This window comes from Tinamus guttatus, unplaced genomic scaffold, assembly GCF_059628265.1.
Source record: "Tinamus guttatus ecotype Peru unplaced genomic scaffold, ASM5962826v1 Tinamus_guttatus_pri_ptg000652l, whole genome shotgun sequence".
NCBI classification, from domain to species: Eukaryota; Metazoa; Chordata; class Aves; order Tinamiformes; family Tinamidae; genus Tinamus; species Tinamus guttatus.
The window spans coordinates 94,077-330,254 of NW_028289186.1; the positions used below are offsets into that span (position 1 = coordinate 94,077).

At 39.9% G+C, this 236,178-nt stretch overlaps 10 protein-coding genes across 15 annotated transcripts; 1 reads left to right on the top strand and 9 right to left on the bottom strand.

The window, feature by feature from the left end:
- Positions 1-17,598: 17,598 nt before the first annotated feature.
- Positions 17,599-19,249, bottom strand: CFAP107 (cilia and flagella associated protein 107). The gene is made up of 4 exons (XM_010221252.2): positions 19,151-19,249; positions 18,579-18,692; positions 18,012-18,189; positions 17,599-17,870 (listed from the first exon to the last, which is right to left on the bottom strand). The coding sequence occupies exons 1-4, from the start codon at positions 19,247-19,249 to the stop codon at positions 17,599-17,601; spliced, it is 663 nt and encodes a 220-aa protein (XP_010219554.2).
- Positions 19,250-19,913: 664 nt separating this feature from the next.
- On the bottom strand, positions 19,914-24,197 carry LOC104574007 (arylacetamide deacetylase-like 4). Of its 2 annotated transcripts, none has more exons than XM_088536222.1 (4): positions 24,016-24,197; positions 21,664-21,835; positions 21,362-21,425; positions 19,914-20,709 (listed from the first exon to the last, which is right to left on the bottom strand). In XM_088536222.1, the coding sequence occupies exons 1-4, from the start codon at positions 24,184-24,186 to the stop codon at positions 19,932-19,934; spliced, it is 1,185 nt and encodes a 394-aa protein (XP_088392348.1). In that variant the 5' UTR covers positions 24,187-24,197; the 3' UTR covers positions 19,914-19,931. The 2 variants fall into 2 exon arrangements, with proteins under 2 accessions (XP_088392348.1, XP_088392347.1); XM_088536221.1 differs by having other exon boundaries at positions 21,619-21,835.
- A 721-nt stretch (positions 24,198-24,918) lies between these two features.
- Positions 24,919-30,238, bottom strand: LOC104574008 (arylacetamide deacetylase-like 4). 2 transcript variants are annotated; one of them, XM_088536087.1, is made up of 5 exons: positions 30,068-30,238; positions 27,872-28,088; positions 27,700-27,763; positions 26,637-26,936; positions 24,919-25,405 (listed from the first exon to the last, which is right to left on the bottom strand). In XM_088536087.1, exons 1-5 carry the CDS (start codon positions 30,236-30,238, stop codon positions 24,919-24,921), a joined length of 1,239 nt encoding a protein of 412 aa, XP_088392213.1. The 2 variants fall into 2 exon arrangements, with proteins under 2 accessions (XP_088392213.1, XP_010219553.2); XM_010221251.2 differs by lacking the exon at positions 24,919-25,405 and having other exon boundaries at positions 26,162-26,936; positions 30,062-30,238.
- A 2,276-nt stretch (positions 30,239-32,514) lies between these two features.
- Positions 32,515-36,511, bottom strand: LOC104574010 (arylacetamide deacetylase-like 4). The gene is made up of 4 exons (XM_088536088.1): positions 36,282-36,511; positions 34,752-34,968; positions 33,654-33,717; positions 32,515-33,289 (listed from the first exon to the last, which is right to left on the bottom strand). The coding sequence occupies exons 1-4, from the start codon at positions 36,462-36,464 to the stop codon at positions 32,515-32,517; spliced, it is 1,239 nt and encodes a 412-aa protein (XP_088392214.1). The 5' UTR covers positions 36,465-36,511.
- A 7,613-nt stretch (positions 36,512-44,124) lies between these two features.
- LOC104570929 (arylacetamide deacetylase-like 4) lies at positions 44,125-48,836 on the bottom strand. The gene is made up of 4 exons (XM_010217986.2): positions 48,681-48,836; positions 46,174-46,390; positions 45,573-45,636; positions 44,125-44,902 (listed from the first exon to the last, which is right to left on the bottom strand). The coding sequence occupies exons 1-4, from the start codon at positions 48,834-48,836 to the stop codon at positions 44,125-44,127; spliced, it is 1,215 nt and encodes a 404-aa protein (XP_010216288.2).
- Positions 48,837-55,824: 6,988 nt separating this feature from the next.
- LOC104570930 (arylacetamide deacetylase-like 4) lies at positions 55,825-60,601 on the bottom strand. The gene is made up of 4 exons (XM_010217988.2): positions 60,401-60,601; positions 57,930-58,146; positions 57,167-57,230; positions 55,825-56,613 (listed from the first exon to the last, which is right to left on the bottom strand). The coding sequence occupies exons 1-4, from the start codon at positions 60,569-60,571 to the stop codon at positions 55,842-55,844; spliced, it is 1,224 nt and encodes a 407-aa protein (XP_010216290.2). The 5' UTR covers positions 60,572-60,601; the 3' UTR covers positions 55,825-55,841.
- A 2,163-nt stretch (positions 60,602-62,764) lies between these two features.
- Positions 62,765-85,177, top strand: DHRS3 (dehydrogenase/reductase 3). 3 transcript variants are annotated; one of them, XM_088536208.1, is made up of 6 exons: positions 62,765-62,780; positions 81,588-81,731; positions 82,264-82,383; positions 83,177-83,415; positions 84,359-84,484; positions 84,825-85,177. In XM_088536208.1, exons 2-6 carry the CDS (start codon positions 81,645-81,647, stop codon positions 84,907-84,909), a joined length of 657 nt encoding a protein of 218 aa, XP_088392334.1. In that variant the 5' UTR covers positions 62,765-62,780; positions 81,588-81,644; the 3' UTR covers positions 84,910-85,177. The 3 variants fall into 3 exon arrangements, with proteins under 3 accessions (XP_088392334.1, XP_088392333.1, XP_088392335.1); XM_088536207.1 differs by lacking the exon at positions 62,765-62,780 and adding an exon at positions 66,986-67,207; XM_088536209.1 differs by lacking the exon at positions 62,765-62,780 and adding an exon at positions 67,818-67,833.
- A 24,725-nt stretch (positions 85,178-109,902) lies between these two features.
- On the bottom strand, positions 109,903-192,031 carry VPS13D (vacuolar protein sorting 13 homolog D). The gene is given in 71 exon segments (XM_088536204.1): positions 109,903-110,135; positions 110,958-111,198; positions 115,185-115,316; positions 129,757-129,952; positions 130,422-130,554; positions 139,258-139,425; positions 139,818-139,952; positions 142,402-142,550; positions 143,094-143,190; positions 143,299-143,448; positions 143,567-143,716; positions 144,040-144,156; positions 144,400-144,579; positions 145,070-145,178; positions 145,795-145,955; positions 146,462-146,570; positions 147,206-147,441; positions 147,795-147,918; positions 148,037-148,212; positions 148,667-148,797; positions 149,171-149,313; positions 149,784-149,910; positions 150,576-150,767; positions 150,876-151,123; positions 151,363-151,573; positions 152,075-152,225; positions 152,380-152,427; positions 152,833-152,968; positions 153,410-153,562; positions 153,900-154,005; positions 155,540-155,614; positions 156,526-156,648; positions 157,329-157,469; positions 158,300-158,389; positions 158,641-158,841; positions 159,677-159,751; positions 159,887-160,112; positions 160,774-160,929; positions 161,256-161,389; positions 161,545-161,810; positions 163,868-164,077; positions 164,607-164,719; positions 165,081-165,252; positions 165,379-165,589; positions 166,229-166,448; positions 168,649-168,831; positions 169,578-169,758; positions 170,534-170,660; positions 171,164-171,254; positions 172,401-173,032; positions 173,035-173,434; positions 174,214-174,365; positions 174,729-176,945; positions 177,407-177,539; positions 178,163-178,293; positions 179,606-179,776; positions 180,226-180,298; positions 180,687-180,817; positions 181,255-181,434; positions 181,760-181,970; positions 182,662-182,754; positions 183,875-184,043; positions 184,357-184,457; positions 185,083-185,253; positions 185,510-185,614; positions 185,878-185,994; positions 187,097-187,177; positions 187,437-187,627; positions 187,859-187,936; positions 188,414-188,586; positions 191,953-192,031. Coding segments are annotated over 70 exon segments (13,170 nt in total). The 5' UTR covers positions 188,511-188,586; positions 191,953-192,031; the 3' UTR covers positions 109,903-110,003.
- Positions 192,032-194,068: 2,037 nt separating this feature from the next.
- On the bottom strand, positions 194,069-205,785 carry TNFRSF1B (TNF receptor superfamily member 1B). The gene is made up of 10 exons (XM_088536096.1): positions 205,777-205,785; positions 200,379-200,481; positions 199,003-199,131; positions 198,689-198,838; positions 197,759-197,852; positions 197,480-197,673; positions 196,748-196,822; positions 195,701-195,738; positions 195,061-195,331; positions 194,069-194,445 (listed from the first exon to the last, which is right to left on the bottom strand). Exons 1-10 carry the CDS (start codon positions 205,783-205,785, stop codon positions 194,147-194,149), a joined length of 1,362 nt encoding a protein of 453 aa, XP_088392222.1. The 3' UTR covers positions 194,069-194,146.
- A 3,249-nt stretch (positions 205,786-209,034) lies between these two features.
- TNFRSF8 (TNF receptor superfamily member 8) lies at positions 209,035-227,589 on the bottom strand. 2 transcript variants are annotated; one of them, XM_088536210.1, is made up of 11 exons: positions 227,512-227,589; positions 218,956-219,046; positions 216,898-217,020; positions 216,341-216,496; positions 216,161-216,254; positions 215,415-215,695; positions 215,104-215,214; positions 214,441-214,488; positions 213,319-213,344; positions 212,148-212,349; positions 209,035-209,635 (listed from the first exon to the last, which is right to left on the bottom strand). In XM_088536210.1, the coding sequence occupies exons 1-11, from the start codon at positions 227,581-227,583 to the stop codon at positions 209,385-209,387; spliced, it is 1,455 nt and encodes a 484-aa protein (XP_088392336.1). In that variant the 5' UTR covers positions 227,584-227,589; the 3' UTR covers positions 209,035-209,384. The 2 variants fall into 2 exon arrangements, with proteins under 2 accessions (XP_088392336.1, XP_010216287.2); XM_010217985.2 differs by lacking the exon at positions 214,441-214,488.
- Positions 227,590-236,178: the final 8,589 nt, after the last annotated feature.

Consider the following 236,178-nt stretch of genomic DNA (forward strand, 5'->3'; position numbering starts at 1 on the left):
AACCGTGGGAGCAACAGGAACTTTTACTGAGTCAGCATGTGCTGCCCACCTACTACGTGAGTAAATGACTGTAGCTTCTAGGGCTGATGGTTGGCACATTTCTAACTCATACACATGTCCCCAGAATGAAGGAGCAGGTTTGGGGACAGTTTCTGAGCATTCCTCTCAAGGGCATTATTGAACCATGTTTTCATTTGTGGCGTAATCTGTTTTTAACGACCTCTAGTGGCACCTGAGCCCTTTTGCTGTGGTGGGAAGTCACTGTCGTTCGTTGTGCTGAATGTGATGTTAAAATGGTGAATGTTTACGTACAGTTTCCAGAAAGAAATGAGAAATACACTTTAGGAAATTCATTTTTTTGAGAGAAAGATCTGCTATGGACTGTGAGTGCCAAGCAGCCTGTAATATTGAGAAGTCACCAGAAGCATTTATTTCATTTCCCATCTGTTCACATGAGTGCAAAGCAACTTTGTCATAGAATTACAGAAAAATAGCTATGGACAAACTTCAGTTATAGTATTTAATCCACTGCCTTCCTTAGAACAGGATCAGTGCTACCTTGTTATTTCCAACATTTAAAGAAGTATCTAATTTTACACTTCAAGAAGAAAACAGGATATCATGTGAAATGGGCTCCATTTAAAATTCATGTGTAGACTGGCTAAGTGCAAAGCATTGCTTGTTTATTTAATCATTCTCTAGTGTTAGAACACTTAATACCCATGCCCACAGTGCAAAAGCCTCTGTGGAAAAATAATCACCTCAGCAATTCCCTTCTGAGACTGAATTCAATACTCCGTAACCATTTTGAGTGGGGTGATGAGAGACTCCTTTGAAGGTGGAGCTGAGAGCTCTGGGTGCCCACAGAGCTGCTGTGAGCATTGCAACTAGTTGGCTACAGGATTTGAACAGATCTGCTTTCCTATAACATTATTTGGGATTGTAATTGTATTCTTTCTTTGATCTTGCCTGCTTCTTCCCTCACTGCGTCTTGATTTCTGTACCTTGGTATCTTGACAGCATCTAGAACAGCAGCATCCCAGCCTGGTACTATCTGAGTGGTACAGTAATGTAAATCACTAACAGCAGGAACTCATTAGCAGACTAAGAAAAGCAGTTTTGCTTATGCTGACCCATCATCCATGTGTGGTTGCAAAGTGTTAATAAGAAAAACCCACTGGATCCCAAACTGGATGGGGAGCAACAGGAGAGACCTCCAGTTCAAAGCAGAATGCCCAGATTGCAGCGAGTCTCTCGGGTTGCCATGCACCAGATCTCACACCCCACCAGCAGCTCCATAAAGTCATGAGGAATTGTGCAACATTAGATTAGCAGCACATAATGTATTTTTTTCTTTTTTGAGTTGTCAAAAAACATATGAGTAAACACGTCAGAGCAGCTTTTTACTGGCATTGTGGAAAGTGCAAAGTTTAGAGGAAGCTGAGCAGCAAAGATGCAGTGAAGCAGGCAGCCTGGGCCAGTTACTCAGTAGCGTTAGCTTCAAAACAGAATTATTTTGATTACAGAACCATTTTCTGTCCAGTTTCTGTTATCTTGATATTAACATGCTGATGTTAAAGCAGAAATCCTGGCAGGGAAGTGTGGAATATTGGCAATATGTTAGTATTAGTTACAGATTTATCTAAGTAGTAACCCTAAAATGTCTACCTATCAATGCAGACTCACTATCCAGGGCCTTATTTTGTTCAGCTGCTTTGTGATCATATTCATATTTATTTTAATATGGCCTATATCTTCAAAAGATGGAACGAGAAACTTGCTCTGTAAGGGAGTTCATTTTTTCCTTCGTATGGCAAGTTCTAAATGTCATTTTACTTACTGACTGCAGAGGAGAGTTTGCCTGGTAAAAGTGACAGGAAAGTGTCACTTCTAATATGTATTTTAGAAATACTTTATTAAGAATAACTTGAGGTTGGAAATTCTTAAAATCCAGTTGTAAGATACATTTCCAAGACTGGCATAATATTGAAGTGAGTCCACAACTCGTATTGTACGCAACTTCAAAAAAGGGTTCTTTAAAACCAAATTGGGAAAGTGAGCTGCTTTAGCAATTATTCAGTCTAGAGTGGCTTTTTTAACAACCAAATTAAAATAAACCCCGCAGTGTAGGATTTTAAATTAAAGCAGAAAGGATCGTAACTCTAAACTCAGGAACGTTACACTTTACGACAAGAAAAGGACTACAAACTTAGTGTGGTCTAATTTATGTTATTCCTTCAAGGAACAGAAGTTATTAGGAGTTTTTATTGTTTTCAGAAGAAAATACTTCATGCAAGCTAATTCCTTCAATATTGCCAGATAGGATGCGGGTTACTCACCACCGAGTAGCAGGGTGTTTGTGAGACTGTGCATAAATGCAGCAGAGGAAGTAATTGCTTCCTATTGAACCTGGAGTAAGCTTAAACAAAAATAATTTTAGATGTACTTTGATCTCAATTTTGATTGCACTACTGAATTGTGTGGGATCGGGTCCTTATCTGGTAAATAGTGGCCGGGCTCCATTCGCTTTCATACTTATGCACTATGCTGATTTACCCAAAGAGGTTGTAGTCCCCAAAATGGAAGCCCTGCTGCTTTCTGTGGCTGTTAGATATTCTCTAAATATTCCGTTTCACAGTAGTGCTCTGTGTGAACATTTGTAACCTGAGTTTTTGCCCCTCTATTGGAGGGTGACTGCTGATTTTCCACAGGGTTGCAGGGGGCATTATTTGCGGACCGCGTGTTTTCTGGGGCTGTGTTGGCTCTTCCAAGTTCCTTCTGAATTTAGCACCTTGCTCTCAGGTCTGAGAGGAGGATCTGGCTCTGCTCATTAGTCCTGTGCACGTTGCTACCCCAGCAGCGTAGCTGTGGCCATTCTCAGTGCCTTCTCCCAATCTGATAATCACTGTACATCCATGTCCTAGTTTGATGATGGATTTATAATGAGCATCTTTAACCTCAGCCTAGTCCAGCCATCTGCTCTGTGAAGCAAACTGGCACTTCAAAGCCGTTTTTTGCTTCAAGGTGTCTCCTTGTCGTCTCGCAGAACAAACAGTGAGTCATCTCCTCCCACCAGAATCGGGCAGAATTGTGACTTGCCTCAGTGCAGGTGCCTGCTGGGGAAAACAGGTTGCACAGAGCACCCCAGCCAAATGCCATAACCACCTTTGCACTGGGGTTAATAAAGGCTTGCCAGAGTTTGTAGTATAGACATATATATATCATCCATAGGGGCAGCAGAGGGGGCTGCAATCATGATTACATTATCTGGGTTTGAGGGGTCATTTGCAGAATCTCTGCAATCATAAAATTATGTAGAAACAGACATTTTTTTTCTGCGAGGCTCCTTAAAGTGAAGAGAGCAGAGAATGGGATGTTTGCTTCTCTGCCTGGCTCTCACCACAGAACTCAGCTATGTAATTACTGGACACATGCACCAACTTTTAGCATTATTACTCTCAGAACAGGGATGACCCACTCATCTCAATGGACGCATTAGGATATGGGAATGTTTTACTGCCATGGTGGATTTTCCTGCACATGGAATTGATGGTCTGTTCCAAACAAGGATCAGAGATAATTGTTTTGGTGAGACTAATCTATTCAAGGAGTAGCTTTGCCATCCTGATTTAATTTGCTGCTTCTCTAAATGTTACATCAAATGACAGGGAGTTTTGACTGATTGCGTGGTTTTGTTCTGATTTGGAGATTCTTCGTTTTAACAGATACCCATGGAAATAATTTTAATATATAGATACCTTATTTTTATCTATGCACTATCACTGGCTTCACAGTTTGTGTTTCAATACATGCCTAAGGTTGCACCCTTGTGCATACAGTGATGTATATAGTGCAGAACATACCACCTTTTCTGTATTATATGTATGGTAGCTGAGGCTTAGCATAATTTCTTCACACAACCCATGGTCCCACAGGGAATCAGTATCAAAACCGGGTCTGAATAGAAAGTAATAGTTGTCCAATTTACAGATTTTGGCCACTTTCAGTTTTTGAGATCTGAATCACTCTGCTACTGAGCACAAGGCTCCCCGCTGCCTTGAACAGTTACTCGATAGCATTTTATCAAGTGAAATTCTTTTGGATTCTCCCGAGGACATATGGTTTATATATTCACATGAGGAAAGCTTGCCATTCAGTTAGTTGCCATGCCAAAATCCATCATTTTTTTTTCTTGGAGGAATTCAGACTACTGTTGCCAAGAGTGCAGTTCTTGTTGCATTTTGCAGCAAGATGAAGACCCTGACCAACATCTGCAAGCAATAGGGGATACCCAGCACATATTTAATCTCCAAAGCCTCTATTGGAAGTTCTTCATGAACTTCCCTCCTTACCTATACCCTACCTATGTTACCACATTTTTCTGAGACTTACTTCTTAAACTCTCCTGGCCACTTTTCCATTTAGCAGAACAGGTCGGTAGGGAAAAGTGTCAGCAAAGGCACTGTGATCACATCACTTCATTAATGAGAATAATTTGGGGGTTCTAAAACTGCCCTCCACCTGCCTTTTATTATCAATAGCAAACTTTTGTCAGATCTCTGGGATTTTGTCTTCCCTTGCAAGACTAGGAATTTAGGAAAGTTAAACAGAGAAATATAAGAAGCTTTGTCTCAGAAACTGCAATGTGAGACTTGTCTTTTTATCTTCTTTTTTCTGTTGGTTTTTACTAGGCGATTCCCCCCTGCTGTCGCTTTCAGATGAAGTGATTTAAAATGGATGTGACATTAAAGCTTTAATACGGGGTTTTAAAATAAATGAAATGCTATCAAGACTTTAATAGTAACAGCTGTTGTGTCTGCCAGCTGGACCATAGACGTAACCACTCAGTGAAATTCCACTTTCCAGGGCGCTGCACTTGCTCTCTGTCCCTCGTGCCCTTTCATCAGGACCACAGCACAGGGATGCTGGCCCTACCTGGAATCCAAGAGAGGAAAAGTCTCTTTCTCTCCATTGGCATTCCAGCACGCACTGTGCAGCTGCCTTTGCACGACTTGGAACATGCCTCCTAAAGTCCCAGTTTAGGAAGAGAAGAGCTCAGGCTTAAAACTGGCCTTCTTATGCAAGGTAATACGTAGTCATGTGTCATTAAACATATTGCTGTAGACTTTACAGCTACAAAACAGGGCATTTTGGAATTTGATGTTTCAGGAGTCAAAAAAAGGAGTTCTGAAGGCAGAAGCCCTATCTTCTGAGAGAGCATCTTGTGCTATTTTTCAGAAAGAAGGAACTTCCTTACACAGCATAGAACTGAATATTAACTGTATTAAATATATTTGATGCCATTACAGATTTTAAAAAAAGACTTGTCTTACTGGCTTTTTAGGCCAGCATTGTCTCTTTAGGAATCCTAAAGATCCCAGGAACCAGCCAGTTTCCCTGCCAGAACTCCCACCAGTGGAACAAATTATTTCCCATTCTGAATTACTTCATTTAAAAAAAAAGTTTTGGCATCTTTCTGACTTTGATCATAATTTCAGTTAAAGATCTTAAAGCATTCAATAAGATTTCATTTGAAGCAGAACTTAATTTTTGGTTGAGAAAAATTAATCTTTTTGTTTTGTTTCACTTAATTTAACTTAAATTAAAAAGTCATAAAAAAAGAAAATTATTTTTAGTGGACCTGAAAGCACTATTTCTCTAATTTTGTGCCTCAACTGCCAAATGAGGAAACCCATTATTTATTCAGGTCTGCTCCTGGGTTCCACTCCCAATAGTGACTTAATGACTCAGTTGACTCATTGAGCAGCTACGGACACGGCAGTTAACCTTTCTATGCCGTGTTTAACCATCTGTAAAACAGATATAATACCCCTTGCCTGCCTGACACAGCTGTTCCAAGACTTAATTTTTAATCAAGCTCTGTAAAACACTTGAGCTCACTGTACAAAAGGTGTGCTGAGCAGCAAAATACTTTTATTACCTTGTTATTGCTTTTATAAGAACTAACTTCCCAAGGGTAGCATAATATAAACTAATCCATATTCTAGATACAATATCAAAGAGAAAGGAAGGTTCGGAGGAGCAGAAGTGCAGACTTTGGTTCCTTTGTCCCTGTTAATTATACATGAGGTGCAACTGGTTAATGCATTTCTAAAGACAGGATGACACAACTTCAGACCACTGTCCCCACATTCAGTCCTTTGGATTACTGTAACCCTTGGATAAAGAGGAGCTGGACAATCTCATGGGAGGCATTTCTATAACAACCAGAAGAGACTTCCCATGTGAGCACGAGAGGACGGGAGGTAACGATACACCCGTGTGGGCTCCTAATGAATAATTCTTGTGCAAGGCCCTGGCATTGCATTTCAAGCTGATTGCCCATGTAATATGACCAGGTACCCTTCTGGATTTTGTTCCTCTACCTCTGTGCCCTCCAACAGCTTTAGGAAATACTGATTTTATAGTAAAAGCAAGTCAGCAATTGTGCTTTGCACAAAGGCACAAAAAAAACACCCTGAATTACTATAATTACTGTACATTTCCTCACTAGTAGAGGCACAGTGGTTGAAATACAATTCTGCAGAGAAGTGACTTCATATGTGGTTTAATGAGGTTTCCCTCCTTATGAAGGAAAGACAAATGTGCAATCTTTATAAGGGAAAAGTGATTTTCTTGTGACTGGACAAAAGTATAGCATGAAATTTCCATGGGTCAAACTGTGGAAATTTCTTGAGACTGGATAATAATGTCATAAAGGTCACCTTCATGTGATAGGAATCTGTTATCATAGATGTATTAATTAGGATTTTTTTTCTTACCTTTTTTGAGAATCACTTAGAAAATTAGATTTTTCAAAGACAGAACTGCAAGCTAGATGGACTGGTCTAAATTCAACAAAAAGTGTCACTGAGAGACATCTGCACTGAATGGCAGTTCTGCCAATGTGAAATGCATTAGTTTAATTGTGTTACTTTGCTGATTCGTTAAAAGGAAGACCCATGAAAGTATCTAAATATAATCTGCAGGTGTCTCGGGCAACTTATGAACTGAATACTTAAATAAAACACAACCTTCGAACGAGCACTTTCTAAAGTGACCATGGATTTTGAGTGTGCAGCTTGAGACACCTTGAGGGACTTGACCTTCAGATGGTACTGAGCACCTACCATCTGGAAATCGCTAAAAATTGGGAGTATCTAAATTTCTGCATTTTTGAAAATCCTAAATCTTGTCTTTAATTTTAGCTCTGTAATCAGAGCTCAGGTCTTTTGTGTAAAATGAATTCCTGTAGGAAGAAAAATAGTTTAAAAACGTAACCTGAAGCTCTATAGTCATTACCACTGTAATTTTTCCAGATTCTGTTGTTTCAGTGAATTCTTTCTCTTTTTTCTTTTATTTCCCATACTGTTCAGAAATACTTTGTTATAAAAGTTAAAGATTTAACCCCCAAGAAGCATCTACTTCAGACACATGCATCTAATCTATAGCCCAAGTAATCCTCTAATATTAAGCCTGTAGGTAAAACTTGTTGCTAGAGTTCCTTGAATTGACCAAACTAATATTCTTTCTCTATCTGCTAAGTAGAAATAGGCTTCTTGTAGTCTTTAAGAGCACCCACATCTGAGGATGGCACAGACTGGTAGCCCGTTGCTGTAAAAATTCACGCAGTCAAGTTGCATTGATCAGTCTAAGATACATGAGAGTTCTCTAATCTCTCTTTGGTTGACACAACCTTTAAAGAGAGATAGGACTGAGGAGGTTAGTGGGTGCATGGCTTTTAGAGAAGGTGTTTTGAGAAAAGTGCTCTAACACTGTGGTTTTTACACAAAAAAGTGTGTAACTGTGAGTGCAGATGAGAACACCTTGCAGATGTTACTTATCTTGTGCTGCTTTAAATAAATCTGTGTTTGCAAGTCCTAGGTCTCTAAGAGTTTTCATAGTTTTAATTAGGGAAATACTCAGGAAAATATCTGCAAGAAATCAAATCCAGAAAGGGATGCAAATATATTTTAAAAACTTTAACAACTCACCAGGCTCAGCCAGCAGTTAGTGGAGAAATCTTGCAACTGCCAGCCCAGTTTTCTCCCTGACAACGCTACAGATCACACTAGAAAACTGGCTGCTGAAATGAATACTCAGCTTCTGCATCATTCCGATGCCCAAACAGAACCTAAATTCAGACAGGGGCATCAAGGAAGAGCCCCACGTCTTGTCTGAACATACTTTCCTCTCCCATGCCCTGTGTACGTGCCCACAGCATGTGCAATAGTTGTGCAGGTTCCTCCTTCCGACCGAGGCTGTACTTGGCTTGAAGGGTTAATGTTCTCTTGCTCTCCTTTTTTTCCTCCTCTCTCCCTCCCTCTGTGTCGTTGGCTCAGAGCACTGGCTTTCATCTGAAGGGCACAGCACATTGAGTGATGTTCACATGATACCAATGACAGCAGCATGATAAGCCTATTTCTGACAGTGTGGCAAATTACTATTATGAAAGCCCAGTACATTTGATTGCAGTGTGACTTTCAGGAGGGATCACACAGCAAGGTTATGAAAGAGCTACTGTTTACTGCAGTAATGCTGACGTGCTGGAAAAGAACTCCAAATAAAAAAGCCTGGGAGATTCCCAAATCATAGAACATTTGGCTGACTATATCCAGCCAAGTATTATGTTTCTTTAAATTGCAAAGGAAAAGCTATCAGCAAAATTTCTAGGCTTTTTTTTTTTTTTTTTGGAGATTTGGTGAAATGTATTTGCTGGAAATTCTCTCTAAAGGAATCTTCAAACTGAAATTCCCCTTCCCTCTGATACTCATTCACTTTAGGAGGTTATAGTTATTGTCTGCCTCCATATTCCAGGATCAGGATCTCATTTCTCTGCATAGTGCCCAAGTTAAAAAGGAGTAAATGTTAAAAGAAAAAATAAAACAAATGCAGAAGTAGGGGTGAGAAACAGACAATTTGTGGGCTAAGAAAGCAAGTTGCCAGGTAAAGACACGTATTTTGTAAAATCTTGGCAAATCTTAGCAAAACCTATCTGCTGCATTATTTTCAGAATCCAAGGGCATGTTACAACATGGAGGTAAATTGTCCCAGCCCCAAAGATCTTCCTGTCAAACTTACTTATGGCGTAATTCAATTGGCAAAATTAAAAACAGAAAGGATTAAATGACTTAACTTTACAGCACAATTTTTATCATGCTGGTGGGGGCGAAGGTGGCTTCATTGTGAAATATGTTTTTATTCAATTATCTAATAAATAGATACAATTATTACCCTTTTTTTTCCTAGACTTTCTATTAAAACTTTTATACTTACAGTAGCTCAAGTAAATCTCTAACTGGGTTTTATTACATTTATTAAATGTAATGCAAATGAGTTGTGATTACTGTATTCGTAAGTAGTGCTGTGAATGCTTACCTTAATTAGAGCATGTGTGAGATTTCAGTTCAAGCACATTCAGGTGGCCAAAGGCAGAAATATTGGAGGCTGCTACCTTTTAAGCAATTAAACGCTTGCAGGATTTTTGTGTTCGCCCCTGTATCCATGCGAATATATTTAGCTGATGACTGAATGTGGCTTCCATAGGTAGATGCCCAAGACCTGGCGTAGGTTTAGGCCAACAGACCGAGTGTCTGAGGTCAAATGTCTAGCATCAACAGTGGTCTCTTTTAAAGGTTACTTTGTAAAGGCACGTGTCTTTGGAATTGTCTTTTCAGCATTTTCTACCATATTGAATTTGTTTAAGCAGCACTCAAAACCAGATAGGATCCCCTGTGCCTGTTACTTATATGAATGTAACCCCCCTGGTTGACACAGTGAATATTTTATCCCTGTAACTAAGGACATGCTGGGGCTCCCTTTGCATGTCTAGTTGAGATATTTGGACCAGATTTTCACCTCTGACTTCGGTGGGGCCAGAATTTGACTTAAAAATCATTGGATTGGATCATGCTGATACCGGAATGGCAATGCCTTGTTGCTATATAAAAACTAGGAAAATAAGTGCTGTTACTATTCATGACAAAGATTGGCCATCCTAGGTACAGAGCAGTTGTCCAGCCACAGCTGCACAGGACATGGCATAAGCTGCAAACCCAGTGGCTTGTTCATAGACCCACCTATGCCCACACTGATGCCAGGGCATTGTTACTTGGATGATTAAACACAGATGGACTGCAGTCAGTATCTGTGGCTAAAAGATCTCACGATCATTTATGGAAAGTCCCAATATTAGGAGAAAAAGAGAACATGATACCCAGCTTGCACAAAGTGACCCTTCCTCTGAAAACGAAGTAAAAACATTCCGTGGTGCAGCTCAGCTACCTGACACCATAATCTGCTAGAGAGATTTCTTGTTTTCAAGGTTGAGACTGCCTACTCAGATGCTAAGTATGAGATTTTTTCTAAAAAGCAAGAGGAAAAAGAAAAAAACAACAAAAAAGAATTCCCTGAAACTCTGAAGTGTAAGTGTGTTTCCCTCCAGGAAAGGGGGATTCTTACAGATCATCACGGTCTTAGAAATAGACTTATTTCTAATCCAAACTAAGGAATTGCAATTCTAAGAACTAAGTATTAAAAGGTTGACCATAAGTCTTTTACAGACAGTTGGAGCCTTTTGACTGTTTTCAATTGACTTTGGAGCACACTGTGTGTAACGCACATCATTCTGTACAGTTTCTACTTTCCAGCTGATAATACAGTCTAGGTCCCTGCTGTGATACATAATGATACTATTTCCAGCAGGGTTTATTGACCTACAATAGTAGATGCTGATTTAGTTTCAGAGCAAATTTATGCTTAGGTATTTCAACTTGCTCATTCAATGGATGATACTACAGTAAATCTGTGTGTCAGTGTTTGTTTCATGTCAGCAATTTGTGGTAGTCCTGACATGGGAATCCAACACATACGTAAAAACACTGTTACGGTAGATTAAAAGCAAAAATAACTGGCAATAGTAGGTCTTCTTGAAATAAGCTTTAAAACTTGTCCCAATATGCTTTGAGGAAAGAAAAATGCTGTTTTGTCTACAAAACAGGCAAATTCTATCATTTTCATTCCAAAGTGGTAATCTCTATAACATAAATGATTTAAAAGCTGCTATTTCTCCATGTAAATACACTTTTTTGTTGTAACATTTGAGTGAAATTAGAGCACGGAATAAACTTGCCCTGCCTCTGCCCGTGCTGTCCTAGCTTGAGGCTGAAGCAGAGGACTGCAGTCTCTAAGACTGTCAAACTAGTGCCACAAGCCATTCACTTTAAAGATATGAGATTTATTCCAGCTTGGTAACATGCTGGCCCATTATTTCAGGTTTTTGGTGTCAATACTCAGATTTTTTAAAAAAGGCCATCTCAAACCTCACAGGCATTTTTGACATTTTTCCATTTACAAGGTTGATACTTAGGGGCTTGGAAGAGCAATGTTTGCTTTAATATCTAAACTTTTCACACCTTGTCTGTGTCACCAGTTCACTGGAAGGTGCTGTTTTGATTTTCCTCATTAGCAGCTCCTGAAAACGGAGGAGGAAAAAAAAGCAGCACATCTCTGATTTGTTATTAATTGGAACATATTTTTGCCTGTAGCAGTTTGCTGGTTATGAGATTTTTGTGCTACAGGCTGAGGTGGCTTTGCAATTATTCCCTATAAATAGAAAATAAGGAGACTGTTTCTGTGAAATGACCAGCTAGAGAGAAATCTCGAACCTCAGGAGGAAAAGCAGAGGGCAGCACCACGGGCTCTTGGTGGTCTCTTGAACACGGGTGGACGGTGCTGGTGTGCAGTCATTCTTGGAGGAAAATGGCCGCCCCATGAAGCAGCCATAGGAGACGTTGGAGTAAGCGCGTGGCGCAGAACAAAAGGTCACTTTGAACCTGCGGCCTAAGGGAAGGTCGACGATGGAGCCTGGAGTGGGGAGCGGGAGGAGGGCTTGGCCAGGGATGAAGATGATAATGCTGATTACTTGATGGCCTAAAGGATTTTCTGAGGCCAACCGTTAGATGTTAACAAGGAACACCTGGTGAAGGCAGCGATGTGGGGATATAAGTATCACCTGGAAAGGTAAAGAGAAGATTGAAGAGAAGAGAGAGACCCTGGATGGAGAAGAGGCTGTGGGGCCTCTGGGTTGTGTCTGCTCTTCTCTGTTTTCTCACAAATGGCGCCCGATGTGGGGCCTGAACCCTGGATGATAAGAGAAGCCCTTGAAGATTGTGTGAGCCACGGGGGATGTGAGCCACTGAAGAGCCCACGGTTTCCCTCTCCGCAGGTAGGCACTCGTGTTCTGTGTGGAGAAGGCTTGGTTGAGTGGCTGAAATACAGCAATAAGGACCAAAAGGCCCATGTGGTTTCTCCAGCTCTTCTCCTGCCAGGTCCTTGCCTGGGTGCAGCAGGTTCAGCTTCCCCACTTCCACCTTGCCAGCGGAGCAAATACTGCAGCACAGAGGATGAAAGTTGAAGGCAGCCGGTATGTAAAACATATAGTTTCATACAGCAGTACCTGAAACACTATCATGCAGGCTTGGGCGAGTGCTGACCTAGAGCCACACGTGCCACCTGCTGTCTGGCCCCTGCGTGTCTCCAGTGCCCTCATTTCCAGCACACAACCCAAGCCTGGATCGCCTCTAACCTGCCGGGATTGCAGTGATGCTGCCCACCCTCGGCGGTGGGTTGTGGTATTTAGGTCTGAAGCTCTCCCATGGCTGGATTAAGGGATTTGCTCTCAGTATCAGTCAGCAACAACAGAGATGAAAAGTGTCCATCCGCTCCCTGGTGATATACGTGGTGAAAGGTGTCTGCGACTGCTTTAGTGTTTACTGTTTTACCAGGCTGTGCTAAGAACATACTTAAAGGTAAAATTACTGATATGTGAAATGTTAGTAATCCTGAAGGAAAGTAGGATGCCCAGCGAGAGGGAGAAGGTAATTAAAGGCCCTTTTAGAGCTTGAGCATTGGAGGGTATGGAAGAAAAACGTAGGCTTGCCTGTATAGCTCGGTGGAGTTTTGTAGGATTTGTGTAGCTATCACAAAGTGAAGAGTTTAACTTAGAATTCTGACTCCATGGGCAGTATCAGCAGCTGCTGATGTGCAGAGCCACAGCCTCTGTATTGTTACAAGCCTTCAGAATTGTTTTATTATCATTTTTAAACCCCAGGGTTTCCTGCATATAGGCTGAGGTGCGCAGGAAGCCCAGGCAACGCGCAGCCTTGGAGGTCGTTCTCCCTAAGCTGGCTGAGTGTTCCCCATCCTGAGGTGAACTAAGGAGGCCAGGGCTCTGTGCCAGCCGATGGGACTCGAGCCCTCAAATAGAGGATGTCACCGTTGCCATGACAGAGTGTGGATATTCATGGCTTCAGGGAGACTCCAAGAGCATTCCTCTAGGGACCCTTAACTGTCTCAGAGTCCAAACACCGTCAAGGACAAAGGCTACCATCTGGTCAATGTTCTCTTTAAATATAGTGCAAACTAAATTTAGTGTGAATCTGCTGTGAAAATTTACAGCTTGTAATATTTACCTGTCAGTCATCCAGACCCTCTAGTCCAAATATGCAATTCCTTAAATTAGACACAAAATATGTCATGAGGCAGCAGCCTAAATTATATATTTACAGCACTGGAGCAGATACGTACATACTTGTGCAGCCAATCCTGACTTCTTATTTAAAGAACTGGAGTGGCTTGTTCGATATATTTTTAAAATCCTGCTAGTGTGTTTAACCAGTCCAGAACCTGGGCGCTGTCTCTGTATTGAGTGTTTTAGATCCTGCCCAACAAGCCTGACATCCTTGAGCAGTGTTGCAATGGAAGGAAGAAAAGTATGTGCTGATAAAGAGCAGCACCCTATAAAATGACTGTGCCTAGAGTTTTTCCTTCTTAACAGACATTATAGCCCCCAAAGAGCTTGTATATTATTTATGTAATAAATAATTCCCATCATGGGTCATTGTTGAATAAAACCTGGGACCTTCAGAGCTCAAAGCGAATGCCTCCATCATGGCAACTACAGAATTCTTTCTGTTATATGCTCTTGAGAGAGTTACTCATACTTACATATAGAAAAATCTAATTCTGTTCTAGAGCAGCTCGCCAGTATCCCAGTGTTATTCCTTTAGGAAGTAATTTCCATACAAATAGCCTTTTTGGCTTGAATAGGGTTTAAGTTGTAAGAAAACAAGGCAAAATAAGAGTAATATCTTCATTAGAAAGTGTGCAGCATGGATTAGATTCATGACATACACAACAGAAATGCTGCAGCATAACTGCTTTTAAGATGGGGGGCTCCTGGAAACCTGAAGGGCAGAACTTAGTGGGCATTGTGCTTAAATTGCACTTAAAAACAGCTTGGTTGGTCACAACTTGACTATTGGATAGCTTTTTTTAAGCACCTTCTAGGGCATATTTATAACTTTCCAAAGAGGCCTCCTGACCATGGGAACACCTCTTGTGAACCTTGTTTCTCTTCTCTCTGGCGCTCACCATTTTGGCTCTGTGACCACCCTCACTTTGCAGTTGGCATCCACGGCCCCAAATCATTGCAGGACTTGCCAGCCAGCATTACTGTGCCTTGTGTGAATCCCAGGCCTGACTGAGAGCCTCAGTCCAAAGAATCCAGCTTCTTTTTTATGCAGCTAATCTAGGCTGACATCAGGCTCCTTCAAGGCAAGAAATATGCTTGCTTTGAGAGATGTGCATCAATTTTAACTTCCATCTTGTCTCTCTAATGTCACAAAAGTTCAAGTCTGAGGTTGATTTCACACAGTTGAGACTGTCTGGAATGTTTTCATAGAGACAGTTGTACCAAAACATCTATTTACTGTGTGAAAATTGAAGAAATTGGTGAACTCTTGCTTTCTAGTCACAAGTGATCCCAAGGCTCTGAGTTTTAAAGAATTGTCTGAAGTAAAGCTGGGATTTATCTACCTATCAAAATGTTTAAAGAAATCATTGCGTTTAAAGAAAAAACTTGTTTCGGCATGGTGATATTTAGTGGTAATACCTGATGAGTAACTTTCTGTTATCTTTAGGTAATAGTAAGGCACAGAGAAGATAACCCCTTCTTTAGTGTTTTCACCTTGAGTGAATAAATGTCCCTGTAACAGGTAAAGGTGTGAGAGGGATGTGGAATGTGTTTGCATTAGATACAGACCCAGTATTTATTACTGAAGGAGTCTTTATCCCACCAGTATTTTAACCAAGGGCATTGGGTAAAACATCATTGTTTGACCTACAGCAAGAAGTAGCCTCTATGAACTACAGCTGTAGGCTGAAGGAAGGATAAAAATCCTCCATTTTTATCTGCATTTTCCACTGTAGTAGAAAGTATGGCAGTGATGCCAAATGCAAAATAATATTGGGAAAAAAAAGAAATCTCTGTATATGTTTACCTCTCTCTATTGGCAAAAGCTGGATATGCAGGTGGCACATTTTGCTGCTGGTTGTTGGCGAAAGTGGAATCAAACACTGGCTCAAACACAGATTGAGAGATGGAGAAGTCCTAACTTTCTGCCACAACATGAGTTTATAGGCTTGGAAACTTCAGTCACCAAAAAGCTAGTTATAAATCTGTGCTGCTTGTTAAGTATTGCTCAACCGAGGGCAGCTAATCAGTTAAACAGCTCAAAGCAGATACTTTGCTACTGGCTGTTATGAATCACAACTGACATGACTTGTAGTGTTGTGCATTTTTTTTATATTTCAGAAGCCGTCGATGAAAAATGCATTTCATTCAGTTTGCTGGCAGGATTTAGTTCCTGTGGGCATCATAGTTGTATATTTTACTTGTAAATGGATTAATAATTGAACAGATTAGGCCTGTGCTTGGGGAGCCCTACCGAGTCTTCTTATAGATTCGGAGTGACTTTCTTCATGAAAATTTCATAGGTGATGCTTGCACATGCCAGCAATTCCCTGTGCATTAAGCTGGTCATTTCTCTCCATATGTGAGCTTTGCTTTTAGAAGCACTGTAGATAATAGTCATAAATGTTTCATTTACTATGAATATTTCATCTGCTCATCAATCATTTATAAATATTTTTAAGCAAACTGATAGAGCTGTGCAAAATGAACAACACCTTTTTATAATTGTCTAATCAGTATTCCAGATCTTACTTGAGATTTCTTTTACTATTAAGGTGCATGGCTGGTTTGTATTTGCTTTAATAATATTAGCACATGGGTAACAAACAGAAATACACTACTTAGAGGCAATGAAATGAATATGGATGGAATTCCTTGTGGATACAAGAATTGATGTATCTGCCAGATTTCACTGTGTTGTAAGGGATACCTTCTTTAAACTTAATTTTTCAGACATAAAGTGTTTTTTACACCACAGTGCCAGTAACTGGCTGAGGTTCGGTGCTCACTTTTACCTTTTATTATTGTGATTATTTCATTTTGTTTTTAAGTTGTCTTTGATCTTCCCTGGACTTGGAAGCTAATGAATGCTTTATCTAATTATCGGGGCTCTTCTGGCTCAAAATGTTGTCATCAGCAATGCTGCTGTCTGATGTGCACCCAGCTGGGGATCCTGCACCTATAGCAGAGGTTTGGGGATGTCTCACAAACATCAGTAAATACTCCTTTTGTCAGTAGATGTCACTGTTGCTCTACACAGATATGTCTATGTTACTAAGCTGAAAATCAATTCAACTTTAAAAAAGCAAAATTAAATCACAGTGACTAAAATGTAGCTCTGTGCAGATATATAACTCTGTACTGGTTATGGCCAGAGGCTTGACCATGCCAAGACTTAAGGAATATACTTTATTTTTTTTGCCTAAAATAATTATATTGTTGCTAATCTTGACCCAAATTGATGAGGAGAGAAATATGTACTGAAGTAATTGCAATAATTGCAAATATATTTAATTCAAGACTTTAATTTGCTGAAGATTTGCTGCTGAGCCCAAGAACTATAGCAGCTGAACCTTACAAATATATCTCCTTGAGATAAAATGCAGTTTAAATGCAAAACCTGCACATCACTGCCATTGGACTTCTGGACTTTTGTCAGCACTTTGCATAGAGGTCATTTACAGGCTTCCTATTAATTAATAATGTATCAGGGTGACCTACTCTGATACATCAGCAACATAAAGGCCACCTACTGCTATTTTCTCTTCAATTACTGTTTGGTAATGCGGGGCCAACTAATGTATTTCACTCTGCAGCTTATCTAGCAGTAAGTGCCTTTAGTAAGTAACACCAAGGGCAATGAAGGGCTGGGAGAAACCTTGATTCACTTTGTGCTTAGATAGCCAGCCCTTTCGCTTGCTTACTTCAGTCTTAGATGATTCAGAATAACACAGGTTTGTTTTCTCCTCTTTCTTTAAAGAAACTCTAGAAAGCTGTATAAAAAAAATGAAATAAGTTATTATTTTAGGATTGTCCCAATTTATTATTTTTTGTACTAAAACTATCTATAAACTGACAATGGAAATTTTGTTTTCCTTTTCTGTTGAAGAAACATTTCCAGACAACTGCAGTTCAGAATATAACCCATAACTTCTTCTAACTAGTCACACTTATGTAACCTAATTCTCATTCCATTCACATGGATCAGATATTCTTAAGTATATGAGCAACAAGCTGTATTTAAGTACCACGTGAAATCACCATAAACAGTTTACACAGATGCATCAATTTGTTGCCTTTCTGGCCAGCTGGCCTAGAGCTTTCAGATATTTTTGAGCCCCATCATAGTCTAGTATTGTCCTAACATTATGGGGAAGATGTCCCTGGCTGGAAGAAAAGCCACCAGTTATAGCTGGTCGTCTAAGTTGACGAGTAGCAAAAGCAGAAATAGGCATTTTTTCATAGGAAACAGTGTAGATGCTGTTCATCACTCCAGCTTCTTTCTTGTGCCATTTTTTCATTAGCTGCTCAAGAAGGCCATAGTTGGTGGGTGGTTCTGAAACAAGAAATGATTAAATATTAATAAGATCTGATTTCAGGACATTTTTTAAAACTAAAGGGCTTTCCCAACTCCCAGCCTGTACATTGATTGCTACACAGGCTTCCATTTCTTTGAATTAATAGTACCAAAAACTACCGAGAATGGGGAAATCTGATTTCTCAGGAATCCAGGCCAAGCTGTGTCCGTTCCATCTGCGAAGGGGAGGCAGCAGGATGTTGTGACCGTGTCTGTTGTAGCTGTCATCATAATCTGATACTAAATTTCGGTTGCTTGGCTCCTTGTGATGTGTGAAGAAATGCTGCTTTGGGAGGCCCTGAAATGAGATGAATATGAGAGATGAATAGGAAACCATGCTATTGGTGTATGGGGAAAACATTTGGATAGTTTAGCACGCTTTTAAGCCACGCTGGGCCATCAGTGATACCGCAGCGATTTGTGAATACTTGCCCAGCGATGCAGGAGGTCCTGAGAAGCAACCCCAGTATCACAGGGTATGTGCTGCTTCTCTAACTCTGAAGGGATCCTGCATTGACCCCCTTATGAGGTAGCTCTGGATGCTCTAAACCAGCCACTGGGGTATGGTGCCTTCTTTGACACATACTCATTTAAGAACATAGAATAGGATTGAAGTATTAGTCATAATTCATAGCTGTTTGGAGTGCTGGCATACACAACCCTACCTATGACATTTCTTTTACATACCATGACTCTCTTCATAAAGGTTCTCCTTGATGTTTGGTCTGGTTTGTGATCCAGGAAGCAAATGAAGTCTTTTCTGTACGTGCTGTTGCTGGGTTTCTCACTGACTTTTATAAACTAGAGAGATACACAACACTCAGTATAGCTAAGGCAATCTGATAATTTTAGAAGTCTGCTCCAGTGCTACCTTCTTCATCTATGTTTTTTAAAAGGACTTACTTGAAGAGAAGCCTGTTCTGCATACTTTATCTCAAATGGTAAAGCCAGCTAGTATCATCAGCCCTTGTAAAAATCTGGATTGATTCCTTGGTGTCAATATAAGATGTTACACAGCCCTTGAAAAGTCATCATAGTTTGGTGAATTCTCTTTGCCCCTAGGTCTACTGTCTGCCACAGCAGGTAGTCCCTGCAGTACAGTTCCTAACAGCTCCGTTGAAAGAATACTAAAAAAAACGGGGTATCTTCTATGGAAGACCATTCCCCTGCTTATTTCTTCAGTGCAGTAGTAAACTATCCCCAGAGCGTTGGTTCTGACCCACTCTATCCTTGCTCTCATCTTTCTTTCCTGATCTTACCCTTTTCCTCTCCTCCAGCCAATTTCCAATCAGAACTTTTGTGGAGTATTTGGGTTCAATTTTCGACCAGTCCTGTCCATCTATTTCCGATGCACTCATACTTCGTCTCACCAGCAGCACTATCCAGCTCTGGAGGTGAAAGATAACTCAGTAATCCAGCCCTAAAAATAGGGCAGGAGGGGAGTCCAGCTCCACCAGTTGTGTTATCAGAAACATGGGTGATCTGTGGAACTGCTTCGGTTTAGAACCAGTTGTGTTTGGTGTCTCCACGGTGACTGTCAGTCCCCTAACCACATTCTAGGCATATTTATATGATGGTATTTGCTGTGGCTCCTATTTCACTACAGTCAGATGGAGTTTTTTTTTTTTTTTTTTTCTCTCTAGTAGACTTCAGAATCGGATCCTAATGCCTCAAAACACTGTGATATAAGCGACACGCACACTTACACCAACACACCACACATACTTGTTCATCACACACAATCTCTCTGCACAGACAAGTTTTATTTAAAACAAAACGGACACACCAGGATGTCACTTCAAAACAATGTTCTTATTTATTGACATAGCTAAAGATAAGATCTTTCAGCCTGGTACAAGCATGTGTAAGAAAGGTTTAAACACTCAGTGGTCCAACAACTGCAATAAGATTCACATGAGCCTTGTTTATCCTTTTAATGGCTGCGCTTGACTGACTACCCGTCCATCACTTGATACTAGGTATCCTAAAAAGATATTTTCCTAGATTGCAGCATTAATAGACTCCTGGAATGTAAGATGCCTATTCTAAGCCTTTTATGAAGTTAACTATGCTGTCCAGTCCCCTTTTCCCAGCTGGAAATGAAAACCCACAGTAATCATGTAGGCTTATGATCCCATGGAACCCATCCTCAATGTGGTACCATGTCACTGGGACACCGTTGTCCTCCAATCTCTTCTTGTACAGCAGACCGTCGTCTCTCAGCACGTCGTACTCGCACGTCAAGATGAAAGACTCAGGCTGCTGGAGAACGATGGCATCTTCAGCTAACAGCGGGCACAGGTTGGGCTCACAGAACCTTTTCACTGACTCATAGACTTCAGCTATGCAATCCGTGGGCACAAGCGTCTTGACACCTCTGACCTTAAACTCTTCAGGGATATTATCTGCACTCACCCACTTCCTATACTTCAACCTAACATCTGCAGGAATGTGAGAGCCTTCCAAGACCTCTTCTACATGCGATGCATCCCCGTTTAGGTACTGCAAGGCAAAGAAAGCAGCACGTTCTCTGAGGAGGAGAGGGACTGCCCGATTTTGCTGATATGATGGTAAATTGAAATCCAGAGCCTGAAGACCTGGGTAGATCAGGATCTGTGCCCGTAGTTTTGGGAGGTCTGATCTGCTTGCAAGGGTTTGGCTAACAGCAGCTGCTAGATTGCCCCCAGCACTGTCCCCACTGACAATTATGTGGGCAGGATCCACCCCATAGTGCTCGATATTCTTCATGAAGTGTAGGGTGGCATTAAGACAGTCTTCATATGCGGCAGGGTACTTGTGCTCGGGAGCTAAACGGTACCTGATGCACAGAAAGACATAAAAACAGCAAGAGAAGGGATGGCAATAGTATTAATAAGAAAGCAGCACTTTATTATGACTTCTAGCCCTACTGTTTTATGTTTTTTCCTCCATCTGAGAATACTTGTCACTTTCTAAGCAGGCATTTCCCAATTAGTGAACACAAATAAGCTATAATTTGCATGTTCAATCACCAGGACTCAGTACAGTAGAATTATCAGCTGGTTAAGGAATGGAATGAGCCTTTGTAACCCATTTCTTTTTTGTGCTGAAAACTGCCTGACTCTTCTTGACTAATTTAATCATTTTGTACTACTTCTTAATATGCAAAATGAGGGTAATACAATGCTTTTTGTTTTCTCTTTTCTCCCAGAAATCACAAGGCTTTCGAGTATCTTACTATGTTTTCACATGGTCAGCAGAGGGAACCATGTTCTACTTTAATTTTGTTTGAATTTTGCATATTTTCTTACTGCACCAAATATTGTCATTTGGGTCCTTTCTGATTATTTGACCAAATGACCACTAAAGCTCTATTTATTTCTTTATGGGTTTTCTCTGTGAGAAAGAACATCTCCAAAACCCTTCAAGTTTACTATGGCATCACAGCAACACTAATCTCCAAACCACAGAACTGGATAGCAGTCACTTACTCAACAGATACAACTACCGATTCACTTTCTCTGGCTATGTAGCGGCATACTTTTTCATAGGTATCTGGAAAAGAAATGTTTTCATTATTTCTTTGCTCTAATCTTTGAGAAAGCTAAAAAATGTTACTTTCTAGAAGACAATGTATGTGTCCTCGGACCTCCCCACAGCCCTCCCCAGTCACAGCCTTATTTACGTTTTACAAAGAGATAAGAATGTTCTTTCCAAATTACTATAATGCCTCCAGCAAATATCTTACCAAGACTTCCAAATACCCAGCCTCCTCCGTGAAAGAAGATGATACCTCTTCTTTGCCCATCGGATGGAGCTGTGGGCTGATAAACCCTCACAGGTACTTTCTTAAACTGCAGATCCTGGATAAAGAGCTTTGGATCCACGGCTAATCTCCTCCCCCTTCGCATATATCGGCCAAAAGTGATTTGACTGCAAATTCCAGTCTTCTCCAAGATCTTCCCCTGTTTAAAGTAAGAGAAATGAAGGCTTCTTTAAAAGACTCGTTTTACCCAACGTATAAAGACTCTGCACCATACTTACATTGAGCTGTACTTCACGGAATCACAGAATGGTTGAGGTTGGAAGGGACCTCTAGAGATCATCTAGTCCAACCCTCCCTGCTCCAGCAGGGACACCCAGAGCATGGGGCACAGAGTGGCATCCAGGCAGGTTTTGAAGATCTCCAGAGGAGACTCCACAGCCTCTGGGCAGCCTGTTCCAGGGCCCTGGCACCCTCAAAGAACTTCTTCCTCATATGGAGGTGGAACTTCCTGTGTTTCAACTTAAACCTGTTACCCCTCCTCCTGTCACCAGCCACCACGGAGAAGAGCCTGGCCCCATCCTCCCTGCAATCACCCCTCAGGTACTTGAACACATTAATCAAATCTCCTCTCAGCCTTCTCTTCTCCAGGCTGAACAGGCCCAGCTCGCTTAGTCTTTCCTCATATGACAAATGCTGCAGTCCCTTAATCATCATTGTCGCGCTCTGCTGGACCCTCTCTAGAAGTTCAATGTCCTTCTTGTACTGGGGAGCCCAGAACTGCACACAGTGCTCCAGGTGCAGCCTCACCAGAGCAGAGTAGAGGGGGACGATCACCTCCCTCGACCTGCTGGCAACGCTCCTCTTGATGCAGGCCATTGCACACTTGAGGTTATGAAGGGGAAAAAGAATGAGGTAATGTTGTAAAGCATCAGTGAAGTAGTGCAAAATACAGTTAACAGCTCGGGTCAGACTAACCACCGTGAAGCCTGTTCATAGAAGAGTAGAATGGCTATGCAGGCATCTCCTAAACACATTCTGAATGGCTTCCGTATACTAGATGCTGGGAGGAGACGTCATCTTTGCTTTTTCTTGCTTTCTTCTCTTAAACCCATGAAAAATGCTAAGGAAAAGTAACTCTGTAGGTGGTTTTCTTGATGTGAATGTCCAGCCCTAAGAAAGTGACAAAGCCAGAAAACTATGTTTATGCGTAGGCTGCCTGCATAAGTTGTACCAGAGAAGAGAGGCTGCAGACATAGATCACATTAGCTATCACTTGAGTCTTCCAGACCATCTTCTGAAGAAAGATTGAAAAATCTAGGCTGGATGTACAGCAATTTGACCTCTGGTGTCTGTTAAAAAGTCTTAATCTCTAGCCAGTTAGTTATGGAAGTTTTCCCAACCATTCACTTCCTACAGACACTATAAAATCTATTTCGTTACTCAAATCCAGCGTCACATTAGAAATTTTATATAGACGTCTAAACTGTCTGTACTGGATTATAAATTCTAATTGCCAGTGTTGTCCGTCACACCATTTTGCTCACATTTTTTTCACTATAGCCAATAAGAACAGTAAAATGGGGGTACAGAAACATCCGTGGAAACTTCTATCTTCATTGCACAAAGCAATACTCCGGAATTAGCAGATCACAGAGCTCAGTGGATTTGCAGCTCCTTAATGCTCAGTCCTGTTGTGCAAGTGAGTAGCTGCTTTTTATTTGCACAATCTGTATTTGCTGAGCAAAATCCAGGAGCTTCCTTTCCCAATGCTCCTGCAATGATCTTATGGACGCGAATATCAACCTGATGTAACAAGTGAACAAACCAGAAGAAGGTGGGACCCTGCCGCAGAAATTGGTGTCACACGGATAAACCGCTGTGGTTCATCTGTGTCCAGTTACTAAACAAGATACTAATCTTAAAGGTCTAATGAGAGCCTGGCCTGATCCATCCCCTTTCAGCCTCTAAGTGCGATCAGGACGAGTTGGAGAGATGTCTGTGCCACAAGGAGCAGCGTGCAGGGAAGCAAAACGATGTCACGGCTCCAGGAGGCGCAGACGACATGGAAACATTATTGAAAATTAAAATTTAAACAGCAGGCGACACCGCCGGAGGAGGAGCTGGGAGTGCCCTTCCCCAGCTTGTGCTGGAAGAGTGAGGCAGGGATTATGGAGAGCCTCCCTAACCGGATTTTCGTTCCATAATTGTCAGCGGCGGCGGGAGCGGGTGGAGGCTCCCGGGCTGCCCGCGCCTCAAGGAGCCCCGCGCGCCTCAGGGAGCCCCGCGCGCCTCAGGGGAGCCCCGCGCGCGGCCCGGGCCGCCCCGGCGCCACCAGAGCCGCCGAGGGCCGCGCTGCTCCCCGCCCGCCGCGCGACTCACCAGGGCGGCGGTGCCGAGCAGCACGGCCAGGACGAGGCGCAGCTTGGCCGGCTGGTTGACGCCCCGCGGGATCTCGTAGCTGGGCAGCTCGAGCAGCGCCGCGCCCAGCGCCGCCAGCAGCAGCAGCAGGAGCAGCAGCAGCGCGGGCAGCAGCAGCAGCAGCAGCGCCATGGCCTGGGCCCCGGCGGGGCTCCCGGCCCCGGCCGGGCCGCCCGCGTCGTCAAGGGCCGTTTGTGACCGCTGCGCAAAGCGGCTCATGGCGCGGCCGCCGGGGGAGGCTCGGCCTAATCCGCGCTCCGGGGGCAGCGCCGCCGCCCGCGCCGGGGCCGCCCGGGCCGGGGCAGCCGCAGGCGGCTGGGGAAGCGGCCGGGGAGGGGGAAAAGCAGCTCAAGGCTCAGCTTGAGGCTCGGCTGCTGTTAAAAATCCCCATTCCGGTGAATCCTGTGCGGCAGAAGCTTTAGACATCACATCAAGTGGGACCCCGGGGAAATCTAAGGAAAACAGAGCGTTTGTGGTTTGTTCTGTGTGTGTTTTTAATTGCCGATTTCCTCAGTGTTACGGGTTTTGAGGATCTTTGTGGTCACTCTTGTTTTGCGTTCTTCCATAAACGAAATACGAAGTCAGGGGATGTGCTCACCTATCATCTAAGGAAAACACAGAACATGGAGAAATGACAGCACAGATTCTAAAATAACTGTTTGGGGAACCATTCTCTGAAAGAATATACGCATATTTTCTAACTGTTTATATTTTCTAATGCTAAGCAAAATCTTCTAACATGCATAGATTAAAAGGGCAGTTCTCTGATCCTTGAGGCCTTTCCAAAACCTGTCATAAAATGTTCCCCCTCAAGTACCATAGGCCCTATGGCTCAGGGAGCATAACAGAGGATGCCTGTGGTGTCTACAGGCATCTTATGAAGTTAACAATCCTGTCCAGTCCCCTCTTCGCCCCTGGAAACGAAATACCATGATAATCATATAGGATCAGAATTCCATGGAATCCATCCTCAAGGTGATACCAGGTCACCGGGACATCGTTGTCCTCTAATCTCTTCTTGTAGAGCAGACCGTCGTCTCTCAGCACGTCGTACTCGCACGTCAAGATGAAAGTCTCGGGCAGCTGCTGGATGATAACGTCTTCAGCTAACAGCGGACACAGATGAGACTCAAAGATTCTTTTAAGTTTCTCAAAAACTTCAGCCTTAAATTCACAGGGCTTGTGTGGTTCGTAGCCTCTGAGCTTAAACTCTTCAGGGATATTATCTGCACTCACCCACTTCCTATACTTCAACCTAACATCTGCAGGAATGTGAGAGCCTTCCAAGACCTCTTCTACATGCGATGCACCCCCGTTTAGGTACTGCAAGGCAAAGAAAGCAGCATGTTTTCTGAATAGGAGAGGGACGCCGATTTTGCTGATAGGAAGGTAAATTGAAATCCAGAGCCTGGAATATATAGGGCATTTAGGGAGAAAAAAGTTAAATATCACATGTGCTTAAAGAAAAAATATACGTTGTTGACTTTTTTTTTTGCTAGAGTATTTAAATGTAGGAACAAGTTCTTCAGCATGTTCATGTGTTTGGTAAACATAAGAACATATTTATGGCATTTGAAAGATCTCTGTTGTAATTTACAGAGTGGCTCTATTGGGGACAGCTGCAGTTTTGACTTCAGTTTTTCAAGTTTGAAATATCACCTAGATCATGGTAATTTTATGCAAATTGGCAACTGCTGCACATAATATATAGCACAGGTACTGCATTATAGTGTTGCAATAAATTTTGATTTTTTCCCCATGACCACCTAACGCCTTCTTGGAAGAATAAAACTGTAGTTCAGAATTGAATTAAATGAGTAAGATGAAACGTGGGTTTAAAATAATGTTCTTTAATATTTATTGAAAGTTTTGCAAGCGCCTGGTGCCAAGAGGTCATTAAAATAGACATGTGGTGCACAGAATACTTGAGATATCACTGAAAGAAACTTTCCCAGCTTTCTTTAAAAATTTCCAGTTGTCGTATTGTCGCGGTTGCTCATTAACACAAATTGTCCTATCTAAACTTCTCTGAAATTTAGGAGCAGGAAACAAAATCACAGAAAATTGGCAATACTTATATATACCTATAGTTGAAAGAAAATTTATTTTATAAGCTTTTTAGAAAGTTCACAATATTATCAACACCCCTTTTTCCAGATGAAAATGAAAACCAGTCACTATTAAATGAGTTTATGATCCCATGGAACCCATCCTCGAGGTGGTACCAGGTCACCGGCACACCGTTGTCCTCCAATCTCTTCTTGTAGAGCAGACCGTCGTCTCGCAGCACGTCGTACTCGCACGTCAAGAGGAAGGTCTCGGGCAGCTGCTGGACGACAGCGTCTTCAGCTAACAGCGGACACAGGTTGGGCTCACAGAACCTTTTCACTTCCTCATAAACTTCAGTTGCACATTCAAGTAGCACATGCGGCTTGTAGCCTCTGACCCTGAATTTTTCAGGAATGTACTCTGCATTCACCCACTTCCTATAATTTAATATAATATCTGAAGGAATATGGGTACCCTCCAAGACATCTTCCAGAACTGATGCGTCCCCATATAGGTACTGTAACACATAGAACGCAGCACGTTCTCTGAATAGGAGAGGGACTGCCCGATTTTGCTGATAGGAAGGTAAATTGAAATCCAGAGCCTGAAGGCTTGGGTAGATCAGGATCTGTGCCCGTAGTTTTGGGAGGTCTGATCTGCTTGCAAGGGTTTGGCTAACAGCAGCTGCTAGATTGCCCCCAGCATTGTCCCCACTGACAATTATGTGGGCAGGATCCACCCCATAGTGCTCGATATTCTTCATGAAGTGTAGGGTGGCATTAAGACAGTCTTCATATGCGGCAGGGTACTTGTGCTCAGGAGCTAAACGGTACCTAATGCACAGAAAGAGACAAAAACAGCAAGAGAAGAAAGTATTATTAGTTGTAGATGTATTGCTGTCATTCATGAAAGTTTAGCCCCAATTCTTTTCAACCAGAGAAACGCTAATTAGTTCAAAATTCTCCCTTTCTCCCCAAGGTATCATAAATAAACTTTTTCTAATAGTGGTGAATACTAGTTTGTTGGGATCATCATCTCCTTGGGACATTGTTCAGAGCTTGAAAAAGTCAGGAGTATTCAGCTTGTAACTATGTCCAGGTTTTATGGCAGTCATTTAATCAGTTTGTGCTTTAGCTTTCCATGTGTCAGATAGGAATGATGATAACTCCCTTTTTATGTCTTTGCTATAGTGCAACTATATCCTCATCATGCAGACAGCTGTGTCAACATGTTGGTGACGATACTAGTTTGTCATTCTTGTAGTGCTCTTATAACCATCAAGTAGAGTTTGCTTGAATAAGGATTAAGTAGTATAGTATTTAACTTACTGCTTGTTTTCAATTTTGAGTTTGGAACGGAAAGCATGAACCTTCTTTTTTCAGTTAAATGTAAGAATTATGTGCAGTGTAGTCAGCTAAAACTGACCAAGTCAGTCTTCAGTGTCTCCAGACAAGAGTAGAGTGAATTTGTCAAACAACATGCTTGACAAGACCTCCAGAAACACTCTTCTGGGACAAGTTATTGCTATGGTGAAGGAAATTACAAGTCGATATCCACAGTATAGGAAATTAAAAAACAGTATGAGGAAGGACTCACCCAACAGATACAACCACAGATTCGCTTTCTTTGGCAATTGAGCGGCATAGCTTTTCATAGGTCTCTGAAAAAAAAATATTTTCATTGTTTTTTGCCTGAGTAGCCATGTTACCTATTGCATAAGAAGGGAATTGTTAGAAAAGAATATTATTTTTTCGGTTAAATATCTTACCAAGACTTCCAAATACCCATCCTCCTCCGTGGAAGAATATAACTCCTCTCCTTTGGCTGGCAGATGGAGCCTTGGGCTGATAAATCCTCACCGGCACCTTATCAAACCACAGATCCTTGATGAAAAGGTTTTGGTCTGCTCCCAGAGTCTTTCTACCTTGCATATATCGGACAAAGCTAACCTGACTGCAGATGCCAATATTTTCCAAAATCTTCCCCTGTTCAAATGCAAAGAAAATAGGAAACTCAGTCAGGAGATTTTGTATTTTACAAAGTAAAGGAGCTCCATGGGCAGTGCATATGAGAGGTCTAAGGTGAGTCGTTCAAGAGGAGAACCATAAAATATTTGTATAGTTGTACAGGTGCAAAGCCACTGAATAAATAACATCATGAAAGCTCACAGGAACCACAGTGCTGGCTGAAGACCCTAATCTCAAAAGCATTGACAAAAATTGGTTAAGTATATTCCTTTGCTTTCTCAGGAGGTATTTTCCTTACTAAATATAGAAAAGTTTGATTTTCATTGATTATTCTGTCCCCTGAGAAAATGTGAAAGCTTGGAGAAAGATAAGAGGGTCTGGTGCTGATTTTCATGATGTGGTCCCTTGCCCAAAATAGCGTTGACTAAGATGAGAATATATTTGATACTTGCCTTTGGTTTCACCTCAGAAATGTTAACTGATATTTTCAGTGCACTGATGAGAAGATCCTGAGATACTTAATAGGCCTAAGCTCGTCTTCCTTCCATATAGTGATATTCATGCAAGAAATCAGAGGGTGAAATAAATACAAAGGAGAGCTACAGCTCCAGTTTAACTTTGTGGAAAAAGCTTCTTTTTTGAAATACCTGATTTACTCATTCTGAATAAGTACCAGTGTGTCCTCACTGAGGCTGAGAAAACCAACCAAGCAGCATATTGATTTGAATTCACTACAGGAACCAGGCTTAGTGTTTCTGATTGCATAGAAAGGTGATGAATTTATTTACTCTAGGGTATTATCCAGTTTCCAAACACAAACAGAACAGCGACAAGGAATATTCTCAGATGTTTAACCTGTTTATTTCATTCTTTGTTTTCTACATTGTAGCGTACAAACCTGCCCTAACGTACTAATGGGCAGTGACAGAGAGAACTGGATTTTCTAGGTGCTTAGGTCAAGTAATGTCTTTTTAATTACAACCTGTGTGTAGCCAAAGCATGAGAGTCTATATACTGGACTAATTTAGGATGATCCATTATAAACTGGAATATTCCTGACTGAGAAATTTATGCACATACATATATATGTGTGTATGTGGATATATATATTTAATTTAAATAGTTTGTCCCTGTTGGAAGGTGCATAACAATTAGTGTCTCATATATTTCTAATATCTACCATCATCTTAGCATCTATGCATTTGTAATTAACATGGAAATTCCTGATTCAGTAAGATCCTTTTTCGGCAAAGATCCCCGTAAGTTGGATGCTGGTAAAACTATTAGTGGATGAGCTAAAAGTCTTGTGAGCAGATTAACTGCCCACTCCTTTACAGGCCAGTTCACCTGAAGGAGCTGGACTGCCCCAAACTCTTCATTCCCCTCAAACAAGCCCCTTCTTCCACTCAGTTGCAACAGGAGTTACAGACATATGGAATGGAATTGGAAGGAAATGGAATTCCCTTGGCTTTTTGGGGCAATTGCACCTAATTTTATCACATGTCATCACAAAAAGATCCTCCCCTTCCGAAAACAGTTTTAAAATTTCCAGTTTCCATTTTTATCTGCAAAATAAATATATAACTTCTCACCCGCCTCCCCAAGCTGAAGCATGGCTCAAAGATCTGTGGTGTATTCTGAACTCATAATGAAAACATATACAATCCCATATGTATATATATGTTGTTAATCAAATTATTGCTAGGTTAAAATAATTCATTTTAGATGCTCCGTTCAGAGCTTTTCAAACCCTTGGGTTAGGCAGTGCTTAAATACTACCCATTTTAAGAGAGCTGGGCAGGTTCTGACTGCAATATAATGCAGTGTAGCATAAAAAAAACAATAAGGGTTTGAGTTTCTTAAATCCAGCATGCAGAGTAATAGCAATATCCTGCTTTCCTCTCTTTCAAGGTGAGGTTCAAGCATTGCCTTAGGTTTAATATTTACAGGTTCCTCTATCTTCCCCCATAAATCATGCCAATTTAACTTACCACCACAGCTGTGCTTATTAAAAGCATATGAATGATTCGGAGCTTTACAGGTTGGCTCACACCGGGAGGAATTTCTGAGTTGCAGTAATCAAAATTAATAACCCCCATAACCAAAAATATAAATGCAGCGACGAAAACTGCCAAGAATAGCACCAACAATGTATAAGCAATTGCCATTCTGCTGAGCAGTGGACAAAGTGAGCTTAAATGTCTTTGATTTGACTTTCCCAGATATCTTTCACTAGTTACTTCCTGATTCTTAACTGCCTTTGTCCGTCATAAGGTTGCTCTAGTAAAAAGGTTTCTCCTCCCTTTTTACAAATAATAGTGTGGAATGCGAGTTTCTCTCACTTAACATAGACACAAGAATCATCCTCTGACATTTTTAAACAGATTGGGTGCATTTTAAATTATCTGAGGCTAAATGTCCACTTTGGCTGCAACCAAAATAAGTTATAGAATAAAAAATACAGAATACAGGAGAATTTCAGAATTTCTTGGAAGCAGTTACTTTAATTAGTTGATACCATAACATACATTCAGGTGCATTAAATTTTAGGGTGCTTGTAGAGTACTTTACCTTGAAATTAGAATCCCCTAGGAATTTCCCAAAGAGCATACGGAGTCACTTTTGCTGAGAAATTAAACACCTCCAGCCTTCCTGCTGTAACTGGGCATCAGTTCTGTTATCGCACAGAACAAAACTGCATACATCATTTGTCCAAACAGAAAACTCCAAAGTCAGGGCAGTTATCGCTAAGGCTCAAAGGGAAAGATCTTAAGTTCTCCATTAGAAATGACTAGAGCTGTTACTTGTGCCCCTATGGAGCTGGTGATAATTTCTCGTGTGTTTGCTAAGTATTTTACTAGGGAAAGTGTCTTGGCTGCTGCAGAAGTTTGATCTAGACCAAATTTCAAAAGTTCTGATGTTCATATCCATAAGAGTGTCCTTGTACTTTTCAGTGTGTTCTCAGGAATTAGTGTCCGTGATAGCTTTTAACTAGCAGAAAAACACTGTCTTCCATAAGGCAATCATAGCAAATCAAATGGTAAAAAAAGACCAAGTTGCTTCTTCATCTAAGGATGAGCGAATGTTTTATGAGCTGTGGAATATCTCCAGATTGTTAGATGGGGCAGATTTTTGCTATAAATTGATATATCTTTATTGAATTCAGAGATACTTCAGGCTATACAGGCTAGATGAGAAACTAGTATAATTAGTTTAAGTCAGAGAATGGGAAATAAAATGAGGTTTATATCTTTCAACTTCAATGTTCTGTTAGCATTTCCAGAAAGTATTTTTTCCTGGCTAACAGTGAGTAACTTTTTCTTTCCCCTACAGTTATATGGGTCTCTCAGCTCCCTTTACTTGCTTTCCCCAAGCTCAGCTCTTCATGCTGAGGTATGAAGGAAGCTTCCTACTGACACCAGCGAGAACGACTGCGCTGCAATTAACCCCATCCTCCATTGCCCAACACATTATTACAATTCTCTCTTAAATGTCTCCATCCTCTATGGAATTATCATCACCTTCATCTTATGAATTGGATCCCTTGTTCTTCTTTCACTTCTCTCTACTCCTTTTCAATGTCTTCCTTCTACTTTCAAGCCTTTCTTTGTCATTGTTAATGTAAGAACATTTTACAGCTTTATGATGGTTTCACCAGCTTTTCCTGATTAATATTTTTGTGGTCAAAAAATTAGCTGAAAAGGTGCATATTTTCATTTTTAGTAGTAGTGCTTTTTTCTTTTTTTTTGCTTAGAAGGGTATGGAAATTCTACTTTCTAGAAATGTTTATAGCTTTTATCTCCATTTTTGTTTTGTCACTCCAATTAATTTCTTTCCTCAAGCAAGGAGCTGGTTGTCACAGCACATATTAGCTATGTTTATTTGAATGATTAGTTAATAAAAGTTGACAAAATATGAATTGTAGAGTTCAGTTGATCATTGGAAGTAGCAGTGACCAGACCTTTAACATTCTGTTCCAGGCAGAAACCTGTATGTTCAGAAAAATATAGTCTTTGTGGAAACTAACCCTGGAAAAGAAGACATCACAGCACCAAAAATGTTGTCCTCTTTTTCCCGTACCCTAAATGTCTTATACAATCTTACAAGGGCCAAAGGCGTCCTCCCTTGTCATCTTTGCAATGGAGGAAGCCTCGGGAAGATCTTGCTCTTGTTGCTTGGAGGTGGAAGAACATGAGCACAGGTTATTTCTGTTAGCTTCTAGTTATTACTGATGTATTCTTATAACAACATTTTTTAGGATGGTGATGCTTTAGGTAATGCTAGTGTTTGTTTGAAAGTCATTCCAGAAAGAGAAATTGGAAAGTTTGAAGTGCCCTTCCTCATGCAGTCAGAATTCAAAACTTAAATCAAAAGTGCTACTTTCTTTGCCAAGTATAAATTTGCCAAGAATTGTGCAAGTCTTGCATTATTTACACATATATTTTTATAAACTGTTTATATAATTCACAGTGTTATCCATAAGTTTTTTTGCAGATAAAAATGAAAAAATCCCATAGCCAAAAAAGCATAAAAGTCCATGGAAACCGCTCTCGGAATGATACCAGGTTACTTGGACACCGTTTTCTTCTAGTCTCTTCTTGTATAACAGTCCGTCATCCCTTAACACATCAAACTCACAAGTCACAATATAAGATTCAGGGAGCTGGCAAATAATGCAATCTTCAGCTAGAAGTGGGGAAAATGTCATTGCGAATACTTCCTTGATCGCTTCATAAACTTCAGGTTTATATGAACTGTTTTTTTGTGGTTTGTAGCCTCGGATCTTAAATTCACTGGGAATATTGTCTGCACTTACCCATTTTTTATACTTCAGTTTCATACTCTCAGGGACATGACAATTCTGTATGATATCATCCAAATATGATGGCTTTTTATTAAGATAACGAAAACAGAAATAAATGACCAGCTTCCGAAACAACATGGGGACTGAAGCGTTCTGCTGATAGGCAGGCAATTGAAAATCTATTCCCTGGAGTCCTGGATAAATCAAGATCTGGGCTCGTACTTTTGGAAGATCTCTTTTATTCAGTAGTAGTTGGCAAATAACTGTAGCAAAATTAGCTCCACAGCTGTCACCACCAAGGATGATGAGGGTAGGATCCACATGATACTCTTTTAAATTCCTCATAAAGTGCAAGGTAGCGTTGAGACAATCAAAATATTGCCCTGGATAAGGGTGTTCAGGAGCCAAGCGATAACTGAAATGTCAAAGACATTGTGCTTATTGTCAAAGTGACTGTAAAAAATGTAACTCACATTGTTCATGTTTAATTGGTATGGTAGTTTATAGGCCTATTTTTTTTTAAATCTTAAAATGTATATTTACTTAGTCTATATTTAATTAGTCTATATTTAATTTTTACCTTGATGTAGATTGAAAAGACAAACTAACAGTGTATTTCAGCATACATTGCCTATAAGCACGCTTCTCTATGAAAAGTTAAAGCCAGAAATAGGGAGCATAGTCTAAAATTTCAGGAATTTCAGCACATGCTTCAGAATCGTTTCACCTGTGAACTACAGGACTACTCATATTTCTACATAAAAATAGCACTTACTCACCCAACAGACACGACCACTGAGTTGCATTCTCTGGCGATGTGGCGGCATACTCTTTCAAAAGTTCCTACGACAGAGTTTATCAGAAATGACATTTTAAATAACCTTTGAAATGAACTTTAGTATTTTTAGATCCCAAGAAGTTGACCATATGCTGCATGGATTTGGGGCAGTAAATTGTATTTACCCACATGTTCACTAATTCTGTTCTTTATTGTAACTTCTACTAATTTGCCTGCTTTGACTGCCTCCAGCCTTACTAGTCTGTGGCTCCCCCAAATCCTGTTTTTCACATGTGTTGTGTTAACTGCTACCTGGTCATTGGGCAGCAAGGAGAACACAAGCAAAAGGTTGTGCACTACAGTCGGCATACAGGTGTGCAGAGTGCATTAAACTACTGCATGTGCTCCAGCTCCCTCCATGTGCTGTTGTGCAACAGTTGTGCTACGAACAACAACTGCGCAACACTCGGTTCGGGATCTTTCCTTTCCTCTTAGTGAAAGGAATCGACCTTTCACTCAGATTACAGAGGTTGATATCTTGAGTCGTGTCCTCGTTCCACCCACCGCTCCTGTGCCCATGTACAGCACGTTCTGTCCCGTGTCTGAAATATAGGCTAAGTCCCCATTGCAGATCCAGGTAAGCTAGCTCTACCCAAGCTAGTTCTGACACTACAAGCATCTCGGTTCCGCACAGCGTGGCCCTGCAGTAAAATGGGTGACTGTTTTTGTCATGGTGCAGAATAGGGTCTAAGTTATTCGAAGTTACGAGGTTGGTTGTCTCTGCTGACGCTGAATGGAGCCACCACCTCATTCACAGATAACTGAAGTCTCTATAACGTAGTGCCCATGGACATTTGGATCCTTTTGAAACAGGATCCAAAAACCCATAAACTTTACTGTTTTAGTGATTTCCATGGCTTTGACTTCCCCTCAGAAAAGTAAACAGGGACTCAATTGCCAAAGAGATTGAAAGCAATTCAGAGGCTGAGCAGGAAGCAGCTCATTATGGAGAAATAAAAATCACCTCACACCACTGTGAAGCTAAAATTAAAGGTCTGAATTTGATTAATAAAAAGATAAAAACTTCCTGATGTCTTACCAATGCTCCCAAATACGCCAGCGCCTCCATGGAAATACAGTAATCCTCTTCTTTTGCCAGTGGGTGGCTGTTTCGGCTGATAAATCCTGATCGGAACATCATCTACTTTGAAATCTTTGATGAGGAGTTTTGAATCTCTCCATAATGGGATTCCTTCTAAAAAGAATCGCAGTAAGCTCAAGTCAGCGCAGATTCCTAGCTTCTCCAAAAGCTTTCCCTGGTAAAAGGAAAGAAGCCAGCAAATGGTCAGTATAAAAGCTTCCAGCTCTATAATTTACAGTTTTTGGCAATCCCATTCCACATTGGCAGCTGTCCTCTTGATCGTTATTCATTGTTTTTGACATTTCTTTTCGTGAAATAAAGGAAATGAAATAGAAAAATAATCTTTGATTTAGAAATAAAGAAGTAGTTACGTGTAGCAGGGTGAAGAAAAGAGAGAATAAAATATTAATTTATGAAAGCAGGCTCTGCAAAAATTTTGCAGAGTGGAGAGTCTTGAATGCATCATGGTCAGGAATACAAACAGCAACGATACCACAGTAGTTTGTTCTTACAGATGGGAGGAACAAGGGGCCATATTGCAGATGATTTTTTTAGTACCACCTGTATTAAAGATATTATATATTTTGCATTAAAAAGTACAAAGAAAATTAATTAGGAAGTATTTTTAGGTTTGATGAGAAAGAAAAGCTTCCTTATCATGTCTTAATTTTAAAAACAAATGTTTTTAACTTTTGTTAATAAATAAATAAATAAATAAATAAAAACAAAAGCCCAATATCAAAATACTACACTGTTTCCAAGGGAAGATGTTCACACTTTGAAGGGTTTATTGGCCATGTTTAGCCCAAGGAAAGTCGTGCTTTAAGATTAACGTACGTAGATCTTCTAGATCTTCTATATAGTTTAAATAATTCACTAAGAGTTTGTTTTATGCGTGTGTATATATAATATATTTCTAATTTTATGTAATCTATAAATATTTTGTATTTATTTTATATAATATATTTTAATATAAATATTTTATGTATTTTATATATACATAATTTAGTACATTTATGTAGTACTATATAATTACATAAAAATATTAAGTATTAAATATATATATTATATAATATAGAGATATATTTAATTCTGGCAATGACACTGACAATGTCACGTGACTTAGGATATAGAAGGAACAAATTCCAGTATGATAGGTTTTTTTGCATGTCAGTCCCCAATTCAGTTGTGAAAAGTTATTATCTTGATCTGAAGAGAGAGAGAAAAAAAGAAACTGCAGAAAATAACCCATTTTGACTATTTTACAGAATGATCAATTTCAGTTTTCCATTTGAATTATTTCTAATTTTGCCTCCATATGATGGAGTTAATGGGCATGGGTCTATTGGAATTATGTTAAGTTCACAAGCATGAGACAGACACATCCATTATTTCTTCTTATCTTTTTCTTCTTAAGCCCATACCTTCTAGCTCCCAAAGATTCCACCAAAATAAAAGTGAAATTCCCAATTTTAAGAAATAACTTACCATGAGCAAGCTTGAAATGAACAAGGAATGATAAAAACGAAGCTTTAGAGGCTGGTCAATCCCAGGTGGCAGATCTGATTTGAAAAAGTCAAAACAAACTGCACACAAAAACACTACTGGTAATATAACAGGAGAAAATAAAATTATTCCTGTTATTGCCAAAGTTTTATAAACAAATGCCATTTCACCTCAGTGAAAGTTCTGAACTCTCAAAACCAAAACCTCAAACCAAAAAACTCTCCCTGGCCTTGTTTCTCCAGTGTTTCCGAGGCGTCTAAACACTCGGATCATAAGCAGAAATAAAAAGATTACTGTTGCAATACTCTAATTTTCTCCACCCTTCTTTTCTTTTACTAATGATCCTATTGGCAACACTTCCTTAGATGAAAAAAAAAATATATTGGGACGCAGTTACCATTTACAAAAAAAGGAAATTCAGTGAATGTAAATTAGATATGTATAGTGAGTTTTTCATTAACAATGAGAAATGAATATTCAGATGGGACCTTTGAATCTCATGACTGCCTATATTTTCTTTTAAATGTGTTATGGATGGACATTCCTCTTGTAGACATAAGTTTTAGAGATACTGGACTACTTGCTATATGTTTTTTTCTGGGAATAAAAATATTTAAATCCCCACTTTTTGCTCAACTTGTTCCACTCTGGGGTGCAGAGAAATTTTCATGTTTTAAATGTGGCTTAGGTAAGAGCACAGTTGTTTGGTGTATAACTTGTGATATGGTTTTGCAGAAAGATGTGCTCAGTTATCTCGTGTGATGTATATCTACATCACAGCAGGTGAGAAGGGAGATCTTATGCATAGATATTGTGTTTTATACTGCAACACGAGCCCAAAGAATCACTATAAAATCTGTGCTGGACAGCACAATTCTTAACTTGTGTTGAAATCTCTCCAGATGTATAATAGTGTCTTTCTAGATTCTAGCCACTATTGTTTCTGGTAAAAGCTTTTCACTAATTAAACCCTAAGAATTTTATATGAATTTTCTATTTGTTCATTTATTTATTCATTATTTATATTCATTCTTTTTTTTAATGATTTAATTTGGAGGCGTTAGGAATGCATATGTATCAGTGGTGGATGATTAACATTGGTGACAATTGTTTGTAATTATTCTGTTTTGTATGCTGCGTTTAAGAATATCATTTTCCAACAACTTTAAAGCTTTTCCTAAACTATTTTTTTCAGACTAAACTTCCGGTTTTCAAAAAATAATAATAATAATAATCCATCCTGAGATCTGAATTAGTTCTTAGCTTCATTAGTTCAATATGAAAAACAAAATAATCTTGACAGCTGGCTTGCACAATTTTAGTTCATGGAGATGACACTGCCTGGGATAACGCAATGTAAACCTGCGCTGTTTGTGAAACGACCAAACCCACATCCGCTCACCGTAAGAGCTTTTCCTTTGATGAGGTTGTTGAGTTACAAGGTCCCTAGCCAGCCGTTCTGTAATTTTTACTTCAACAGCCTTGTTTCCCTTACATGTATCACAAATGCAGTCAAAGTATCAGATTGTAGAGAGTTGAAACCACCTCCAGATACCCAGGATCAGGGATTATTCAGGCCTGAAGTTATGAACTTCTGTACACAAGGCTTAGTCTGTAATGCAGCAGGACATCATCGTCCTCTTGAGGTTTTAGACAATCAGTTCCCTTGAATAGTTCAAAACAGTGTGACTTTGTAGCACAGCCTGTGTTTTATTTGTTTTGCACTATAATGCCAGCAAAACGGTAGACCGATACAGTTCTTAGTAAGTGCTTATGTCTAGTGTCTGTGCATCAATCGAAATATCTCAAAATAAGTTAAAACATAGAGATCAGCCTTGAATGTGGTTGTCAGATGGTTTTGCCACTTCTTTGCGCTCAAATCCTCAGAGCAATATTAGCAATATTCTGTCCTCTCGAAAGAGCCTCTGACCAAAAACAGAATTGAGCTACTTAAAGCGTTTATTACTGTGAGGACAGTATGTGAAAGGGACAGTAAATGAAACTTTTAAAAACAACCAATAATAACAGAATTAAATAATATTGTATTTTGAATCATAGAATCATAGAATGCCCAAGGTTGGAAGGGACCCTTAGAGATCATCCAGTCCAACCCCCTGCACACGCAGGGTCACCTAGAGCACGTGGCACAGGACTGCATCCAAGCAGGTTTGAAGATCTCCAGAGAAGGAGACTCCACAACCTCTCTGGGCAGCCTGTTCCAGGGCTCTGGCACCTTCACTGTTACGAATTTTTTCCTTAAGTTCCTGTGGAACTTCTGATACTTCAATTTCTGGCTGTTTCCTCTAGTTCTGTCAGTGGCCACCAGTGAAAAGAGGCCAGCACCATCCTCCTCACTCCCTCCCTTGAGGTACTTCTAGACACTGCTCAGGTCCCCTCTCAGCCTTCTCTTCTCCAGGCTGAACAGGCCCAGCTCCCTCAGCCTCTCCTCATAGGGCAGATGTTCCAGGCCCCTGATCATCCTTGTAGCCCTGCGCTGGGCTCTCTCCAGCAGCTCCACATCTCTCCTGTACTGTAGGGCCCAGAACTGGACACAGTTCTCCAGATGCGGCCTCACCAGGGCTGAGTAGAGGGGCAGGATCACCTCCCTCAACCTGCTGGAGACGCTCTTCTTAACGCACCTCAGGATCCCATTGGCCTTCTTGGCCATGAGGGCACACTGCTGCCTCATGGTCACCTTGTTGTCCACCAGGACGCCCAGGTCCCTCTCTGCAGAGCTGCTCTCCAGAAGGTCGGTCCCCAGTCTGTACTGGTGTCTGTAGTTATTCCTCCCCAGGTGCAGGACCTTGCACTTGTCAGGGTAGTTGAAGTCCCCCATGAGAACTAGGGCCTGTGACCGTGAGTCCAGCTGACTATAAAAGGCCTCATCAACTTCCTCATCCTGGTTAGGTGGCCTGTAGCAGATAGCCACCACAGTGTCTCTCACATTAGCCTGCCCTTTAACCCTTACCCACAAGCTCTCAACTCGCTCATCATCCACCCCCAGGTTGAGCTCCATGCATTCCAGTTGCTCTCTCACATAAAGAGCAGCTCCGCCACCTCGCCTTCCCAGCCTGTCCTTCCTAAAGAGCACATAGCCTTCCATGGCTGCGCTCCAGTCGTGTGAGCTATCCCACCATGTCTCTGTGATTCCAACGAGATCATGACACTGGGACCACACGCAGAGTTCGTCCTGCTTATTCCCCATGCTTCACGCATCGGTGTACAGGCATTTCAGGGAAGTAACTGAGCCTGCAGGTTCCCCAGGAAGGGTGAAAGAGGACGCTCTCTGATCATTTCCTATCCTCACTTCCCCACTCCCATACTCCCGCTGGATGCCATCTGACTTTGGCTGTGTGGTACTGATTGCCCTGTTTGTGTGACACTCCCCTTCCCCCTTCTCGTCTAGTTTAAAGCCCTCCTAACCAGGTTGGCCAGCCTCTTGGCAAAGAGATGTGTGCCCCTCTTGCTGAGATGGATCCCATCATTCCCCACTAGCTGGTGGTCATCAGAGTCCCGTGGTCATAGAAGCCAAGCCCAGCGGCGCAGCCAGTTGTTAATCTGCCATATCCGCCTTCTCCTCCTTGAATCCATTCCCCTCATTGGTAGAATAGAGGAAAACACTACCTGGGCTCCCATACCTTTGATGGCCATCCCTAGGGCTCTGAAGTCACGCTTGATATCCCTCAGTGTCCCCATGGCATCATTAGTGCCCACATGAAACAGTACCAGAGGGTAATAGACTCCTGGACAAGCCTCGGGAGCCTTTCTGTAACATCCTTTATTTGGGCCCCTGGCAAGCAGCAGACCTCTCTGGATAAGGGGTCTGGTCTACATATCGGTGCCTCCCCAAGTTCCAGGGCCTCATACCTGTTGGACATGGTCATGGGTGGAGGTGAGGCGGGCCGTGGAAGGGTTCTCCTGCCAACTCGAATAGGGACGTGGTTCCATTGCTGTTCGTCCTTTGATACTGTTAATTCTGCCCCCTCTGCCCTATGGCAAGAGGGTACTGGATGTACAGACTGAACTGGGGAGTTCTCAGGGTGGCTTTCCTGGGAAGACTGCAGAATGCAGCTCCAGCAGTCTGTTTCTCTTTCACATACCCTGATGGCCCTCAGCCTTTCTACCTCCTCCTTTAGCTCCACCACCAGGCTGAGCAGGTCATCCACCTGCTCACACCTAAGGCAGGCGCTGTTTTCGCTACTCCCCAGTAACATGGAGAGGCTCAGACATTCCCCACACCCAGAAACCTGGACCGCTGCATGTTCCTGTGGCGGTTCAGTCTGTGTCGCCACAGTCTTCCTGGTGGCAGCTCTCTGCCGAGTGGAGACCACGGCTTCACCTGATCTCCCGCTGCTGGAAGAGTCTGTGGAGAGAATTCTTTTCCACACATGGGAGGAGGGCCAGGCCGCACTCCTGGCTGCTTGTGCTCCTTGAGGGCAGCTTTTGAATTCCCTCCGGCCCTGCCGGCTCCGCTCCCGCTGAGTCCGAACCGCATCCGGCCTGGGGCTCAGCGCGGCCCACACGGGGGTCGGCGCTGGGGCTGCCTCTCGCTGTCGATGCTTCCTCGTTCGGCGGATTTTGCCGCAGTTGTTCACCTCTAGACAAGGTACTCCGGCACGAGCGTCCGCTCCAGAGCCCTTCCCTTCGAGAATGATTTAGTTCAGATTAGGAAAGCTCTGTACTGTTATTAAGACAATCCTTCTTCTTTAGCTTAAGGTCTGTGTTAGAAATCAACAAACAGGAAAACATGCTGAAAAAATCTGGTACTTTCTGAGTTAATTTAGTGTTGCTGGAGATTGATATGTTTAATTTATTAGTTTATGAATATAGAATTGACAGGTAATTGCGTAAATTCTGCTCATTTTCACATCAATGGGCTGCTATATAGGTAGCCATCTCTGCAATTCATTTTTTTCTTATTTTCTCATCATTTTTCTAATGATGTTAGAAACCTAACGGGGAGGTTAGGTACTATGACAAGACCTATTCATAGAAATATGATCTTTGTCGGTATTTTGTCGTTTGTAGCTCCCCATACACATAGGCTTAACTGCTGGGTTTTGCAGCGCCTGCTGAGAGATGGATTCACCAGCTCTCCATGTAGATTGAAAATGCCTAAAGCTCATCAACCTCACATCAACTTCACCATTCATCATTTAAGCAGTAGGCAGCTTGCAAATTGAATGTTGATGAAAGTGTCAGGATGGCTGGTGCTAGTGAGTTGTATCAATGTCAGGTGTTGCTGCTTTTGCTGTAATGTCTTTTTCTCAGTATTGCAAAACGTTTCAGTTCTCATTATAGGCTGTGTTAGGAAACAGGTGACTACTACAGCTACAGTGCATCATACAGGAAATACTACAAGGCTCACCTGAAGAAACCAGGTAGAATTACTGAAGTTTTGATTCAGTCAAGTGTAGCCAGCTTTAATGGCTACCTTGAGCTCAGAAAGGTAAGAAAACAGGCAAAAAATAATGCATTCCAAAGAAAAATAATTAAAAGCAGAAATAATAGCTGGTTGATACTTTCCTTCCTAATTATTTTTTAATAGATGTATTTAAAAATCAAAAACTCCTGTACAGCTTTCCTTGCTTTGTTTTTAATATACTCCAGGTAACACAACAGGACAGCTCTACTCTGTAGTGCAATTTAACTATATTTCAATTTCAGTAGGTGTGAACTTCCCATCCTGTCCTTCACATTTCTGCATTTCCATAAACAAATAGTTAAAAACATCTCAGCCCTCTTCATAGCTGTGTGCCTTAGGCTTCAATATCTCCTGTGCAGGGACAGTAAGAAGAAGCTTTAAGAAAACACAGCTTCATTAGTGTTCTGGGATGCAGTTTTGTGGAAGGTGCTGTGCATTTCCCGGGTTTATCTCTGGCACTCAGCCTGCTTCCACCTGCCTTTCAGTGTCCTCCTTTTCTGTTATCTCCATCTCCCCACCCCAGTGCATACTCACTCCTTATGCATTTTGCTCTTACTCAGGACTGAAAGCCATCTTCCGTATAGTCTCCTGTGCATCTTTATTTTAATCTTTCCTTGCTTCCTCTAAGTCCTCCAGTTTGCAGGTTCTTGCTTATTTATTTCAGCACCAGTATCCTGAACAGAATAGGTATCAAAAGACACGCAGTAGTATTGCATGTCTTATTATATATATAAATGTTTATTTGAAGTATTTTCTTGTTGCCAGCTTATTTGCCAAAATACTTATTGGTGCGTATTGGCTTTTAATTAGATTGGTGCAGAGGGCCGGTTTAAACATTGCCAGGCTGAAATGGAATTGTAGGTGTCTGTAATTCACCCCTGGGACCTGGCTGGTTTGGAGCAGCTAATGTCACTTACAAACTGGGGTCCCTTCAGATATGTTCTGTTCTTAAACCTACAACTCTAGCACGTATGTAATAAGGTTTTGTAAAAATATTTGAATCTAAAGTCCTGAATGACCTTTTGCAATACCTTTTGGGTATTCACACTGGGTGCCTGGAGAAGTTTGCCAGTTTGCTCTGCTGGCATTTGAAACTCAGCTGAGTGCTGACATCTGCTGAGAGGAATTTACAACAGATTTTTTTTTTTTAACAATTCATCTTTTTATAATACAGAATTGTTCAAATGGAACCAAGACTTGCCAGCTGCATCGAACTTCCCCTCATTTCATTCATTTTGAGGATCTGGCACTGTTGTTGATTCCTTTTATTTGGGGTATGCTGCCTTTGGGCCAAGGTCTAGAAATGCGCAATAAAAATGTAGGTCACACCCACATTATTTAAGGTTAATACCTTTGTTGTTGTTGTTGTTGTTTTAATTCACATAACTTCCAGGCATGGCTATGTGGGTTGTCTAAGAAGATACAAATCATAAATATTACATGTACTATAGTTTAGTTTGCCTATCTGCTACTCTCTGTCTTGGAAAGCAGTAGGTTTTTTTAGGACATGTTTATCCCATGTTAGGCTGTACCCCTGTGGGATTTATCTGTTGGCATCTGAAGATCTTAAAATGCCATTTAACTCTCTCTAGCCCAGGCCATGCAGGAGGTCACAGAAAAGGACTCAAGAACAGTATGATAAATATTAATCACAACTAAGAACCTTGGTGCTCATCCCCTGGTGTCAGTGTTTCTTCCATTACTATATCCTGCTGTCTGCTTCAGAAAGTGCAGGCCTAGAGTTAATAGAGGATTTTGTATAGTGACTGATATTAATGTATATTCATGTATATCTGCATCTATGTATAAAATGTATATGCATGATCTATTTTTAATAGAGATGCTATATTCCTACATCAGCATAGTTTTGCAGCATCTGTAGTTTCAGATTGAACCCTTTTTCCAATATTCATTCTTCTGTCTTTCTTTTATGCGTGTGCTCAAGTCTTTCCATCTATATTCACTCCTCTCTGCACTTCAAACTTGCCTCACATTCAGCTTCCATCGAATTTGGACCTTTATAAAACATTGACCATGGGCAGTATATGTTTAACCCATCGATTTGTGCCCTGGTATACTAAGCCTCAAGCTGTTCTTAAATCACAGTTTATGCATTAATAGTATCAGAAATTTATTAAGTCAAACTGCACTGCAAATAAACTTTTCTTGGAGGACCAGAGCATTTATGTGTACAACAGAAACCTCTGATAAGGTGGTAGAAGAAAGAAAAGTTCACTTGATTATCACAAATAAAAATTAAACAAAAGCAATCACCAGATCAGATGCTTAGGTAGAAGATGGTCCAATGGCAAAATTTCAAAGATGATTTAAGAAAAAGGAAGTATGAAGGTTTCTTGAATTTTTTTCAACCAGTAAGAAAGGAAAGGCTGAAGTGGAGTTTTATATTGATTTTAAAAAATCTACTATCATTCGTAGGCCTTTATTTGCACTCTTAAATGATGTTATCCTACCATAACTAGCTAAGAAAATTATGCCATGGAATCCCTGTTCCAGATGACACCAGGTCACTTTTATACCGTGATTCTCTAATCGGTTCTTGTACATCAGTGCATCATCTCTAAGCACATCAAATTCACAGCTCAAAATGAAAGTCTCAGGGAGCTGAGCAATAACAGTATCTTCAGCTAGCAGTGGTGAAAAAACTGGGTCCAAAAAAGGCTTGAATGATCTATAGAGATCTTCCGATATTTGATTTTCTTTTCCTTCTTGGTAGTCTCTTGGTTTAAAATCTTCAGGGATGTTGTCAGAATTCAGCCACTCCTTATACTTCAGTTCCAAATCTCTTGGAATATGAGCATGTTTCAAGATCTCATCTATGGCTGATTGTTCTTTATTGATATACTTCAAACCAAGAGAGAGGGTTCGTTTCTTCAGCAAAACAGGGACTCCCCTGTTCTGCTCATAAGAAGGCAAATTAAAGTTTGCAGCCTGGAGAAAAGGATATATCAGCATTTGGGCTCTCAGCTTTGGGAGGTCTTTTCTGTTGGTCATTGCTTGGGCAACAGCAGCAGCAAGTGTACCTCCACTGCTGTCTCCACAGGTGATAACACGAGCAGGATCTACTCCATAATCTTCTGCAATTCTCATAAAATGTACGGCAGCAGCGAGACAGTCCTCAAACTGAGTTGGGAATGGGTACTCAGGAGCTAAGCGGTACCTAAGTATGAATGAAAGGTTTTTAGCATAGTCAGATCGAGTGAATTGTCCTGTTCCTATCTTCAGGAAAGTGTGTGAACGAGAAGATGCGAAGTATTCTGCCAATATAATTTTGTTACTGAAGTTATGATTACCTGTGTTGTCCTAGGTGCTACTATTGCCATTGTTTAAAGGAGTTTTGGTGCATTTTTCTATAATTGTAGAATACATTTTTTACATACTCATCTTTTAGATGACTGAAGGCGTGTACTGAGTTATTCTCAGAATTAGATAGCAAGTCATGGATGTATGAATCAGTCATCATCTGTTCTCGTTAGAAATCAAAACAAAAAATTCCCCCAAAATATTAGGTGGTTATATTTCAAACGTAATGTTTGCTTTATGCTTAACATGCTTTGGATATGGCATTCAGAAACAAGCATTCTCATCTCCTGCAGTTGCTACAAATTGTAAAATTATTATAACGGCTTTGGAAATAAGCAAGTGAGGATTAGCGGAGTAATTCTTTCTAAGTAACTAGTGCTGGTGAAACACGCATGATCACTAACTGTTAAGTGTTCTGTGTACTGTTAGCAATGAATCTGGCTTGCCCTGCCAAAGCATTGAAGACTTGCAGACCTAGAAGGAGACACAAATGTCCATCACACTATGACAGCCCTGAGTCTACTTACCCGACAGACACGAACACTGAATCGCTCTTTTTAGCGAAATAGCGGCATGTTCTTTCATAGGCCCCTGTAAAACAAAATATTGCAATGGAATTGTAACTCACTTTGAAAATAGTTAAAATAATCTGAAATTCTTAGCTCTGTGAATAAGGCTACTCTGTGATTCTCCTGTTGTCAGCATGGGGCAAGCTAGATATGGCTCACGGTTCCATTAGTGTCTATGGGAAATCTGGGATTCATACTTCTGCCTTTTCTAATCAGCTTTGTGAAAAGGTAACAAAAAGCACCATTGCTGCCACAAGTAAAAAAAACATTGAAGCTGAGAAGTTATTATAAAGGACTGTCAAATATTAGCACAATGTATTTTCTCATGGCTAAGACACCGCCTAGTCTCTCACCCCTTTCCATTTCAAAATACAGTTTTTGTCCTGGTGAACACAACAGTGTTCAGGTGTATACACAAGTAAACACCAACTCAGTTCTTTAAGAATGAGATTTTATAATGTTTAACCTATTAATTTCTCTGGTCATTTAAGAAATACTGTGACAAGTCAGCAACTATATAGTATTTGTAATTATAGCTCTTATTGTTTAAATTTCTTACGAATGCTTCCAAACTGTCCAACTCCTCCATGAAAATAAAGGACTCCTCTTCTTCGGCCAGTGGTTGGTGTTTTTGGCTGGTAAATCCTTACTTCAATCTTATCAAACCTTAAGTCCTTGATTAAAAGATGATTGTCTTTTGGTGGTGGTATTCCATCCATTATAGTCCTGATAACATGGATTTCTGATGAGATACCTAGCTTTTCTAAAAGTTTTGCCTGTCAATGAAGAGAAAGAAACCATAAATTAGTGCAACTTCCATTGTACCTGGAGAATGATCACGGTTAGCTCTACCTTCATCTCCTGCTGGTTCTGACAACAAACTGGACAAACTGATCCATCTTCATTGTAACCAGTGTTCGAAATTTAAAGAGAGTAGATTGACAGGAGCGACTGGACTTATCTTCTGGAGCTCCCTGAGAAGAACCTTCTGCCTTGTTCCCATGCCTCTCTGAAAGCAAGAGCTGAGAACTGGACTGAGAGTCTCTCACAGAGGTCCTATTAAAGCTCCTTAATGTTATGTTGCTTCAGCAAGAGCCCAATCTATTGTGAAATCAGCAGCAAACTGAATAAAATAGGGTATTAGATGGCTGCTAAAGGAGTACTCTAAGCTAGAAGCGGTAGAGTTGGCAGATGTAGAACCTGGATGTAATAATCAATTACATGTGGACATGTCTAGCAAAATCTTGTTGCTATAGTCTTGATAGTATCTAGACACATAGAAGTGGGAATCCAGGTCATGTCCAGGCGAAGGATCAAAGCGACATAGGTAACATAGTACCTGTGGGAGCAGTGTGATAGAGCTGTGCTAACCAGATCGTGGGGTCCTGTGACCTCCTTCTGCAGCTAAAGGTGCAGAAGTCTATCACGAACACCTTACAACTCACTTGCATTGTGCTTTGTGCCAGCCCTTCTATCTAAATCACCCCTGGAAAACACTGGATACAGCAAGTTTGCAGAATTCTTTAACACCGCAGGTAATATAATCTCATCAGTGTTCACAGCTTGACTGCTCACACTTGATTCAGTCACAATTCTCCTGGTTGTTGTTCAGCTTTACTGATTTTTTTTTTTTTTAATGAAGGATAGGCTGGTTTTTCACTGAAGAAATTTTCGTAACATTAAGACATGACTGTTTTTATTAGATACTTCCTCATAGACAGATGCAGACCATTCTTGATAGAATTTGTTAGATTTGGCATAGATTCTAAGCTACTTGAAACTGGTTGGTCTCTAGTGACTTCAGATGCATCTTTCGTCTCATCTGAACACCAGATTTATGTGGTTTTCCTGACGGATTTTACATTATGGGTCATTGTTCCCTGAAAGGACCCAGCTGCTTTGGCATAAGTAATTGGTCTGACAGCAATACTTAGACTTTAAATGCACTCGTAATGTATAATTATACAAAATATTACATTGATCTTCCTATTCCTCTGAGATGATACAATGCTTTTCCTTGGCATCTCAGCAGCCAGCCGAAAAGATACAAAATGAGAAGATCAGAAGTTGAAAACTTCATTAGTTCCAGTGAGTTTCTAAATTCTGCAGCTTGGCCTTTCATATAAGAATTATGCAGAAATAAACTTTTTCTGATGGGTATAGTGAAGCTATTAAAGGACATTCATACAGTGTTTTGAAAATGCCAAGTGCACGTATACTGTACACGTACCATGAAGATGACAAGAAAACATAATTTAATTTCTATCACTGCCTTGTTATATTGCATTACTTTATCAGTGTTCAGACCTGGGTGAGGCACTTCTCAAGAGACAAGATGATTCATGTCCTTGGGAACTTACTAACTGGCTTCAAACAAAACTTAATAAGCAATGTAGCAAGGGAAAGGAGGAAGAAATAATAACCAAATAACACCAAATTGCAGTGAAACATAGTACACAATCCAAAGATATTGTAGATTATTTTTGTAACTTCAAAAGCTAAAAGAAAAAAAAATTAATTTAGCTGTCAAAGAAAACCAAGTAAGAAAAACAAAGCATCGGGAATATAACAAGGCACAGCAATAGAGAAAGGAAGTTTTAATCACGAGTACAAGCTCTAAAAGACAAATCATATAGATACATTGAAAAAGCAAAAGACCACCAGTGTGACAGCTGTCTTTCAGATGGCTTAGAAGCAGGGGAATATAGTTGTAAAAGAGAATTGAGACGACATGCACACATCATTTAGTTGCTCCTTCTCCAAATAACAGGACTGTGCAAATAAGAAGCTCTGCATACTGCAGTGCAATTGTTTCTTAAGCCTTCCAACACTGAGACAACAGGAATAAAAACCTGAAACTTTAGACATCAGAAGAAAAGATGCAAAAAAAAATTTATATTTCAACGTTGTTCCCTTTCATGCCCCACTAATACCCTATTATGCTCTACTAAATCAAGCTGAATATTTGCAGTATATTTAAATATTGATTGTAAAAAAGAAAAAAAAAGGCAAAAACTTCTATCAGCAATTAAGTTAAAAGTGCAGCTTCAGGCAAGGCTTACTTACCAGACCAAAACCAAAATTCATGAGATAATGGAAAACGTAAATCTTTTTGCGTTCAATAAATCCAGGAGGGATTTCTGCCTTGGGATGTTCGTAGTAGAATGCTCCTGCCACAAAAACAGTCAAAACTACAAGAAAAATTGCTAAGAGAAGTTCCATCTCACTGCACTGTTAAGAGTGAAATGGAAGAATCAGCTGTGACCACCTTATACCTCTCACTTTTAAGTAATTCTGCAGGTAAAGGCGTAGGATTAGCAATTCTCTTCATATCCTGTCATCTAGCTTTTAAAAATACCAGTAGGAAGACGAAAACATGTGGCAATCACACATACAATTATCTAGACTAGTAACAATTAGTCATAGGCAAGGCTTGCACAAGCAGTTTTTCATATTTACATTTAAAGGATTTTGATTCTGTGCCCATCACTACGGAATCAGAGCTTGACAGTATCTGTAGCATCAGCGCTATGAGTAGACACAAACCTGTTACGTCTCTCTTGCTCTCTTGAATACAATCTGTTATTTCTTAGTTCTTGTGGAACAGGATTTCTTGGTAATCATCTTCAGAGCTGCTCAATTTCTTGATTTATTTTGCTCCTTCACCTTACTCCTCCAGACTTCTAGTGAATCAAGATTTTCATCTCGCAGAAACGTCTCTTAACCTTTTATTCAGTCATATGAAATTGTGTTGAATTATGCACTACCTCCCTCTGTTGTTAGCTATGGAACCTGTAAGAATGCATTTAGTAGGATATTTTGGGTGTCTCACATTAAATTTATGTGTGTCCTAAAATACATATATATGTGCATACATACATAGACATATGCACCTCAATACGAAAATATTTCCCTGTGTGAAAATAGGGAAATTTTTCAGATTTCTTGATTGTCTAGTTTTAGAATGTAGTCTTTTTGAGGTGAGGACGGTATTTTCAGTTGTTTTTTGTAGAGCACCATTATGTAGAGCCTTCAAAGAGTGCTACATTATTGCTAAAATAATAACGAAACTGCTAACAACAAATCCAGAGGAGAAAATTCCACAGATGTCTCAGTTGCTACAATTTAACTGAGTTTATTTCTAACAGCATAATTGCTGAAGAGTGTAGCTGTGGTTATATAACACTACCACACCACTATTATCAGATGTGGATTTATTGTGCTGAAGTCAACAGCGTTTGGCTGCTTTATATTAGCTTTGGATTGAAATCTTATGTTGAGAGACTGATCGCAAATCACAGAAACATAGAATCACAGAATGGTTGAGGTTGGAAGGGAGCTCTAGAGATCATCTAGTCCAACCCCCCTGCTCAAGTAGGGACACCCAGAGCACATGGCACAGGGTCACATCGAGGTGGGTTTGGAAGATCTCCAGAGAAGAGACTCCACAGCCTCTCTGGGCAGCCTGTGCCAGGGCTCTGTGACAGGAAAGAAGTTCCTCCTCACATGGAGATGGAACTTCCTGTGTTTTAATCTGTACCCTTTACCCCTTGTCCTGTCACTGGCCACCACTGAGAACAGTTTGGCCCCATCCTCCCTACATTCTCCTCTCAGGTACTTACTTATTCATATTGATCAGATCCCCTCTCCATCTTCTCTAGGCTGAACAGGCCCAGCTCTCTTAGTCTTTCCTCACACGATAGATGCTCCACTCCCTTAATCATCTTTGTTGCTCTACAATGGACCCTATCTGGAAGTTCTACATCCTTCTTGTCCTGGGGAGCTCAGAACTGCACCCAATACCCCAGGTGTGGCCTCACCAGGGTTGAGTAGAGGGGAAGGATCACCTCCCTCGACCTGCTGGCAGTGTTCCTCAACCAGGACTCTCAAATCCCTCTTCACAGAGCTGCTTTCCAGCAGGTCAACCCCTACATATAAATATACCCCTGTATATAAATATTATACAATGGTTATGTATTAAGAGGTAATTATAAGTAATGCATATAATATGTAGCACATAAAAAATGATTTTCTGGTAAGGATTAAAGACAAACACTAGTCAAAGGAAAATTGTGTCCAGGCTGTTTCCAAGTCAGATTGGATCCTAATTGTATCTCTTTCACGGAGGGCCAGCACAATATTTATCGGGTACCCAGGCTTGACCAGAGCACTGAAGGGGTTTTAAATGTTGACTAATCTCAGTGTTTTTACAGAGGTGAGTTTCACAGGGTAATTTATTATTTGTGTGTACAGCTGGAAGCAAACACAAGCAGCCCATTCCCAATGACTCCTATCTTTGCAATTATCTAGGCTTCTAACCTCGTGCTTGCACCAGGATTGCCCTTTGGGATGCAACTTGATCGACCTACTGATTTTGCATACTGTTCCGCAGTCACATCCTTGCAACTGCTTAGTTCTGTTGGATGCAATCTGGAGTGTCTTCGTTGCTCCTTTGTGGCTTCTCTCCAGCAGGTGACAATGTGAAACATTGACTTCTCTCGCAACTCCAGCCTCTTGGTTGAGCGTTGGGATGCTGCAGTGTCTGTCTTCTCAGGATTACATTACTTCCTGGTGTGGCTGTAGGTACAAATACGGACATGGAATATGTACAGCATGTGATTTCATCCGGCTGATGGAAAGAAACCTGGACTCAATATTTTCCCTTCTGGTAACGTTGACTAGGCTTTAGCAGCCCATACTGGTGAACTTTAACATCTCTGCCTTACCTCTGCAACAACGTTATTTCCTTTCTTTTGTCTACACAAGGGCTGTGCTGAACTAGGTATATATCTTAAAATAAAACCTAAGCTCGGAGAATGTGAAAACCCTAGGGTGCACAACTCGACCTGCACTAAAAAGAAGACTGCAGAGTTAACTCCCAATTCTAAAGAACACTTTTTAATTATATAGGATAAACAAGAAGGAACTTCATTTCGGAGCCTGGCAGTGTGTTATTCGGAAGCTGATCTGATGTTCTGCTCCTTTTTTTCAAACTCTTCTTTCTTTTATTCCATAACCTTTCAGAGATTATTCTTTCCCAATAGCTCCTTTCCCTTGTCTGAAGGTTATTCCTGTCTGAGCATGAAATCAGGTTCCTTTTTGTTTATTTTTGCTTATGACATTGATATGGTGTCCCCACTTGATAAGGAATATTGGTGAAATGCAAGTTGCCTGCTGATTGGGACACTCTTGGGAAACGGATTAAGCTCAGACCCATCAAGACCGAGGTGCACGCAAAGTCTGTCCCTGTCACAACGCAGACACAAACATTGGGAAATGCTGTTACACAAAGGAGGGTTGCAGCTGCCTGCTTTAGCACTCAATAGTGAAAGTAATTAATCAGCTTTGTGTTAGACTTCATGCTGTCCTAATGGGTTAGGTGTGGTCTGGATGTGCGTGTCAGTGATTTAGGCAGGGTCCCCACGCTTGTGACTGATTCCTTCGCTCTAAGGGTCTTGTTATCTTGCTGCTTTTATGCCCTCCAAATCTTTTTGGTGCCAGTCCCTCTGGTAGCCAATTTACCAAGAGCTGCCAAGACTTGGGCTCTTTGGGGCATGGTAAGTAGTTCCCATATTTCAGCATCTCACCATCACTCAGAGCTTCCATGTGGTCCCTCTGTACGGGGTGTGGACCTCAGCAGTAAAGGAAACAAGCTCCTTGTTTGCTGAAGAGTGGATTGCTTTCATTTGGGCAGATGCAAGGAGTTGCCCTTGGGTTTTACAAACGCAGGCTCAGCAGTTTCCAGGCTTGTTTGAGTCACAGGCTTGGGACACATTCCCTAAACAACCTTTCATTGACATGTTTGCTTTCTCCCACTTCTGACTTTCAACTTACTCTCCTACCCTCTAGAAGAGACCAGAGGAGCTGGTCCCTGTGGCAAAACCCCAGTGCCTCCTGTCCCAGGAAGTTCCTTATTTATTTCCAGCGACAAGCTAAACGTCGGAGGCTGAAACCTTTTTCATCAGTCCTGGTGTGGCACCCACCAGCTCTTACACTGCTGGAGACAGCACGCAATAAAGGTGAGAAAGATGGAGACAACTGAGCAGCTATGGGATATTCCCTATGGGAATCTTCAGGTGGTGACAGTAACTCAGCCTGTCTCTCTCTCTGTGTCATGGTGCTGCCAGGGAGCAACCAGGTTCTTCTCTGCCCTGTCTCAGATTATGAGGTAGGTATGAAAAGAGGCCTGGACATGGGTGCTGGAGGTCTCTGAGCTCGAGGAAGGTGCTGCTCTGCGTGAGGAGCTGCTGAGTTATATGGAGTGTGGAGCCATCTGGTGCTTGAAATGGGCCTGGACCAGCCTGCAGAGGACAAGCACCGAGCAACACGCCCAGGATGCCCCTACAGAGAGACCGTGTCTGTTAATGGCTCATTATATGCAGCAACTTTTGGGTGCACGCTTGCGTTTGTGAGTATTGCTTTGTAAGCATGAGTGCTTGTACAAAGACATCCACGTTCATAATCCTGCAAGCAGACTGAGAGGCTGTGTCTGCTCGTAAGCACTCGACTGTAACTCAGTGAATATGCAGGCAAGGAGAGAGATGTGTCAGGAAGCGTCTAGGTAAAGCAGCAGAACAGATTTCAAAACTCAGCATCTCTGCTGGTGTTGAGCACTGGTGTGCCAAAGGAGAGAGGCTGCTTTGGAGGGAGCCCATCATTTGGGGCCAATAAAGGTGAGCAGTTCCCAGAAGTGTTTGCTCAGTGCAGTAAGTGCTTGGCAAGCAGAGAAGAGATGGAGAAGTAGAATCATAGAATGCCCAAGGTTGGAAGGGACCTCTCGAGGTCATCTAGTCCAACCCCCTGCACACGCAGGGTCACCTAGAGCACATGGCACAGGACTGCGTCCAAGCGGGTTTGAAGATCTCCAGAGAAGGAGACTCCACAACCTCTCTGGGCAGCCTGTTCCAGTGCTCTGTCACCTTCACTGTCAAGAATTTTTTCCTTAAGTTCCTGTGGAACTTTTGGTGCTTCAGTAAATTGTACATTGTAAGTAAGTAATTGTACAGTGCTCTATATAAGGATATTTAAGAGGTTTCCCAGAGCTGTTAAGATACTTGCATGATATTTGCCAGTGGCAAAAGGCTATTGCAAAAGTTAATTATTAGTTGCTCTGTAGTTTCAAAATGCTGAAAGGATATAAAGGATCAAGAATGTTACGATGTAATGCAACAAGCTGCTGCTGGTGTTAGTCAATACTATTATTCCATAATTTTGTTGATAGTTTTCTTGCACAGATAGGGTACAAAACTAGGACAGAGCTTCCCAAGTGGATCACAAGATATAAAGCCTTCTCTGTTAAGCCTGTGAGCTGTCAAACATCTTAGGAAACTTGGTAAGGTGGAATTAGGGGCACAGGTCATCATTATAAAGGGTCATGAGCAAAAGTATATGATTCAAGAAGGCATGAAAAAATAAGGAATGCTACTTCTTTTGCTGTTTTTTTGTTTGTTTCGTTTTCTACATATGCATGGTGAAGCTTATAGCATCATACAGCTCCTTCGAAGAGTCTTGAGAGTGAACTGAACTGAGGAGTGGATAATGTCTTTGGGGAATTGCACGGGAAGGGATCGGCATGTGCAGGATTTTCATGCTGGAGAAAGAAATGCTGGCCAGAATAGCAGGCTGAGCAGCCGGAGGAGGAAGGAAGACCATACAAAAACGGTACGTGAAAAAAAAAGATCAAAACTCTACTAGTTTGGTGGTGTTAATAAGAATCTCAAGCTTTTTGATGAAAAATGAAACATAAGTGGTATTTGATGGGGACGTTACATGAACAAAATAGCATGGAGAATTGGGGGTTTATCTGAGTATAAGTAGTACCAGATAACCTGAGGATTGGCACCTTTGAGCCAACTTGTTCATATAATAGTATAATGGTAGCAGAATTGACTTTGATGTAAACTAACTGCTCAGATGTGATGCAACTTTTTGTACAGATTTTATAGCAGGTACTGACTTACTCACCGGTGCTTTAGCTTCTTCTACAGACATCTAAGTTCATTTATCAGCCTGTGCCTTGAGGTCAGAAACCAAAATGAATTCCAAATTTCCCATCAGGTTATATCACCAAAGCAAATCCTGTAATCTCTAAGCAGTTGGAGCATCCTGAGCTTTATCACATTATTTACTCTTGGAAGTGTTTTTTTTTTTTTTTTTTTACTCAAATATCTGAAATAGGAAGAATGAAACAAAATAAATATTCAACAGAGCATGAAGATATTTCATTTTGCTGAGAGAGATGGGAGAACAAGAATTCAGAAGTATTTCCATGTTGCTCCACTGATTTATAACTGCTATCTTATCCCCACATTAAATTTATATGGTGACAATGCTAAGGATTTTACCCACAGTTGTGTTCCTACCCGCAGCTGGGCTGGCAGAGAGTGAAGATATAGACTGACCTCTTTCCTCACTGCACATGCATAGATATCACAAATGCAAGATGACAAAATAGCAATGTTGAAACAGTTTACAAATCCCAGGCATTGCATGGCCAGCTATTTCGACATGCCGGTGCACTTACCCTGCCCTTGGTGTTCAGCAAATGTGGTTCTCTCCTAGTTAGCAAGTTAAAAACTGAACTTTATTATTATTTATTTATTTATTTATTTTCCTTCATGCATTGGACATTAGCAAAAAGTATTTTAGCAGCTGCAGTGTTCTTTCTGTTTTTTTGCCTGAAATTCTGACCAAGGGAAACAAGTTGAATGTTTAACAGCACTATGTTTCTCTCTTCTCAGAACACAACCCAGTATTTTACAGAAGAGAACTTCACAGCTAGTTTAGAGGACACTCAGTTACGTTTGTGCCATTTGTTTAAGTTCTCCCTCCCTCCTCCTGCATTGCCAGTCTCAGGTACTCATATTATCATACTGATTTTGTATGCATAATGTGAACATGTGAGTGCACATTGCTCATTATTCATATGTTGCATGATTTAAAAAGCATCTTGCTATATTAATAATTAGGGATGGGTTTTTTGAACATATCTCAGTTATAGAAGAGCAAAATTATCTCAACAGGAAAATGAGGATTCCGAAGTTATGGGTTGAGGGAAAAAAGAAAAAAAAATGTAGATCGTATTCCCATTTAATATCAATTAAATATCATGCTGTCATAACTTAGTATTTCTTGCCTAGATTCAAATATATAGACAGCAAATATGATAAATATCACTACAGTATGTCTGGTCCACATAACATACTTCACTGTATTTTAGCTGCCTTTTTAATAGCCTTTTATAAAGTTTACAACATAGTTGACAATCTTATTTGATGATGGAAAAGAGAAAATACGGTAACCAAAAAGCCCCAGGACACCATGGACGCCTTCTTCAAGGTGGTACCAGGTCACTTTTACGTTGTTGTCCTCCAGCCGTTTCTTGTACAACAGTCCATCATCTCTGAGCACGTCATGCTCACAGGTAATTATGCAGGTGTCAGGTAGGCAGCAAACAACCGAATCTTCTGCTAACAGTGGGGAAAATGTTGTCTCAAACACTTCTTTTACTTCTTCATAGACTTGAGCTACACATGGGGTGGACAGTGGTGATTTATAGCCCTGTTTAAGTTTATCTGGGATAAGGTCTGGATTTATCCATTTTCCATATTTCAAATTAATACTCTCAGGAACATGAGAACCTGCCAAAAGAGCTTCTTCCAAAGCAGAATCCTTATTCAAATATTTGATGATAAAATGGATTAAACGTTTCTGGGACAGGACGGGAATGAAAGCATTTTTCTGGTAAGAGGGCAAATTAAAATTCAGTCCTTGAAGATAAGGATAGATCATCACCTGGGCACGTATCTTTGGGATATCTGTTCTATTTACCAGTTCTTGGCAAACACTGGTACTAAATGTGGCCCCTGCACTATCCCCACAAATGATAATACGGTCAGGATCCACCCCATAGTTTTCTGCAGTCTCCAAAAAGTGAACAGTAGCAGTGAGGCAGTCCAAATTTTGGCCTGGGTACTTATGTTCAGGAGCTAAACGGTACCTGGAACGTACAAAAGACAGCAATTACTAAAAATATATACATTTTTAAAGTGATTGAATGTGACATCTTTAATTCATCCACGTTCTATATATTTGCAAAAATATGTATTTGGTTTAAAATCCTGAGTGCTGAAGCAGAGCAGCACAGCTGCTTCTTCCACATCTGTTGGACCATCAGAGACCATTCTAGCGTAGTTTAACAGAACAGAATGTGGTGGTTTGAGTCCTACAGTCTGATCATCCATCTCTAAAAAGAACCTGTAGCTCATGTAGTTTAAAGAAAATATTATTACACTTCAGGTTTATTATTTGCTCTTTATCCCCACAGTCTCCTAAAATAGAGAAACCTGGAATCAGAAAAGCAGCTTATAAATTGTTATGAAAGAAGAAAGGTAATCATTTTCATAATGACAAGAATATAAAACACACAAATAAATCTGTTCTTCAGAAAATTGTTGGCATACATATTACTTTTCTATCTTTATAAAGCATATATTCAATTCAAATCAAGTATTTGTCATTCTCGTTTCCAACGCTGGGTGGAGATCACTTACCCGACAGACACAACCACCGAATCAGATTCTCTGGCTATGTACTGGCATACTTTTTCGTAGCTTCCTGGGAAATAAATGTTGTCAAGATTATTAATATCTTAAAATACTTGAAATGCTAATTCTGGTACTATAGCCAAGTCTAAGTGAATTTCATACTTGAAGCAGAGATTTGACTGTTGCAGGTATGCTTCCTGAGAAAGCAGCCCATTTCTCTATGTCTAGTTAGGCAGAAATTATGCTATATTAAAAAGTCTAATTTTGTATGTTTTTCATAATGAGATTATGAGTTGAAATAAGCCTGTTTTATTATATTTTAAAATATGTTAAGTTTTCCTTCAACCGTCATTCCAAATTCCCTACATTTAGAAGCTCTAGCTTACAGGTATTTGCTACCTTCAGTTACAGTTTTCTGATTTTTAAAATATGCAACTGTATAGCGTCTGTGGAAGCAGTCTCTTTTATAACTTTTTAAAATTATTTTATTTATAGTTATTATTTACATTTAATTATTTGTGATTACTGTTTAATAAATTAAACTGAATAAAGATAACCTAGCTAACACACATGCATCATTGCCACACACTTAAGAAGTAGCTGCTATAGACCACTCCGAAACTAGGCTTCAAGTATTTCTTAGATTCAGGAGAGTTTTAAAAAATATAATTAATCATCGTAAATAATTGTTATAATTTCAAAATGTAGAATGTCATAATTATAGTGTTATAATGTCAAAATGATGTATTTTTCTTTTTTAGTTTCTTACTGATGCTTCCAAACATCCCACATCCTCCATGGATGAAGATGACTGCTCTCCGTTTGCTTGCAGATGGCAATCTTGGGAGGTAAATTCTCACTGGCACCTCATTGAAATGTTGATCCTTTGTGAAAAGCTGTGGATCCCTGAGTGCTGGCAGCCCTTCAAAAATGAGTCGTATAAATACATGCTCCTTCACGATACCCAAATTTTCTAAGCTCTTGGCCTAGATATAATAGGAGAAATGAGAAATTAGTATAGGAAACCACATCTTCTGGAGATCACCTTCCTCTGTTTTTAGAACTGTATCAGTCATTTGACACTCTATAGGACTGCTGTAGATAACTCTGGAGACTTTGTGATTTCACTTGTAAAAAGTGAAAAAAGGTGAAAGCAAAAATGTACATCTCCACGACTTGAGATACATTTTTATCTGGAAAAAAATGCTTGTTCCATTAATGTATTATATAAATACTTTAAAAAATCTCTGTGATCTGGATTTATCACACATATTTTCAGTCATTTTCTTAGGTCCCTAAGTGAGGAGTCATGAGGTCTGAGGCTCTCTCTGTAGTCCATGAAAAGGAAGCAGCATTTCTTCAGGTTGATTCCAGCTTCAGCTATGCTAACTCATACTCTGGAGATACCTGATCATCTCTGTTAATTATAAAAGGAGACTGTCTACTTTAGATGCCTCAGATAAAGTATTTGGGATTAGGTGGGATGAAAGTGTCTAGCATGAGGGTATTCAGTGTACCAAGAGCAAAAGACTTATGCCAGTTTGGCTACAAGGTTTTTAAGTGAATGATCTTTGGTCCTGAACAGAGGTTGTAACTGATGCATTTCCTGCTAGAGATGGCATTCCTCTTCCTATTAAATGGTGACTTAATTGCCTTGCATTTATTACAGTTCATTCTTTTGGAATGATGATAATCATCACAAACTACTTGCCACTTGTATTGTTCACACCTCTTTGGATAACAAGAGTCTCCATGTACATACTATGTCAGTGCCTCACAAACCAACAGCTTACTATGCTTTTGAAAATTGATCCTTACAATCTTTTGTATCTGGCGTTTGATTTAAATTCATTCACTTTATCTCAGAGGCAATACAAGTATTAGCCTTAGGTAGTAATTTTGCTGCACAAGAGTGTTGTCATAGGACAAAGAGCCAGAGCTTTCTCAGCTGCGGGATCCCAGCTATCTTATACCTGTGAAACCAAAAGCTGTCATGCCTATTAAGTCTATTTTTTTGTCAGACGGATGATTCTGGAATGACTGAAATTAGCAGAACTGCAATATCATGGTTTAAGTGTATTTATTATACCTTGCCTGTACTTTTAACATCACTGGTTTTTACTGAGCTTGCTGATCACACGTTTATGATAATCCTAATATCAAAGCATTCTCTCTAAATCCTTCCTTTTCTCATTTTAGGGATTCTTGATGTCCTAGAGGCATCTTCATATTCTGGGACAGCACTGCCACAGAGTAGAATGAGGAAATCTGTACACATCCTGTTAAAAAACTTCCTCTTGACCAGTAGTTACAAAGTAGTTCAGAATGAATAACGATATGAATAACAAAGCCAAAAAGTATGACTATTCCTAACCAGGTGCTAGCAGGTGAAACATATCATATTAGGTTCTAAAGAGTGCTAAATGTGAGAAAAAAAGAGGACCCAGATTATCATGTCAGCATAACTTTTCTTGTGAAATAATGCCTGTGAAAAGCTGTTAGCTGGAATGTCTAACTTCTGCCACAATCTGTTTTGTTTTTTTTTTTAATGAAAGATTTAAAAATAATTATCAAATCACATGCCAAATAGCAGAAACTATTTGGCTAGAGATTTATGGACTTTAAGACTACATTTGGCAGCCTCTTTTTTAGATGCTGCCTTCCTAAATGGAAGTTGGAAGTTCTGGAACATATTGAAGATGGAATACATAGAGTTGTAGAACAACCACATTCACACTTCTCACTGAGATGGGCTCCCTACAGAAATTGCTAAAACCACTCTGTGGTTTCCCAGTTACTGCAGAAACAGGAGCCATGGCAGTGGGAAGGGAGGGTAAGAAAATATTATATCAAAATTCAGAAAATAGGTCAAGTAGATTAAAGTGCACCGAGATACAGAAGACTTCAGTTACTACAATAGAGAACTCTACAGTTAAATGGCCTCCTCTTGTCCACAGGACAGTCATTTCAATATAGAAAGCAATCAAGTTTTAATTGCAGTGTAAATATGGTAACACTTAGAAAAAAAAGGGAAAAAAAAGTAAAATTCACCTCCCATAAGCTGTTTTTATACACAGGAATAAAATAGTGCATCAAACTTTGACCTTTACTTTTCAGTCTATGTTTTTACTGTGTGGCTACCATTACACATAGTTGCAGGATTTAAATGCATACCCTCGTAATTCCATCACATTTCTCCTTTCCTGAAAACCGAGCTATCCCAGATTATGATACACTTACCATAATTTCCACCACAGAATATAGGAAATGATAAAAGTAGAGCTTTAAAGGCTGGTCAACTTCAGGAGGAATTTCTGCCTTGAAGTAATCATGGTACCTTGCTACTACAACCAGTAATATGAAAGCAACTAGAATTCCTGCTATTAATGCCAGAGGATAAAAAAGCTCCATTTTAATTTGGTAAGGATAACTTGTTAGAGAACTGTTCGACGTGATTCTGGCAATACTTATATCCTCCAGCCTGACCCTCAGAGAGTCTATTTGCGTAGCAAAATTCTCCACCCTCCTCCTACAGATAAGGATGTCACATACTAAAAACACACAAACATCCGGCAAGTCCAGCTACTACAGCTTCCTTTAGTGTAGCCGAGGAGGTTGGTGTTTATAAGGTTCACACCTAGCTTACGTCATTATTTTGGCTACCTCAAAATTAAGAGAAGTTCTAAATTAACTGTATTTGTTATCTGATGTAACTGTTTTCTGTCTCATAGGCCTGAAGAGACAAATGAGTGTGTTTTTGGTTTTGATTTTGGTTTGTTTTTTTCCAGGTGTACTCGTTAGGGTGATTAAAACATGACCTTTGTTTATGAGGCCATGGAAATTGGCCACGGGTCTGAAGAAGGTCAAGGCTGCTCTGTGGCCTCCTTGCGCGGAGCTTTGGCTCGTGCTGCATCGCTGAGGCAGTGGGTGGCCACAGCAAGCAGACCAGGCACTCCAAAGCAGATCCAAAGGCATTTTTGCTGTTAAAGATGAGTATAGGACTATCATTTACAACTAACCAAATAAATATTCCCTTTAAAATACATTATTAGGGCTTGCAGACATGGCCGTAGAAGAGAAATACTCCTTTTTGTGCGGCATAAGATGGTGCATTTGGCTGATAAGCCTGTATCCATATTCCTTCAGAATGCGGGATTTTGACTAAAAAAAGATTAATCCTGTCTAGCTTTTCTCATAAAAGAAGCAAAATAAATACATCTGCTTAGAGAAACCCCCACTTAGCTAAACTTTGGCCCTATTAGAGGAAAGAGGGAGAAACCTTAATGTGAATCAATAGAATAAAAGTATTTTTTCCTTCTGTGTGGAATCAAAATAAACAACCTGAGTCATAAAGGATAAACTACTAGATGATTTGAGTGACCAGACTGGAGGCTTAAGGGAAGAGGTTACTTATTAGCTTCAGTGGCAATACAGCAGATTGAATCATGTGCCTTAAATGCGGTAAGGGTAAAAAAAATCCAGGTAAGAAAACTCTAACAAACAATCTTCTGCCTATGTCAGCAGGCCTGAAACATGTGATTGCAGCAAGTGTCTTTTCAATACTGGCTCAAATTATTTGACTAAGATAGGAAATGATTATCTCTTGAATCACTGCGAGGTGCCGCATGCCTAACCGAGCCTGTCCCATCTTCCCAATCCGTCCAGACCAGTGGGGAAGTGAGGATCAATAATTCGACTGACTTTTTTGAAAAAAATTATATATATATATATATATTATATATATATAAAGGATTTTTTTTTTCAGATTCATTTTTAGATTTAAAGTACTCATTATGTTTGAATATGACTATGGTTTCAGGTGGAAAAGAAAGGAGGAATCTTAAGATCATTCTGAATGTGGCGGACCTCTGAGTGCTTTGGTCAGTCTTCTAGTATGGAAAAAGGGAGCAATGTGTTCTTCAAAGTGTCTTGAATGTAGTAAATCTGGCTAAAGAATTATTGTTTGTTCTTAGCTGCTGCGTGATTAAAGGGAGAGAATGTCATTTTCAGAATTCCCTAACTCCTAATTTCTTCTTTTTTTTCTTTTCTCTTTCTTTCCTTTTTTCTATTTTTTTTTAACAGTGGCCATTAAAAATCTAACGCTGGTCCTTGTAGCCTTTCCAAATGGAAAAGTTGGCCTTTGGCACAGCTCTTGGTAACATTCCTCCTCATTTTGGCTTCCTTTCTAAATCATCTTGTCAAGTTTAAAGAGCTTAGAAGAGTTAGAAGACTTGGATTTTTTCCTCTGGCATGCACTAGCAAACCACTACATCTGAGAACAAATTATAATTACAGGTAATAAATTATTTTAAAAGGAACATTGTTAGAAAGTATTCAGGAAATATTCTGTCCAGAGATTTTCTTTCTACGTTAGTTTACAAGCTTCTGGTACAAAATTATTAAAAGAATTAGCCTACTGTTCTGTTTTTGTCAAATCTGTATCACGTTGGTTTAGTAGGCTTTCAGTTCAGATTCTTGAAACAATAAACTTCTTGTAATTCTGAGGCCCTTATGGACTTAATTCTTGTCTCCCTTTATCCTTGTGTTTCTTAGAGGCTTTGATGGGACTGAGGCATGCAGACACAGGGAAAAGGCAAATACCCAGCAGTGTAGAAGCAGGGTGAGTATACTAAAGAGAACATAACATGATTCTGTCAGTTTAACACTCCATTCTTGTTCACTTGAGTGCACTTCTCACTGCTGTCTCTTTTCATATGTCTCTTTACATATTTTCATTCCTTCCAATATGAGGAAGTGGGCTAACAGATTGCAGGTGTTGTAATGCAGCATCCTCAAAAGTCTTTGCTTCATATTCAATATCTGAATGTTAGTTACCTGGGGGGGAAAAAAAAAAAAAAAAAAGCTACTCCAAAGTTTTCTGAAGTCAGTGGGAATATTACCACTAACTGTAGTTAGCTTTGAATCTGGCCCTTCACATGCAATACCTTTGTTTTGTGCAAAGTTAGTGTTAAAAAAATAGAGATTGAAAAAATCGGAATGTCATTAGAAGACTGTTTGTTTCTTCAGTATTAATAAACCTACTCTAATTTCTTATTGATCTTTTTTTGCTGATATAGATTTTTTGTTCTTAATTAAACATAGCTGAGAAAACAAAGCAGTTAGTAAAAACTATAAAATCTAGCATGCAATAAAATAACTAACTGCATGCAATGCCACATTCTTGATGTTGCATCCTCTTATCTGCATTCCAGCAAGTCTGCATATGCACTTTGAAAACATTTCTGTTTATAAACACAGCTGTTTCTACACATAGAGGATTTAGAGAAGGTTGTCATCTAGAACTTAGTGAGACACTGATATAACACTGATTTGTTGTGAGACCCTGAGAAAGCAGTAGGATTTCCAAATGTCCCTTTTCACACAGGGCTGGATACAGACTGTTTTCCATCAAGGCTAGATATTAAACAGGGACCTGTTTAATAGTCGTGGCAAATCTTCACTTCCGACATAACACTATCATACTGTTAATGCTTAATAACATATAGAAGGACAGTGTGGAATCATAGAACCACTGGGACACGTTTCAAATGGAAAGTGTGAACTCAAAAGGGGAATGAAATCAAGAAGCACAAAAAGTAAGCTCTTCATTTCTGCAATCCTGACAGGAATATTTCACTAAAAAAAGCTCAGCTTGACAAAAGAATTTCTTTTTTTAAAGGAGGTGTCTTTTTAACCTGTGACTCTGATAGATTGCCCATGGTCAGGCATCTCACACTGGTGTAAAAAGCTGGTACTACTTGGCACTCTGGTGACACAAACTTTCCATTGTGTCATGGCACTACTCTGCATTCCAAGATTTTTATCGCATCTGCCTCACCAGTGTACAGTAGATATTTGGGGATTTTTGTTTCCTTGTTTGAAGTTAAAAACACAGAATTACTCCCCTTCTATTCTGTTAAAATGGCCAACATGGCCAAGTAACTGGTATTCAGAATTCATCCCCCAGTTGTGGAGAAAATTGTTTGTTTTTTTTTCACTGTTATTGATTCCTTCAAGCCATGGCAGCTAGGAAAGAGGAGTAAATCTTCATTGTGAGTATGAGTAAATATAACACAAATATAACAAAAATATAAAACAGTCCAAAAGCAGGGTTTGATTTGTATAGGCCTTCCTACTCTACCTTTGCAGTTGGCAGCTATTGTGCATTCAGAAAATGTAAACGCGTCATTTTGGCTAAGGTCCCAGGGCTGGGACATTCAAGGATAATCTAAATTTAAAGGTATTAATTCAAAACAACTTAGTAAGAATGTATAAAGCCATCTTACCTAAGGCCTCTATTCTGGTTGCAAGCGCTTCATGGTAAATCTAAAATAGAAGTAATATAGTCCATGCTTTCCCTGAAAGTTGAAGAGCATGTTAGGAAAGTAATTCTTTTTAAATTACTGTCTTTTTACTTGAAATATTCACATAGTTCAATTAAGCCAAATCACAATGAATAAAAATAACACTTCCAATATATCTTAGAATGTAATTCAAATGAGAAACAAGTATATGAAATATTCACTAGACTAGTCCCAGTGGCATCAAAGAAACTGCACATGTTTTAAATTAATAATTTAATGTTGCCCTTTCGTTTGAATAACAAGGAGTGTGTGTAGTGTTACTGACTTTCGTATTTTAAATGTGCCTGTGGAGATTTATGCATGAAAATGGAATGAACTAAGGAATCGAGAACCAATTTCATTTTGACAGACTTCAAATTCCTTCCTTTTCTAACACTACCCCTTTCTGCAGCAGAAAGTTGTTGTATTTGTTAACAGTCCAGACGCTGTCATCCTTGTTGCAGCCAGACACTGGGCTCTCTGTGTAATTTCTCTCTCCGCTTTAAAGTTTTTGGACTGAGACGAAAACTGTAGTGCCAGGTGCCTCCCCCAGCTCCACTCCGGAAGGTATTACTGTAAAAACACCCCGAGGTGTGAAACGCTGCCAGGCAGCAATGGAAACTCTCTGTGCTCTGGTTTTTTCACATATGCTAAGTAAGTTGGGGATACCACCTGACTCTGGAATAACTATAACTATAACGTGCCGTTTCTGGTGAGATGCTTCAACTTTTTCTCCCCAAATCTCTTGACAGTGCTGCTCATGTGACAATACGTGGCAGTCGTCTGGTTGTTTCATGTGAGCTCACCTGGCACTTACAGCAAAGGCCGCAGCTGCTTCCTAATCAATGTTGCTTTAGTTTTTCTCAACATCAACACTTCCAAGGAAGTCTTAGCAGAGCTGGAATGCAAGGGATTTCGGTGTTGATCTTTTTGTGTGTGTGTGTTAAAAGAAACCTGTGTGAGACAGGTTTTGAACGGGGCTGGCTCCAGTGATGGGGTTGCAGACCCCGCGGGACACTGTAGACCTTCGGACCACGGCACCCACAGGAGCATTGCCTTGATTTGGAAATGTGAAATCTGTTGCATTTCCCAAGGGGGTTGTGCAGTACATGCACAGGCACCGAGACTCACACATTTCCAAACTTCCTGGTAGCTCTGGGAAGCGCAGAAGTGCCGAACGCTTTCAGCATTGTCATTCCCGGTAATTCTGGTTCGGAGCACTAGATGGCTTCCCAGGACAGCTCATAGTGACTCGGGCCTCCCAAATTAACACAGGGCTTTGCATTTTGTGTAATTTTGGCACATTCTCAGTAGCATATGAAGTGCAAAGCACAGAGTCTTCCTCTGTGTGACTGAGGAGATGGCCACGGGGGCTTGATCCCCAAGAGCATCTCCTGACATCCTAAAAGCTTTGCACATTACGTTATTCTGGTGGCAACCATGACTAGTAACTCTTCATGAAGAGCTCTGTTCAAACGTGTGGTTAGGTCCCCCTCAGACGTGCAACAGTGCAACTAGATGCATAACATACCCAGCTAATGCTTAGCAGTGCAGAGTCGAGCTGGGGAACCTCCTTGCAACACCGTTGCCCTTCCTTCTGCTACCACAGAGCAGCTGGGGGCTGCAGACCTTCTTGCATTGCAGAACGGCCCTGCTAACTGGACAAAAAGTCTTGGGAGGGGAAAAAAAAACAAAGCCGAGATGGGAGCAGAGAAGCCTCCCTCCTCATTCAGTGGTTGCTAAGCCCCGCTCCAAAGCCTCACGCCATGCCCAGACTGCCAGACAGGCAAATCCAGGAGGCAAGTCCCCACCGCACGATCCCGCTTTGGCCATTTAAGCCGGGCACGGGGTCGCCATGGGCCCCCAGCACCAGTTTCCCGAGCCGGCCCTGGCCAGCGGCGATGGGAGGGCAGAGCCGCGGCGGCCCCTCCCCGGGAGCGCTCCGGGCTCCGCGCCTGCCAATCAGCCCCGACGGGCTATAAAAGCTCCGCGCAACGCGGCGCGGGGGGCGGGCAGTGCGCGGGGCCGCGCGGATGTTTACGGGGAGCCGAGCCACAACAGCGAGCTTGCCCCGAGCAGACCCTTTCTCGAAGAGAAAGTGCCGGCAATTCTGCCCGCTTTAAGCCATTTCCTAAGAACAGCCCCGCGCTGCAGGCGGGTCGGGCTGCGCTGCTCTCCAAGTGTAAAACCCTCCGCTTTGGATACCGGATCGTTCTGTGGCTATTTGGAACAGAGGGATGCTTTGCTTTTGATTCTACTTTATCTTCTGTCTCTTTACTTAAAAACAAAACTGCCTTCCAGCTGACCAGGGAGCCCGTTCTCCCAGCCTGCGGCAATCCCGGAGGAAAGCGAGCAAGAAACCCGGGAACAACTTGGCTTTTCGCACCGTGCTGCTCCCGCCCCGCTTCTTTTAGGGGCGGGAGGGGCAAGAAGGGTGTTTTTTTTGTGTGTGTGTCGTCGCTGCTGTGTTTTATTCCCGTGCGGGCGCCGAGGGGCTGGAGCCTCCATGGGCTGGGGGCGGCTGGGCGCGCTGCTGCTGCTGCTGCCGCTGCACGTCCTGGGCCTGGCGCTGCGCGCCGCCGCCCGCCTCGTGCGCCCGCCCGCGCGGCGCGACCTGGCCCGCGACAGCGTCCTCATCACGGGCGGCGGCCGCGGCATCGGCCGCCACCTCGCCAGGGAGTTCGCCCGGCGCCGGGCCAGGAAGGTGAGCGGCGGGAGCCGGGGGGGAGAGCGGGGGATGCGGCAAAGGGGCCGCCCGGAGCCCGCGGCTTCGACTTCCCCGCCTTGGGCAACGGGAGGAAGGGGTGGTGGAAGCAGCCGGCTGCAGAAATGCCCCCTCCAAGGGAGCGGTGATGAATGCGGCATCAAGCGCAGCTCAAACGCAGAGGATATTCCCGCAGCTCCCTGCGTGTAACTCGGGGTGCCGCGTTGTCGCTTCCCCCACGCACCTTGGCGCTGAGGCGCTCAACGCCGATGTTGGCAAGCACCGTGTTGAGGTTTGCAAGTTCTGGAGGGCAGAGCGAGTGGGAGGATCGACCTTTGCACCCAAGCAAGTGTGTTCACGCTCTCGGTTTGGCGGCCGAGCTCCCGTATTTGTTCGGTGCTGCTGTGCTAAGCTGGAGCACTGAGGTGCCACCATTGCTACAGCGGATTCAAGAGCCGCTTGGCTGCAGCTCAGCTGGATGCCCAACACCTGCGGTCACCCCAGCGAACCAGCTGGCATGGAGCAAACAAAGAGCGAGCCCTTTAAAATAAGTGTGGAGATGAGAAATTCTTGGGCAGATTTGTACTTTTCTCATGTGGTGTTACAAAATCCTATGTGACTGCTAGGTATTGTTTCCAGAGTTGTTTTACAGGATTTTTTGTTTTAGCTTTTCTCCCCTGCTGTGATCAAGGTGTTTCAGGTTTTGCCTATCAGAATTAGGGTTTCCTTTCAGCTAAATCCTGGCTATCCCATGAGTCAAAAATGGCACTCAAACTTTCACCGTCTGTGGTACTTAAGCCCTTTCCCCGTGACACAGGACCCTTTTCCTTCCTCAACGTTTCATATAGCAGATTGTACTTAGGGGTAGTAGTCTCCAATCCCTTTGCTGCTATCCTGCTTCCTGTGCTGAAACTTGACTTTGTGTTTTGATGCGGGCTCTGTAGGATGCAAAGCCTCCATTTAGCACTACTGATTTTATGAAAAAGAAAGGGAGAGGACTTGAGGCAACTAGAAGCTGCCCTTCAATAAGACCTGTAACAATTGGATATTCTGTTTTTCTGTTTATCTTCTACTGTAGTTTTATAATTGAGTACAGCTTGAGTCTTGGATTATCATTAATAAGTTAGGACAATTTTTCATTGTTCGGTGTATTCCAAGTCTGGAAAAATCCTTCCACCAAAGGCAGGAAGTCCGGAGACTGAGTACAACTTCACATAGAGGTGGCTGCAAACTGTGGCACTCTGAGCTTCTCCTGGGTGTGCAGTGTGTCCCGCAAGAGCCCTCGGGGCGCGTGCGCACGCGGACATAGTGGCAGCGTTTTGGAGGTAGGCGGCGATATACAACCATAATTTTGAGATAAAATCTCCTGCAAAACAGGTTAGCTGAGAAGGGAGCGTGTGTCACCGCTCTGGGGCTGCACTGCACTTTACCTTGCCTGTCCCCCCTTGCTCCATTGCTCTGCTTCAAATATGACCTGAACAGATAAACGCTGATGGCCCTTTCCTTCTAAAATGTTATCTTCTCATGGTGGTTTGCTGGCATCTCTGGTTCCAGCAAGGGCACAAAGCAGTGTTGTGGTTTTAGTATCAGAAATCTTAGTCTTCTAGATTTTTGTATTTAGTTTCCCAGTGATTTTGGGGGCAGTAAGTCATTAGTCATTGGCCCACAAATGTGCTGTATCAAAAAACAGGGTTTATAGAAGATATGGGGCAGGTTACTATTGTTATGCAGTGAATAGCGTTGGATTTGCTCCAGAACTCAAATACTGTAATTCAAGTTTAACACTGCTCTGTGGAAATGTGTCCGACTGGGGAGTTGTTTTGCTGCTGTTCAAGTCCTGGAGAAATGCACTTTGTGTTTTCAGTGTGTAGTTGTTTGCTTGTAAAATTTTTGCTATTGTTGCTTGCCTGGTTGATCATACTTGAAATATTTTTGACCAGTAAAGTGTCACCTTTGTCTTAATAAAGTTACCAATGTGTGAGACTGAGTGTGGTTAACTGAAATAGCAGAATTGTGTTTGTGCTTGAAAAGGGAAAAGTGGAGATTTTAGCGAGTTTCTAGTGGTTTGTGATTGAATGCCCATGAAGTAAAAATTCCCTTCCAGAATTAATGAGGTTTCTAGCAAGGAATATACTGCACAATTTTGCAAAGACTTGCTCCTTTGAACAGTTTCTCGCCTGAAATAACAGCCATGTACAGATATGGGTAGTCAGGGGAACATAAGGGCTGAATGGATTCATTCACTGATGATTAGAGCTGGAAAATATTACTGAGTTCCTCTAGGCCTTTCCCTGCAAGCATTTTTTATGACTGTGTATTTGCCAGAGATCTGTCAAAGCTGTTTTTGATGATTTCCAATGATGGAGGCTTGATTATATCATTTGTATGCCTTGCTCTTTGTCAGGTCTTCTTTCAGGGCATTTCCTTGATGTCTAAATTTTTCCTTCTATATTTAACTTAATTTGTTCACAGGTGATTTAATCTGGACTCTGACTAAATGAGAGCTTCTTGGTCCTGATACATTCAGGATTATTGAGGTTGGAGAAACCTACCAAAACTGAGTGGAGGGGAGAGATGTAATTACAGTATGGAAACACATTCCCCAACTGTAGTATGTATTTTAGGGCTCAAGGTTATCTGACTGACTTTGGAAGACTAACTTAGGCCTTTCCTATTGGAGACTGGTTAAAAATGAGTTGATTTTTTGCTAGGCTTTTTATTTCCATGGAGAGCTGTGGTCTCAATGATCAATGTGGATCTTCAGCAGCATCTCTACAAGGGAACTTACAACAGCTTTCCAATTCTTTGTGATCATTTCTGTGATCTCAGTTTGTTTCATACTACATATATTTTGTACTTCTGGACTTGCTCCAGGTTGCTTTCTCTCCCTGTCTTTGCCTTTTTGGTAATGATGGCTGTTGGATGGACACCTGGCCTTCCAGGAGATCAGCAGCATTCACAGCATAGGAGAGGTTCCCAAAATACCAAAAGGGCTGTGGGCAGCTGCCTCTGTGTTAGGGAGAGGCCGCTGCTGGTGAGAGTCGCAACCATCTATTCACCTTGAGAGAGTTCTCTGCATTTGTCACTATGCAAGAAATGACCTTGTGCAAGCACTGAGCGATCTCTCCTACTCTGTCCTCTTGCTGCTCGCTTCCTGCAGTGCAGGAGCCTACATGATGTGGTGGACTTCCACACCTGTGCTTTGGATGGAGTAGGCTCTCGGGAACATCTGGACAGACAGGAGTCCTTACTAGATGGCAAGGAGCTGCTGTCACCTGCTGGATGGCCATGACCTCCCTCTCAGAGCTGCAGTCCGGGCGGTTGGCTCTGTTAGTCTGCAAGATACTTTGAGCCGGGTGGCAATGTGATGGCAACAGGGCAATCCCACAAATATAGTGATTATTTTGAAGCATTGAAGACACCACTTAAATTCTTGCTTTGAAAACTGTTCACAGAATTTTTGGCTTATATTGCTAGCTTTCTTTTTCAAGCTAGAACAGATGAGGTCCTCTTTATTTATTTCTCAGTCATTACTTTCACAAAATTTTCAAGGGCAGACTTTAATGTCTTTGTTTAGGAAGATATATTGTCATTTGGGACTGCGGTTGTCTTTTTGTTTTCAATCTAAACAATTCCTCAAGGCCTTGATCAGTTCTAGTAGAAGGTCCTTGTATAAAGTTTCGTCTCTGGTAGCGCTGGTTTATACCCTCTTCATGCCGTACTGTTGTCACAACTGTTCATGAAGCAATGGCCCCAATGAAGGGTCTTTGCAGTTGGGTTAATTCTCTGAACTAATTTGCAGTTGCACATCCCAAATAACTGTGAAGCAGCGTGAAAAGAATCGTATAGGGCTAGGAATAAAAAGTCAGTGGAAGAAGCTTGGAGGAGGTTGAGAACTGTTAAGCTCATTGCTGCTGGGAAACCTGGAGCCAGTTTCCCTCTGAGTTCCAGTGAATTCCAGAGAACTGAGAAACCTCATAGAAATCTCAGGTGCCTGAGAGCCTTTTAAAATTAGAGAGTTTCAGCTGAGTGAGATTTTTGGACTCTAGTTTGGGTGGGAGTATTGCATATGCAGAGACCATACAAAAATAGTGATTAAGTCTTAGAAATTAGACTCATATGCCCAGAAATGCAAGTTTTTGGAACTTGTAAAATGAGCTTCTGCAACATTCTTCCCCATTGTGTGCATAATTTGTATCTAATTCTACAAGTACTTTGATTTGTGTGAATCATGTTGATGTACTCTTGTTCTGATTTGTATGTATTAACATATATGTTCAGACCAATGCTATATATTAAAAGATTAACTGCACCATGATAACAGCTGGATATAAAAGTAATACTCATCTCCTGAAGTGAAGACATAACAGCAAGACCGATGCTGATGAATGACTGAAGTAGTTGTTCAGAGCTGTGCCCTTTTTCAAGATGTAGGACAAAAGCTGTTAGGATTATCTTACATGGATTCTGGTAAGAGATCTTCATCTAAAATGCCTTTAAAAATATTGTTCATTCTTAGCCATCCATCTCTGAATTCACTTCCAGAACCTCTAGAATTCTCTGCTAACCTCTTCTTAAAGACAGATCTTGCATAAAGAAGAAGCTGACATCAAAGTCTTAACACACAAGAATTTTAATCTGCCACAGAGCTCCATCCAGATTTGCTACAGTCTTCCAAACTAGAAGACGTTTAATTTGTCATGTACAAAGGAGCACAATTTATGTGCCGGAGGAAAGGGGGGAGGGATGAGCTTGCATACCTGAAGTAAATTTAACAAGTAAGTCCTGCTTTGTTTTCTGCCCTTTTTTAAATCCACTGCATCTGGGCCAGACATCAAGACACTTGAATTCTGCAAGTAATAACCAATTTCTGACATGTATTTTATAATCCGCTTTGAGTTCAGAACATGAATAGACTTGACCTTGCCACCCCGGAGAAGATTAATATGAGGAAAAGAGTTGATTTAAAATCAACAGAATCTCAGACTACAAGGAACTGTTTTTCCAAGAATGTGATTAATCACAATGGGTTTATTTTTAATAGGCCCTGTGATCTAACATAATGAAATCATAAATCCTTTTAGATGATGGTTTTTAAAAGAAATGGTATACCATACCCAATGCAGATGCAGTACTGTACAAATAGATGCTTAGTTGGACTGGTGTACAATACTTTGGAAAAAAGGGTAGAATTTACATATTAGTATAGAGTGTCTGTCCACATACTGAATCCTTTTTATGCCCTGTGGAGATACCAGAATGACAGATAGTCCATATGTCTAATGCATTTATCTGTAGTAGTTTATCAATCCAAATAAGTGTAACTAGCTGTCTTGAAAAGATAACTTGACATGTCTCAGTGCAATAGATACAATAACCTAAAAGGAAATACTGTATCGAAGAGATTATTTCTTGTGATATTAAATTCTAACCATCCATGGTATCAGATGATTTAGATATTTTAGTACAATGAGAAAACTTGCCCATCTTGCAGATGTCAGGCTGTTAATCTCTCCTATGGTGGTGGAACAATCAGTTGAAAGAAAAATGAGCTGAACAGTTTGGGAGGTATTTTTAATGGCGGTAAATGCACTTAATCTTACAATGAATTACTAGACTATGTCTTAACTTGCCAGTGACCAGAATTATGTGAGAAGTTGGGGAGTGAACATTTTCCCATGTCATGTAAAATAACTCTTGTTGATGGAGTTTAAGGATGGGAAGAAGATCCCTTGTGTCCAGTCCCAGGCCCAGATGGCATCTAGCCTGCTATGTGCGCTGGTGCCAAGGCCAGCAGTCGGAATAACTTGCTGAATAAGTGTCTCTCGTTGGCAAATACTACCAGAATTAGTAGATATCTGCTCTCTTGATGCCTCTGAAATAATGCCCTCCCCGTGGCTGTTTCAGTTTCTCATTGAGAGCTTGCCTGTTGTTTGTTACAAGCATTTTGCATTGACAAGAAGATGCTTTGATCTGTGTTTTTCACCTTATTTGAAGGGATTCAGTCATCCCTATTTTATTTGCGTGGTTCCAGCGCCTCCCATGACTTGTAAATCCACTGGGTTTCTCCTGCACTTACGTCACCTGTCTGGTACAGGCTTGGAAAAAAGTTGACTGGGAACTGTAGAACTATTTTCATCTGAAGCATTAACATATATAGATAGTTTTTACTGCGTTATAAAAACATTTTAAAATTTGATCAGTATGAATCATGAAAAAGAGTTAAAGATGCTATTGATCTAATGCCTAATTAGTCTGACACCAGAATTTGCTTTGAGTGACCTTCTATTTTTAAGTATTTGACTGAAAGGCCTAGAAAGAATCCAAGATTGTGCACAATCCAAATTACGCATAATTAAGAAAGGATTTTGCAGACAGCCAGCCTTATGTTGACACATTATTAATTACAATTTATTGAATACGTTGCTTGTATTCATCACTTGTTTTGTTTAGCATAGGGATTTCTGTCCAACATTGCCCAAGCAAACGTGTCATTGCTGCAGTCAGTGTTTGACCCCTCAGTCAGTGTAGGCATCAGCTTGCACTAGTTGTACTGATAGGTAGTGCTTGTCTCTTACATATGTTTTCCTTTCCATTAAGTCCTGGACTGAAACAACTAGTGTGTGTTTCATTTCTGTGTATGCTGAGCATTTGTATCAGTGAAACCTTCAGACACTGACAAAACCTTATTTCAGATTTTTTTTAAACAATCTTTGCTGTACAGCAAATGTCTCCTCCATTGCTATTGCTGTTGAATTACTACTCAAAAAGAAGCATGAGGTTTTAAAGGGAAAACCCAATCCTATTTGCTTATTTGCTTTGTATGTGACTCTGGGTACAACCAAGTGAAGTTTTCAAGATTTTCTGCACATTTGAGGAGTGGACAAACTTGCAGCACTTCAAACAAAAGCAGCAATTTTTGGCTACTTGTTTGACTGTGGATGACGGACTTTAAAAAGCACCTCAAATATTACAAGACTTGGAATAAATTTATGGGAGTGGAAAATCCTGTTGTTAAGAGATTTCACCTTTCCTGGCCCTTAAAAAGAAGAGATTGACAGGACCAGCAGACAATTAGATCTCTTCTCCTTGGAGATTATGTTAGTGTTTGTCTTGGATCTGTCATTTTAATCTCCTTGCTAATAGTAAACAGACAGCCCATCTCTGAACAGAACATTCCCTGGGACGCATTTATCCATCTTATGTTCTGCAGAGGGAATGGGATATAATAAGATTTGGTTTTAGCAACTTGGAATTATCTGACTGCAAACTGAATTCTCTGTGCCCTGCCTCCTACAGAAAGTACAAAAAGAGGACAAATTTCAGCTTACTGTTTGCAAGTGAAGAAGTGGTGCTTCCAAACGCAATATAAAAGCCATGCAGCTGGTACAAATACTTTCCCAAAGCGATAATAGAGCAGGGCTGGCTCTTACTACAGTGAGCTGTCAGAAATGATGCAAGAACATTTCCAAGACCCTTGGGAAACCAGGAGTCTGGTCTCACTGAACTGAGTTGCTTGACTTGGGCTTTTGCGATACGCTGACCTTGCAGTACTGCAGAGTGTTCTGTGTGTTGATTGCTATTTGATTTTAATCCAGGCATCTTAGAGATTTTTGTGTCCTGTTTTTAAGTGCTGTTTTATGGAAGCATGAACTTTGCCTCTTTGAAACACTTGGCCATCAAAGGGGTTTTTTAAGGGTTTCATTTCCTTAGGTGACGTGTAGCAGTTGCCGCTTGGTGTGTGACACCTTTTATGCCATCAGACGTGTGTGTGTGCAATGATCTGGCACCTTGCACGTCCTTTAGAGCCTGGGGTTCAGCAGTGGGTCAGCCAGCTCCTAATGACATCATTGCACTTGTTTACTGCTCGCTTCTGGTTTGGTTTTGATTCACAAGGTTTAGACACAATTAGGTTATTTGTATCAAGATTTAGGGCTTCCATGGACTCTTGCAAAGAAGATTATCTAATTTATTCTACTGGGAACTAACACTTGTGTTCTGTGATAGTTTAGTTGGTTTTATCTTTACACCAAAGTGAATTAATTTCATTTTGTGTTTTCATTTTGCAGTGGCCTAAAGAGCATGCATGTGATCAGCCACTCCATCTGAAGGCTGGGACTTCCCAAGAGCAGTAACTGCTTAATGTGCCAGAGATGGCTTTGCAGTAGCCTGGCCAGCCTCTTTATTTGAAATAAATATAATTGCAGTCGAACCTGGTTGGAGTTGGCTTGGGTCAGCTAGAGCTGTGCTGTTTCTCGCATTTTTTTTTAAGTAGATGCCAGATAATAATGCTCAGAAATTCTGCCAAATTGCATAGCAACAATCACCATTTAAAAAAAAAAGGGGGGGGGGCATAAAAAGCTGGGAAAGTAAGCAAATATTAAAGGTTTCTTCTCAAGTAGCAGCCCTTGTTTTCTTTGAATAAAATACTTGTAGGGATAACTCATTTTGACAGCCTTTAGATGATTTTTAAATGGTAGTAATTTTCTTTTTTAGAAGAGAAAAGGCTTATACAAGAGCTTGTCTGAAACTGTTGATAGCATTCAGTTTATCTATGGATTTAATGCCGGCTCTTTTAAAGCTAATGCTTCTCCATTAGCTTCCCTGCAGACTCCCCTTCACTAAAGGGTTGCATCACAAACATGCAGATGCATGTGCATGATCCTGAGCATCTCCTGGGCCCTTCTGGAAGGTGATGACTAATGCCAGCTTTAGAAACCTTGCTCATCCTTAGGCTGGTGTGTTTGATTTTGTTGCAAGCCGTTCTGCCAATTTAGCAACGTTAAATACTCCCCCAGTTCTTTCCCTCACATTGCTCCAAGGACTGTGGTTACAGAGACCGTAGTGAAGTTTTATATATCCCCCCTGCCTCCCATCTAAATGGGTAAAGTTCAGAGGCAACAGACTCTTCAGTTTTCATTGAATCAAGCAATTTCAGGAGTCACTCTGCCTTCACAAGGTGACAGACACAGCCCTGCAGTGAATTGTGACCATGTTTTTGATTTCAGGTGTCCCCTGTTAAATCCCTGTAATCTCAACTTCTTACTGCTTTTAGCTTTACAAAAATGCTCCTAGTTTTTGGTGTCTTAGCTTTGTGGTATCATAGTAAATGTTTAGCTCTATTACTTGCACATGTTAAGAACTCTTCTCTGATTGGTTTTGTGCAACACAAACATATGCAGCATTTTGGAAGAACGAAAAAAAAAAGAGCAAATAGCAAACTTTCGGTTATGTTGCAATATTACATGTTGGACCTTGTCCTTTTCATCAAGCAGATCCAGCAAATTCTCTTTTAAAATGTTATTTATTGACTTTCTATCCTTTTATCCTGTCTGCTGTCCTTGGGGTACAAAAAGACTTTTGGCACCTGTGTTATTTACGCTCCCTATAATTTCCTGAGATCTCCATGGACATTTTTGCAGGAATCTGGGTTATAGGGATGGCATGCCAAAGGTGGCAGCACTCTAGCTGTTTCTACAGAATGGAGTATTGTATTTCCCGTGGTAAACATCTTCAAAATCTTACATGAAATGTTTTAACTTCAATAAAAAGAGCCCCCTCTTCTCATCCCCAGCCCCGTGCTGCCACTTCCACCAGCTTTGCAGCCTATGACTTTCTTTGCTGGATATTTCCCCATGCACTTTGATTCTCTGGAGCAGAGGCGAGTTCTAACACATGGTGTGTTAGACATTTACCATTTTAAAAAAAAATCTGTCGTTTTTCCCCCACAACCGCCTCCCTCAGCCTTTGCCGGGTGACAGCCCGTGGCCACTTGGCGCTTTTGCAGGAACGTGCACTCGGTTTGACCCTGTCGCAGCGTTAATAGGATTGTAAAGGCTGACTCCTGCATGACCTCCTCTTGCAAACAACCCTCACCCTTCCTGTGCCGCTCTGCACCGCGGAGCTGCAAACTGCTGCTCCCAGCGCAGCCTGGAGCCGCATTTCATGCTGCAGACGAAAGCAATGGAGAAAAAGAAATGGAAAAAAAAAGGCAGCGGGGGGGCACCTGTCCTTAAGTAGTCCTGGGTGTGAGAACAGTGGCCGTTTGTTCACTGCTGCTCCTAAATGGCTGCGTGCAGACAGAAATGTAAAGGTTCTCTGCAAGGAAAGCTGCCTTGAGCAGCAGGCAGGTGTTCACATGCTTTCCCATGGATTTTTAGGTGCTGTTCCCGTTCCCGCAGAGAAGGAAAGGGGGTGGCTGGGGTACCGTTGAAAGAGGCTTTGTTTAGCTGGATAATGCTAATCTCATTGAGTGCTAAGTTAAAAGATAAAGTAATGCACTTAAAGTTCTGCCTCCAGACCAAAGGAATTGTATTCACTCCTTTACTGTCCCTACAGTGTCTCTTTAGACCTTTTATCCTCATTGCTGTCTATTACGCTGGCTTTCACTCAAGGCAGTGCACAATAAGGACTGAGTCTTGTGCTCAGCATGCTGGCAGCATTCAATTTTAAATTAAACTCTTATAGTGAAATACTTTTACAACCTCTAAATGCTGATTTAGAGAAGCTTGTGAGTAAAACAGGCAAATGGGCTTACTCTCTCGAGTCCCCCATGCTTATCTGCAGTTATACCAGTCCCTTGCAGCTTTGATATTCACTTTCTGCTGTGGGAATTGATAATTTTTTTCCGGCGCTTGCTTTGTTTGCTTACTTTTACACAAGTGTCACTAAGGGGCTGGGTTAAGTATTTTGACCTACTACAGGCATCAAAAGGTTCTTTTCCCTTCTCCAAAGCTTTTCCGCAGGGAGCAGCCGCACCTTTAACCTTAGTCTTCGGTGCCTTGCCCCGGAGAGGCCAAGCAGCAACTTGCCTGACTTCACCCTGAGGGCAAGAGAGGGGAAAGGGTGGAGGAGAAAAATCTTTATGCCATTGACAACAAAATACGGGAAGGGTTTTGAAGCTGTAGGGTTTAGCCTCCTGTTTTCACAATAGATGAAACTGTCGGGGGTTGTGGGGCACCCTGGAATGTCTTTGGGGGGCCACCTGTGAGGTGCCAGTAGCCGGTGTTGGTGTCCTGGGATAAGGCAGTGGGTTATGCACACACTGTGCTGTTGCATTGGAAAAGATGAGGCGTGAGCAGCACTCTACTAAAATACAACCGAGCTAATCCCAGGGAAGCGTGAAGGAATGGTTCGTGTTCTGTCCCCAAAACAGACACTTTTGCTGTGGGCTCCTTCTAGTGCTGGTCTTGTTCTTTGGAGGGGCAGAGGTTAGCACAGCAGGTTTGCTGAAGATCCAGTGCCAAATTAATTGGTGATACAAAAGGGTAACATTCCTTTGCTGTTTTTCTTGACTTGTGTTAGCAACAAAATCGGACCAAGCAGCTAAATAGCCTAGTAAATGATGTAAAATCAATTCTAACCTTATCTCTTTCGCCAGCATTGTACTGAGGGCTCTGGTGTGCAGATCATGCGTGTGTGTTCAGGGTGATAGTAGCGTCAGTCTGGACAAGTTCGTATAAATTAGCAGCCTTATCTGATTCTGTGTCTCTCAGCAGCATAACTCTGCCCAATTTGCGTTGCGGGAAAAAGGCAGGATTCAAAACTGCTCAAGTTTGGGGCTCCTGGCAAGTAGCCAGCACAGGCCTCTGTTAGCAGGTCTTGCCTTAGGCCAGCAGCAGCGAAACCTTCCTTTTGGCTCCCCTTCGACCTCGGGGCATGTCTCATTATCAGATTAAAGTCCAGAGTTAAACAAGTCCTCGGGGAGCGGAGGATGTGGCGCCTGCCGAGCCTGCCGCTCCAGCCGCAGCAATTTTCCTAAGGCCAGATAAGGCGCTCCGTGACTTGCTGGCGGGTGCAGAGATAAGGTTTGTTTTGCAAAACCTGTTCACGAATAAATCCTGAGAAAATCTGCCCTGAACCCTGACAACCCCGCCATTAGCTACTTGGAAGCTAATTAAGCGGGGGGAACACACCAAGATCCCCTGTCACGGTAAATCCATCAGCGGGTGCCGTGGCCGGGTGGCTCCTTCCCCGCTCGCCGCGGCGCGGGCGATTGCTTTAACTTTCCACCTGCGCGGGCGGCCGCCGGGGTCAGCGCGAGGTAAGCGCAGGGCCCGCAGCAGCGGGGATTAGCCGCCTCGCTGGGCTGCTGCCCTCGGCAATTTTCTGGTCAGTAACTTTGTGAAAGGAGAGCGTGTCTAGTGCGGTAGGGAGAGGATGACGAGATGAAGGGGAGATGAAAGCCTCTCCAGAGCGGAAAACTGTCTGTCCAAGAACTTCTCCAAGACACAGATTAAATATTCTTCCCTCCGCCGTTGCATAACAGGGAGCGGGTGGCTGCGCAGCCTCCTGGAAGCTGTGGGACAATCTACAGCATTTCTGCTCTCTTTCCGTCCTCTGCATTTCTCCCTGTCACAGACAGGTATTTATGTGACTGAAAGTCCTTTTCTCCAGGACCTAAGTCTCCAGTTGGGATATAGTTACTGCCAATTCAGAATTAAAAGGGAGCGGGAACACAGATCAGACTCTTGGACTCATGTCTATACACTGAAAATTCTGCCTCCTAATAAAAGGGAGCATTTCCTAAGCTCCAGCTCTACACTGCTTACAAATACAGAGCACTCAAATCCTAACCAGGGCAGGATGAAGCTGCTGGGAGATGCTTTTCTTGGTATTGACTAAGCAAAGGGTGATGTGAGAGTTACTGAAGTCCTTGCATGTAAAGAGAAGTACCAACTGCTCCACTTCAGGCTGGAGCTCATGGGGCATCAGAAGGACCCAGGCTCAGCCCCGCAGTCCTTCATCTGTTCAACTGCAAGCAAACCTTTAGTTCAGGAGCATTCAGAGCCTGCACGTTTATCACTGATGCTTAAGCTCTCAGGTTCTGCCCTGTATCTGCTTTGGTGAGTACAACCTCAGGAGCGCCGGACAGCAAAGGACCAAATTGCGGATTCTGCAGCCGGTGGATTTCAGAGAGTTGAGGACTTACAAGCTGGTTGGTAGGCAGTCTCCTCAGGAGGCAATAGAGTAGAATAAGGACCTAGAAAAACAGTGATGAAACCACTGCAAGCAAGAAGAAAAGAGGGAATTATTGCCTACGCAGTAATGCAAACGAAAGCCTTCTGCTGAGGAGCCCTCAAAAGTGAGTCTAAAGCAGCAAGTAGAAGTTTCATCCTTTTTAAAGATTTGATATTTTGGGAGGCCAGAGAAAAGTCTGTGCCAGTTTAAAGTCTTGGCTAGATGTGAGAGAGAAATTGAAGCCTCAGATGATCTTACAGGAGCATTCAGGCTTGAATTTGGACCAGAAATGTGGTGTATTGAATTTTGAGTTTATCCATCTGTAAAAAGTAGCAAAAATGACAGCAGGAAATCTGACTTCCCACTGTGCTGTTAGGGAACTCTCACCTCGCACAAACGAATGGTCTTTTATTTACTGCTTTTCTCTTACGCAGTCTGAAGCCTTCACCTGACTGTGAATGGCATTAGGGACTTGAAAACTTCTAATGGAAAAAATCATCACTAAAGTTCATGCTGTTAGAGGGATAATCAGCAAATTCTCTCTACCCCAAATGGCCTAGCTTTTAATGGGGTCATCTTGCAAGATTATCTGTAGGATATTAAAGATCATGAAGTGTTGGGTCATAAAAAAAATTATGTCCAAGAGTTGCATCACATGCGGATGTAATGTCAAGAGGTCATCTGTTGCTTAACTGTCCTTCCATACGCATTGCCTGACAATTCATTGCACCAATGACAACCCGCGAGAACAGGAGGCCATATGGGTGTTTGAAACAGCTGAAAGGGACGACTGAGGGTTCGTCTTTTTATTTTGCAATAGCAGCATGAAGCCATGGAGTGCTAGGCACATGAGGTTTATTTCTTGCCTTAATTACTCAGCCCATCTGATGCCTTATTTCTCTTTCTCTCCTCTTTCTCTGTATCCCATCACTATCCAATTTGTCAGTTATTTTTTCAGCATTTGCACTTGACTCATCCAACCCTACTGAGAGGCTCAAGTCCACGTTGACACAAGCTCATGACTCTGTGGGCATCAAGCTTGATGCTTACATTGGCAGTTGTGGTGATTTTTTTTCCTCCCCTTTCCACATAGCTGTAGGTTGTGAAATGTGTGTGTGCTTGCAGTTGAGCAGTATTTTGCAAATATTTTCTCAAAGCTTATGAAATACCTCAAGTAGGATTTTCTGATTTCACTATGATTTGTTTGTAAAGAACAGGCTGTAAAGAGAAGAATCCCATATCCTATACATCATTTTAATCATGGTTCAGAAATCATTGTTAGTCTTAAATGAAAAAGTGCAAGAGAGCTGGCAGTGAAAGCACGTTAAATATATTCTTCAAATTGTTTGAATTAGAAGCATGTTTTAATTATTTTAGATTCAAAGCAGAGTTTGACCTTAACAAAAGTTTCTTGCTGCAGATCATCCTGTGGGGTCGAACTGAGAAATGCCTGAAGGAGACCGCAGAGGAAATCAAGATGATGGGGACCGAGTGCCATTACTTCATTTGCGACGTAGGAAACCGAGAGGAGGTCTACCAGCAAGCCAAAGCTGTGCGGGAAAAGGTTGGTATGTGTGGAAACAGCATTTAATAATTCACTCATCTTTGATGGGGAAAAAACCTCCACTGGCAAATTAGGAATGAAGCAAAGGTAGACATTTCTTTATGTCAGAAGGTTTTTGTCCTGTTTTTTGCCACAAGGTAAACATTTTCACCCATACCAGGAAGGTATGAATGACAACTAATCAAATTTTGTCATTTCTACATACTAGTACATAAATATCTGCCCTAGGAAAAAAGTAGCAAAGAACTTGCCTTCCTAATTTTATATTAATTCTTATACTCTTAGAATACCAAGATGAGCTTGGACAGAGAAGAGGTATGTGAGAAAGACTGGATTCAACATGGATCCAAATGATGTTGTGCAAAGATCTAGTTATCAGTTTACATGATCCAGAAGGATTACAGAACCCATGGGCAAAAATGCCAAAAGCTGTGAAAATAGTAATGTATTCAAGCACTTCTGGAAGGCCAATAGTGACTCCTGGTTTGTGAGGAGAGGTGCTAGTTGTGACAAGTCATTTGTGTTTTTGCAGGTGGGTGATATCACTATCCTAGTGAACAATGCTGCCGTGGTCCATGGTAAGAGCCTGATGGACAGCGATGACGATGCACTGCTCAAATCACAACATATAAACACACTGGGACAGTTCTGGGTAAGTTGAGCTCTTGTAGCTCATGTATTCAGATTTGGGAATGAGGGTGACAGATTACAGCCAGTGAACATTTGGCTGCTGCTCGGCCTTTCTAAATGATGCTTAGTAAAATCAGCCTGACACAAGAGAGAGACAGGAAAAACAGTGTGAGGGGCAAAGGCCAGAGGAAAGAAGATGAACAAAAATTAAATTTGACAGGCTCTCTCAAATGGATTTCAGTTACTTCTAAAATATCATATTAAAAGCTTCCAGTAGTTACACAGTATTTGATGTTCTTACATCCCCATTCTGAGATTTCCAGTAAAACATCCGATTTCCTCTGAGAAAAACCAAGCACGCAGAGGAGAATTTTCTGCCTAGTGATGTGTGTGGAGAGGAGCACGAGGCTGCATTGCTCAAGGAAGGAAGCTAGCACGAACTCATTCCATTTCTAATTAGATAGAAATAATTATAATAACAAAGAAAATGAGTTCTTTGTGATCTAATCTCTTTACTGGAGACTTTATCCTCTTTAAGAACTTCTTAAACATACAGAGCATTCTGTTCATGGCCTTCATCTGTGGCCACCATTCACATATATGCCAGGAAAGGTTTTGCTTTTTTGCACAAACTTTGTTTAGAAGCTTTCAAAGAATCACAAGGCAACAAAGCATTCTCTCCTTTCTTAGCTTAATGGACAGCTCAGTTCAGTTTGTTGTCTCTGTCACCTTATTTTTCAGTCACTACTGTTTTTGTTGTATCTCTGCTGAGCAAAACTTTTTTATTTTTATTTTTCTTCTCTGTTGTTCTTCAGACCACCAAAGCATTCCTGCCAAGGATGCTGGAGTTGCAGCATGGACACATTGTTTGCTTGAACTCTGTCCTGGCCTTGTCAGCCATCCCTGGTGCCATTGACTATTGCACCTCCAAAGCCTCTTCCTTTGCCTTTATGGAGAGCCTGACCTTGGGCTTGCTAGACTGTCCTGGAGTGAATGCCACAACAGTCCTGCCCTTCCACACAAGCACAGAGATGTTTCAGGGCATGAGAATCAGGTCAGTCCAGGGGAGCTAGCATAAAACATCTCATTTTAAATGAATCATCAGAATACACTCCTAATTAATGCTTCATTTAGTTAAGAGAATTCGATGTCTCATTTGACCGCCTGGGAACAGAGGGTCACCCTAGGCCGCCCGGGACTCATCAGACTGGTTCCTTGGGTTTGCTGCCACATTCATACAAACTGCCTGGGCTGTGTGAGAATGTGTCTGCAGCGTTTGCTTCTACAGAGAAAACTGAAAGCTATTTTTCACTGAGTGTTTTGGGGCCATTTGCAGCCACTAGAGAGGGAGGGGAAGCAATCTGAAAATTGAGGTAATTCAAAAGGGAGCAGCCTATGAATTACTTGAGAATTAACAGTACAAATTCCTTCTTTATTCATTCAAATTCTTAATTCTTTCCCAGTGAAGGGAGTGACAGCCACAGACTGAAATTAATCATTTACAAGGGACAGAATGACCCATTAATATAGTTTGTGCTCCTTTAGCCAAGGGAAAATATGCAATGTTGTGCCACTGTTGGACCCAGCAGAAGTCCTATTCTTGGTATCAAAAGCAATGAGGGAAGATCACCTGTCGAGAGCTTGAATCAAGCAGGGAGCAGACGAGAGGAAGAACATTGGCACTGAAAAGACAGAGCTGTGATGTTAGCTTGCAAATTGCCTAAGCAAATCCCTGAAGCAAGGTCCTGAATACACTCTGCCACTGCCTCCTAAGGACTGCAGCATGTTTGTTCCTTAACTCTTCAGCCAATCCAGTAGTACAGGACTGGAACATAGAATTACAGACCTGGCTTTCATTCTCTGTTCCTTCTAGTCTATTTTGGGTATCAATGCCACTAACCAGTGATAACTTAGGGGGCCCCAGGACTTTGACTGGTATCTTAAACAAGGAGCTTGGTTAATGAGTAATTATTTTATTTTTTACTTTATTTATTCAGGTTCCCTAATCTTTTTCCTCCTCTCAAGCCAGAGACTGTGGCTAGGAGGACAGTGGACGCTGTTCAGACGAACCAAGCCTTCCTCCTCCTTCCATGGACCATGCGTGTGCTCGTCATCCTAAAAAGGTAAATATTTCCATTCCCAACTATAGCCTACACAGTTAGGCATGACTGGCTTACAGTCCGGCTGCCTCTACACCAAGGTGAACTTCAGTTTGGCTGTTACCTGATACCCAGGACCAGACTGGTTCCTCCCCTCCCATGAAGGAGAGAGATATGAGCAAAGGGGAGAAAATTTTATGAGCCAGCAAGCTCTGATACACACTGACAGCTGCTTTTTCTGCTTTCACTAGCTCCCTGATCATGCCAGCATGTATGTTTACACGTGCAAACTTACATGTCCTCTTATTAGAACAGATTGAAAGGTTTGTCTGTTTGGCTTATTTTCCTTCTGCTTTTCCAACAGCATTCTCCCTCAGGCAGCACTTGAAGAAATCCATAAGTTTTCTGGAAGCTACACCTGCATGAACACTTTTAAAGGACGAACATAGACTTGGTGGTGCAAAGACTGTTCCTCAGTGAAACCAAGGCAAGCATGAGAATCCTGTCAAGACTCTGAATCAGCCGTCTTGGCTTTTAGCCTGTTCATGTGACTTGTGCTGCTCTAAGGCAACACATTTCTTGCAGGTCATAACCATAGTAACATGACCTTTGCACAGGACTGAATGACTAGACTATGGACCTTTGGAAAGAAAAACAGAAAGCGTGAAATGTTTATATGATGTTTAATTCTTTAGAGTCCATTGTTAAATCTACTCACAGTTTTAAGATGTAATTTTTGTTTATAAAATATGTATAGGCTGTTTCAGCTGAGAGCAGAATATCATATCCCGGACTTTACTCATCTCTTCAAAGGAACTGCAATTACAAACTGATACTGTTTTCTTTCCCGCTTTTTAAATGGAGAAAAAAAAAAAAAAAAAACTTTGAAGAACTACAAATTATGGACATTTAGTGGAAGCTTCCGTCACTGGTTGTGTTTTTCATTCACTGATGAAGCTGTTCCCAACTCACATCATAGGGAAGGAGCAAAACTGCTGTTTTCCTTAATAAAGGCCACTTAGGCCAGGCCCCAGAGAGCTGACTGCACCCGTGAAGGTGGGACAGGGATGCTCAGTCAAACGAGCAGGCAGTTTGAATCATGGAAGATTCAGATTCCTTCTGCCACTCATATATAAATTTTAATTTTCTTTCTGAATGTTTTTGTCCATTTATGATATATATATATATATGATTATATATATATAAGCATTACTCTGTTGACTGGCACACACACGTAGGCTTCGGATTGAGGATGAACAAAATCTAGAGCCTGCTTTTGCAAATATACATTCACTGACATAATTCATACAGAAGAAAATCCATTGTATCAATCCTCACAGTGAAAGAAGTGGAATAATGCGCTAAAAATAGAAGCACTGCAATGCTCACAAAGTGTGAAGTTAGCAAAGACATGATTAAATGCACATTGAATTCAAGTGGGAATATACCCGTTATTTTTTAGGGCATCAAATCACTGATCAGACAAAAGTGATAAATACTGCTTGGTGTGAAATGCCAGAAGCAGCTAGACATTTGTTTTGGTAATGATATACTCTCTTTGACAGCCTAGTAGGAGCAATACTGCATTCCTGTGCAGTATGCAGCATGAGGTATAGCAATGTAATGCAAATGTTATTGGAAAGCTACTAAGAGGAATTAATATAATTGCAATACAGGGAGTAGCAAGTCTGATGGGAGAACACCAGGGAAGCGCCTCAAGGAAAGTCATGTGCTTAAAGTAAAGGAGTGAAGTTAAAGTGCCTGACTTGAATTTCAAGCCTTTTTATAGATGTCCTGTGTGGCCTTGGACAAGTCACCTAATCTCAAAGTGCACCCTGACATTCAAAACAGATATTTGTAGTGTTTCCCTACCTCAAAAGCTGTAAATCTAACTACCTTGATGTTTGTGAGATAACAAGCAAATTCATGGAACATGACATAAAAAGTAAAACCGGACTTTGTTTATAAACCAAAAGATGCTACGCAGAAACAGAGAAGAGGAAAAAAAATCTATATTCTAAAATAATAGAATATCATTTCTTAGAAGAGATCTGCGTTCCAGAAGAAAAGCTGTGAGCTGCATTTGAGATACTTCTTTGGTTCTGACATAGAGAATGGGGACAAGCTACTTAGATGCAGTGATGAGCATGTAAAAATCTGAAAGTCTGATCCTTGCTGCAAATCAGTAGACGCCTCTTTTTGGACAGTTCACGAAGCAAATGCTGCAAAGGGTGCCAGTGATGCAAGCCCATCTGCCTGGATGTTCAGATTCTCCTATCTAGGTCAGTGCTTTCCTTCTGAGTGCAGAACATAGAAGCTTCAGGACTGTGCCAGCTTTGCAAAGATTTTATAGAATCACAGAATGGTTGAGGTTGGAAGGGACCTCTAGAGGACATCTAGTCCAACCCCCTGCACACGCAGGGTCACCTAGAGCACGTGGCACAGGACTGCGTCCAAGCGGGTTTGAAGATCTCCAGAGAAGGAGACTCCACAACCTCTCTGGGCAGCCTGTTCCAGTGCTCTGGCACCCTCACTGTTAAGAAATGTTTCCTTAAGTTCCTGTGGAACTTTTGGTACTTCAGTTTGTGGCTGTTTCCTCTAGTTCTGTCACTGGCCACTGAAATGAGGCCAGCACCATCCTCCTCACTGCCTCCCTTGAGGTATTTATAGACACTGATTAGATCATCTCTCAGGCTTCTCTTCTCCAGGCTGAACAGGCCCAGCTCCCTCAGCCTCTCCTCATAGGGCAGATGCTCCAACCCCTCATCATCTTGTAGCCCTGTGCTTGTAGCCCTCTCTCCAAAAGTTCCACATCCCTCTTGTACTGGGGAGCCCCGAACTGGACACGGTGCTCCAGATGTGGCCTCACCAGGGCTGAGTGGGCCTCAGCAGGGCAGGATCCCCTCCCTGGACCTGCTCGAAATGCTCTTCCTTACACACCCCAGGGTCCCATCGGCCTTCTTGGCCACAAGGGCACACTGCTGCCTTGTGGTCAACCTGTCCATTTCTTACAGTGGAGTTTTGTTTTGAATTCCTAGATGTCTGAGACTCTCTGGAGAAAATGAAAATAAACTTTGATCTCTGTGATTTTGACGCCCACCCTAATAGATGCTTTCAGTTTTATCTTTTGTCTGTTTTTTTTAGAAGAAAGCTAGCGTGTTGAAAACATAACTACAGTGAGGGGAGAGCCCTTCCAGGATCTGCCAGGAATACGAAAGGTACCATAAAAATCAAGAGCCACTTGGGAGGGGAAGGGATGATTATAGCTACCTCCCCTTAAGCACTCTGAGCCCTTCTATTTTCTCATTAACCACAGGCAGGCACACCAGGCTTGTGGATGCAAGAGCAAACAGGATTGGCGAGAGATGGCACCCCACAGTGTCCCTCTTAAATCAAACCTTTATGTTGCTAGTCCATTCATTAACAACATCCTAAGGCAAGGAGGAGGTAAAAAAACAGTGCACAGAGTGAAACAACCTCCCCTCTAATCCCCATGCTGTTCCTTAGATGAAAGTGCTGTTTTGCTGAGCTGCATAAAAGATGCTCACCATCTATGAGGTTGTCTTGCACGCTAAGTGTTGTTGATTTCTTTCTAATTCATCCGGATGAGCCAGAATTTAGCTAAGACTCCCTGGTCCGGCTCTCCCCCTTGCACACAAACACACACTTCCCTCTCTCATCCCCTCCGGGTCTCTGAGCGGACAGCAGGTCAAATAGCAGTCACAGTGGGGGAGAGGTATGCAGCAAACAGCAAATAACGAGGAAAACGTTGACTTGGCTCTTTAGATAGTAAGGAAGAGTTGGGGAAGAGAATTATTTCTCTCGTGAGCACAGTGAGGTAGAACACTCTGCACCCAGGGGAACGGCTCACGAGGTCGGCTGGATACATTTGAAGGCATTTTTTAAAGGAAAGATTCCCCAGGAATGCCCAGCAAGGTCTCCTGTCCCGTCTCACTTGCAGCTGATACTGGGTAATCTGGAACTGCTGCAAATGTAGACGAGCTTTGTAGAAGCCTAAGGCTTTTTCAAAGGAATTTCCGCCACCCTTTGACTTATTTTAATTTTGGCTTTCCCTGCTCTCTCCATTGCCTCCTGCTTTCCACTGCACTCAACATTTTTTTTTCCTTCTGTATTCCTATGTCATTACTTCACTTTTCAGTGCCACCATCTTGAAGCCAGATGTCATACAAGGGGTCTGGAATAAATTTAAATCGGAGGTATATATTTATTATTCTGCTGGAGAAATCTAGGAGAAGTTGTAGGAGGAGGTCCCCACTGCAGCTTCTTAAGAAATTGCCTAAGCTCTTCAGGTTTTATTTACTCTAATCTACGGAGAAGAAGACTCCATATTAGAGCTTTGAACTGGAATGACAGAAAAAACGGTAGCTATTATGGAGGCAAGTGTTACTCTGGCATAAAGAGAGTAGGCCCTATATTTAAACAGAAGGATTTTTCAGTTCTAGCTATTTAAGAAGCTGGTGCTTTGTCGTATTAACTTTCAGACTGAGTCAGGCAGGGTGAGAAGAGAAAGGGAAGAGCAGAAAGCATCCTTTGTAAGTAAATCTAATTTCTTCCATATTTGATTTTGTGATTTCAATTCTAAAAATAACAATACTCCTGTCCCTTGGTGCACCCTGGTGAACTTCACAAAGTCAACATCAGCTGCCTCCCTGCTGATGGTGTAATTTAGCAGGATGGAGGAAAGGCATGAGCCCGGGAAGAGGGAAATAAGCCCTCCCTGTCTTTTGTTCTGCTGAGGTTAAAATGTGACTGAGTCCATCTAGCTCTTCTAGAATCACAGAAAGTGCCTGGGCAAGCGCTTTGCAGAGAGAAACTTGTTGTACTTTATGTAATGTGTTAATTAGTGTGGGTGGATGTGATCAGATATAGTCTTGCAAGCCTTTCAGACAACTCCCAGAGCACTCCCACCTCCAGATATTAAGCATTGCACTTGCCAAAGCTCATAAAAGCACGCTAACAAACCTAATGCAGACACAGCCTAAGTGGGTGCATTTATTTCTAGGAGAACACATCTGTTTGTATCAGACATTTGGGCTAGTTGTTTTCCTGTAGCTGAAATTTAACTGCTGAGAAAAGGATACACGGTGACCTTGGATCATCTATTTTCTTTTTATTTCTTCACATAGCTTTGCTAATCTAAGTCTGGGCAACAGCCACTTTTGACTGTGCTCATCGTGAGTTTTTGGTGTAAAGCCAATTATGCCAAATATAATCTTTTGCGTTTTTTTCACTGAACAACGAGCACAGAGACATTCTGCACCATTTCTGTAGTTATCTCCTCCCTAGAGCTAAGACCCTCAGATCTGGGATCACTCCTTAGCCCGCCAGCAGTTTGGAGACTCCAGTGAAATCTGTGAGTCACAAGCAGCAGTTAATTCTCTAATAAACAAAATCATCCTGGTTGCAGTGCTTTTCTGAAGATTTGCCTTTTAAACTGAATAGCAGCAAGCATCTCTCTCAGAAGTGCAGCAACTAACTTAAGAGAAAGCCTTGAAGGGAACTAATGACTTTACCATGTCCCAAGCTGCTCATTTTCCTTTATCCAGCATGAACTTCATACAGTGTAAGAGACAATTTTTAACTTCATACCCTCCCAATTAGCCTCAGCTTATTGGTTTCTTATGCTAACAGTTAGCTCCTTTCAAGACTTAAAAGCAAGGAGATGGTGCTAGCATTAAGTGGTAATGCTCCTCAGAGCTTGTTCTTCTCCTCTACTGAAGGCAAGCATCAAGAGAAACAGAAATAGATATATTACATGGGCGCTCACCTTTTCTAGGGCATCATGACATAAACATGCAGAAAAGATCATAGCAAATGTCTACGCTGATTTTTTTTCTGCACAAACTTAGGAAAGAACAGCTGCTCCTTAAATGGGGGAAGAAATGGGATCCTGGGCTGCATTAAGAAGAGCGTCTCCAGCAGGTCGAGGGAGGTGATCCTGCCCCTCTACTCAGCCCTGGTGAGGCCGCATCTGGAGAACTGTGTCCAGTTCTGGGCTCCACAGTACAAGAGGGATGTGGAGCTGCTGGAGAGAGTCCAGCGCAGGGCCACAAGGATGATCAGGGGCCTGGAACATCTGCCCTATGAGGAGAGGCTGAGGGAGCTGGGCCTGTTCAGCCTGGAGAAGAGAAGGCTGAGAGGGGATCTAATCAGTGTATATAAATACCTCAAGGGAGGGAGTGCAGAGGATGGGGATGGTCTCTTTTCAGTGGTGGCCACTGATAGGACTAGAGGAAATGGCCGGAAACTGAAACATCAAAAATTCCATAGGAACTTAAGGAAAAATTTCTTAACAGTGAGGGTGACAGAGCACTGGAACAGGCTGCCCAGAGAGGTTGTGGAGTCTCCTTCTCTGGAGATCTTCAAAACCCGCTTGGACACAGTCCTGTGCCATGTGCTCTAGGTGTCCCTGCGTATGCAGGGGGGTTGGACTAGATGATCTCTAGAGGTCCCTTCCAACCCTAAGCATTCTATGATTCTATGATTCTATGATTCTATGAAAGAAACAGTCCAGCTGCCCAGTGACCAAGGAGCATGTAAGGAAACACGGGTGGGATGCAAGTTCAGGGGGAGTGTGGTGGCCCCAAAAAGGCAGTGGCAAGATTCTCATTCAGGGGTTAATGTTATAGTAGAGGCATTGTGATTTTCACCCAAATAGAACATTTATAAAGGACATGTTACACTGCCAGTGCACAGGGGTCACCATGCCCTCAAAAAGCTGCTTATTAACTTTGTAGCCTGCTGGCTCAGAACACACCAGTTACCATTTAAACTGCCCTCTCGGTTTTCTGAGGAAGGGAAAGCAACTCATGTATGTGAGAAGAAGGTGAGTCACTTTGGCTCACCACTCACTTCTTCCTAGCCAGCTGCAAAGCTAATCCATAGCTAATCCAAAACTAATCCATCATGTCAAGGTACTGTGAGGGCCAGGGCTACGTCGCTCCCAGGACACCCTGCCTCAGATTTGACCAGGCGCTACTTCTTGCCTTTGGATCTCCAATTGCAAACATTGGACGTGGTGAAAAGGTTAAGCAAAACTCTTCTTCATCTTCCCTTTATTTTGTAGTCCTTGTATTTTATTTACGAAGTGCATTGTGGATTTTGTCTGCTTTATGCTATTGACCTGATGAGTGCTCCCAGGCACTGCCCAGGCATGTGGTGACATTACTATTAGCTGAAAGGAGACAATTCATTCCTGTCTTTTCCTGGAAGGACAACTAGTAGTGTCTTTATGCAGAGATAAACAGGAGGGTGATAGAGTTTCTGGAATATTTTGGCTATATTGAAAATGCTGACATATGGAATAAGGGTTTATAATCAAAAGGGATCATCTCAGAAGAATGTTAACAGGAGATGGAATTGGTCATAATGGAAAAAAGTGATATCAGAATACGGCATTCCTCTTCCTGGGTATTCTGACTTCATGCCATGGTGAAGTCTGAGAGACCTGCATGGTCCCTCTGCCCCCTGCTACTTTGCCTATCACAAGTAATACCAGAGGTGTCAAGTTTGTTCTTTCTGCCTTTTCAACTGCTGAATGTAGAGTAAATATACATATATATAAGTATACCCATAAATATTGCCAAAGCTGGGCAATATTTTGTCAACGTTCTAAGAGAGGGTACCCCTATAAAAGAACACAGAGAGACAGACACCAGCAAGCAATGTTGTGGGTGTTTTAGTAGCTGAAGAGGCTCTACCTTTCACTATTCTAATATTATTTAATATTGCACAATTGGATCTTCACTTACATGGCTATTACCATGGTGATGAATCCTAAAATGTATTTGGCTTCTGTTAGCCTGCTGGTAGAAGAGAGGTTTGACAAGCACATTAATCAAACGAAACATAGCCTTAAATTTTTCTAGAAGGGATCCAATGCTGGCACAGAAAAATACGTATGCAAAAGTGTTGATGTCCTGCATCAAGAGTTTCTATGTATGTTCCCAAAAAAAGAGAAAAAAGTGATATACAAAAAGCTACACACAGTTGTTCAGCCAAATGACTGCTCTGGTTCCATCATTACAGAGTTATAGCAGGGAGCTATAACCCTTTGAACGTGTTTTGATGACTTTTTAAGCAAAGATCCAATGCGTCATTCATTCCAGTTTTAAAAATAGGTTTCCTGAGACATGTCATCTCTGTTGAGCCAAATTACAGATGTGTAAGTTTTCTCATATAAAACCATAAATTTATTCTTAATTCAGACAAGAATTACTCACAGCTATCATACCCCAAATGAGTAAAGAAACTAATTCTTTTGAGCTCTAAAAGCCCAATATTTAGGAGCACTGGCAATTTCTGGCCTGAGATGTCATGCTTCCTGTGATGCAATCTGTCTGCTAGGCTGTATTGCAGTCACCTCCTTCCTTTTAAACTTCTTCATATTTTCAGTCAGATTTAACAATAGATCTTAATGTCATACTGTAAGGGAGTTTAAATTCAGTGAGCTGAGTCCTATGTGAGTGAGTGCTGGATGGACTCGGCCATATGGCTCGGGGAGCCATAGGAGCCATGCTGGGTTTGTTTACTTTGCGTTTGTTTTTTGCTGATCCCTTCATTTTTCATCGTTTCATCTGCCCCTTCCAATTTTTCCTGTTGGGGAGGACTGTTGCTGTGCATGGAGATTACTCATCTCCTCACCTTCCCTTTGGGCGCGCACCAGCGTCCGCACCTCCCCGTTAGCCCAAAATCCATCTCCTGTTTTAAAGGTAAGTCCTGGGACAAAAGTCGAGGACGGAAGGCACCTTTGCTGAAACAGGCAGCGTTTTTGTCAAAAGCCCCGAGAATGGTAATGTAGGTTTAGGTGCAACCCGCCCCCACTTCCTTAGCAGTCTGAAATCATTTGAAATGTGGCCTTTTTGAGTCGTTAGTGGTGAAGTTGAATATCATGTTGCATATATCCCAGAATGGGCAGCTTATATTCTAGTGATCTTTATTACATTTAGCTGCACTGTTTGACACAGGCAATTCTCACCGTAAAATTAGCTTACTTTCTTTATACGGATTAATTTTAAAGTGACTTCTTTTAAAAATTCGTTTACCAAATACTTTATATACTTAATAGTTCTCAGCCAATAATTTGTTTGCAAGCTATTCACCCTAACTACCACTTTGAGTACTTGCTGTTCATTTATATGTATTTTTTTCCTGTGGAATTGGCCGTCCAAATCACATGGTGGCTTTTCTTTTCACTGGCTGGATGACTTCCAATCCCACAGAAAGCTTTCAAGGGGCTCCGATATGTCTGATGATGACTGTAAGATGCCTTCTGGCAACAATATTAATGCAAATGCATATTTGAATGTACTCTCATGACATATTCCAATCTTGTGATCAAAAACAGGCTTATAGATATTTTCAAGAAAAAAAAAAGAAAACATGTTGGGATTCAAAAACCCACTTGCCTCATAGAAGAAAACGTTCAGTTTTTATTTTCCAGGATTCACATGTCTTTTAGCCTCTACTTTTCAGAAAAGGAACCCAGTGTTGTTAACCTAGGAAAAGGGAATTATTCTAAAAATAACCTCCCAACATCAGGACATGGCATATTTCCATATGAGGGGAGTGGCTTTATGATGTTTTGGGATTTGTTTTGCTGCATACTCACCCCCAATTGCACTAGGAAAACACAATAATGAATGAAATAAAGTTGCATTTGGAAAGCAAGCAAATGTAGAAAGGGAGCCAAATGTCCTGAAGAAGGTATGAAAAACAGGTCTGCTAATAGAAAATGCACTGGGAACACAGTGCCTTAGCAGAAAGGTTTTGCTTGCTACTGAGCATGATGCAGTTCTGATGCTCGTATTCCCGTTCTTGGTTGTGGTTTTTGAGTCTAAAATTGAAAGTCCTATAGCAAAGCTGCAAGTTCCTTTTTTTTTACACACACGGTGCTTTGCAAACCTTGCCCTTGCAGCGCGTTTCAGTTCCTATCACATCCATAGGGCATGGATATAACAGAAAAACTTGCCTTATGCTACAGAGCGAGACAGCGTGTGACTGCAATGCTGGCATAAACTTTAGGGTCTTCCTCAAGCCTCTGTCTGGTAATAGGCTAGGAAATATATCCTCAGCATATGGCCCAGAGGCATGTGCCAAGGTCCGGGCTTGCCAAGCCCAGCAAAACCCAGTATTTGCCCGCGAGGCATTGCTTACATAATCGCGTTTCTCAGCACAAACCCCAATGGCAAATCCGTAATCGGATTTTCAGGCTTGCGCTTGACCCTTTAGATTAGATTAGGGCTTCCTCTTAATGCCATCATTGAAACATTTCAATTCCTTAAAAAACAAAAATAAAAGAAAGAAAAAAAATAAGAAAAAAAAAGAAGAATAAAGCCGGACTCGAAGCCCTGGTCTTTGGCTCCTCCCTGCTACTTGCCGAGGTGCAGCACTGGGGGAAGGGAGGAGATCGCTGTGCTAATTTGGCCTAGCAATGCAGAGGGTTTAATCACGGAAATGTTCACTTGGAAGCACTCACCGTGTTTTTTCTTTCTTTTTTTTCTTTTGAGCTTTTAGCAAACTTAGCCTTTGTTTGCATTTTCTGTGGTATGTGTTTACTGTTCATTTGCGCTGCACATGCTGCGAGAAATTAAGGCATTGTGCTGGTAATTTTTTCCCCCCCTTCCTCCAGCTTTCATTCTTTTTCTCCAGACCCCCTCCTTCCCCAAATCCTTACAATTCCTTTCATTATTTGATGTTAACAGCACAAAAGAAATAAATACTTGAAAGAAGATACAAGCAGTGTTTCTGTTTTACTTTGGAGCTGCTGCGGTAACTGAAAACCAGTCTGCAAGGTCAAAAAGGAAAGAAGAAAAAAAAAGCTGCCAGAAAACCTCAACGCTCAGAACACAGGTTGCACGGTTGATTGTAAAGCGATTTTGGGCCCACATGCCTAAAGAGACGAACAGTTGCTCTGTAAATCTCCGAGTGTTTCATATAGTTTCCTTGTCATGCGGCCGTTAAGTTTTATAACCTTTATATTTCAAGTGAAACAATGAACGCGAATTCCTTCTAAATGTCTTAATAGGTTCCACATGTTGGCAATTTTTAATATTTTGGTTGCTCGGTAGGTAGCAAGTTGGCCTGCGGGACGGTTGGTCTTGGCTGCAGCGCCTCTCGCCAGCAGCGCCGGCCCGGGCAGGCTCCGTCTCCCGTCGATGCCTGAGGTCACTGTCAAAATACGCTGTGGCACCTCGCTGTTCTGCCAGCAAAATACCTCCGTCTCCAGCACTACACCCCAGGAACGCATATTTTTCAAGTGTCGTGGCACGCGTCTCATCCAGCAGCGGTGCTGGAATGTTTGTGTTTGGGCCGTGCGTACATTTTGGGGGAGAAAACTGCCATATGGGTCAGTCGAGGCACCGCTCACGAGGCCATCGGGCCCTCAGGGGATGTCCCCCCCCACGTCCCAGCTCCGTCTGGGCACGGGCACTCGGCGCCCATTAACGGCCGTTAACTGCCCTTAACGGCCGCAGCAGGAGGCAGCGCGCGCAGAACCTTCTAGAGAGGCTGTGACAACGCGGGTGGCGGCACAGCGGGCTGCAAGGTGAGTGAGCGCAAAATGCACTTTTTAAAAGATATATTTTCCTTATTATTTTTTTTCCGGGAAGTGGTAGCTGGACGCAAGAAAGAAAGAAAGAAAAAAAGATGTTTCTTCGCCGCCCCACCGCCTCAGGGGCCATTTTGTGGGGTGGGCGGCCAGCGGTAGTTCGCACAGAGCTACTTCGTGTGGGTTTCTTTTTGTTCGTGAATTTAGCAGGAAAAAAAATAGAAAAGCAGAGTGTGGGAGACAGCTTGGCCGAGGTGAGTGGAAGAAGCTCAGCCATGCAAAACGCAAGGCAGCGCAGTGAGGGAGGGCGAGAGATGGGGCTGTAAATTAAAGGGTAATTTGGAGCGGGGTTGCATGCACTGGCTGAGCAGTGTGAGTGTCTCCAGCGTGTTGCAGCCATGCAAAAACCTAAGTGCGCTCCTGGGGCTGATTGGGGCCCCCTTTACCTACTGCAAAGTAGTGAAGCTCTGATGGCAGTGAATGGTGCACAGCTGAAACTGAATCTGGAAGTTGTGAGCAGTTTGGTCACCCGTGTACAAGCACGGCTCGACCTGGGGTGGATGCAGAAGGATGATGAGAATGAGACTTGGGCAATGTGCTTGGCCATGAGCTGGGTTGTGTGGAAACGCCAAGGGGAGGAAAGCAGCCCTTAAGCAAAAGAGCCCCTCCGACAGCAACAGAAGTGAGTATAAACAGCAGTGAATAGATGTAGCTGAAGGTAAAAAGCAGCTTCTGCTGTTGGGGAGTGATGTCCTTGTTATAAGCCGGGGAAGGAACCCCAGCAGTATCACACAGTGCCTGATGGGCCTGTGATAGCAACAGGTGAGGCTGCTGGCTACAGAATGACTTTGCCTGTTGCTCTCCATTCCCCAAATGTGGTGTCGCCTTCAGACAAAGCAGGTGGATGTCCTGAAGGCTTCAGGGAGAGGTGCCTTTTGTTGGAGGTTTTGTAGAATGGAATGTCTTCCATTAAGACATTGGTCTTAATGTCTGAAGACCTTGGTGTAGTCTGTCTGCTTCTTGTAGGTACAATGGTCTGCTGGCTGGCTAAGTCCAGATATGTGCTCATGACAGAGGGATCAAGTGGAAATGCAGTGAATTATAAGTATCTGGAAGTGGAGGATTTGTGTGTGTGAAGGTCTGTATCTGTGATCTCAGGGGAAAGAGGCTTCCTCTGATCTGTGGAGTCTGCTTGAACGAGAGAACCCTTCAGAAGGGCTGAAATTTGGGCTTTCCAGTTGTGTTCCCATTATAATCTTGTGCCATGGGGTGGGGATTCTTTTTTTTTTTTTTCCCCACACACAGCAGGATCTTTTATATTGGGTACATAGAAAATCCAACCTGTTGATCATTGTCATGTATGCTAACATTTCTGAAGTGTAAAGTGAACGCTGGTGCTGTCTTGGGGTGGTAGTTGAGCTTTTGGAATATCTTCTTTATAATTAACAACTGCTGAATTTGTTGGAAAAGGCTAAAAATATGCTAAAAATATTAAAATCTCTGCATCGGGTATTTTAATGGATGATTCTTGGAGTGTAAGTTGTAAATTATACAGTTCTATTAATTTTGCCTTTAATTTTCCCAATTTAGCATAATTCCCTTTGAAGTAATTTTGCCTTTTTTTTTTTTATGGTGAGTGCAAGGAGCACAGAACTGAGACATGGGACACTGGAACCCTGCAACTGATTATATTGATTGTCCTTGACACCTGCTCTACCAATCCCTTTTCTTTTGACTTATCTGTAAGCAGGTTTCAGCACTTCTGAAGAATGTTACCATCTGTAACAAACACTTTGAAAGTTTGCACAAAGAACTGCTTGTATGGTAGTTAAGACAATTGTCCGTTAAACTAAAATGGAACTAAAGGTTCCAGGGACTAAAAATGGTGTGTATTCTCTCATTTTTCTTATGCAATCTTTTGAAATTTGACATTTTCCTCAACGTCTTGCTTGGCTCTTCTTGACAATTTATATGCCCTGAACATGTTCAGGGGTTAGGTGAGGGGTGCTGGATCTTGTTCTTTTGGTAAGGGCCCAAGATTCCTTCAACAACAAGGACTCTTTTGTTGCAGAGTGGTCTTTTGCTCTGAATTTGCCATGAATTTTGCAATGCACGGAGTCACCAAATTAGTGACCACATCAGAACCACTCTGGTCTCCGTTGTTTCCAGGCAAGTTAAGCCCTGTGTCAAGGCAAGGTCATTTGATGATCCCGAGAAGCCAGTTAAATATTATTCTTAGACCACAAGGACTTTCCACTTGCCGTAAAGTTGCCAGACTGCCTTTTCCCTCCTCCTCTTGCTTCAGTGGGACAGGGACTTGGTTCTGATTGGGTCATGACACCATAAAAATGTTTCTCCTGGGACTAAAGCAGGTGAGCTGTACCAAAGCCGTAGAATTGCTATAACGTCATCTGTCTGACCAGGGAGTGAAATGTGATGGGAAGTGTTTTAGTGTTTACAGCAATCGTTGTGATCAGTTAGCAGAGCCTTTGATCCTCATCCACAACCCACTGTCAGGTTTTCAGAACAGACGTGATGAGGTTTTGAAAACATACCCGGTGCCCGGGTATGAGCAGGCGTCGCCAAGGCCTGTGCTGGTGGTGACCTCTGCTGGAAATGTCTACATAACAGCTCTCCATCTCGCAGAGGCAGAGGTGAATCCAACAGGTGGATATAAGTGTTGATTCTCAAAATTCCAAATAAAGTATAAAAGAGAGAACTGGCTACTCAGCAGAGCAGTACAAGCATGGCAAGTTTGGTTGGTGGGAGTGATTTTAGAGTATACTTGGTGGGGAAGGCATGTGATAAAGTTGTAGACACCATCATTTAACTGGAAGCTGTTCGATCTGCAAAGACAAGCAAAACCTTTCCGTAGTGCATACTATGAGTAGCTTACATCTTGCATAAAGGCACTTGGAGCCTGTTTTCCTCCTCCCGCTGTAGTGTTCCCTAGCCCAGCCTTTCCTTTACTGACTTAAGGGTTTTTTTTTTAATGGGAGAAATCCATTTGGGGTCTTCCCAGTTACTGCCTATGTTGCTGCAGTTTCCATCTGTCTTTTGGGATATTTTAACTATTTCCACTGTGTTTCTTGGAGGATTGCTCCGGAGCTTGTAGAAATGACATAGGGAAATATTGGACTAAAAAATATCTTAGGAATGGGTAAAAACGGTAGCAACTGCACAACAGTCTCCCTGCAAAGCCTGCTGGAATGGATCAGGCTTCCTTTATAGGCTACTAGATCCTTAGGGGGTGATGCGTTCTTGGAAGAGGGACAGGGTGCAGAGGAGGTGGGGTGGGTGCCATCCAGCCTCAGGAAAGCTGGTGTATTTGAACACAACATCAGGCAAATGTTGCTGACTGTAGAACTTCTATTTCTGCTCCTGAGAGCAGGGCTTGTCAGAGTTCAGTACATAAATAATGATTCTGTCTGACGTGCGAGGTCTCTCGCTCTGTGCTTGGCCCTGTGTCCAGCCCCTGCTCCATTCAGCAGGGTCAGAGAGAAGGGGTAGGGGATGGTGTCTGTGTCTTTGGCTGTCATGAGTCCGCTGGGGAGGGATGAGAGGAGAAGGGTCTTGGGGGCTGGGTTCAGACCAAGGTTAGCCAAATAGTGAATAAATTAAGCAAGAGAAACAGACAGCTCAGCTTGCAGTGAACTTTTCACCCAGCTAACCTGTTCCTCACCCTGTTCTGCACAGGTGGAGTACAACTCAGAGCACAACCATCGCTCTCCCTGTCTTTTGCTGTAGCATAAAGTATGGCCAGGAGGAGAGCAGCAATTGAAAGGGATTTGAGTTTTGAGCTGAGAAAGTGTTATAGGTCTAATTGCTGTTTTAAAAGCACTGCAGCTAACACCACTAATTGCAGAGGGGCTATTCATTCCAGTGTAGAACCAGGACCAGTCATTTCTGGTCACAGAGAATTGGGAAGAAATTACATGCTGGAGAGGACAGGGAACAGATGACAGTGACTAAGCAGGAATGATTAGAGATTCTTTGCGGGAAGATGCAAGACTAAGGGGAATTTAGTGAATTCTGATGTTTATATTTCTCTGATTTTTCTTTGGCATATGCAGTGCTGCTAAATACAAATAATTACTGACAGATGTTGTAAAAACATTTCATTATGCTAACTGTTAAGCTTATATTTTTTTTCAGTTAATAATATGTATTATTAACTATGCACGGTGTAGTTTGGCTCTTACTTGGATCACCCCTATGTAAATCATGGGCTTTGCTCCAGAGGTACAGTATGGAATTGAGAGCCTAGTTTGTGGTATTGACCCTTTTCCAAATACCCCTCTCTATGCCTCTCTCTCTCCAAAGAATGCCCCAAGCAAATTAAAGTTACTGTGTTTTTGAGTAATTACTCTGGCCATATCCGTGTGCAGTAGTGTGTGAGTGACGTGGAGGTTTTGAGATGCTTTCTTAAAGCACTTCTTTTTGTTATGGGATGTGAACAGTTTGTTGGGGAATAATATCTGATAGAGAATTTTAACCTAGCTGTCAGGTTAAAGCTACTGTTTTGAAATGGGGGCACTTAGGTTTTCTTCTGGTCTAGTTTCTCACTCACTGTAAGAAGGAAAGGTCTGGTAACCAATAGAAGCTGGATAGTATTCCCAGGAGTAAAGTCTGGTGTTTTGGAGTGTGTCCTTAAACTCCACACAAGAGGGATCCCTGCAGAGACTTTAAGAGATTTTTTACTGGTAGTGCACTTTCAGATGATAAATGCCAGGAGCTCTGTGTATAAAATGCAAAGAGTATTGTATAAACCTAGAGATAATCTCTGACTTTAGGGAGTCATGAGGCTTCCTGTGGAAGTGAATATTTTCAGCTTTGCCTCCTGCTGTGCTCAGCACAGACTGATGATTTGCATGCCCCAGTTTGGACCTGGCAAGGCAGCCAGGTTTCTCTTGCACCACATGTGCTTAATTCACACACATCTGCTCTGCCAAGCTCACATTAGGCAATGGGCAGCAAAATAATATTGAAAGCAGCTTCAGTGTCCCAGGTTCCTGGCTGTTTGGGAGCTGAGAATGACATTCCTGCAACCGTGTTGTGGAGTTGTGCAGCCAGCTCTGCTGTTGCAGGAGGATGGGGGGGCACCAATGCCCACATGTGTGGCACGTTGTGCAGCTCTTGGCTACAGCACCATCGTGCCAGGTGGTTAATAAATGTGGGACCACGTAAGTTGTGAGGCTTAATTTTATCATTTAGCCTGTTTTATCAGAGGACAAGAATGCATTTCTTTTTCAACACTCCAGTATTTGCCTGCCAGGTAAGAAACAAGCATAGGTTGTGTGTAGAAGCTTGTTATTTCTAGTGACGGAAGAGGACTGCAGTTCTATCAATCAGGAGGAGTGGGGGTATATAAGAAGATAGTGCACTTGAGTTCCTGAGTCTGCTGACTGGATTGCTGATGCTACGAGTTGTTATCGTATAGTTACCTTCCCCTTACGCGCTTTTTTTTTTTTTTTTTTTTTTTTTTAATATAGTAGCTGAAATTGGCATAGAGCAGCACTGATCTCTGCTCCCCCTTCCCTTGCAACTACGGGGGCATTTTTTGACCATTTGGTGAATGCAGTCAGAGAACCAATTCTATGCAACCCAATTTGAAAACCCTGTTTGCTTCTTTTGAGGGTGTTGACAAAAGTCAGTCCATTATAGACAGTATTGGTGAGGTTTACCAGGCCTGTTTGGCCGTTCAATTGTGGCTCCAAACCCTTGTGTTTAGCTAGGGCTTGTTCCTTGTACCATTTCCTCTTGAGTGACATAATTCAAATGATAAATCTTTAAGAGATGATTCATGTAAAAAAAGATCTAATAATTGTTACCAGTTATTCAAATGAGTGTTGCTGATTTCCCGCATCCTCCCACTGATTCCCTGAGCTTCCCACCCACTCATTTTTTCTAACAATTCCCAGGCTTTCTGGCGCTACATTCAGTTCACCCTCTGTGTTATGCACTAAGGTGCAATGCCTGGCTCTCTCCGGAGGAACATTTAGGGCTTGGCTACAGGAGCTGGTATAGGTGGACACAAACTGGAATTGCAGTAGCTAACTAGATGGTCTCAGTAAAGCTGCAGACCTCTTCCACAGCGCGGCTGACGTTTCAGTCTGCTGTGGCAGTGTTGTTGACAGTGTGCGAGGTAGCTACTTCAAAGCTACATGAGTCATGTCGCTACAGGCTACAGTGTTGGGGTGCACAGCGCTGAGAAACTAGTTTCTCTAGGGAAACTCTGCAAAGAATTAGGCTAATTATATACCACGTACCAGCAAAGGCTTGCCACAATGCTTCCAGTTTGTGATTATGATCGTTTCTTCTCTTTCGCAAGTACTCGGACAGCATGCAGATATCTTTAGCTGATGATGCGTGCTTCTCCCGCACCATGATTTGAAATCTACGCTGTCATAATTCATGTTATCATTGTAAACAGTAGGCTGCTGCTGAGGCCAGCTGTATTTTCTTCAAGTGACTCCTCAGTCTTCCTCATTCAGTCTTTTTCAGCATTTTCTTGTATGTGGCAAGAATACACTTCATGTTATCTAGATGGATCTAGAGTTCATAGAGGTAGTATGGTGTAATACTAAAGAAAGGGATCTAAAATAATCCATCTCTTCCACATTTTTTTTTCTCCTGGCCATATCTGTAGTTACAGTCCTCCTTGTAAAGGGAGGTTACTGTCAACCTGAAGTATTTGTCCATTAAAACGTGATGGTGTGCTTGCTGTCGGGGGTGGGGGAGGACTAATGACTGCCTTACAGATTATTGAACTGCACCATAAAGAACTTTAGCTTTAGTTTGCTAGTTTGAAGCCATGCAAATAAGTAAGCTTGCACAAGAACTGTGGCTTTTTAGTTGTTTCTGCACTCTTAACTCTACCCCAGAATAAGTGTACAACTGTTCTGGAGAAAACTACTTTACACAGCAACCTTCTTTTTTGTTGGATTGTATTCTCTGCTCTCTTTGGGGTGAAAAGTCCTGTGTGCCATGTGTTGGCCTAGGAGAATGAGCTCACACAAAAAGAGCAATATAACTGCCCCCTTTCTTCCTTGAACCTTGAGTTACTCTAGAAAAGTAAGTGATAGGAATTTATGGATGTTCTTGTGAATGTAGCAAAGCTGGCACCACAACCTATACTTTGTCAGCAGTAGGACAGTTGGGAAGAAGAAAAGCTTGATGTAACCTGTGGTATGTTATTTATTATCGCTTTGCAGCCCCCTGGAAAATGAACTTTAGAAAATTCTGAGCCGATGGTAACAGTGAACACAGAAAACCGGGAATCAGCAAATCCATTGTGTTGTGCTGACAGAGAGATACTGTTACAACACACTTTAGCTGCCAACTTGCTGCAGTCACTCAATCCATCATGGTGGGCTGTTGGATCACAAGCCAGTGAAACTCAGCCTGGCGTGTTATTTTAGTCTTACATGGACTGTGAGATAAACGGGGCATGAACCAGCCCCCTGGCAGGGGGTCGACCCCTAGCGCCCTCATTAAAGTGCCAATCAAAAAGAGTAATGGAACAGGGAATGGAAAGCTGGCTTCTCCAGCGTGTTACTGCTCTCTGTCTGAGCAACTTTCACAAGCCAAGGGAAACATTTTTCCTCTCAATAGGAGCCAGCCTTCTAGAAATACCCTCCCTCTCCTTGGCCCCATAAGACCAAATGCTGAAACTCTTCTGTGTGTCTTGCTTGTGGCAGAAACCTGTTCCTGGCTCTTACCTGTTCTGTGCGCAAATTGGGAAGAAGTGTTGAAGAATGCAAGGATGTGGCTGCTTGTTGCTGTGGACCCTGCTGTGCTTGAGTTGCTCATTGATGGGTTAGTGGCATGGGTGCCATTGCAAATGGCTGCTATTTCAGCATTTGTGAGTGAAAGGTGCAAAGATGCTTTCTTTTCTCCCATAGTAGGCTGGACTGATGTGATTCTTGAGTGCTTGTTTTTTTCTCTGAAATGAGAAAGTGGATTCTTATGCTTTGCACGGGTTCTTTCAAAATTCCACCAGATTGCACAACAGATCTTGCAATAATACCATAATCCTGGAGTGAACCTATAGTGAAGGCTCAGGCACTCATGTAGTACTAAGCTGTTTCTCATGGGTGATTAACTTTTCAAATAGGCCCATAACTCTACTTTTACAGTGGATGCTTGATTTTGAAATTCTGAGTGCATCCAACACTGACGATACTATGGGAATTTCTTTGCCTCTTGTGTGATGCCTTGTGGGTCTCTGCTGGATAAAAATTGTATTTTCCAGGTCACCTTCTTTTGCTGTGCAGTAGCTACAAAAGATGTAGCTGGCTGAAAGGAAAAAAGTAGGTGAATGTCTCTGGATTATGCAGATTTACCACTTGAAATCAGGAAGCTCAAAGTTTCCTGATGAGTTTGTAAAAATGTTAATATGGCTCATTTCTGCAGTTCCCTTTTCCGGCTCTGTATTTTGCTTATTTGCTCTTAACATGCGCCAGCTGCTTCCAGGGCAAGCGTGATGCCAGCAAGGCCTTGGAGATCCAGTGTTGGGTAGTAACTGATAACTTGGTGATCCAGGTACAAGGTTTTAATAATTCTGTCTGGAAAGAGAGCAGGCGAGCTAACCAGTTCGTGTTTGAAGTATTCTTTTTCAGGGAAGAAAGATGAATGTGGGAACAGTTCTATGTCCGAATCGGGCAGAGCTGTGATTAAGATTGGGAGTTAAATTATGTCTCTGTCAAGTTTGTTCTGGCAGACTGTCCTCGGGATTGTGGTGCCAATATCCCCTGGTTTCTGGTGCTCCAGTGCCTCATTGTACAGCAGGACCCTGTTTGGGTATATGTATTTTCAACTTAAAATCTTTAAAATGCCAGTGGTATTTTGAGAGAGTATTGCTTGAAAGACCATATTGTTTGGATTATAGGAAGAACTAAGAAGGCTTCTTTTCTGGGAAGGCTGCAAGCAGACGTGTGATCCTAGAAAGGAGCACAGTGTGACTGACTGTTCTCATTGCTGCTGCCCATTTTCACACGTTCTGGTTTCACCTTACTTCCATGCCATGCTGTTCTCGCAAGAACTGCCTTTCTGGAGTGCTGTAAGGTACAGTTAGACCATGTCGTGGTTAAGATGTGTAAGTGGGAGCAATATCTGAGGTTCTCATGCTGGCCTTGAACTTCACCATGCAATTTCAGTCAAGATATTGAACTGCTCTCTAGTTTTTTGTATAACTGCCTGAGTTTGAGCCAAATCCTATTCATTTGTACCCCAAGGGTCTTCTCTTGCTCCCGTGAAATGACTAAACATTCTCCTGTGCTTAGGCTGCATACATAGATAGGGTAAAAGGCCCTCTGAGATCAAAGTTCGTGTTTGCTGCTGCCGTGTCTGGACAGAATTGTACTGCCCCTTCCCTGCTATTGCATTATAGGCAAAGCCTATGTGGACATCTAGTGCATCTCACTTTTAGATAAGCTTGTGAGTATTGGAAGATGATTCCCAACTGGATGGTTGAAATAACAGATTTTTTTTTCTTTCATTTGGTAAAATTTTACAGAGCTGCAATATCCAGGGGACCTTTTTGCCTGTGCTTTCAGGGTGCAGAAACAGTTGTTCTATAGCTCCCATACACAAGCCTTGTCCTTTGGGTGACCCGTCCATTTATTTAAAATGTAAACGTGCATGAAAGCTGTTTACTTCTCTTGTGGCCTTTTAGTACTTTTGAGTCAGACCAGAAGAGGCCTAAGGTGCAAGGTTATTCTTATCCAGAGAGAACTGTTTGTGCTGGGCACATTGCTTGGGCAATAGTTTGTCAGTTACCAAAAGAACAAACCGTTGAGATACCAGAGTCCAGTTGTATTCAGACAACATAGCTGTACAACAGGCCATTAATAGGACTGATATAATGCAGTCGGCATGCATCTCTTATGTAACTGCATTTAGCTCCAAGGTTATTTTTATTTCTATACTAGAATGTGCTGCAGTTCCACTGAGGAAAACAGCAAAATATTTTTTTTCCCCAAGTTTGTCAGTGGTTAATGAGTAACCTTTTTTTTTTTTTTTTTTTTTTTTTTTCTGGCAAGCTTCCTTTCATATGACTAACACTGCACTATTGTATCTATGAGATGTGCAACCCCAGCCGCAGTGCACGGACCCAGCGTTCTGTATGACACATCTGGGACTGTTTTAACTCACATTCTCCCACTTCAGACAACGTGATGCTGGAAGGGAATAGAGCTTGGGCTCAGCGATGTTGGTCTGTATCCTCTGTTAAGGAACCATTTTCTCGGCTAGGTAGCACTACGGTATTATTGAGGCAGATGAATTTGCACTGCCAAGATTCTTTTGGTAGAGTATTGGGCAACTATCATAGCCAGAAGCTAACCAAGCACTAATAAATTTGAACCGATACCACAAGTGGGGAAATGAAAGTGTTTTGGCCTTAGCCCCTCACTGTTGATAAAACTAAGCATCATCATATGCACTGATTAAGGGTCTGCCATAAAGCCTGAATTTTCCCTAACTCTGGAATGGCATCTTGGTATGGTCTTACGGGAGAGCTGGAAACTTAGAAAAACTATCACCAACTTCATGTAGATTTTAGCAAATGAGCATGAACTAGCATTTTCTTGCAAGGACTGTGTTGGTTATATTCTAAAAAGGGTATGTATGGGGAAGAATCTGTTTATTATAGAGGGTCTGCATGGGTCTCAGGGGGATGCTAGGAGGTGGGTCTCTCCGGGGTGGTGGTGGTGGTGGTGGGGGGTCCTATGGGGTTTGTAGTGGGGCTCTATGGCGGGGGGGGGGGGTCTCTGTGGAGTCCTGTGCGGCCTATAGGGCTTCTAAGGGGTCTCTATGGGACCTCTTCCATCTTGGGGGGTGCTTTGTGGGGTCCCTAGTGGGTTGTACAGGGTTTTAGGGGGTCCTAGAGGGTCTCTGTGGGGTGCTAGGGGATCCTATGGGCTTTCCTAGGGGTTCCTAGAGGGTCTTGTATGGCCCTGTGGTTCTTTGGGGTCCTGTAGGGTCCTAAGGGGTCCTCTGTAGGGTTATGGAAGGTCCTAGGTGGTCTCTCTGGTGTCCTAGAAGGTCCTATGCAGAGCTATGGGTACTAAGGGGTCCTGTGTAGTTTTTAGGGGGTTGCAGAGGGCCCTATCGTGACCCAGGGGGGTCTTTGTGGCATCCAGTGGGGGCTTATGGGGTCCCTATTGGGTCCCTCTGGGGCCTATGGTTTCCTAGTGGGTTAACAGTGGGTCTCTATGGGGTCCTAAAGCATCCTGTGGGGCCCTATGGGGGAATCTCTGGGGTCCTAAAGGATCTCTGTGGGGTCCTAGGGGATTGTAGTGGTCCTAGGGGGTCTTTATGGGCTAGAGAAGGCCCTATGGGGGCTCTACGGGGGTCCTATGCGACCTTATGGGGGTTTCTCAAGGGCCTATGGGGTCCTAGTAAATACTCTTCCTCCTCCATCTCCACCACCACCTTGTTTCTGAAATTATCAAGTCTTACATTTCTGTTGCTAGAGTCTTTCCATCTCTTCAGTGAACTAAGGCTGAGGAGGACTGCCTTCCTCATGCTCCCTATGTGAAGACCTTCACATCAGTCACTAAGTGGAATGATCAGATTGTCTTGTCTGCTTATAGCTTCTGTTGAGTTCTTAAGAATTTGAGGGGGAGTTGGAGACTTTCAGATTCTGTTTACTCAGTAATGTTAGTAGTGCCAATAACAATAGGAAGTTCCCAGAAAGAGTTCAAAAATGATATAAAAATAGTTGGCTTACAGCAACAAATAACATCATTTGAGCTGCAAAGGAAACCCACTGGAGTTCTAACTCAGTTTGTTCTAGAAGGCTAAACAAGACAGCAGATCTTTTCCAGTGTGATCGGAGTCGTGTGAACACACAGGAGTCTGGGCAATAAATTGTACCTGATTGCTAGGACCGATCCTGTCCTCCTTAATGACATACCTGAAGAGCCACTTAAGAGTCCATGGCCCTGGTGTTCCACTGGGCTATGATCTTTCAAGGTTTAGATTATGTTTTATTTAGACATTATCACAATCAACCGATGAAGCTTTTTCCAAAAGGAATCAAGAAATAAATTAATTCATGATCTATCTACCCTGGCTCCCCAAATTCAGGTAACTCAAAGGGGGGGGGGGGAAGTGTCAAACTTTTTCCAGGTGTTTTCAACTCAGCTCTTGCTTATTCAACTGCTGCAAAATGTAAGTATGCAAACCCTTACCCTCTAACTCCTGAGCACAGATGGGACCGGTCGTTTTGACGGGTTGTTTTTCCCTTCCATCTTCTTACCAGCTTTTTAGGGCAATCAGGAAAAAACTTTACATGACAGAGTAGCAACAAGCCTCAGTGGCAGAGTCCAACAGGACAGGCATGTTAAAGCACTGTTGAGCCAGTACAATCATTGAATTCTACATTTTACTTAAAAAAAATACAAAGAAATATACAAAAGTGATGCATTAAATTAGTTTCATTTGTGTAATGGACCTTTATGGATTTTGATTTCCAGGCACAGACCATACACACATCCACCAATAATCACATCTTCTCTGCAGACAGAAAACCTCTACCTTTCACGTTACAGGAGTTAAAAATGGTTTTACTCTAGCCCTCAGTTTAAAAATACTCTTTACTCTTATATGCCTTTATGAAAGGATATTAAAAGGAAAACTCACTAAAACTGTAGTGGACTTCTTATTTTGAGTCAAAAGTTTACAAAATAACACTTCAAGGACATTTCCCAAAATCTGCAAAAGATATTGAACAGTCTTGGGAAAATCGTGTGCTCACGCTTCAGCCTTGCAGAGCAGATGCCATCTTGCATGCAGGCATTTAACAGAGTTGCAGAACCATCAGCAGAGAACAAACATTGTAACAAGAGCAAAAAAACTCATCTGCACGTCTATTCCCTCTGTTCATTACATATATATATATATAACACTACAGTTCCATTAGTTTCCTTAGCTTTTTTGAAAAAAGGTGTCACACACCCATTCCTCAATCTCTGTCTTTGTTAAAATTGAAAGACAAATAGAGATTTGATATAGGATTTGAAGTGTATTATTTGTATTATTTCAGAAATTCCTAACTTTGAAAAGGTTTTCATTAGGACAAGTAATGCAGTGATGTGTATTTTTTTTCCAAGGCCTTTTCAGTCCAAGCCAATGCTAGCAGCTTTCCACAGCAAGCAGCCAACTAGATGCACTTACTGGATCAGAACAGAGGGAAAAACTGGAGTTAAAGACTTCAATTTCCAAGGTTGTTCTCTTGAACTGTTCTCAAAACAACTTGGAAACAGGAACCTCCAGCTGTGCAGACTTTGCAAAGTTTGAGTTCTTTAATTAGAACCTCATCAGGTTGTTTTCTAATACTTTGAAAATGAAACTGAATTAGCGAGCCCTCACCCCGATTTTTAACAAAAACGATACAATTCTTTTATTAAAAAGGAGGAGGAAATTTCAGTAGAACAGTAGGGACACATACAATTAACTGTACCACTAATTTGGAAAACAAACCAACCCACCAAAAAAAAAGTTCATCCTTATCATTGTTGAACAGAGCTACAAACAACTGCAATGACCTCTTTTTTTTTTTTTTCTTTTAACCTTTATCTACATTCCTGTACTGTGAAAAGGAGAATGAATAAGAATAGTTACATTTAGTGCAATAGGACTCAGTATAGCTTCTTTGATTTCTTTACATAATAAACAGATTTCTATATATACCAACACCGTGGTCTGTACTTCCTTATTTACATCAAACACCGTTTTACATATATACAGGTTAGCAAAATACACGAATTCTCCCAGAACCAGATGCATTTCAACTATATTTTGTTATATAACTATTTTTTTTTTTAAAAAAAAAAAGCAGCCCACCACACTTATTTTTTCACAATAATTCCATTACTAAAATTGTCTTTATTTCCTTCCAGTGTTGTACTTTGTCTAGTTACAGAACACTATCACCTGCAGACTGGTACTTGTACTTCACAAGATACTTCAGGAGTCCAGCTCTAATTGCTCTTGATTTTCACTGAGTCTTAACATAAGCTGTTGTTCATAATAAAGGCTTTTTGCATAGTTTATTTCTTGAGATAGTTTTACTGCAAGAACTTCAGATTTCACATGGACCTGCAAAGAGACAAGTTTCCTTTGTTAATGTAGTACTATTTTTCTAAAGCGGAATATAGTTTTCATTACCACATAAATTGAAAGAATTGGATTAGATTGGCTATGCTTGAAGTCTCCTCTAACAAATAGCAATGTTTGGTGACATTTTCTTTCCTATTCAGTGCTGAGGCTGAAGTACAGAAGTGTGTGATGCATGTAACTATAGGTATTTTAAGAAGACAGCAGAAACTTCTTGCAATATTTGAAGTTACTTCCTTTGCTTCCTTTCCTACCTTTCATCTAGCTCGTCTGTTTGGAATGTAAACTGACTTAGGTCAGGGGTGAGCTTGTAAACTTGTCTGTAAAACAGACCCCTGAGCAACTACTGTAAGAAAGCAAAAAACTGAGTTCTGATCAGCTTCTACATGCATGATGTAAGGAGCCTTTTCAATCTTAGATATTCTGCGGTAAAGATTGGTATGTATACGAGGAAAATGGAAAGCTATAAGTATAAATAGTAAGTATAAAGCAAAATACTTAAGTTCAGTGTATGTATCGCAAAATTAAAAAGCCATTTTCAGCTACAGAAATATTCTTCCTATTTTAACTTCTGCCTTCAGAAGATGATAGATTTTTCTTTCAGCTTGCTTACAAGTTTAAGGAACAAGTTGTTCTGTCACTTAAACCTTTCTAGCAGCAGCTAGTTACAGTGTTAAGAATTTCATTGCTACGCGGCACAGGAAACCAAACACTCGTGACTGCAACCACTTTTAGAATAGTGCATGCATTCAGGGTGGGGGAAACAACCCTGGGTGAGCGAAACCACAGAGGCTGGATCCTTACCATGGGTTTTTGTTGCGATGGGCCGGGCATTGCCACACCACTGCTTGTATTAACAGCTTTCTTTGTCAACTGTATATACACTTTGCCGTGATCTTTGGAAACAAGGCAGTGGTAGAGATCATCGTACTTGACTTCCAGGAAGATGGCCTCGCGGTCTGCGTAGTCTCCACTCTTCAGGAAATAAACAGCTTTAGATGAAATGAGAACACAGTAGCTGTCTATGTTCTCCACAGCTATGAAGCTAGAAGGGAAAAAAAAGACAGAAAAGGAACACGTTTCTTAACCTGTTTTGTTTGGGAAAAAAAAGGGCGGGGAGGGATTATATGTACAATTCATTTGTATTTACTCAAAACTGCTATAAAAATTGAGCTGATGAGGACCTCCTCGCACAGTTAAGAAATCATACTGTAGATCAACTATTATCACTAAATGACTAGCTTCTAGCTTTGGGCAATAAAAGGGCATATAAAAGCATCCTTTAACAATGCTTAGTAAGAGTAATTTTCTTGCATTTGAACGCTGCAAGTGCCCTGCTTTTGCAGTTGAATTGTAACTTTGGGTCCATTGCTGATTACGTGAACAGTACGCAGCTATTTATGACTACAGCATAATCCATCTATAATACATTACACACCTACTGTGCTTCATTTTGCCACGTACTTCCCTCCCCAGTAAAAGCAAGGAACAAGTTTAACTTGTTGCCTGGATCAGTAGCTAGAAAAGAGAAATTAGCTGCTTAACATGGTGGGTGAAAGGTTAAGCAGCAAGCAGATTTCCCTGGAGAGAATAGTCTGAGTGATGAATAGGGGAGGCAGAAAAGCTGAATTAAGGAGATTGAGAATTACGATGTCCAAAAAGGTGAAAGTGTAAAAAGAGCAATAAAAAAAGCAAAAGTGAAATATGTATTTTTATACACAAACACTTCTTCCCCACTTCCGATTTGTTACTAAAAAGAATCTTGTGGCATTTTAAATTACTGAAACTTAGAACTAGATTTGGGTTTATCCTCAAAAAAGCCTGCTGAATGGAATAATCCTGTTCCGTCAACAGACCATAAGGGTATAAATTTACCTGTAAGAGTAAGATTCTCCTATCTCAGGTGGTTCAAATGTAGCGCTGTTTTGTGAAGCGCTGGTTTTACAAATCTCTCCACTGCTGCACTAATGATTATGCAAAACAGTCCTCCAGGTACCAGCACTGAAGGAGTTACAATTCCAGAACTACAGCCAGCTCTGTCATTTAAACAGCACTATGCACAGGTGACCCTGAGCTGTATCTGAACAAACCCTTAGCAAAGAACAGAATTTTTATAAGAAAACCAGTGCAGATGGTCAGATCTTAGCTTCTTTTTGTGGCATGAAAGAATAATTCCAGTAATCTTACATTAATCATTTTTGGAAAGATGTTATTTTGCGCTGAACATGTATTTTCCCTGTACCTCCTAGTGATGTCATGTTACAAATGCTCTTGCTTCCATAAATTTGACAAAGGCATACGCACATTCAAGGGAACAAATAACACTTCCATTTAAGTACTGAGAAGAGCACAGATCTTAAAAATTCCCCATGCTGTACTTCATATAAAAATGCATAATATGGAATTGAACTGCAGGAACAGGATAGTGAAGTGTGTGTGTTTATGCAAAAGAAAACAGACAAATTTCAGCATTAAAAAAATGGGTGGAAAACATTGTTAACATAGTTTTTGAAAAAAAGCAGTTGTCTCAGTTTTCCTTCAGGGTTCAAAAATTTAGATAGGAAGGCCTTAATTTTAAAACAGCATTATGACCTGCAGATCAGTCCCTCGCCTTAGAGCACGCAGGTACACAAGGACAGGCCAACAAACGCGGCAGATTTTGGCCTTGAGTTAGGTCAGAGTCATCCACTAACAGCAGAACCGGAGGCAGCCTGCTCGCGTGCTGGCTACCTCGCTGGTTTACACCAAGAAAAAATAATTGAGAGAGGGTGATTTTCATAAATTTCTAATACAGTATCACTGTTTTATGTAATTGCCATAGCACAAAGTTAGGAAATTTTAGAGAGTTATGTATATGCCCTCAGAAGAAAAGCTGCTTTTCTGATGTGTGGTATTGCAGTCTTAAGACTTTCCTCATCATTGATGCAAAGCACAAAAAGCTACTCTAAGTTCAGTGGAAAAAAGAGGGAAATCGCCCTATAGTGTTGGTTTTCGTTTCTTTTTAAGAAGATCAGGTTGTGGCTCTGATTTTTCTCACAAAGTTGTCACTGCTGTCGTGTGTATTTTGAGAAATGGAAACAGAAGACAACAATTTTATGGTGAAGCCCAGAACATTAGATAATTTGTATACAGGCTCTACGTTTTGTTCTAAGTTTGAGTCATGCATCATTACCCATTCTGTCTTGCCAACGCTTATTTCTCTGTGCCTTGTCCTCAGCATGCATATTTAACCTTTTAAGATGTAATTTTTTTTTTTTTTTTTAACAAATCCATACTTTTATACTATTAAAAATTTCAAATTAATAAAAGAAAATGAAACATGATCCAGTAGAACAAAGCAGAAGCAACCAGATCTCTGGAGAATTTGTGGGTTTTTAATAACATCAGGAAGTAATTACACAATATTTTCCAGAAGTGAAACAGTGAGCCTAACTGGAAAAAAATGTGGAAACATTTAGTTAGAACAGTAGAGCAAGGTATTAAACCCCTTTTTATGGATTTAACTCTGAAGGAAAATATGCAAATAATCAGGTCTTTAAATGTGTTTTTGGTTATGATACTAAGATAAAAGTCAGACGCATAATTTTGTACTTATTTTCTGTGACTAGAATCACTGTTTTCTTGTTGAGTGATGTTCCTAATGGTCAAGTCATAGTAAATGAACACTGTGTCTTTCAATGACAAGAGCCCCCAGATTGGCTTACAGGGTAAACTTGTGAAAAGCTGATGCTAAAATTTGTGTTACGAATTGGCCGTTTCCAATTTCCCCACTTAGAGCCAAACTCTGCTCATGTGACAGCAAAAAGTCTGTCAAATGAGGTGAAAATAGGACAGGAAAGGTGCAAGGCCATGGGAGTGCAGGTAAGTGCCACACTGCAGACTTCCTTAGGGGCTGCTGAAGATAACATCTGTATGGGGCAAAACGCTTTCAGTGCCTGGTTTTTGCACTGGAGGAATTAAAATACGCTGCTGAGTTTGTACAGCCCCTCTCCTATGGTGGCTTCACCATCCCGCTCCATCTGTTGAAAACAAGTTCAACTGCTTTGCCTTGGAAGATGCTCTAACCAATAACAAATCCAGAAACACAGCATTTTACCCTCTCCACTGAAAAAAGCTCTTCAGGTAACAGTGGTGCAGACACACCAGTGTTAAGTAATGAATTACACCTTAAAACTTAGTCCAGCAAACTCACATATCCTATAGAAACATACAGATACTGTCCTGGGCATTAATTCCATACACAGCTTTTGATACCCTTTAAGCTGATTGTTTACATGCTGTTTTCATTTGGTTTCGTGCACAAATAATCAAGGCATTCAAGCATAGGTGCTCCTTCAGTTTTGCACATATGACCCATTCGGGTTATTCAGTACCGGCTCTTCTGAGCCTCTCCTGCCCTCCAAAGAGGTTCAGTGTATTTGCCAGTTGTGTCAGTCCAAGTGTGAACACCTTGAACTCATGAATATCATGGACCACAGGCTGAAGTTAGTTTCTCTCACATTTCAACCAGGGCCGCTTCAAAGTGCACCAATTAACGATCATTTCAGGTACTGCTCCCACAGAGCAGCTACTAATTTAGGCCGTCAACTGTGAGAAACAGCAGCCAGCAGAGACAGCTAACTGAAGAGATGCTGGTTTGGGTCTGTACATCAGTGTGGTAAAAGCGACTATGAGCCTTATCAACAGGTACTTGTTTTATCACAGTACAATAACAGAAAGACAGACTAAGATGTTAAATGGGCTGAGATTTTCTCTTCTGTAAAGATAAGAGTGGGGCCGGGCTTATACAGGTGTCAGAAACCAAAGCTCTGACTTCCACAGACAGCACAAGCGCAATACGGGAATCCTGTTGCAGCAGTGTTTGTTGTGTACAGTCGGGGATGAACGATGGTAGAGTCATCAGGTGTTTGTGCTGTGCTGCTCATCAGCATCAAGAGGAAATGTGTGTGTGAGCGATATAATTCGGCCTCGCTTTCCCAAAGACAAAAATGACATGACAGCTACTCAGCAACTGTGTAAGTCGGTACTTACAACTCATCTTGGATGTTGTCGGTCAGTTTGAACAGCTGTTCCTGTCCTTCCGCTTGACTTTCTGAGTAGCGGGGCAAGAGTCCTTGAGGGCCTCTACAGCAGCGCGGCTTGCGCACCCTCTCAGCTTGGGTTCTACATACAAGATAGATGAAAAAAATTACAAATTGCAACAGCAGTGCTTTTCCTTCCACTTGAACCCATCAGGACATAAAGTTGTATTTATTCAAAATCCAAGGTCTTCATTAATACTGCATATGGCATCTGTAATAGGAAGATATGGTGTCAGTTCATACAGTTTTGCATTTCAAAGAAGCATTTCTCAGTTTTATTCCAGTTAGGAGGAAGTAGGGTAAATAGACATGAAAGAGCAATCTAAACTCAGTACTCTACAGGTTTTCACATATAGGTATTAATAGAGTTCTGCTGATTTGACTGTTTCTTTTCAGTTTTCTACAGAAAGTGGAAAGCACTGACCTAGATAAAGCCCACATTGATGGACAGTGTGTCATTAGGTCAAGAATTAAGGGCTGTGGTAATAGGAGAGCTCACTCATATTTCAAATGAGAAGAGAGATGAAAATCAAATCCACAGTAAGAGCAGCCATAGCAGGTTTAGCGTACATTATTTTTCTTGAGTGTACATAAAAATGTGAACAAAACACAGCCCCCAAAAGCCCAACACACACATGGCCCAAGAGAGCTTGATACTGGCCATAGTGCTAAAGAACTGCAGGCTAGGTTCCTCCCTTAGCAGTATTTTGTTAAAAAACAATATTCCAAATTCCTTTAAGCCTTGGAACGCCCTACCCCTGAAGAATTGTGTTACAGGCTGCCTAGCCCTGCTTTATTCTCTGCCCTTTCCCAACAGCATCACTCTGGGACTGTAGTGTTTTTGTTGTTGTTGTTTTTTGTTTTTTTTTTTCATTTATTTATTAATTTATTTATTAATCTATTTCAGGCTATTGCTATTGTTATTTTTTTCCAACCAAATGCAGCACTTCTGGTTAGCATGCTCTGCTTCCTGCTTTGGTGCTTGGTAAAGACCCTGAACAGTGAACTTGCTTTTATCCTTTTTTGATCAGAAGATGGGGGAACGAATCCTCTGTAACAACGCGTTTGCTTTTTAAGCTGCTTGGCAGTAGCACGCTGGAGCACTCGCCTTGCAAGCTTTGCCTTCTGCAGATGTTTTCTCTGGAGTCTTGTATCTGTGGTACCTTTCCCTCTCGGCAATCCTGTGTGAGACTTGCTACAAATGTACCCCTTTAAAATCTGTTTTCCTTTGGGTCTTTGACATCCCTGTCTTCTAATCATGACAGACCTTTTCTTTGCCCCTTTCTGTCTTGGCTACAGTTAATGTTGTTTGAAGAAAGTATTTTAAATGTTGTTCATGATTTAAATTTGTCTGCATTTTGTTCTTAATGAATGACTGAATTTAGTGCGTCTATCATTGATCTGTTTCGTATTTTGCAAACAAGGTACAGCCACCAAAGATACTGGCTTTGATAATACAAAGCTGCTACAACCCAGCAGACTAAAACCTCAATCAATTTACAGGGATCGTATATTGTGACTATCCAGTGAGTTTGTGCTTTAGATTATGTCACTGACCTGGTTTAAATAAATGTACAGTGGCTTGGAAGAAGCACTTAGCCCTGATCCTTTTGGAAAGAAACTGAGGAGAGACAGACAGCTGCTGACTTCAGTGACTGCACTTCAGCCGAGCTATGGTTATACTGAAAGTCCCTTCGTATATGAGAAATATATGGAAATTCTCCAAATAAAAGAATGCGAAACAGCAGGAGAGCAAAGAGCCATAACAAACAATCAGTTAATATTGCCAGTAAAATATAATCTGTCAGATTTTCAGTTGTACCTCTATTGGCAGTTTTTCTTACAGCTTTTAATATTATCTACTGTGAGATCAAAACAATGAAACAAAAAATACATGACCGTATAAAATTCCGAGCTGGCAAAAGCTCATTTTGCTACTTTCCAGCTTTTAGATATATGTGTACATACACACACACCCCCCATTGCTTAACCAGAGCTTTGTGCTGTCGAACACTACAGAATATCAAGCCCTGTCTGTGCACTATAACATTTCTCAGATTAAGCATCTTGTGCCTTTCATGACCACAGAACAACCACATCGTATTTTGGGTATTTCAGCAGAAATACACTTACGTCTGCTGCAGCATATTAATGGAATCATGATCTCAAAACCAGCATGTAGCTTTCTTTAACAAAGTAGTTCAAAGCCAGTGTGTTGGGACACCTCGTTAAAAGGGGGGGGCAGTTGTGTTAATTCTTACACAGAAGAGACTCTTTCTCTCCTTTGTTTTTAGGGAGCATACCTGTAAGCAAAAGCTGTTCACAAAGTTACCTGTTCCTCCTGCAGTAAACCTGTTGTTCTTCTCTTCATTACCTTTTAAGAGCTTTACAAATTAAACTGTTCTTTTGAACATCAAGATGGGACAAGCTCTCCACCCCCTGCCCCATTTTCACCCTCAGGTTGTTGCCAAGAGATTTTCATTTAACTCCTTAATAAATAACAACCACAAGCATTTGGCTTCAGGAAATGTGAAGGGTTACAGATGAATTATACTGCATTATACTGTCCTACTTCCTTCACTTTCAAAAACAGCATATCTGTAAAATCTCACTTAGCTCCGAGCACCTGGAGGTTGTATCAACAAGTTGAAAGAGCAACTGAAGCTCCGTGCACAGTTTCTAACTAGCTGCAGTAGCTACAGGCCAGTCATTAGCCTGTCCTTTGAACACTTTTTTACTGTGCATTCAGGAAAGGTAGATAATGGAGCGTTCACCCATTCAGCTGGAATGAGCAACAACACGGCATAATGGTTTTTGTATTAATAATCTTTCAGATAACCGACTGCACTATCTAATCTGCAGCACCATGAGAAGAGGCATCTGAAGCAAGACTACTTTTAAAAAAGAAAAAAGGAACAAAATAGGCTTTTAATCAGACCTATTTTGTGGTAACCAGGACATGAGAGAACACTGACTGGCTTCTAATGTGTGGCATAGAAGCAGGTCAGAGAGACCACACAACAGTACTGGGCACTATGGTGGATTTCTCACAAAATTGGCAATTTGTGATTTTTTTTTAAACCACATTAGTTAATACGGTGCTTACTATCGCCATCACTCCTGTGTGCTAAAACATTCATCTTGGTGAGAAAAAGATAATTTTCATCTTGGCGATAACAAGGTCAGCTGCTTTTCAGCAAAGTGCCACTAGTGATAGCAGGAATTGCATTGATCCTCCCAGTCCATCAGCCCTTGGCAAACTAGTCTGTTTGGTCTGGATAGCTAACGACATTCCACACTACTAGATTTTTTTTTTCCTTTAATCTACAAATTTGTTCTACTGTCTCAAGTTACATTCTGTAAATAATAAGCAACACTGATGAAATGCAAAAAGCTGAAAATTTGCAAAGCAGAATGAACGGCGGTGTGCCCACATCTGTGTTACATTACACATGCACTCAACAGATTTGCTGATTCTTTTTTAATAAGCACACAAAGGCAACACAAGGCAGAAATGCCCTCGTGTCTACTAGTCGCAGCAGGGAAGAGCGCTGCTGAATGGGGACACAAAGAGATTGGAAATGGTGTCAGGCGGCTGCAGCACACAGGAGCGTTCTTCACCCTTGAGACAAAGCTGAACACTGGAGAATCCTATTTCAGCGGGCCATATGCACATTAAAAACTGCAATGCTTACATTACTGTAACAGTGTTAATTGGCTGGCTTTTGCTTAACAGGTCGTGGAATTCATGCTGGCCAGCTTTAGGTTGAAAGCTGTGTGATCAAGCCGATCGCTGCCCCAGTAAGGCAAGGAAGGTTTCAGGTACTGGTGATAATTATTTACCAGCTTAGAAAAAAGCTCTTGAATGCATATAATGAGCTTCCATGGCTTTTACACATCAGGTTTTAAAGATTGTTTTTTCTATTCTAAGTCAGAAATACTTGGTTTGACCCTCTGTTAGTTTTCAGACACTCATAGCCTATTAGCACAGCCCCCCCCCCCCACCAAAAAAAACATTATGACTTAAAAGTGATTCCACAGACCCCTTACAACATCCCTGAAGAGGCAAATTTGGAAAAAAACAAACAAAAAAACCCACCCCGCCTCCCCCCGCCCCCGATTTAGTAGTATTTACATACTTCTGCTGGGCTGTTACTGGACTTTCAGTGCAGCCTGCATTATTCCTTCTCGAGACCTCCAGATTTCAGAACACACTGCTTTGGCATGACAGAAGGCATAAATTACATACAGATTTTCATCCATAAATCCATAATTGGAAGAGAGAGGACACCCCAAAACGAGCACAGGCAATAGGTGTTAAGTGCAGGAAGCATTTGTGACATTCTGAAAACAGCACTTAATGAAAAGAGGCTCATCACGGCCACTACGACTGTTGTCTTGACCGACTGTCACCAAAACCACCGAGTCCAGTCTAGGTGACGAATAATGGTGTGCAAATTAGCCACCCCAGCCCTCCAAAGAGCTCTCCCTAGCCGCAGGGCAGCCACACACACACACACACACACACACACACACGATAACAAGACCCGCTTCCTCCTGCCCGAACTTCCAGCTACTATCATCAACGTGGTGTGTTCAACAGCCTTGTCATTCTAACCCATTTAGAGCAGCAACTAACTAGTTCTGGTATAGAAAGTCTGAAAGAATTTGAGCTACCGTAAAAACCTGTTTTTTCAGGTTTGCATAAAATTTATCTGTAAGAGCCTGCTCCAAGCTGTAACTTGGTATACTGACTTTGTGCCTGGATTTTTTTTTTCTGCTCCCTTGAAATAAATACAAAACAAACTGAGTTCAGTCAAAGGAAAATGGACAGGTAAGAAACCTAGGATAAAGTTCAATTGCGGCTGGTATTTTGAAGAAATAATATACAGTCTGTTACAAACTTGGCTTTAGAAAATGACTGCTTCATAATGTAGGAAGTACTTTATCTAGGGAGGATTTAGTGCATTTCAAACACTAAGACGAGACCAGATCTGATCAATGGAGGAACGAGTTACATCTTCTGTTACAGGAAATGGAAAGACTAAAATGCTTGTCACATTTGCTGAAGACTGAATTCCACCTGCAGTCTTTACTAAGTAGCATCATACTGAGCCTCTCATTTCCATAAAATGCAAAATGAAATCAGTCCTTCCCTGTCTTCTAAGCAATTCATGGGAGGATGCAGTGAGTGGAGCAGACTGAATTGTGCTAGAATCAAACGAATGATGATGTATACCCTTAAAAAATGACCTCCAAGGTCAACTAGCAACGCAGGCTACAGATGATGCAGTTATATCACAGCACTTAAGGACAACAGGTGAAAACAAATAGGTAATTTCTGATACAGTCTGTATTTCTTGTCACACTTCTGCAAAATAATAGAAATCTATTTCCATTAATTTTCACTTTGTTGAAGTTGCTTCCTACTCAGTTCCATATGGTGAATTTCTGAGATCAGCAGGAATGTTCTCTGCCTATAGTGAGCAAAAGGGGACAGGCAGCATTATTTACTGTGTGCCATTTTCTGCATCTGGGAGGATGAACATTAAATGATTTCTGCCCTGTTTCTGAGAACCTGCAGAAACCTGTGTGTTTTGTAACTTGCATTTTGACTACTGGTAGATGGTAATGCTATGGTGTAAAGAGTAAATACAGTTGCATCCTTTGCAGTACTGGGTCTTGAAGATACAGTTCTCAGGGAAAGTGCAGGAAGATAATTTACTGAAGTCCTGCCACGTGAACCCAGAGAACTGGCACAGTGAATGGAATTCATTCATCAGTTCAGACAGATGCTTTTAAGGTGTGTTACAGACACACATGCAGTGCAGTCAGTCCAAGTGTTGGATTTGGCATTAGAATATCTGAGTTAGCTGCAAAAATGTGTAAAATCATGAGCCAGACAGCTCCCTGCTGACTGCATATCTGAGGAAGCTCATATACACTGTTTATTCCAGCAAACGCATAGAATATATTGTACTTGTTACGAGCGCTCCCAAAACGCTAGTTTCGGGCAGAAACATGGAAACAAGTGGTGCCTAGGGCTAAAACCTCCCACTTACAGTCAAATCCCTCCTCTTCTGAGGGATCTACCAGCTCAGATGCGGAAGACCTTTAGCTGACCCAGTATGCTCTTTAAGAACTACAGCATGCTGAAGAAGCAGCTTTATCATGTAGGCTGTCCCTGCAAGCTTCCTGGAGATGTAGTTACCTCCCTCCCCCGTTTCTTTTCTCTACAAGATCAAACCAAAACGAGTACTATTCATTGCACTTACGACTGTATTACATCTCCTCACACTTTAAGTTCAAAAGGAAGTGTGAACTTTGCTTTCTTAAAACTACAGCATCGTGTGTCCCTGCTTTAAAAACAGGAGAGCAGCAGGTGTACTCACTCACCCAGCTGAATGTTCTTATGACATCCATATTAAAATTGGTATCTGAATGAGCTTCCGCACATGTCTGCATACCAGCCAGCTGCGTGCCACTCACCTCAGTCACACTGTGCATTACCCGACGTTAACCTTTCCCACTCACTCCACCTCTCACTGCTCTGCAGCAGTTTTTCAAGTACTTCAGCATCATTAAGTTGAAGAAGTGCACAAAATGTAACACTGCCGTCTCGGTTTCCAGTTTTTCCCCAAGCTCTCGCTTTGATTAGAGAGTGATGTTACTAGAACTGTCATGTTAGAATTTCCTGCCTTACAAATGTGTTCAAAAATGCTCTCACTCACCTTTTGATTCAACTTAAAAGACACAGTTCTTAGCAGGGATTACTTGCAAACATCTATTTCAACAATAACAGCTGAACTTGTCTTTATAGCCTGGGTAACTTCAGTATTCACTCAAGCTGCTGTATCCCGAGGCTGGGCAGCACGGTTCCACCTACTCTTACGTCTGTGCTCATGCATGGTCCCACCAACAACCCGTCAGCACTGGCCAAGCAGTGGCCATTTGTAGTAACAGCAAACATGGTCATCTGCATTTCAATTTAACGGGAGTGTTTTCATGTTACGCTCTTACCTTCCTGGGAAAGAAGATCCTTTCTCAGAAAGCAACCACTGGCTCCTATCCAGGACAACAGTATTAACTGCTGGGTCTGCATGAAGGGCTAGTGAAACGGACCATGGTGACCGAGTTCCTGTTTTCTGCAGTACCAGCAGTGCTGCAAGAAGCACAGCAAAGCCCTCGACCGCAAACTTAACAGAAGGAGAAAGAGGTGATTTTTAAAGTTAAGAGTTACAAGAAAGTTAAATCACCTGGCTGTACGTGCAAAACTGATAAAGAGCTTTCCACATGTTAACAGCAACATCAGGTGAAAAAATTATCCATAAAAATACTGGCCACATACATAATGAGGTGACATCAAGGCAATAAATAGCTCCATTTGTATGAAAAAGCTTGTTCAACAACCCGGAACATCTCTCTGAGCAGAAAAGTAAGTAACTATGGATAAAATAGCATTGGAACAGAGCTGTGGGTCTGTTTTTTTTTTTTAAAGGATCAGTTTTGCATATTTTTCTCAGATCACTTTATAAATCTGTTGCACATTAGAAATCAGACACACATGTATTTTTTCCAAGTGAAAAAAAGTTGAAGGTTTACATTTTTAATAGCAACGTGACTATTTCTGAATGGCAGCAGTATATATTACATGCAGTGTGAGAGGGTTAAACAGGACAGCCTCAACTCTTTATAAACTTTTGCCCTCTGGATATGTACTCATTGGCTGCTGTACAAGACTTGAGCTGTATTACACGCCTTAACGATATGGTTCAACTGTCGGTCAGGCTTGGGGCCTGGCAATAGGCCAGACCGCAATCAATGGAACACAAACCTCCCCCTTTCAGATCATCACGAAAGCTCATATTATCTCCTTTTTGTCGTGCTGGTTAAATTTATGGAGCAGAACCCCGAAGCTGCATTCCTTGGCTTGGGCCAGCCCACGCGGGCCTCCCTTTGTTTGGTACTGTAAGCGAGGCGTGCTTTGGAGGATTGCAGGGTTGTTAGTTCAGGCACTGACTGTTTGCTCATGACTGAAATGAAAAGAGTTCAGTGGAAGGGCAAAAGGACAGCACAAGTGTAAAACCCCATCCCAGCAGGCCCCGGGCTCCCATATCCAGCGACCGGGACTGAGCGTAAAAACCGGCCGTTAGCGACAAAGGGAAAAACTGTGGCTGGTAACAGGTAATCGGGGTGTGCAGCACATTAGCACATTCCTGGCCAAAAGGTCAACTGCTTTCAAGTAAGCCTGTAATTTCTACGGTAAATATGAACATAAACTCATCTGGCTTGTCATGCTGCATAGAAGAAAGAGTAGCTGTAAGGCAGTGCCACATCTTTTAATTTGAAGACAGAATCTTCAGCATTACCTGTTTACACCTGTTCGTCAGCATGTTTGAACAGTTCTACCATTTGCATGAAGTAATTCTTGTAACACACAAACAAGCACCCCTGGAAACACAGCACAGGGCCTCATTTCGTACATGAGAAGTACATGTGTGTGCCAAACATGCAGCAGAAACAGGGAAGTGCAAGGGAAGTCACAGGAACCAGGGTAGCAACATGACATGGAGATAGCTGTTTGTAGGGAGTGCTTCACATACACACTTGCTCCTTATCGTCTATCCCAGAAGATATCCATGTACTTGCTATACTAGCTCTTGAATACTCATAACGTGCTTTTACTCTCACCACTTAGTGCAAGGAGGACTAGTAAAAATGACTTCCAAGAAGTAATTACTTCCTAGAGGTGGCACAACAGACAGATGTTTCTGGACATGAGGTCATAACGCCACTGCATTGCTGAGCAATCCATAGCTTTTGGGCTTGAAGTAAATACATGCAATATTAACACTAGTTTCATCTTTTCTATTAATTTTTATAGATTGAAACCCACCCCCTCAGAATGTGCATTACATGTTTTCAGCAATGGGAATCAAGTCTGAGTGGTTTAATGCAGCCTGATGATTTGTCCTGGTACATTCCAGCAGAGACGGCTGTTTTGAATAACACTTTTGTTCCTTTCTGGTGCATACACGTTTTTCACTGAACCCACCTAATTCTAAGCAGCTAGATTTGTGAATGGAAATTGTGAATACTGCATTGCCTGATCCTCGCTGACTTTTTAGTTTGCTCTGCTGTTGCTAGCAGATGAATCTGGGTTTTCAGGCCCCCTCCAGTACCATTCTGGGAAATACCCTTGCAAATGATTTGCACCCTTGCAGACTGGTTAAATCTACAGCTTCGTCTAGTTATTTAGAACCAAAACAACTGCGACATAAAATGCACTGAAAGAGCAACATCACTTAGCTGAGAGCTTTCTAAATGAGGAGGACTAAAAAAAATAGCCAAACTACGGAAATTTAGTGTAAAGCACGTGTCTCTAGCTGCAGCTTCTCAAGCCACTAGTAAATGTTGCCTTTTGCAGGGAATATCACAGCAAGAACTATGTTCATCTTTTCAAAACTATTTGCTGATCACCATGAATGGACATCTCAAGAAGAAGGTAACTGCACATTTTATGCTCTAGTAACTACTCAGCACTATTCAGTTATTTAATATTTCCCCTTTCCACTCATCTGTCCTGCCCTCACCAGATTCCGTTCCGGTACACTCAGCCATTTCGGCCCCTTACCCAACAGCCTGTGCTCAATCAGTATCCTTCTGCCCTCAAATGTCAAATTAAACACCAATACTACAGTGAAAAAAACACATAAAGAGGTATTAGCTTGGCATATGGACCAATCTAAGTCCATTTTCTTCCTCTAAGAGGAGAGAGAGAGAGGTGTCAGGGCAGAGTTTGGATTCTCCCATTTACCTGGAGTTCTGCTGGGTGATAAGCAGTGAACAGTGTTTTCACAGAATGAAACTTGATTATAGACCTTACAAATAAAACAGTATGAAGCAACTTGAGGTGTTTTTCGTCTTTTTTCTTTTCCTTTTTTTTGAGCTATATCCTGTGCATTGCAGAATCAGGAAAACTGCAGGCATCAGGCCTACTTTCTTCAATCATGCATAGCTAATTCTGCTTTATTGTGAAAAACAGGCTATGCTCCCAAGTAATTATTCTTCAGCTCTTTGTCCTAGAGAGGGATGGCAAAGGGAACAAATTGTGAGATGTCAGTGTGTCGACTCGGGGAGGGGAAGTGGGGAAGACTGAGAAAAAGGTTTTTTTCCCTTGCTTCTTTCTGGTTATAATATTACAGCCAGTGTATTTCTCTGTCACACAAATTTGTCTCTCGTCTCTTTCTGGATCTCAGATAGAATAAAATGCAAAATAAATTATTTATTGGTCTACAAACGATACGTGTATTTTTTGAAATAGCCAGTCTTACAACTAAAGACTGACTTTCAAGGATTAGTCATTGCTTGAGAACATGCAGCTTCCAAAACAGGGTGAAACACAGAGCTGCGCTCCAGCTACCCCGGTTTGGGCAGATGCCTCTGCTGTTCAAGTTCCTTGCATAGGGCCCTAAGAGGAATTTGACAGGAGGAGGGAATATGCAAGGAAATCCCAAAAGGACGATGCTTATTGGCAAATAATTATTACTGACATCTGAAAATTCCCACCACTGTCAAGAACTGAGATGCCCTCAGGAAGAGTCATCATATCCATGGAGGACTATGGAGTCCTGCACCTCTACCAGGCAATCCTTGACATTTAAGAAAGTATCAGTTGACCTCTAAGACAGAGCTGCAAAAACTACATGTATGTAATTGTCACCTTTTAGCTTTACAGGAACATAGCAAAAATATGACCTGGAATATTTACTGATTCATTCCCAGATCTTCAGTACAACATCTGTCCTGGTCACATAAGTTTGGACAGGGATAGCACGCGAGACTTTTCTGTTTTCTGGGGACTGCTGTCTAGGAAAGACTATACTGTTTCTTATCTGAGTCATCCTTTTGGAAAATAATTCTGAATAAGGGGAAGAAACACTTCATTCTTCTGGAAAGCTGAAAAAAGGAAAAACTGCAACCACAATTACACACTCCAAGTGTCTCATAGCAGTAAGAAACCTTCTTTAAATGTATAAAGGGAATAGAAGGAGTAGATAACTGTTTTCCAGTCACTCTTGAGAGTCTTTGTTTAGGTCTTGGATGCTGGATTACTGTCTGTTTCTAGCTAATAGCAGAGCTAAGAGGTGCATTTTCTGAGAAAATTCAGCTTAAGGTTTTGAGATAAAAGTACCCATAGCGCAGAGGCACAGGTGCTGTGGTTTGATAAGCAACTTCCACCACAAGAAGAATCTACAGTCATTATGAACACGCACAAACAAACATGTGAGGAACTGAACCTCCAGCAGAACTACAGAGAGTCACCAAATATAAATTAAAATGGAGCAGAAGGCAGATAGGACTGATAACACTATGATCAGTGAAACAGGGAAACGCATCTACACTGAAGTGCTGCAATATGTGTGGGCACAAAAGGAGACTTGCTTTACTTTAAGGATCAGGTCAAAGTAGCATATAAAATTCTATTTGCAGAGGACAATAACTAAGAGGCATTTAAAACTCCAGTGAGGACACTGAAGCCTTAAAGAACCTGCAGAGGTTAGAAATATGGCAGGAAATGAAATGGGATTCAACCTAAAAAATTGCAACCTAGTTCATCTTGGGAAAAATAATCCAGAACACAAATATTAAATGACAAGAAGATCTTTGCAAAGGAATAAAACAAAATTACAACTACAGAAGTCTTAGGGGAGAATAGTAAGCAGAAAGCTGGATATCAGTTTGCAATGTGATATGGCAGGAAAGCCAGCCAGCACAGTTCTGGATGACTCGAAGACCAGAACTTGTCACGGAACAGGGAGGTGAGTGTCCCTTTTCACACAATGCTGATGGGAACTTACAGGCTGGGGGATTTCAAAGCAGTGCAACAAAAGTGATGAGAATCTGCGTGAACTAGTGACAGAAAATGCACACCCATAAAAGCAAGCGTGGTGGTGACTGACATGGGAGGTGGCGCGACCTGAGGAAAAGCAAGTGTCTGCAGCCATCTAACAGGGTGCCAAGGAGCAAGAGGGACACACAAAGGAAACATCATTTGGGAGAGCTGTTCATAATAAAAGTCTGTTTCTCCATGGTGGACAGGGGAAGAGGGGGGAAAAAAAGGATATGAAAGAAATCACACTGTCCAAGTCCTTTACAGGTTAGACCAACAAAACAACACCTCCAGATCTATGCAATGCAATGAGTGCTAGTTGATACACATACTCCCTGCCTTCTAGGTAAATCCTGGGAAGGGCAATGTCTGCTTTGCCAGTCTTGTCATCGGCACTAGTGCGAGGACCCTCGGAATCACGTCTGGACCAGGTCCAAGGACCGAGTTTGACTCGTGCACAGCAGGGTCCTGGTTCAGCACTAGGTGAGCAATATTTAATTTTATCTTCAAAACATGAAACTCTTGAGAATATAGTCACTGCAGTACATTAGTTGAGAAAGTCTCCAAATAGGCTCAGGGGGCTGTTGCCATGTTTATTGACTTGCATCGTTAAGCTGTTCAGAACTACACTTGAGATGAGTTAATGCCATAAACTTATTTTCATTACGCACTGCTGTTCTTGTATCCTTCGTTTGGAAGGGTCTGCGTGGCCCAGAATACTTAAGCAGAATACTCACCCTAAGCCAACAGCTTCGGTTTGGAACACTATATTATTCTGATTCCAAACCACACATATTTGAACTGTTAACAAATGCAACAGGGGGATATTGGTACACAGCAGTCAAAAAAATGTCCAAATGCTTTGTTGTTCTTTTTTTAAGCCCCTAAAGAACACTTTGGTTGCTTGATTATAAGTATATTTAAAAAAAAAAAAAAAACCCTTGGTACAGGAGTGCTTAAGGATTTCTTACCCCCATTATCTAAGTATTCTCAAGTATATTCATCTTCTGTTTAAAAATAAGCTTTGATGAGATTCTGTGAACTTGAAAAGCAACAAAACTCCCCTCTGCATAGCCCTTAACCCTTCAAAACACACACACGTACATCCACGTTTCCCAAATTAAGTGAAAATGGTTTTTCTTTTGGATTTTTCCTTGTTCATAGATCAGAGCCATTTCACAGAATGCTGGTCATAACACAAAGCTTCTGTGTAATGCTTGTATTTATGAAAAGTGCATTAAGATTAAAATCATTCCACAGTAGTGGTCTATTATAGTAGTATTTCAAAATTCTGTGAAAGCTCAGATGTCCTAAACTTCATCTCTTAATTGTCAGCTAATAAGTTGAAGGGAACTGCGTTGCAAAGACACACGGGCTACAGATAAAGGTTCCTGTGGTCTCCCTTTCCCAGTTGGTGTCTAGTTTCACAGCTGTTGATAACATCACTACTGCGTATTGGCTTGTGTTGCATTAACGTAAGTATTTCAAAACATGAATTTTAAGTATATGTGCTCTTGAAATACGCTAATAAAAAACACGGATCAACTCATGCAGCAACTAGCAGAATACAGCCAGGTGTCCTCCCCATCCCTGTTAAAAAATCTGCACAGTTACAGGATCAAGAAATATGCAAGCAAAATAGTAAATCTGTTTCTCGGGGATGCACTGTTACAGATCTAGTATAATTTTGTGTATGCATATTTACTTACCAAATTGTAATCCTTGATCTCCTGATTTGCAAATCAAGTAAAGTACCAAATTACATAAGATACACATGCAAACACTTCTGTTTTCACAACAAAGTACCTCTGGGTTCATTCCTGGAAGTTTCCTGCACCTCACTCACACTTCATCAAGCTTATTGTTCCTTACTGAAAGCCTGATGGTAGACATCTCAGGATTCCACGAGTGGCATAATAAAACACAGGAAATGGAAAAGCCAAATGGGAAGACAAATAACCAGAAACCCCAAAGCTTTGCAAACATTTACCTTAAAGCTCTCTGGAAATAAAATACACCTACGATTGTTCTTCCCACTCCTTTAGCAGTCAGGATCTTGTGTACAAGAGCAGGACTTCTTGACACACACAGTGTCATCATATAAAGCAATTTTTGCTTGGCTACAAGGAGTAGGGGAGTCTTCTCTCAGAGAAGCCTTCTTAGAGCTTATGCCCTTTCCCTCTCCCACATTCACGGTCAGTACTAATGAATATTCATTTACTTTAAACAAACACCATCATTTTGTAGAGACCACATTATGGTAGTTACTGAGCACAGGGAAGAAGCCAAAGCATCTGTCCAGATGTGCTGACTTAGCATCCATATACAAAGGTAAACATATGCACAAAAGGCAAACATTCACACTTTCTGTAAATGTCAATGGTCGTACAAAAGGAAAATTAAAAGGTAATGACAGTATTGGCTCCAGAACTCTTCCATCTTTTAAAGATTTGCTTTCCTACAGAGTTAAATGGTGCAGGGGATTGCACAGGGAAAAAAAACCCTCCCATTTAAACTTACTCAATTACAGTTCCTTTGGTCAAGAAGGATAATCAGACTGGAAAATGCAACAGATATTGCAGTAGGCCTTTTAAATATTATTAATTGGAAATAGAAACTGCTCACTGACCTGGGGCCACTTAGACTTGCAGTGTCTCTCACTGCCTGTGCTGTTTCTGATGCAAAATCCAAAGCTCCAGCCACTGGTTTGGTTACTGTCCCAACCAGCCCCTTTCCAAGGCCTGAAATGAAACCACTGACACCTCCTTCAGTTTTCACACCTTCAACTGTAGAAGTTATTACACTTGTCAGTCCTCCAATGATACCTAGCAGCGACAAGAACAGCAAAAGTGTCAGAAGTACTGCCTCTAAACATAAAGCAAAATACAGATTCTTGATAGTTGATGCTGTCTGCCTAAATGGTTTACTTTCAAAGTTGAAAGAGATGCATTGTGCATTTAAAGTAATACATGAACTATTTCAAAACTGACTGTATTAGCTTGCAATCTTATGCTGTGTATATGTAAACAGCTATAATTTCTTTTACCTGTATTTTTTCATGCATATGCACCCCATAAAAAATTTTACACAAAACAATTTTATCTGCTGTTCTAGTTCTTGCGCGTCTTGGGTTTGGGGAACAGAAAGCAAGCATGGGAAAGTTACAGTCCAACCATAATCATTCGCATGTTAACATCTGGCACTCAAATAACACAAGATATAATGCCCTCTTCCATTTAACCCACTCATTACTTTGCTAAGAGATAAAGGGGATAAAATTGCAGCTGAGGTTACCATGTGCAAGCCCATGGATTCCAGCAACAAGATGCTCTCCACTGGTGGCAGCGTGGTATCGAATGTATTCCCGCTCAGTTTGATGTCTGTTATCCATCGTCTTTCCCAAACCATCCGATAAGGTCCCAGCAAACTGCAAGAGAGCAACTTTTCCTGTTATTAAAAGGACAAAAGGTACTTTCCTTAGATAGCTTTATTGAAAAAAAATCCTGAGTTTTGGTTGTGAATTGCAGATTTATACAGATCATTTTCTCACGCATATGCAATCATTCCAGTTGTTCTGCCATGAAGGAAGCCCTGTACAATTACTTAGGTGCTTTCAAGGCCTAAGATGACAGAAAACCACCTCAGGTGCCCAACTCTAGTGGCCAAGGCAAAGTAGATCCAGTGTGTGAAGTGTGGTTAAACCATGTGCGAACACCAAGGCTCCCTCCCTTCTCCCTGGAGCTTTTCAGGGCTGGGGGCAGCGGGTGCTTCTGCCATAATTCCTCCTTTTAGGTACTTGCGAGCCAAGAATGACGACCAGCCCAATAGCTCCAGTTATCTCAAGAAGGAGCCTTTAGTCACGTGAATGAAAATGAAATCCCATGACCCTTCCTGTGACTTGATCACAGGGACACAAAGCAGAGCACACAGACCGCTGACTGCATTACTGCTGACCTCTTGGTGAACTTAATGTAGTTGTTATTTTTAATTAGCCTAGAAATACAAACTGCCCTGAAACCGTCCTAGAACCATGTTTTGTTTTGCTTTTTTAGAGGGGGAGGGTGGAGAACAGGAGGGAGAGGAGATAGTTTGCTTTAAGAGGATTAGAAGAGTTGCTATAAAAATCAAAAGGTTCTACAAGCTCTAAAATTCAAATCATATTAAGGAATCTGTCAAGTCTAGAAAGAGATTTTCAAGAACATTTTGAAAGTTGCATCAGTGCATATCAAACTACGGCTAGCAGAAATAAAACAACAAATTATTATCGATGAAAACCAGTAAACTCTCTTAACAGTCTTTTTTTTTTTTTTTTATTTCCTCCCTTGAAGTGGTCAAATCTACTATTCCAGCTTTTCTAGTAAATGTATGCAGTTCCTCTCATTTTATTCTCTCTATGAAAAAAGAACCTGACCTCTTATAGTCAATAACAATTCTGTTTTAATATATAGAAATAGTTATTTTCTTAGGAGAGTAAGAAGCAAAAAATCTTAAGTATCCAAGTTAAATATTCATCTTGTCCTCACATGGTATAACTCATATGTGTGAAGTGTAAAAAAAACAAGATTAATCAGGGAGCTTTTTGTTCACATTACCTAGAAAATAACACTAAAATTCCCATGAGAACTCTAATGGACCAAGAAACGCTTCAGTTCCAGTTCCACCCCGACTCAGGTGACACTAAACAAGAGTTTAATTACAAACTATGGACTTCATATTGAGTTGCTTTTTGACTAAAATAACTAAGTAAATTGGGGTTTTGTCTTCTGGTTTTATGTAACAAAGGCTAAAGTCAAACATTTGCAGGCAGCTCTACCTTATATGCAGAACACAGTGGGTTGCCTCCAGGAAAGCTATTGCATTGCATCCCTTCCCAACATTTTCCAGCTGGAGGCCGTAGCCGAATTTCCAGGACATTATGCTACTGATCTTTGGAAGAAGATGTAAACCACTCTCAACACTTTATGATTATGGAAAATTTTATTGCACTTGTGTAAGCCAGGCCCTGCTGTTGCAACCAAGCCATATCCTGCATGCCCAAGCTGCCTCGGGAGGCTCAAGGAAGCCGGTCGTTCATCATTTCTTTTCTACCTTTACACTTTGCCTCTGATCGATATGGACTGCCCACCACGTTCTGCAAGAGGGACTGAAAAACACCCGTGTAACAAACACATCTATTCATGTTTTTGGTTTTTTTTGTTTGTTTTGTTTTAATAAAATGCACAATGTTTAAAATAGGCCATAAAAACTTAAACGACAGACAATGCATCCTTAGCTGTTTCAAGTAATAGAAAAAAGAGTGTTTTGTGAATCAAAGTGTGTGCCAAATAATATAAGGCTTATGTGGTGCAAGAATTAAAATGGAGTTAGTTCGGGACTGTACTGCATGTTCCCTCTGAAACGCATGAATCACACGGCATGGGAATGAGTTTAAGCAATCTTTTAAAGCTTTTTAAGCTCTTGGCATTGCAAGGTTCACTAAGGACATCCCAAAAGGACAAATAATCAATTATGACGTTAGCCCAAACATCCCACTAACTCTTGCAGTGTTACACCAGAGAATTGCACATTTTTAAATATTGACTGAGCAAAGTCAAACTGCAAGATGGAATTTAAAGGGAGAAAGGAATTTGAGGCCAGGTACAAATTTTGTGTAAACCTCACAGCCAAATGCATTTAAATTAGAGATCAGCAGATTTACCCAGTTGTCACTTCTGCTTTGCAGATTTCCTTTAAAAGAGAATACCTGGTTAAACTCCATGCAGCTCCTTCCAGAAAGCCCTCCCCACCACAGCACCTTGCTGCTGTCTCCTACTTCTTCCTCCATAATCAAGGGCGATTCTCCAAGACCAAAGCATATAAGCCTGTTATTTCAACAGGGGAGAAAGGAGTATTTCAAACTTATTTAATTTGGAAAGTCTAATGTAAACTGTGAATTATGTAATCTCCATTTCTCACACACATTCTTACATTTTCCAAAGCAGGAAAATCCCTAGATGTGATGATTAAAAGTCATTCCCCGGTTTCAGCAATAACTCCCCTAAATACACTTGAAAAACAAGGAGCTGCTACAAAGGCTATATGATTAGTTAACAACAAAACAACAGTGATAATCAGATTTCCAAACAGGAGATGCTGTCAACAGACACTTCCTTACAGCCCTACGCACGACACTGACTTCGGCCCTTCATTTTTCTCTCTGCTGCTTTGACATTTGCTTCCTGCCTGATGCATTGCTGACAAAAGCATTATCTGTCACCACACAGAGTCTGAAAGGAATAAATATCTCACTAATCAGTGTACACTGTGAACCTAGCAATACAATGCTAGTCAATAAATAACAAAAAGTAAATAGTTGCTGGTAAATTTTGAAATAATCCTTAAGTTTATACTATATAAATATTACAAAATTTGTCATACCACTTTTCTTTACATTGTGCACTGCTATGAAATGGAAGGTACAAACAGTACATTTAGCTTTACAAAGCATCAGCAACCAGAAAGGCAACACAGCTTCCTCCTTTTAAATCCCTGTTTGGTCAACTGTTTTAAGGCTTTAAGTTTAAATGAAATTTTTTAAGTATTTGAAAAGCTTTTAGGTGTTTCTGTTGAACCCCACTATGTGAAGGTGTTCCCCAAAACACTTTAACCTTGTCTTTTATCAATCTCTAAGAAGAAATCATAATTACTCAGAGGTTCAGGCAGAAAAGTTTAAAGTTTCATTTAACCTATGTTACATACTTGTTACATTTTCCTTCCCATGTTAACACATGTGCAGAGCAATTGTTAAAAACCGTCCTCGACACATAGGACTGTTCAGGTCAAGCCAAAAAGCTTTTATGATCAAGCCATAATCGTCCAAAAAGAAATGTACAATGGAACCATGACTGGATCTGGTGTGCCCTTCATTTAGAAAACATTAAATCTACAAACTGCTATCATCAGCTTCTGATTTTAAGACATATAGAAATTTTCATCTCTCTATTGGCAATCACTTTTCCCACTGAAGAAACATGTTTCCCAAGATTCCACGCAGTGTTGCCTACCCTCTTTATGTCATATACCCAAGGAAAGGCGCCTTAATTAGCTCACATCCCATCGTTAGCCGAGCTTCCTAATGGCTCCTGACAAGGGCCTGTTGGCTGGGTAATCTGCGAAGCCCCCTGAGGAGCAGCCTGCGTGGAGCCCTGATTAGCCGGGTATCCCCGAGAAGCCCCCGCTGCTTTTAGCCGCGCAGATGCCTCAGGGGCCGGGGAGCTTCCCCAGGGCCCTCCCGGGGAGCTGCGCCAGCAGGTGCCCGCTGGCCATAGTTTTGTGTTACAGGGTTGAATGAGTGATCCCTGCAGGAACTGCCGGCTGTTTTCACATACACAGAAGGCAGTCAAAAGTCCACAGCATGAACTTGGAATGACCCCAATTGCAGAGTCACTGGCGGGTTCATCTGGAGGACAACTGTGCTTTATTAAACAACTAATACTCTTAACAGATAATTCCACCCCCACCACTGCCCCAGCTTTAACTCTTGCAAATCTTTCAGCTCTTTTTGTTTGTTTATTTTGGCCAGTGGAATTGCTTGCCCTGTTACACACCTTCAACAAAACAAAACACCCCCTCCCCAACTTTATATACTGAAAACCTGAGGGAAAAAAAAAGAAGAGGGGATCTAGTCCAGTTTCTGGAGATAATACCTAGCAGCAATGTATTTGGAGCTTACCAGATTAAGTTTGCTTTTAACATCATCTTTATCCCCTGCTGATACTGTATACGTGTACGCATGCAACAGCTTCATTTTCCTTTCCAGAGGCTGTGCTGCTACTTTACCATCCTTTGTGCAGCACACACTGCTAGTAATTCTTCAAAAGAGGACTCTTTCAGACCTGTAAAACTGTTGCCAATCATCTACTCTACAGTTACAGCTTCAGGAGACGTCCCAGCCATCGCCTTTGACACAAAAACCTCGTCTTCCCTCCCTGGGGATACACAGCCAGGGAACTGCAAGTTCAAATTTCTATGATTTGACTTAGTTTTATATGTGCTTCCTCTTCAAATAAACAGTAGGGAGATGTAGTCAGACTGCTGCATAGAGACTAAAATCAGCTAACCTTAAAACCCAGGTCCTGCCAGGAATTTCAATTACTTTTTGTCACACACTCCTAGAAGCTAGGCATTTTCGTATGAATTCTCACTGCTCTTGAACCTGCAAGCATACTGCTAGAGCTGTGTATGAAATGCAAGTTAAACCTTAATCAAGTAAATCATAACAGAGACAACCAGCATTACCATAAAGCTAAGAAAGCAAATTTATGTTTACACTGAGCTGTGGAAATCATGTTGACTTCTAGGAATAGGAAAAGCTGCTTATGGCAATCGCTGCTGAATTACCTAAGTTCAATACTCAGTTCTTCTGTGAAGACAACCATGAACAAAGTAGAACCAAACGTAAATCTGGAAAGTTCCCCAGAAAAAATTTCAGCCTTCCTAATTTTGGCTAGCATGAGTCTTCGCCAGTCATACACATTCTGCTGTTGGCAGTTAATTAGAAGGGCAGGGAGTCAAGAGAAAATTATGAAAGCATATATATCTCTTATTTTATTTTCATTTCCATCCAATATTTATATACAGAATTGAAACTACCTGTACGGTTGTAATAACTGCAGCACTTATGTGCTCATAATATATGCAAGACGCTGGAGTTCTTTGTAAGGAATGAAAGTATCAAACAAATTACATACATATTGAGAAACTGAATAATCACTTCTGTTAACTACCAGGCCTTACATTATGTCAGCACATCCATTTGCCATCTACTTCTGTTCAGGTGCTAGCTCAGCCTTCAGCTTTCACTTATAACTGAAATGCTGCTGAAAATGGAATAATTTAGGATTTAGTATTATCATGCCTAAAAGGGTGGGGGGAGGGTGGATGCCAAGAATTCAAGACATTTCTACGCATATGGCAACTATATAGAAGTCTCCATTCAGAGAGAATGAAATTCCCTCAGGTGTCTATATTTAGGATCAAAGAACTTTTTATAATACAGAATGTGGAGTCTCCAAGGGATAAAAACTACAAAACTGTCTGTAGTGAACTTTATTTAACCTAAGATTTTGTGCCAACTTAAATACACTGAAGCTCTCCACTTGAAAGAAGGCATTACCCACTGCGTGTTCTGAAATGCATGGAAAAGCCATTACAGGGATAGTCAACTGAACTATAAAATAGAAAAGCAATAAAATGACAAAACCAGACACAACTCAAATAGTTTGCTTGTCAATTCTGCCGAGAAGTATTTCTTTTAAAGTGATCATTCTGGTATTAAAGGTTCCTTGCGTAATTTTATGAACGGAGGTGATTTATCCATTAGATTAGATAATCCATTACACCTTAAAAAATGACCCATCTTAAAACTGAGTATAGATTTTCTTAAGGACACTTTCCAAGCCAGAAAACTGAAACCACCACAATAGGTTCCTTTTTTCTTTTTTTTTTTTCCAGCAACCAGATTATTTGCAGAAGATCATTCTGCAAATAAAAGTTTTGGCAGCCTAAGTTGCCAGCCCCACAATATAAGGAGCCTTCACCAAAACCCATTATATCCTACATGAGACTATAAGGCACATATGTGTTAGAATAGGAGTAGACTGAGTCCCACTTTACACCATGTACATGACATGTCACAAATTGTACTCAAAATGTCAACTGTGTGTTCGATGTTGATCTTCCTTGCTTACTTTTCTAGCATGTATAGACATCCAAAAGCAGTGTAAGAGATACAGAAGAATTTATAATGATTATTTTTAGCCTTTGTCTTCTAGGTAGCAGTATTAATGTTCCCCTTTTGAAACTGGCCAGTTAAGCCTTCCTGAAGGATAAATTCCACTCCTTGTTCTGAAGGAACAAAAACTGAGTTCATGCAAAAAAAAACCCTTAAAAGGAATCTGTCCAAAACTTGCACCTGAGACATTTGGGATGCATCAAGAAGGAAAAAAAAATAATAAAAAAAAAAACTGGGAAGATAAATAGTACATGGGGTGATTTTCAAAGGTATAAATGGGAGGCAGGCACTCAACTCCCGTTGAATTTTGATGGGAGTTCAGCATCCAACTGCTCTTCTGCCTTTCAAAATCTTCCTTCGCAAAACCTTGGTTACAAATGACTCCAAAGTTCAAAGAATGACCTTGCCCTTGTGGGAAACATAGGAAGGCTCGTGCCTTTTAAAGAAAGATTTATGAGACTTGCTGCAGATGTGATTGCAATGGGGAAACAACACTTTATAGAAAGGAAGCACTAAAGAAACATATTCTATTGGGTGGAGTAGATGGGTCACAAGAGGCTGCAGAACCATGAGTAGAAAATATGGGCAAAAACACTCATTTGCACAGAAGGACACTGCCTTACAGAAGCTCAGAAAGTTGCCCTCCACATTGCATGAACAAGCCTGGAATTGCAGTGTTGATAATGCTAAGAATGCATGATGAAACTGTAAGAGATCTTAAAGATCACATGCTTCAAATGCTCTATAAGAAAACTCAGAAGACCTCGTACTGCCCACGTGGATTAAGACAGACTATCAACAGGCATATTTGTTTGAACTCCTTATATTGGATTCTACATCTCACATTTCTCATCTTCTGGATGATCCTTTTCCCAATAATGTGGAAAACAAGAAGATTTCCACATATCTGGTTAAAGGGAACAAATTGTGAAATGAGGAAGTATGACTACATATACATATAATCTGAAAAATGAAAACAATAGGCAAGTTCTCCTGTTGGTAAACAAGGCACGCTCACAAAAATTACCAATTCTCATATAAAGTCTTCCCCATGCTTTTATCTTCAGCCCAGGAATAAAGGGATAAACATTAAGTGAAATAAGAAACTAGCATGTATTTAAATCATTACACTGAATGTTACAAAGTTTTCATGCATTAAGCCTATTTATTTTTTGCTTGACTATTCTTTAGATAAAGGGAGAAAAATATTGGTAACCTAAATACCGTATTTTTTGAGAAAACACAGGGAAAATTTTGGAAGTTATTTCCTTCCCCAGCTTTTGAAAATGAGCTGCATTAAAATATCTCCAGAAGATTACAGTCCAATCAGTACATACAGACTGTATGAAAGTATCAACAATCCAAAAGCCCCGCAGTGTGCCAGAGATGAACACCGGGAATATTTTCCTATATCAATTGCTATTACCAGCATGTCACCTACCTGCAAATATGCAAAAAAATACCTGCTAAAGATAGACTTTTTACGCGGCCTACATTTCATTAGGAGCAAAGCAACACACCCACACACAACCACTAAGGGTCTTTTTTGCAGTATGTGTGGACACACCATTAAAAAAAATAAAATTCAAGGTTTTTGTTTGGTTTAAGTCAACCTATGTTTGTTCAGTAGCAATAACCCAGCCCACAACCAAAATCATTCCCTATTTTTGGATGCTGCATTTAGATTGTGTCTCTTGAGCACGAAACCTGTTTTTTTTGACGACTAACACTGATGTAACAGCATTCTCTCTACCATTATCCAGAAGAACCAAAAAATATATAAACTAAACTTGATTTCATGACTTTTAGGAATAGATATATAGTAAATATAAACAATAAGCAATAATAATTAAAATGTATATGTAGCAATTTAAAATTAAGTGCTTCAGAATTTAAGTGGTACAGGAAAAAAAGATTAAAACAAGTATAATGTAAAAATACATATTTATATCAGCTTAACTACTTTCAACAATAAAATGACAAATTTAACGTGTTATACTAAACAATCTTCAAATATTCCAAATCCAATTCTGAAATTTTAATAACCAATATAGCTTTGTTCATCTGAAAGTACCAGGCAATGCCACATTTTAACCAGGGAGAACTAAAATGTTGCCAACTACTGAATTAAATCTGCAAGATTCACGCAATGAATTTTGCTCTGAATATCTTCATAAAATCCTGCAGTGCTTTTGACATCCCTAAAGCATGTATGCAACCATTTCAAAAATCTATGTTTCAAATACAATTTTACAAAAAAGACAGACTATATCAATAAATATGATCAATCACTATCTGCTATCTAATTATTTTTACTTCTTTTTCTCTAAAGCAAACTGCCATGCCATATTTATTTACCTTTGCAGCTGAGTTGGATACTCCATGTGTGACATTTCTTATAAGGCCTCCAACATTGCCGTATTTTATTAGTCCAGTAACACCTTCGGAAACATCATTCAACAGACCCATAGGGTTGCCAAGGAAATCCACAGAACCTAGAATCCTTGCGGCCTGACTAAGCAGCTCCTGCAAAACCAAATGGAAAGGCACAGTATCACTTCTGGATCACACATTAACACCAACAAACCTTCACTAAACCACCAACCAAAGCCCAAACAAACAAAAAACCCACCCTGTAACATCACTCTGCAATGAAAGCCTGTACAAACACAGATAAAGAGTTTCACTGAAGAAACGAAGAGATTCTACACGGCAACACAAAAATATCTGCAAGATATTCATCTTAAATGAAGTGTATTCTTCATAGAAGTATGCAATGTTATTTCTCAGGATACCAAAGCAATAATACAACATTAACACTTAAGCTTATATTCGGGGAACAGATCCCCCTGGTCTTACGAGGGGCCTCAAATCAAGACTTTCAGCCCTTGCCACAATAAAATGTGTGTGACACTTACCTCTTGGAAGTGTTTCAGAATGTCATTAATGATAAACTCCCGTGTTTCATATGGATGGACCCTAGTGAAAGGATCCAGATTAATCACAGCATCTTCAAATCGGATTAGGGGAAATCCCAGCGTGCTTTTCAAAGCCTAATTAAAAAAAATATTTATTTTTAGCACCCAAATTTATCCCTAAAAGGATAACAAGCAAAGATTATCAGAAGCAGCTAAAAGAGTTTACTTCTGCCATGGGGATTCTTTTAAATATGGGGAAATCATTCCACAAGCCTTTGACATATAAGCAATGATACAGCTATTAGAACTCCATTTGTTCAATACTCCTAAGTAATTAAATGGACTTCCTGATGCATTTCATCTCCTACAGTGAACATTCATACTTCAAAACCGAATACGTTTATATGATTCCATGCTTTGCACTTTGTAATACTTGTTCAAATGTTTTATTAAATTGAACCCTAATTCTGAGGCTGAAAAAGCTCTGTGATGTGTAGTCAAGACAAAATTGGATGTTTTCCACTTTGCTGGAGCACTATGAACAGATTAAGGATCACGATGAGGTGGGATAACCTACACAATTTCCTGGAAGCCTGAGGCTTGTTTCTTCTTATTTGGTATACAGCTATTCTTTAAAACTAGCTTTTTCAACCATTTTCAAGGAAGAAAACAGAGTAATAAGCACACGGGCCATCAGTACCATGTACAGTCTATTAATAAAGAACACATTTAAGGCAATGTCATTTTTTTGAGAATACATTTGACACATTCAAATGAACTGTCACTTCAGAAAGTACTGCGACTATATCACTAACTTCCAAATTAACGTCGTCCATCTTGACTGACAAACACAACCTACAACACCTCTACCTTGGTAGCAAAGAAAAAGAATCTCAACAGTAACTCTTGCACACTTGTAACTTTTTTGCACTGAAAGTATCAACATTATCAATGCTAATACCTGCTGGACAGAGAGGTGGGCAAGAATAATAAATAAATGAGTGAATAAATAAAAGCATTGTAACTTGCAAGACAGAATCATGCTATTGGTCCCCAGTACTGTTTGCAGATATATTTCGTAATTCTGGAAGAATTAACAGAATTAACAAGAAATATATATTTCTAAGAAACAAAAAGATTGCTTCTATTTCGGTTCTTCATAATAATGGCATTTGCGCAGTTATTAATATCAAAAACACTGATACACTTATGTGGCACCTTTCCACATTAACCAGTGGAGCATGCCTCGCAGTATGTGAGTTTTTCTGCCATCTTCAGGCAATTCAGGTAAATTACATGTCTGATTTAAGTTTGAATGTAAGAAAGGACTTATTTATTTTTTCAGTAAATGAATGAACAAACGAGTAGAGTAGACCTCATGATTTAGGAAGTAATATGTTTAATTATGAGACATTAAATAAGGCAATCTTGTTGCTACTGGAAGCTAATAAAAATAATCTGCCTGTACCACGTTACCAGAGAGCAATGTCCAAACCCTCCAAAATCATGTGAGGTGCTTAAAAAAAATTCTACAAAGGCTTTACTGTGATTATGTTCTCCCCCCTTCCCTGAATGCTCCTGTGCTACAAGGAACTGAACAGAACTCCTTGTGTGAAACTTAATATACAGAATACAGTCAGTGCCTGTTAACATGAGTAAAAATATGTATATTAATATAACACATGCCAGGATTTCTCTTGATAACAATACTGGCACATCTTTTTTTTTTTTTTTTTTTTTTTTTTTTTTTTTTTAACCAAAGGTGGTGGAAAAGCTAAACCAGGAAGTGCACATGAGTTTGTTAAAGACAAAATTCCGCACAGAAGTGCATAAAATACTACATTTTCCAAATAAAACAATCAAAAACCACTGCAAAAAGGCAGTAAGTGCTCAACTAGACTCCAGTCTTGTCTACTAAGTAGATGCTTTTGGAAAATCTTCTCTCCCAACTAATGCACATATAGGCTGTTTCTCCACTTACCACTAACACTGTTTCTCAATGCAGAGATAGTTAGATAATGAGCAAGCTCGTGTTGAAGCTAACGTGCAAAGTCCTACACTTCCACAGTGTTGCTGAATGGCAAAGAGTATTTATAGGTTGATATTAAACTATCCTCCTCTGCACAAGCATTTGTTAAAAGCAGTATAAGACTGCAGGTTGGAGGACATTGTGGGTCATTGTGTTTGGACTCCATGATACACTTACAACATAAAACCCAACTTTTGAATTGACATTAATATCTAACGAAGTTAGAGAGCATTTGTGCAACCACTCCTAATTCAATGAGAAAATATTATTTTCCCGAAAATGGCACAACTGATTTTTCCTGTATTTCTGCTAAGTTAATTAACTTCTCACCTTGCTCCATTCTCACCTTATCACTCATATACAACTTCAAGTTTTAAGTCTCTGTTGGGGTACCAGAATGCATACAGTGGGGTTTTCTGTTTTGAAACAGCTGCTGGTCAATATACCACATAAATGGAACTTAATAGTATAAAATTTGAAAAGTTTATGGTATTTTTTCTTCCTACAATAGGGTACCTTTATTTGGAAGCACCTTCTACGAAAACAGTGGCTCACCTTGAGATCCAAAGGAAGCTTGTTGGAAGTGAAGACACTCAGTTTTATCTGAGGCACACTGATTTTGAGATTTTCAAAGTAGTATCGCTTTTGGCCTCCACTCTGTTCAACAACCTTCTCATGGAGATTTTCATCATACTTTTCAACCTCTGCATCCAGACATAACACAGGAATCAAAACAGATTGTATATAAGAATATGGCTAGAAAGGAATGCACGTTTCTTAAAGAATGATCAGAACTACACAGCTACACAAGCATTTTCAATTCCATTTTTATTTTAATTAATAGAACTTTTTACTATATTGGGCAACAGATATTACATGTCAGAAGAAATAGCTGCTTGAATACTTCAGATGATATCTTAACTGTCCAAGATGCCATTATCAGGCAAATCTCTTACAATTTCCATATCTATTTTGTTTTTGTAGAATGTCAGCCCTACCTGCTGTAAGACATAGAGAGCTTTTTCAGCTTTTCTTCCTTGTCATCCAAGCTAGCTGTTCTTATGTTTTCAAATGGTCCAACAAGGATTCTTTTTTCTACATTTTTTGCTCCTTTGATTAACAGTGAAAGTTTCTAAACAGCTAAAGGCATTCTAACACAGCCTGCAAGGTTACTTGAGCTTAATTTTACAAGCAAAAATGACAATAATTCTGCCTTTGGAAGGCATAGTCTTTCTAATTTATCATACCCGATTCAGACTGATCATAGCCAAAGAAACTCAGTAACTTCAGAAGCAGTTTTTCCTCAATTTGAACTGTGAACTTCCGGGCAGTGATCATCAGATGCTACAAGAAATAAACAAATCTCAGCTTACAGTAAGAATACTAGAAATATGATCTGCATAAGACATTCAAAAGGACACACTGTTCTACTCGACAGATTATTTCGTTTACCTTGTATATATCAGTCAGAGCATTTTTACTGGGAAATTTCATTGCATTTACTTGCACTGCAGGACCAGTCTCAACGGGCTCATTTTCACTCATCTTAGGTGTCAGAAAGAGCATAAAAGGCTGTGTGGTGCCAATAAGCTGGTTGTCTACCTACAGAGTGAACAAGGTAGATAAAAGAATTGGAATATGTGACAATAGAGAGACTTGCTCTCTACTGAGAAAGCGAGAGCAGCCTGAGTAATTTTTGTATTTTCAAAATGACAATTACCTGTACATCTTGTACACTAAGTTCTAGCACCTGACTTGTTGATAGCTGCGTGTAGTGGACATTAATCTTTGTGAGGCTTGCAAATACGAGCTCTTCAGGGACTTTGTTGACTAAAGATAATCCTATTCCACCTTCCAGTTTCACAAGCAGCTGAGAAAATAATATTTGGAGAGAAAACCAATGGATAAATACAGACGAATATTTCTGCAAAGAGGTGTTTTTCTTTAGACACATCTTGAGAGATGCTGAACAGCTGACTGAAGTCTGATAAATTTGCTGATGAAGTCTTCAATTAAAGACATCTCAAATACTTAAATCTATCTTGTAAGAATGATGAGTTTTAGCAGAAAAAAATATATAAATTTGCATAAGAGATCAAGATTAAAAAAAAAAAACACAATGAAATAAGTTTTAAAAGGTAGATACAAAAGTACTAGAAAAAAAAAAGACAGGTATTAGTTGCAATATCTTACTTCCAATTCCTGCTCTGTGTCTGGATTTTTTAACTTGCGCAGATCTTGTTCCGTAACTGGAAACTCATCTCCTTCACAGGATAAACGATCGTTTCTACGCTGGTTAAAATCTGTTATCTATTAAAAAAAATAAATTGCTACTATGATTTACAAATAACAATTACACTGTCTTATCTTATAAAGCTATTCTTTCAAAAAGCAAATACACTGAAAACCTTCCTTGCAGTTATTTCTCTGTTTTATGTGATTCCCTTCTTTATATTATTATAAAGTTAATGCCTCAACAAGGATTTAGATACACAAGATAGAGAAAGATATATCAAATAATGAAGGTTATTCCAGTTACTGAAGGACCTTTACCTGTAGAACTCGAGTTGGTCCATCTGGAATGACTCTCACAGCTAAGACTCCTGATCCAGGCCTCATCTTCTGGTTTATGAACTGTTGTTCTGGCGGAACTGGCCCCAAAAACTCAAGAGAAGTGTCAGGACCAAGAACAACTTCTGCTCCATCATAAAGACCTAATATTCCTCCTTTTGCCTGGAGAAAGAAATAGAAAAAAAGAAAAGAAATATAGGTGAAAGGTTCAGATAACTATACTTAAATACATTAAATTAAAGGGGTATTTTACTTTTTTCCTCCTTACACAGTTGGAGGAGAAATCAGTTAATAACTGATGTGAGCAGTCTTCTAGCACGGGTAACTTTCACCAGAGATCCTAGCAGACTCCATATCATTTTCAAATTTGGGTATGTATACAAATATCAGTTGCCTATTTAACATCATGCTGTTTATTTTCAACAGTGATATACCATTAATTTTCTAATGCTTTACTTTCAAATTAATAGTGCAAAGTGCTTAATTATTTGTAATTGATGAAAACACTTGAGCCTCGATGGTTCCTTCAAAGCTGGTCTTTTCTGTATGCTGAACTTTCCCCTCAAAGCTTACAACTCACTGTAATATGAAGCTCACATGACTCAACCATTTATCTCAGCAACAGTTTGCCAAAACAAATTCAAAATATAACCTGTACGACAAGTCCATCAATACCACAGGTCAACTTCCCATCACGAAAACTCCACGTCTGGGTAGTACTGCGCCGTCGATCAGGCTTCCTCAACATCAGCGGCTCGTATCTGTAAGAAAAAGCACACCAAGAACTAGAGGTTTCTAATTCCTCATCTGGTCTGATTTTATTTATTCTTGTTTCCATAATTGCACTTTTGAAGTGCTGTTTTAAAAATCTGCTGCTGAAAATAAATAAGTTAGTTTTAATGTATTTATTTTTAAAAATGTATTCCTGAGTCACAAAAGTGATCATAAGATCTCCTCATGAACATAGGTAAGATTTAGCTCTTCCACACGACTTTGGAGTCATTTCTTTCTTTATTCAAAGAACACTGAATTTCAGAGATATTTCAAAATCATCTGGGAATCATTTTGACTACCCACCCATACTATAATAGGCATATTTGCTGACGCTGCTTTAAAACACTTTTGATGGTTGACACTTCCTCACAAACTTCCTCATTGTTCTGACACTAAAGGAATTATCTCAGAACTTACTTAGGTGATTTACCAGCACACTAGAGATACAGTCACATTTCATAGCTGCATTGCTGAAGTCACTCATTACTTTAACACTGGGATTTTAAATATCCACAGCTGTTTAATTACTGGAATGCTGTACAGATATTACAACTTATTCAGCTGATCAGGATCTACATTAGTTCAACCATAAATGTGTCATACCTGTTATCTGTGACAGCTGCCAGACCTGCAATATCTAAAATCATAGAAGAGTCCACAGACCGAGGAGAAGGTTTATTGGGATTATGAGGAACTGAAGAACCTTCATGGCAAAGCATTCCCGTGCCAGTCATTCTCCAAAGTTGGGATCGTTTTCCTGGCTCCTGTTGATTAAAAATTCAGTATTTAAATGATTATGAAGCAGTAGAGAGCAAATATTTCCATTCTGCTCTGCCATCAGATGCTTTAAATCATAAGCTTTGGAATGACTTGCATACACATTCAGCTTTCAAAGCACTAACTTGGAAGTTTGCTCATAAAAGAATATTTTAATCTACTTTTTTCCCCACTTAATTGCAAACATTCCAAAATTCCCAAATATTTGTTTATGGTTGGCTCTGTCCTTGCTCTTAGACAGTTTGGTTGCTGTCACACTTGCAATTTTACTGGGTCAAAGGTAATTAAACCTTTCCCTGAATCAATGCCTTGAGTACTAATGGTGCAAGAACACTCACGTTTATATGAATCACCACTGTAATTAAAGAAACCTGAACTGTTAATAACTTGTCCTTTCAGATGCATCTCTGACTGTGTCCTTAAAAGTTATCATGAAAAACCATTTTTTCCTCCCCGCCTCTTCTTCCTTGTTCCAGCACATTCAGTTTGGTACCTTCTTTTTCAGCACAACTCGTTGTGTCTTTGGAGAAACATCAAGGACAAGCTCTGCATATGCAGCATCCTTATTTGTAGCAACTGGTCGTACAGTTGTTTCCTGTAAGCTAAATCATCGAGAACTCGTATCAAAAACCAACCAAGGAAACTTATCCTTACCTTATATAGTTAAATCCAACAATTGCTTACATCACTTTGCCCTGTTGTCTAAATATAGTTATTTGTATATATGGACTTACTGGTGTAAGCTCTCCATTTAAATATACTTTTAAAAGAAGCTTGACTTCTTACTGCTAGAAGGAACTTAACAGTCAAATCCTATGAAGTCAGTAAAAATTTCTACCTTATACTAAGGAAAAGAATAGAGCTTTTTTTATTATTATTATGACTGTTTTCACTAGTATATCAACTGTGCAAGCTGAAAAAATCACAGGTAGATCACATAAGCAATCATTGTACTGTAGGAGACAGTGGCTCACCAGTCAAGAGGCTGGTGGCTCTTAACCCACCAAATGAAACCAAATTCTCAAACCAGGCCCTTAGATATACAAGATATACAACTCTAGATTCTTCTTCTGAATTTTGGCATTCCTTCCGCTAGCTACAGCTTGTTAAAATTTTAGCTGCCTCTGAAATACTTGGAAAAATTTGTAAAATGCCAACTGTTAAGACGACAATGATTTATAGCCTAAGGAACACAATGAGTGTGCAAGATATTTTCATGCAATATAAACAGAATTACCCTGAGAAGGTATAAGTAGCAGCAATATAAATGAAGTTTTCATAATAAAGCTGCTTGCTGTCTTGAAAGTCATTCATGCTACAGGTGATTTCTGAGGAGCCTGCCCCTTTAACTGTCAGCATTATAAAAGGTGGTAGAATAGGTTCATCCCACGCATAATTCAGCGAGGTCATGGGCTTCACTTCTGTATATAGTCTTGGCTCAGCAACACCATGCTGATTAAAAACAATTGGCACCTGTAACAGATATGAAAGAGCATTTAATTTAATACAGAAATTCTTTAGCAGTAAGATTTTTTGATATCATTTGCTCACTTTTTAACAGGCAATGACTAAGGTGTGTCCACCTCACTACCAACCCCACCCTGATAGTTTCATGAGCACTTTCATTCATTCTTACAAGTAGGATTTTAGCCATTATCCAGGGCTCAAAATACTATATACTAATACATAAAACAATTATTACATAAAAATACTTTTTGCTACAGATATTCTTGCTTTATTTCACTATGCAAGCTAGTCGGCATCTCCGACTTAATATTAGAACTGCTATTTTTCTTTAAAAAAAATCATGATTTTTTGCTCTTTACCTTAGAAAAATTGTCTATGCGAAAAGGTGGCGGTAACTGATCTGTGTCACTGAACGCAATGCGATAGGTGGCTCCTCGGAGAGTAATTTCTACCCTTAAGAAATAACATTTTCCCAAAGTGTCCCTGAAGAAGAAAAACAAGGGAGGTAGGCTGCTGATTTGAACTGCTGAAGTCTTAAGTGTTAAACAGCTGATATTAGAAAATGGAAATACGTTGCAGAAGATTTACATGCAGCAGCTACCTCATATTAATATGGAAGGAGCTATTTTTGTTGACCTCAAAGCCCCCCGACCAAATGCAGTTTGGAACATCCATCAGTCGCACACATAGAAGTTGATCATAATCATTACGTGGCCAGTGGAAAACAACGCTGGAACCAGGAAGTGTGGAGATATAGCCATCAGGATTGGAAGTGCCCTAGTAACAGAAGTTGGTAAGTAAATATACCTTTCAAATGTTAAAGAATACAGTATAACCCATATACTTGTTAAACAATAGTTTAAAGTATAATGTTTGCATTCTTCTTGGTTAGGAAAATGCTGTGACTAGCTATATGTGGTGCAGTAGCACTAATGCTCCCTTGTGTCTCAGACAAAAATAAAAACATATACCAAGTATCACAAAACAGGAAAAAGAAGAGTAGGTGTTCCACGTTCATATGTTTTAAACGTTGGTATCATTAAAAGAAGCAAAACAAAACCCCAAACATTAACGTGGCCAAAGGATAAGAAATGTGAACACAAAACATTTGTTAAGACAATTTGAATCAACTTCCCCAACATCATTAATTTTTTATATTTTTCCTTTTGAAAGGAAAATGTGTGCACGCACACAGGCACACACATTTCTTGAGCAGAAAGAATCATCTTACCTGACCTCTGGCAAATTCCCGCTGAACGAAGGCAAGCTTGTAGGTTGATTTGTTATCTAACAAGTAACGAGGTGCAAATGTAACCATGCAAGTATCAATATAACGGCCTCTGCCTTTTTTAACATCAATACCTAGCAATAAAAAGTTAAAAATAAAGCTGTTACTTACAAATGAAAACAAAACGTATCGGCCAAAATACACTGCACACAAGAAAAACTTTCTCTTCAATAGGGTCCTGAAAAGCATTCTTTCTGTCATGTTCCTGGCATATACTAACCTATTATTTTAAACAATGATGGGGAGAAAAAAAAAATAGTAATTCAATACTTACTTTTAAGCTCTTAAAATTTGAAATAAAGACTTAGAAGTTAGAATACTACCTAGGAGGTTTAACATACTACCTTGTTCAACCTTTTTACCCTGGACCTTCTGTATTCTAGTGTCACTAATATTACGTGCTAGCAGGTTTTACCATATTTTTTTAAAGCTCCCATGAGCACATACCAATGTTATAAATGAGGCCTGGTCTGTTTCCATGCTGGATCACTTTAAGGGCTCTTACACCACTACCACCATCCAGGGAGAATCCCTGGCACCAGCCAGGCATGCCTTCAGGGTGAATTCCTTTTCCAACTCGCATTGTACAACTAAGAACAAGAAGAAAACAATTTACTGATTTAAATGAAGGATTCAGGCATCAATAAGATGCTAATAATAATAATTAAAAAACATACATAGGCTTAAGAAGAACATCTGTATACTTAAACAAAAAATGCCTTTTTTTTAAAATCTCAATTGAAGTTATTTATGCAACTTTATAATTTTCTTTACAGTGGCTATAGATTTTCTTTGGAAAAAGACACAGGAGTTCAAAATACATACAATAAAATCAAAGCAGCTTGCAGCCACATTTTAGCCAACCAGTTTTCAGCATCGAATGCCTAACTACCCAATACACTCATTTCACTATTTAAAAATGTAGTCACTTAAGAGGTCATCTTAAGAGCGAAATGTTTTTCCTACGTGATATTCATACTGAAATATCAGGACCGATCTGCCAATTACTTTCATACTTCACAAAGTTCCCCCTCTCCGTTCTTTTCTTAATGTTACTTACAAGTTTGGCTGTTCTTTGTCAGCATAACAGAACAGAAGTGGGCTGAGGCTTCTGGCAAGCTCGTGCTCCTCAAACTGACCTGCAGCATCTGTTTTTGCATTATCTTGTCTGAAGATAAGGGGTAATCCTTTAAGCAAACACACACACAGAAATGTCAAACTTCACAAATATGTGAAATGGGAATTGTAAAAGCTACTTCAAATCAAAGAACCACCTAAATATTTTTGGCAGATTAGCCACTGGTTCACAGCATTCTCTCTCATTTTTTGTCTAACTTGCCTAAGGGATAAAGTTGCTACAGCTGCAAGCCATGAAGTTTGTTTCATGCAGAAAGGTATTATCAAAGCTCTGACAGCACCAATGGATACTAACACAGAATAACTGCAATTTAGTTATGGTTCAACACCTGTTGCTTTCTGCTTTATGATAGGACTCAATGATCTCCAAGGTCTTTTCCAACCATAATGATTCTATGAAGGTATTTCAGTCTTTGAAAAGCACATTCTTAAGTCATCCATCCTATTTTGATTTATTTAAAGAGATAAAGTCTGCTAATTAGCTTAAGTCTAAAAATCTGTAATTTGAAGTATCAGTTATAACATTAATTAAAAAATAGCTACTGGTATTCTAATCATCACTCTTGAAAGTTTTATTCCTCTTCAGTGTTTTTGTAACGCTCCACTTGGCTAGAGAGCAAATCAAAATACTAAATGAAACCTTCATTTCCAACTTCAGTATATATTTACAAAAGAAAATAACATAAATTTATAAAAGCAAATACTACAAATGTACCTGTTTTGTTGATTAACCAATATGGTGCCGAAATGAATATTTTTAGAGACCCTTCTGCTCGACATATGATCCTTATGGTCAAATTTAGCAGACGTTTGTTGACATCATACAATCGCATCCGTACCATATAGTTCTGTGTCCCAGGAGGAATCAACAACTCTTTGCAAATTGGAAAGTTTTCTAGCAATACCCCTAAAACAGAATACATGGGAACGTTGGCTTCTGATCAGTATACAGCTTGGTCTTTCTGGCTTAACTTTTAAATCTACTCGTATTGTGCTACCTATAAAAGCACCTTACCAAGCTCAAGGTTCTGAGATGTATCAGCTGTATGCAATGCTGCCTCCTTGCCAGGTTTTAGTGTCCCATTAATTGGCATTCCTTTAACATAAAATTCAAGTTCACAAGGCAGCAAGTTACAGATTACGACAGTTGGCAAGAGATAAACTGTATGCCCAGGCTGTCTGAAAATCTGTTTAGCACTGTCAGAAAATATGTTGGAGGGCATATAATCTGGATAGTTTTCTTTCTTTATGGCCACACAAAACCTACAAAGAGAAGCAGATGTATTAAAATAAAACAAATAAATAAAACAGAAAACCGCAATGGAATAATTGAGCATTGAACTAAGCCTCGTGTTATGCCACATCATCAAGAGGACTGATAAGAACAGCATGTTAACCACATTAAAGCGTTGAAGTTTTTAATCTCGAAATATTTTATTTCCTATTATTTGTTTCAATACCAGAAAACAGAGTTTACAGAAAAAAAATTAGGTTTTTATTACCTGAAAAATCGGCTATTTTCAGATTCCATTGAATGGCACTCTCGCTTACTGCTACAAACTTCTGCTGTCTTCTGAACATTAGTCCAATGAATTGGAGCCTTGCAGAAAAAGACTCCCATTCCTTTAGGCCTGGCTTGCAGACGCCAAGATGTAAGATGTAATGGAATAGCAAAGGAATCTCCTGGCATAACTGCTGGAAGGACTACAGGTTCTGCAACCAAACAGAAAATAAAGTAAATGCATCAAATCATGTCCTTTGCTGAAAAGGGCCATAATTTTTTTTAAAATAATACATGTCGTAAAACTTCAAAGTGACAAATTTCAAATTTCATTTTATAGTAAAACCCTAGCTGCTTCTATATATTTCAAACTTCTATATATTTCAAGCCCCACACTTGTTTTTCAAGCTCTGTTAAAAATCTGGCAGCAAAAAATCCAGAGCTATAAATCTGCACTTAAAAAAGATTAAAAATTTGCTGGAATTCAATTTTTGTTTTCTAGGTTGGTTTAGTTAAAAATGCATATTCTGACAAGACTGCTTTCATTACATTTCAAGTATATTATCAATATATAACTACATTTCTGGACTCCACCATTGCATCCACTTGAAACCTACAAGACTAGTGCTCAAAGATACAGCATCTGCATATGAAAGAAATACTGGTAACTAAAGATTTCTTACAGTGCAGAATTAACATATTATAACACTTACTGTCAGGAGCAGAAGGACTATCTAGTCTTAGCTCCATTGGTGTTTCCAGCTTGTTCTTTACAATCAAGGCTGAGCGCACAGTTATCACTTTCCGAGCGCTGCCTTCCATGGTAACTTCAAATACCACACGAACTGGTGGCAATGAAGAAAACTGGAAGACATGTAAAAGAATTTCAAAAAATAGGACTTTGCTTGACTTCTCTTTCAATTCTAGTGAAGAGAAAGAAGAAGAAAGCCAGCTCACTTGTAGAATTATGCTATAGTCTTGTTAATGTAGCTCTAGGAAAATGCAAATATGTACTTACATAGACTTGTGGATGTATGATATTTGTTCTACTTATTGGGCTTCCAACCTGGGGAAAAAAATAGACAAAAAATAAAAATTACAAGTGATCATTTTTCATTGTTACAGTGAGTTGCAATGCTGAACACCATGGCAGAAGAATAGCCCAAATACTTTCGCTTATTTTTCTGATCTTTTCCACATACCAGACGTTCACTAGTTCAATCCTCCCCCTTGCCCTGTCCCTAATATATTGCCATTAAAATGGTTTTGCCATTAAAAGCTCTGACTAAGCACTGGCTAACAGCCAATTAATTTGTTCATATTTTTGTTATGTATAAAATTGCCAGGTAGTGAGCTAACTGGAAAGGAGACAAATCTAAAATTCCATCTGCTTTAAGATTAAAGTCCTGCAGAAACCAATACTCTAAAACTACACGTTGCAATAAAGCTAATACTTAAAATTGGAACTTACTGTGGAAGATGATGTGTTCTTGTCTGGTGCAGCGTATCGGAAGAAGGTTCCAACTTTGTCTACAGATACTGGACTGACTTCTTCCCAGCCATTTACTCTGACTTGCAACTGATGAATTCTTAGGTCATGTGTGTGCCTATTAGTTTAGATGAAGTTAAATTATTATTAACCACTGTCTTTCATTGTAAATTCCAGAGATATAAGCCACAATAAAAAATAAGTTAAATAATTATTGACCAGTCTTTAACACTTACTCACATACACATAATACAACATGCTCAAACCACTAAAATCTCCCACAAACCATAGTCCTATAAAAGAAGACATACGATTTGCAGTTGAAGCTTTAAATTTTTCTACAAGATTTTAGTGATCAGAACTCACACTTATGAACTGCTCCTGCTTACATTAATATAAACTTTTTGCTAGCTCATTAACAATGCCGCTCTATTCAAGTTTTCACTATTTAAAGACAAAATATTAAAAGGTGATTAAAAGGTGATTAAAGCATCCTCACAATTATCATCCCAAGTTCCATGCCAGTGTGTCAAAATACATCTCAACTTGCTTCCTTTACCTGTGTCTGAGTTTCCCTCTGGCTTCAAATTCAAAGGGAACCTCTTCCCCCGTGGTAACTTCTTGCCACTCACTCACATTATGAGCATCATCCAGGAATGTCCCATTTTCCTCAGGAACAACACCTGGACTCCCACTGTGAGACAGTGCAGCCCTGTAAAGAGAATCATAGTATTTTATGAACAGACAAAGTAACTACTTAAAGTAACAGTTTTTTTTTTTTTTTTTTTTTTTAGCATACCCCACTTCATAGAATCCTACAGTTAACATATCACATGATGTGTATCCATGTGATTTTCGAATCCCCTCTGGTCTCAAAATAAATCTCTATCTCACTGTCGAAGAAAACACTAAGAATTACTGCCAGTTGCCTACGCTCCTCTGCAAAATTAACAAAAGAATTGAAGACAATGGAGTTTGGACCGCAGAAGCCTGTCAAAGTGATATTAATTGTCAAATTTTGTCAAAGTGATCTCAAAACAGTTTCTTACCGAGTAGGGGTTGTAGTTAGAGTGGCAAACCACAGAGTGCATCCAGTATGATTTCTTAGAGCAAATGGCACAAAAGGCTGCCTACGTTTTGGGGTCTTCATTTCAGCTATAAAGCAGAATAAAAACATGTCAAAACAGTTATGTGAGAGGCATTCCTTAAATTCTGATGTAGAATGAAGACACAATGGATGGCGAACCATAACCTGCACCAACTCAAGAAAAACAGGTAAAAGAAACAGCAAAGTAGAGTACCAAAAACAACAATAATTTTATGGCATTATTTTACATGGGATAAATTCAGAGTTCTCAGCACACCCCCCTTCAGTGTAATTTTGATTCTTAAGGCTGAAAAGTAGAAACATCCTCCTACGGAAGATAAAACCTGCTAAAGAAAGGTGTGAAGCACAATCCAAGGAACCGCACCTACTGTATTTGACTTTTTCCAAGTGCACGTTATTAAAAAGCACACAAGTGTTATTCTACTCATCCCTATTCCAGTACTTAATGAAAATGCTGTGTTTGGACTTGCCAAAAACCACACACAAAACCCAATACTGAGCTGACTCAATAACGCATACACTTGCTGGAAAAGTATTAAAGTATTAAAGTATATAAAGTATTAAATATATTCCACGGCTTTTATCTGCTCTCACTCTAAAGGTTACTGATAAGTTCAAATATGTTGTGTTCTGAGACATACTCATCCTGCAGGAGCATGCAGTTAATTAACAGTAACTTAAGAAGAATTTTATAGGAGCAAGGAAGGAGAGGCAAGGTGGGCAGTTAGGTTTTTGAGGGAGTTACAGTTGATCACATTCAGCTTGCTTCCAAATCTACATCAGATTACTATATTGCTTACATTACTGGTGGAGACTTAAATCTGTTCTCTTCATAGTTCATTTTTTTAAGCTTGGTGACTATGAACTGTCTGCATACCACCCAGCACAAACATTTGCAAAGGGCAATATAAACCACTCACGAGTTTAGATATATAGAAAGCTTTTCCCTGCTTTTATTTGTCAGCGTTTCCACATGGAAAGCATGTTTAATAAGTGTGCTGATTTTTTTTCCATATTGCCACAAATTCTAAAACGAAACTTTAAACTGGATAGTTTTGCCCACAGACAGTGATGTCAAATATAAAACAAACAAACAACAGCTCATATATGAAGAAGGTCTTACTTATTAAGGCTCACTTAAGACATTAAATTGCTTTTGAAGTTTTAAATAGCTAAATATGAATGCTAATTCAAGCGTAAGTATGTATATTGAAAATACTGTTAGATCTTTCTAGAATATAAAATTTAAAACACTCATTGAGCTGTTTTTACATTGTATCATGTCTGTAAAAAATGGACATTGACTATTTAACAATTCAGAACCCTGCCTCAGAACAACAGCTGATTTTCTCACACAGAATTAGTTATAATGCTCCCTTCTTTCTTGAGGGCCCACAAAGGAGCATGAAAGACAGACAGGATGAAAGACAGGATTTAAGTTAAGCAACTTAAAAGCAGAGCAGCTGTTAACTTTCACACAGGCCAATTTACTGGCAAGTCACACATACAATGTTATTTATTGTATAAGAGCTTTCCAAGCCAGGGAAGAAAACCTTTTCACCTCCCTTTGCTTTACAGTACCTCTAGCATAGATCTGATGTTCTAGGTTAGTCAAACTGGCTGTACTCCTAGTTCTAAGGTAGACAAGAGGAAGGCCTGGCAGACAGGAAAGACAAAGTTAGCAGGTAAGAAAAAAATGCAGATATATAGATACAAGATTCATGCATCAAGAAAGATATAGACAGTCAGCATCATGCATCCAGTGTATGAGTGTCTATCCACTTGCTTATGCTAAGCTGGAATGTAAGCTGCTAAAACTTCTTAGTGCGGTAGCACTGGAAAAAAAGCCTGGAAGAACTGCTACCTATCATGAGCTCTTAGAGATTTGTTTCACTAATATAACAGCATTTTTTTTCCCAGAAATTAAATCATTAAATCAAGTCTTTGAGGCTTGGTGGTGGGGAGGAAGCCGTGAGAAGGAGAACCACATTTCACACTTAACAGTAGAAAGCATGTGAGCAACTAGTAAAGGTTTACCTACTTGAGCACTTCTCAAAAAATACATTCTGCATACAAATATGAATGCAAAGCTGTTTGTTAACTGGGGTCCTGTCTGTCTTCAGTCATGTTATGTCAGAAGTTACCATCCTTCTAATTAGAGAGGATAGGGAAAAATTTTCCCATCCTTACTGTCACATAAAAGAAAAAGATTACCTCCAAAATTCTGGTAGATACCATCCCTGCAAACTGCACACATTCCAAAAACCAACACTCTTATTTGGTCTTTTTACAGGACAGCCTCCCATTAACTGAAAAAAGGTGACGAAAGTAGAAGCAAAACTACCAGCGTCAAGTTCTTGCTAAAAGCTAAGTAGCCAAAAATAACTTTTTCAATGATTTAATGCAACTTAACTCAAACTATTGTCTTCATCTTTTTGGTCAAATGTCTCTACCAATGTATTATAAGCTGCAAAGACCAAATACTTATTTGTTTGTAGTATGTTAGACAAATATCTGTATGTGTGAGGAGTGTTTCAAATAAAGTAGTGCAATAGTGAATATCCTACTCTGCCCAAAACACGGTGGATCCACAGAAGAACCCATCCAATCTTCTGAACCGATCACATTTACTTCTTTGTCCTGTTTACAGTAATCTTCCATCCATGACTGTTTGGTACTTGTGTACTGTTCTGTAGAAATATAAGCAGAGACAGTAAGTGTTCGTCAAAGTGTCAGTAATTAAGAAGTATGTTAAATTTATGAAGCTAAAATTATTCCATTTTCATGGTGATGCAAGTTTGCTTCAAGTTTTACTTCACCGCTTTTGCTAAGATTCAAAGATATTCTAAAGACGAATAATAGCTCATGAAATCACAGCAGTGTCTTTGAAAGGAAAATCTCTTTCCATCCTTAGGAATTTTCATTTCCCCAGGTAGGAACTGACCACTCAGGTTTTCACAGATCACAGAACTGAATGAGCAGTTCCCCACTATGACTGTCAATGTGCCCAAAATCAATGAGCTTATCAAAATATTTTTGAAGTACTGTAGAGTACAGAAAGTGTGTTTCTGATTAAAAATGAATTTCAAGTAACATGAATTTGATAGAATTCATATGGCAAGAAAAAGATTTCCTACTACACTTCAAAATACGTATCTCAAGCTTTTACATTTCCACAATGTATGATAAAACACAGGTTGCCTAAATGTACACTTGTGTACAATATCATCTTAAGAATCTAGCGGCTTATAGCCAGTCTCCCTTCTCTTCATCCGTAGGACACCAGCAGGACTCAGTTAGAAATGTCTATCAATTCAGTGTATTAAAACTGAGACACTATAAGGATTTCTCTGGCAATCTTCCTACACACCTATGAAGACAGACGTAATGTTTATGTCCAAACGGTGTTTAGCCTTTACTTCCAGCTTCAGTCGGGAAGGGTGGAGACGGCTCGAAGCTTGTTGTTGCCAAAACACTGAACACGGCCACGGCTCAATAAATGGTTCCCAGCCTGAGAACAAACAGAAAACACCACATGTATTACACATTTGAAGGCCATGTTGGAATGCTGTTTACATATTTGAGGGTTTAAGAATGCATCTTTAATAATGAGATATTTTACTTTCAATTTGCATTCAAAATGAACTTGTAAACCTACAGATTTAATTTACTAGCTAATACAAGATGCCCCAGCTCTTCTGTTTGCGCCAGTGTATACACTACATACAACCCAACCCTAAAAAAAAATGTGTTGGAAAGAATTTTGAAGTGATGCAACTGGAACTAAAATTCCTTTAAGGGATTTAAAAATACATTATAAAATTTTAAATAATTCAACAATAAATACATATGCCTACCATTCAGCATCAAAAAAGATATAAAAGCTATTCAGAAAATCTAACGATATGATTTTAATACAAAAGATTACTAGGTGATTGACAGATAATTCCTGTGTTTGTTATTATAAATACTGTAAGAAAAAAACAATTGTTTTTCAATTCACAGAAAACACACAGCTAAATTATTTTGCTTATCAGTTGTTGACTTATGAGTTTAGGTCAAATCCCTGGTGCCTTTTAAATAAAATAAAAGTTACGATGGCCTCATTAAGCATATTCATTGTCTTCAACCTAATTCCCCTACACGCTCATATGCTTTTTTTTTCTGAAATATATAATGAACTGGGTGTATCAAAGAAATAACAAAAAAGGCAGGTTAACAAGACAGCTAATTACATAAAGGGACAATCCAAAGGCATGCCACTCAATGTAAAACAATTTCAATATAACTTCTATATCAGCAATATACTTTCTCTCCCTCCATTAACTATTGTTATCGTACCTGAAAGTTCACGGTTATAATAATCTCCAGAGAGTGTAAAATGAGCATAGCCTTCAGGGTTGGCTCTCAAATGTTGTAGAAAATTCAAACCTATTCATAAAAAAGAACACTTTGATAATGTTAAAAATAACAACTTCAAAACACAAAACACACACACCCAAAGCACACACACCATCCTCTCTTCCCTAGTCCCGTTTTCCATAAATACTTCAAATGACCTCCTTCATCACCCAAAAAGCAAGCTATTTTTAGGGAAGCAGAAGTCTGCTTCCTCAAAGGACAATTGACACTGTGTACTGACAGTAATTTAATGCAACTCATTCAATAAAACAGATGCTCACGTGAAAAGGTTAACTCAGCAAGGGGAACATCACAGTCCATGCAGTCATCAATAAAGCAAATGCATATATTTTCTGCTTTTATTTCCACTCCAGAGATGAACTGATAAGGCACAGTCCCACTATCTCGACCAGAAGTCAGGGAGAGTGATTTCAGAGGTTCAGCATTCTTGAATAACCAACTTGCTGCTTTTTTCAGTTCACCTTATAAGACAAAACGAAGCAATCATCTCTTTCTTTCTCAGTGAAGTGTACTCAATGTAAAAATATCTAAAACCAAATTAATTGTCTTCCCTAAAAAGTACAGCAGAACACAGAAACAGTACTTAATGTGCTCTATTTAATAAAACAAGTACGATGAAATTATAAATACAACTGTTCTCTAGAAATATGATGTAATATACGATAATTTTAATTTTACATATATATACACACGTATATATATATAATGAATGGGATTCATTCACAGACGAAATAACATACATCTGTATTAATATTAGGAATACCTATAAATAAGGAGATGGGAACGTGACAATGCTGAAGAAAAAGAATGCCAGGCTTGAAAGCTTCCCTTTTTTGTACGAAGTAGTAATAAAACACAAGATTCGAAGGAGGAAAGTGATAGGGGTAAAAATTACTGAAAAAAAAGATTCATTTCAAAAGGAAAAAAAGAATCTTTTGGTGGTAAGGGGTGCCTGTGTGTGGATAACCAAGTAGTGTTGTATTCTGACTGGGAAGTTAGTTCGTTGCACTACAAATAAAGGATACTAACATAACAATCTGGAGAGATATGCATTACGAATAGAAAAACTCTTTGTGTTAGGTGACCAAAAAGGGATTAACTATATAGAGCAGCAGAAAATAAAAGTGAGAACGCTTAAAAAATGCACACACGGAGACAATTTCAAGAGTAGCAAGCCAAAGCAAAGTAGAGAAGAAATACTGTCTGTACATCAAGTATGTTACCAACTGAGAGTTCAGATAACACAGGTTAGAAAACATGAGTATTCTGAAAGGCCAGCTAAAAATTAGAGGTTACCTTGGCAGATCAAAAGAGCTTTACGACAGTCTTCCATACTGAATCCCAGCTCCTGAAGGCGAGCCAGCTGTACTTCTACAATTAAACAATTAGGGAACCATAAATACTCTAGAGTTATTTACATAACTGGTTTTCATTTCTTTTTTTTTTTTTTTTTAAATGTCTCTCTAGCCATAAAAAATGGTGTCACTGTGACAGTTGAAAACATACCAAGAACAGGATCCAATGCACGTTTGGACATCTCTTTGTTTTCACATGTCAAGGAGGAGGTCTCATTAACTGATACTAAACTAGAACGATTAGTAGTACTATCAGCAACCAGTACATTGGAGTCAGACACAGCTGCACTAGTCTGTTGAGGAATGGACTTCGCAATGGCCAAGAACAGCTGAACATCATTGTAAGACAATCTGATATCCAGTGCTTGCAACTGAATCTAAATGAAAATTTAGAAGAAATAAGATTAAGTTGTTCTTTTCTACACATTTTTCTTTTATACTGTAGTTAATAACAAAATGTTTCCCAAAGGGAGATCAAAATTTCGTATTTAAATATGACGATGTTGAGTTTTAAAGCTTCAATAGTAAAATTACCAAAAACTTCCATTACTATTTCCTAATGGAGTCCTAGAGAAAGAATTCTTTCCCTATATATATATATACACACACACACACACACACACACATATACACTATATATACACACACACACTTTTAGGTATTGTTCTGCTTTTGTAAAAAAGGACCCCTAAATATATTTTACCATTAATAAACAGAAAGAATAAGATACGGAAAATAAGACCTATTTCTTTCCTTCAGAAATTAATTACTATCTGACATGTCTGCAATGTAAGTGTACTTATTCTTTCCACTATTAATTTCTGTAATATATTCCAGAAATCACTCCCTCCTTGCCAGTAAAAGTATTTTTTTCTATGCTCATTTCTTTGAATTTTCCTTTCAGACAGAATCGACCTTACTTCTTTTGTTATACATTTGAAAATATTCTACTTAATTCTTGGGCTAAAAGAGTATCTCTGCAAGACCACGATCTATTATTCTCTAGTGCATACTGTCTCGCTCAGTCGCTTATATTACCTCTAAAACAGGAGGAAAATCCTCACTATTGAAAGCATCCAGCAGCCCAGAACCACTGGGGTAGGAAGCATTCCCAACAAGTTCCATCTGAATTTGTACCGGATCAATAATTGACAAAGCAGTCTCCTGCTCATTTCCTAATCGGCAAGAAAAAACCTAATCAATTAGAAATAGTGGGGAAAAAAAAAAGTTAGAATCTGAGAAAATAAGTCTGACAAAAACCCTGAAGTGAAACAGTATCTACCATAAAACAGCATAAACTGTAGCCACACTATTCTTTATGGACAATTTCCTTATAAACTTTAAGGCAGCAAAAAACTTGAAGCTTTTCCAAACAGTGTATTCCATTCCAAATCTGTGGATTACTGCAGGAGTAGAAGAGGTTATACTCATGGCTTTCAAACTAAATACTAACAGTGAACTACCCTCATCAGTTAATCTCATTTTAGACTTTTTATAAAAGAATGAATAGTTTTTCTTACCTCGATACCAAACAAACTACCGGAGAAAGGACGATCCAACAACTTCGGCTTGTAAGTGAGAACAGTAGTCCCTTTCAAAATAATTGCATTGGTATCAAAACAAGACATGTCTTCAACAACCACAAACTCAGTTCCTGAAAAAAACAAAATTATAAATAAAACAACAAGGAAATCTGAAATGCCGCTAGTTTCAAGCATATCTGTCAGGAGTATAGAACTTGCTTAAACTAGCAAATGGCTTTTAAACAATGAAGTATCTAGACACATCATCAGAAAACAATGTGTTTACCTGTCACGTTGACCTTAACTTCCAGCTGTTTTTCTGTAGACACTTGTAGAGATGAACGTTTTGTAACAACTCCACTTTTCACTGTTTTTGGAACTACAGCTGTTTCACTGCTACAACTGCGTTGCCGGGAAGGAAGGAGATTTTCTCGTTTTTTGGTATCCCCAGGAGTATATAAAAATTCATGAACAAGTAACAACCAGTCAAATATTAGAAATACACGAAGGTTGTTCAGAACAACTGTGAAACTGGAGGAATCCTTAGTAGACCTATTAAGAGAACAGGAATTGAGAGAACATGAATTTTACCGTTTTCACAATCTGTTTTTCACATCAATTTTTTCAAGAAGCTCCTAGTATCTGGCAAGTAAGAACTACATGGAACTACCTAATTGTTTTTTTGTTTGTTCATTTGTTTAAACAGATTGAAATCCAACTTGCTGTACACAGAGCAACCTATCTGATCTCTACTCCAAGAAGCCTAAAGTGCTTCTAAGCTACAATGTTATAAAAGATGAACTTGAAAGACCCTGTGCAACAAGAAATTTTCTTATAAAAGCATCTTCATATATGAAGATTAGTCATTCACAAAAATGCCAATTCTTAAAACTGAAAACTTTTTTCTTTAAAAAAAAAAAAAATCTGTTCAGTATCAAATCTGATGTAGAACATGTGAAATTTGAACCTGGCTTCATGCTCCTCTGAAAGATGAGACATACAGCATGTTTCCTTTCACACCCTGATAGCATTTTGTAGCACAGGAAGCTTCTTTGTCATTCAGAAAAAAATGCTACACTTTCTGAGCACTTAAGCATTGTATTTTAAGAGGGAAAAGTCAAAGTGTTTGACTTTATAACCTGGACTATCAATTATATTTGGTCATGCAAACCAAAAAATAATCCACATGCTTAAATACTATGAAACAATTCTATATCCAACATATTCTGAACTACAAACAAACAAACAAACATGTAACTCCTTAGTGAGAAGCAGCCTGCCTGCTTTACTTCCAACAGGAAAATTCTTTAACGTAGCCTATCCTCCAGGATATTTCCAGAAAGAATGAGCCAGTTAACACCATCACTGTGCTGTGCAAAAGCTTGTATGTAGTGCCAATGATGCTCTCAGCAGTAAAAATGTAACACATGCTTATGTAGCTACAGTTTAAAGGCATAGCAGTAATGGAGAGAAAAAAGGGAAACGAACCACATCACTCAAACCAGATTAGGCTTTATTTTGCAAGTTAAGCTCCACTCTAGGCAGACACTGGATCAAGCAGTACATGCAGTCTTTGAATGCGTTTTTAAAGAGCATCCCATCACAGTTTAAAGTAATCCTGAAAATCTTGAAATCCTGAAATCTTTCTGAATGAAAACTTATTCTCTAAGCACTTAAAAGCTTCATACATTCTCCAAAACCATACAACAGATGTTCGCTTAAAAACTCTAAGAACAGACACCTTCAAAATTTTCTGGTGGATTAAAATATGGTCCATTTTTTTTAATACATTGTTCCTGCAACTAATTTCAGAAGGTATCATACTTATTCTCAAAATAACAAGTTAGAAAGCTGAGTGTGAGTGAGGCTGGCCAGAAGTGAGCACAACATATCACATATATCCCTTTCATTAGGTAATATCCCCGAACAGAACACTATGTTAATAAAGTGGTATTTTGACATTATGCTTTATACTACTGTTTTCAATATTAAAATGAGCACAGAATGGATTTCCACACTCTGATGCTTTTAAGCATTCCATGAGATTTAGATGAGAAAAAGCAATGTAAAAGAAAATACAGGACAACTGTTTGTTTAAAAGAATTGCCTTTTTATGTATTTAATTTGATCCTCTTAAAAAGGCAAGAGTGACACCTACTGGAAAATGGCTTCTATGCCAGAATATAATTCTATAATTAATTCTATTATTAATTCTATCTATTAATTCTATATTAATTCTCTAATTAATTCTATTTATTAATTCTATAATACAACTACATGCAAACACACAAGTGACAAAGCACAGCCTTCATATGACTGATTTTAACAGGCCAGAACTTAATCTAAAGTTATTTTTTCACCGTTTCATTAAAAACAAGCAAAAAAACTAAAACATAACATCCTTCAGTTAATCAAGAATTGCAGATTTCAATCTGTCAAGTACCACTGGTCACTCACAGCAAGAAATGCTTTCAAGTTTAGAAATAAAGCCAGCAAGAAATTTGTTTGCAAGAATAACAACGACATTAAGGACAAAATAACCTCCTGGCGCACTTAAAATGTCGTGGAAAAGGGTAAAAATAAGTAAATAAATTCCCAAAATTACCAACCTGAAGTGCAATTCGATCTGGATTGCTCCCGGACTACTCGTGTTCTTTGATGACTGAAAGATGCAGTTGAACACATTGGGCATGCCTGCAGTAGTCTTCTGTCCAGCATAACGGGTATCAAATGCCATCATGGAATGAGAAACCAAATTTACAGATTTTGTTGCATTTGAACAGCTTTCATAAAGCAACTTTGACTTCTTAAAATCAAACCTAGCAGAAAAAAAAACAAAACACTGCATTACATCCTGCAACATACTTATTTCAATAAGTCACTTAAAATACGTATATGAATGGTATTAGCTATGTATCATGTATACTTTCTGTGACATCTTTAATCACATATACCAAGTTAAGACATAAAACCGATCCCTCTTTTATTTAATAATACTTTCCATTGATATAGAACTTTCTGGATTAAAAAAGCATGGTGAACACCTCCTCATCTCCTCTGTTTATAAGTTTTCCTTCATCTGCTTTATTACATACAACAATATTTCTCTTGGCCGAGTTAACTGATTTGTTCACTGTGATTTCCAGAACAGCTGTAAGACAGAGCTGGTGCCTTTGAACTAGTAACATTCTCTCGCATCTGTCAGACAATCCAAGCTCTCAATTTGGACTCCAGTTAAGCAATGCTGCTTCAATCTATACTTTTACTTATTATGTTACTTGTTCTCTAATACCTTAGAGCAATGTAGCCTTTAGAAGGATCTACTCAGAAACAAAAGAAAATTCATACCTTGCTAAAGAGCTGCAACCATCTTTTCCTTTTGGATCCATCAGCTCCAGGCTCACATTAACCATGTCAATGAGAAAAGACATAGAAGTGTATACTTCTCCACTCAAAACTGTCTGAAAATGGAAAACACCAACATTTTTTTTTAAGAATATCTGTTTAACTTTTCATTTATGAATTAAGAATTTTTGCTTGAGACAAAAGTTTCAATAACCATGCTGGACAAAAATTACATCTCAAAAAACTATACCCTGCAACTGGAATAATATTTTACAAAACAACCCATCGCACGAATAAACCTCACCACAAAACAGCCAACAATTCTTTCAAATTGTTTCAAGCACCTTCTATTCTTAAATCAGTTTTGGAGCTTCTGAAACTATTACAAAAATTAATCTTATTTAGAGTTTTAGGGGAGATGCTGAGAAATTCTTCCAACACAGAATTTCAACTGTGTAAACCCACAGTTTCTCTTACATGAATTCTTGGATCCTGCAAATCATAAGGCCGCATGAACTCTTCAATAGGTTCCCCAAGATTGTTCTCCAAAAGTCCACGGATCAGTTTATATTTATTCAAATCCAGAGAACAATGGACCGAGGACAGATTACCATGTATCGATATGTCTGCCACTGAATGACTGAGCTCTCTACAACAAAGGAAGAAAGACACAGCATTTCAAGGTACTGTAATAGTATTTAAGATATAATAGAGGTATGCAAAAGACTGTGAAACATTTAAACAGCATAAAGTGATTATGTTTCCATCAACTCACTTGTCTAAGTTTCTCTCTACTTGTAATTTCAATCTGAAGGGTTCTGTTAACAAGCTTCCTCCCATTTGCCTGACGAAGTAGGATGGAAAGGTCAAATCTGCACTCGTATTTTCCACAGGTTTAGAGTACTCTCTCTGATACCTCTGTGCAGCAAATATGTCCATGTCCTGCAGATCAACCATAATGCAGTCTAAGAGGCAGATGTGATCCTCTGCAAGTGCACAAAGGATTAAGCAAGAGAAAAAGAGTAAAAGGTATGTACAAAACTAACATAACTTACTCTAAAAACGAGCTTGTTTAGTCATTATTCTGAAGTTAATATGATTTTTTTTTTTATTAAACACATTCACTAATAGCTGCAACTAAAAAAATATTGACTTTATTCTTGGATAAATGTTAACTTGTATTTATATCATTATATGTCCACAAAATGCATCTCAAATGCACATAAGATTGCAGATTTTTTTTCTTCCAGTATCCGAACTACACAACTCTAATTCTTTAAGTTGCAAAAAAACAGCTTGAAACTAATTTCTTTTTGACCTTACAACCTGTATAAGCAAATGAAATTCTGAAAATTAAGTCTCTGCACTCTTTATACATATTACTAGTTAAGAAATCTCAAGGTCATAAGTCACATAATCCAAAATCCCTACTGGTTAATACTGCAATTTTTCTATGTATATGTTATTTAGACTTTTAATCTCTTTAGAGCCAGGACCTTATTTTTTCAGTCTGTTGTCAGTATAATGTAAGATATATGTAAAACAATACAGCATGAATACTGCACATTTATTACAAAAAAAAAAAAAAAGAAGAATTAATAAGTCTTCTACCATTTATCACATACCCGGGCTCTCAGGATTTGGTACAACAGGTAATTTCACTTGTTGTCCTTGCTGTTTACTCAAGCTATTCAGCATAGGCTCACTCTTCAGTTTAGAAATGTTTGTTCCTGACGTCTTTTTCATGAACAGTCCTTCTGTCACTACTTTTGATTCTTCTGCACTTGTCTTTTTCTTCATGCTGTGCTTTGGGGTTCCCGAAGGAGATGAAAATTGAACCGAATCCTGCTGAACAAAAGTAATTCTACAATTAAGAATGATTATTTAAACACTATGGAATCAGTGCACTAAGACTGAAGCTTTGACAATCAATGTTAAAAAACTAAGCATCTAACGTAAATGTCAGTATCTTTTACCACTACCAAAAGATAGTTGAGCTCTTTTCCTTTCACCTTAGCAGCAAATAAAAACATTTTCTTCAGTAGTTTTTCAAAGTACTGTGATTTTTAATAAGAAATCAATTTCAAATGAGTATTCTTAGCATAAAAGCCCCCAACCTAGAAGAAATTAATGGAAAACAGTACAGTAAGACAGCCAAAATATTAAATATCTCTGCAGAGTAATGATTGCTAAATATTTAGAAGCTATTTTTTCAAGCAAAAGAATGGTTTTCTTCAAATAATGAAAATATGCACTACCTTTATACCCCAAAGCCAGTTTCAACAATCACTTAAACTGAAAGCAAACTGTGAACCTCATATTTCAATTTTACACAAGTTCATTTGCCCAAGCAAGTACTCATGTGTGTTTACTAATCCACTTGCCTCCATACTCTGTGAATGCTGTCTTTCCTGTAACTGCAGTATTTCAACAATCCTTTCCTGTCTTAATTTCATATTCAACCTCTGATATCAGAGCACAACCCTTACCCATACACCTTCCTTTTAGTTTCCAATTATGGATTTGAATAATTGTTTAGAAATTTTCATTATAGCTATGATCCAAGATAATAAAATTAGAGATTTGAAAATATTAGTATTTAAGCTTGTATCATAAAGACAGGAGTGAAAAGCACATGCAAAGAAAAATCATATCACATCGCCTATGAATCTACGAATTTACATAGTACACCCAAACCAGCAGCTCCTCAGACATGCATAAAGAGCACAACTCAAACATAAATCCAATTCTTATGGAGTTCTTTAAAGTCGTTATCATAAAACATACTTCTTTACTATTTCAAGGAACTTCTTTAATTAGAAATAATTTATAAATGAATGAGGAGCACCTGAACACTCCTATAAACAAGTGAAATACCTCAAATAAAATGGGATCCTTGTACGCATTGCCTTGTAAAATCAGATCCTCAAAAACAAACATAGGACAGAGGAAAAAAATGAAAACTGAGAGAAACCCCACATTTTTAACTAAAGCCCCAATTTCTACAGTGCTAGGTAACACAGTAGTTTTACGTTAGAAGAAAATTATTATATACACATCTTTTAATCTTCTAACATTAATTTGGGAATCCCATACTTCTGAATCTCTCCTCTTTAGAGTACATAGGACAACTCAACCTTACAATTCAAAGCAACTTTGCAATAAAGACACTGCAGGTAAAGAGAAAAAAATAGGCTTGAAAGATCAATAGCATCAAACATTTTCACACTGTCATTTTACAGTTTGCTACAAGTCACATAAACACAGTCAAATGAGTTTCAATACAAATTTCAAAGACAACAGCACAGGCATGCCACAAAACTGCAGTGGTAGAAGAGCCTAAGTTTTCTCAATTTTCCTTTTTAAAGAAAATAGCTAATTCCCAGAACAGAGCTAAGTTTGTTGCTATTTTGTTGCTATGTCTGGATTCAGAAAGCCTTTCAAGATGGATTTTCCTAACCCCAAATTTTGTAGCCACATCTCTCAATAGCAACACACACTAGTTCCCCTCCTGCACCTTGCACAGGGACACCACTTGGTTTCACTGAGTAAAAGGAGAAAGCAGGGGAAAAATAAAACAACAACGAAATTAAGAACAACGCTCTTGTCCAACATGTTCCAGCATCTCTCAGCCACGAAACCTCAATGTCTGATACTCATCTGGTAGAAAATTTGTTTTTGGAAAGCTGAAGAAGCTGCTAAACAGGATTAGATGAAAGCCCTTCTAAGTTGCCCCTTGCCAGTTTGCGCTCCACGTGGTCAGGGTGGGCAAATTCCAGCGAGTTCTACAAAACAGCCACCTCTGCCCCAGTCCCTCAAAGGGAGCCCAGGTGCAGCTGCCAAAGGGACAGCTGGGTACAATCAGCAGCAGACGAGATCCACATGTTCAGATACATGATGGCATAAAGGGTTTCACTACTAGTTGCATTAAATATAGAAGTGAAATTTAAGAAAGAGCCATGGACTATTTTGGTATAGAAATTAAATGCACAAGAACTAGTAAAACTGACAGCTGCTAAATTCAGAAATAAGGTTCTGTTTTTACCTTGTTCTTTAATGAGAAGGTACCTGGCATACCCGCAAACAAAAATCTGTTCTTGACCTTCAGCTTCCCAAGATTAGCTACAATGAGATAGTTAGACTTCGAACTTTCAGGTATAAGCAGGACAGGAGCACCAGCTTCAATGTCAAGAAGAACTCGGGAAGCTCGTTGTGCTTTATCTCTTACCTGGAAAGATAAAACATTTCTTTTTAAAACTAGCTTGTGGCATCAGAACAAGCATATATATTGCTAAGCTTGCCTGTTTGCTAACCTTTTAGTAGTCTGTATTGGTTCTCTGTAATAACATTTTCAGAAAACAAACAAACAAACAAACAAAAAACAGATCTCATTTTAACAAACCCCTCCTTCACAGGGAGGAGTTTCCTTCTGCCTTTTGGTGCATCTCTGTATACTCAAGATCACATTTGGAAACAGCTGTTGTAAAAGCATAATAATTTTGCTGTGCTTTATCTCCTCCTCCATTTCAAACAAGTCCAGCATCTGATTTTCAGAGGATGTTTTCTCATTCCACCAGCCATTCTATTTAATCAAACATACAAACTCGTGTGCAAAAAGGACTTCCCACTTGGTTCTCCTTACTCAGGTAGGAGACTTCCTATTCACCTAGCTGCTGCACGGTGAAGAAATAGGCAACATAATACACTGAACCCTGTACTTCCATCACCACGAAGACAGGAAGACAACTGCACCAGCACATACTGCAAGACCCAGGGGGCAAAATTTTCAATAGTGTGGAAGATCTAGTATTCTACGATTTTGAATTGCAGCAGAATATCCCTAAATAAGGTCTTTTAACTACAAAGTACATATCGTTCTTTGCTACCAACTATAAAACCACCTTTCACTTCAAACTCCTCATTTCATGCAGTAAAGGGGAAAAAAAAAGCAGGCAGGGCAGGAGGAAGACGTACTGTTTGCCCTTCAATTGCTGCTCTTTGGCGCCCCAAGACATCCTGAAGCTGAGTAAAATGTTGGATGAAAGATACCACTTCTGCCTGGAAACGCTGGGTATGCACATACTGAACAGACGCCATCCGCAGAGTAACACGAGTATCACACTCCCTCTGCAGCAACGGATCTGGCCGCCCGTATCTATGATAAAGATCAAAAGTAAAGTTTTGCTATCCTGCCAATATTTCACAAATCCAGTTATTCAGGTTTTGCATTCAAAAATAACAATAGAGAACTTATAGCTGATGGCTCACAGGATAAAACTAAAACAATTCCTATTTCAAATCTGAAAAGGGGGGTTATTTCTAAATTTCAAGTATTTTGACACTACTAAGTATTATCTAACACAATAGAAAAATTTTAAGCACAGAATGTTAATTCTAATCTCTATCACTATGTGTTGCAACTGTAATTCCATAACATTAAGTGGGCAATTTCTAATTTGATTGATTCTTATGCGCAAAAGGAGAGGAAAACCTTGAAAAATAAGAGAGGAAACATTAAGCAGAAGAATACGGTATGTCCAAAAAACTAGTAACTCCAAAATTTAAATACAAGAAACAATGAGGAAAAAAGAAGTTTCATCAGTAGAAAACTTTTCCGAATTAAAAAAAAAAAACTATTTTATTTAGGAACAAACTATCAACTAAATAGTTTGAAGAACTGCTTTATCGGGGAGGAAATGTTATTTTTCACTGATGAAACACGTATGCTGCAGGAGAACAAAAGACATAAAAATGTTTCAGGAGTTTATGAATGAGAATGTTCAAAGTATCATTTAAGTCACAAGCTTTCAAAAGCAGAAGCCTGCAGAGTGGAAACTTTTTTTTCTGAGGCAAGAGAGGAAACTAGTAAAAGATTGAGGGTTATGAGTTCTTGTTAATATTTGGCAACAAGAAAAGGTTTAAATTCATACTTATATATTTGGAAAATGAGTGCTTCTTCACCACTTGTAGTAAAACGTTCTCTGTAAAATTCTCCATGAGCTGTAAGGTCACTTAAGGACAGACTACCAATACTTCCTTGCAGGGCTAAGTCTCCATCTACAAGGCAACAGAATACACTTAAACACAAATAAAGTACTAAAAGCAGAAGAAACTTCTGAATAAGATTGTATAAGGGGAATTAATTGTTCACACTTGGATAAAACATATCAATAGCAATCAAGGTCAAATAACCAACACATGTGACAAGTATCAGGTCTTTTATAATCTGTAAGGGAACCAACTTAAGACATACAATTTATTAAATAATCTCTTATGATTTATCAAGGTTTTATATCAAAAAAAGTTCTGAAAATAATCTTCTCTTCACAATCCACCTCTGAAATCTTGTGATTAAAGCAGAACTAAAATGAGTTTTAAAATCAACACTGAAAGAGCAGGGCAAGGCAGGGAGTGGGAAGACAAAGAACATCTTCCCCTGAAAACAAAAGCTTTAACAACAAATAAATAAATAAATAATAAAACAATTTCAAATCACTATTCTGATGCATACTTTATTTTATTTTAATCTGCATACAATCTTAGCTCTCTCTTCTACTCACCGATCATTTCCAAGTGAGCCACAAGTTTTGACACATTGGCTTTAGCAAGCTCACTAGTTGTCTTATTCAATACTAAAGACAGAGAATGGACCTGGTCAAACAAAAAGGAGCAGGTTGGTATTACACACTATGATTCTGTAGCTGTAACATCTCGTGTGTTACATTTTTCCAAGACAATTTCACTATAACATGTCAATGACAAAAGAGGAGACACAGGAAGTAAGCAACCTTTTCACATCCTCATTTGCACACTGAAGGGTTTGAAGGGTCTCTCAAATAATAAAGAATGCTCGGGTCAACAAAAACCTAGCACATCTTTGTCCCCTGCTCTTTCAAGATTTGTCCTTTGTAACTTAAGACTGCAGGACCTTTACGATAAGGAGAGAAGCAGAGAGAGCAAGTCTGCAAGCATACCTGTGGATACCCACCCACATGCCTGCGTATACATACATATTTTTTAAAATGAAACTCCTACCAAGGACACTCCCTGTACCTTGGGCAGCAAAGTTCTGGGTTTAGTACGGCTGCTCTTCCATGTTGAAGGTTCCTCATAATTTCAGGAATCACAAACACTTAAGTCTGTGCCCTGTGTTCTCCAAGGGAAATAATAATCACTGTCCAGAAGACTTGGGCACTTTCTTTCACCTCTAAGTCATAGAGCAGACTCAGCAAGGGGAGTCTCAAACTACCCATGTGGGTCCTACTTGGATCAACATGGCACATTCTACTTTGGCCTCTCTAAATGGCAGATAGATGTGAGGAGGAGGATCTCAGAGCAAAGCCATCAACACTTTGGGGATGGAAAATACCTTCTCATGGGCCATCTGCCCCCAGTTAAGGGATGGAAAAAAGTAAAATTAAAAAAGGAGTCATTAGGACATGTAGGACAAGAGTAAAAACTACTTACTCTTAATCTGAAATGGAAACAAGCTCAATGTGTAGCCCAAAGCTTAGACAAGGTGGCTGCATGAAAAGGATTCTTTACTTATTCTGCAGCACGAGGATAAAGTACATATAACCCCCCACACTGATCATTCAAGTCACAGCTTTCTAAAATACAAAAGCTGTTCTCTTAGCCCTTATCACGTAACATTGAAATTTACTATTATTTTGGCAGATTTTTATCTTTTGTAACTTCTGCATGTTACTAGGCACATTTTAAGTATACTCTGATTAATGACTGCCAAACAAGATTAATGACTGCCAAACTAAATAATATTTTGCATCTCAAATATACCTTCAGATCCAGTTTAGTGTTCACAGGTTCATGGGCTTCCGAAGCTGACAGGGTATTTATTTCTGACTTGACTGTCTGCTGAGCATCCTCTGGTTGCAGTTTCATTGCATGATTGTCAGCAGTGGATCCAATTCCAAAGAAATCCAGTATCACTACCCAAGTCTGCAAAGTTATTAATACATCTAGACAGTTAAAATCAACATCTACACTACGGTTAATCTTCTTGTAGTGTGAAGAAAACTCAGGATGTTTCCTGTCCACTAAAAATATATTGATATGAACCAAAGAATCATCAAAGTTACTTTTTCCACAGGGCAATTTGCATCTATCTGTTGTTGGAGAAGGAGGTGGAGTCAGAGGATATTCCGAATCAGCATCTTCTTTTTGCTTCTTACGGGAGGCACAAGTTGGTCTTTGGTACAGCTGAAAGACATTAGGTGCTTCTTCCATATGAGAAGGTAGAGAACGGGGCATATCCGGATATTCTATATTGGATACTGAGGGGCAAGACTGAGAAAGATATTCCTTGTGTGCCAAACTGGATGGCTTCGGTGCTCCACGGGACACCATGAGATTCTTATACATAGAGTCTGGGTTTTTTTCCAGAAGATCTTCCATTAGCAGAGAGCGCACGCAATCTGGATAGATAAAGTCTGAGGATGATCTTTAGCAAACTCCACATCAAAATCCTGAAACTTAAGACTGACAAGGCCTTGTGCACCAAGTGTTAGATCACCACTTAGCTGAACCTGGAGCTCCGATATATGAAAAGTGGCTTGAATCTGAGTAAAAGATTTTGTTTCCCTGATAGGCAATGACTTACTTGGAACAGAAGAGAAACCAGAATGGCTGAATAAGCTGTTTTCCTTCCATTCATTTGAGAATTCTGTGCCTACACTATGAAGTGACGCTGAAGGAGAACTAAGACAAGTTGAAGATACAGAAGTGGTTGGAAACTTATTTAAGTCTTCACTGTAAATTAAATTATCCAGAGTTTGCAGGACTTGCTCTTATACATGTTTTGCTAACACCACCTGCAATGCAGAAAAAAAGCAAAAACATAATGTTAGCTCTCTAAATAAATAAAACCAGTCTGTATATTTCTAAAAACCTCACAATTTAAGTGGAAAAATGAAGTCTGTCCACAAGCAAAAAAATAATGCAGAATGAGAAACAATGCAAAGCTGAAGATCATCACTCTCTTGTACTAATTTTGCAGGATGACATACTTCTGGAAGCACAAAGAGTCCCAGTATAGGAAAGCGTTTTTCCTAGGTAAAAAACATCCACACACATGAAGCCAATTTAGAATAACTTATCATACACACTACCCTTAACTTAGCATGCTGAGGTGACACAGCACTATGTGGTAAAAAAAAACATTCTAGTCATCATTGCTTGTCTGTATAGTTGTAGATGTTTTCAGCTTTCCTCTGTTTAAAGACTCTGCCCTATTCCTTTTTGTTATTATTTGTAAGCATTTTTTCCAAGAGAACAACATTTTAATTATTAGTTTCTGCTAGAACTTCAAATAAGTACACCAGTTTGGACAATTGCACTTATTTGTTTTCCCTTTTTTATGTCTGAATGTCTGATTTTTAGTTACCACACACACAAGAAAAATACAAAAAAAAAAAGCCTCAAAAAATTCAGTATTTGTCATTGTTGTTGTGAGAAGGTTTCAGTCATATGTCAAAGACTCTGACTCCTAAACTATCTATATCTTAAATTTGGGGAGATTTGCCTGAAATACACTTGTCTTCTGTGCAGACAAACACTGTATACTAAGACTGAAAGTAGTGGTTTATAATACCTGAAGAGGGTTGACAAATTTCCCCTCAATCTTCATAACACTTGATATTCCAAAGTCTTCATTACTCAAAGGGAAAGTCAACTCCAAATCTCTCTCTAATGGTATTTTTTCCAGTTTAAATTGGATGGTGGTGTTATTCAGAATATGGAAAGCTGTTAAGAAGGGAAATGAAAACAACATTACCACATCATAATCAGTGAATTGATTAGCATATAGGAACTATTCAGCAGAGATAACATACTTGCTGTTTAACTTATTCAGAATTTGTAGTAATGCTGATATATGTGTATCTGGTTATGTTTCATTACATTTTTGCATGCAAGTCGCCATCATTGTCATTATTAAAAGAATTAAAATATATAAGTAAAAGAGAACTTGCTCACTCTAAAATTAAGGGGTATATTTTACGGCAGGGCAGGAGACAGAACATATATAATTGGATACAGTCAAATAAACATTTTTAATAATATCTACTAGTCATAATAAAACAATTAGGAGTCCCCTGATAAACATACCATAGCCTTTATGTAATGATTCAAAGAAATCATGGCGTGTAAAATGGGATTCTTCCTGGCTATTAAGACTGGCAGGACCTGAAGAAGAATGCAGGCCATGAGATAGCTCACTTGCAGACTCTTTCTTGCTCATGAACTGACTGCTATTTAAAGAATACATTTTAATATCTTTAATTTCAACTTGCAGTCTGTCACTTGTAGAGTCATCTTCTCCTGGTATGAAATTCTGAATAGATATTTGTCCCAGATGACCTACTAGCAGTTCAGGGCTACCTGGCTTTCGAGGTATTGAGACAATTGGCGATTCAATGTTAACATTTAAGATAAGTTTAATAGTATCACTTTTGAGAGGTTGGGATCCAAATCCATAGCCATCATTATCTTCTAGGTTGGCAAGATCTCTTGATCGTGGTGTTGTATCAAATAGTGAAACCATTTCACTGTACTCAGCCGTTTTAGTTGCCAAGACTGTAGTGACTTTTGATGCTGCACTTTTCAGCATGCTGCGGAAATTCTCTTCCAATTCATCCATTGACAAAGTCAGTTCTTTCAAAAATTTAGGTGAGTGGTTGTAGTGCAAGGAAGCCATTTTGAGGCTAAGAGAACACTCTTCTTTTGACTTTTCTGCAAAAGTGAAACTTAAAGCATCTGGAAGGCCACTTCCCTCATCAAGTCTAAAGAATAAAGATTCAAAGTAACCTGTATCACTAATGAGATTTTCATATCTTACTGCATTGCCTATACTGACAACATACTGGTTCTTAACACTATCTTGTGTTAGATCCATAAGGTGAAGACATCCAAGAGAGCCGTTTATATCAAACTTACTACACATAGAGACATTGACTTTGGTGCCACCAATACTTGCTGTTGCTATTTTTCTGCCATATTTTTCTCCATTTGTCATGCCAACTGTCCTGAGTAGGAGTATATTTAACCAGTGAATATCCACTGCTACCTCTGTATTCTGTGCATAAGTAGACTGAAAGGTTTCCTGTTCCCGATAATCTCTTTCCAAGTCAGTCATTAAAGGCTGAGGACTAGAATCTTCTTTCTCTTTTGGGAAAGATTTCTGGAGAAACCCAATCAACTCAACAATAGTCTCTGGATTAAGGATGATATCCAAATTGTTTACCTGCACAGAGATCACCTGCAAACTGCTATCCAAATTCATTGACGGGCATTCTGCACTCACAAATTGATACTCTAATTTTATCAGGGACTCTTGATCTTTTCTATGGGTACCAGAGGGAACATTTGAGGCTGTACATCTCTCTGTCAGACTAGACACAAAAGGATGTGCGTCATAGGGTCCATAAACAGGGGACTGAGCCCTGCTGTCTCGAAGACTTCCTGTGGGTACATCAAAACTAAGATTCTTATGAGAAGCCATCAAAAGATCGAAATCTGTGCCATACGTTTGCATAGTATCAACTAGCAACAGGCCATGAACAGTAAGGGAAACTTCTGCATCATATGGCCTTTTCACAAAATGGGCATTGGTGCCAAAAACCTTGAGTACAGAGATATATCGTCCATTACTCTCAACACCCAACTGCATACAGTTGACTTTGAATTCAGCCAGGAGAAGCTGAGATTCAACAAGAACTTCCCTAGTGTGCTGCTCTAGCATTACAACACTCTGTGTTAGATTCATTACAGAATCATGCAAGCTGCCAAGCTGGTCGACCTCTGTAAAAATCTTGTCTTTCCCTAAATGCAGAACGTCTGAAGGCTTAGTTTCAGATGTACTGAGCTGTGTAAAACAGTTCTTCAGAGCTAATATCTTATCTTCATTGACATGAATTTTCAAATCTGGTAAACTACCAGACAAAACAGCTCCTGGGTATCTTGGGTCAGATGTGTATATCAATCTACGCTCCAATTGCAGGTGAACATTGAATTTTTCCACCACGTGAGTTGGACCCACATCACTATCCTGAACATGTTTCCAGTTGTCTTTTACTCTTCCAACCATGATTTGAAGATCCATAAATGAAAGCGTGTATCTCTCATACATTTTTTTACTCATTAAGTGCGCTTGTAGCTGCTCCTCACTTATTTCTGCTCCAGTAAAATCTGGTAATTTGGTATCACTATTAGTGGTAGATTCTGGCGGGGGAGTATTGGGAGGAGTTGCTAGAGGTGTTTTATATTCCTCGTCACTTAATTCATTGACTTCTGATGAAAAAGCATCTGCATTCTTTTTGGCTTCATCTGTGAAGTAAAATAAAATAATTTTTTAAAAAAGAAAGTATTTTCCCCCTATTCTTGGATGTTTCCCCTCTTACCAGATCATCTAGTCTCAAGTTCTACTTTTTTAACACAGAGTTTACCCAAAATGGCCCCTGACCCCCTGCACTGTCATTTTTCTTAACAGGAAATCTCTTACACTTTTTCATGTGATGCTCAGTGATAATGTAGTGTCTTTTAATAGATTCTTTACCAATGCCTCATTTTTGGCACCCACTTACTGTTGCTACAAGATTTATTCTTAATCAACATTTGTTTAAAGAAAAAACAGGAGATCCTTTCATTTAAAAATTAATGCTATCCTCTCTGTATACAAGAGTAATAAGAGCAAGAAAAAGTTCCTAAGCCATCTCCACTTTCTACAACTGCATAAACATTTCTGGTAGAAGGCATAAGGAAAAAGCAGCAGTAATTCTAGAACGTACCTTGTGAATTGGTAAGTAATATTCTTCCCAGATCTACAACAACTAACACTGGATCCACAAATTTGAAATCATCAGGAAAGATCACCTGAGGAGCAGAAATATCAAGGCATACAGTCCAACTTTTGCTGTTTTCCTAAAAATTAAAAAGGAAAAAGAGAGTAGTACCCAAGAAATAGATTCTCCTCACATAAATAAATAACTTCAGCTGGCCATTTTTCACCTTGAGAGCTAACCTATCTTCAAGGGCTCAGTAACTCTTTAAGGTAGTTCTCCAGACTCTAATTACAATGAACAGATGTTTCCAAAAGATGATACATCCCATCCTAAGATTGCTGAGATATTTTTTTCTTTGGAGAGGCCCCTGTTCCTTCGACTGAGATGAAAGCAATAGCTTTGAGAAGACTTCTGCCTTTTACATGAATAACCTTGGATGATAAAAATCTGTCAAGAGTCTCCACGAATAAAACATGTATTTGACAGTGATTTACCATACATCTACCTATTACTTTTGCAGCACAAATAAGGTGAAACAATCATGAATAAGATGAAACAACCCTCAAGTCAGAAAACAATCTTTAAATAAATTATACTCAATTTAGCTTTGATGTAACAGAACACTATTGCACACTAGAGCCACACACATACACTCCTCTGGATTTCAATTCCTGAAGTGTATGTCAATAGAGTCTAAATAACCATTTTATTTAGACCATTTTTGAAGAAAAAAAAAAAAAAAAAGGAAACGTAAAAGCTTACAATGAATTCTCCCACTAGTAAACGATCAATAGTTTGCCTGATTTCAGCTTTTGTCTGCATTTTCAGTTTGTTGTACTGTCTTCTGGCAGCTTCAGCCACTCTTGCCTCTAGTTCAGACTGATATCCGAAACCTGCACAAGACAGAGGCTTACTGGACATAGTTCTCTTCATCTGGGATTTAATCATAGAATCACAGAAAGGTCAAGTTTGGAAGGGACCTCTAGAGAACATCTAGTCCAAACAACCTGCACACGCAAGGCCACCTAGAGCATGTGGCACAGGATCGCGTCCAAGTGGGTTTGGAATATCTCCAGAGAATCAGGGAAAACAAACAATCCAACCAACCGAAAGAATGCCAAAATGTATTCTGAGTTGACAGAAAATTACTTCAATTATAGCAGTAAAATGTAAGGCAGGAAAATGTAACAGTGGAAAGCCACTGGCTCTACCTAAAAATCAACCAGTTTCCAGAAGAATAAATAAATAAATAACAAAAATCAAGTGTCCAAGCACCTAGAGCAATTCCCAACCTTCCTGCTTGCTGTTAGTATTTGTCAGACCTTCAACTTGAGTTCCTGGTTGGGGTAGAGTAGTGGGGAGAAAGACCTGAAAAGAGTCAGTACATATGGGAAAGAACGGGGCAAAATTCACACTAAATTTCCTTAGAAGTTTGTGAAATGTGTCCACTTTCCACTTTAAGAAAGCCCACTTTCTTAACACTCTACCCATAACACTTACAGAATAATGTCATCTTGTATGAAGAGATAATTATTGCTATAGTAAGTCTCATTCATGCTTTTATGTTCGGTACTTAAATCTTGTAATATTTTCAGAATTCAACAGAAAGAAGGTGGTGCATTAAGAAGTTTTAAATGTTGCTTATTTTCATCTCTTATCCTCAGAAACCAAACTTTAACAATTAAACTGCAAACGTAGTCAATTTATAATGTCACAGACTCCTAATGCTTGCTTGCTTTAGAAGTTTGAGAAAGATGCATGTTCAGCATTTTAAAAACAAGGTACCTCAGGCAGCTGTAACAAAAGGTCAAACCTCATCTATATAACAGAAAACTTACAGGAGGAATTAGGACAGTTGCCCCTAGTTACCACACTCCCTTGAACTGCAAAAACCTCTCTTTCCCTACACATTTCCAGCAGACCTTAAGGAAGTAAGCCTCCTGATTTAGTATTTCACTACAGGCAGCAGAAACATCCACTGTGTGGCACAGCAGCAACTTGCAATTTTAAAGAAGCATCACCTGAAGGAAAACCCTTATTCAATTAAACCAAAAAAAGAAATCACAAGAAGACTCAGGGTCTTCCCTAGTTTGAATTTGCTCTGAAAAAAAAAATAGCATTTTAGAGGGCTAAGAATGAGGGATCAGAAAAGCAGAAAAAAAGAAAAGCCACACACACCACAAAAAAACAACTTTAAAGGTTAACCTGAGGTATGAACCCTTCCCTTGTAGAAGAAGTCGGCTACTTTCTTAATGGCTTGTGGATTGTAAATAATATTTAGAGGTCTGGTACTGACTTCCAGGCGCCTCTCAAAATTGCTGTGGACTGGATTTCTTTCATAAAGCATTTCAAATACAGGGGCATCAGGATCTGTAACTAAATAAAAATGAGTTACAAAAAAGAATTATCAAAAGAACGCCAATGTATTTTAAAACTATTTTTTAATCAGTACAATAGGAAGAAGTTTTCTTGTCTGAAAATTCTTCAGTAACAGAAATATGGACAAACAAGTAAATCAACTTCTACTATCAACATAAATTAACTTGCCTGTATACACAAAAACACTTTCAGAACTGGGGTCCTACAACTGAAATCAGAAGTAATTCTGTTTTACCAAAAAAAAAAAAACAGCAAGTTTTTTTTTGTTTGTCTGTTTTTTATTAAAGGGTAGCTTGCATGCATTCATGTCTCAACAAAGTTTCAAAGACTTTCTTTAGATATTTGCAAAAGGCAATTTAAATTGAAGTCAATGATTCAATCGAAATTTCTGGTTTGCAGGAATTCTCATATGCACGTTCTGGTCTAACATACAATGAAATCTTTACCAGTGTTTTGATTAGTCACTTCTGAGGACAAATTCTGGAGACCAAAGGAAGACACACAGCCAACTTCTTTTTGCTGAGAAGAATTTAGGGGAAAAAGAAAAAAAATAGTTAGATAAATGAAACAAACTAATTGATATCAACAAAATTAAAGTTTTTTTCAGTATTAATCTTCTGGTCACTTCCCACATGCATGATACACATAATTTATGATATGCTCTTTTTCTGTACATAGCCAAACAAGAGAAAGAATATAACTACTGAAGAAGCAACTATTGAAGAAATGTAACTATTGAAGAAGTCTGTTTAGTAAACAGACTGAAGTTTGAAACGTAAATTGTTCAATTGTTCAACAAGTTATTCTTCCCAACACACATGACTAATGTTACATGCACAGCAAACAAAGGGATGATGCATGCATCCTATACAGTAACTTATCAAAACAGAAGAATTTTTTCACCTACAGGATTAGGGAAAACAAGAACAGGAAATATGGTCCCTTCTGTTGCCAAATCCCGCAGAAAAAGACCACCAAGCTGAACTTTGAGAAGGGAAGAATTTCTGCGAGGAAGGGATTCTGCTAGAATCTTTACACCTGAAAGATAAAAAACATATAACATTGTTATTTTTCCCTTTTTTTTTTTTTTTTGTACACAACATAACTTTTATTTAAATTTTATGGATGAAAATGATGATGGATGATCTTATTAAGAACAGGTCTGTTAGAGTGTTTATATTTGTTTCTAGAAAAAACAGATTAAACACTGAAATTTGGGATACAACGATTGTGATGCAAATATTTCTATCACTGTCTTCCTTCGCAGATCTAGAGTTAGATTTCTATATTAAAATCACTTAAATTCCAAGAAGAAAATCTTTTCACTTGACACATCAACAGCAGCAGATGGGTTCCATGCTCACTCCAAATTTCATTTCAGCATAGTAGTTTAAAGGGGAGAAGCCTCTGAGGTCTTAAGGTGGACAAAGATTTTGTCCTTTTTGAGAAGGGACGATTAAAAATTGATCCAATACCTGAAAACTCCAGCTGCATGAAAGCACTCTCTTCAGCACACAACACCTTCTTCTCCGTATGCAACAGAGTGACAGAGCCACCTTGCAACTGAAGATTTAATTTAGCAAAAACATGATCTCTCTTCGTAAATGTATTCATGCTAGAAGCATCTGCGGCAGGATCAAAAAACTCATCTGCACCTAATTAAAAATGAAAAAGCAACCAATGTCAAATAAGTGAAGTTTCAGGAAGATTATTGAAGAATAAAAAGGTTTCTCAGAAATTCAATAGCATAGATTTTTTCCAAGCTCTATGGAGGGGAAAGAAAAAAGAAAAAACAAAGTAGGTAAACCTTCTTAGCAAAACAGAATATTCGGTAGGTAAGGTAGTTTAAGCATAAAATTCAAAAGACCTCACCAACCTAATACATCTTTTTAACAGTGCAGAAACAAGGAGGTGTTTTGGTTCCTCTTTACCAAGAGGAACACTACAACCATATAAACAGAAAAATGTGCATTTCCATACCCAGCATGCCTTCCGGATTCCACTGTTCCCGTGGGTCAGGCAGCAGTCCTTCAAAAGGTTCTCCTTCACATGTTTGCTGAGCATATCCATACCAACCTCCCCATCCAGGAAACCAGGACTGAAGGTACTGCAGCATCCCAGTGCTACTGCCAGGGGTGGATACGGCTGTAGGACAAACTCCGGGGGAATCAGGCAAAGGCTCTTTAACACTCTGGGTTTGAGCAACAAAGATATGCACATTAGTGCTAATAAATGAACTAATATATCAAGTGTGCACAGAAATGTCACCATAACATTATGATTTCATCTACTACTTATGAAGCACACAAGTTCAGTTAATCTGCAGCTGCTTTCCTAATAGGTTAAGAAATAGCAAACATGCCATCAGTTACCTGTTCATAAATGAAGTCATACAGAATTATCTGAACCTTACTTTAGAAATACTAAGCCCGATAAGATATCATTTGATACATGCTATAAAATACAGCTGTTTCAAGTAACTGTAGTAAGACAAACAAGATAAAAACAGATTGTAAAAGAGATCAGCAAATATTTTATGAAGTTTGCTCAGAAACTCCTTTACACAAGGTCCAGTTCCGTCATACTCATTCTGCATTTCATCTTCATTCTTTGTTTTGAAGATGTAGAATATTTGCTGTAGAAATTCTGGCAAGGATACTATTGAGGTAGGCCTTTGTATGACTAAGCAAGAGTTCACTGTGCAAGTGATAGCAGGAAAACCAAAGGAACTGAGCACTGTTTGCAATTTTAACACTGACACCACACTCAAACATTCAAAACACAAACTAACACTCATTAGCGGAACACAACACAATACCTCGGAATAATTCACTTGAAGATTCTAAGCATCAACCAAAGAATATTCACAGAATGTTTCTCACCTCAGCTAGTTCATGAAATTTATCATGAACTATCTCCAACAGTATCTTCAACTCCTCGTAAGTTTGCTCATCCTCAATACGAAGCATTTCTGCCTGAAAAGATAAAAAAGATAAAGTAATTACACTAAAATAATGTAGCTTTGCCATTCATGAATGTGCCAAACATCTGTGCAGTGAATGAGAATGAAATTCATGGAAAAACTAACAAGGCACTAATGACCATATCCACGTTTCTATTCACAAGGACATAAACAGCAGACACATGGGCCACTTAAAATGACATTTTCTTCTATTTCAAATACTATTTGGATTGCAAAATAAAGTATCTTTACATAATCCATACTGATTAGGAAGCTAATTGAATCAGAAAACTAATTGAAGAAGCTAATTGAAGTTTTCACATAGTATGAGAATAAAAGTCTCATATATACTCTTTCTTATGATTCTCCATTCCAGTGACTACAAAACTTTCAGTACCTTGGCCTACTTCTGCAGTTCATATTTATATATAATCCTTACTTGCATTATGTAACTTAAAGTATCAGTGGAATCACTCCCTGTAATTGAGACCGCTGAGGTAGACGCTGCCCTGAACTGTTTTAAGAAAAGTCCCAGTATACCTAGAAATAAAAAAGCAGCTAATTGCAGGACTATTTTCCTGCTGCGGAACACAGATTTATTATTGGGGGCACATTTCCTCTAAAACTTCATCTTAAAAAACAATGGAAAAACTGAAGCACCCTCAAACACAGCCAACTAGACACCTAGCCACACATTTCTGGAACACTTCTGATTTTTAAATGCTTCTTGAGTCTATAGAGAACAAGAGTTAGGAAAGTATCTGGCAGACTGACATAAAAATTTTGTAAGTGTAAATGCTGTATTTTGAGCTGTAACAGTTTTTCCATCAGACACACACATTTTTATTTCACTATGGAAAATGTTAAAAACCCTGACACACACAAGCCTCCATAACTGTAGGTTTCAAGCATTAAAAACTCAGTTTTGGTAAAAAGACAGTTTATTCAGGGAAAATAACTTGCAGTTCTTTTGAAGGTATGTTTAAGCTAGATTGAAGGCGCATAAGCTACTACAGAAGAGATTTAAATTCTGAAAAGAGCAAATAAATCAAACAAGATGGTTGACACTGTAAAAAAAAAACAAACAAAACAAAAAAAACACAACAGACAAAAACCCTCTCAAATCTAAATACCTGCTCTGTAGTAGAAAGTGGTTCCCCCTTCAACTTGCTATAATACATGTCAGTGTAGGAAACTGCATCTTGGGCTCGATGTAATGCAAACTCCCAGGTAGAACGTTGTCTCTGCTCCCTGATCTCCGAAATATTAGCATTCAAAGCAAAGATCCACCACTCTCGGCAGCTGAAATATTAAAGAGTTATGGTGTACTTCCAAAAAATGCATATAAGTGAAATTGGATAAAGGTCCAGGAAAGGTTCAGCAAGAAAACTCAGGGCAACTAGTCAGAAAAGGTATCAGTACTAGTTATAACATTAATGACCTAGTTCTGTAAGTTGTGCAGCATTAGATATTGTTCTTTGAAGACCCCATTACTTCAGAGGAATTTAGTATCACTGCTACATGTAGGACATGGTCATCAAAGGCAAAATATTGGGCTAGTCACCTAGATTTTAATATGATATCAACTGAACAACATATCTATGGATCTACTTACTTCTCTGTTACTGTAACCTTTGGTCTCCATTTCCTGAATTTAAGCTGTCGTTCCTTTCTATCCAGTTCCTTTAAAAATCCCATGATCTGTTGATACTGCATCTTTTAGTAAAGAAGTACAGAGATCCGTTAGGCAATGCTGAAGTGCCTTCCAAATCAAATGCAGGTAGAAACTCACTATGGGCTTACTTTATTTGCATTAATGGCCTGTATATTTCTTCATGATTAAAGGAATACATTAACCATCACTTGGTTTTCAACGCTGCATATTTTCTCCTAGTAGCTTGTGTGTGACATTCAACTTCTAGGTTTCCTTATTTACAAACACAAAATGAAATCTCTTTTCAGGCCAAATAAAAACAACCTAACATCAGCTGCTATTGTACATTCTGCAAATAAAAACTGTACACATCCCTTCTGGTACTTCAGTAGGCAAAAAAAAGTAAATCTTGGTCAGAGTAATGAAGTACACTGGAATAATTAAAGAGTTTGGAGTGACTAATTTTAACAAAAAAAAAAAATCTTCAGTATGCCCCTTTCAGTTGCCTCTAAAACTAAGTCTTCAAGAAATTTTTAATTTTATAGTTAGCACTTAAGCTCATACAAACACTATCACAGTTTTGTGGCCAGTAAGCTGACCAAATTTTAACTGTCCTACAAGTATTTTGTTGTCTGAACCTGTGACTCTTTGCATAGAAATACATCATTCAGTAAATATATAATTTACCTGTGAAAGCTTCAAGGGTATAGTCTCAAGCTGAATGTCACACTCAAGTCGTGGAGTGTGGCGTGATCTTAGAGGCTCCTTTGAACAATTTCTCTTCAGAAGAGCAGAGGTACATACAGGTTCCATGATATAATTATGATCACGGCTTTCCATACTTTTGTCCATTGCTTCCTGTGGGTTACAGACAAGTTTATTCTATTAGAAATGAGTGTAAAGTATTTCTTATTTCCTATTGTTTAAATATATTAGAATGGACCTTAATAACATACAAGCCAGTTTGGAGGAGAAAAAAAAAAAAGTTAAAAACATTCTCTCCCCCCAAGATAAAACAAAGTGATCTTATATCATAACCCTTACAGGTCCCAAATTAGAGCATGAAACCATGAACTTCTGTTGCTCTTTCACATGCAAAACTTCTCTCTTGTACCTGTAATTGACCAGGAGGAAGATCACCCAATAAAGTGCAATCAGTATCCCAATAAACACTGAAGTCAGCAATATCTAATTGTTTTTTCCTCATAAGTTTCTCCACCTGAAGCAGAAAAAAATGGAATAAAGTCAACTCATACAGCACATGCCACTCATTTTTAGTTCTACATGTTAATAGACACTATGAAATACCCACGATCAATTTACACCAATTCCCCAGCAACAACTGTTTGATGTGAAGCTTATTAAAAAGCCACATGTACTAAATGTTTAATGAGCACCGAATGTGGCATACACTAAAATCTAGAAAGAAAATACAGCATCGTATCTCAGCTGCCATGAGTTCTTGTACAAAGTTATACTTACTGGCTCAAATACTGCATTTTGCATTGATACATTTTTGATGCACATGCCAAAGGCAAACGGCTGTAAAGGATTTGTGACACCATCTTCAAATCTCACATGGACATCTTGAATTTTTAACTAAACAGAGAGGAGAAAGAACAAAGAGAAAAAAAATACTGAAGACAACTTTTCACATCATTACAGTACACAGCAACTATTCATTAATACTCCAAACATCAAATGTTTAATTTGTGCAATTCTCCAACAAATTTTTGGTAATTATTTAAATGCCAGGAAAGTCATATTCCTCACTTTTTTTCTATTTCTCTCCTCTTCTCAGATACCACTGCCATCCCTTTCACCCTAGTCAATCAGTCACTTTCACAAAACAGTGTGCTTTAATTTGCTCTCTTACTATCATCCTCATTTTCAACAAAAACATACAACTGGCAAAGCTCAATGTTTTATATACCAGAATCATCAGCATGAGCCAAGAATATCCCAGATCCAAACAAATATTAAGTGGTAAATGCTCCGAGAGCTCTGAGTTACCATGGTTTCTCAGCAGATATATGGCCGAGGACTGCGGGAAGCACCGACTCGCTGGCCTTGAGCTCTTGTACCAAATACACCTTCCTAACACATCAGGAAAGGCAAACTGACACTATCTCTCTCCTGAATTCCTTCTAGCAAGTAACAGAGCAATCAAACAATACAGAGTAGGGCTATTTCCTCTACACAGAGCAATTTGATATATCCTTGCACTGAAGCTAGCAAAAAATATTGTAAAAACTAACATGTAGAAAACAGCTTTTTTTTTAAATACAAATGATTAATAATATAATTGGTAAGAATTTTTATTTGAAGACATTATATGTTAAAAAACAAACAATACCCTAAATGCTAAGTTGTCATCAGTTACATCAGGACTTTGAAAGAAGAAACAAACAAAAAAAACAAAACATAACAGCCAGACTTCTGAGCCATTTTGAAACTAAGAAGACATTCATTAGATTTTTATTACTAGAAAAAGAAATAAGTAAAGAATTTGAGAGTAATCAATTAGGGGACGGAAAAAAAAAAAAGATTCATTTCCTTACAACTTCTCTTTCACCAAACAATTTATCTTCCATACAACTACCTTTGACTACATATTTCTTCTCTGCAGACTACCCAATGTGAAGCACAACGGGCACAGGTTAGGTTATTGAAACACTCTGAAACACAAAAGTTTGCTTACTTCAATATTTTCTACAATTCTTGTGACTACAGATGCAGTAACTGAGTACCAGTAAGATTCCCCTTTCTGTTGTCGTTCTTTCTAAAAGAGAAATTAGAGATGAGAATTAACATCAGTGTAAGAGCTGGTCAGGAAACATTTTACTGAAATCATCAGGGTGCAGAGAACATGATAGCACCCGATATATGTGGGAGGAAAAAAAGGCTTAGAGTTGCACTGTGCATTCCAACTTTGTTTCTTATATATTGGTTCTCAAAAGACATATTTCTTACAAGATATAAATGCAATACAGCTACCATAGCAGTTTCTTCACTATGAAGAACAAGTCCTCACAACTCACTTTCCATTTTTCTTCAAGTGCTAGTAGAAGAGCTTTCTTGTGTTCTCTTTCTTTCAACTTTTCTATTTCCTCATCAAAATCTTCTTTTTTCTCTGGTGCACCAATTAAGTGCAGCTTTGAAACAGATATCACCCATGGATCCACATGTGGGCGATAAAAAGGTATCTGTAGTGTTATTTTGCCAATGAAACCTGGAAATACAAAACAAAGATGCTATCAGATTCCTACGTAAACATATTTCTACTACCTCTAAAAGACATATGAAGAAAGCAATATAACACGGATACAATACTAGAATAGAATTCCATTACTAAAAATCAGTTTACCTCACATTTTCAAGCTACTGAATCATGCAAGAGTTTCTTACATATGCAATATTTCTACTTATAAATATGTCTTACACACATAGGCAATATACATACCCGCTTTCACTTCAAATGGTAATTCCAGTTCCTTCAAGGCATCTTTCTTCAGTGGTAAGTTTTCCAGTTCAACAGCACCTATAGAAAGCAGCAGGGGAGAAATAACTCACGGGCCAGCTGAGCAAAATTATGTTAAAGTGGCAATTTGAACATTAAAGCACAAGATGATTAGAAACATCACACACACATACACAAAAAAGGAATTAAGTAAGGTTTCATGAGAACAGCCAACTTCACACTCTGAGTTACATGGCAATTAAAGGGATGTTTAATATACTAATTAATTTTCCAGGGCCATGTGCTCAGATTATTAATTAGGCCAGCTAGAAGCAATCCTCTGCAAGGATTTAAATCTGAACTTTGCCTTTACCAAGAAAAAAAGCTTCTACTTCTAGTCTTTTAGAAAGAGACACTTCATGTATTTTCTGAATATTACAAACAGCACACACAAAAAAAGCGATGCAGTGTTATAAAATATTCCTCCCAAACCAGCTGACAGTTGGAACAAAAAGCAAATTTTAAGAAATTCATTTTTGAATTCCCAAGAATCCTCACCCTTTAAAAGGGCTACTGAAAGCTGGTCTGTGTTCAGGTTATTGACATATTTGCCCAAATAGGTGTTGAGGACCCAGGCTACCAATCCTTCCAACATGACTGTGCGCGAGAAGAGGGTAACTAAGGTTCTTCTGTCATTTTCTGGATCTCTGTTCCATAGTTACTGTTTTACCCTGGAAGAAAAAGTAAGAACATGAGTGCCTGAAACATAATGTCTCTCAGCAGCGGTGTGATGTTGCTACACAAAAATATGCACTGTAATCCCTCCAAAAGGCAGCAGAAATACCTAACTTGGTATATACCTAGAAAAACTATATTATGTGCATTCCCTGTAAGTTCCAACACACACCTTCATAGAGAGCTTTGATGTTTGCAGACCACTCCTACTGGCAAATTAGGCTCACCTTCACATCCTTTTCCTTACCGAAGCACCATGTTTTGATACAATGCAGAACATGGCCCTACAACACCTTTTTCCAAAGCAGGAAAAACTAAAATTCCAAATTGATGTGAAGCAGTTTTGCACTGGTTTCCTTATTCTCTTTTTAAAAGATGCTTCTACTATTTTCTTCAAGTTGCCAGCATCCTGAGTTTGGAAAGTTTAGCTTAAATAACAGATGTCCATTTGAAAGCTCCTTTTTCAAGTTTATTTTATATCACATCTATTATTTTTCAAAATAGGCACAGAAAACAAAATGTTTTCCTCATGCCTTCTGTTAGTGCTTATCATAACAATGCTATTTGTTCTGCCTCTGTTCTACGTAATGCTCCTTTACAAAGTTTTCTGGAGGCAGCACTTTGATTTTTTACACCAGCAGACCTGTTACTGTGCTCTGGATGCAAGTGCAAATACAAATGCTCTGCAGGTGGATTTTCTAACTTCACAGAAGAAAAACTGTAACTAAAGCTGAGAGCATGTGTATTTTGTGCACAAGACTAAAGCAAGGGCACGCACTTTTTCTCCACACTCATATGTATGAATTATAGGCTTTGTTTATACTCAACAAAAGTCTTCACTAATTCTGATTCTAATGAAAGGTATGCAAAATATTTATAAAATACTTATATTGTTTTTACTTTTTACAAGAGTGATGAACAACCATGTTCCCAGAAAGAGACGTCACTCAATGGTTATGCTAAATACAGCAGGAAGGAAAACGGCCTCCGTTAATCTTCAAAAATATGATTTTAGGAAAACAGTTACGTACCAGCTCACCAGTTACACATGAAGGATATTTACAGGCCATGAATGAAAGCGCTTTAACTGAGCTACAAGAAGTCGGTTTGGCATCCAAACTACATTGCAGCCCAGAGTTATCAATTGTATTTTTGCAGCATTCTTACATGGCATCTGTTAAACTGTCATTTATCCTCCCCAACTCCCCTGTTTTGGGGAAAATTATGTTATGTGTGGGAAGTAACCAGACACAAGTAACACAAGAGCTCTCAACAGTTACTCCACCTATAGGTTTTCAAAGTGATATCGCAGATTTCTATATCAGGAAAAGACATAGGGGCTCCTTTAAAAAAGCAACACCAGTAATATTTGTGAACGTTTCCCTTTATATTCTTTTCCAGACGTTTCTTTTTCAACTTGTTTTTATTAGATGTTAAAAACTCCTAGGCTCCTTTTAAAGTTTTAAATCTATGAATTGCAAAATTACTATTAGCTTGAGCAATGACAGGATTAAACCCATTATTATAGTAAGAAAAAGCAGCCATATCCTATCACATACTTAGGATGCTCTAAATGTACTTGCGTCAGTGTTTAGGAATGTCTCCCCACCACACACGTCCCTCTAAAACAGCGTATATACAGTTAAGTTCTACATATCGGGAAGGCAAGATTTACATTACATTAAATTTACATTAAATTAAGCTTGACAACAGGAAAAAAATGACAAATTCAAGAACTGAATTTAAATTTTATATTAAAAAATGCATTTTTGCCCTCAAATAGTGGGAAATGTATGCTTGATTAAAGGCTTAAATGCAGATGCCTGGATTTCTTTAAAAACATCTACTGAGAATTTTTAACTAATACAGCTAAAGAAAACAACCAGACTTAAACAGATACTGAAAGGCTTTTTCTAAAAGCAGAAAAGTAAACCTGCTTTTGTGATGCAGAGTGGAACACAAATGGCATACATAACTCAAAGCAAATTACATTAAAATATCAAATATATTCACATTAGACACATGCTTATCTAACAACTTATCTTTTCAAAATGCCTCGATGGTTTTCCAAAAAACAGCACTATCACTCTACATAACAAAGACTTCATAATCGTATGTAAGGTTCCCACCTTGTATTAGAGCTTATTTTCAAGTAAAATTGATAAGAAAGCTTAAGTTTAAATAGAAGTGAGCACAATAATCCATGTCACGTTGTTACACCTCACAGAAGAAATCCACAGGTTGTTAGGAGCCAAATTAGAAGAAAGATCTTGAAGAAACATTCAGAAGCACCAAACAGGTTAACATCACAATGACTGAAAAATCTCAGGTCTGTGAACAATTCCATGCCTGAAGTCATCATAAGAACTGTAAATAAGGTAAGTCACCTCCTTAACTTAAGCTTGCTGTGGAACACAGGTAATTATTTGGGCACCCTTCAGCACTTCTGAGGCATGTAATTTCGTAGCTTTCTAGTCCACTGCTGTGCCACAGGAAGGAAAACAAAACACTTCTTTTCTAATTATAATGTGTTTATTTCCTTAACGCTCAAGGTAAACAAAAACTGTAACATTTAACAGGATGAGAAACTAAGTTCAAAGTTAGGAGTTCACTTAAACCTGGTTCACTTCCTCGGGGCGGGGGGGGCAGAACAAAAAACGTGTTTTATAATGGGAAAAACTAAACTGCTTCCTCAGCACAGGCCCCTGGAGACAGGGTCAAGTGGCAAGAGACAGCTCTAGGCAGGCAGCAGAGAGCCAAGCAAGGCACAGTTGTTCTTACCGCACCTTTGGTTACTAGATTTAGTTAAGAGGTTAGTTACCGGCTGCAGCTAGGGGTGAATGTGTGTGTGGAGGGGAAACTCCTGGCGACACAAGAAGGCAGCGCGTGCAGGACCCCCCCGAACGCTCTCCTCGTTTTTCACAAACACACACACCCCACGGGGAGGAGTTGTTCAGCAAGAGAGACCTGTTGGCACATAACGCGTGGAGGACGAGAGGGGTCACCTTGCCCGCAGGCGGCCGCGAGAAGCGCAGGGGGCGAGGGGCAAACGGCGCGCGGGGACAGAGCGCCCAGGGGCGGCCCAGGGCCCGGCCGCGGGGCTGAGGACGGAGGCGGACGAGGCTGGGCCCGCCGCCCTCCAGGGCTCCAGCCTCGAGGACAAGCCGGGCACGGCGGCCCCTCGCCCCCTCAGGGTCAAGGCGGCGGGGCGGAGCGCTGAGGGGGGCGTGCGGCAGGGAGGAGCCCCTCAGGGCCGGGCGTCTGTCACGCTGCCAGGGCCGCGGCAGGGGCGGAAAGCGACGCAGGAGGAAACGACGGCCGGGGCCTAAGGCCGCCGCCAGCCCCCGCTCCCCGCCACCTACCTTAGCGCCCGGCCGCAGCCGCCTCCTCGATGGCGCACGGGGGTCAAGGGGCCGGTCGCCCGCGAACCAACGGAAGGGGCGGGGGGGGTGGGGGGGGGAGAGAAACGGGCACGGACGCCAGGGCGAGGGAACGCCGAGCAATCGATGCGCCCTTCCCCGCCTCTCTGAGGCGGAGCCGGGCCCGGGGCGGTTACCGGGGCGGGCAGGGCGTGCGCGCCATGAGGCGGCGCCGCGGCGCGAGTCACGCGGTGGCGGCCGCCCCACGGGAGGCGCGCGCGTCACGGGGCCGCGCGGGCGGCGGCGCCAACGGCCGCGCGCGCGGGGCGGGGCGGGCGCCAACGGCCGCTCCTGCGGTCACGGGGCGGCCCCACTTGTCCCCCCTACCCTTGAGGAGCCGACGTTTAAATTAATGACAGTTGTCATCATTTGTAGGAATGCAACCCACTTTTTTAAATATTATTGCTCAGAGGGAGGGGTAGCATTAAACATCACGGGATCTTTACTCAGAGTGGAGGTCACGCTTGTGACTTTTCTTTTTAATCACTCCGTGAGAGAAACCTACACCACAAAATCTACCATGCCATAGTTAAAATGGTGAAGTGAAACAACCCCTTCAAAAAATAAGAATTTTAATGTATAGTTCGGTATACATCATTATAAAAATATACTTTCATTTTTTTCAGCAAATATAAGCACATTTTTCATACTTTGAATGTAGAACCTAGATTTGCCTTCTGCCATGCAGCTCCATAATTTGAAAACCCCATAGAGTTACTGCCAACTGTAATAAACTTTTTTTAAAACTTCTTCAAATATCTTGAGCTGCTTCTTCAATCTGATCCCCACTGTGGGAGCTGATGAACAAGACAGGAGAATACTCAGTGCAGGCTATTCAAAGCAATATATAAAATGAGGTACTTCTCTTTCATAAATCCTGCAATTTTATATCAGTTTCCATGTTGTAGGTCTTTGCATCTTTCCTGCAAATTACTTTCAATTTTCAAAAGCCAATATAAAAACTTTGTAGAATGGCATAAAAGTCTCCTTGTCATTTCTCAGTTTCATGAAAAAAAAGTGAATAAACCTGATAAAAATAAGATGCTTAAGCTTCCACGTGAACTAAATTCTGACTCTAAATTGTAACTGTAGAATAAATGCTATTCTGTTTTTTTTTTTAGGCCTCATAAACAATGCATTTAGTTACTCTTGATGTTAGCAAGTATGTTTTCATGGAATAAAAGAAAAAATACGACTTCTGTCTGATTTCACTTAAATAACACCATATTACAAGTTTGCAATCATCAACATATAGTCCTGTACCCAAATTCAATGGGTGTGAGTTGTCTGGATCATCCCTAATGGTCACTGTCATGTAGGGAAAAATATTTTGTTTTTATGGTTAATCTTGATAACCTCAAAATTGAGGTCAGGATCAGTCAGGGAAGCATATTAAAGCAGCTGTGACATGATTAGGAATTTTCTGTCTATTTCAAGATAACAACTACTTAAAACAGATTTCATTTTCTAAAATAATATGTACAGCTAATGAAATAACAGGGTAGTTGTAATCTAGTATAAAACTGCTGTAAAAGACTGTGCTCCTTAATATACTTTAGCTTGAGTTGTAAAGTTTGATCAAAGCATGAAAGGAAGGAAGGCAAATCATGATAAAATATATCCAAAAAGCTAGTAGAAATACATACATGAAAATAGGAAATGAAGTAGTTTTAAAATTAAAACTATATGAATAGCTTATTGGAAATGGATGACTGATCATATAATTCCAGTCTCTTGGAAGGGCTGGTTGCAGTCATGTTCTTAACAGGTAGTATGTATGAACCCAGACTATCATCACAGGAAGTCTCCGCAGAAAAGTCAATGGCAAAAAGGTAGAAAAGAGTTGTTTTTCAAAGGTCTCTCTTGGATATGCTCAAGATGTATCATAGAAGAAAGGGAAAAGTAGGCAATTCCATTTACAAGAAAGCATTAAAAAGTGGTAGCTTCTTATAAACCGCAAAGAGCATCATTTGAGTCTCCGGGCTGACAGAAAAACAAACGAACGATTTAAAACCTAAAGAACTCCCATGTCTATATTCATCTTAGATTTCAAATCTCCGTAGGAATGCTACATTTAAGAAAATGTTTATTTTAGAAGGTTGGAGGTGGTCAATCGATAATTGATCTGTAATCTCCTTTAACTAATCTTCATCCCCACATCTTGAATACCCAGGGGAAATGTCTTTTCTTCTGGAAGTAGGTCTTGAAGTAAATCATCCTCGGTTTCCACTGAGATCTTAATTTCAGTTTCTTTTTGCAAGAGGTTTTCTTCTTTTGAAAGAGGAATTTCTTCCCCTGTTGGAGAATAATGGGGAGCATTTCCATAATCCATGCTAGTTGAACTAGTCTGCTCTGGGAACTGCGCACTGCGGTCGGAATTACATACTTTAACAATGCAAGTCACATTCACCTGTGTTCCTCCATTACCAGAGTGTTCTATCAAATAAACAAAAAACACAGTAAGCATGGAAGAACAAAATCCCGAGGAGGATGGTTGGATTCTTTCCAGAGACAGACTGGAAGTCAGGCAAGTCAGAGAGACAGACGAAGTCAAAATAGACTCTATCTCCTTGCTTGAAGCAGTTTATGCAAGCTGGTGGAGATGGTGCTGCAACTTTTTGTTTCCTTTTTTTTTTTTAAACACAGTAAAATCTACATTATCTCAGTATTTAAAACAAACTAAAAACACCTAATACAGAGACCTGGATCACAGACAACTCCCTGCCCATCTGTTTCTTTTTTCTTAGTCCCTGTTCTATTTCTGAAGCTTTAGTCTATCACATTTTACTGCTTTGTCTCTCCCACTGACAGGAACATGCCTACAATGACCCTGGCTCCCCAGCCTGCAAAAAAACAGTTTTGCAGCTGAGCACAGTGTCTTTGCTGTTCTAAGCCGAAAGCTTAAAACAATCACTTCTTTAAAAAGTTCCTAAATACTCTTGCTGCTGAACATGGCTCTGATATTTTTAAATTATGAAAAAAAAATCTTAGATCACCAAATTTCAAGAGGTTGTGGAACATTCCAATAAATTATCTTTGCCAGACTCTTACCTGAACTTGCAGAGTTGTGTCTGTCTCCACTGTGAAGTTTACAACCTTCTGTGACTGAATATTGCTGCTGAAACCCTTCCACTTCTTTCTTTTCGTTGTTCTTATTACTTATTACACTGATCCTTGAGGCACCAGCTGGATTATTGAGCGAGCTACTGCTTGAGCCTGGTGTTTCCAAGAGATGCTGTTCCTCCTGCTCAGAGTTACTGGACTTCTGTGGTCCTGTATTTCTTACTTTTTTCTCACACTGCTTCTCTGCAGGCGAAAAAGGCTGGAACATTTGCAGAAAAATGCTGAACATTAGATGCCTAAATGCTGGCTACTTTTTATTAAACAAACTACTGATAATCTCCATTTGTGAAGCAGTAACTGTAAACAAAATTCATAATACCTCATCAGTTATTCAGTAAAATCCATCTGTCTAGGCACCTACGTTAAATGGCTAAATGGCCTGACATAATGTGAGGTTGAATCAGTCACAACAATTATATCTTAGGCAGTAACTTGGGGTTAGTGCCAACCTGACCAGCCCTTCCTCACTACAGTTTTAGCTTTTTCATAATTAGGTAAGATGGCTTGATTTCTATATAACTGTTAGAGAAACGGAGAAGATGAAAAGGAATGAATGAGTCACACTCACCAAATCTGCTTCCCCAGTTGGTGGAGAATATAAAAGTGCTGTGAATAAGGAAAGAGTTCGTTAGCAGCAAAATTTGTTTATATTGCAAAAGCTCCCTTCTTAACTTGCCTGAGTGATAACCTGAGCTGCTAGAATAAACTCCAAATGTACATTTCGTTTTACTTTCTCTATGCCCTGTGGATGCAGCCAAATTGCTAGTGCATGCTATTTAAATTTTTTTTTTAATTTTGTGTACTGCACTAATTTTGTTAAAACTGAATTTGGCCAGTGAACAGAGACGATTCCACGTATGAATTAATCATTTTTCTTTAGCACAGTGTCAAAGAATAACAATAAAATATGTACAATGACAGTAAAATGATAGTAATAACATCTGGTAATGTCTAATACCTAAATGATGAATCACAAAATATTTAACAAGCTGCATTAGGAAATTGCTGCACAGTTGCCAGTTCCACTGGATGTTGCATATTTAGACCATTATCTCTTCCTCTGAGGAATAAGAGATTTGAATAGGGTACCTGCCTCATATCCCCATATTGAAATGAAGTTCACTGCATGTGATCTAATAAAGATACATTTAATGTAAATGCATATGGAATACTTCAGAGTATTTTTCTTATTCTGGTTTTCTGTGGCTGCAAAATTTATGTGCGTAGTGCTTTGCATGAATTTTTCATTAGTCTCTCCTCTTGACCTTTGAACCATTTGAGCAATTTCATCCAAGTGTAACAGAGTAATGAGGTCAAAAGTTCCTCTGAACTTTCCTGGAAGTTTCCTGAAGCTATGTTACCAGTCAGTGGATGAGGACATGCAAATAAATGTCTTCTTTCCTTATTAAAAAAAATAATGAACTCGCCTATTACTAGACATCAAAGACCCTACACATAAGCAAGCCTGCCTCCATATCCAGCCATAAGAAAAGCTTCAAAGCTAGCACTTTCTAGGACACTAAATCAGACAAACACCAGGCTCAAATTAGTAAGAAACCAGATGTTACTATTTCTGATGATTACAGAACTGTTTATTTCACTGCATGAATCTTACCTTTTTTACGAGAGACTAAGCAGTATCCCAAAACAGCAATTATCACGATTAATACCAATGGCCCTGCTACTGAGCCTGGAAAATAAATGAGAATTATTGAGCAGGTCCATCTGCAAATGAGAGAATTAGACACAAATAGTTCAGCAGTTTCCGTCCAAGATTATAAAAACTCATTTCACAAGTAGCCACTGTGTCTGACATTCACATTTAATGTCTTGAATGATTGGGTAACAAGGTTGCATTTCAGTCTCCAGCACTTCATAAAATTGAACTTTACTGTGCTGAGAAGCGAGGACAGATTCCTGGCCTCGTTCACAAAGGAAACCTCACTAGGCTAGCAACAGTTCTTTACATATAAGGCCTGGTAGCCCAGAATGCACCTAAACACATATAAACACAGATAAAGACAGCAGAATAGGTGCTGAACAGGAGAAAATATGTCTATGCTTATCAATGCTGTATAGATTTTTTATTCTCAGGAAGTGCATTTCATAATCTAGTTCTGCACGTTTTATAAATATTGCCACAAGAACTATATAATGCACTGAGGCAGGGCACATATATGGGTAAACAATACACTACTCAATACAAGCAGCATCTTACTCTATTAACTCCATTTCTTCTGAGGTTCTATCTGGGTACAGATAGTTGGTCTCTGAAAGAAACTGAGAACTAAAAGCAATCTTGCTTCCTAGCCAGATGAAAATGACTTCCAAAGAATTAATAACTCACCAATGATATAAGACGTATCAGGTGCAGCACTTAGAACGACAGGTCGAGTTAATATTTCAGGTCTGTCAGAATTTGAGCTTTGGGTCAGGATGGTTTTCACAGCAGTGTGAGGTAGAGCTGTGGTTAACACTACTCCTGAGTCACTGCAAACAGTGTCATGCGTGCGATTTCCTGGAATAGCCACTGTTTTACAACTGCAAGAAACAAAAAGATAAGTTAGAAAAGAAATCAGTCCTAGGCACAATTAAAGGTTGCTATTAGACAGAAAGGTTGGCTTACACTCTATGAGGCTTACAGCTGGTACTGTAAGATTCCTCATCTGAAAAATTTCCAGGAGGACAAGGTACACATTCTGTATCTGTGCTGTCTGTTCCTTCAAATAAATAGAAAAACTGCAGTTAGTCATCTAGTGAGAACCAAGAATGAATAATCACGGTCTGTGGTGCAGATCCTGGAACCAACGTGGAGACAGCGCACAAAATACAGACTGTGCCCCTCACAAAAGTGGTTAATCTGAAACATCCCACCCAAACACAAACCAGAAGATTCATCAGCTGTTACTTTTGTGCCCTTGATAGACATTCTTTTTCAAAGACTGTTAAAAACCTACAGAAAAGATTAAATGTGTCATAAATGTTGAGCCTTTTCACTGGTGCCTGACAGGCTGACCATCTTTCCATCCTGCTGCAATTTTGACTCTTTTCCAGAGTATTTCTTAAAATTAGTAGGCAATCCACCTGCATCATTTTTATCCTGAGACAACTACACCATCAGACTGGTAAATTTCATAATTTAATAAGGAGAAATTAATTCCTCTGCAGGCATCATTACTTACCCTAGATTAACTTCAACCTGAAGCCCTGTTTTAAGGTTTTAAACAGGAATTACGTGGTCCTCAAGCTGCAAGCGCAGATCACTTTGTAATCACATAGTGCAGCAAAACAAAGGAAAACTAACTTGGATCAGGGAACTTCATGATGCAGTAAAAGACTGAGATATTTTGTCCCTTTTAATATGCCTCAAGAACACTGTCTACTTGCTAAAATGTGGATTGCATTAGAAGGCAGGACATTAAAACACATTCATCTGGTAATTCACCAAATTCAAGGCAGATTTGGAAATATTTATGGACTATTGAGGTAAAAATAACCCTCTTCATACAGTAAAGCTCATTTGTGCACAGATTCTGAGTGTTCAGAATTAAATTACCTCTTTTGGAAACTCGGTAGCCTTTTCCACACTTTTTATGCACTCTGCACATTTCGCACTGGTCATATATTTTTGAAATGCAGTACTCATTGGGTGGGCAGCTACAGATTCTGTCCTGTGATTCTGTGCACGCCTGAAGCTGCACAAAACCTGTTTTGAAACAAGAAAAAGACAAGATGCCATTGGGAATATACAAGCGACAGATCCAAACTCTTGAGGAGTTTCCTTAGGGGAAAAAAAAAGCCAGATTAAAACAATTCAGCTTTGGAGCAGGTGTAAAAGGCTCAAAAGCCCCTTTAATAGTTCAGCCCTACCTTTCCTGCAAGGTGGTAAGCAGGCAAAGCACTGAGGAGACCGATTCCAGACAGCTGTATACGAGTTAAGTTCACAGGGACTGCATTTTGTGTCTATTCTGTCAGTGCAGTTCTGTAACTCATATTGACCTATTAAAAAAAAGAAACAGAAAAATCTCATCACTAGGAGTTTGGGTAAGTTTCATTCTTAGTTGTAGAAAACTTTTCCTTTGACTGCCGTTATTAGGCTGATGGCAGACACCAAGCAGGTACTAATTTAAATAGGGATTGCATGTATACACAGGGAAAATCTGACCTTTTCATCATTCCTGTTTGCCACATAAAATAAAAAAAAATCTGAAAAATTAGAAGTTAGAGAATAGGGTCATGTATTTTCTGGAATAAATAGAGGTTTTAATTCTGAATCATCTTTACCTTCATTGTGTTTTTAACAAAGTAAGTATGACAAATCTACGTAGAATTTTTTTTTTTTTTTTTTTTGTTAATTCAAGCAACTGTGGCTGCTTCAGCATAAATTGGCTTCCTGCTTAAACTTCCGGATCTCTCTGACAGGAACTCAGCAGTTATGGAGACGAATTTTGTTTGCTCAGCGTGTCATGAGACAGATAAGCTGTTTTTTTTTTTTCTTTTCCTGTGTCTAATGTCATATAATGACAGCTTTTGCAAAAAAATCTATAATTAAAATATCACAATGTCACTATTACCAAAACAAAGCAAAAAACCCACCCTCAACACCCCCATTCGTCTGCACTCTAGCTGTTTGCTAGCAAAGGATCGCTAATAATTATCACTAGAGTATAAGACATGACACCTCAAATGAGAAAAACAGTTTCAGAACTCTTCTATTTCTGTATTGTCGCTGACACTGGTCTATAGTAACTGCTTTATAGTAAAGACAAAAAAAATCCTTAATGAGCAATTATAGATTAACCTGCCCAGTGGAAACCCCCTTATATAAGTATTATTATCAAAGTGCAAAAATTAAACTCTGCCTCATACCCTGACTTAGAATGCATCTGTTATTACTAAGCTTTGGTCTGATGCATGTTGTTTAATTCTAATTTCATTAGTTAACTTTTGCTTCAAAACAAACAGAAAAATGTATGTGCAATTAAAAATTACTTTAATCAAAATACAATGCAAGGTTGAGCTTAGAAGAGCTCAGCAGCCTAGATCATCCTCCCAATAAGCTCCAACCAGGTTAACCTTGTAGGAAAACTTCTGGCAAACGTTGTATTTCTTTTGCAAGTATTTTTACAGTCTGCATTTTATGTTCTTCTAGATAAGACTACATTAGAACTGCAAAATTGATGCTTTTCACATGTGTCAATAATCAAAACATACAGTGCAAAGTAACAGTGTAAATTAGAATTTACCAGGAGGGCACCGACTGCAACATTTATTAAGACTTTCTTCATAGAACTCCCTGGTAGTGTCCTTGCACTGTGCAAACTGTGGTGTATAAGGCAGGGAATAGTCCTAGGAGAAATTAAAGGGAAAATCATAAATGACAAGTCCGTCCATCCTGACCCTCATGCAGAGAATCCAAAGAGACAAATATTTAAGTGATCAGTGCAATTATAATTGGCTGGCATGATTCAAAGAGCCTTATCACTGCAAATACTTTGATTCCTTCCCGAACCAGGGAGACCTTGATGTTCTGAGAAAAAAAAAGAAAAAGCCTTCAAGCTCTTCTGAAAAGGAGCAATTATGTAGTCTTAAGGAAAGTGCATATGAAACAGTCATAAAACACACTGTACCTAATTTTTGTCTCATATAAACCAACACAGCTAGATGACTTCAATGAAGAAATGTCAAAATATTTGAGGACCTGACATCTGTTTTCAAAGGGGAAAAACATACCTAGAGTGAAAGAAAAAGGCTCGGAAATATAAATGTAGGAGTTCCCTGCTAGATGAAAAGTGCTCATGTGACACTGCTCAATCCCTTGCAGCCTGAAGAGATTGTTCCATGCAGAGCCATACACATTTAGAGAAGTACTTTACAAATATAATTAAAAGAGAAATCAAAACAGGAACAAGCTCTTTGCAGGCCGGTAATGAAAATATCCTTCCTCCTTACTGAAACAAGTTGATTATTTATTGCATTTTCACTTTACTGACAAAGTAGATTAGTGCTTCTCACTCTCAACAATTGCTTAAAGAGAACCCAATATTTTCTTAAGAAGCTTGTTGAAATACTTCTTATCTAGCTGTACATCAGAACAGGGTTTGACATGTTTACTCAATGATCACTAGAATTCCTCGAATGTTAAGATGGAGAAAAGCCTTCTTGAATTTGAATATTCACCCTAGAAAAGGAAGAAAGGAAGGCAAACTATTTAGGTACAAGTTTCACACCTCCTATGTAAAACACCGAAAGTTGGTGACACTGACCAGAATCATCCTGATAAGTCAGTTGAGGTGAAGACTCAAAACCAGAGAGACTGCGGGAGGGTTTCAGCAATACCCAGCGTGTTCCCTCACAGACTGCTCAGTGATAAACAGTCAAGTTGCAAAATGAAAAGCAGAAGAGCAAAGACCCTTTTAACAGCTCAGAACCCGCAATGGAGTGGGGGAGAATGAATGAATTATTGCCTTTATTTCTCAGAGCTTCTGGTGGGCAAGCGAAATAAAGACTTGGCTGCTTTTCAAACTCTGCTTTGACTTTCGATGAGAACAAAACCAGGTTTACAGTGGCCGCAAGTGTCTCCAAAACCTCCTCTGGCCTCCACTTTTGCTTTGCAGTAAGAGGGCTCCCTTAAAGTTGAGTTGCTCGAGGACTGAAAACTTTGAAGCAGAACCAGGAGCCTGGCTTCAGCATTTTTAGATTCATTTACCAAATGAAAAATAAGAAAAATAAGGCTTTCCAAAACCTTCTAGGTTCAGTGGCAATTGCTAATGCTGGACTTGATACTGTATCCTCATAGGAAGGGCAATAAGTAATAGAGAAGCCACACCATTTGCAAATGTGAGTTGATACTCTCATCTGATAGAGGGAGAAAGGGCTCTGCTCACATCAGAAGTACTTTAAGTTCTTTTCTTGTTTGTTAAGGGAAGAAAAATCAAGTGCTGTAGCTGCATTTTTGCAGTCACAATAATAAACTTGATTAAAACAAACACTCGAGCATATTTTTAATCCGAAAAAATTCACTGCCAGCACATGCACAGAAAAAGAGAGAAACACAACAAACCACATCACAAGGTATCCTGCTGGTGAGGCTTCCCGGCAAGAAATGTTCTTACCTCATCCTCTTAGTTATCTGTTGTAAATACTGTCCTGAGAATTAAAGGCACAGGAAAACCATAGGTCTAAGGGTTCACATCTGTTTCTCTCAAGTCATGCTTGAAAGGATATCTTTACTGACTGATACAATCTTCCTGAGAGTTTAACCAGAGGTGTGGTTCTTCACGACATACAATTGACAATTTTTTGCCAACTGTACTTAAAAAATATTATGGGAAATTAAAAAGGACTTATAATTCACCTAGACATATCTTTTGCAAGCACATCAGCGTTGTTACTCACTGGGGGGGGTGCCTCTAATTTCCGTAGTTATTTTCAAAATAAGTTCATTTAATCAGGCTACAGTCAAGGTCAACAGCCAAATTTCCTATTCTGCCAGAGCAAATGTAAGCCTCGTAGTTGGTGCAAAACTCTCCTGGCTTTTGTGACTACAAGACGACTCCACCTTTCTCTAGCCCTCTCATCAATTTTAGGGTCTTGGTTGGGCAGTGCAATATTTGCTGCCCAAACCAGGAATTTCTGCATCCAGGTTTATTGGCTACTTTGGCAGGAAGACTGACAAAGTTGGAGAGCAGAATCTGTCCCATAATCCTTTATCACTGTTTGCATGTCTCGCATGTCCATATTTTATCTCTGTTTTTATTGAGACTCTGTTCTGAAAGTAGACCGTGATAATAAAAATAGTCTTTTATTTATAGGGCTCCCTAACTACGGAAAAGAAAAAGGAAACCCCATTTAATTCAAAAATTATTTAGATATGGAAACCTTTCGTGGTCTGAGGGGATTCATGTGAAAACAATCAAAAACAGTTCTCAGGTTAAGTTCTCAGTTATGAAGCGGGTGACAAAACCCAGAGAAACATTTTACAGAAAGCAAATGCTGAGAAGCTTGTACTGCCTCGTTCGGGCTAGCCTTAAAATGTTTTCAGATTAAGCAGCAGTGTCTAATGACAGCTGACTTTTAAAGAGACTTGTACAGACAAAATGAATTTGGAAGATTTCATTTAATCTGATGGATGCCAGTAAAGGCAAAATGTCTCCTCTATCTGGCAACAGAGGCACAGAGATCATTAAACAGCAAATTTAATCTACCTCTATGCACACTGATCAAATTCTGCAGCTTGTTTTGGTGCTTAGTTCTTGGGCTGGGATACAGCAAAATAAAGGTAGGGGGCCTGTATTTGCTCAGATGAGAACTGAGTAAACTTTGTGATTGTCCCTGGCTGTGCAATTCACTAGCAAATATTTTTGCAATGTATTAAGCAATAATGGAGAAGTTACATACAAGAACTGAGTGACTCAAGATTCCCTCCCCAGAGTCCCTGTGTTCTTTGCATCATTTTCCTGTCTGCCCTAAGCCATCAACTAGAGCGGTGACCTTATTTGGAGGAGCAGACCAGAGGCAGCCTCCATCCAGCTGAGAGGTTAGTGCAGACTCTTCCAAACATGCACAGCTGCTTCCAAGATTCCCCATATCCTCTCCACTGGGGAGAAAAGTGGCAGCGCACACGGCAGCATCCATGATTTGCAGCTGGATCTGCGCTGGAGGAGGGAGCACTAGTGCAGGGAAAGGGCTTACGGGCCTCCCTCCCACGCAGTCACGCAGAGGCCAACCACAGCCGAGACCCTGGAGTCCGTGCTGGAGTTCCGCATGGGTTATAAAGTGCAGATCCGGACTTGGATTCACACTGTTGCAAAAGCAGAAAGATCTGATCCAGTGCACCAGCCTGGCTCCAGTTATTCGGGAGAAAGGCCAAAGTCAGAAGGCTGGGCCTTAACTTCCACAGTGCTGTGATAATGTCAAGTGTTCCCTGTGTGCTGAATGTTAGTTAGAATAAGGAAACATTCCTGCAATTTCTGCCTTGCAGTTTGTCTCTATGTTCTTGGACTTTATGCTTAAATTTAGGCATCTTCAATGCAAGAAAAAAGTCTTGCTAGTGCTATATACATGTTCATCCATTTATATAACATTCAGTTTTACTCAAGGAGGTCATTTAAATAAAGATGTAAATGCACCTTTCAATCCTAATGCATATTTCTAGACATTTATTGGTTTCCTTTTCTTGATTTCTTAACAAATTCGAGCTGTCAAACAAAGGAATCTGAACAGGAACTACGTCTGGCATGTAACGTTCTCTACGCATGTGAAACCACAATGAAGTCACCAAAGACTCTGACATAAAAATCTGCCTGTGTGGAAAAGACCTGTGGTAGAGAGATGTCATTTGCTAAGCATAAGTCTAAAAAAAAAAAAAAAAAACACCAACCAACCAAAAAAACTATTTAAAATATCTAAACTGGTCCTGTAGAGAACAAATTCTGTTCAGGCTTAAATTTGTCACAGGTAACAACAAGTCTCACTGAAATCAGTGGAAGTTGCATCAGGCTGTACCAGCTATACTCAAACATAAAGCTTCACTCAGAGTTGCATTCCTGTGAATACTGCTCTTAGATTATGTGCCCCATGGTTTACACCTGGCAATCCTGTCAAGGCCTTCAGTGCAGAAACCCTGCCACTTCGAGCCTAATTCCTCTTCTGTATCCTGTAATGATAGAGTCTTTCTGCATTACATGCATGCATGAAATCAATAAGGGCAACAGAAAGGAAATAATACTAGAAAACCTGAGCCAAAACCCAAACCAAAACACTTTTCTGTGGTGATACTGGGACTTGTACAGAGGGTCCCTGTATAGAGAGTACCAGACAGATTATCTGTAGCTGTGTTTCAAGGAGACCAGGCTAAAAGCTGTCATAAAAGAACTCAAATATAAGGGACAAGTATTGACTTAGCAACATAAGCCTGTTCATAGGTGTCAAGAGGCTGTGACTTGCCTGGTCGCCCTCCTGAGATGGGGGCCTGAGTCACTCAAAAAATGTTGCCAAAGATAAGCACCTTTTAGGCCAAATACTGTAAATGACATTTTGCTATTATTTTTAAACAGATTCCTGCACATAACAGCAACTATACTGTACAGCACTTGGGGCAGCCTTGTAAAGGACAGATATCTGGGTTTCAGGCTACCAAGAAAGTTTATATTAAAAGTATCTGGTGACCAAGTTGCTCACAGTGGTAAAAGAATATGTTTAGTTCCTGTGAGTAAATCCAGGTTATTACTTTTCAGATAGTTTAGGCTGAATGAGAAAAACAAGAAAAAGCATGTCAATCAATCTATGGCTTTACTGGATTCTCCCCTCAGCAAAGCCAAACTAAGGTTACTTTTAAAAAACTGATAAAACAGAGATTTTTTTTCCCGTTCTGTGGCAGATGTGGTGTTTCCATAGTTATTGTTGAGGTTTTTTTGGTTTAAGTTATATATGGAGTTTCCTTTAGTTTGGCAAACACTTGAGAAAAACAAGAAAAGTGATGCTCGAAATTCCCTATGCTTTCCACCATTAGAAAATCATGGTTTGGATGCAGGCTCAGAAGAGATTTAATTCATTTTGAACCACCCTGCTCTTTATTGCAGTTGACAGCAAGAAGCAACTTGACTGTTACCCATTGGTGCCAAGGTCTGCTGCCTTCCTTACCTTCTCCATCCCAACCAGCCCAAAGTATTCAAGGAATCAGGCCCAAAACACTGTCATCTTAGCAAACCAGGGCTGAATTCAAAATGGTTTAGGTGCAGCTGAAAATATTAACCTAACCTTGAAACATCACTGAATCCCAAGTTCAATATACATTCTGCTACCTTACTCATCTTTCTCCATTATATTCATTTAGTCCCATCAAGAATGAATGATGGGACTAAATGAATATAAGTAAATACACAAACATCATGCATATCCCTTAGGAAGGGGAGAGAGGGGGCAGAGAGGGGATGAGAGGGGGGTCAGTGAAGCAAAGGCAACCTCACCAAGCTCTTGCGTTCAGACAGTTTTTTAAAAAATAAATAAAATCCCTGCCAACTAGAAACATAGCTGGCCGTAAAACAGAGCAGACACAGCTGGATCACATCAGGTCTTAGATGTAAATTAAAGGGCTTTTCTATGTAAATAGGTTTGAAACGCTCTGATAAAGCACAGTGCACTCTTCCTGTTTAAACAACGGTGCTAGAGCACACACAGATTTGGTGTTGCCACAGCCACGAGCAGGGCTGCAACCTCTGGGAATACCGGGAAGCAGCCCGAGACGCTGGTTCATGGGGAAAAGGCGAGGGAGAGGAGAGGCGTGAGGGGGCGGGTGTGGAGGAGGAAGGTGGGAGAGGGATGCGGGAGAGGGATGCGGGATGCGGGAGAGGGATGCGGGAAAGGGATGCGGGATGCGGGAGAGGGATGCGGGAGAGGGATGCGGGAGAGGGATGCGGGATGCCCCGCGCTCACTCACCCGCCCGCGCGCGGCTCCCGCCTGCAGGAGCACCGCAAGCAGCACCCAGCTCGGCCCCATCCCGCCGCCGACTGCCCGGCCCGGCTCGGCTCGGCCCGGCCCAGTCCCAGTGCCGGCCCCGGCGGGCGGAGCGGGGCGGAGCGGAGCGCGGGGCCCTTCCTCTCCGCTCTCGGGAGCTGCTGCGCGCTCCGAGCGCAGCTGCGGAACATCTGCGTATGGGGCAAAGAAAGGGCGGCTTTGGGTCAAAATCCGTTTAATTCTTTAAATTTCAAGCTTGCTAGTGTTGTATGGAAATCCAACATTCATTGGATTCATCGAGAAAGCCGCAAAGAATAACGTACATGTAGGGCTGAAATGCGCCCCGAGCTCTGTTGTTACAGACCATCCTTGAACAACTCTGCCTGCCTGTACAGGTGGTTCTCTAAAATTAATCAGAAATTCCTGTGTTTCCATATGCACTGAAAAATGGGGAGCTGCCCTGACTGGGAATGAGGAAAGGGGTGTGCGTCCTGCTCAGTTTTGCTTCCTCTCAGCATTGATGCTTCATGTCAGCACTGAGTGACTCGACCTTCTGCTGCAGAACAAGCCCTTACAGCAAAAAAATGGTAGTTCTCTTTTGCCTCCCTTTTCACCAAAACCGACTGCTGCCTCCAAGGCAATACTGACAGCTGAAAGTCAGGGAGACTCGAGTATCCGTCCAAGCACTAGGACCAGCCTATAGCTCCCTTACTTCATCTTCAGGGCTGTGGTTGCAAGGAAGTGCCAATTCCTCTGGGTTTGTTTCTTCATTTGAAAAGCTGAATCTGCCCCTGGGTAGAGAGGCTTAATGTATAAAAGGGAGCCAGTGGACAATTATCTTCAAAAAGCCTTTGCAAGGTTAGCCGTGAAAAGTCTCTGAAATGATCTGCTTAGGGCGCAGGAAAAAGCCAACAAATCAGTGGATGTCTTCGAGAAAGGCATTGAGAACAAAACAGAAATTACCCTTTTGCCACTGTTTAAAGCCTCAGCCAACCCTCTTTTTAAATGCAGCACATAGTTCTCCTCTTCAGATCTCCAGAACACAATGAAATTAGAAGACACCAACTAAAAGGACCGAGAGAATTGAGCAGTTAATGTACAGGAAGGTTGAAACTCAGTTTGGAGGATGAGGGGAAGGTGACCAAGAATCATAAATGCAGTGGATAAAGTGAATGCAAAACATTATTGCAACTCAGTATTGCATTAAACTCTTAATACAAGAATTAGTGGCACTCACTGAAACAAGTAGGAGGTCGGTTTAAAACAAATAAAAGCAATTTCTTACACAGTGAATTGTAAATGTTGTATCAGTTGTCACATTGTATAGGCAGGTTATACCAAAACATTCAAGAGATTAGGAAAATTAATGCAAGAGGTTCATAAGTGGTTCATTAAGGTTGGGAAAAACTCTCTAACATACTTAATCCAATTACAGCTGATGCTGCAGAAGTGTGAGGAATACAAACAGATAAGACATTAACCAGGCTTTTGTGCTCTGCCTAAAGAGCAGCTCTTACTATCACTGCCAGAGACAAAATACGGAGCTACTTGGAACACTAGCCTGGCCCAAGAGGGTGTTTTTTTCTGTTCTTATCTTCCTTGTAGGTGCCTCAGACAAAAGACACTGAATTTGCACAGCTGTTATTATGGTAGTCTGCCCAAGGTAAAGCTACAAAGCAAGTAATTTTTTTTGTGGTTCCCTTTTTTGACTATGAAGGCACACTCTGTCATCTTGTTCATTTTCCATTGTCCTGTGTGAAAACATAGTCAGCACTATTACATTTACAGTTACCAAAAAAGCAGCATAAAAGATAAAGAATTTGCGTAAGACAAGCCAGTTGACCACAAAAAAAAAAAGCTTAAGCAGAGACATGCAAATCAGAGGGCTGTAAAGCAATTCTTCTAAAATGAGCGAAAATTAACAATGTTATAGGAAATAACTACTGTGACTATTTTTCAGTTCCTTGCTTTTTGTAGAAAGTCAGTTAATTTCCTTTTTCCTCTCTTTTTACAAACTCCACACTTGGATAAGTCCGTAGTTTGTTCAATATCTAAATGCTGCGAACAGTTTTGTTTTCAACACAAAAGGCCATTTTCAGCTTTACTGGTGATTTGAAGTAAAGAGGAATCAGACCTCAAAAATACATAGATTGGCCTAAACTATGTTGAATTACAGTTAGTTTTATTTGCCTTCCATCTTCTGAGCTTGTGAGGCACTTTTTAATCATGCGTCGTCAAGACAGATGAGGTCCATAAACTTAAGAGTTAAATCTGTGTTAGTGAAAACAGAAATTATTGTCACATTCATTCAAGAGTCGAGACCTAAACAAAACTAGCAGATCGTGCATAATGCGTGCTGAAATTGGAAGTGTTGGTAATACTGGAATACAAAAATGGTGCCTGGGTCTTGAGTTTAACTCTTGAACTTAATTCTGGCCAGAATTTGGCTAGTGGAAGTAATCCGATGTAGCAAGCCATGAAACCTGAGTGTGTATTCAGAAGTCCTTTGAATGTTATTTTTTTTGATTCAGCCTCATTTCCACCATGATACTGAGTAAGACAGAAGAAAAGGGAGGAATATTTGATGTGATCTGTGAAGGCCAGTGCTTTTCACTGTTTTGGACCATCCTCTCATCTGTTAGATGAAATAGGTTCTAGCACTCGTTCTTTGAATGTGTTTCACTTTTCAGATTGCCTGAAGCAGTACGTGTTCACCTCTCCTGTAGGAGAGTCAGGATCATTTTCACACTGGGTGTTTCTGTAGTTTCACACATCAAGTTCATTGCGTGGGATATCACTTTTCAGTGGCAGTAGTGGGGTGGTGAAACTCCTTTCCATCCTCTTCCACGGGAACCATGACATCATTCCCGGGAAAAGATTCTGTCTCCTGCTCTGGGTAGTGGATTTCCAGCTCCTGTTCTTCCATGTTTTCCTGGACATCGATATCACTTTCACATGCTCTGACAGCAGAGTTCTTGCCACTAGACACTTCTGAGATGGAAGTGCTCACAATGACAGTATCGGCGTTCATGATGTATATGTTTTCTGAGGAAGGAAAAAAAAGTGCTGAGCATTGTTAGCAATCACTACTGTCTCAATTGATGGTTCCTTTTCCTACAAAATTTTGATATAGTACTTATTTTTTCATTTCTTTTTTTTAAAATCAGTAGTATTCACGTCTAGCCTGTCACTTTAAAAACTGTAGAATTTCTACTGTATTCACTGTAGAATTTGCTAATCCACTAAAGATTTTGGAAATCACATATTATGAGTTGTCTATTTCACTGGTTATTTATAAGGTACTTTTCATTTTGGACTCAAAGCAAGCATTGAACACACCAAGTGATCCTATTAACTACCCTGACTGGTTTTAGAGCACTGTCAATGGGATTTGAGGCATTTTAGATCAAGTAGATCTAGCTCACTGATGATGAAGGAGATGGGACTACAGGAGAACAGGGAGTTAGAAAAGAGAGTGCAACATTTGCGAGAGTCTGTTAGAAGAAACTATCAAATGATATCTGAAGAGGATAGTGTGAAGAATCGAAGGTTTATGCTTCTGCTGTTTTTAGGAAGAACAATATCTGCATTAAAAGGAGCCTTAGGACAAATATCAACAAATATCAACACTGTACAGAAATTCTGAGTAATTGACCTGGTCTTAGGACCTGCAGAGAAAACTATGTCTTTCCAATGGAGGATGAGTTACATTTTTCTTTCGAGGATACACTTGAACTAGTGTTCAAAATGTTGACCTTTCTCCTTTATCAAAGGAGTAGGGGCCCTTTGCTGTGACTTGAAGAGCTTACACTGTATTTCAAAGGATGCTGTAGATCAGACACTGCAGGTATGGTTCCCAACTGCTTGTAGATATTTGGGGATGGTTAAGTCAAATTGTCACGTTCATCCTAAGTCCATCACTCACAGAAAAAAATAGAGAGTATTCAGTAAGGAAGACTAAAATCACTTGATTTTGGAAATGAATACTATGGAGATTTTATACTATGACATGTTGGCAATGCTTGAGTTGGTGAAACACATATTAAAAGATGAAGACTGTGTGACCTGAGAAGGATGATTCAAAGGTACTGTAAAGTTCACACCGGATGCCAAAAGGCCCCAATAGACTGTGAGAGAAATTGGAAAGAAAAGTCTTAACTTCCAATTCACATTAAACTCTCTCTGAGAACCCTGTTCTATGAGCTCAGTGTAACAACTGCTCCTTCTCGTTGGCATTTGTTGGGGCATTATAAGAGTGTGAATATAGTGAAACACAGAGTCTGTGGTCTCAAGCAGGTAAAACATTTTTCAGACTGTTTGATTGAGCTGCTGGAAGGGTACCAGTCACTCACAAGAATCCTTTCATATTACATACATGCTTAAGAAAAAAAAAGAAAAAGAAAAAATGAAAAAAAAAGCCCCATTTACACCTTCTGGGATCCTTTCTGGCCTGTTAGTTAACTTTTTCTGCGAGAAAGAGGCCTCCCCTCTCCCTCACTCCACACTGTACTGAGCGATCTAATTCAGAAAATGAATACAATAGCTTAAAAGTAAATTAATGGGCTGACGAGAGAAAAGGCACACTTTTTTGTAGAGACACATTTTAAGTTCACTCTCTGGGAAATGAGTGTTCTTACTTCCACGCTTGGGCACCCTCAGCCATAGAAATCTAGAGTGATTCAGATTGGAAGAAAACTCTGTAGGATGCCTGGTCTCCATGCAAAACAGAGCCAAATTATATCCTATACTTTGTTTTTAGGCCTGAATTTCCTTTAAGTGTTAATCTCTGCCTTGGATCTTTCTCTGCTACTTGTCTGATTGCCAGAGGAATGTTTATTTCAAAGTTATACAGTTTGTACCAAATTGAGACATAAGAAATAGCTACTTAACCATACAACTGTGCTAAGTTCCAGTATTTTACAAGCTGGCACACAAGCTTTGCTGTTTGTGCCCATCTTCCTTTATGAATTCAGCTCAGGGTCTGATAGAAGGAAAGAAAATATTTCGTATTCTCTGTAAGCAACATATATAGAGGATGAAAACAGAAACAGGGAATGTCAGGGAATTACACTCTTCATTTGCTTGTCCATTTCCTTTGACCATTCTGCCCCCTTAGAGAGAATTCTCTCCCCAAACAGAGAGTTATCCTTCTGCCAAAGCCTGTCCTTTGGACTGCTTAGACTAACAAAATAATCTCTTTGGTCTGTGGCATGGAAAACAAAACCTGCATTTTCTGTTTTTGCTTCTCCATATTCTGTGTACTTTATTTTACAGCAACATTTTCAAGATGAAATGCTTAAATTTTCCAATTTCTTCTGTAAACTAACATCTTTTTGGAATGAAAAAGAAGAGGAAGAACAAAGCACTTTTCTGTCAGATTGATGGGAAGCTAAGTCAATGTAAATAAGAAAGCAGCATATTCAAAAGAATAAACATGCCAAGATTCATGTTGCAAAGGCTTTGGATACTTCAGTAGTTTAGTAATAATTTCAGAAGGCTACGATGTGCCCATGATTAAAATATTGAAAAGATGAAGATAAAAAAATGCAAGACTCACCAATTCGGTTATTTGTGTGGTCTCTCACTCGAGAATCAACAGGGCCATCCAGGGCATTTCCATTGCTCTGTGTCACCTCAGTCAGATTCAGATCAGGACTACCCACTTTTTCGGTGCTGGACACCAAGTTGTTGGTTTCCAAAGGGAGGGTTCTGTCAATTAACTCCTTCTCTTCTGACATTTTGTCAGGAGTCAGCAAGATCTGTCAATATAAAGAAGAGAGTAGAAATAGGATTTAAAAATAACACTTTGAGCACTGCAGTAATCTAGAGAATCCTTCTGAGGCAGTCGGAATAACATAATGTATCTTACATGACCACTGTCATAGGGAAAAACATTGTCCCAAGTGCCTAATTGATACAGGAATATTAGTTTCTTTCAACTAGGTTCCTGCATCACTTCAGGTCATATTTATATTCTGTTCATATGCCTAATGTCACAGACAAGTTTTCAGTGAGATTTGCAAGAACCAGTAAGCAAGTTCTATCCCTCGCTTCCACTGAAATCCTGGTTCCTGAACCTGGGTGGATACTTTGGTGAATTCCACTGCCTTGGCTGCAGCTCAGATGCCTATGTACCTTTGTAATTCCATCTATTTGCCATTTTACAAATCTAACTTAGTGAAACACTCCCAGCCTGGATGCAAATGTATAATAATTTCCAAAGAACCATGTGGCTTATAGCCCACAAGCTATACTGTTAAACCAGAAGGTGATTCATGGAAACTTTGCCTAACACCCTCCTTGTGCCCATATTATGGCTGTGTCAACTCCTGCAGAGGAAGGTGATGATCCAGAGGGAGACAGAAGAAGAGTCTGAATCCCACTCGTGTGATTAGAGCGACATGTGAAGTTCTCCCAGGGCAGAAAAGGCAGGTTCTTCCTGTGAGTTTGGCTTCTGTCCCATGGAATAACACATGAATGGCACAGGGCAAAGTCAAATACTCCACAGGCAAGATTGGCAGCAGGACAACATTTAACACCACATCAGACACAACAGGATGAAGACCAAGACATAAAAGCAACCAGTACTAATATATCTCATTTCTATGCCTAGAGAATCAAGTTACAGTAAAAAGTACAAATTAAAAGGCTGGCATTATTTAATAAAGCATTTAATAACTTTTTTTTTAATGGAAAATAGCCTGTTTTGGAATATCTTTCACACTTACTGTGCATTTGTTCACTGCATCAGAACCTGTAATTTAGAGGAAACAGTATCAGAAGAAAAATCACAGCAACCAAAAGAATACTAATATTTGCTCTGGTATATCACTGCCATATCCTAAACCAACTAGACCTTAACCCACCTACTTTGGGCTTTCTTTACCACTGAAGATGAAGATCTGAACCAGTAACATGATGCTGCCAAGAGTGCAAAATCCTGCTTTCCCAAAACCTTTCGTGATGACCTCGTCACTCCCCTCGCCTCATCTAACAACATGATGAACTAAGAACACTTGCTAGCTAAGCTAAATAACTTACTAAAAAAAAAAAAAAGTGAAGAGCTTTCAACTGATTAACAAATTGAATCAGTTCATTGTGTGGTCAGATTAACGCTAAAAGATGGTGCAGAGGGGATGGGATTTTATGCATAGATAGAGGGAGGGAATGGTGGAAAAAAGCAGGAGGAAGGTGGGAGGAATGGAGCATAATGTGCCCTCCTGCAGCACCATGAAGCCTGGCAGGCTCAGGTTTATAATCTAACTCATCTAATGTCTAATTCTGACATGCTGCCACCTGCATTTTCCACATGCCAACCTTTTAGTGCTGTTCAGCAACAGGATCTAATGCATAAGGCAAGCGAGAGAGCAAAAATCTGCTCAGAGAAAATTGAGCCATGAGAGGTGTTAAATCCTCAGCCATGAATGAAATGATCTAATGGAAAATGATCTAATTTACAGTGATGAGAAGAATCTGACACAAGAGTTTAGGCAGTCGGTGTAAATGCTGTGGGGGGATGAGTTAATAGGACAAATGAATGTACATCAGGGGATTTGTATAGGTTGGTGTGGCTAACACGCTCCCAGATTTTAATCCCCAGAAAGGAACAAGGGAGCTGGGTGTTTTCGGGGCCTCTCAGCACCGCATCACTCACCCACGCGGGTGCAACGGGAAAAAAGTGCCACCTAGTGGCCTGTCATAGCCAGACCATTCCCGGAATGCAGGTGACAGGGAACAGGACTGTCCTTTTTCCATGTGTTCAATTAAAGTTGCATAAATTAATGCCTCGTATTAAAACTAGCTATTTATTCATCAGACAAGATGGATTACGATTACTGTCAGTCACTCACCTTGAGAGCTGGGCCTGGATTTGTGTCTGGTGACTGTATAGAGATGTGCTGATAAAAGAGACCATTCATTTAGCACAACTTGTCGTGGGGCACACGGATTATAACAGCATTACCACACCCACAGGTCCAACTGTGAGACCAGCCAGTCACCCTGCTCACATCCCAACAACCTACCACATGCACATCCTGCTTTCCATAAAAGAGGGAGTGTGGGTGTGCAGGGACACCCAACACGTAACTTAGGCGAAGCTACCGAGCGCCTCTACCAGCAAAATCTCTCTTCCTCTCCAGCTCAGTGACATCAAGCCCAATCCCAGGAACCAACAAAAACTCACAAAGGACTTCAGAAAACACAGGTATCATTTAATTTAGTGTTGGCACTGAAAGAAGAAATCACCGGTTAACATTTTCCCACCCAGCTTGTAAATTATCTTCCTCCATAACTTTAGAACTCCTTCAGTCTTTCCCTAATGCTCTCCAAGATGCTGAACAGTTTGCCTAGAACCCTGTCTGACCTGCTTTCACTGGGCACTATTAAATACCATCTTCCCCAGTGATCTCCTAAAATTTTGGGAGGTATTTAGGAGGTATGTGCCATATTCCCATGTGGCTCATACTTGGAGATTAGACAGCATGCTATGGTTTATAGCTTTTAAAACTCACGCTTTCCTTTGAGGATGAGGATCCGTCTCTTGCAAACCTTCCATTTCCAAAATAACAGCATGCTCACAGGTAGTACTACCACGGAGAGAACAACTCCCCAAAGAACAACACCTATAGCACAGAAAGGGAAAGGGGGGACAGGAGAGGCCGAGAAAAGGCAGAGGGGGAACTCTTAGTATGTCTGTGTGTTTGTGGGACATCATTTCACAAGCTGCAGGGGTTTAGGGAAGCTCCCACATGAGAATAGCTTTTTTCCAAAAATATATGCAAATAAAACCCACTAGACAGAACAAACACTTTATCTTTGTTACCTCCCCGTGTTTTCTTCCCCTTGACATCTGAAGTAGGAAAGGTGCCAGCCAGAGCTTTCTCCTCAGCAGTTGAACTGGGGTTTTCAGCCGTTGTGTCACTTAGAGTTATACTTGCAATGGTCACCAGCTTCTCAAGCGTGAGCACATCAGAGCTATTTGTTCTATTGCTTAATCTCACAGACAAAACACCTGAGGTGAGGTAAGTGGGAGCTTGGTCCATGCAAACTTGATCGTGCGTGGCATTTCCTTTGCTCACTGCTACTTTGTTTAACTTGGCACAGCTAGGGAATGAAAGAGAACAGCGGATGAGCATTAGAGGAAATCACATGGCAGAAGATAAGAAAGCCACTTCCTATGGGACAAACATCCCTTCGGTCATTTTTGTGCCAAGAGAATTTGTTTGTTTTTAGTGACAAGGTCACTAACCCTTTCCTCATCCTTATGGCACTGTTGCTGGAGCTGCAAACACAATATTCACATTTCTCTATACTCTCACTGTACTCAATAAGCTAAAAAGAAGGCAAGAAGGATCCTTGCTTTCCTCTTCAACACCAAACTGTGCAACAGATATAGAAAGAGGCTTTCTAAACTCTGTGCACGGACGCAAAGCTCTCAAATAAGCCTCTCCACTTTGCACCAGAGGAGCTGACATGTCTCCCTTCAGCTTTATTAGCTTTAGGTCTCCTTTTAGGTCCTTTATTAGCTTTAAGTAATTAGTTAGTCCCTTTAAAAAACTATGGTCTTACTCAGTATGAGGCTTGCAGATGTCCGTGCTGGAGCTCTGATCAGAGAAGGTCCCAGGAGGGCACTCTTCACAAGAAACATCAGTTGTTGAGGTGCCTGAAGAAAAATAAGCAAGCGAGAATCAACCCAAATGCTCCGGGTTCAGGCCTAGGGCCAGGATTGGAATATGGGGGAATTTCTACCTTTGACTTTGACTCCAAAACCAGGCTTGCAAACAGTGTGCTGCTGGCATCGCGCGCAGGTGTTCTCAAGAGGCATCTGACAGAACAGGCCTGGTCGGCACTCACACACACGGCTAGAATTGAAGGAGCAGGGGGCTTTTTCCACAAGGTCATACTCTGTATGGAAGAAACTATCAGAGTGAGAAGGGATCTTGCAGGATCACCCTGCAAGGGAGAGGCAAAGAGGGGCCCAAAGCTGAGCAACATCACTGCAAAGACTCAGGATACTGAACAATCCTAAGTCATGAATAATTGGGGAAGCCTGCAGACAAAATCTGCAGATAAATGTTGTCTAATATAAGACAGAAAGTAGAAATTAAACCTGGATGGCATTTTCAGGCAATCGTAGGAAGTGACACTGATTATGTGCAAGGTAACATTCTGCTCTCTAAAACAGAAGTCAAGGCTGGATAAGTCTAGTACTGAAAATTCTACTTACATAAAATATAAGCATAAGTAAAATATACAGAGAAGATATCACTGTGTGAAGTATGTGTGATGGAAAGCAAAGCAACTACCTTTTGCACATGATACACAAGCATCACATCGTGGCTTCTGGGATGCCTCGCTTAGATATTGTTCAGGTCCACACCTCATGCAGTGACGTGGGTCTGTGGGACACGCTTTCTTTTTAACATAGCCTGCAGGAAGAAAACCAAAATATGGAGGAAATGCATTCTGAAGTACAAGAGACAGCCATCCTAAAGTGTTAATGTATACTCATTTACCTGTTTCACCTGCTACCACAGTCTTCTCTTGATACTTGTCCCTTGATTTTTCAAACACATTCTTGCCTTTCCCATTCATGGGATCATTTGTCCCATTACAGTAACACTACACATGGTAACATCAAAGTCATTACTATGGATTGTTGTGTGCCTGACTTGAGTGGGTTACAGATGGTGAAGAGGGGAAAAATAAAACCAAGTTTCAGCACATAGCCTGCATCACCCAGTCAGAAATGGTTAACAACAGGGAGGGGAAACCTGGCAGATAAATGACCTGCCTAATAAGCGTTTTGGCAAACATGGTGTGGGAGTGCAGGTAAAAACAGCTATGCTATATTTAGCCCACTAAATACCACCAGACAAGCCTGAAACATGTCACTTCCACCTCCTCAAAACTACTTGTCTGAAACTATTCTTGTCAAGGTGAGGGCTGATTGCTGAGATGGTCTGAATCTCAGCACTTGAACTGCACATGTGTACCTGCATGTGTGTCATGTCCCTCCTCCCAATCTCCCAGAAACTACAACCCTAGTTCTTTGAAACTTCCTGCACATATGGATCCCTCTTTTGAGGGATGTGTGCTCCAGGTTCAGTAGCTTTGAAGCTTGCCTAACAGTGGCTTTTCAAGCTATCCTCCACTCGGTGCCTTAATAGGCAGATAAAAGCCTGAGCAATAACCTGTACAGAAGAAAATATAATCAAATTAGGTAGATGATATGGGTGTTTTTCTTTTTTGAGCATGTGCATTCGTTCACTCCTGCGGAATTGCCATTAACTGTGAGTGGGAAATTATTGGAGTGCTGGTAGCAGCACTGTCCTGTGGAGCTGAATTTCTGATTTAGAGGCTAAAACAAGCAAAGCAGATAGGGACAGGTTTCTGCTTGGAGCAGCAGTGGGGGATTAGAAAGAAAAAGTCTATTATGAGTGTCTGTGGATCTGAGATGGGAAGTGATGTCCAGGACTGACACACGAGGATGTGGCAAATGCCCAGAGACCCTGCCAGGACATCTGTCATTGTGTCCTTGAGGAGAACAAGGCCTCTTTACTTCGGATCAGCTCAGCTTCTCTGTCCCTTGGTCTAGGTTACTCCAATGTCCTTTGAACAATTCTAGTGGTGTGTTCAGGAATAGTGTGGGATGTGCCAATACAACTTCTTACAAATGCTAGCAAACCAAGCTTGAATCCTCTCTTTATTATGAGAGCATAAATAATGTCAAAATTTTCCTTTCAAAAAGAAAAGAAAACATTTCTAGAACAAGAAACGGGTGGTGAAGTACCATAAAATGCCCCACTCACCGAGGGGCTTTTTGGCCAACAGGGGGAGTTTCAGACATTTCCAGGACTCTTTTCTCATCGAGGTATTTTCTGCTTCTGACCTCATATGCCTTTGAGTCATGGCTTGGCTTCTGACAAAGTTTATTCTGTCCCCTGAAAAGAGGTTGTTCCGTTTCTCATGCAAGACCCTTTCTGAATTAAACTATGGAACATTTTTCCACACCATCTTTCTATACTTTTGGTGTATTTTTAGCTTCATAATTTCACTGATCTATTGCATGCTCTGAGACAAGCTGAAATGAATTCTTAGACCAGTCTACTTCTAGCTACTTCTCAGTGTTGAGTACTCTATTTTAGAGCTTCTCTGTATACAGATTGAACAAGAGATCAGGCACTGGAAAACCAAATTCATAACTGGATTCATACCAGAGAGTAATTCACAAAACTGCACTTTTCTTCAGGGCCAAAATGCAAATCTGCAGATATACACATATATATATATATATATATATGGCTTCTAGTATCTCTAATGGAAAGCTTGTATTAATTTGACTGTATTATAAACATACTGACCTGGGGGACACTGGTAACAACAGCTTTGTGAAGCTTCATCGTAGAACCAGTTCTCAAGTGTGTCACATGAATGAGATGGAGTTAATGATGTCTAGAAATTTGAACAAACCCAAGACACAATTAGAAAACATTAACTGTTGTATGAGGGCAGATACCAGTATGCTGCTGTTAGTGATGATAGTTGCAAACGGCATAGGAAAGTCTACAGCTTTTTGAAAGTCCATGTATCCCAGAAGCAACTAGATTATTACTGCACATAAACTTAAGCAAAGACTGCAATATTCAATATATTTGACAATGACTCAGTATGTATCTTCATTCAGGAGGCTCTTCCTCTGAATGTGATTTAAACATAGGATCAGAATACTGTTGTCCAACCTGTGCATCAAGCGTCTCCGTAGCCAGAAGTGAAATCCTTCCTTCATACAATAAAAGAGAACTGGTATTGCCCCCCGCCACCAAAATGGTTTTCAACCCAAAGCTCTAGATGGCCTTTCGATTGGCTGCAGGGCCAATCAAGGTCACCAAGAAATTCTTGCTAATTGTTAGAATAGTTTGCACCTTCCAAGAAATCTTGTACCAGTTAGCTAGAAAATAAATTAATTAAAAAAAATTACAAAAATTACAATTCCTAAATCATTGCATTTTAATTGAGGGTGGAGATTTTGCCTTGAAAGGAATACTACAAATTCTTATTTACACAATGAAGTCATTTATTCAAATAACTAAAACCATTTCTTATGTGAGTAAAGGTTTTCAGGAACAAACTTTGATTTGACAACGTGACTGATACTTGTTCAGACAGGAAAAAAAAAAAGCTCTAATATTAGCTTAAGAAAAAGACTCAGCTATGAAATACATCAAGATGCAGATACTCAGACTGCACTTCGGTATGGCAGAGGCCATTACACACTCTGGGAAATTACAGTGCTAAAGGTTTTCTGATGAAGAAATCAGATTTTTGAATTTGGCATCTCCCTTAATAACCCCGTAAAAATGTTATCTGAATTTCATTTTCAGTATTTGCTAGAAGATATAACTGGTGACTTTTTGTAGAGAGACCAGCAGGCTACCCAGAGATTTTCCTGTGTGATAATGCTAGAACAGCTAACAAAGATTTCAGCAAACCTACATCCTGGTTTCTGCAGGTGAATTTCCCATTACTGTTGGAAACAAAAGCTATGATTTCCTACTGCCTTTGTTTGCTGGGCATAAACTTAATAGTCAATTAATCTCACAAGCATATTCTGCTATTTAATACACTGGCCTTCCGTGGTGGGAGTATAAAAAACAGAAGTTAAATAACTTGTCAAAGGTTACATCAGAAAACAGGAGCTTTCAGTCAATACAGAAATTAACAAAAGGACTAGAAATAGAAACATACTGAAACCACTAAAATTAATGCAGGTCCAGTAATAGAACTAAGAGATCCTGCCTGACACATTTCTGCACTAACCACATAGCCTTGCTGCAAAGCATTTTTTTTTTCTAGCTTACTGTATAGAGGAAATAGCAGATGTCTCCCTCACCCTGATTCACATCAAGTTTACAAATGTGTAGCCTTTATTTTTCTTTTCCAGATAGACAGCCTTAGTCTGTAGGAAAAGTTGAAATCTCCTTGCTTCTGTGTGGAGGAGCATCCCGGTTAGGCAGCAATAAATTAAATTCTTCCTGGTTCTCCTGTGCAACCAACTCTGGATGCAAATGAGGCTGAATTTTAAATCAGGATAGGAATAAAGAATTTATGCAAAATATAAGATCACATCTTATTTAATTACCTCTTCTCAGGTTTAAATAAAGGAATAGTGTCTGTCTACAAGTATGAGGAAGGGACTACTATTTGCTTAAAATCTCAAAATCATCAGTTCACTATGAGATTCTGCCCCTTGCTTCAAGGACACAAATCCTGATTGCAAATTTGCCTTGATGATAGTGATGTGATAAATTATTGCAAGAGTTATGCATAAATAATGAAAATACACATGTGGAAAGAGAACAGGCAACATATTTCTTTTCTTTCCACAAGAGGGCAGCTAGATATCATGGCCATTTATATAGCACATGAAATCTGCTACATCACAGTAATGAAGCTTCCAAGAACCCAGTTAAGAGCTCATCACTGCAGCACCCTTTCTGTTCACTGAACCAAGCCCAAGATGCTCTGCTGGAAAAAGTCATTTTAACAAATTTCATTGTCATTATGGATGAGGAAAAAGCCCTCTGAAGAACCCACTGCTTTTAATTCATAGTTATCCACACAATATCTTTGAGAGTTTGCCATCTGTTCAGCTGGCACGATTCAGAACACAAAACCTGCTGCAGTTCCCTTCAGTAATAAACAACATACACTTCCCACTCTGCACGATGGCTTCCGTTCTTATCCAAACATAAAGTTATTTGGTTCCTACTCTTACCTGTCTGGGCTGTGCAATGATGCAAAGTTCTGCTCTTAAACTAAGCAGAGAGGCTGTCCCTTTGGAGATAGCATACTTTATATTAAGGACTGGAATATAAATAAAGCCCATACTTCTAGTGTTTCGGCCTTCGAACCTCAAAACAAATTGCATAAGCAAAACTGTCCCTGGTGGAAGTCAAGTGCCACTAAAACTTACATGGGTTTTGCTTCTCTAACATGTTTGAGGGTTTTCATGAGCTCAGTTTGAAGATTTCATGCATCCAAGGTAACAAAAGGAAAGCTTCTAGTAAGAACTCCCAAACCCTGGCCAAATTGGTCACTGGCCACTGAAGCAAACGGGTGCTGAAAGGCATCGAACGTATCTTGCAAAAGGGGCAGAGGTGAAGGGCCAAGCTCTCACAAGACTGCAAATCTTTCCAAAAATGATGGTGCCAACTCATTTTCTGCAGAGGTTTGATCCAGCTACACTTCGGGAGAGAGGGAAGGGGTGACGGGCATTCAAGGATAATGTGTTTCCTTTTTTCTGTCTATGTGTTATGAATATCAGGGTGATAAATGAACAAAAATAAGTGATAACCAAAGACATGAAGTAAAGAGGGAACAAACACACGCATAATTATTGGGTAGCAGTAGGCCTGGACCGAGGCAATTTACTCACCCAGCATCTGAAGGGGGGTATTACCTCAGCTTTACCATCTGCAACTGCTCTACCCATATGTAAAATACTTCTTCCTACACCTCATCTGCAATTAGAGTGCAAGTTTGCAGTAAAACACTGTCTTCTTCTTCTCTGTCTTTTTTTTTAAGAGCTTAGTAGTTCCAATTAGGAAGATGTTGCTGAAAACAAGTAATTTCTACCTTAAAAGGGTGGTATGGAGATGGAACAAGAAAATGGGAGTAAAACAGCTGAGCTCACTCAGTTTGAAATGATCACGAAGATTCTCCAACCAATACATTCCTCTAGAACCAATCCCCCCATGTATTCACACTCTCAGATGAATTTTTGACATTTATTATGCTCTATTTTGTGTATCTTGCAACATGGCAGAGAAACTTGCTGAAGTACCTCTACGTGAACTGGGAAGAAAGAGCAAACCTTTCCTGATCACTATTTGTAACTGGTAAAACCTGGGCCTATTGCCTTTCACAAATAGCTTAATGCAAGTGTGTACATAACTTTTACTTCAAAAGGAAAAGAGAGAGCTAGACATCTGTTATTTACAATGGCTTATCCCAGGGCAGAGTTCATTTCTTAGCAAGCCCTCTCAAGATACTATGCATAAAACTTAGGCTGAACTATAAAAGTACTTCCTGGGTAATCTTGTTACTGGCATTGTGGTTTTCTGTTTTTTTTTTCTGTTTGGAATATTTTTTTTTCCAGAGAAATCTTGTGTTTGCAACATTAATCCAATTTTATAGAAATCTTTCAGCAAATATCAAATATCTTTGTTTTCTCAAAGCCAAAATTAAACTTTTTTCATGGAAAGTTCTTGACCCTAGACATCTCTGTTTCATAAATGACTGCAAGATCTCCATGACGGTGAAAATTTACGGCTATTTTCTCATGAGAAATTCTCATGCTTGAAAAGCAGCAGGAGTCAGCTTTATATAGGTAGCTAAATTCATTTTGTTACCGCTCCATGCTCTGACCTGAGTGAGTTTTTACTGTCTGACTAGTCCAGGAGAGAGCTTGGATCTCAGAACTTACAGATTCTGTTCTCTCGAGCTCTTCCTATGCAACTTAAAAGTGTCTTTCTGTTCCAAAACCTGGATAAGCAGTTCATGGTAGGGTCATCCCATTCTGCTTTTAATCCAGACAAAAGCAGAGGAAAAAACAGTTGTTTTTTAATGCTGTGGCTATACAGGCTACTGGTGACAGCATAGACCAATCCTGTTTAAATAAGCGAAATTTTTGGAAAAATTCTGATCACCAGTAGCAGTATTGATCTCCGCAGCACACATATATATTAAGGTAGACCTGTTCTGAGGGGCAATAGTGGGAGCCAGTATGTTCTGAGTTTCCTGTCTTCTGGCTGAACGGTTGCTCAGCCAACAGTGGAAAATAAAATGACCCTTTTGTCAGCAAAGCATTGATCAGAATAGAGATCACCTATATGAGGGGAGAAAATCATGAAGCCAGTGAGAAAATAAAGGGAAAAAATCATGTAAAAAGTTGTGCTTTGTCATATGCAGGATCAAGAAGATAACAATAAAAAGGAAAAATTACTGGCGGTCAAAAAAAAAAGTGCACTTATGCTCCTATTATACTCCCTGTCGGCCCAATCTCAGCATTAAGACATTTCTGGTTGTGAGTATTCAGATCAAATGAAGCATGCTTTCTATAAAATGGTGAAATAAATACATACATTTAAAATACAAAATAGCAAAGTCTTCTGCATTGAACTATTACCACATATGAGCTTAAGTCAAAGGTCCTTTCTTTTACATATTCTAGGATGACAATGAAAATATAAAATTGTCTCAGGAAGAAGCAAACAAACAAACAAAAGCTTAATTACAATGACTCAAGAGTGTATAATTATCACTAATTTATCCGGAGTAAACCCAATTAAATTAAGTCTTTTTTCTAGGCTGAAGCTGAAGGTTAAGGTGACTTAGCTGGTCCTAACTGCGCCTAAATAACGCTTGAAATGAAAGGAAAAAGCAAAGAAGACAGAAGAAAATCAACTGATTATTGCAAAACTTCAATGCTACCATCTTCTAGAAAAGAAGCATCAGCTGTGTGTGCTGGAGGGTTTTACCTTCTTGATTCCACAGTGTATAATCTCTGTAGAGCCCACAGAGAAGAAAGTGGTCAGAAATTGTCTGGTTATAGTGTTGATCATTTTTCCTGTCTCCAATAAGCTTACAGAAATTGTCAATTTGCCTGGGAGAGAACATTTCCCTTTATCAGTTTTGCTCCTTACTACTTACTTTGTAGTGCAGGATTTGTGAGAACTTTCACTTCTGCCCAGTGTCATCCTCTTCCTCCTTGAACACTTCCTCCAAGCACTGGGGAGTGTGGTATAGCTTATATTCATCATCAGTAACTAGCATCTGGCTTTGCTTCATCAAGGACATTTCCAAAAAGCTTTACAAAGCAAAGTCAAGTTATTCTCCTCATCTCTAAAAGGAACAGAATGAAATGCAGTAAACTCAAAATCTTGTTTTAATTGATATCCAAAGTATTTGTTCTCCTTTCATCTCTTTATTGTCCTTTCTTTGTTACCTGCTTTCTGATTGAATCTCAAAACGCAAATCTCGAAGAGATTAAATTCTCGAAGATTTGGTCAGTGAAATGCAAAAGTCACACAATTTCACTTTTTAAGGCAGTTTCTGCACCATCTGCTAGTGTTCCCAGAAGGAGGAATTGGATACCATCCAATCTCGATGAAGAATTGGATTGGATCCAATTGGATTGGATTGGATCCAATTGGATCGGATACCATCCAATCTTGATGAAGAAACCCCACCTCATCTCTGTGACAAAGTTCTGTTTTCTGAATTTGTGAAGCTGCACTTTCTGTGGGTTACTGCAGTGAAACAACTCATCCTGTGGCTGCAAAATCACTTAATTCAGGGTATGAGAGCTGGTGTTTTTGTGCAGCCATAAATAGGGCCTCCCCTTTGACAGTTCTCTGTTGGCTGACACAGCTATAATGTGAAACCTTGCAGGCATTATTTCTGCATCTATAGACCATATCGAAATTGATTTGATCTTGATAGCATTTGGGGACACAGTGTAGAGTTGATGCTGCTTTATGCCCATTATGGGAGAAAAGATAAGTATTTGAACTATCAAGAAGCTAGGCTGGTATAGAAAACAAACCGTGGTGTAGCTGAAAACCTGCCACTATGAAGTTAATCTGTCCACCTTCTTGCAATAAATTTAAACAGGACATCAGTTTATGTACCAGATCAGTATTTTGCTTCAGTTTTTGGTCTATTGCAAGGACTTCTTAAGCTGGATTTAGTGCACTGTTCGACTAGAGACTGAATTTCATTATTCTTTTTCTCACTGCAGTCAGTGAAAGGTTTTGATGCAGCAGGAAATGGACTACATGCTCAGAAAGAAAATCACAATTCACATAATGTTGGGAGTTCTCCATGACAGGATGGCTGGAGATCCCTTGAGTGAAAACCTTTAGAGACCTGACAAACCAGTTTTATTTACTTATTTATTTACTTATTTAGGCATTGCAGAGCAAGACCCAGTTAAATAAGATGAGCATGGATTTCAGAGAGGGCATTTGGACTTTTCATTTTTCTTCTCCTTTTTTTTTTTTTGGAGAGAATTTGTTTTAGAAAATAGGTTCTTTATAGCTCTTCTCATTATTCTTTTATCTCCAAATACATTTGCTATCCCAATTTAAATAATGGCCATGGCGAACATGGTGTTGAATTCAGTGAGCTACTCTGCAATTCAGTCAGGACTGAATTCATTTTGACTCACTCATTTATGGGCTTCTGATCTCATAGAGAAAAAGTGATGGTGAGGCAGAGTAAGAAACTATCTTGCTACAGATGAGCTGTAAGTCAGGAAAAAAGCATATTACGGTAAAAATAAAATCTTCTACCAGCATTGGCTGTTCTAGAACTGACTAATGCTGTAGCAGAACAGTTGACTCCCTTTCAAACTCCTATCAAAATTCTGACACTGTTAAAGTCAGAAACTGATAATTTAAGACTTTAAGTATTTGTTTTGTCTACTTGATAGGAGACAGTATTATGTGAGAATTAACTGAATATTAGAATGAACAAGATGCAGATGAAGTAAGGAGGAATATAGTTTAAAATACAGACAATTATTGCTTTCCAGTAGCAGCAAAAGCAAAGACTGCTATGACAGACACAATACAGAAGCATAATGAAATCAAAACACTTATCCCAGCAAGATCTAACTATATATCTTAGGTATCTTTCTTTTAATGCCTTTCCTTCAAAGCAGTTTGCATACAGCAGAACGGATATACTTACTTAAGTACCCCCCTAAGTATTCCTCAAGGGAGAAAAAAATGCAGATTCCAGTCCTATAGAATAGAGGAATCACTAAAGGAAGGAGATGGTGGCAGGGCAGATAATCAGGGAAATGTAGAGCAAACTTGTAATGTGGGAGGGGAATTTACAGTCAAAGACAACAGGCAAAACTCCTACTCTTACCAAAAGATGAGGATGATCATTTGCAAATGTATGTGAAGAAAATGCAGGACACAGTTATTTTCAAAGAGCTAATTAAATTAGAGTCAGCCTAGGTAAAATTTTCCTGGCAGCCCAAGTGGCACACAATATCATTTATTTACAAAGCACGGGCAGGTATTTCAAGCTGTCACATGCTTGTATTCCCACTGACAGGAAAAACAACTTCAGGAACCAATCTGGTGTGCAGGCAGATACTTACTTAACTTTACCTATGCAAAGAGCTTCTGAGACTTTGATCTTTTTTTTTTTAAAGAGTTGTGCATAAGTGTCACCTGGAAGAGTTACCCAGATTTATGCCAGGCATTGAGGGCTCACTGCTGCATGATCTACAGGAGAGGGGGAACAAGCCCACAAGAACTGAAATGATGTGAGGAGGGAGTTAGCTTGCACCTACAGCATCACCTGAGTAGGGGGCTATGTCTGTTTTAAGTTAATTTGAAGCAGAAATCCTGGCCCATTCATGAGGAAGTCAGGGTCAAAGGAGTGGGTAGTTGTAAAGAGGAAGGTATTTCATTGTTTTGTTTGCCTTTACACCTCTTGTTTGGCCAAATCAGACTCACCAGCAGAGAGAGGAAGCTCTGGGAGCCAAGTGTGCAAGGAACATGTCAGTCACACAGCACCTGGCCCCCCAGCAAAAATAAAAGCCCCTCACCCCAAGCAAATGAGAACACCCTTTCCCCTCCCTGCAACAAATCCCTCCTTATTTCCTAGCTGTACCTGGAAGAGCAACACCATCAAACCCAACAAAAAGCTGTGGACTACCCTGAGCTGCTGCCCGTGGAGGTCCTGGTGGTGACAAACTCTCCCGCATGCTCCGTGCAAAGGCACCTTCACACCCTTATTGCACTGTGCAAAGCTCAGACACCCCCTCATGCACCCAGGGGCAGCAGAACCCCCCACAGCCCTCCCGAGCCCACGCGCATCCTGCTGCCCTGCCTTACCTGTGGGGCTGCCTGGATGTGGGGAAGCAGCAGCAGGAGCCACAGCACCGGGGCCAGCCTGCGGGCAGCCATCCGTGGCGGCAGCGTCAACTTTCGCCGGCTCCCAGCATCGCCGGCCGCGGAGCCGGGCAGCTCCTCTGGGACGGGACCCCAGGAGCAGCCCCGGGGCCTGGCCCAGCCTCGCTCGGTGCTTCAGGGCTCTGCTTGCTCAACCCTCCAAAGCTGCCACAGCCATCCAAGAGGCGGCTTTGAGCCTCAGTCAAGCCGAGAAAACAGTTTGGAAGGAAGGGGAAGGGGGGACGTGCCCAAAAAAGAAAAACAAAACAAAACCGCGTCGATCACTAGTCCCGGAGGGTTTGGCAGGTTTCTGCAGGTTGGCTGCGTGCGTTGAGGTTGCCACACGAGGAATGCACTGGCTGTAGAGAAACACAAGTCCCTGAGTCATATAGGCTGCCCTCGGCAAGCACTTCACCTCCCCAAAGCCTTGGCCAGGCATGGCTCCAAGCCCTGCCCTGGCTATTTGCCATGCTGAGCTGAACCAAATCTCAAGAGAGTTCCCAGTAAAAAACACACTTTTTTTTTTCAGTACAGTCATTTTACTCCTGTTTGAATGAGTGTGTGAAATCTCACAACCACATGGGGTAACTCTGCCAAGGTTTAGGCTTTACGTGTTATCATTTAAAAACTTACATATCACAGAGAGTTCTCTTGAGAATCTGTCTTCATTCTTCCAATCCCAATTCCTGTTGCTGACAATTGTCCCTTGGACTGTCACCTGTCATTTGGCTCTCTCTGATTTCTTATGCTGGATGACATTTAGTTGCTCCAATGCCTGGAAAGATTTCAGTTGCTTTAAAGTGTCACTCATCTTTCTTCTCTGCTCTAAAAGTTTTGACAAAAGTAAAAGTTTGCCACTTCAAAAAGGACAGACTGCCTTGAAAACCACTCTGAGGTGCTCAGGGAAATAATGAGAATTTGTGTTCTCACACCCATGCTTTCTTTCCTCCTCTCACCCTTATCACCAAGAAGCAATTATACAAGACTGAAAGTGGGATAATTCATCCTTTTATTGAAGACCCACAGCCACTTCATTGACACTACAACAGAGTACCAAATGATGAGAGGTTTCTGGGAGAGTGTTCAACAGAGATCCTGGAATGATGCCCCTATCTTCTGCTCATACCTGTTACCCTCTTCTTTTTAACCTGCTACTTTTACTTTTTCTCCAGCATCTTATTTTATAAAAAAGGCATATTTTGCATACTTGTCACATACTTCTAAGTTCAACCTCCTTCCATCAGTCTACCAGCTTATTTCTTGACTTCTAAATTCTCTTAGATATAAAAACTGATTGTGGCAGATACACTTTTGAGGTAGAGACAGCTAAGCATCTGAGCGTCCAAATATTACATTTTTTTTTTCCTGTCTAGTTAAAAAGTCTTCTGGAAACTATCTTAACCTGGTGCTGTAACATGACGTTAGGCAATTTTCCTGATTTGTGGAGTATTGTTTTAAATGGCAAAAGGGGAGTCTGTGAACTCTGTCCTGTTTTTATTGTTGTTTTTTTCTCTGATCAGCTTCTGTCGATGGCAAAAAGACAGGAACCAACATAACATACGGCCTAGAAACATTCTATCACAGACGTGATTTAACCTCTGTCCGTTTTACTACTGAGGCTAATGTATTTGATAACAAGAACAACCCTACAACAAAAAATATGAGTATAAAAAAGCATGTGTAGAAGACTTTCCCAGAAGGAATGACACAGAGGGGGGATTTGGCCTGTCTTATTACAGAAATAAGGTTAAAATTAGCACACTGAGCAGTTTTTGTATGTTCATGCACCAGATCCTTTTTAACAACCTAATATTATTAAATTTTCTAATTATTAAGTTTTCTTTTTTATTTTTCTATCAGAAAAAACAAATTTGGCTGAAGATACAGATTTTTTGTAAGGTTTCACAGAAATAGACGATTAGGATAAAAAGGAAAGTTTCTAGTAATGCCCCCATTGAGGGAAAGGCTGCAGTGAAGCTTGTGCTGCTTAGACAAGAGAGAGCTCATCCCACATATCCAAAAGGAAATCAGGCTTCCCAGCTCTGAGAACTTCTTGTTCTTAAATTCATTTCTCGATCAAACTAGATATCGTAAAAGGAGGGAAGTAGAAAGCACTCATTTTGCTGCTGGCTTTTTGGAAAAGTTATTATAGCACAAAATGCTATTATGAGTCTGTCATAAAGCCAACAGCAATTAAGAGGTTGTGTTTAATAAGAATGTTCCAACCTGTATGCATTTTAAGTAAATGCATTAATTTCAGACTTCATTTGTTTTGATTTCATTCAAATACAATAAAAGGGGCTTTCCAAAAGGAGCCATATCCGGAACGGGAAGAAGCACCTCTATTTTAAAACAAACCCACACTATCATTCTCAAAATGTTGCCTGGGTTTCCTAGAAAATAATCCTCCATGTTAATATGAAAAATAATAAGAGAAAACAGGAAAAAAAATAGAAACAGACAAACCCTCCATTCCTGTGTTCTTCCACCAGGGAATGTTTAAAAAAAAAAAAGAGTCAAAAGAGTCTTTAGGAATATGACATTATTATTTATAATACTTGTTTGGTAACATGCATCTGAATCTCCTTTTGGTTTAGATGTTAAAAGTAGCACTGCTCATGGAGAAGACTGCCTGCCATTGTAAGTGAACTGACGTACTAAGTCTTTCTGGAAATCATTCAGCAGCCCCAAGAGGACAGAAGGGAGACCAATACTGGTGCACCATGATCTTTCTGAGAAATCTGAGACATGCTGCTTAGCAAGCAACCAATGGAGTTGGTTGTAGTTGTCAAATTATTCAAACTTATTTGAATGTGCTAAGAAAAAAAAGTCTAATTTAGGTCAAGTGGGCCTCAGATTTGTTAGATTCCATCTCTCTACACTGCATTATGATACTAATTTTGTGGCTCATACATTTTCCTTATCACCTGTATTAAATATTTATCAGTCCATTTAATTGTGTCCCATGTTATACATTAAATACACCACAGTCATTCTTGATAACATGATCTGCAGAGCTATACTGATTTAGCAATTTACCTTCATGTATTTGTCCACTGTGATGAGCGAAGAGGATGATACAGGGCTCTTGTTGTATCTATGACTTAAAACAGGAGCTTCCAGTAGGAAAAAATCAGTTGCAATCAGCTCAGGCCATAATAAAATCCCAAAACGTCGGGGAAATCCCACATCATTTCAGTTACTGTGGTTTCTTGTTGATGGGCATTTTCAGAGAGCTTTGTTCTCTAGTAAAAGTAATAGAAAAAGAAATCAACTTTCTTGCTTCATATAAAGTTTCACAAACATGCAAGCCTACCATCCAAAATAAAAGAAGCACAGATTAGTTCTTGTTTGCTTGCAGCTGGGGACTTTTGCCTCAATCAGCTGTGCTCTTGCTGAGCAGAGAGTTTCTTGGCAATTACCAGCCAAAGGAAGGAGATGCATCCTGGTCTTTGTTCCTGAGAAACACTGAGGTTATGTAGTGTCAGTAAGAAACCTTAGTAAGGTTTATTACAAGATATAATGTCAAAAAGTACCTATGCGAAACAGCCAATACCTGATTGTAGAAAGCTTAGAAATTCTGTCAGTACTAGTTGTTCTTGATGACTCTACACCTTAACGTAGTTGTTGCAATAGTTCTTTAGAAAGCAGAGGATATAGTTTCTTTAGGAAAAAAAAGGAATCTTTGCCTCTGATTTTAGACTTACTGCAAGAAGTTCTACTTCAACCAAGGTCTGAAAACTCGTACACACTAAGCCCTTAGACTCCTTTTGTGTGTCCTAGTTTTCTTTCTACTTACTTCCATGTGAGTATCTCCTGAGTTTAAATAGTACAACATATTGTAGTGCTGCATTCTTGCCATCCAGACACAGCAAAGTCACTTTTGGCAACTGCTGTACTTAAAAGTCTCAGATATCTGCAAGAGTAACTCTGCACTTCTGCTAGGGGAGATTTGCACTCACGGTTTATATGCAAAACTATATATAATGATATGTCTGCCATTTTATTCGCTTTTTGATTGTGTTGAGTCATTCAGAGCTTTGATCGAAACAATTTAGTTAGAATATGTGTCATACTGACCATCTCAACAATAACGATAACAGGACTTTACTTTCAAATTAATTTCTTCTACAAAGGTCATTTACATAAAACTGGTGTGGTTAAAACAGTCTTCTTACCCTATATTTGTCCTCCAAACTAATAATACTACCTTAATAAAGGTAGTAAAGGAAAGGTAATAATGAAATAATTAATATTATGAAAATATCTTTTTTTTTTTCTGGTGCAAGTAACTTCAAAACCAAAGTGTATTTTGAGTCAGACTGAAAAATGAGAAGAGCTGACAGAGAACTGTATGCTATCAGGAAAAACTTGGCTTCCATGAAAGAAACCAAAACTTTATCACAGAATTACTATGCCTACAGACTGGCTGAGAGAAAGACGACCTTAGAAGAAAGATCTCATCATGTCTGTACTTTCAGTAATTCTGACTGCAGCTTCTGGAAGAGAATGACAGATTCATATGTTGTCATTCTCCACAGAAAAAACTCTTGACAGAGATTTTACTATTTAAATGTCAATTCTTTTACACCCTTCCTCCCGTATCTCTCTAGAACTAGAGAAGCTTGAGTGAGCATCCTCAGAAATCAAAATGGGCAGCGCCTTGATAAAGACAGCAGTAAAGGAAGCTGGGGGGTGATAAAGATAAGCCAGATTTGGATATCACATGAAGGCTGAGGACTTCAATTCATGCCCTCTCTTCCATTTATGCTACACTAACACTTACACATTACTAACTACCACAGTTAATTTAATTCAGAAGTATTTTCTCCTGTTGGAATAACCATATTGTTACCTTAAATGATCTACAATATTATTTATTTTAGGCTCCTCTGCCCTTTAAGAAAAGCTGCCATTGATGGTGAATCTATTTGATTTCCACCAAATCCATTCCCCCTAAGCACTCTTGAGTCCCTCACAGCTGCTAAGGCTGCATCTTCACACGTTCTGACCTGGTTTCAGGAGCAAAACCTGAACCTTTGTTTATAGCAGTTTCTCCTCACTAGGATGTGACCAGGAACTGGAACCGAAAGAGGAAACATCTCCCCTTTGCACTCAGGAAAAGCTCCATCCTGAAATTTTGGAGAGTGTTCCATATATTTCATTTAGAGAAGACAAACAGAATCAACTGAAAGAATGGAAAAGTTTAGACTGGAAGAAACTCATGAAGACTGGAGAGAAAAGATCAGCTCACTAGAAAGAGGACAGCTACTGAGAGAAGCTTGACTGACTGGATATTATAATTTGAAACTGTATTAGAGGGAGTGGGCATGTGCAAAGAAATTTTAATGGTAGCTTTTCTTAAAATTTGAGTATTTGACTTAGCACCTTTAATAGTGTTCTTGTGTCCCAGTGTGGATGTTTTGTTCAAGATTCACTTGCTCATTAAAACCTGATCCATTTTTCACTTGCAGCTTTTGGAAGCTGCTATTCTTCTGCGAACATAATCAAAAAAGAAACTCTTGCCCTCAACAATTTCCTGTCCATAAGTTCCTGCAGAAGATGTTAAACAAATAACATTTGTGAGAAGTACTATCAAGTGAGAGATCCAAGAATAAGACAGGGCCAAAATGAGAGGTGAAAGAGGCTTTTGCAGAGCCTTGTCATTTCACAAAGATCTGTTTTCAGATATTTTGCTGGTGTGAACTGAACTGACAGAGAGGCCAGGTTCATTTACTTCAGCAAAGTATTTAACCCCTGAGGTTCATCTATAATAAGCAGTTCCCAGCTGTTTCAGGATGAAACTCTCTTTTATCACTTACTGGAAATTACTTATGATCATACCGTACTCCCAACATTAACTGATGTTTTACTCCAGGAATAAACACACTCTTTTAGAGGATTACTGAAGCTTTCAGTCTTCCATTTCCTTCTATTAATAGAAAACATACACAAATACAAATGTGGACAAAATCTAATGAATTCAACAGATCTACAGTGCTGGAAAAGAATCTCACTCAGGTTGAAATAATGAAGAGCTGAGCCCAAGTTTTCCTGGAACTACTTGATGATCCCTTGTACAAATATTTCACATTTGTTAATTGCTAAGCAATTAGTAATGTTATTGTTTCAGTTGTTTAAATGTAATCTGTGTGTGTCTGGGAAGTAAAACAAGAAAATTGGAAAAGTACCAGGAATTCCAATTCTCTGTATTTTAATTCAAAATCATAAATAACAATGCTTGGGGAGGACTGTTCATTTGTGTCTAAAACACAGGATTTGGAATCATTAGTTCCCAGTTCCGTCACATCCTTTTTGGGTAACTCATTTGATTTCTTGGTATTCTGATTTAAAAGCTGAGGTTTATAAAATTTGTTAACTGAAGCAAGATGAGCTTTCCTTTGTGTCAACAAAGGAAAAAAAAAGGTAACATGAAATAAATTAATGACAGTATGTCAGGATCACTTTTTTAAAACAAACAAACAAACAAAAAAACATCATAAAACGCTAACTTGAGAATCTTAACACAGAAACTCTATGGCCTTATTCTTCTCTCCGTAGCAGCATATTTTTGCTCTACAGTAACCAAAAGAATACACCCAGTGAACACACCAGCTCCTTTCCTTTGGTCTGCAATTAGCCAAGAAGCTGGTGAAATTTTGGGTGGAGGGGTCCACCACGCACCCAGAAAAGAAGGGGAAGGATTTCTCTCCTGTTTTCATATTTGACACAGCCTGAAAACAAAATGTTTCTTCTGGACATAAATCCCAAAGAGATGCAAGCTCCAACATCAAAGATGGCAATCGGTTCAAAAGCAAGCCCCTGCCAGGTGCAGGCATTTCATCTAAAACCTCTCAAAAGAGTTCTGAACAGTCATTCCTTGACATACTGATAACAAAACAGAACGAATAAATCAACACTACCTTCACTCACGAATCTTGATATTAATTCTTGCAATACACTGACAGCAAGAAACACCCGATCCTGAAACCTCACTGAAACTGCCCTTTAGGCAGCAGACATGGGCAGAGTAGCACTAACAGCAGCATGCTGCTGCTGAGAAGCACAGGGAGCTCATTTTCAAAGGCTGAACTCCACCTTTTTTTTTTTTTTGGCAAAACCAATAACAAATACATTATTTACTATGCTGTGTTCATTTAAATACGCAGAACTAGATTTCCCAGCTTATGAATCACAGTTATACAGAGATAAGACTGTCAGAAAGGGGAACTAAACCACCAGCTTTACCATCAAAGCATCAGGCAATTATCACTCATGTCAGAAGAGAACCAATACGAATCAGTAAACACATGGGAGCGAGGCATTAACAGCAGACACAGCTGCACAGACTGAGCCAGCGTGTTTCGATTACTATGAACAGAAATACATATATATATATATATAAATGTATTTTAAATATATATACACACACACTATATATATATATATATACACACATAAAGTCAAGAATGCTGGGCTTCACCTTGGCTGTTCAGACTGCTCGTGGCAGTGACTTACGAGCAATATAGCAGTTCCCAATTTTGCCAGATATTTATGCTGCTTTCACTGGAATCACACACATCATCCACACAGCAGCGTGGAGGATTCCAGGATTCCAGCCTCTCTGCCTCCCCCATTTTCCTAATCCACAATCCTGGTTTCCCAAACACGCTACTTCCACCCTGTGTTCTCCCCTAGAAGTGCAGATTCCAGCATGGGCTCAACCACAGCTTAGGGTGCTACAGAGCCCACATGCAGAAACCGCTTTATCTAGATGAAATACAACTTTTCTATCAGTAAAAAGATGAATTCCTTTCCAAGATACCCCAGGTGATGAGTTACCACGTATCAGTCACTCTCTTTCAAGAAAGGGTAAAAAATTATGGATTATGTAACATTTACTGCAAGGCAAAGCTACTGTGCAAACGTTTGTTACTGCACTGTACCCCTCATTCATGTATCCACATTCAAACTACTTCTTATAGCACAAAAGCTGCAACTTGTGCAGGCCTGATACAAGCTTCACCCATCTGTAGAGCAGTGATGAGTATTTCATATGCCTGCCTTTCGGGTTAGAATTTGGCCCCATATTCAAAAATAAATAAAATAAAATCTGCTTCTCGGAAAGCATGATCTTGCTTTCTGGAAACGATAGTTCTGTTATTCCTTGCATTATTGTTATTCAAACTATGCTAACTAGGATTTAGTAACTTACTTTGACATCTTGAATGCAATCAGCATCCACACTGGCACATATGACTGATCTCAGCAGAGGGATCATGAGAAAAGAGATGAAAGGATGCACTCATTGACAGCAACTGCAGGTCACATGCAAAGTTGGAATATGTTTTTGATGACTTTGTCTTGAAATGTGACTAAAAGATGAAAAGTCTGACTATGTATGAGCCACCTTCTTACTAGAAGATGAAGGATCTATACATGTCCAAGGTCACGTCTTCTGATTAAAAGATAAGGTTTACAAAAAAGTCAATAAAAATTCAATCCATACATCTGATGATGTATGATCTGATGATGAAACAATCACATACTGGATATAAAAGTAACAAACAGCAAGTTTATTGAATTAAATAACCATGTTTGGCATTGTGC

What these genes read in the sequence shown, in the direction of transcription:
- CFAP107 (XM_010221252.2), bottom strand. Translation starts at nt 19,249, where the DNA reads ATGAGTGCATCGGAAATAGATGGACAGGACTGGTCGAAAATTGAACCC. An exon ending in CCTTTATGAAGAGAGTCATG is followed by an intron (nt 18,190 to 18,578) that starts GTATGTAAAAGA and finishes ATCTCATTTCAG; the next exon opens with GGCCTCCCAAAGCAGCATTT. An exon ending in ATCAGATTTCCCCATTCTCG is followed by an intron (nt 17,871 to 18,011) that starts GTAGTTTTTGGT and finishes TTCTTGTTTCAG; the next exon opens with AACCACCCACCAACTATGGC.
- LOC104574007 (XM_088536221.1), bottom strand. Translation starts at nt 24,186, where the DNA reads ATGGCGCTGCTGCTGCTGCTGCTGCCCGCGCTGCTGCTGCTCCTGCTG. An exon ending in CTGGGTATTTGGAAGTCTTG is followed by an intron (nt 21,426 to 21,618) that starts GTAAGATATTTG and finishes TTTCTTTTCCAG; the next exon opens with ATACCTATGAAAAAGTATGC. An exon ending in TCGGTAGTTGTATCTGTTGA is followed by an intron (nt 20,710 to 21,361) that starts GTAAGTGACTGC and finishes TCTGTGCATCAG; the next exon opens with GTACCGTTTAGCTCCCGAGC.
- LOC104574008 (XM_088536087.1), bottom strand. Translation starts at nt 30,238, where the DNA reads ATGGCAATTGCTTATACATTGTTGGTGCTATTCTTGGCAGTTTTCGTC. An exon ending in TGCTTTTAATAAGCACAGCT is followed by an intron (nt 28,089 to 30,067) that starts GTGGTGGTAAGT and finishes GCATTTGAACAG; the next exon opens with GGGAAGATTTTGGAAAATAT. An exon ending in ATGGGTATTTGGAAGTCTTG is followed by an intron (nt 27,764 to 27,871) that starts GTAAGATATTTA and finishes TTTTTTTTTCAG; the next exon opens with AGACCTATGAAAAGCTATGC.
- LOC104574010 (XM_088536088.1), bottom strand. Translation starts at nt 36,464, where the DNA reads ATGGCATTTGTTTATAAAACTTTGGCAATAACAGGAATAATTTTATTT. An exon ending in TGGCGTATTTGGGAGCATTG is followed by an intron (nt 33,718 to 34,751) that starts GTAAGACATCAG and finishes ACTCTGTCGTAG; the next exon opens with GAACTTTTGAAAGAGTATGC. An exon ending in TCAGTGGTCGTGTCTGTTGG is followed by an intron (nt 33,290 to 33,653) that starts GTGAGTAAGTGC and finishes TTGACATTTCAG; the next exon opens with TTATCGCTTGGCTCCTGAAC.
- LOC104570929 (XM_010217986.2), bottom strand. Translation starts at nt 48,836, where the DNA reads ATGGAACTTCTCTTAGCAATTTTTCTTGTAGTTTTGACTGTTTTTGTG. An exon ending in TGAATTTTGGTTTTGGTCTG is followed by an intron (nt 46,391 to 48,680) that starts GTAAGTAAGCCT and finishes CTTCATTGACAG; the next exon opens with GCAAAACTTTTAGAAAAGCT. An exon ending in TCAGTGTTCGTGTCTGTCGG is followed by an intron (nt 44,903 to 45,572) that starts GTAAGTAGACTC and finishes ATTCATACTTAG; the next exon opens with GTACCGCTTAGCTCCTGAGT.
- LOC104570930 (XM_010217988.2), bottom strand. Translation starts at nt 60,571, where the DNA reads ATGGAGCTTTTTTATCCTCTGGCATTAATAGCAGGAATTCTAGTTGCT. An exon ending in TGGGATGTTTGGAAGCATCA is followed by an intron (nt 57,231 to 57,929) that starts GTAAGAAACTAA and finishes TTTATTTCCCAG; the next exon opens with GAAGCTACGAAAAAGTATGC. An exon ending in TCGGTGGTTGTGTCTGTCGG is followed by an intron (nt 56,614 to 57,166) that starts GTAAGTGATCTC and finishes TGTACGTTCCAG; the next exon opens with GTACCGTTTAGCTCCTGAAC.
- DHRS3 (XM_088536207.1), top strand. Translation starts at nt 67,010, where the DNA reads ATGGGCTGGGGGCGGCTGGGCGCGCTGCTGCTGCTGCTGCCGCTGCAC. An exon ending in ACACACTGGGACAGTTCTGG is followed by an intron (nt 82,384 to 83,176) that starts GTAAGTTGAGCT and finishes GTTGTTCTTCAG; the next exon opens with ACCACCAAAGCATTCCTGCC. An exon ending in GTGCTCGTCATCCTAAAAAG is followed by an intron (nt 84,485 to 84,824) that starts GTAAATATTTCC and finishes CTTTTCCAACAG; the next exon opens with CATTCTCCCTCAGGCAGCAC.
- TNFRSF1B (XM_088536096.1), bottom strand. An exon ending in CTTAGTCTCTCGTAAAAAAG is followed by an intron (nt 195,739 to 196,747) that starts GTAAGATTCATG and finishes CCTTATTCACAG; the next exon opens with CACTTTTATATTCTCCACCA. An exon ending in ACACAACTCTGCAAGTTCAG is followed by an intron (nt 194,446 to 195,060) that starts GTAAGAGTCTGG and finishes TTTATTTGATAG; the next exon opens with AACACTCTGGTAATGGAGGA.
- TNFRSF8 (XM_088536210.1), bottom strand. Translation starts at nt 227,583, where the DNA reads ATGGCTGCCCGCAGGCTGGCCCCGGTGCTGTGGCTCCTGCTGCTGCTT. An exon ending in TTTTGGAGTCAAAGTCAAAG is followed by an intron (nt 216,255 to 216,340) that starts GTAGAAATTCCC and finishes ATTTTTCTTCAG; the next exon opens with GCACCTCAACAACTGATGTT. An exon ending in CCACACAAATAACCGAATTG is followed by an intron (nt 209,636 to 212,147) that starts GTGAGTCTTGCA and finishes TTCCTTCCTCAG; the next exon opens with AAAACATATACATCATGAAC.